General features: G+C 36.1%; 1 protein-coding gene across 2 annotated transcripts; it reads right to left on the bottom strand.

Annotated features, from left to right (window-relative positions):
* Positions 1 to 81,802: 81,802 nt before the first annotated feature.
* On the bottom strand, positions 81,803 to 285,697 carry DIAPH3 (diaphanous related formin 3). 2 transcript variants are annotated; one of them, XM_079314821.1, is made up of 28 exons: positions 285,312 to 285,697; positions 274,120 to 274,152; positions 263,858 to 264,031; positions 260,316 to 260,420; positions 254,877 to 255,007; positions 252,770 to 252,844; positions 252,620 to 252,689; positions 252,112 to 252,248; positions 251,556 to 251,661; positions 242,098 to 242,208; positions 241,576 to 241,694; positions 240,744 to 240,860; positions 239,422 to 239,540; positions 239,238 to 239,302; positions 238,527 to 238,631; positions 235,983 to 236,318; positions 234,891 to 235,005; positions 200,623 to 200,715; positions 199,646 to 199,740; positions 192,845 to 192,946; positions 181,358 to 181,597; positions 178,604 to 178,733; positions 168,957 to 169,083; positions 159,163 to 159,325; positions 155,112 to 155,247; positions 139,434 to 139,529; positions 138,942 to 139,001; positions 81,803 to 84,049 (listed from the first exon to the last, which is right to left on the bottom strand). In XM_079314821.1, exons 1-28 carry the CDS (start codon positions 285,459 to 285,461, stop codon positions 83,793 to 83,795), a joined length of 3,567 nt encoding a protein of 1,188 aa, XP_079170947.1. In that variant the 5' UTR covers positions 285,462 to 285,697; the 3' UTR covers positions 81,803 to 83,792. The 2 variants fall into 2 exon arrangements, with proteins under 2 accessions (XP_079170947.1, XP_079170946.1); XM_079314820.1 differs by lacking the exons at positions 81,803 to 84,049; positions 138,942 to 139,001; positions 139,434 to 139,529; ... (1 more) ...; positions 159,163 to 159,325; positions 274,120 to 274,152 and having other exon boundaries at positions 168,864 to 169,083.
* Positions 285,698 to 288,358: the final 2,661 nt, after the last annotated feature.

Below are 288,358 nucleotides of genomic sequence, written 5' to 3'. Positions count from 1 at the left end.
TCCATGAAAGAAATTGCTAAAGTGACAGCAGGACTTTATTTTAAATGTCTGCATTTTCTTTAATGAAATTTAATGAATGAAAACAGGAGCCAAGGCTCAGATTTGTCATGTCTGGCTGCACTTATTAACTGGCCAGCCAGGCCAGAAGATGAATCTCTACAGCTAGCAGGAAAAGGTGTTCTGAGTTATTTTTAGTGACTGCAATCAACTTTAGCCTACAGACCATAATTTCAAAATATTTCTAATATGGCAGTTTTCTTTTCAATTTTTAATAAATTAACAAAAGGAAAAAATGGACCAAGCACAGACTTTTCCCTTTGGGGACATTTTCGAGCCTGCTGTAATGTTCTTTCATCATTTAATAATTGGCAATAATATTCAAATGGCAAGAAATCATCTTCCACTTTCTTGTTTTGTACAATTGGAGAAAATGTCATCAGCTGTGGAAATCATATGGATCAAAATTCTTTACTAGCTTTTTTCTTTGCATTACACTTTAGAAATATGACAATTCACACAAAAACCTGAAAGATGTGCAAGACTTATTTAATTAACAGTAATTCTCTCCTGTGTACTTCTCCAGCCTCTTTTTGCTATGTCTTACTACTAGTTCAAATATTATTGTGATGGTTTTTTGCCAATGCAAATGTCATAATGCTACATTTTTAAAGAGTGGAGGGGGAAGAGGGTGTTTGGAAAAACACTTTTAAGACAAAACTAACACTTCTCATAATACACAAGTAAGAAAAATGACACAAAAATTCAGGCAAAGAGACAGACTTTCAAGGCATGCAATACACAGGTTGACATGAGAAAAAGCTTTCTGAAAGTTCACTTATTGAGGTGTTGTAGTAGGAGATGCCAGATTTGAAGCATTTTGAGACTCTGGGCAATATTTATGCTTACTGTAAGAACATGAGACATGCCCTAGCAGACCAGGGGTTCACTCCTCTCTCTGGCTGTGGCTAACAGAGCTGCTTAGTGACTAATGACAGAAACACGGTATATGTGATGAATGATCTCATCTTAGCTAGGTCTTCCAAAATGTCAGACTGAAGGCACTTCTGATAAGGATGCCATTCCCTAGGCTCTGTAGCATGAACCCAAGCCCATCTATACAGACCATATCTCAGATTTATAGATACAATTGTTTTGAAAGCCGGAATAGTTTGTCCTGCGGTAGTAGAAAAAGGAGGATTCTAAAGAGAAATACTATATTGGTTTTGGCTGCAAATGCACAAATATCTAGATTAACTGCACTGTTACACAGAAAGCATGTGGTTTTTGTGGCCTTTTCCCTATTTTGATTCACCTTACTAGTTCTTATATTGAGCTTGTCTTCACACTCTATAAATGTGAAAGAAATTTTATATAGTCTCAAGTTTTAATTATTTTTTCTTTATTCCACTGAAATATTTATAAAACAAATTCTATACATTTTTTAGACAAGGAAAGAAATAAGAATAAATTAATTAATCCCAAATAATTAATGCAGTAAAGAAGGGATTCTTCTGCACAGTGAGGGAGATTGCGTGGTAATTGTCTTTTCAGACAACTATTGCCAAACCTCTGCCAAAGATAAGATTTATAGAGGAAAGTTAAGGGAGTATCCAAAAGTTAAGGGAGTGTCCAAATATGGACACAATACTCTTTTTAAAAGCAGAAAAGCAAATTCATGCACTCCAAACACAGCTCCCTGTGCTCTTCAAATGGAGTGACTTTCTTTGCCTTTTACTAGCTTTTCTGGTACTTTATGGGGTACTTTATGGACCAGTTCTCTCATCTCAAGTGTCTGATCCCAAGACATAAATTAATTTTAGATGCAGCCTTTATTCTTTGTGGTTGCTAAAGCAATATTCACTGTTTGTTTTAGTTACCATGGAGATAATTGACTACCTGTGGTGGTGGGAGTCTTTTTAGGGGATATTAAAGGGGTTTGTATCTAGGGATTCTCTAATTTTCACACAGTGAAGAAAGTAATTTCATCAAAAAACCCTTTGTTAAGATTTGTCTCCCTCACAATTTGAGTCATTCTTGTTATAATCTAGTGAGTATTTGGGCGTGTTTTTATTTCCCACATTTCTTTTGTAGCTCAGCCTGCACACTCCACAATGCTGGCTCAAACCACAGGAAAGCATAGATAGTCTATTTATTAATGTTGTACTTTGGTCAGGCACAAGCTCCCAACAGCATATGCTAGAACATCAACAGACACAAAGATAATAAAACATTTGATTATAACTTAGCTTTCTAAACGGATTGGTTAGGACTCAGAGACAGACATTTCTGAAAAAAATCCTGAACCCAGATTGTCAATAAAGAGCAAAAACCAAAAGCCATTCACTTTATATTATCTATGTCTCCTATAGAGCACTAAAATTTGAACAGCTCATACCAATCCTTCATCTTGGCAAAACAGTCTCACTAAATTGAGTATACAGCATCTGTATACTCAACAAAGAAAAACAGCATGTTCCAAAAGTATGGATAACAAAAAAAAAGTTCAAAAATACCTTCTAAGAAATTCCAAAAGTAAAGCTGGTGTGAATCTTGAACCAAATCTTGAATCAAATCTTGTGAGCCCTTGAACCAAGTATTTACAACCATAAAGTATGGCAAGGGACTTTGCACAACATTAAACTGAGCTTGGAAGGGTGAATTTTCTTAGTATTTCAGAAAGGATACTTCTGCAAATCAGTTCTGGAATAGTTAACTTTTGTGAAATTATTGCACTACTATCCATCCTCTTCCTCAAGCCATTCACAACAGCCATTCACAACATACCTCTCTTCTGAGTTCAGGCATTATCATGTTAACTATGAACAAAAACCTTAAATGAGGCAAAAGATAGTGGGACTAATGCTCAGTGTCCTGTGTAAATAGCCCTGAGTGTAGGATTTCTACACTCTTCAGAGCAAGCTGGTGTGCTCAGCATAACTCTGTAACAATGGTCAGGAGGGAACGGCAGGACAGAGCTGGTGGCAAGCACTGCCCTCCACATCCAGGTACAGAGGAATGGTCCCTCTGTGTCAGAACAGAATGCAGCACGATGTGATGCACCAGCAGATGTGCTCCCACAGCCTCTCTCTTGAACCTGAGAAGGCACGGCAAGTCCCTGAGGAATAATACCTCTAAGTCCTCCAGCTGCAATGGTAAGCTTATGCATTTTCCAAGCACGAGGCTTTCACTGAAGACACAATAAAGCTTTTGGACAAATCTTCATTAATAACAAGAATTAAAAGGGGATTTGTCTTGTTTCCACACTAACAGTGGATAAAAGCATATAAACACAGGAGGGATTATAAATAAATTCTACATTAATCCCACTATTAGCTCTCTGTCCTCTAATCTCCACCTCCTATATCGAGGGTCATGCCCTTTAAAGCACAAAATCTGTTACAGTTAACAAAAAAATGCACACAATACTCATTGTGGTTATTTTCTAATTCACTGGAGTTTTTATTTAGTTAGTTTGGAATTTGGTGTACAACACCAAAATGCTCACAGGTATTCCATACAGTAGTATACTTTTACTCTATGAAAATAATGTCTTTTGTTTCTACAGCATTTCACAGCAAAGAAAAAAAAATAGAATCAATAATAAAAATGGAAATGTTTGAGAACAAGTAATAGTAAAGCAAAACTTTAGAAATATCCCTTCAAGTGTACAACACAAAATCAATTTGCCATGACCCTGAGAGTCAGCTGTTCTTGCCCTTGTGACAGAAGAGGAAGAAAAAAGAAAAGAAACAAATTAAAGCAGTACATAAAAGCCTTTTTCTTCTCAAAACTTTGGAGTGTTTTTGAGGTAGAAGGATGCTTAAAGCAAGCTTTCAAATTTTTAGCAATACCATCTCATAATTTCTATTTTAGTGTCTGAAGAGCTTTAGCCTTCTGGTGTATCAGTCATTTATTTCTTCTCTTTGTACATGAAGATAGTTCTTTAGATAGTCTGTAACCTGAGAGCCACCACTGCTTTGCAGTTTCCCCACCTCCTGTGTTAAGGATCTATCCATCTAATCTGTTATTGTTTACTACAATTCCTTTTCATCAAAATCTGAATGTGAATAACAACTCAAGATTTAAATCAGAATATATCTAGGCAATAGTAAAATACTTAGACTGTACAAGAAGATTTATCATACTAGAGCAACACACTGGATTTTTTTATTCCAAAAAATAGCAATGCAATCTTCAGCAATCATGAAAATGCAATTTTTAAGCGACTGTCTCAGAGTTTCTGGGTTGCCTTTGTGTTCAGCTGAAATTTCTATTAATCTCTTCTTAAATTAACTGCACTGAAGCACTCAGGAATTCCTTCACAAAACGTTCATTCCTCTGCAATATTTCTAAAGGGACAGCCTAATACAATGTAGCTGTGAGAGATATGACGAGAAGACAGAAATAGGAGTACTTAGTTTGGATTTCCTAAAAGAAATACTGAAATACAACTTCTTTTCTAGCACTGCAAATGCAGTTACTCTAAGAGATGTTTAAAACATTATGATGGTTTTTTTCCCCACATCTTCCCTGATTCTGCATTTAGAAATCCTGAAGAGAAAAATCCTATTTTCCTATTATAAGGTCACTTTACATCAAGTTCTTGTGAATGTTAATATGTCTAAAACTTGTGATACTCAATATTGTGATCTTTCAAGATTTACTGCAGATAAAACTCCTATGTAGCTCAGCAGCACTTTAAAACAAGATTTTACTGAGTAGGAAAAGATTTTCAAGGTAAAGTAAGCACTTCAAAACATTCCATCTAATGTCACTGAGTTTAGAAACCTGTGGTCTAAGAATTCAATGTTCAGAGAGTGTTCATAGTACCAGCTCTTTCCCACACAGATATGGTAAAGATGAACTTGATTGTTAGTATGGTTCAAGGGCACAGTACAAATTTTACGGTTCCAAATAAAGTACCAAACAAAGAAATAGTTAGTCTTTACCCTATTTTCAATCCTGCCCATGTTATATTTATTCATTATCTTCTGTGAACATAAAAATCAGGTTTTCAAACTGCAAGCAGTATTTCAATAAAGCTAGGGGATTCCCTTTTTGTTTTTTTAAACCAAATAAAAAGTGCATAATTTTTGCACTGAAAAATTAAATTCTTTTTTGAAAGGTGTAAAGTTGGAGACTGATAAAGCGTGAAACTGGAAGCAGTAGCAGATGTTTGCTGTCCTGAGTTTGTTAACACTGAGGGTTAATAACCAAGCATGGCAAATCCTTTAAAAAAAAAATAGACATTCAAAATTGAAGATTTTAAGTTCTGCCACCGAAATATTTTGAAGAAATATATCTTTCAAATATAAAAAATAAATAATTTTAGGCTTACAATAAAAACACAGTGAACTGGACACTTTTTGAATGAACATTGATACTATTATTTTGTGGATTTTGGAAAACTAGTGACTTTTTTCCTAAAGCAAACCTAATTTGTTAACAACCTTAAGTACACATCACTTTGCAAAATTACCTAGTTAAGGCTTGCTACTTCACTCTATTTCATTAAAATCTTTATTAAGTCGTTATAGATGTTGGAATAAATTCTTTAAGATTGCTTGAAAGTGACTTCTACTCTAGAAAGTCCTGTATTTCCACACAGTAAAGTATCCACATTATAGAATAAAATCTTGGTAGTCAATGATACTTTGGGGTTTTTAGTGTCAGGATTTTATATTTAGTTTTAAATCTATTTCTGAAGTATATATTGTCAGACACAAATACCAAAATCATGCTTCCCCTATTTTCCTTTCTATGAATTCAAATAATATTGAGTCCCAGAATAAGCAATTCTCTCCTAGCCATAAGTAACATGTTTGAGGGCCAATATCTTACAACCACACAAGGCTATAAATGTGAACTTCACACCATAGAAGAGGGGCCTCATAATGGAAGGTCAGGCAACATCAGGCCATAAAATAGTGACATAATAATATATAGAAAAGCTATTTTACAGAAGGTAATTTTTAGAGGTTTCAAAAATTTATTAGCTACCATTTTCCTCTCCTTGCGTCTCCCGTGATCTGGAGGGCATGGTAAAGGAGCCAACCTGACTCAAAGTAGAAGGGCATGAAAAATAGGAATAATAAAAAAAGAAATGAGCTAAAATATTTCTAAAACTTTCTTCCTTTTTTTTTTATATTCTTTCAAATAAATATACAGCATAAGCAATATGTATAATCACATAGTTTGGTCTGTGGGATTTATGGCATATGATAATAGAGTAATAAGAGCAAATAAATCCTCAGCAGATAAGAATAGTTGCAACCATTAGAGCCAAGCTATACATAACAACTTAGGAACTTTCTCCTTTTTTTCTTACCCCAGATACTCAAGCTATCAAAATCATGTTACCGTATGCTAAACCTCTGGTAAACACAGATTTAGTAACATTAGTTATTCACGTGTTTGTACATACAGATTTTTGTTTTATTATTATTTAGCTTCTACATCCTTCAAATAACCAGAAGGACACAAGGAATTGGCTGAATAAATACTTACTCAGATCCACACTGTGTCTTCTTCTGGACATGGGATTTAACTCTAAACTCATCACTACTGTGCACCATTTTTATTTGAGGCCTTATGTATGTAACCCCAAATCAAATGTATCATGCATGAGTCCCTTTAATCTTCTTTTGGACATTGTTCTTGTGTTTCAGAAATTTGAAATAACATCCTCCAAAATAAAAATTTTGCTATTATCCAGCTTCGCCACTAAATGCAAATGAGATTTTCAACTTGCCAGCACATATCCTACACTGCACTACTGGGAATATCACCTTGTGCACAGACTCTTGAGCTGATGCCAGTCCAAGCCAAAGAGTGCTCATGTCAATGAAGAGTTTATGGAGGCTTGAAATTGGGCGGGCTTCTTTTTTAGCCTGCCAGTTTCCAGAACTAAGCTGATACATTTACATGGAACAACACAACTCAGTGTTAACATTTGTGCTACATATGAAGCATCTGGAAGCTGGTTTTCTTTGATCAAAAGGCAGCTTCTTTCAATTTCACTTGAAATCTGTAGGCATTAGGATTTCTCCAGTAATTTTCAAGATGGGGAACACAGAGGTCAAGGTGATGGCAATCTAGTAACATCTATTCATTTCCATTGTCTGTAAAGGAAGATTATTTCAGTCATTCAAAGAAAATTAGAAGTATCAGAATATTAGAAGTATTTCATTCTTCTAATGGAATAGGCAGTGAATGATAAACTGATTATCGCATCATTTTTCAGTTAAGGACATTTGTGGCAGACATATGTCCAGCATGATATTTTACTGTGTTAACAACAAGAAAAAATCCCTTATCTCCTCAGTTCCCTGACTGAGCAGATACTTCAAACACACAAACAAGGTAGACATTCTTATAGGGAAAATATCATTAATTTTACCAGTCTGAGAAACTGCCCCAAGAAGTGGACACCCCATCCCTGGAACCGTTCAAGGCCAGTTCAGTTTTTCCCTGAGCAACCTGGTCTAGTGAACTGCAGGGGTGTTGGAACTAGATGATCTTTATTGTCCCCTCCAATTTAAGCCATTATATAGCTCTATGATTCTTCTAGGTAGTCTCAACAATATCTAGCTTTGTAACAAATGAAGCAGAGGAACAACCTGAAAAATATAGCGTAGTCTCACATCAAAAGGGTATACAGAAAGGCAGATTTAAGATTGCTTAGGGACCTTAAATAATGCATTTGATAATTTAAGTGCTTGACTTTGCAGCGCTAATATTCTGGTAGTTTAATAACATGAAAAATGCAAAAACAGGACTGCATGATCTGAATTTCAAATTCATGATCTCAATTTTTTAGTGGAATAAAATTGAAAGTAATTTTCCATCACAGAGAAATGCATAAACCACTCAGAGGAGCCATCAGGAGAGGGGGAACCTGTAGCTCCACAACGAAGTTCATTGCCCCTTGAGCTAATGGACTAACCACAGATGCTGCCCCACACAAATATTTTCTGTTTGGGGCACATTTCTGAAGGGAAGGAACAACACATTTGGCATGCTTTCACACAACTCCAGTGGGGTTTCACAGAAATTAGCTGACAGTACAACATCGTAAATAATTTAGAGAGGAAAGTCTTTTTTAAAACTTATTTACTGTTCACATAAGTAAATGCCATGTATTACACTCTTCAATCAGACAAAACTGAAGTCAACAGGATTCAACCTGACAGAGAAATTCATGATGAGGCATTAATGGCACACTGTAGGGAAATAAGTGAAGAGACTTGCTCAAGGGATGCTCAAGATTGATGCATAAAATGAGATTTGTCACTGGTCTTTCTCAATAACCCTTTGCTAACAGCTTGCTCTTCATCATGATTAAAAATATTGGTATTTATAGAGGTTATTTACCCTAAAAACAACTTAAGACTAATGTACTCTGCCAGATAATGCTTTTCATGACATTAAAGCTTTTAAATATGTCTGCATATTTCCTTACCAAACAACATGGTTTTATTCCTGAAAAAAAAAAAAAGATAATCTTTCAACACTATTAACATGCTTTATTACACTGTTTTTTCACACACAGTTTAAACCAAGATTAGTTGTACATGATGTCCAAAATATTTGGAAGTATGTTTGTGCTTCAGTTTCTTTTTTTTTTTAGGTGAAAATTCTTACTAAAAAAACCTGACAAGAACATCATTAAAATGTCTTCACTTTTAAAGACATTGTGTGATTTTTAAACATGTTTGTTAGTTGCAATTCATTCAAAGAAAAAAAATTCACAAACGTCTTCAGTATAATTCCGTGAAGAGTGACCATCTGCTTGCTGTCATTATTTTTAATAAAGTCTATATAATGCTTGTTGCCAAAATAAAATGCATCACCAAGCCTCAAACCAGCTGGCTTAACATTTTATTCAGAAATTTTCCTGCATGCATTTTCCATCTTCTCACGCTGTTTGAAACAACACGGCCAGAGCACTTTTGAACTGTGACTGCACCTCACTACTACAGTTGTTCCCCAGGGCTTCCTGAAGCTGTTTGTCAGGACTGGCCTAAGGCCTCAAAGATTTGCAAATATACATACATGGAAATTTGAGATAGGATTGATTTCTTAGTATATTTCTTAGTATGGAATTTTTGGCATGAAGAGTTGACACTTCAAAAGTGATCAGATAAGAAAAATACAAACATGGCTGATTTAGATTGCTGGAAAGTAAAAAACTGCTAAGTTAGCCATGTATATCTGCTAGCCAAAGAACTGATAGCAGAAGTTGATCAATATTTGTCATATTAAAACACACAAATCTTTAAATTAATAATGAATAATAAATAATTATCTAGGAACACTGTAGGGCCACATGAACCTCTGAATTTGTTTTCAGACAAGTGGTGGTTGCTCCAGAAGACTTTAGTAAAGATCTCTTTTACATATTCTTTTACCAGGTACTGTAAAATTCTTCTACACACCTAGAAATAAAGAAAAACTCAAAATATACTTGGACTCTATTATATAAACTTTATTACATAGTTTCAACATCTTCCTAACATTGGCAGTGAGCTAAGCACAGACTCTGGGGAATTCCCTTGGGTTGCTAGATTCTGGATCAGAAGATCTTCTGTTTCTTCTGATCCAAATCTCCCAACCTCAATTATCTACCGGATATTCTAGAAAATTTTGAAAGGCACTCAGCAGTTAAATTTAGGCAACTGAACAGTCCTTAATGAGACAAAGCAGTGGAATTGAGCTTACAGTTTGAGAAGACCAGAGTTAGCTGTCTATCACCAGAGATATTGAATACATGAAATAGCAGAACTATACTCAGTGGAAATCTTTGGCTTCCTTCAACAGTACATAGATAAGGACCAGCGTCATTTAAGCTTCTCTATGATTCTTTTTCTGGCATTTTAGAAGGACACATGTCAACCATAGGTCTTACATCTTATCAGTCACCCTAGGCAACCTCAAGGATGGAGGTATTTATCCTGCTCTCATCAGTACAGTCAGAGGAGTCTGGAGAACCATCCAGATGACAAAATGCACACAAACTGATGCAGGTTAACCTTGTGTGTCAAAAGATAGCTGCAGACTGAAGTCTTTCACCAGAAAAACCCATTAGAGTCAAGCACAGCTCAATATAAATTATTAGTGGAAACCATGGTCCTAAGAACAGCAGAAGTTTCAGTCGTCTTTGTCACCTACCTGACTTCACTTGCAGAAATTATGTATAAAGGGATTTGGCTGCACTGTGTGAGAAGTACTCTTTCCTCCCTCTGCAGAAGGGCTCAGCATACTGACATTTACTCTTTTCAACCTTTGACACAAGGAAGACACTCTAGCTTGGTCAGTGTAAGCATAAAGGCTCTTTTTCACAAAGGATGATCTTTCTTTGCTATCTCTTAAAGTTGGGAAATGTGGTTTGCAGAAGGCCTAGTGAAGTGGAAAATCCATTTCTATAGGTTCTGTAGAATGAAATACAGTTATTAAAAGAATCCTTTATAAAGTTAAGAAATTTAACACGAAATTAGATTCTTTCTGTTCAAGTTTTAAACCAGTCTATAGAATTTAATAGAGAATTACATCCTTGACATAGAGAGGCTTACAGTTTCTGGAGAAAGGTGATTATTCTCTATTTAATTCTACAGATCTTTTTCTATGAGGATAATTTCAGATTCATTCAACTGTTATGCTTCTTCTGCCACCTTGGAAATTATCACACTTCCATGAATTTGGCAAGGTTCCAACAACAGAACCAGAAATATGAAATTTCTGTTCCTAATATAAATGTGGAATACTATACTGTTTTATAGCTTTCCACTTGATAATTCATATGTAGTATCTTCTGTTGAATTTAGACTGCAATTTTTAAGCTAGCTTCAGAGAAAGGGATAAAATGATTTGGAAAAAGGTCCTGCTTGAGCTCCAGTATTTCAGTTTGAGGTATTGCTGTGCCAGTATCTTACTTTATTCAGCCAAGGAACGGCCCATTTTAGCCAGAACTTAGCCTTCCAGAAAACTTAGCCTTCCAGTATACATGACACATGTCATCTCTTAGACAGCAAATGAAACATTTGAATAATTTACATCTTGCAGATTGTTGTGGTTTAACTCCAGCTGGCAACTAAGCATCACTCATTCACTCCTACCAGCAGAAGAGTATCAGAAAAACAAGAAAACTCATAGGTTCACATAAAGACAGTTTAACAGGCGGAAAAGCTGCATACACAAGCAAAACCAGGAATTCATTCACCATTTTCCAAGTGCAGGCAGGTGTTCAGCCATTTTCAGGAAAGCAAGACTCCATAACACGTAAGGGTGTCATGGAAGACAATCGCCCCAAATGTCCCCTTCTCCTTCCCCCAGCTTTATATGCTGGGCATGATGTGATATGGTCTGGAATTGGGATCAGCTGTCCTGGCTGTGTCACCTCTCCTCCCTGGCTGTGTTCACCCCCAGCATTCTTGATAGTGGAGTAAGATGAAAGGCAGAAAAGGCCTTGGCTCTGTGTAAGTGCTGCTAGGCAATAGCTAAAAAATCTCCATCTCCACCAACACTGTTTTCAGAACAAATCCAAAGCATATCCCTGTGCTAACTGCTAGAGACAAAATTAACTATCCCATCCAAAACCAGCACAGAAGTAAAATCATATTTAATTTTTAAATGTATATGGATTACAAGATCATTAGTTCAGAAACTTTCCCTTCTTACGTTGTGGTGAAATACTGTGTTGGGTTTACATGGCAAGTTTTTGTTAGCAGGGTCCACCAGGGCGGCTTCTGTGAGAAGTTGCTAAAATCTTCCCTCTTAGAGTCAATGCCAGCCGACTCCAAGATGTACCTCTTTGGCGAGAGCAAGTGTATCTAATGGTGGTAACACCGGAGACAACAGAGTTAAGATCAGAAAACCACAGAACAACAGCTGCCAGAGAATGCTTGAGTGAAACAGCCCTGCAGAGACCCAGGTCATTGAAGAAAGACAGAGAGCAGGTGACCAGGTGCTGGAACAGCAATTCCCCTGCAGCCTGGGGTGAAGACCACGGTGAAACAGGCTGTGCCCCTGAAGCCCATAGAAGTCTGGGGTAGAGCAGATATCCACCTATAGCCTGTGGAGGAGCCCACACTGGAGCATGTGGGTGCCAGAAGGAAGTTCCCCCTGAAGCAGGATTCTGGCAGAGCCTGTGACTCTGTGAGAGACTCATCCTGGAGCAGGCTGTTCCTGGATGACTGCACCCTATGGAAAGGCTTGTGAACCCAATGGAGCAGCTTGTGAACTACAGCCTGTAGGAATGACTGTTGGAGAGGTTCATGGAGGACTGTTTCCCATGAAGGGGATCCCACACTGGAACAGGGGATGAGTGTGAGGAGTCCTCCCCCTGAGGATGAAGGAGCGGTAGAGACAACATGCAATGAACTGACTTCAGCCCCATTCCCCATTCCCCTGAGACTCTGAAGGTGAGGAGATAGAGAGTTCAGAAGTGAATTTGAGACAGGGAAGAAGGGAGGGGTTAATTCTCATTAACCTACTCCAGTTTTGAATTGATCTAATTGACTTGAATTAAACTAATTTCTTCAAGTCAAGTATGTTTTGCCCATTATGGTGATTGGTGAGTGATCCCTGTCCTTATCTCTATCCACAAGCCCTTCACTGTACTTTTTCTCCCCTGGCCAGCTGAGGAGAGCAATTATGGTGGGCACCCAGTCTCCAGCTAAGGTCAACTCACCAGAAATACTATGGATATAGAAACACACAAACAATAGGCAACAATTCCTTCTGTGTTTTATTCCATACACAGTGACTTTTTTGAAGACCTATACATTTTGGTAAGTGAAATGCACTACAAAGGGGTAGGGAAATTGCATTTAGACAAATGTTAGTATTTCTCACTAGCATTATGTAATTCTTGCTTATCTCAAAATTATTCACTTATATCTTCTGTGCATTTCAAAATCAGTTTATCCCAGTATAAATATATTCTGCTTTCTGTAACCGGTGAAACATTCAAAAGCATTCAAAATAAAGAAGCCAGTGGCCCCTGGATTTCTACACAGTTTTACCTGATTAGACTGTAATTGTAAAACAAGGGTGCAAATGTCTGTCAAACAAGACAAAAGCTTTGCAAACAAATGTATATAAACAGTAAAATGCAACTATGCCATTTAATATAAGGTTTTTCTGCTTAGGAAACCCACCCTTGATCTAATGACCTTAGATTTTCTTATTGAGGAGAAACTAATGTACGTGTTAAGGTTTACATCGGGCATTTGACTTGATTAGGATGGGAGAGCATGTCCTATGTACACCTATGTCTTCCTACTAGTTGTAAAGGTCTTTGGCAACTGATTCACTGATACTGTAGAGATCAGCCTCCATGCAGATTAATAATGCTCCATGGTTTTTTGTGTTGTAGTAGTGCTAATAGTAGTAAAAAGAAACAAAACAGACATCACCAAATATCCATTTTTTTTAACATTTATTTCATGAGGAATTCAGATCTGATGACCTGCATCATGAAGCATTGCTTTGTTTTAATGTAAAGCAGATGCTGTAAAGCTGGTGCTGAGTAGCTCCAGTGAGCTGTATGCTCATGTTAACCACATGCTGTATGTTAACCACAATTTTTCTGCCAGTGTTTAGGAAATGGGACTTCTAATGAATTAATAAACAGACATGCTCTGTAGTTTCTTGAGCTAATATTTCAGACTCTGCCATATCAAATTCAATTTGGATGGCAATTAATAAAAGCTTTCTGTAAAGTTAGCCCTGATTTTTATAATACTCACTTCTCCTAGAGATGGTTGATTTCTTCACAGATTGGTGTCCAATAATTTCAACCAATTTGTTATTATAACTGTATGTAAAAATTTCTGTAAAACTACAGTACATTTAGTTCTAGGTTCCACTCCTTTCTCAGGGCATATGTGATGCACACATCCTTCCAGTGCTCTGGTCCCTTTTTTGTTCTTTAGATTTCAAATTTTTCATATAAGGTGAATCCAAGGTAACAATACAATTGTCCTTGGGGACACATCTTGTGGACAAGATTTCAGTTAAAGTTTTGTTAACATCATAATGGAGTCACTGAGTGTTAAAACTTCACCAAACTTGGGCCAAGTTAAATTTTAAGGGGCTACTTGAAATTTAAAGTCTGAGTACAGATTTTAAAATTTCTAAGACAGTTCATGTTTTCAAATAAACAGCCTTTAAATTTTTAAATTGCATTGTTTTAGTCTGTAACTTTAAAATTTCCTATACTTAAAAATTTATATACTGCAAGAGATTGACAATAATTGAGAAAAGGAGAATACTGTTAATACTGTAACTTACGAAAAATAGTTTGCTGTAGATCCTAAGGAATGAAAATAAATTTTAAGAGAGAAACCAGAAGAATTATTAAAAATAGTACTGAAGTTAAAATTTAATATACAGCAGTACAGAATTCTCCAGTCTATACGAGCAAAACAAAGTGAAATTAGATAATGAAAATTAAAAAAAAATAATAAAAAAAAAAATTATAATTTCACCTTCTCCTTAACATAAATGGCCAAGAAATGCTAGAAAGCTAGAAAGATTGCATGCCTTCAAAATAGCTGATAGAAAATTCAATATTATCAGAAGAAATAAATTAAAGAAATATAAGGGAGAAAAAATTAACCTGTTTTTTCCAGTTGCAGACAAAATTTTTGTAAGAAAAATTAGGTATAAGAGACTAGTAAATTTGACTGCTGCCTATCCTGTCTATATGTGACACTTTTCTTCAGCAATAGTTGTCTATAATAATGTGTGTGCATATGCATATGTATATATGTGTACACTTCTACAAAAAATAATAATAATAAAGAAAACAGAATGAGAAAGAAAAAGAAAAAAAGGCTTCCTGTATGAAGAAAAGCACCATTTTTATTTCTGAAAGATGAAACATGTCAGGAAAACCAGAAGCTAGCTCTGCTGATAAGTGCTAGAGTTCCACTTTGCTGAGACAGAGATGAAGAGAATGATGCTAGTGCTCATGGAGAGATGATACATTTTCTACTTAAAATATTTATTTCAGAGAAATTCACATTGGCATAAATTTTAAATAAGTCCTGGGAAACCAGAGCCTTCATAAAGTTAGGATTTTGTCTTTAGGTTCATGTTCAGGTGAAACAAAATTTCATATAAATAAAAAATATTTCCCTTTGCTTTCATTCAATAAACCTATGGATTTATTTTAAGAACAGCCTTAAAGGATACAGTTCATGTCAGCATTTTCATAGAGTATATATTTTTTCCCCCAGACATTGCATTGTGAATGTGTCCTTATGTCCTGCACTACTCATAATCAAGATGGCAAAATCTCAGTGTGAATATTTATCATGCATAGATTTCTCTATTTCAGTACAGAGGCTTTTGGTTTTTTCCTTGCTGTAGCAATATTGTCCATTATCAATCAGAGTTTTTAAACCAATCAAGTCCATCATACAATTTTAGGGATTTTTCTTCCACAGTTTTTTCATCTGCAGTTTCTGGATGAAGTTTGGTTTGATATATCCTGCTTCTTTACATTAATACTGTACTCTGTGGTGTTAAAAATTGTGTTCTCCTCTAATACTAAAACACCCTGACTTCTGATATGGTCTCTGTGCCCACAAGCAGTATCACTGAAACTCCCAGAAAGGAGGGATTCCAGCCCTGCAAATGAACTTTAAAAAAACAAAAACAAAAACAAAAGCAAAAACAAAACCAAAAAACAAACAAACAAACAAACACACAAACTCACAGTCTACATGTTAGGTTAATAATTCAAGGAAAAAGGAAGAAGTTTTTTGAGGAAAAAAAAAAGTAGCAAGTATCGCCTGACACAGAAATAAAGGAGAATAAACAGTCCTGCTGAGTCACCAGATAGTAGCTCTGTATTCTCTGATTTTGACACAATTTCTCACTGGGTGGAAAAGTAAAAGGTAAAGACACCAAACAACAGAACCCAAATAACAACCACTATTTAGTTTTCTAAAACCTAGCAGAAATTGGAATATTTTTAACTGTTTCCTAGAGAAAAAAAAAAAAAAAAAAAAAAAAAAGATTAATTTAGCAATTTCAATTTCAATTATTATTGTGTTAATTTTATGGTGTCGTTGTTTATACTTTTTAACATTAATAAGAATCATGTCTGGACATATGTGATATTTAATGAATAAACTAAATCTGAGTTGATTTTTCTGCTCTACCTTCGTTTTGAAATTATTATTCAGCCCAGTAAGAGGATAGGGTGTGTGCTTCTTATTTGCATTAAGTATTTGAGAAGTGAGCCTTAATTTAGAATAGCTTCATTTGCATTGAAATCTTATTATTGCTATTTAAAAAGTTTAAATAAACCAAGAGTGAGGCTTTGGCAACTGAAAATGGTGAATCTCCATGAATAATTTACATAGGCTTTGTTTATACTAATTAAACCTCTTTCTCTATTTTGTCCAATCATTACACAAATGCAAAGATTCAGGACAATAAAAACTAAAGAAGAGGATATGGAACAGATTTGTTGAATACTGTTTGGCAGGTAAGCAGAGTTCAAGGTTATCTTTTTAGCAAATGTTACCACCGTGAATTAGTGAAGCTGTGAATTAGTTTTGGGTACCCATCACAGATGGAAAGACTGGATTAGGACTGAGAGAAACATAGTCAGAAAGAGCAGGGCAGAACATCATCTTTATGTATTCTGGGATTCATATGGCAGAAAGAAAATAGGGCAGAGAGTTACATCTGTACGTACAATTTTCTTTTAAATTGAACTGGCATCATTTAGGCTATTCTGTAGCATACATATTACACCTTTAATTAGATTTCTTTGTTTTAAAAGCAAAACAGTGAATGAAATCAAAATTAAAACCTAATTTCTTTTTGGATTAAATTTCAGAATATATATCATAGTCAAATGGAGCAGCGAGATATAGCTGCTTCTCCTATTTTTGCTGTAAAGAGAATGGAGGGCATGTGAAACAAAAAGCTAATTTCTAGCTAAGCACTTTAGCTGCAAAGACCTGATCTCAAGTTGCACATGCAGGCTATGTTAATAATAGTTTTCTAATGGGAAACAAAAGCGTTGCTGTTCTTTGCAATTGCAGATCCCCCCTAAAAATAAAAAAGAAATATCGTGATGACTCAAAACTCAGTTAATCACATAATTAAAGTCTAAGTATATTCTATTTTTTTTTAATCAACTTTTAACATTCACATTTCATTAACACTTTAAAGGTATTACAATGTATTTTTTGACCACTTGTGTGTAGGTAAGTCTGGAAAGTCAGATTTGTTTCTCAGGAGGAAAAAACCTAAAAAGTATCTTTTAATGCGAGTTAGAAGTTTCTACAGAACAAATTTGGTGCAGCTACTTTTGAATGTCTAAAGCAAATTTCTGGGGCATTTTCATTTCTCCTTTTATCTTCTGTCACAGATATCATAATTAAAAAAAAAAAAAAAATTAAAAAAAATACGAAGAGGACCCAGTGCCATCTAAGTCTAAACACAAATGATAGAAGTGAAGTCTAAAACAATTCTTCTAATTTCAGCTTTTCCTCTGGCTTTATTTTTGCTGCTCCAGGAATATTAAAAAGAAATGCAATGTTTTTAATGGACTGTCAGCAGTATTGTTTTCATTAACAAAAGGAAACTTCAATCAACTGCTCTGCCAAACCTCTCTGTCTCTTTTTTGATGGGCATGATAAATTGTGCCAAGCATTGTCAGATTCTGCTAAATTAAATTGAAATTATAGATGTTCAAAATCTTTTAGGACTAAGCCTAATGTAATTTTGATAATATTTCTTTCAGAAAGAAAAATAATAGTAAAAAGTAAGCAAGAAAGACAATAGAAGTTTAGAGATAAAATAAATTAATGGAAACGTTCTGTCATTAAATTTGCTTTTCAAGGCAGTGACACAGATTGACTGAGTCCAAAACATGACTATTTATACATCACTGCCAGCACTAGTAAGAAAATAATTAAAAAATGGTAACTCACAATAGCACTGCAGAAACAAGTTTTTAAAAACTGGCATGAAACAAAAATGTGCAATACTGAGTGTTTTAAAATACCTCAAATTGTATCAGGCTTTTAAATCAGTTTAAACAGTAATATTGCATCTGGGATTACTGTCAATCCCAGCAAATAAGGAGAAAATGAAAAGCCTTTTTTAGAGGACAAAAGTTTGGTATTTACTGATTAACAGTTAAACAGCAGTAATAGTTCTATTTTTGCTAGAAATAGTTAAACTAGTTAAAATATTCAATTTGTTTTATAATATAATGTGGGAAAAAACAAAATTCCATTGAATCTTTCAAATCAATGATTTTTTTTCTTCACGCAGCTAAAAGTTAAAGCCCCTGGATTCAATGTATTCATTCCTGGGCCTCTTTACATTTTGAAGTTTGTCCTGCTGCCCCACTACACTTTTCAAAAAGTAAACATCCTTAGAGGTTTCAATGTGAGTGTTGTATCACCTGAATTTGCAGGCAGTATAATCCAAATTGTAAAAAACCAAAACCACTGTCACTGAAAAACACATAAAAGTTCCAATGACAGAAATCCGAGTTTCAAAACATGATTTTGCATGGTTGCTGTTCTTGGCAATGAGGCAAAAGTGCTGGCCAAGTGGCACATCCTGAAAGTGGCTCATATACCAAACAAAGTGCTAGCACAATGTGCAGGATTATATTTTGCTTAGAACCAAAGGTTGGAAGCAGCTTTATAATAAGTCTTCCAGAGGCATGATTTACCACTATTATATTTATTGCTGGTGGTCATGTGGGCCAGCACTGGATAATACTGAAGACATTTATGAAACATTCTTTACTTTTCTAGCTCTATTTTATGTCAGTAGTTCAGACAATTTACAACTGCTGTTCTGTGTAGAACTGCAGTGTGAAATGGAGCTTATTGCTAGAGCTCCAGGTCTCAAGTCTCCTCCTACATAGTATGTATCTTTTTAATTTGCAGTGCTGCTGACACAGTGTGCTTGGTTAGGGACTAGTGTTGAAGATAACTCTGTAGGATAAAACGCTGGCTCTCTTAGTCATGTTGTTATATAAATTCTGCCATGTGTACATGCCAAGAGAGAACTTGAGAGGTGTAAAATGTAGCTTGATGCAAGTAGAAATACCTCTATTTTGGTGCAGCTGCACAAGAAAAGACCCTTTGGAGACTTTGACCCATGGCAGTCATGAAAGTAATATAGCAGGATGATAAGGGGGTGTTATATATCCTCTCTTACTGATTATGGAACAAATAATTCTTTTGTTTTGTGCTAGGACCAAGGCCCTTGTAGTAAAGAGAGCAGTCCCACAGCTGGACTGAAATGCAGGTTTTTCCATGTCTGCTCTAGTGAAGTAAACAAAGACGTTTTGAGAACTAGGGGGGAGGGCTTAGGACTAAAAGAGGTGTGTATTTTAACACAGATATAATATAGATTATTCTACAGCATGCTCTTTAGAGACAGAAGAGATCAATTATAGCTAAATTGAGATGTGATAGAAGGAGATTTAGTGATATGAGGAAGCTTAAATTAATCCCTCCTAAGGAAATATCGACGAATGTTACTCGCTGGTGTCATCAGTCTCGTGCTTTCAGCAGTCTGTGACATGGGCAGAGTACATGTGAAAGAAAGGAAACGCATCATCAGCAACCAAAACTAGTTCACTGGGTTGTCAAAACCCTAAAAAAACCCTCCCTGATAAAAAGACCCTAAATGTGGCCTTAAGGATTGAATTTTTGCTGTCTCAGGAGACCTCCCTTGGACTCAGCACCTTGGTTTCCCTCCAGGCTAAACCAGTGGCCAGCCAAGGCTCAGCACCTCCCAGTGAGACTCTCCTCAGAGAGAGGGCACAGGGTAGAGCAGCTGAAGGTTGAGCCCATCTAGACTCACAACCATGCCTAGGGAACTGCCTGGGTAGCCCAAACAGTGACAGAATCAGCCCTCTTGGGTTTCACCAGAGCTCTCTGCAAGCCCCTTGCACAGGGCATGGTTGTCCTTCTCTTAGCACCACACCACAGCAGCCCCTGGTCTTTGAGTTCCATTTGAGTTCTTAGAGTTCCATTCCCTCATCCTCCAGTCCCTTTCCTCAGACCTGGAGATAGCCAGTGAAAAGCAGAAAGAAAGAGCTGTCTTTTATATTCCTGTCCCCTTTTCTTCTACTGGCCCATGTTGGCTGCGGAGGAGAGGAAAAAGCTGCAGAGCCCCAATGGGCTGTCCCCCAGACACTGTGGGACATGTGGCAGCTGCTGGCAAACCCAGACCTCCCCCAAGAGTTCCTTCATCATCTGTGCCTCTGCCCAGATATCTCTGCCTGAGGGTTAATACTTAGAAAACCAAAACTAATTTTTCCAGAGGTAAAGCTGTGTATATTACCCTATGTGAAGGACCATTCTGCTTTTCACACACACCATGGTTAAACACTTGTTCTTATGCAGCTGTGGTCCAGTTTGTTATGTGATCTTCAAAGGTGAAACCTAAACTCCCCCCAGTCCTCTGAATTCAATGCAATTCTGCATTCTTTGATGGCACTTCACATAAAGCACTTTGAATATCTGGGACTTTATTTTGTTGTGATCCTAATCAGAATTATACTAGAGCAGACCAAAGCTCTGTGTAGTCCCCTGCAGTGGCTGAAGCATTCATGGCTCTCAGTGGATTTCTCTTCTACTTGAAGGCTTCCCTTGAACCCACTCACTGTCTAGATAACCCAGCAGGATGGCACTGAAATCTCCCTGTCTACAAAATAAACAGCACCTTAATGAGACTAGATACTTCTTGAGAGAGGAGGAAGAGGGCAAATGCAAAAGCTATATGTTGTGGAAAATCAGATACTGCCCAGAAAACATCTGAAACTCCATAAATTAAGGTTGTTTATACAGCTTTGGGTTGGATTGAGGGAAGGGAGGAGCAAAATGACTACTGGTCACAGACTTGAGAGAGATTTAAAATTACAATAATCCTGTTAAATATTTGTTTTGGTTTAGGGCAAATTTTGGAGGAAACTTCTAAAGCAGTTCCTTTAGAAAGCAGATTTAAGTGGGGTTTTTCCCAACTGGTTCAGGAAAAGATTTTCTTTTCTAAACTCAGGGGGCTGCGGGCAGAACCTGACAGATTTTGAAGGGCTAAAACAGCAATTTCTCAAAGGAAACAATAAAACTCACATGCTGCTAGCTTACAACTTCAGACAGGGAAAGAAATAATAAAAAAAACTATCTACTTTACCAATTAAGAACTGTATTGGGGCTAAGAAATATGAACCAAAATAAATTTGTGAGTTACTTGAAGGTTTCTTTTAACACCTTTACACTTGCAGGAAACAGGTCTCTGGAGATAAAAGGTCAGATTGTGAAGGCTAATATGTCTGGTTACTCAGCAGAATAAAAGGCCAGATTGGACTGTCCTTTGGAAGCTAAGGAAATTCAAAAGTGATTTAAAAAATATGCCAGCAGGAAAAACTTCAGGACTTTTTCAATTCCCTTGTGACTTTTCTTTTTGTATTTTCACGAAATACTGGGTAACATAGATACCTTGGAGGAAAAATTTTCCTTTCCATTATGATGGAGGCAAATTTTGCACATTCCTATAATTCATAAGCACATTATAAAATGTAGATATGGATCCACTTTTCTGATTGTCTAGCAGAGTATTTTCCATTACTACAGACACAAGAAATATAAATTGAGTTTCTGCATAGATGTTTGTTGAGACGTGCTTCAAATTTGGTAAATGCAGTGAATATGATATAAGAGATTAATTAGAGGAATGAGGCTAGAAAGGAAACTGGATATGCATGGCTAAGCTCAGTATGAATGTGGGTTTAATTTTTTTTATTTGGAGATACTGAAATAAAGAAAGAACTGAATTTATTGCTTTTGTGTGTCACGGTACCTTAGTTCATAAGGAAATACATTATGTTGATCTGAACTCAAAGAAGCACCAAAACTGTTCTAACAAAGCTCCCACAGAGAAAGGCTTTTTCTTAGCAGTCAAGTTCAAGCAGACTCCAGACAGAAGAGGTGTGATCTTGTGTGGTGGCACCCACCTATCAGCTGTTTCATGTCTGAGAGAGCCATTTGATAGAAGCAGTGCTTACTCATCTTGCTCTTTTTTCCTGCCTCCTGAATTCTGCCTTAAGGTCTTGCTGCTTATCTTCAACTGACTTTTTAAGTACATTGGGATTTTCCCAGGGGTTTTGAATTTTCCAGATTCTGGAAAATGGTACATGGTACATGGATCTAGATCAAACCCCTGACTGTCAGTGAACCTCAGCAGTTAGATATGATACATACTCAGGTCTTACATATGCCATGATTGACCTTGTATTTGAGATATGCAGCAGAACTATTTTACTGTGATTACAAAGTTATCAGTGTAATGTTTAAATACTTCCACAACACGCTAATGGTAAGACCAGTTCTAACTTTGCTTCTTATAATGGAATCACAGAATGACACAGAATAGCTGAGGGTGGAAAGGACCTCTGGAGAGCAGCTACTCCAGCCCCTATACTCAATCAGAGCCACTTAAAGGAGACTCCCTAGGACAGTGTCAATGTTGCTTTTGACTGTCTCCAAGGAGATTCTAAAACCTCCCTGAATTACATGTGCTAGCGATCAATCAACATCACAGTAAAAAAAGAAGTGCTTCCTGGTGTTCTGACAGAGCATCCAGTGTTTCAGTTTTGTGCCTCTTGCCTCTGGTCCTGTCTTCAGAAAACAGCCTGGTTCTGTCCTCCTTACAGACTGCCCTCATATACTTGTATGCATTGATAAGATTCCTCTGAGCCTTCTTTAAGCTAAGCAGACCCAGCTTCCTCAACCTTTCATCATAAGAGTGATACTCCAGTCCTTGTCGCTCTCTTCTGGATTCTCTCCAGTATGTCCATGTTTTTCTTGTACTGGAAAGCCCAGAATGAGACACAGTATCAGAGAGTTATAGAATCACAGAATCACAGAATATCCTGAGCTGGAAGGGACCCACAAGTACCAAGTCCAGTTCCTGGTCTTGCAGAAAAATCATTCCATGTGCCTGAGAGCATTGCTCAAATTCTTCTAGAACTCCGTGTATCTTGGTGCTGTGACCACTTCCCTGGAGAGCCTTTCCAGAGTCCAGTTGTCCTCCAGGTGTAGAGCCTTTTTCGAATACCCAACCTAAACCTCACCTGACATAACTTTAGACCATTCCCTTGGGTCCTGTCACTGTCACCACAGGGCAGAGATCAGTGTCTCCCCCTCCTCTTCCCCTCACAAGAAAGTCATAAATGCAACGAGGTCTCCCCTCTATCCTCAGTTTTCTCCAGGCTGAACAGACCAAGTGGTATCAGCCATAGTTTATCTTTACAACCTTCATTCAGGCTCCCATCTGTGCCCTAATCAGGGCTGAACAGGGGAAAAGAATCACCTCCCTTCTCCTGCTGGAATGCTCTTTTATGCAACCCAGAACACTGACACCCATCATTACTGAGATCATGCTGCTGGGTCATGTTCAGTGTGGTATTCCAGGACCCAGAGGTCGTGCTCTGCAAAGAAGCTTTCCAGATGAGCAGCCACCAGCATGTATTGGTGCCTGGGCTTGTTCCTCCCCAGATGCATGGTGTTGCTCTTTCCTTTATTGAGCATCTTAGGGGAGACAGTACTGATAACTTGGGAGTGGAATTCCTTCACCAGGATCCTCTCTGCAGGGCAGTAATGTGATATTTAACTACAGCTGGCCCCATTACCAGCTATATATAGTGCATATACATATATATATATATTTTGCTATATAATCTTTATACATTTGTGTTGCCCACTTCAAAATTATCTTAGAAAATGAATCTTATTTCATTGTTGCATGAGTTTAAAATGTCATATAAAATGACAAAGATTGAAAGATTTACTGTGTTTGCTTTAAAAAAAAGCATCTCTTTCATACCTTTAAAAATAATTTATTACTGCTTAGAGTTCTGCACTGATTGCACTTTAAATACATCTAACCTTAATAAAAATATCTCTGGCATATTTCTAATAAATGTTTTATCAACTTGTGAACTTCACAGAACAGTTGACTTTGAGACTGACATGCATAAAATTTAACTAGTGAAAAATTATCAGTAACACAAAAAGAAACAAATTACTTTGGAGGGGACTTGTCAAAAACTTGTTTGCCTTGCAAGAGGTAGCAGCTCTTATCCAAAAAAAAAAAAAAACCTACTTAAAATAAGTGAATTTTAATACAGAAATTTACCTACATTTTATTTTGTATAGTCTCCACATTAATTTTCTGCAAGTTCTATCCAAGGATATTGAGGTTTATGTAATTTCCAGTAATATCATGCATAGTAGAGCAATCTTCATGAGAAGTAAAATCAGATGTTTTCCCCTCCAGAGAACAGTCTCATTACAGTGCTGCAAAGACAAGTTTCTTCCTTTTTGTCTCCCTAAAGCACATTCTTTTCTGTGGCATTCCTTTCTATGCAGTAGTGATGGAAAATTATTTGAAAATCACAGAATTATAAAATAATTCAGATTTGAAAGTCTTTCAAGAGACAGTTTCCAACAGCACTTCCAGTCACATTTTGCAGAGCTCAACAGACCTCACACTGAAGAATATTATCCAGCTTATCCAGCCAGAATTCCCTTTACTGCAGACTGTGACTATTGCTTCCTTTACTGTGCTCTTCTGCTTCTCTATAACTGCCCTTTTAGAAACTGAAAGCAGCAATTGGCTTCATACTTAACATTCACATCTCCAGACTAAGCAAATAAATCTTCCTGTGGCTCTTTCTGTATATGAAGTGCTCTGCACCCTAACTCACTAGGTGACCTAGACAGGAATCTAAGTAATTTTGGAATGGATCCTTTCCAGTTTATCAATGCTTCTTTTGTACCAAAATGTTTCAAACCTCAGCTGAGTTTTAGTACAAGGAAACAATCTCTTCCCTTGATCTGCTGGCTATCCTCTTGCTAATGCATCCAACTCTGTGGCTATCCTTCATCTCCAGGAGGTCTTGCTGCTGATTTGTGTTCTACTTTTTCACAAAGCCTGCACCTCTTCCACCAGTGCTCTTCCTGAGAGCTGCTGCCTGTACACTCAGGCCCAGCATATATAGGCTTATTACATCCCAGGAGAATTATTTCAGTTCACTTTTGCCAAGTGTGCTGAGGTTACTGCTTCCTCATCCTCCAGGCTGTGGAGGTATCACAGTCCTGCCCTCCAGAGCATCAACTGCTTTACCTTGTCTGGTGTCATCTGAGAAGATGACAAAGATGCTTCTACCCCACTGCCCAAGCCATTGATGAAGACATTAAACACTGCTGAGGAGTTCACTAGGGGCTGAGATGTGTAGAAAGCTCACAGAGGTAAAGTGGAGACTGGTTAACTGCTCCTTTCTGAAGTATTCAGATACAATAATAATAGATGCCATAGGGAATACCCATGCAGAAAGTAATAATTCAGACTTCAGAATGACATTTGAATAGTGTGCAGCAAATAAGGCCTGGGGCTACACATCAAATTCTACGGATAAGAGAAAAAAATCGAGCACCTGCTCACTCTCTGAGCATTAACTGTCTTTTTTTGTTGAAAGGAGAAGGGATTCAGTAAAAAATCTCAGTGGTCATGTGATCAGGAAAACATTATCACTGGTCAGTTACTGATGTGGACAAGGGAACTCAATCTAGTATTTCTTATTTTATAAATTTTTTTTCATTGCAATCTGCAATGCATGCAAGTAATTGGAATGAATGAAAAGGCTGTATCTTGAAGCATAGCCTTATTACCATGACTATGAAACTACTGCTCTGAACAGTCTTTACCTTAGTTGATCACTTCTACAACATCATAAGAGGAGGACATTCAGTTACTCTGAGGAATAAGAGAAAGAGAAATATGGCAGAAGAGAACTAGCTGTGCTGATTTTCACATTTCATGGAGAAATTGAGTGAACTATAATTTATTAATCTACAGCAGTTATTAATATATAGTCATCTTTTTCAAGATTTGTATACTGCTGCTACCATCAGTGTGTTCATCATTTTGCATATTGGCTCTCCAGGGATTTAAAATTTTAAAATCTGCGTCTGTCTTTAATCACAGCTTTTACTGAAACCAATACTAAATGTACCTTTGGTTATTGTATAAATATCTGCATATTGAAATGGGCTGCTAATATTGCATATTGACAATTCAAATATTTTTTGTACTACTGTTCAAGGGAAACTGAGTAAAGAAAGCCATGTTTAAGACACTTTAAATAATTCCCTTTTAAACAGTGTTAGTGTCCTGTACACATAAATGTGTGTGTGCAAGAACTAGGCTGAAACTGGAAGCCAAATAAACTATTGCAACTTGTATTTTACTACATCTAATTGTTATTTTATTTTCTAACTATTCTCAAATTCAATCTGAAAAGGAGCACAAAATCATATGGCATAGGTGTAAAGGTACAGCCTTGAAATGATACATCTCTAATGCATGTTGCATAGCTTAATATTTTCCTGCAGAAGTCAGATACCAAACAGTTACTAAAGAACTGCACTTGATAAGGGAAATGCACAAATCTGGGATGTGTTCAAATGCTGAAAAATACATGACTGTTCTTAGTTGAGTAAAAATATGATTTATACTCCTTATGATTTCTTTTGAAAGAAAAAATTCACTACTTTACTTGAAAAAATAGGACCTGCAAACTTCGCACTTGTTTTCTTTTCAATCAGATCAGGGCTTTTCTCTTTTACAAGAGAATATAAAGGGCACAATAAAGAACGTCAAAAGAAAATTTGTTCAATTTGAAAGGTGCTGAAACAATTAATTGGAATGTCACTATTATAATGAGGCAATCATGTATGAACAACTATTACTTTTATTAATGATCTGCAGAAGACTTGTATTTGCAGCTAGCTCGGGTGGACAATTTACCCCTGAAACTTTGCATATCTCCCTGTCTCTTTTTAAATAGTGCTGTAACTTGCTCAGAAATTTAATTTTCACTTGAGCAGGAGAAAAATCATTATGCCAGTGACAAATATATTAATAAAATCTTTGAAGAATCGTGATGTTACTTGAACAGCTGCAATGATTTCTTTCACTGTGCAGTCCCCAATCTGCAGGACTTCAATTCTGTTCTCTTTTATATGAAAAGAAGTGCATTTCTTTTCACTGGACGTCATAATTGCCAAAATAGGTGGCTATGGCTTCATAAAAGTGTCAAATTTATAAATAGCTTTTTCCAGCTATCATATATATCTAGATATATGGAGGGGTTTTTTACTACTACAGTGCACTTCCAGGAGAGCATTAGTGTTAAATAATGCATTTTAAACAACTGGAAACCAGAAATTCTAATAGCAGGTTTTTAATCTCTTTTAAAAGACAATCTTTTACTGCTGACTAAAAGATAATAGTGTGAAGATGCTCAGTGTTGCTAGTGAAGGACACTTAGTAAAAGTAAATATCAAACTTTGAAGTCATACCATGAGTGAGTGGGAAATACTCTTTTTTACATTAAAGAAATTAAATGCCTATAGACTTCTTTCTCTTTGTTGACATATATATATGCTCAGTGCTTCACAGATCTTCTTGCCCTACACTTTATTAACTGACCTGTATGCCTTTGCTGTGTTAAGAGTTAATGGAATGTGTCTCTAACTGAGCTGCTGTCCAAAGCCCCTGGGTGGGACAGGCTCTTGACAATGGCCAACAAACCCCAAAGAGCCTGCTCAAGACATGGAAATGAATTCTAAAGTTTCAGCTGTACAATTGGTTTCAAAACCTTCTGCATAAAGCATCTCACAAAAGTTTACTTTTTTTCCTGTTACACTGCTGCACAGCCCCAGGGTGGGTTGGGACTGTAGAAAATTGATTTAAAAGATGCAGAAATCCTTGGCTAGTTTCTCTGGGTCCAGGGATGTAGAATGCCAAAGTTCAAGCAAATTGTGGGTGAACAGATTCCTACGATGACTAAGTGAAATGTACAGCATATAATACATGAAAACATTTTCCAGAATTACTCTGGAAGAAGTTTATATTTTTCTTTTCAATCTTTAGCTAAGCATATTATTTATCACACAAGTGGTTTCATGTCAAGTAGGCAGAGGAATTATGTGAGCTCTAGTGATTAAACACAGAGATGTTAAACCTTGTCATAGCCTTGTGTTTGTCTCTGGGGCTGTCACTGTAGGAGGTGCCAGCTACTGAGGCCTGTCAAAAGCCATTAAATGTGATCTGCTGCTTAATGCCCTGATCTGATGACAGGAGAGGGAATCTGACAATGCAAGAGGAGCAGGTAAACAAAAGAGTGCTCATAAAAAGACGCCCACTGAAGTGCAGAGAAATAAGTTTCATTACCATTTCTGAAAATCATTTTAAAATAAAATACAGTGCAAAATTTTGGAGAAGGAATAGCTCATAATTGGAGAGGAGACATTGATGAGATTCTTTATTTTCTCCAAGAAACAAAGAGGAAATACGTGCCTTATTCAAGCACTGCTCTTCTGCTGATCAGAAGAATATGAAGATTTTATGCAATTAGGAAGGTCCTGCAGACCAGACCATGAAAGCTGTGAAAAAAAATATCTCCAAGGGCCAAGGAGGAACTGAAGAAGATCATGAGGGACAAACACAACATCAAACTGGCATTCTCTGCTGCTGTATGCAAACAAAAGAGGAAAACAAGGCTTTTCCCAGCAACTCCTCACTGTTGATTACTCACACCAGCACACAAAAAGAATTTGAGAAACAGCTTTCTGTTTTCCTGTTTGTTCACTTGGATTCAAATGATCATGGGCAGAAAAAGAATGGGAAATTGCACAGTGCCAGAGCCCTGGGGACCTGCCTGTCCCTGCCCACCCCAATTGCCTCCCCCAAATCTGCCATGACTCAGAACCCTATTTCAGTCCCAGGAGCAAACAGTTCTGTGGCAGAGCATTGTATGGGGACATTTGCCACAGTCTTAATGAGCCTTCATTAGCAAGATCACTGTAAGGAAGTTTACCTGGTTTGCAGAGGTTTGTCATTTGACTGAGAAAAGGATTACGCTAAACCTTATATGGTCAAAAGCGAACAACACATTAAAAATTCATTACACATTACCCATACATACTATTCATACATATATTACATACATACATAATACACATATAATATTCATTACATATTACCCAAGCATGGTAAGATGAGACATACTTGGATGTGAACTGGACTGATGCTAGTATTGTACAAAATATTTACTCAGTGGCTAAAGCATGAAGGCTTTCAGTACCCACAAAAAAAAAAAAAAAAAATTGTGCATCCTGCATTTTTTTTCAGGCTTCTTTTTTTATTATCTTGTCATAAAAAATGCTAGTTTTAGAACTGCTATACCTATTTTGATACTTACATGACTATTAAATCTGTGCTAGTTCCTGAATTAATAAACATACACACAACTGCACTAGAATATCAAAAACCCAGAAAATTTGTCCAACAGGAACATATTTTTATAGCCATGTGATGCATGTTTTACATAGGTCTGAAAAGAATCTCCTACACCATAAATCAAGGCTTCTACTTTTTCAAGCAGCCACACACATGACTATAAATTTATTGAGTTCCATTTTAGAAATTGGGATTTTAATCTTGTTACTACCACTGGTTGGCTGTTCAAAATGTCATTTCTATAAAGGTTAGAAACCCTTCCCTAATTCATAGCTTCATTGTGTTTACACAGTAAGTTTCTGTGCCAGGCTTATCCTTTAATTTAACTAGTCTTGTCTTCCCATTTTTGCAACGCACTTTCAGAAAGAAAGCCTCACAGCTTTCATCTTCCTGGGCTAAAGAAAGCCAGACTTCATTGGAAGGGTTTGTCTTTTTAGTTCTTATCCTAATACCTTATGTCTGAACCAGCTGCAATGTTTTTTTATTGAAAATGACCAGAACAATTTACTGTGTTCTAGATAATAACTTATACATCATAAAAAAAGTATAAATGTCTAATGAATTATATTCTGTTTTGGTAATGCTGTGCTTTGCCCTTTTAGAAGATGCATGCTTCCCCTCTCATTAGGTAAAAACATGTTTCTCTTTACAGTATTTTGAGTGCTGCCTTCAGTGAGGCCAATATTTTAGCTCCACTTTTCAGCAGATTTAGGAGTCATGGACGCATCTCGACATTTTGTGAGCAAAATAAATCCCTTTAATTATAACAAAATGTTAAAGCTGCACAAATGTTCTATGGATATTACACTACTGGGAAATGAGGCAATACTTTAAAAAAATTCAACCAAATATTTAAACCAAAGAAGAGATGAATAGGGGAATAATGTTGTTCTCTTGAAAAATGGAGAGTTGTATTTACAGTCCTTCCTTCCTACTGTCTCCAGGAACTGGAAGAGCTATCTGTTTTTAATGGCAGTTCTTTCTTTGATCAGTATATGTATCTTCTAAGGATGGACAAAGAAAGGTGGTGTATGACTACACATGTGGCTCAGGTAATCATTAGTGGTTTACAGCACTGGTCTAGACTGAATCAAAAGTGACTTATTTTCTGTATAATAAGTTCAAGTTCATCTTGCATCCAATCCAGTATTTCCAACTGTTGCATTTTAAATACCAGTCAGTAGCATCTCAGCAGAACTGTTTCACCTCCAGTACAGCAGGACCCTTTCTGCTGTTTTACTAAGAGGCTGCTGGCATGAGTAATAAAGAATTTTCCTGAGACACAGACTGCAGGATCTGATAAAAAAATGGCAATATATTCTGATGGCATCCTGTTGCATGTCTTTTCTTCAGTAACCTCAATATCAAATTTAATTATGTAGGTTGAGCTTTTTAGACTTGTCTCAGGATATAAAATTAATTCCCATAAATCTCATGCTCTCCACACTCTGATCTGTGCAGAGGTTAGTGAACAATTGTCCCCCCGCCTTGCTGTTCAAGAGGGCTTTCAAAAGGGCTGTAGTCTTAGGCATAAATATTATTGAAAGACTGACAGACTTCTGCAAAACTAATTTTCCCATCCTCTTATCAAGGATTTGTAGACAAGCAGGCACCTAGAAGCTGCTATTTAAAAGCTGAACCGTGCAGGCTAATGCTTGTAAATGGAATTGGCTGCCTCAGGTATATTTATTTGTTATTTTGCCTATTTCTATCCAGGTTTATTCTCCCGCTTCTCTTCCCCTGGAGTCTTAGTGAATAGTTATTCACTTTCAATTGGCTGAAAAAGGAACCAGCAAAGAAGATGAAAGCTCACCTGAGAGGCATTAGGAGGAATTGTATGGCTCAAGTTTTCCACAGTAGACTACCAAATCAGTTCTTTACTGTTGAAGACTTGGCACTCTGATAACCAGAGATGGGCAGCATCTTGGCAGTGTTAATCAGAGAGTTAACTGTCACAAACACAGATTGGGGGTGTGGCTTCCAGGCAATTGTTATCACAATCTATATATTTTATGGTATTTTTGGGTCCTTCATGCACTCAATCGTTTGAGACTAGTGTAATCATCCAGTTATCCAAAGGATATACTCAATAGTAGTTTCACAAAGAAATACAGAAGGCATTTGTGGAATAACATGAGTACAGAATGCATATCCAATAGCCTTAGCATCTTTTAGTAGCATCTTGTAAACAATGGACTTGACTCTTCACTTTTGTGTAATGTGTATAACTTGTCAGCACAGTGATAGTCGGTCTAAAATATGAAGCGGTGAGGTTATGGTTACATAAATTGAACTGGCCAGAATTTTTCCAATGGGAAATTTTATTTGATGAAAAAAAAAAAAATTTGTAGGTAATAGTTCTTAAATTGCAGGTATTTACAGTTTAGTTTCCAAAGTGGCAAAATTTATGATGAAAACAGGAAAGCTCTTTAGCCACAACAACACTTGGTAGCCTGAAGTTTTAAGAATGAGGTGAAGATCAGTATGAAGATCCTCTTCTGTGGGATTCAGAAGAATTTAATCTGCAAAGTTTACAGTGTTAGGTAAGTGGCCTGATCATCACACATTTCAACTACTCTACCCTCTCCTTTCAGAGGGTTCCACTTTGTATTGAAAATGCATTGATCAAGAATAAAAGAGATTAGTTTCAGCACTGCTTTTGGGTACAGGAGATGAAAGATCAGATACTTTTCCTAAAGGATATTTATTTATACATAGAGCAAGTAGCAGCTCCAATAAGAGATACCAGAAAACCCTTCAATTTCCTCAAATGCTTAGTAGCCTGGTGAGCTAGACCTTCATCTGGAATTTCAGGCTGAAGTTTCAATTGCTGGATTTAATCACTTGGAATAATAATTTTCCTATCTTAGGAGAACACACAAATATGAATGTGTGAGGATCCTCATATTCCATGGTCTCAACATCAACATCTAGTGTACTGGGAAATATCACAAAGCATAAGGAACCCACAGCACTCTGTATGCTGCAGTTCCTCATCCTGCTATTTGACCCACAGTAAGCACACACAGCAGGGTAGAAGGTGCCACCTTCTCATTGGTACCAAACTGATTGTATCAAGTGATGCTTAAGCAATTTCCTTTCTCCAATTGTACACCAAGTGTTACCAACAGCTCCCAGGGTATATTCTGTAGTGATAAAAAAGATAACTGTAGTAGCCTTGCAAGAATTCTCCTCTCATTCAACCCTTCAAATATGTGCTGTCTAGCATGCAAAGGGTCTCTAATATTGTCAAATAAATTACCTGTCTACAGCACAAACTCATTAACTACTAGGTAGAAGTTCTACAGACAGATTTAGGAAAACTGAAGTCTAAAAGATGTGACAAAAAAACTGTCCTCATTCCTTTCCATATTAGGAGGGATCTATGCTGTTAGTAGCAATGAAAACACTGTTTTGTCAGTTAGTTTTTCTGAAGCTTGGTACTTTTTATTTTTCTTTAAGATAATCTCAAACTGCCAAAAAATATTTACATTTCTAACAGAAATAAAAAATTTGCACACACCTAAAGCCATTTAATCTGAGTCATGCCTATTTTCTTCTCCTTTCTGCTTTCATCCTACTACATTTATGGTTGTTTTTCTTGCCAATGGATAGACATAACCATTGTTGCAGGAACAATTGGAAAATAGGAACATATATTTATGCAAACCAGTATTGATTCAACTTCAAAGAAAAACAAAAAAAACAAAAAAAAAACCAAAAAAAAAAAACCAAAAAAACCCCAAAAAAACAAACAAACAAAAAAAAAACCCAAACAAAAAAAAAAAAAAAAACCAAAGAAACCCAGACTTTCAATGCTGCACTGAAAATCATTATGACCAGGGCTGACTGAGTTCTTCTGATGTTTCTTAAGTCTGCCATGAATTTACAGAGTTAAAATTGTTATATTAATTGTTAAAGGTCTCTGCCCAATATTCTTCATTCGATATAGATCCTTGTGTTGTTTTCTCTTGGTCTCTGAACAGTGATAGCTGTTTTACTTGTTTATGCAGCTCTGTGCTTTATGGCTGACAGCTCCACATTTGGGAACATCTGAAAAAGAGGTCACATGACCTTTCCAAACACGGGAAAACTCTGTTCTTCTCAAGATGACCCAAAATGTTCTAATTATTGGTTATTCCCTCTAGTTGGTGATGCAGCCAACAAGCACGTAAAGTTCAGTGAACCCACAAGTGTACAGCTGTTATCTTTGAATTGTGGCCAAAATAAAAATTGGAACAAAATTTACCCAGACAAGTATAAAGCTTCCTGCTCAAAACAGTTATTTTCTAAGCCAAATAATCAGATTGGAACTAAGGAAGAGTGAAACCTTTTTCTAGAAACACTGATTCAAACCAGGGTCTAAATTTCAGAGATGAGATGTAAAAACAGATTACTGACTTGGCTGCAGAAGTCTCCCAAAGAACATCCAAGTCTCAAATCTATTAATATATGTGCAGTTTTACTTTGTAACCCAATTGTTCCAATTTCATCATATGTGACATCTTTTCTTGCAGGCTGGGAGTTGATTTTATTTCTTTCCTGCATAATCGAGGTGAAGGTTGAAAGATGGCAGTGGTATGTCAGCAGGAGAAACCTTTGACACACACCAGTGATATCTGCTCTGATGTACCAGTTTGGAGTAGCCAGAAATGAGAAAGCAATAATTCCCTTCTCTTTTCAACACTAATGTTTCTTAGGAAATTTCCATCATTAACTAACCTTGGTCTTCTTCTAAGGGGTCCAAAAGGTAAGATAGAGATCAGAACCATAGCAAAAACTGCACACACCTCCTCTTCCTACTGCTTATCCTGGCACCTCTGTCTGATCTGCTCTTCAGATCAATTCTGTACTATCTGAGATTATAGGGAAGGGAGACAGTGTAATCAGAAATGAAGTTTCACAGTGCTTTTCATAGCTTTGCTTGCCCACGTACAGCAAGCAGATATGAAAAGCTGATTCCTGAACATATGTAAGTCACATCCATAGCAAGCCAGAGGAGAGAGGTCTTTCCACTACAGTGAGTGTGTGTATCAACTCATCCAAATGGGTATTTGATTTCTGTTGAACTGTATCATGAGTTGCAAATCAGCTTCTACTTTCCAGGTAGCATAGCCTGCCTGACTGATAACAAGGCTTAATTAATGTGCATCTGAAAAGCTCCTTCCTGTCTCTTTATTTTGAGACAAGGCACATTTGTACAGGGAACAGTGCAGGTTTTACTAGCAGGTGTAATCCTATCCAGAATTACCCCTGCACTATCTGTTTGTGACAATAGCAGAAATGCAGCAGAGCACTGAGATGATGCTTTTTCAGAACAGAAAGCACCTTATTACACCGGATGCAAACCAATTGTAACTAAAACTTCTGGCAGCAAATTCGATAATATTTCACGTTTTAGATTGCCAGCTTGGTAATGTCATCATCAACAGTTTTCAGAAGTCTGTTGAACAAATGAATGGATGTTCTCACTGCACACCTTAAAAATCAGGAACTGCCATTCTTTTGAAGGATGGCTTAAAATGTTTTTAAAGGAACACTTTTTTGTATTGGTGGGAAACTGTGTTTTTCATCAAACAAAAAAGAAAGTTTTTCAAGGTAATGCTTGATAGACTGACAAATAACTGGCAACTAGTCAGTGGCTGGACAATTATGTCTGCAAAGGCAATGTTGCAGTCAAAAGTTTCTACAAATATAGCAGGACATCAAAATACGTCATTGCAATTTTTGTGCATGTTAAGGAGAAAAATGTTAGCAAAATACATCCCCTACTAAACTGTTTCCTAAGTAGCCAACGTCTTAGGCAAGAAACGGATTTTATCTTGTCTTTTTCCTTTCAATGAATATTTATTTTAATATGTTAAGCAATCTTTCTACTTCCATAAGTTCTTACTAAAATATCTCCCTACTCTTGCTTTGTGAATTGACCAGACAATTCACAAATAAATTGCTGGATAGGGTAATACATAAGTAGTCATCTTCAAACTTCAGGCAGTGAAGTGGACTATTTCTCCTCAGTATTCCAGGTATTAAAGTTTTCTTTCCTGTGGGACAGCTCAATTGCTTGTCTCAGGTTTTGGGGTGGGTTTTTTCCCTCTTTCCAATGGGTGGTGCTGATTGTCTTATCTATTTCATGTTTTACTTGTGTTATTTGAAGTACATTTTTCCTAGAAGACAAAGGGAAATGAAAGCTATTACCAGGAGGCAAATAAAATGGATTCATCTCTATGTGATAGAGTACTCAGATTTCAAGATAAAAAACAGAATTACCATGGAATGTTATGAGAGATGCATACACACTATACAGGGGGAGGAAAGAGTATCACACCAAATTATATATATTTAAATAAATTTGCTACACTAGAAATGTGTCCTTGTAAAGCACACATTGCAAGTGTACACATTACAATGTGTAAAAAGTATACCAATAGATTATTTTCAGATAAATTACAAGTAAATTCTTGTATCATTAACTGATTTTTGGCCATGCAGGCTGACTCATGTTTATCTTTCCTCAGATCCTCCTGTGCATTTTTGGTGCAATTTCTTCTGCAGGAGGAGCAGGGCAGAATCAAGTGCTTGAAATAGGGAATGAAAGAATCTCTTGCTACTTCATCAGAAGTCAGTTACTTGTGGGAAGGATATCCAGATGGGGAAGCTTGGTCTGTTGCCCAGAAACCCTGCTTGTGCATGACATGAGTGAGAGTTTGACAGCCACAGAGAACATCAGGTTGTAGCTCAGGTGGGTTTGTGGCGCAGTCCCACCCGATGAACCATTCAAATCTTCCTGGTTTCTGCAGAGATGATAAAAATTTTTTATATTTTGAGAGAGACAGAAGGGGATGTCCATCAGGCAGAGTAACAGGGAGCTTAAACATTAGCTAGAAGAAATGCTGGAGAGGAAATACTGGTGAAAGGAGACAAAGACAGCATGATCTTCAGAATTTGATGTGACATGATAGAAGCCATAGAGGAAAAGTAACATGTGGATAGCTGTCACTGAGGGGATGGCAGATGAGAGTTTGTTAGAAAGGCTAAAGAGAGCTTGGGTGAGGACAATACCAAATATCTGTGTGAAAGAGAAAGAGTGTGTGTGCATGTGAGTGTGTGTGTGTGTGTGTGTGTGTGTGTGTGTGTGAGAATAATCAAGGAAATTGCTCATTGAGTGGTCAGTAAGAAGCCAGGCTGTTTGAATGTCTGTAGGAAAAAAGGTGCCATGAGGTTGAGTAAGAGGAGGAAAGGAGGAGAGGCAGGAAGCAGATGCTGTTTGTGAAGGATGATGGGGAGATGCTTTGCAGGGTCAGCAACAGCATGGGACAGTTACAAATCAGAAAAGTAGTCTGAGGTGGTATCAGGAATGGAAATGAGTGGAGGATTTATGGAGGTTTATTTTCATTCAGGTATCTGTGACTTGCAGAGCCAAATGGTGAAACTGAGCAGTGTCCATGGAGTGAGTGTGCTCAGCTGAGGCAGGCATGATACTGCTGTGTCTCCAGGCCACTGAGGCTTGCTGCCAGCACACTTAGCTCTCTGAATGTTAGAGAAAGAGATTTACTAATAAGAGCCAAACAAGCCATACCACCATTAGCTAAGCAAGTTTAAAGAGTGTTTGCTACAGTCTGAGAGAGAAAGCGATTTTTTAAACATTTAGTGTCCTAGATTTGCAGCTCTCCTCTGCACTGATGTGTCACAGAGCAGCATTAAGGTTCCTGACTTCACACTGTAAGATACAGAAAAGCAGAACTGCAAGGTACAAGTTTGCAAAATTTGTGATGAAAAAAAAGTACTATAAACAGATTGAGGTGTTTGTCTGCCATAAACTATGGCAACATCAGGATTGGTGATTATATGGCATAGTTCTCTTAATCAGTTAAATTCTTGTCTTATTTAATCTACCTAGAGGTATTTTCTGTTTGTTCTCTGTTTAAGATGAAAATAATGTATAAATGCATTAGAAGGACATCTCTCATCATTTATCATCTGAACACAGGGACAAGGTCTACTGTACTTGGGATATGAGCACGAAAAGATCATGTTAGATTTATGAGTCTGCTTGAGAAAATATCTCTTCTATTTCCTGTCCTGCAGAGCCCCCTATCTATAGGCTTGTTCTGTGCAACTGGACTAATTTTGGGGATGGATGTCTTGTAAACTCATTTCATTTCCCCATATACAGTGAGATTTTCCTTGCTAAAAACAATGCTGTGTTAAAAATGGCTTGTTAAGTTTTCTTTGTTTCGTTTTTAAATAAAAAGTTTTCTTTGAACCTTGTAGAACTGCAGTTTGTAAGCTGATGCTGTTGCCATGCCAGGTGAAGGAAATTAAAACATACAGATACATAGTGCAACAGGTCTTTCTGAATATTTAGGCACTCACAGTAATTGATGACAGCCAGTGCTCACTGCTATAGTTCTGTAAGATTAGAGTGATTTTTAATGAAGGCCAGAATCAATGTCTGCTGGTCATGAGATAGAGTGAGTCCATTCCTTCTACAGGTGACAGCTTTGAGTTCTGAGCAAATCAGGTCCCAGCAAACATGGCAAAAATTTGTGCAAAGAAAAACACCATCAAAGAACTTTGGGGGAAAGTTTCTCTCCTGGCTGAAATGAAAAAGTTATATTTTTCCTTTCCTATTTGTATTTTTAAGTGTGTACATGGAAAAGCAGACTTCTACAAAATAAATTACTGGTATAGTGAGTGATCAAAGTGGGTTTTACCTCTTTTTTTCCTTCAAATTTTCCTACACTGAAGCCAAAAATTCAGTGCACTCCTGTAGGCTGCCAGCTCTGCTACAACGAAATGCAGTAAAAACAACACAAAGCTTAAAGCTTGCAGAAGAAGTTTGTGCAGACCTCAGGCATGTAACTAGGAGACATAACCCTGCTGGGCTCCCATCTGCCCTCATGACACTGCTAGCAGGATCCAACTTCACTAATGTTAAAGCAGCCTGTGCTACATCAGGATGAGCAGCACTCTTCAGTTTGTATTTAAGAGTGTAGTGGCCAGGGAAAAGTCATTCTTGGCTCTGGCCCCATCTCAGTGTGCATGATGGAACAATCCAGCACCAGTGAACATGAGTGTGTTGTACACAAAAATGGGACAAGGAGATTCAGCAATGGACCTTGACTGTCATTGTATCATTATTAGATTTTTACTTTTTCTGTGCATTTATCTGCTCCCTTTAAGTCCAAGATGGACTTTACATGATCATTTGTAGTCAGACACAGCACAGTTTAATTTGTGGTCTGAGTCAGACAGGCGTGGGACAGTGCCACTATAAAAGCCATGCTGTGCTTTAACTCAGTTCTGTGCTGGTATAATCAGCATTTGCTGTATTTGTTTTTAATTAATTCTGTCAGCATCTCTTAAATATTTTTCAGCTTGGGCAGCTATGAATCTGTGTGAAACCTAACCATCTCTGCCTGGGGCTTTGGGACTTTGGCAAGGGCTGGGTATCTGTCTCCCAAGGCATGATATTGCTGAGCTGTGTCTAACTTCTAGGTGCCAAGAAAATGCTAAGACCAGTATTCTGTTTCTGATAGTGGCAAAAGAGAATATTTCCTAGGGAGAGCACTTCTTCCTATGATCTTTCTTCTTACACACACGTGGCATCTAGAAGTGCTGCATTAGAGTAGTTAAAGCTGTTGCATTCCTGTCTAGTCCTTTTAGTACCCCTTAACAGATGTGCTGTCTATGAATTTATCTAAACTCCTTTAAATCCTGCTGATACTGTCTGCTTCCACAGTCTCTGTGCTGAGAACACTATCTGCTGCACAAAAAAAAACCAAAAAAACAAACAAGAAACCCACCTTATTTTATTCAGTCTAAACTTAACTCCTACAGTTCAATCCAGTTTAGTATGCAATATTTAGAAATAACAGTTCTGCTTTCAGCTAATCTATTGCCTTCATCATTTTGCAAACCTTGTTCATATCCTCTCTCCTGCTCAGCCTCTACTCCTTATAAAGCAGCTGCTCCCCATCATAGGCTATTTTCACTGTCCTTCTCTGTACTCTTTCCAACTCCACTACACCCTTCTTTGAGATGCAGAGAACAGAATGACACACAGGACTCAGTGTGTGCACAGCAGAGCTTTTGTACAGAAGCAAAGGGACATCCTTTCTTGTCCACAGCATCCATCCTGGTGGTGACCAAGCTTTTGCAGGCTTTTTTGGCTGCCCCTGAGCATTGACTCAATGAGTCAGAGAACTGTCAACTCTGCTGCTATAAAATCTCTTTCACTAGATTTAATATCAGTTCTGATGTCAGCACCATGTAGACAGGGTTCAGATTCTTTTTCTCCTAGGTGCATTACTTCATGTCTGTCTACACTGAAGTTCACCTGCCAACCTTTTTGCCTTAAGTGGCCTTGTGTCTGCAGACTAGGAAATGTTATTGTTTATTTCCTCCTCTAAGACACTGATGATCTCTGGGAGACCACTGAAGATCCTTTTTAATTTAGAAAATAGACCAGTCACCTCTCTGTGTAACATCTAATCTTTAACCAGCTTCCAATCTAGAAAAGAGCATTTTCACCACATCCAGTGACAGCTTAATTTCTTTGATAATCTCTGATGTAGAATCTTATCAAAGACTTTTGAAAAAAACCCCAAATATATTATTTAGGCAGGTATTACCTTTGTCCAGGTACCTCCTGTTCAAGCTAAAGCAGATTAGTGTTGCAAGATTTCACTTTACAGAAGCTGTGCTGACACTTTTTTGCAGCACTCCCTGTCCATTTGGGCTCTCAGTGATGTTATGCTCTCTTATAAACCCTGCCATCTTAACAACAGTGGAAGCCAGAATTCCCAGTCTAGTCTGTAGCTCTCAGGATCTCCTCTAATACCATTTCTATAGGTGGAGTTCATACACCTGTATGTTGGCACAATAACTGCTTTTAAAAAGAGGCTTTTTTCTGGCCAATACCTCTACATTTTCACATTCAAACAAATAAAATAGGTGGTGGTGAAGGAGGTCAATTAAGTATTTTGGTACCTGGCTAGACGTCCAGCTTTGCATATGCAGTGGTTTCTCCAGTAACATACACAGTGCATATCCTGTGTGCCTTAGAGCCTCTGTGTAAAGCTGATATTGCCTTTGGCAACTACAGAATGTCTCTCACTCCCAGCTTCCAGGAAAATGGAAGATGCTAATATTCTCATGCTGTTCTTCACCTTGTACTTGCTGTTTCACTCAGTATGTCAGTACTTGAAAAGTGCCAGGCATATGTTGGTTGCTGCATGTCACTCTTGCTGTCTCAGAGTCTTGAGACACATACATCAGATATGTGACATATGCTAAGAGTGAGCAGTTGATGTTTGAAAAGAATTTCCACTGCTTAACACAAGCTTTGTGAGTGATAGTCCTCCAGCTTCTCCTACCTAATTCTCTGTGTGTCCCCTGACTAGTTCACTCTGTGCTCTTATGAACCTTCACTGTATGTGGAATTTGCAACATAACTATTCGGTGAGTTTAATCACTTGTTATCAACCTTTTTTGACCTCTGCTTTGGGAGGATGAACTGGGAAATCCAAAATGTTTCCATCCCCTGACCTACTGTGCATTCTTTAATTTGTGCTTTTTTCTCTTGCCACTTAAGCTTTTTTTTTTTTTTAACTCTTATTTCCTCTCTTCTATGCATTTATAACACATTTAATATATTTATTGATGTTTTCCTATTTGATTATTTAATCTATCTTTCAGTTTTTCATTTCTCCAACTCACTTATTCAGTTCCTCATTCTACATAGCTTGGGAAGCTGATATTTCCAGAACAAAATTAATTACTTGGATCAGAAGGAGTGCCATTATATAATCAGGTTGTGATGGGTTAGAACAATCTGGCACAAAAGGCTACAGTCCAGTTTATTCTTGATATGTTAATATCCTGGATATCATCTCTACAGCAGTTATAAACTAAGCTCTATTTGGACTGGATTATTCAATGGCACTTACACCAGCAAAAATTCAGCCCTTGATAACTTTTCTGTGAATGAGAGTTCTGCTGTGAGCTGGGATTTTTCTGTGCTGAAGAAACAAAGAAACCTAAACATTGCACATGTCAATTCTGATGCAAGCATAATCAAGCCTTTATTAATATCATAGAGCACCTTGCTAGCATGAACAGAGACAAGAATCATTGAACCTAAAGTGTTGTAACTGGGCTTTTTACTTCATCAAATAGAACTTCTAAACAAATTAGAGATAGGGTAGGAAGGACACAGGTGCTGTCTGCTATATTTTATCCAGGAGGAGTAAAATGCCTCATTGACATGTACAAATAATGTTGTAGACATGACGATTCAATGACTTTAAATGAGGTACATCTGATAAAATAGACTGGGGGGAAACATACAAGTTTGATGAATATTTTAGGGTGATTTAAAATAATTTGCATAGAGACTGAGCATGACCCAGATTTGCCTTCCTTCAATCACTTCAGGAATCTGGTCTAAGTATATCTTGGGTAAAAATGAATAGATGAAACAAAGAAGGTAATTTTTTGCAGATTCACTTCTGCATAAAATGTCATTGTAATGGTCTGATAACTAGGGTTATGCATGATATAATTTCTGAGGATGATGTCATATTTCATAAGCATCCAGCAGAGATGATACAATCATTTCACAGAGGGAGCTATATGATGTAATTGCCAGCAACACCACATGGATCAGTGGCCCAGCAGGTTACATTCAATTCATATTTTATATGGTGCTAATATGTCTTTTTTAGCTGTTTTTTCACCTGAAGATACCACAGTGAAGAACTTTTATGTGCAGGTTTTTATTTAAAATCTGACCTTCTTGTTTGTTTTTTAAATAAAGTAATTCAAAACATCATCAGATTTTTTTAACTTTAGGGGTTTCTACTTGCTTTGCCCCCTTTATAACCTGATACTGATTGAATTTGCATGGTGAGGGTTTGGCATAAGGGCTGCAGGGGGGTTAAACACGGGTGGTTTCTCTCAGGAGCTGCCAGAAGCTTGAGTTTATGCTGGCCAACTCACACGTCCCCACTAATGCCTGGTCATTCTGTTCCATAGCCTTCCTTCTGCCATCTAGATGCTACCAGCTTGTAAATAGTCACAGGATGCAAACAAACACATCACATCATTGTCCCCTTGCTCAGATTTTTGTTGAGGCTATTTTTGTTTGAGGTCTTTAACAGTACTGCCTAAATAAAGATTGGGTTAAGTAAGAGTCGGTCCTCTGAAACTAAGAATAATGGAACTAAAATTGCTCCCAAATGCAAACAAAGCAGAGACTGAATTCAGAATTTCAACAAAATTGTGAGGCAATTACTTTCTGGGCCTTCCCTTCAGTCATGCCTCATGAAGGATTGTTGAGCAAATTAATTTCTGTCTTTTCAACTCCTCTCTTTCTTCCAACACTCTTCTTTGCAGGTACGTGTTCAGTTGCACTGATCTCTTCTTTATGCTCTCTTTTCTTTCTTTGGATATTTTTCTCCCTCTTCTCCATCTCATTTACTTGCAAAACTTCCAAGCTCTGTTTCTGAGATTAGGGAAACAAAGATGCAAATCATTCGGGTTCTTTCTCAGAGATGATTGCCACTGTGGTCCTTTGCATATTCTTCTTCAGATTCCAAAGAACAGAAGTCTAAAACCCAGAATTTTATTTCACATTTAGCATCTGATCATAAAAGAGGGTACTTTTCTATGCAGAGTTTAGAAGTAAAAGTAAATAGATGCCAGGTTTTACTTCTAATTGCACTTGCTCTCCACCCTGACACAGCCTGAGTGTCTGCAGTGGGGAGCTGCTCTGTGCAGCTCTGTCAGGTCACCCTAGGCAGCACAGGCACTGTCTGAGCCCTGAGCCTGCCACCCAGCACACATTGCTTGTGCATTCTGAGTAGGAGAATTGGGTGTGTGTCGGGCAGGAATTCATACCAGGAAGAATAAAAGTCAGCACAAGTTTTGATGCAGTGGGCACTGCTTTGTCAGTCAAGTACAAATGCAAAATGTCACAGGAAGAGCTGTGAACAAAACAGAGAAAAAAATGTCTTTCTTCTTCTCACTTACAGGAAAAGAAAGATTGAGGTTTTGTCTCTATTTAGATACTTTGGACAGATACAGGTATTGCTCTGGTTCTGACTGCATAAGTACTTGAAAGATACAGAGTTCATTGTTTGATGTTAAATCAGTATTAAGGACATTCCAAAGATGCAGCAATTAAAAATTAAATTTAAAAGTAAAAAATATAGAAAAAAGTGAAAAAGTAGTCAGATTTTGTTGCAGTACTGTCACCAGAAGAGCAAGGTGTGAAGAAACTCAATTTACAAGACGCCATCAGTCCAAATCATTTTGAAAAGATAGGTATTAATCCAGCTTTCCTGATGTCTACAGTATCACCTGGTATTCAAACTGAATTCACTGTTCGGTCACCCTGCTCAGTTATAGTCAGATGTGAACTAGATTTGACATTCATGTTTTAAAATAACCTTTTCAATCTCCTATATATTTTTTAGTTGTTAAAAATTGCATTTGGACCAGTTTGACTCTTTACATTACTCTTTTAATTTGTAAGCATATTTATTCAGAAGTTGTTTCATTTTGTTATTTTTTGTTCACCTCTGATTGTTCACATTTGAGTGGCCACAACCTTTTATAAAGCAGCTGGTCTTCCTGGATTATGCATGCTAAAAATTGAAAAAAAAAAAAAAGAAAAGCATTCCGCTCTGTCTTCATTAATATTTCTTTAAAGTATTTCTGGATAAAAAATGTATCTCTCCCTTATTTTTTATCTTTGGGTCCTTCAGGCAGCCACTGTCCACTATCTTGGACAGAGATGGACACTAGTCACTGTTGCTTTGGAGAGTAGCTAATTAATCATATGCTTTAAAACACAATTTGTTTGGTTCCATATTAAGTAAAGAACTATCCTGTACATTTCTTTCCCATTCTGACCTTGCACAAACTTTTGTGTATGTTTAAATAGCTCTCTTTCCTTAGCCATTATCTGTCCACTCAGTTATAGTGATTTTTTTTAACAATAAGAAATAAAAATGGCTTGCTCCAGAGCAGGGGGCAAGAAATTAGAGGAATGTAAGGATGCTGTAGTCCATTTTATTCTTATGATGGATTCCCTGATTTCTTTGGGGGTGATTGCCCAATTTATGCTTTTACAAGAACTGAAATCAAGTGATTACTCTGAAAACATGTCTTGACAAATACGGCTATGCAAAACACAGTCTCCACCATTTCCTCACACTTACTATTTGTGGTTTGCTCTCTTCAGGAGAAAAAGAGGTTGTCTTCTGTTTAGACAATGATATCTTTTACCTCTAATCTTTTTTTGCTCAGGCACAGACCTTCAAGTAGAGAAAATGGATTTACCTATATCTGCAGATGTCCAACTCATGAAGGTCAGTGATACAGAGCAATATATACAGTTTGACATTTTCTAGATAGGCCTCAACAGTTAATCCACTTAACAACTCCAGACATTTTTGAAATGTCTGAAAATAGTTATATTATTTGGCTACAATTAGCACTTTTAATACTCCCTACTTTTAGTACTCACTTCTCTTTTTTCTTGAGGTGAGACCTCTTTTTATCACAATATACTTCCCTTTAAAACCTTGTTATTGCCATTTTGTCGATGTTTTCTGGCCGTGTTACTAATTAAAAGATTGAGGTATTCTTTTATTCAACATCTTGCAAGAAAAGTGATTTAAAGAGAGACACTTAGCATAGAAAGCTCATAAACTTCCACTTAAATAAGCAGTTAGAGAACAGCAGATGTTTTAGATTGCATTGGTAAATGGCACAGTGTACCAATACAGTTAATGCTAATTGTAATGCACTTTTGTCCAAAATTGTGCTTTTTTTTCTTAAACTTGATTTCTGATTTATTCCTAGAAATAAATTATTTCTATAGAGAAATTCTGCAACCTGGTACCTTTTGCAGTTCATGCCTGCTAATGGAAACTGGATTCATCTGTGCAAGTTTCATCTGGCTTAAGCTTATTAAAACAGGCATGCTTGATGGAAAAGTGTCTCAGATAGTTAGAGAAGATTTGGTTTTTACATTTTTTTGTGCTATCTTACTTAGCTTGCTATAAACCACGCAATATTCAAGATCTTTCAAAACCTGAATTTTTTTGAATTCTAATCTCATGTATTTTTACAATCAAAAAACGCTGTTGGCTTTGAAAGCTTAACTGTAGAATTAGAAGCAAATAGGATTTTTTTTTTCCTGTAGAAAATAGCATGAAGTTTTTGCTATTTAATTTCTGAAACATGTTGTTTAAACTTTCTCACAAGATCTTCTGGCAGAAGCAGTGCTGTGTTCATTGTGTACAATACTTGGGAGTAGAGCATTTTTCAACATGAGAGTGCTGCTGCAATATCAATTGTAGCTGTTCTCTGAAGTAAAATGGTTGCTTTTTAAATAGGTCACTTTATCCTACTCTGCTTTTCTGGTGACTCAAATAACATTTTGTAGGCCATTTTTTGTTCATAAGGCAATACAATATAGAATGTGATTGTGTAATAAAGGGTCTCATATGAAAGACAAAAGGAAAGGAGAAAAAATGGGTGAAACAACTGTTACAATGAAAGCAAAATGCCATTAGGTAATTGAAAATATTAAAGAGCTATTATGTTTCTGAAGTATCAATATTTTCCTCCATCCATAAGACAGAACGTATACTTATGCTACATGTATAGAAGGTGACTTTCTCATCCCAGTTGCTCAAATTTAAAAGAAACACAAATGAAATTAGTCTGGGACTTCATCAGTCTGCTGCTTGGCCCGTTGATTTAGCACACTTGTAATTTATATGCACTCTGTTATTTACATCTGTTCAGACAGCTCTCCCACTATTACAGTCTAATATTTCACTACCTGTACAACAGCACTTTTTTTTTTTTTTTTCCTGATAAATACTAGTTCAGAACAGTTCTTTTTCTGCCCTATTTTCTAGCAAGGAAATAGTATTATGCAAGTGCCTACATCCATACAGCTGTGACAGAAATAGAGAATATTGGTCTGACTTCAAAATACTCCCTGAAAAATGAACTGAAAATATTCTCTTTGTGAGAATGCCAGTCTGTCTTTTTACTGTTGCTTATGAAAACACTGGCTCTGACCAAGGAAGACTCTGTCTCATACTGCCATCATCAATCTGAAACCATCTCATTAGCCTAATGAGGGCAAAAGTGGGCAAGATTTAACAAAGCAGATATGATCAGCAGACATCAGAACTGTTCTTTCCTGGATGGTGGTGGACAAATGCAGACTGTGTAGAGACAGACAGGTCATCTCTGAATTTCGACATGAAGGAAAGGAAAGGTTCAGTTCAGATTTTCATCTGACTTCTTCACACTGCAGCTCTCTATGTTCCCTTCTGAAGTCTCTCTTAATGCATTCTGATATTATTTGGATTAAAAATGTCATTCACATTTGGATACAGCTAAACCTCTAGTGTCTCCTTCTGGCAGTGTTCTGTTTTCACAAACATAGCTCTATTGACTAGGTGGAAATAGGATTTATATTATTAGGATTATTGGCAAAATTACCCACTTACAGATTACTGGAAATCTCTCTCTCTGTCTGAAGTACTGAGAGACACAGTATGAAAGTTTCTGAATAGGTGAAGTCTACAATATGTAGATAGTAATTCTTCTCTTTCTTGAACTATATCAGATATTTTAACCCAGGGAGAGCTATTTTGTCCTACACATGACTTCAGGGCAGCCAAAGATATAGGGAATGACAGATGTTGAGTAAGGTGCAATAATCCTGAGACATTGTTTGCTTGGAAACCTCACAGATCTGTTCTTACTTCTTTGCAGCCTGAGATCATCAGACGTTAAGCCAGAGCTAAACAGAGCTCCCATTTCTCACTGCAGTGAGTACGAGTTGTTCTTTTCTGCACACCAGTGGCTGAGAGCCAGACTGCCCTTTAGACCCCCACAGCTGGGGACATGGCACAAAAATGTGATGCCTCTCTGACATGGCTCCTGATGTAGGAGAGGAGTGACTAGCCTGACCTTCTCCACCTCCCTGCAAAGAAACACACTGCTGAGGGAAAGAGAGGTGTGGAAGGAACTGGACAGGAAAACTTGCTTCAACTGCTCTATATTTGAAAGATTTTGCTGGAAATCTGAGTGGGTCTATGAGTAAAGAGATTAAGGGCAGGCTTGAAAAGCCTGGTCACAGAGCACATTATCTGTTATACAGCTGCACATTCACTCACATTCTGCCAGCATTGTATTTTCTCCTTTAACCATCCCTGTACATGTTAAAACCAGCAAGTCAGAGACACAGATCAAAATTTTTAGGTGGTGATTCCTATCTCAGTTTTCACATAAACTCTTCACAGTATATTCCTATACAAGGTATTTGCCATGATCTTTCCTGGAATGGGACAGAACCTGTGCACACCTCCTTGAAGTAAGAGAGACAAGAATTTATCATTTCCTAATAACAATGTTGATTTCTCTGCTTTTCTTCAAGAATATACTTTCTGAGATATTTCAGGATCCAAAACTGATTAAATTAATCTAAAAATGATAGAATGTAATAAAGAATTTTACTATCTCGGTGATGCAACTTCACAGCCATCACTTTTTTTCAGACTCTTTAGGATTTTTCAGAAACCACAAAATGTCTGCATTTAAGAATAGTTTTCCAAAAGGAGTAAAGAAAACATCAGTGACCTTAAAGCTTCATATAAATCTTTCTTTACTGTCTGACATGGCAGAATGATGACAGGCAGCTTCATTTTTGCCCAAGTAATTAAATATTATTCCAGCCTTCCTGACCTCAACCTAATGATGAAGGATTGAATCCAGGAAGAGTGCTTTTGCAGGAACCAATCAGAGACACTTTGCCTCCTTCAAGGGTATATAAGTGCTCAGTTCACAGAAACATGCCAACTGGTTGGGGTTTTTCCCAGCAGCAAAGTTTTGCACGTGGTGTAGAACTCATGTGGCATTTACACTTGCTAGTGTGCCTGGTCAGAACCAGACTGGACCACAGCTGCAAGATCCTCATGAAGATATTTTCTTTGAATGCTCTCTGAGGAAAGTGGGTAGGGAAAATTTTCATAGAAGCATAGCAAGTTTTGAGTTGGAAGAAATATTAAAGGTTATCTAGTTCCAACTCCCATGCCACATGCAGGGACACCTTCTTCTAGATCAGATTGCTCAAAGCCCCATCCATCTTGACCTTGAACACTTCTAAGGGATGGGACATCTACATCTTCTCTGGGCAACATGTTCCAGTGTTTCACCATCCTCACAGTACATGATTTTTTCATCATTTCTACTCTAAATCTGCCATCTTTCAGTTTGAAGTCTCTCCTCTTGTCCTATTGCAGGGATGCAGAGCCACTCATGGAGGAATAGCGAGGGGATCAGCCAGCCAATCAATGTGATTGATAAAGCATAATCCAACTTTATTGAGAGCATCAGACAGTTTTATAGTCCAAAATAGCATAAATCAGCATTATTCATATTAGTACAATCTTACTGGTTTTTACTATGTACGCCTTCTCTTATTATTGGTTATTGCAAGTGTGAGATAATCACGCCTACTGAATTTCTAGCCAAAAAGCATACGTGCTATTCTGCTGCTCCTACTTCCCTTATTCTTATACTTATTGCTATATAGTATCCATCCCAGGGTTATACCTCGCTTGCTACGTGCTTCCCTGGAAGTTAAGGCCTTGATTGAACAATGGGCATATGTATTACTTATAGACTAACTCTGCAAATTATGCTAGCTCTATTGCTTTTGCAAAAGTCTCTTAACAGCAAACACTGCTGCTCAGCAAAATCTGCTTAAGAGCAAGGCCTAGCTACTACTGAGCAGGAGCTGCTCTCCTGCAACAAGGCCTCAGCTGAACCATATCCACAGTTGTGTCCATGGCTTTCTAACCAATTCTCAACATCCTATCACTACATGGTTTTGTCAAGTCACTGTCCAGTTCTCTTGTAGCTCCCTTTAGCTACTGGAAGGTGCTCCAAGGTCTCTTTGAAGCCTTTCTTCTTCAGAATGAAAAACACAAACTCTTTCAAGGACAGGTCTTCTTAGGAGAGATGTTCCATTCACCGGATTGTCTTTGTGACTTTCCTCTGGACTCTTTCCAACAGGTCCATGTTCCTCCATACAGGCCAATTGATAGTTTTGTCTGAATTCCTCAGAATGTGTCACTCCTGAGCTTGAAAGAGGGGTGTTCCTTGATATTAACCCTCCTTCTTGGACCCCACTATAATGCTACCTTGCCCTGCTTTTGATGGATCCTCATCCCTCCCCAGGTGGAACTCCATGCACTCCCTCCTGGCTTCCCCTCCCTGTCCTTCCTCAAGAGCCTGTATCCTTCCATTCCAACACTCACTATCCCACCACATCTCCATGATGCCAGTGGGATCACAGCCCTTCAGGCATGGAAGGCTGACTGTCTCTGACTCCTTTTGTTTACTCCCCCTGCTATGTATGTCTGCATAGGGGCATTTAACTGACTGACAATGAAGATGATTTGCTGGTTGAAGTGGCTGGAATTCCTTCACGATGCACTTCAGGTGCTGTCCTGATTTACAATCCCTCTCCAGCCTCGGGGCATTTCTCCCTGGCCCTGGCATCAAACTGATAGGAGTGGTGTGGATTGAAGTTCTCTCCCCCCAGCAACTTCTAAGCACTGTAGTTTGTCAGCATCAGCCTCCTCTATTGTTCATTCACAGATATATATTTCTCTCACAGCTGGAATTTTGGACTAAATTAAAAATCAAAACTAAAGTAATAGTAGGAGAAACTGATGTTAATCTCCATAGGCCCCATTAGCTCAACAACTTGCTTATTTTCTAATGTGTGATAGCAGGGTGCAGGAGAGGTTGTTATAGTGTTAGCCTGGCTTCCTGTGTGCCTTTTTGTCTTAGCAGCTCTGCAGAAATGCCAGCATAACACAAAAGTAATTGTTGTGCTGTGATAATCACAATTGCTGCCTTTCCTCAGCTCATTAGGAAGGCAAATATATCTCATCTGTAAAGAAACTTCTTGACTGATGATTTAAGTACAGGATTCAAAGTCAGTTACCTAAAAACATGTTTCTATCTCTGTAGTGTTGGAGGTTTTTATATGTCTTTTCATATTATTATTATTTTTTGTGAAAATTTTTTTAGTCTTACTGTGCCTCAGTTTCCTTTCAGGTACAAGGAAGTTAATATATTGGAAATTTTTGGTTGAAAAATTGAATGTTTGTTGGATACCTTGAGTGTTTAGATAAAAGGGCCTCTTGAAGTGCAAATTACAGAGGTAAGCAAGGCTGAGGCAGAAGTGTCCTATCCCCATTCTGGTGTCAGTGTCTGCCAGTCTTTTAACTGATTTTTTGTGAAAGTCTGTTTGGCAGCACTGTCTAAAGTTCTGTTGTTCTGGTTTTTTTGGTTTTTTTTTTTTTTTTTTTTTTTTTTTTTTTATGAGGAGAGAGCCTTGTTTTGCTAGGAAGCCATTGATTTGTTGTCTTTTCCCTAGAAAAGTTATTTTTATGAAGTGTTTAAGGATCTCCATGAGTGGGATATATAATACATATTGTATATTAGAGATCTGGACAAAGTATTGATACTTCTTATGCTGATTTTCCAGCATGGGGGTAAAATGTCAGATCATAAAGGTCAATTAGTTAATGTTTAGGCCTGGCTACTTAAAGCTTGGGTATCTTCAGTCCATATCTAGCCATACTTCGACAAAAGCACTGTTTGGAATCATGACCAAAAGATGTACAGCTGAGGTATCTTTATTCATCTTGAGCCATCTCCTTTCTCCAGTTATCAGGTATCACCTTTGTTGGGTGGGATCTTCCTTCTCCATTTTGTGAGTAAGGTTTAAATAGCAAGTTGTTCAGTGATTGCCTCTTTGACTTTGCCATCATGAGTTTAGCTTGCACGAATAACAGAAGTCTGTTAGAGACTTCACTTTGTCCTCTGCCTTTCTACTAGCTTCTGTTTCTGGGTACATGCCCTTGGTGTTACCTCAACACAAATGAAAATTAATATACCCACAGGAACTCTTCGAAAAATAAAAAAGGCAGATATTTTAAGGGGAAGGTCTTCATTAGGCTCTGTGAATGAGCTCTTCAGTTTTTAGAGTTTGCAGCATTAGAGGGAAAATTAGACCTTATCAACCAGAAGAGATTTTACATCAGAGCAGAGAATATGTAAATTAACCTAAGTCTATTTTAACAGAGGCTTTTTCATCATATCTGCATGATGTTGAGAAAGGCTGGCAACTAGAGGAAGCTATTAATCTTGCATTGTTTTCCCTGTACCATGTCTATTTTTGAAAAATTACCTTTGATTTAAGTGCAGTACTTTGAAGAAATAATCATAATTTATTAACCAAAACCTTTTCCAGCCATCCACAGTGATATGTGTGCATGTTTGCATGCACCCACACGGTCTTCCAGCTATAACTCCTGCAAGAATGGGTTTGACTTTATGGACTTGGTGTGTCTACTAACTGATGAGGTCAGCACCTTGTGAGAATGAGTTAGTAGGTCATCCACCAAATTCACAGGTTGTATTGAATAATCACTGTCTTATTTGAAAGGTGATAAGTAATATTTGCAGTATTAACTTTAAACTATTCATTGAATATAACTGTCTATAATAAGTACTCTCAGCAATGTTTCATGGAATGCAACTAGTGATTTCCTATTAATTATTATAAAACTTTGCACTCTCCTACACTTGTACCTCTAGAATTTATCAGAGAGGTGTGCAGTTCCCAGGAATCGGCCCTAATCTCCAAAAGTAAGGCATTCTAGGAGTCAAGAACAGTTCAAGATCAGTGTATTTCAAAGGAAACTAAGACTAAAGGTAGCTCTATCAGAAGCAGAGATAAGGAAGCCTGGTATCCAAAGGGATTTGGTCATCTCATTGAATTATTTGATCTGATTCAGCTGAAGTTTTTTGCTAGCTGAAAAGTTCTTAACATGCATTTTTGATCACAGAAATTTGTTGTTGAGTTATATCTGCAGGTTGTCCCTTGGAGAAGAGAGGGTAGTAATGGAGAACCTTCTTTACTTAATTGCCCATTCATGTAAGCAAGATTTTTCTAAAATATATCTCCATCTTCAAAACTTGTAAGGGAAAGGACAGAAAGAAGTGCAGGCATACTAATACTTGCATATATTTTCCTTAGGCTGAGACTCAAGGAATCAAGGCTGAAAATTAAACAAAAAGCATTAAAAATAAGCAAACAAACAAAAACTCCAACTCTTGCAGCACTAGCAAGAAATGTTCTAAAACAACAAGGTCATTTTGAAGGCATTATGCCTTAAATGCTTTTTGCAATCTTTGCTGAAAACCTTTAAGTTGGTGTGAAGATAGGAAGTGTTTCTACCTTCCTTTGTGATTCCTTGCCTTGAGAGAAAAAAATAAGACCACAGAAAATTTCCTAGAATTCTAGAATTGTTGGATCCTAACATATCCGAAGTTGGAAGGGACTCACAAGGATCATTGAAATCTACATTCTGGCCTCTGCAGTGCTACACCAGTGCTACTACCTCCTGTGGGAAGAACCTTTCCCTGATACCCAACCTAAGCCACCCCCAGCTCAGCTGCAGGCCATTTCCTCAAGTCCTGCCACTGGTCTCATGAGTGAAGAGATCAGTTCCTGTTCCTGCTGCTCCTCCTAAGGGAGCTGTCACTGCAGGAGGGCTCTCCTCAGTCTCTTCCAGGTGAACAGACCCAGTGACTCATTTGCTTCTGGTATGGCTTCTCCTCATCCCACCACCATGAGTGGCCCAGACTAGAAAGGTGTGGAGGCAGCAGCAATCTTACTGCTGTGATCCACTTGGAATCGCTTTTCCAGCCCCATTTTCCCTGAAGCTGCAAGCTTTCTTGCACTTTAAACCCTACTCCTAACCCAATTTACCAGGTATTTTTCAGAGGTAATAAGTGTATGAATTTGTCATTACTCTGCTTCTGCAAACTCTGATAGGAAAAGTCAGCACAATTATGAAATCCATTATAATCACAAGTGCCAGTATGTCAGAGTAGTTGTGGGAATTGTTGAATCCTCTAGGGAGTCTTTATTTCAGTTGTTTCATTTGTTCTAGCTATTTAGATTGTCCCTTGTCTGGATTCTTTCTCTATTTTTTGCACATTGAAAGCAAATGCATACCCCAGAATCCCAAGAGCTGACAGCTCTCTTGAACTTAACAAAGGAACAATATTTTTCTCCCCCACCCCACATTCTGAATAACTTAAATGCGATGATATTCTCTCTTGGGCTTTCATGTTTCCTAACTATATATAAATTAAACAGATGCAGCTTTTTTTAGAACAGTGGTCCTGTCATTTTTCATTTGTCTGTAAATCACATCATTATTTATTTTTGGTGTTATTAAAAAAAACCAAACAAAACCAAAACAAATGTGTCTTATATCTGATAAACTACAGCAAATAAAAATTGTATATTAAAAAAAATTAGTAAACTTCAGTCTAGCTTTAGAATTATCTCCAGCTATTTCAGGATTGCTATTCAGTCTGTCCAGTAAAGCAGCACAGAATTACACACCATGTAAATTACTTGATTACAGATACTGAATTTAACTCACTCATGATTTTCATACAATTGTTTTAGGGTTTTTAATGTCCTGCTTTAAAATCATCCCAACTATTCTTGCAGCCCTAATGAGTAGTTAGATTTTTAATTTTGATTCAGATACTTGTCTCAGCAGTGTATTTCAGTATCTTCCTGGAGTTCATAGCATTTTATGTTTAGTTTCACTATTAAGCTACTAGGATTTCCTTAGGACTTCTATCTTCAGGCAACAAATACTGTCCTCCCATGGCTCCTTACCAGCATCTGAAAGTGTTAAGAAAGAATTTTACCTGATTTTTAATGCTATCAAGCTCCTCCATGACCATATTTCCCTCCAGTACATCAGCAAAAGGTTACAAGAATGATGGAATTCAAGTGAAATTTAACTCAATTTGCAAGGGACGGTTTGATGTGGCTCTTATACTCACTAGCAAAAGTACCATGTGTTTCTGAACAGGGAAGAGATGTAACAGGAAACTGTTTGCATTTATAAAGCTTTAGCTGAGTACTATTTCAACCTTTTGCCTGGTAACTCCATATGATATAAGTATATCCTTACAGGATATTGAATTCAATAAAACTATTCACAGTCCAGTATGTCCCTGTGATAAAATGAGAACAAGACTACTTCTGCCAGTCCAAAATATGAACAGAACAAAATCTCTCAGTGACAGCTACTGAACAGCATCATATATTCTTGAAGTCATATCAATCATCCTGCTCACAAAAGGTAATTCAAAATTTAATTTCTAGCTCATATACACAAAATCAGCCTCATAACGTATATTATGTTCTAATACTCTCTTTTTACTCTTTTTTTTTTTTAGACATTTCTTCCAGACAGATCCCAGTACTTATATAAGATACACAAGATGACTTGTGCTGGAATGCAGCCAGCTTTGCCAGACATCAACAGCAAAAAAAAAAGAAGCATCTTCCTTTAAAATTTCAGTCTTTCTGCAAGTAAAATCAGGAAAGAGTTCTGCATTGGTTAAACATCCAAGTCCAGTCCTTAGGGAGAATGGTGGGGACAGTCATAACTTCACATATATTGACCAATGCTGAGCAGCATAGCTCATAAAACATTCTCATCAATATGAGAATCCATCAAGATATGTATTTTGAATTTTTTTCTTAGCCAAATTCATTTTTAAGCGGCAGATTTGATTTACTCTAATACCCACATTACTTGATAATTTTTATTTTTCCTGTATTGAACCCTATTTCATTCTGGTACTGCCTTGACAAGTAAAAATGCCTGCTATAGAATCATAGAATCATTAAGTTGGAGAAAACTTCCAAGATCATTGAGTACAACTGTTAATCCAGCACCAATATGTTCACTAAATCATGTCCTTCAGTGCCACTTTCCAGGCATGGCAATTCCACTACTTCCCTGGGCAACAGTCAGTATAACTGCTTTAGGGAGAAGAGAGAAAAAATATTTTCAAGCTTGCCTGTAATCTTTCATTTTTCAAGTATTAATATCCCCTGATTTAGGCAACTTAAAGATAAAAAAAATTATCTAGAAATAAAAATGGAGATTGACATCCAAGGACTTGTGTTTGTTATTATGAAGTGAAATTTGACAAGTTCTGTCACGCTTAGAGTGTTGCTTGACTCTTTAGACCATTGTTTGACTGAAGGCTGCAACTTTGGATTAATCTGGACATACTAATTAAAGGAAGATGTTTCCTTTTTTTGCTGTTGATGTCTGGCAAAGCTGGCTGCATTCCAGCACAATCAATCAGTGTGCATTATCAAACACAGCTGTTTAGATATTTTTCAGGTAACAATATTTAATTTTCTGATTGAGGATCGAGCTTCTGTTTTCTAGCACTGTCCGCCAGTTTAGTGTGACAGGTAGAGTGTTCAGGCTCCACCCAAACTTGTGAGCTCTGCTTGTGGAGTTGTTAGAGTTATTACACCAGGTATTTTGGCTTAACCAGTGGTTCTCCAGGGACTGAGTGGACCACCCTAATGGACCTGAGAGTCCCCACATCCCTCTCCCACCAGCACACCTTCCCCACGGTTGGGCCACATGTGCTTTCTTGTACCAATGCCAGCCCTGTGTCCTGCCCCAGTGCACTGTGCCAGCCCCAAGCTGTGAGTGCAGCTGAGGCAGTGTGACAAAGCAAGCTGGGAGGTGCAGAAACTGGCTCCCACTCTCCTGCTCTCTCTCTCCCAGTGCTGTCTCTGAGGTTAGATATACTCGGGGGGCCCTAGTCCTTTCCATCTCAGCGTTGCTTTGGTGAGAGGTAGATGAAGAAGTGCAAGGTGGAAATATGGCATGAGCCAAGAATAGAATGATGAGGAGCCCACTGATGTGCCTTGCTCCTTGGACCTTTTTTCATTCCTCTATTTTTATTTCACTCCATTAGCTGGAACTTTTGTGTGTGCTCATGAGAGGAAGAAAAGAAAGGTACAGGCTGTAGCATCTTAGTGACCTTTCCATGAAATATTCTTAAAGTATTTTTTAGAGGACACAAAGGTGGCAAAATTCAGCTTTTCCTACAAAGGTGAGAAGTCCTGAACCAGGCATGCTGACTGTCAAAATCCATAGATTCTTGCAAGCAACCAGAATAAGTTATTTAGTATTTCTATTTCTTTTCAAGAGTTTCAGATTCCTCCTGTGGGCCACAGGAAAAAAAAAAAAATCCTTGTAAAATCACCTCTAAATCTTGTTCCTTGAAGTAATTTAGGAGCAAAATGACATTAACTGTCAAGGAGACTTATGGTTCAAAATGTCTCCCCCTTCTGAAAATGAGCTTTATCTTAGAAATCTGCTAGTTTTAGGAAGTCTAAACTGGGCAGAATACAAAACTTCTTTTGAGAAAGAGCAGATTATAAAGACTACCATATGGATGTTTTGATAAATATGTACAGTAAATATCAAAAGACATTTTAGTTTTTCTTACAGCTGTGGAAATGCTTTCATTTCCTGAAAAAGAACATAAAGTAAGTGTTCATCAATTAAATAACAACCCATGCTTAGAACCCCTAAATGCTGTAAGGGAAAGTAATCTGATACTGAAAGTATTTATCTGCAATTAGTTAGACCCTTTTTCTGCTATATGTATGTTTTTACTATGGCTATCAAAATCATGCACCCCCAGGACCTATGGATATAGCAATTATTCACTTGTTACCAAGAAGATTTTTTAAGGGTGGCAAAAAAATTATTTTGGTTCATTTCTCTTAACTCTAAGGCTTTGTATAAACACAGGGAAGACATACATCTCTTCATAGTCTCTGTACACTTGCCAATAGTTTCTAAAATTGTTTTAGACTTTCTACTGAAAAAATGGCATTAACAGCCAAAATCTCTGTTCCTCATAACATATTCAGCAACAAAGACTCACAAAGCAAAATCCTTCTTTGTCCTGCATAACCTGTAGTGCGTGCACTGGCACGTCTGTTATCAGTGCAGTGCACTGTGTGACTGCAAACAGTAATACAATCAGGTTTCCATTTATATTAATGTGGCTAAGCTCTGTGTTTGATCATGTTAAAAGATATGCACTTGCTAAATGTAATTCCCATATATTAATATATTACCTACAAAAGGTCATTGTTTACGTAATGTGATTCACACAAAGATTCTGAATGAAAATTTATCAGTGAGATTGGTAAATATTCTCATTTAGCTTTAGGTTAGAAGTATTTAAAAAAAAAAATCACATGAGATTGGTAAATGTCCATCAACAGCAGATTTATTATCAGCATCTCAAGACAAAACTCATCATCATTTATAAAGCAAATCCCACAGTCCTGCTCAGGAGTACATCCATTATTATTGAGAGAAAACTGAACTTTGTATTTCTCTTATGGAGAAATTACTTTCTTCATGCATGAGGAACTTTGGCAAAATAAAATCCAGATTTCAGCACTGTGGCCCAACATGATCCCTACATTACAATTAGGATTTTACTGGTAATGGGACATTCCAGCAGCTGATATTCATAACCTTGAAAGTAACCAGCAGCCTTTTCTACAGTAAAGCAGGAGTTAAAGATACATTCTCAAAAGGGAGAAAACCTGTCTCAGTGCCTTCCTTGGCTTGGATGGACTCAATTCTCATTTCTCAAACAGGTCAATTTTGCATTTCTTTTAAGTGAGCATGAACAAAACCAAAGACTTAGATGCGAGGATTCACATGCTGAGATGTCCCACTCTCTGTTATCATACTCTGGTGCTTTTCCTCACTGGATTTTTTTTTCTTTTTTTAGGTACAAGCACTGTCTTCAAACCCTTTCTATTCCTTTCAAATAGAAGGAATTTAGCCAGTCAGTAACCAAGACCTCAATAAGTACACTCCCCACTGAGGTATGAGCAGAAAGGAATATATGCACATAATTACTGTAATTGAGCTCTCCTGAGAACATAGGAATTTGCATTCTTCTGGATACCTCCTTATGACTTCTTTTCACATATCACAGGTGCCTAATTTGTAATAACTGTGGTCCTGTTAGTAAATTGGAGCTCTTTTTCCAATTATTTCAAAAATGTGTCTGAAAAGTACTTTATATCAATGTTACTTGGCAGAGGATAAAACAATATCTGATGTGATTGGTATTCAGTTCTCTGTGAACCTCCATTTATATCCATCCTATCTGCCTAGACAGAGTTAAAGATTTTAAGAGGCAGAACCACAGAACAGGGAAAGCTATGAGAGACAGAAAAAATAATTACTATTATACTACAGGGGTCTTCTGTCTGGACAAGTTAGTGTTTGAGAGTAGTTTAACTAGGCTGAGAAATTTTAGTCTTCATTACTAGATCTAAATTTTGAGGAGATAATGAAGCCCTAATGATGGCAGAGTTTAATAGGAATGAAGATGAATGAAGTAGTTACCAACAGGTGGGTAAGAGTTTCTGACCAAGAAAGGGGTGCTTAAATGGAAAGAAGTGTATTGACCTGACTGAAATGTATCACGGCTTCAGCAAAAATTTTCTGTGAGGGAGGAAGAAAATATCCAGAAAAGGTTATTTTATTTTTAGCTCTCTGCTCTGCATGTGTGTACCTTTGAAAAAGAGAGTCTTTTGTTCTGAAAAAAAAACATTTTGAAAAAACTGCAGTCAGCTCAGCAGTCACAAATCCCTGAAGGAAGAAGGGCTCACAGATGCCAGATGCACTTGTCATGCTACCAGAGCTGGAGAAATGGGAATGTCTGGCCAGTGATCCATTTCAGATTTCATCTTTTGAGAGAGTGGCCTGGTCACTGAGCACACGGAAGAAAGATGGAAACAGTCCAAAGGGAAGATCTCCCAAAGACAATAATGCTCAGTGCTGCCCAGTGACAATTTTTAGCTGGTAACAAAGACAGCTGAAGGAACCCCTCTCCCCAGGCACTTGTTCTACATCTCACTAGCCCACTAGTTTTTCAAACATTACTTTTACTGTAACCTAAAGCTGAAAGGAAACACCCAGCATGGACTGTGGACCTTTTTAAAATCGCAGCAGGTCTTTCTCCTGACCTCCATCCAGCACGGCCACTCAGACACACCCAGCATGACAAAGAGGGGTGTTAAGGTTTGAGAGAACAGCTGCAGGTGGAGAAGGGCACAGGCACCCTGTCAGCACACCCAGCCAGTGTGGTTTACACCCCTGTGCTGCCCACACTGTGCACAGTGTGCACCAGGTCTGGCCATATACTGCAAACTGCTGAAGTGTTCCTAAGTTTTAGGACGTATTGGTTGATGGTTTGCCATAAATTTGGGAAAGATTTGGTCAAATGACCTTGAGATCAACGGAGACAGATTAGCTTTGTGAAGAGAGCGAAGAATATTCATTTTCTGAAAGCATATAATACTCCTGATTTTCTGCTTGCATTCCATAAATCAGTATTCATTTACAGAAAAGCTCAAAGTAAAAGATCCGATTATCTTGGAGGTAATTAAAATCTTATTCTTATCCATGAGCAGGGCAGTAACCTGGGAGGTTCCTTTTTTATTTTATGGAGCACAACATAAAACCACTGAAGCAATATCAGATGACTCTTTGACAACGTATAATGTGGTGCCACCACATTACTGGAAAACTACTGACACTTTTTAAAGGGAAAGCTGTGGTGCAGTTTTCCATGAGATACTGATTAATATGCTATTGAGTCTATAAATAAGGTGCCAACCAGCAGCAGTTGTGACAGCATTTCTGCACCTTGCTAGGCTGGGGCTGAGATCAGTAAGTCAGTTCACATAGGCCAGTTATCTACGATGTAACAGTAATGAATGGTGAAAGGCAGGATATGAGTTGCCATTTGGAGGGAAGGTGTTCAGAAAAATAAGGACAAAATGAGAATTTCTCCATACAACTTTAGCCATGTTGCAAACATACTCAGACAGAAAAATGAGAGAAGTGTCTAAGTGCAAAACAAGCAATAAATCTGAAGATAATAGAAAGCAGTGAGTGGCAGTTCAAGGCCACACACTGCATTTCATCATATGTGCCAAAAAAAAAAAAAAAAAAAAACACTGAGAAATAAGACCCTAAACAACCCTCTGATCTTTGTTTTAAGCCTAAGGTAGTTAGTCCTATGGGCCTCTATCTTTTCTTATTTATCCCCATTTTCCTACAGACTCAATGAATTTTGAGTGCATAAATAATAGCATAACTTTTTTTTTTTTTTTTTTTCTGTCTTCTGGAGGAGATTCTAATTTTGAAATATCTTCATGTTTCTCTCAGAGGTTTATACTGTGGAAATAGTGAGGCTGCAGTAGAGACAATGGTGGAATAGGAGAAAACATTTAATGAATGAGGTCCCTGGGATGCTTTGATTTGGGAATAACTTAAACACATGGCTTGATCAGGCAGCTGTCTGTGTGTAGTTTGTCATTTCTAAACTCTCTCTTTCCAGGAGATTAATTAAAGTTCATGCAGTGTTTTGTTCTCAATTAGAAGTAATGAAATGGGGGAGCTTCCTTAAAATTACAGCATATAATAGAAAGTCTAAAATGAATGTACACCATAAGAAAAACTACCTTCTCACAACTTATTCATATAGACTGTTGAAATAATAATATTTTCAGTATCCCAGACAGAGGTTTGTAATTAATGGTATGTGTTAAGTTTTCTTATGGCAGTTGTGTATCCTAACCAATACTAGGTTATAAAAATACTTATTCATATTTCAACAGTTTACATCAACAATTTTTGGGACATTTCTTTTGATTAAAGTTTTGCCATTAGTCTTCTCCAAGCAAACCATCCTCAGGTCTGTCTAGTGCATTATCACATCCATGGTACTTCACTGGGCTCACTCCAGCATGTCTGTGTCAGTATTGCACTGGGGAGCCCAGAACTGGGCCCAGCATTCCAGGTATGCCTCACCAGAACTGGGCAGAGGGGGAGGATCACCTCCCTCCACCTCCTGCCAATGCTCTTCTTGACCAAAGGGCCTTCCTTGATTTCTTTCTAACTAAAAAAATAAAATCAAAAAAAAACCAAAGCACACACACAAAGCAAAAACAAACCCTGACAGTCTTTGAGAAACATTGCATTGTTTGCAACAATCGGGAACAATAACTCGTAAACTGCAATGGAATGTAGACACAGCATATGAATTTGGGAATTGTCATGCTGAGGATATTGACATTCACTGATTTTGGGCTGTGAGTATATTTAAGGAATAGTCTGCACCACATAGCAGCTACTACCAAATGCTTGTAGGATACCAAATGATGGTAGGATATCATCATAGGATATCATATGGTTCCAAATACATTTTCTCCTTACAGATCAGCCATGAAACTCTAAATTCCACCTCTTTATTTTTGTTTGCCACTGCTGCTTGATGATATAGCTGGGCAATTTTATTAATAGGATTATGTGTAGACTTCCTTTAATATTGCTGGTTTATTAATCTCAAGAGTGCCCTGTGACAGTCTGTTTAACAGGATGGTCACACTTTTCTGGTTTGCCTACTCAATCAAACTGTTCTGTATTCAAATTTGGAATTGTTGTCTTTCAGTGTATCTGGATGTCCTTCCAGTCTTATAGAGAAAAGAATGAAAAAGATAGCAATTATTTTCCTCTCCACTATTCATTATTTACATTCCTTATTATTTCTTGCCTCCCTTGTGATTTAAATGCTTTTTCATTAAAAATACTATTTTCTTTTTGAGATTTTTTTTCCCTGTATTAATCATGCTTGTTGTCATAAGGATTTTGTTTTTGCAAATGATGTCAGCAGAGTAATTTTATGGCATTTTAGATTTATGTTTAAAGCTTGTATATCAAAGTATGTAATCAGTTATTTTTGATGATTGACAGATTATTATTTTCTGTGTAAACATGCACAGAGGTATTCTTTATATTTCACCCTGACAGTGAAATTGTAGGCTATTTTCCTTTGTTAAAGCATTACAAAACCCATTTACCTGCTTTTTTTGGTATTTCTTACCTTTCCTAAGCAAAAATTCCATTGTGTTCTTCATTATTTCCTTGTTGTTTACCAGAGGGACATCAATTAAAAAGATCAGGCATTATGAAAAGTCATTATTGCTTAAAGACTTTTAAATCTGTGCTTTTGTGATTCCCTTGTAACCTATTTTCATATAAACTCTTCCAAATTTGCTAAGCTGATACGAATTGAGATAAATTAGATCATTTGTAGCCTAGTCTTCACTGCCAAATTTGGATCTGCAGTCTGTATGCTTCCCTGTACAGAACATGGCATTGTGTGCTGGGTCCTCTTGGAGGATGAAATCTCAGATTTGCTCTCAGTCCAGACATGATTTTGCTTCCCCAGCCTATCTAGCAGTCATTCCTTCCCTCATTTTCTCTCCACAGTTGTCAACAGTTACCTCCCATGTGCTTGTTCTCTCCAGTGCTTCCTGTGCCAGCAGTTTGATCATAGTATCCCACACTCTTTGGGGAATTTTAAGAATATATTTCTGAGCACACCCCTGCTGATGATGGTAAGAAGAATTCTCTGCTTCATAGTGGTGGCAAGGAATTTCATTGAGCTCACATTTCTTGTTTACAAGGAAGGTGGGGATTCATTCATCTTAAATTACAAACTTGTTGAAACCTTGTTGAAATATTACCTTGGCTCATTTTGAGTCAAATAGTAATTTTCAATTTGAGCATCTAATGAGACTCACACAGTGTGAACTGTGGTTGATGCAGTATTTAAATAAATGGTTGATTCTGCAGTATTTAGACCTTTATTTTGCATTTGATCCACATCTTCTTTTAAGAAATAGTTATATTGTAGAGTTCAGTTCTGTCTGTGGGACTCTGAAGATTGGCATTTCTGTAATGTAGAGTGGAACTTCCCCAGTTCTTATCTGAACTTTTCAAACTGCAATGGTTTTGAATAGAACCTGCTTTCAAAAAAGCTCCCTGGTTTGGCTTTTTAATAGCAGACAAGAGTTTAAACAGGAGGAAAAAAACCTGTTGTGCATCAAACTGTACCTGTGAAAACTACCAAATGTAGATTTTGGAGAGCAAGGCTGGAATTACAGTAAAAGAACTGCAAGCTGCTGGTCATTTTTTACTATGGAAAATCAAGTGCCTTCCTCCTCATTTAAGAATTTGTGATAATGGCAGCACTGGTCCCAGACTGTGTTTGTCCAAGCCTTCACTGACGTGCTTAAATTGGTGGGTTTGGTTTTACTTGCAAGACTCCTGCTGCTTCCAAACACCACAGGTGCTCCAAGGAAATAGGCATGAATGGATCTTCTGTGGTTTGAAAGGCTGATTGGTAGAAACTTCTTCATGAGATGCCTTGCAGCATGCATGTGAGGAGCTGTTTTAAAGTAGGTGGATTTTGGCTGAGGCCACAATTTGGAGGTGGGTGACACCTGAAGGAGTAAAGTGCTGCTGCATTAAGGATTGTTCAACAAACACAAAAAAAAAAACCCAAAAAACCAAAAACAAAACCCCCAAAGAAACCAAAATACTAAAACCAAAAACAAAACAAAACAAAGCAAACAACAACAAAAAGCAAAACCAAAAAGCAAACAAACAAAACCAAAACCAAACAAAACAAAACAAAAAAAAACCCCAAAACAAAACAAAAAAACAAGACAAAAAATTTAAGCTCAGGATTCGGAATCATGAAATAACCAACAAAAGTCATGGAGACCAGATGCTCCACCACAAGCCAGCTGTGGTTCACAGCCAGATAAGCAGGGTGAGTGAAGAAGTTGAAGGAGGGATCCATATTGTGTTGGAGCTAATCTGCTACACAAAAGTGTTAGTGTGGCTACAGTGCTGAAGCAGTACTATGGGGCTGTATTCATACAAATAATACACAAAATAAAACTTTATTTTAAAATTACTTTGCAAATAAAATTTTGTTTTGGTGTATTTCTGTTTCTTTATAGCTTTTGGAGTGTTTAGGACATGACTCAAACTTAACTTCCTACACAGCAGCTACTTAAGTTAGGGCTCAAGCAATGAAAAATTACCATAAGTGTTTCAGGACTGTGTAGCCCTGAAACTCTGTCCAGAGCAGAATAATAAAATGTCACCCTATGTGATGTAAATTCTCAGCATTAATTTTTCTGGGAATACAAGTATGCAGTTGTCATTTATCATCATGAGTACAGGGGGAAAGTGATAACACCTCAGCCAAGCCATCTGAAAAATAAAAACCATTCCAAAATCCAGGCATGGCTGATATTACAGCTAACTTCATCTGAGGAGGTGGTGCACAATTTATGCTTTCAGAAATCAATGACTAGAACATACACAAGAAATGGGTAATTCTCATTCTAACCTTAATCCCACCTAAAACAGGTTAAACACAAATCTCTGATAAACTATGAGAATGCTCTTCATTTATTGGAGCATTTGGTGTAAAAAGACTTAAAATTTCTCTGTTAAATGTATAGCCAGGCAGGCAAGAGCTTCTTGAATAGCTGGCAAAAAAAACCCACCACACAACAGAAGCAACAAAACCCAAAAACAGCAAGAAAAACACACACACACACACACACACACACAAAAAAAAAAAAAAAAAAAAAAAAAAAAATTAGGAAGCTATTATTTAGCCTTGTGCCTAAGCCAAAGGGATAAAAATCAGCTTAGGGGTTTATGTATTACACTTATGTCATACCATGAAATGAGGAGCAGACCCCAAAATGTCCCTATTTGTGTAATGCCCTGAGTTAACTCTGGACTGCCTTTCCACATCCATGAGCAGATCTAGTGCCTTTTGCTACCCTGGCTGCACAGAATGCCAGCTATGAGACATGCTGGGAGCCCCCTCTGGTGACTCAGTCTCTGGGGGAAGTTACATTTCTTTCTGTTGAGTCTGAGGACCTCCCCATCTTGTTGATGTGAGACCTTTGTGCAGTTCTCCTGACACAATGCTCTCCTTCCTGCAGAGACAAAATCCTGGCCAAAGAAGGGAGGAGCACCCAGCCTGCACTGGACTGACAGCCAACATCTGGACTGACAGCCAACATCTCCTCACCAACATCTCCTCTTCCCTCTCCCACCCTGCTCTCTTTTCCTGTAGTTGCTGTGGGCTGAGCAGTGGGTGGCAGGACTCTGTTTCTATCTTTTTGTGTCTCTGTCCTTGACTTTCTGTGGCTCACACATCACAGCAGGCAGCAGAGCTGCTGGGCTGGAGGGTGCTGTGAGGACTTCAGCAGTGTAAGGGTAACAGCTGGGCTCGAGACTTAGAGGCCTCAGAGACCTGAATTATCCTGTGATTCTGTGGCTAATGAGAATGAGAGATGGGGCTCCACCACCACTGGCAGCAGGGGAACCTCCACAGCAAGACTTGGAAAATACAGAAATGGTAATAGCCTAGGTTGTGACAGTTTCTACCTTATGTCTGCAGCACTCAGAGAATTTCAGGGAGATCTTTTCTCCCATAAAATAATATGCAGGATCCTCCTACAGAATGTGAGTTCTTGCTGCAAAAGCACCAGCTTCACTTGGAGGTGTACTGTGCTGTGCTGAACCTCAGCAGTGACATGGGGGTTGACAGGGAAAAGCTGTTTGAAAATCACTGGCATAAAGGAAATACTGTAAAATAGATTCATCCAGGTGATCAGAAATGAGAGAATCCTTGCACAGTAGCTGCTGGAAGGGAATGTGATCTGAGCAGTTCTGCTTTGGTAGTAACACTAGAATGGAGACAGGACTGGAACACAGTTTTATTTTACAATGCCTGTTCACAGCATGCCAAACAGATGCAAATAGACAAAATGGAAAGACTGTCTGACACGAATTTGTGCTTCTGAAGAGATCATCAACTGTAGATTTTAAAAACAAAACTAATGGTCAAAATTACTAAAAATTGGACACTTTGGGGGCAGGGGGGTATGAAAGAAAAAAAAAAAAGGCAAAAAGCCCCTGTCAAACAGTTTTTGGATGAGGCTGGAAGAGGGATAAATCAGATGGCTCTGAGGAAAATGAAAGCACATGTTGCATTGCTCAGAAAGGATGGAAGTGAGGCATTGCCACATGCCAGTGGAGCTGAACGACCTCCACAGCAGATGTGAGCTGATATGATCTGTGAAGATGCTCTGTAACAGGGCAGGACTGAAAACTCCTTGCATATATATGTTACAAAACCTAGTGATACTTGCTTTCCACTGTGTAATAAAAAAGGGAAAATAAAACCATATTACAAGGCAGCGATTGGTTTCCAGAATGAGAACTGAGCTGGCATCCTGTTTGCACTCGCAGTGTGAAAACAGCCAGTGCCAGATCAATCACTTGCTCAAGCAGAGTTATGGATCTCACTGGGTGTAAAATGTAGAGTGTCTATCCTGGAGGAGATCTAACCACAAGACCAATTATTTTTGCCCTCAGAGTAGAAATGACCTAAAGACCAATTTAGACTCGCTGGGAAACAGGATATCACATCCTTAGTGTGGTTGAGTGGATGGCACTTAGGAATAAAAACACATTATTGTTAATTGACTGTGAGTTCCTTCATTTAACAAGGACCCTCTCAGGCTACAAAATGTAATAAATTGGCCAGGCAGGACCAGGAGGAAGCTGGGGAACTGTTGGAAAGGATTGGGCTGGTACAAACCCCTGGCAGTGTTTTTGTCTGTCCTGTGCACTGTAGCATGGTAAATTAGTGAGATAAATGTAAGTCAGGAAGTGTGTTCATCCTCCTGCTCTGCAGAAAAGCCCACCCTCCCCAGAGTACCTTGCACTGGTGTTTGTCTAACCTTTTCCTTGAAAACCACTGATGATTAGTGTCATGCCTGGGGGAAAAGGGGGAGCAGTTAACCATATATTTTCTGATATTTTTAATTTCCAAGAATGACAACTTGCAGCACAATCATCCTGTGCTGGCTCCTTGTAAAGTCTATTCACCAGCCACTGAACCTCTGGAAGGCTTAGATCTCTACACTCTGCCCTAGGATGATCATTTCCACAGAGGCAGTGCTTCCCAGTTTATCATCTCCACCCTGGTTCATCCCATGACATTTGGCTCATCCCGTGAAACCAGGCTGTCTTTGCAATGAAACAAATTACAAGTGTAATTATCCAGTTGTCATATATCAAAGGAATAGATACACAGGCTGAAAGAAACAAGATTATAAGTGAAGTAAAATTCATCTTAACAATGGAATACATCCCTTGTTCACTGCTGGCCTGAGATGCAGACTGCCTCTTGTTTCCCCTCTTTTTAGCAGACCTCCAGGCTTCAGGATTAGATGCTTCTCTCCACAGAGGTGTCATACGTGTCTTTAAAACCTCTTAGATTTACAGCACTCCATGCATGGTGCATTGCAAAAGTGTTGGTTGTACATATGTTTGTTTGTGTCAGTGCCCTACAGCATAGTCTCATTTTTTATTATTAAAAAGGTATCACAGGAACAGATGTTGTCTCATGGATTATGTCTAAGGTCAGGCTGTTCCCTCAGCTACTCTGGTGTGGAGACACAGTGAGACTACAGCACTTCTGTCATACCCAGTTATTTGGTGATATTCAAATCCACTTTTGCAGTGTTGTGACCTGAGTGAATCTGACCCCATCTTTTCTTCTAGTGAGTTTGGACAATGACTGGATTTATTCCCTTCATTTGTGTGCATGAATTTAGGCATAAGACAATCATGAAGCATATACATACACAATAAGTATGTATCTGAGTGAATATATAAATAAATACATCCCAAAATGCCAAAAAAGGGGGCAAATTGCAATGGTAATTTGTTGTCTCAAAATAGGATTTTTTAACAGTACACTACTGTATTAATCAAGCTTTCCACATTTTTATTGTTCTATTAATCCTTTTAAGTATTACTCTTTGTTTCTTACTGAATATCATCATGCTTATTTTGTACTATGTCCCCAATTTACAGAATAATTTAAGACTTTAATCCTATTATTGCAAATGCTTGCAAGGCCTCATGCTCAGGTACCATCTGTACATTTTCCAAATGTAACCACTCCTGCAATGCAACCAATTCAAAGTAAATTTGGCATAGAAGTGGATCCATGATCAATTTCTAAGGATCTGGTTTTCCTCAGAAATGTTCTCCTCATTTTATTAGTATATTACTTGGAGCAACTCATTTGTGAGGCCTCTTTTGAGCAGCTGTGAAGGTACCACATAGCAACTTAGATAAAACGACATGGGTTTTGGTTATAAAGAAATAATCTAGATTAACATCAGAAACCCTAGTAAAGTCAGAGTATCTCAAAAGATGCACTCCTTCTGATCCACCACATCCTGTCAGAGAAGTTATGTAAGTCTGTCACACTTTATCCTTCACAGCTCTCTCTTGGTTTTCCATCCCACCCTCAAATTTAGGCTGCTGTCTGTCAAATTGTTCGTGGTCCAGGACACCCCTTTAAGTTGGTCCATGATTGGCATCTGGTCCTTAAGGGGCCACATTTTTTGTTGTCCTGTTCCCAGCATCCAGCCCGACAGGTCTCACCTGCCTGCCTGCCCTGCTCTGTGGCCGTGTCTAAGGAGATAAAAAGGGCCAGGAGTGCCATTCCAGTGCTGCAGTCATTTGTTCCTGTGTGTCATCATGGATGAAACTAATTATTCTTGTTTTCCAGGCTCTTTTTGTTTAATCAGACAGGGGATATATTTACCTTTCTCTTGATCACTTCAACCTGCCTTGAATCCACAAGTTCTTGAAGACCATGAGGATTACACAGTCTGTTTTCTCTCAATTCTTCAGTACCTTAGCATGCATTTCTTTGAGGAATACTGACAAGAATTCATCTAGACTATTTAAGTGTTATTTCTCTATTCTGTCCCTCTCCCAGTTTATGTTTCTGTCTTCTTCTAAAACCATTGCTGTAGGAAGCTGATCACACATAATAGTTTTTATGAAGACTGTTGCAAGAGATTTTTCATACAATTATACATACATACAATTATACATACAATTTCATACATTAATTATTACTGTCCTCTGACTTGAATAATCAGCCTGTGTATTCTATTGCCTTTTTCACACTTCTATTTTATTTCTAATATTTTTCTAGTTTCCTTTTATGTCCTTTGCTCCTTGTATAATCATTTTTTCTGATTTTATCCCTGCATGCCTTTCTGCTTCCTTAATAGTGGTATGATGAAATAAAGTGGTAGGTTTTTGCCTGTAGTTCTAGAACTGGATTGTTACTTATTTCTGTAGGCAAACATAGAAGTCCAGATCTAAAATCCCATCTCTACGAGATGTTGAAAAGGAGCCATCAGCACCGACTTCTTCTCACAACATCACAATGAGTGTGGTCTTTAATGCTTAAAGAAAATTGTTTAAGACCACCTGGATTTTTTTTTAAATTTCCTACAAGTACAGTGTGAACTTATCATATTGTAGTACAGAGGGAAAACAAAACTTCCATGAATACTCTTGAGAAGTTGCCTATTCCAATGTCAATTGAAATTACCATTGCATTATCATTTTCTTAGAGCTGCTGTGAGTTTGTTACCTTTCCAAAAAACGCATCTGAGATGTAGCCAACCTGCAGGGAAGAGCAATAGCCAGGCAGGCTGTTGACAAGACAGAGAAAATGTTGGTGAAGGACAATGGGGCAATCCTTCTTTACACGAGAGAAATGTCACTCATTCCTTAATATCCTTGCAGAGCAGACAAGGCCTCATTTTTTACAGTCTCATATTACCATAATGGGTCTCTATTACATACTGAGGAGTCACTAACAAGGCTACCCCCTGCCCTTTCTTTATAATTACTTCCAGGTTAATGCATCACGTTTCACTCAGGCTCATTTGCCCAGGCCATGTTTCTTCCCTTCTGGATGCTCATTCTGGCCTCTTCATACCTCAGACCATGGCAATATGAATATCAGTCTCAAAGCAGATTTTTCTCTCTCAGACAACTCTGTAATTTACATTTAGATTTATTTAATTTCCCAGAGTCTGCAAGTTACAGAGCTGGGAACATTTTGGCCTTCAAAACCTTTTTCAAATAGCTGAAGCTGCATTCTTATCCTCCTTTCAAACCATCAGACACCAGGTGCTGACCCAGTCCCATTAACCAATTACTCACACGTCTCACAATTAATCTTTCATTGCATTTCGATCAAGTTCATTCCCATCTCCATATTATTCTTTACAATCTCACTGTGTAAAAACTGCACAATTTTGTCACTGTTCATTTTGCCCTGGTCTGCACTGCTTCAGGCTGGGAAGTGAAGTGACTGTAAATGCAATTTATAGAATTCTTTTCAGTGTGACCTGATGCGACAGGTTGTAATAGTTTCTTTGGAACTACTCTGGTTTGTCAAGTAGACAGGCTTCTTTCTTTAAATATCCAAAATAGCAGATTTGTTAGAGCAGGATTAGGTCATTTTCAGAGCTCTATTGCTGTCTTATCCTTTGTCTCTTTTGTTTCACACAAACCCTTTTTCATGCAGCCTTCTGCTCCTACTGAGCTTTGGAAAGAAAAGGAAAGGAGCTCTAGCAGGCAAAACTTTGGTATGGAAATTGAAATCTCCACCCTCACCTTCGCCTATTTGAGCTGAATTCAGTAAAATCTTTGCCATATTTGGAGTGTTGCACCATGTGCTGCCTCTTGTGACAGAAACAGACCTCTGCTCCCATTTCCCTCCCACAGCCAGGGACAAGGCTCTGCATTAGCATCACATCTGCAGTCAAATACTGTGGTTTGGCTCCAGAGAAAGAATGGCACTGAGAGACACACATCTGGGGGTGCTCTGCACCAGCAGGTCAGCTTAGGAGTCAGAGGATTATTCTGACTACCGTGACTATCTTGGAGGAGGAGGATGAAAGGCCTGCTTTCTCAGATGGACAAAAAAACAAGAGGGCAAGAGAGATGGTTTACTTAATCCATCACCCTGCCATATGTCAAGTGCAACTCTGATTATGGAAATCCTGATAGATGATTGACTAAGCAGTTAAAAGATATCCAATGTGGGACTGCACATCCTCTGCAGTGAGGGGTGGGTGTGTTGGTATCAGGACATATGGTGGAATCACTGCCCTTCTCCATATGGCTAGGAGTTTTCTTTTATTGCCTGTCTGAAGCACTGTCATTCAGTTTGTCTGTGACTTTTGTCCTAACCATTAAAGTTTGAAGTGCAGAATAGTCCTCTTTGTGATCATTATCCCTACATTATTTTACATCCCTTCTCATTTTTATTTAGGTAAACAACTCCAAATCTTTCAATCTTTCCTTTTAGGTAGGCTTTGTTAGACATCTGGTTGTTGTCCTTGCTCTCAAGGTTTGTGCCTGGATTTATTATTGAAATGCAGTGCCGGAAAACTGGACACAGCTTTCCCAGGATGTTTTGACAGGACTGGACAAAATGAGTTGGCTACTTTAAAGGTGTGCCATTCTAAAGAGGGATCCATAAGCCCCAATAGGGTGATTCCCTTTTTTTTTTTTTTTTTTTGGCAGTGTGATGACTCAAGTTCATTTGTACTTGTTTTGGTTCTACAAAACCCTCGCCATGTTTTTCATGGTGACAACCATGGTGACTACATGTAGCTACTTAGAGCTGTTTCTTTTTTTGTCAATTTGCACAACAGATTCCTTGTGCCTACAACAAAATCCATTTTTCTAACTAGCTTTGTAACTATTTGGAACTGGTTTTGCATAGTCATGTTTTCCTGCAAGAAATGGTGTGAGACACCGTGTGGAATCCAGGATATATGACATTTTCTGTTAGGCATGACAATTACTTCTTCCTATCTTGATCTCTGATCCCTCCTGAACCCTTAGGAGCTATCAGGGATGGTCATTGTGAACCCTATGGCATATCCTGATTTCCCCTCATTTTTAGAGCAGTCTGTTTATAGAATCATAGAATGGTTTGTGTTGGAAGGGACCTTTAAAGTTCACCCATTCCAAGCTCCCTACAATGATCAGGAACACCTTCCACTACATCAGGTTGCTCAGAGCCCTGACCCACTTCACCTTCAATATTTCCTGGGATGGGTCATCTACCACATCTCTGGGAAATCAGTCCCGGAGTTTCACTACCCTTCCTTGTATCTAGTCGGAATCTATCCTCCTTCAGTTTAAAATTATTTCACTTTGTCCTGGTGTAACAGGCCCTGCTAAAATGTTTCTCTCCATTTTTGTAAGCCATCCTTAAGAGCTGAGAGGCTGCAATGAGTCCTCCCCACAGCCTTCTCTTCTCCAAGCTGATCAGACCCAGCTCTCAGCTTGTCCTCAGAGAGGTGTTCCTGCCCTGTGCTTGCCTTCATGGCCCTACTCTGGACCTGCTCCAGCAGGTCACTGTACTTAGGATCCCAGGCTTGGTTGCCATCCTCCAGGATGGGCTTCCCTCTTTTCACTATTCTCTATTAAAAATAAGCACACTCATTAAGTTACCTTAATTCTTACCCAGCTGCTCATTAGGCAGCAGCCCCAGAGATGAGAAGCCAGTACTCCACCCCCAGAAACCTGTTTCTGCTGTTACCCAGAACATGATTCTCCTTAGGAGCAATTGGCACATGCAAGGGTTCCCACCCAGGCTCCAGCTCCTTGCAGTCACTTCTGTTCTGCCATGGTCATTCCTGTCAGTATTATTAATGCCACAGGGATGAGCAGCACAGGAGCACTCGTGGTTAGCTCTCACTGGATGCCATGTCAGGCTGACAGATACATTCCTCTGTCGCCCTTAGGAAAGAGGCAGCAATCACCACCCCTGCTCTTCTGCCTCTTCCTGGAAATGATGATGAATTGCTGAGCCTTTGGAGTGTGTGGCTGTCCCCAAACTGCCAGTGAGACTGGCGCCGTACCTGCGACACGAGGATTAGTGCCAGCACTGGGTGTCAGTCAGAGTCAGGGCCAAAACTAACAAAAGGAGATGCCGAGGGGGCAGTAAGAGAATTGAGTTCCTTGCCAAAGGACTCTGTGCACAGGAGATGTTTACATGACTGGAAAAACAGCAGAAAGAGAGATCAGCTGGGTACTAGACCTGTTTACAGGACTGAATTGTTTCCATAGCACGTAGCTTCTGACTGCTAGACACGGGTAAGTCCCTGCATTTCCCTTCAGGGATCAGAGATGGTTTGTTTTTGTTGCTATGTTCCTTTACCAGTATTCAATTACCTTTAGAAAATCTCATGGTTTCTTTTGTGATCTCCTGGCATAAAGGTTTCTCTGCCTTCAGTAACACAGCAATCCTTGCTTAGGAATAAAATCTCATTGCTTTTAGTCTTGACACCACATCTGCAGCAGCCTTGGAAGATTGTGCATTTTGCTTTATCTGTTACTTAAAAAAAAAAAAAAAAAAAAAAAAAGCAAACATATCAGCACTAGGTGTTTTGCCATCTGTGCCTTTCAGAAGCCCTCTGTGCAAAAGTAGGACTCATCACCCTTTTGGAACATGACACTAGACAATCCCCCTCTGCCTCCCCTGAAACAGTGCAAATCTGCTGCAAAGCCAGAGGCTTTCAGTGTGCTGCTGCACCTATGATCTACAAAGCATCTTGGAATGCTGTAGCAGGGCATTATCCAGTTCTGCATGTCGATATAATTAGGTGAGATAAAGGTAAAACTGGGAGGTCAGCATTCTGAGATGTTGTTTTTGAAAGCTTAGGTAGTTTATCCTATTATGTTCACAGGGCTTTCTGAGATAAAGTCTCTAAAAACACAGATAGCAAGTCCTTTGCTATGTAACACTTAAGTTGTACCTTTCTTTTGCTTTTATAAAAATCCTAGTCATATTATAAACCTGCAAGATGAAGTTCAAGGAGTTATTCTTGTCATCAAGAGCCTGAGGTGAAAATAAAGCCTTCTATTGTACATTTTTTATATATTATTTTAAGAGAGAATTTTCACAGCTGCAGAATATGAGATGGAAAATAGGTGACTGTATGCAAGTGCAATGCCAAGACATTTGTGGAAGTTGATTATCTCAAATATACATAGCTTATGAACAGCTGTTGTGTCAGTCAAAGTCTGATTCAAAGCACAAAAACCCACAAGAAGAAGAGCAAAACAAGACACCTCCTTGTCAGGTGAGTGCTACAAATTTATGCTTCTGAGTTTTTTTGACTTGCAGTGCCCGCTGCTTTGATGGTGGGTTGGTTTTAAGTGAATAATTGTTTTGCCATAGGTTTAGTGGGTGACTCTTGGTGGATGGGTCAAAATTGGGAATTTAATCTCAAGGTCCAAACTGAGCAGAAATTCCATGGGACAACAGGCAACACCACAGGGCTAAGGTCCTGCTAAAACACACATTCTGTGGGATCACACTTTAGGTATGGTAGCCTCCAGCATACCATTGGCTGAAAGGCAGACAGAAGGCCCCCAGGTTGTCCAGGTACTTGTGCTAAGTTCTGAAAGGAAAAAAAATTGTGCTAACACCATTCAAGGAGAGAATTTTCCACCAAGAGGACTCAATTCACCTCCTTCTTCTGTGAGCACGAGAGACAGCTGCTGTTTCAAGCCTGGCAAGAAAGAACAAAGCACCTGGAGTTCGTGACATGATGCTGAGCAGGGGCTCCATCTTCCCTTTATTCTAGATTTAGGTAGCACACTGGTTTCTCTAATCATTTGCAAATGTTCAGTTTCATCTGCCCACACCTGAGCTGGTCCCCTCAGGCTCTCTTTCTAGTCAAGGAGGGAATAGGCATGGCTGCAGACTGCCTTCTCTCTTCCCAACACATGCAGTTGAAAGAGTTCAAATTGGCCTGTTCTGTGTAGGAGGAAAGCCATGATGAGTGATAAAGAAAAGCTGAGATGAATGATGATCTCTGTTGGGGATTTTTACATCAGCAACATCTGAAGTGAGGCGGTGTGAAGCCTGCACAAGAGATTGTGCATTGTTCAAAGCAAAAAAGAGCTTTCCTTTGACTTTTGTTATTAGCAAGAGCAATTTGTATAAAACGCATTTTGCTCTCCATTATAGCCGGATTGTGCACAGGGACCCCAGGCTTCAGTGACAATGCTCCCCTGCAGCCCTCAGCCTGATGCTGCTAACAATAAACATCTTCTTTTGTTCATGACATCTCCCAGGAAAGCATGGAAAGGTGTCATATCACAGACTTCTGGGCCCCATTTTTATATAATTAACTAGTTTGCCACCTAAAATGCTGTAATTAAGCTTTCATGTGTAAAGCAGGAACATATGCTGTTGTCAAAAGAATGTGAATGAGACAAGTCAGGCATTTCATGTTAATTTAACTTGATCATGATTAACTCTTTTCCACTTAGTGGTGACCAAAGACAGAAACTGCTGCTGGTGGCTGTTGCTTGCACACAAACCTGGCTGGGCTCTCAGTGAGGAGCACTAACAACATGACCTACCTTAAAGGTATGAGTTGTTTCTGTCTGACATGACTGATTCCAGTGATGCAGGGAAATTTTCTGTTACTGGTCAGTACTGCATGCTTGCATTAGCTGTGGATGGATAGGAGAAGTGTGCTAACTTACTTTGTTTTTCTAAGAATACTAGATTGTGTCTTCCAAGTTCACAGAGTCTCTGAGTATGACAGTACCCTACAGGGAATCACAGCATGGGCTGAGGCACTGGCTCACTGTCCCCCACATTACATGATTGCTAATCTGTCCCTGAAATGTGTGACTGATGCCATTACACCCACACACAGTTTATGGGGTGACACAACAGGCAGCACAGAGACTGTGTGACCTGGGACATGGCCTTCAAAATTGCTTGCCCATTGCTTTGTACCCCAGCTGGCTTGGCCACTGACTGGAATGCTGCCTTGTAGACCATGTGTTTTCTGTTGAGTAGTCCTTATGACTGTGGCTCATTTAAAGATAATTAGAATTGTATACAGTCCTGAGTCCTGCATGACATAAGAAATCTGATTACAGGATCATTTTTGCTGGTTAAAATTTCAGGCAGTAATTCAGCTCTCCTATCCAGCATGATATTTATTGGGCTGGCAACAAGAAAATTATAATTATACTAAAAAACTGCACAGATTGGAGCTGGAAGCAATGAGACAATAAAGCCCCACAGTATCAGCTGTATAGCTGCCTCCAGGCTAGAGCTGCACTTTGAGTCATCCTATTTAGGAGCTGTATCCAGCACTCACTGAAGTCAACAGGAGCCTTTGATTTCTTCTCAGTAGGTGCTAGATCAGACTGTTACAGTCTCCTTTTAAAGTCTGAGAACAAGGGGGCAAAAGGCAAGCTTAGTGAGCCACAGTGTACCGATGAAATAATATCACCTTAAGAAGAAACATTCTCCTTGGAGGAACATAAAATTTGCAGGAGGATAAGAGTTCAGGGCACTGCAATTACTACATAATAGTAAAATTTCATCAGCGAGTAAGGACAAAGCTGAATTTCTGGGGTAATACTTGGTGTGCATGCATCATGGGAGAGGTTTGCAAAAACAAAATCCATGGTTGGAAAACAGGCAGCATTTAGAAATAAAAAGCACAGCAATTAATAGTGCAGTTTGCATGCAAGGGGTTTGAAGTTAAAGATCTATTATACACCCACCTAAAACTTTATGGTGCTTTGAGATGTATCTGCTGTATATATGGTGGAACACACTAATCATTTGGCCAAAAATTGACCAAAAGTTCAGTGAATGAATTAGTTAGTTAGAGCATTATCCATTTCTTTCTGAAGGCCAGTCTCACAGGGGTCAAGTTGTTCTGCCAGGAAAATGTCCTAAGGGGAATATTTTATTTTACCTTTGTCAGCACATTGGAGAGGATTTCACTCAAGTCACCTTTGTATATTTTATTCATTAGGGCGTGATCCTGAAGTGCTACAGCCACCCTTTGATCAGAGTAATTTCATGCAGTCTGAGGGTGATGAGTACTTGTGAGGACGTACTGGGGACCTCACAGGATTAGGTTTTGGGCATCTGTGTTCATATATTGGACTTCTGAGATGAAAATGGGACAGGTTAATAATTTGAGACAAGGTGCTCAAACTGTGCTAATCAAAGCACCGGTGCAAAAGGTGTAAGACGAACATCAAGTCTTCTTGGTTTTATCTAATTAAAAGCAATTTTAACTTTAATATAGGCTTGTGTATTTAGTATTAAAGATATTGGAGATAGAAATGGAAGAAATGATCCTGCACAACCTCTTTCATGAAGAACTTAATTTGTTCTTGCCTGCTGATTTTGATGCTCTGCCTAGGTGCTATTGAATTTTAACAGTTTATTAGATAATGGCAAGATTTACTATAGTGCAATCCTTCTGAGAAAAATAAAAACACCTTATGTCTCCCTGAGGATTTGGTAATCAAAGAATAGAAAATTGTATTCTGGAGCCAAAGTGAATGAGACCTCATTCTGTTCCTTCTGGACAAGAATGCCCTATGTCCCCTCTGAGGGGACAGGGAAAAAGCTGGCTCTTCCCAATCATCATCCAGAGGCTTGAGAAATTAACCTGTGGTGTGGGGCTGCAGACTGGAATCCAAGTGAAAAAATTCTCACACTGCTATGGTTACTGTTCCTTCTGATTCACCACAATGTCAGTGGATTCCAGGATAGAGAGGAAGACAGGGGTCTGGTTTTCTCGTCATGATGCTGCAGTACAAAAAGGCAAGGTGCCACCAACTTGGCAGGACTGTATTTTTTATTGTCCAAGCATTTTTAATACAGTGCCCAGGCACCTTGGAGATAAATTCATCATAACCAATTCCCCTTCTAAAGGGGTGGAAATCTCTCATCCCATTTTTCATTTCAAACCACTTGTTGTGGTTCCTCTGCCTCAGTGGTGTCTTTCAGGAGCAGTGCTGATGGGTTGTGCTCTGAGATTCATTACTGAAGAAGTCATGAGTAAAATGGATGGGTCTTGCATTCCACTATCAAGGTGACTTGTTTGACTGGACTGCTCTGCTTTTCTTTCCATTAGCAGAAAGTACCCTTCCTTAGTAAGGAATTAGATCAACAGACTGCATAATTGCCATTTCTGTCTTAGTTAATGGAAAGAGTTGTGTTGCACTCCATGTTTTCAACTATATGCAACAGCCTTCACATTGAAATGCAACAAATTAAACAGCTTTTACAAAAGTCTCTTTTTTAACTAACAGTTATAGACTGCAAAGTTTAAAATGGCTAACTTTGGACTGAAAATTTCAATTAAGGGCAGAACTATACATAAGAAGCCAAAATAATTGAGAATTTAAGCTCCTTCTGTGCAGCTTGAATGGAGTAATCAGACTTGGAGAGTGGATGTAATAGCTGTCTATAGGAGGCATAAGGAATATGTGCACATTCTGGTGCTGTTTTGACACCTGAATAATTTGGAAGACTATCTCTTTTTATTGTACTTGATGCGTGGCTCTAGAACCATGGGGTCTTTTTATGGTGATCCCATGATTTGAGGCCACGTCTGCTGGCCATGCCTGCTTTGTCTTTCCACAGCCTGAAACACTGGGAGGGCAGGGTGGCATCTGTGCTGCCTTCACTATGCCAGCCAGGGCAGTTGCCAAGAGCAGCTTTGGCACAGCCAAAGGGAAGGTATGGCCACCATGTGGACTCCTCTCTCCTCATGCTCTTCTTTCACCTACCAAAGTGAAGAGGAGTAGGGCTGGTGCTTGGATTTAAGATGAAAATATTCTCAGGTTTTATGGTAGCTCATATTTATCTCTGCCAGACTTTTCCTTCCTTTGATTCATTTGAGAGCTTCAAGAACTAACAGCCCAGCAGCATTGCTTATTCTGAGGATATTCTGATATATGTCTTTGAAAAGACAAGACACCTGTGGCCATACCAACTCTGGATCACCCACCATCATTTCCTTCATGACCTTTACAGATGTCAGATGAGACTGGGTTTTTTCCCCCCTAGTTCCTTCATTCTGCACTGGATGCAATTTTAGGTCCCAGAAGTGAAGTCAGGCAGCACATTAATCAACTCTGCTTCCCAGTCTCTGCACTTCTGTCTTTCCATAGTTTATTTTTTCTGGCTAATGTAACACAGATTTAAAAATAGGGGTACATTATCCTCCAAAAATACATAGAATTCTGATATCAGCAGTGGAATAAGCTCATTTAGATGAAAGGAGCCATTTTCCTTCTGTGGAATGAAATACCTTATCTGCCTGTTTGGGTTACATTTCAAGTGTTATGCCTCCTACAGCATATAGGGCTGATGTTGCATGCAGGTCATCTGCTTAGTTTCCTTTTGGTATGCTGCTAAAAAATATTTCCCCTAACAATTACTCAATGTATGCCATTGCATGGATCACAAAAAGAAAAAGCTGCATTATGGAAGAAGCAGCACAGAGGAGTTTAAATGTACTCAGCTAATGTATGAAACTTAATGGCTATCTCTGCAGGTTGGAGGGAGAAAAATTGTGTCTGAACACCTCTTGTTTATTTTTCACTGTCAGAGTGACCAGAATGCTTTATCAAACATGCTTTTACAGTGGGACGTAGAGCCCTACTCTAAATACTATACTTCAGCTAAAAGACACAATAGTGCAAAGGAGAAAGTGTAATTGAAAAGGAAGAAAATGTGCTCGTTTCATGTGTTAATAAAATGTAAACCAAGTTCATTAGTTGGTGCCATAGCTAATTTAATAGATGGTAATTTGAGAATTTCTTAAATATAGGAATCTTGTCATAAAATTACATAAAAATTTGATAAAGTGCAATTTGTCTCATTATTTTTATTTCATAAACTAGACAAACAGTTCTTCAGACTCAAAAGAAGTTGTTTTTCTGCTGTTGTTCAGTTGTGTAAAACCCATACATCACATTAAAAAAAATTTAGAAAATGGTATAGTAATGCTTTATTGTTCTGAAGAAAGCAGTGTTGACATACAATTGCTTCTTTTGCTCAGCTCTTTCACTTGACCCTGCTTGCTTATAATAATGTTTTAGGTGCCATAGCTTGGGGTTTACTGACCCCTGTTTGTTGCCCATTTGTTTTATAGTTACTGAGTATTGTAAGGCTTGGAAAGATTAGTGTAAAAATTATAATTTGGTTCTGCTCATTAGAAATGGATGTGGCAAAAGTGTTAGTAGTAAATGTAGTTTTTCTCAGCTTGTATTATAAAAGCTTGAAGGGCTGCAACACCTCCAGCTGCTCAGCATTAACTCCTGCAGTTCTGGAGAGTGTGACTTTGTGAAGGACCAGGCTGAGGAATGGTTGTATGAGGGAAAACAAATAAAACTATTTTGGATAAAATCTCTTTGTAACAACTGCATCTGAGACTATTTTCCTGTATGTGGTCCTGTCAGTCTCTTAAGCAGTAGTTGCCATAATAATTGAAACTAAAAATAAGTATTTTCAGGTTGCTGGTCCATGCTTCTTTATTGAAGTGCCCGATCCAGAGCAGTATCACAACTCATGGCAGCCACCAGGTGCTGGCACTGTTGGACTTTTTTGTAAGAAAGGAACTTCCTCCACTTTTCCTTCTGGGCTTACACACACTGGGGTATTACCTACAGCCTGTGTGTTAGGTGTCAAGCTTGGCTGTGAGCAGCTTGAAGAGACTGCTCCAAGCATTCCTGCCTTGCTAAGGTCAAAACATTAGAATATTTCATACAAATTTAGACCACCATCAGAAATATGGTGTCTACAGGAAGTAAAAATTGATGTAGTAATCAAAATTCTTTTACTGAGTGAAATAAAATGTCATCCAAAATGCATATGAAGAATCAAAAAGATGTGTTAGACCTTTAGAGTTGTACTGGCAAGAAAAGTCATGGATGTTTGTGCCTTCTGTCTGCTGCTCAGGTAGGGAAAGAGCCTTGCAAGATTACTTCAAATGCTTTCATCTGAACAGTCGTGTTTGGCTAAATCAGAAAGCTCTTTTTTATAAGGAGTTAATTTTCAGATGTGAATTACAGAGAGGGTGTGGCACAGTACGTGAAACCTTTGTCTATATCTAACAGAAGTAGTTCATGGCTCAATCCCTCAGTTGTAGGAGTAGACTCGATACTGACTAGCACATGCCAATACAGGTCTACCCTAAGCATTCTAAGATTTAATTAACTTTAAATTTTAAACTGAAAAAATGAACTAATTTTTAAATTTAATTACAGCAATTTACTCTATATAATTTACAAGCTGAGTTTTATTTTTTAATAAAAACATAAAATGATAGAAATAAATAGAGCTGCAATACTTTCAAAGTTATTACTTCCCTGAACTCATAAGGCAATACTAGCATTTTTCATATCAAAAACATCCTGTATATGACTTTGTGTCTAATGGGAATTAAAGAAAGAGAAAATTTAGAAAGAAAACCTACTGTGTACTTCAACTGGACCATGTACTTTAACTATGAGAAGATTAAGTTATGATAGCACAAAGAAGCAGGAAAAAAGGAGGAAAAGAACTGCACACTGTATTTACATGGATTCTAAGAAATTGCACAGCTTTTTATTTGCTTCGTTACAGAAAAAAAAACCTCTTCAAATTAACTTAATGGCTGCTTGAAAGAATTAATTCAGAAACACAGTACCCTAGAAGGACTAAAAGCCCTGAAACACATTTCTAAAACCTTCCCAAACTGTAAAAGAAAGTAGCTTAAAATCTGAAATTTAAAGATAAATATTTATTTTAAAATCAGGAGATACTAGGCTTCTAGCAGCATTTTGTTCATTGCAAAATTCAGTAGATTTGTAACTTTTCTTTGCTTGATCAGCTGTGCAGCAGTGCCCTGAACTGTCAGTTTTCTCAGGTAGACTATCATCCATTAATTCAAATGAATAAGTTTATAGTGCTCATGAAAACAATTTGTACTTCCACTTCCACTTGGTAGGTCATCCTCCTAATATTTAAGAGATGGCTCCCTGCTTTTAGCCCTTTTATTTTAGCATCCCTGGCAACTGAAGAAATCCAGTGAACTGCTAACTTTTATTCCCCTTGAACAGGCATTTTCTTTGTGTTTGAAATGTCACTTTATGTAGCCAATCGTATTGGCCTTTCTAGATAGTAATTTTTACTGCACCCTGTAAATAGGGCTAGTAAGTCTTAATACTGGAGGTGCAGAAGACCTTAGTGAAACACTATCAGTTGCTGTATTTTGAGTTATATATTCAAGATATATTTCAAGTTACCAAAGTTGTCTCTGTATGACAGCTGTGCCCATTGTTTGCAAGGGAAACTGAAGATATGTCTGTCTGACAGGCCTGCTCTGAATCCTTCCCTGACTTGTGTTTATACCTCTCTTTTTCCATCAAAGGCGGGATATGTAATTAGTGTATAATGACAGCTACAACAGTCCCAGAAACAGGAGATTGATTCCCATGATGGCTGAAAACCCCCCTATGCTGTGTGTGTAATCAGGCCCAGTTTTCAAGTTCTAATTAACTTTATTAATGTTTAGTGCAGGAAGTACAAAGGCAACTTAAACAAGAATATAAAAAGCACTGGAGCATTGAAGCACGATTTCATGTAACTGACTCTTATGGAAAGACATATTTTTCAGCATTTTGTAAAGAAAAATAAAGTAATTTAGAAGAAAGATATTTGATTCTTAATACACTCTTATAATAAGGAAGCTTTAAATAATGGAGCAAAGAGACTAACAATAGCTCCCTACTTGGTAACATTGGGAGCAACTCTTTCTGATGTGCAATTAATAAATATGATAGTGAGCACGCAACACTGTACAGTGACAGTGGGATAAAAGAGATGCAATAACTTGCAAGACTCCTGTTGTGCCAGCAAGTATGGGCTACTGGAAAATGAGTTTGTGAAAAACCAATTGAAAAAATCTTCCCCATTATATGTTCCTTTTCTAGAAACATATTAATTCGCATGTGAAAAGATAAAATATTACACCGGTAAATAACTGTGAAGGCATTTTCCCCCACTAAAGACACAATTGAAAAGCCTTGTAATCAAAGAAATTGTATATATTATTTTGATATAATAACGATAATTACCTTAAAAGCAGTGATATATTAATTACACATAAAGTATATTATTTGCATAGATTTTTTTGTTTACTGCCCATGGATTACCATGTGGTAAATACAACTATAATTCAGCAGGCTTTGGTGCTTGGAGCTCAAAATGGAATATGGCTGATACTGTATATTACTGTAATTGTACAGGATACTACAATGATACATTTTTGGTACTTTAGCCTCTTGAATATAGAAATTACAGTAGAAAATATAAGAATACCTTTTCAGTTATTTATTGACCCTATTCCCAGGCATGATGATTTAGCAATACTTAAAAGATATTCCTATTTTCAGAAGCACTCAAAACAGATGGTTAGCAGTCGGTCTACTAAAAGGATTGTACTTTAGAACAATTTAGTGTTTATTTTCTTCTGATACTTTTCATATGCTTATTAAGTAAAAACATAAAATAATAAAAAATCATCTTGCATTTATGCAAAATTGTAGTATTTTTTTGTATAGTCTTGCAAACAAAGTTTAGAAGCAGATCATTCATCCACAGAGAAGTTAGGAATTCAGAAGTATGCAACATCAAAAATAGAAAATTACTGTTTCTTTAAAGATGTAGTGTAGGCTATTGTTTTTAACTTTTATTTAATCTGTTATATGATTATTCTATAGCGCTCGCAGTCTTGCCAAGAGAGCTTCTACTTCTGGAATGGCTTCTCCCTTAGAAGGGGACCCAATACGATCTATTTTCTTTTCTTTGCCACCTTCTCCATGACAGGCTTCCTTTCTCCCAACAGCCTTGCTCAACACCTTAGAGCTTGTTTCCACATCATATGTAACTTCTTTGGTGACTGGGCTTCTTGTCGAGTTTAAATTGATACTGTGGTGTGAACATGGCTTCTCTGGCTGTCCTTTCTGGTTCTCTGCAGAAGACAAATCAAGGAAACCTTGTTTCACTATTAAAATACTCAGTTTCAATATTCTGTAATGTATAAAGACCTCTTGATCAGACAAATCTTTCATGCAGATGATTACAAGGAGTAATGATTGCCAAGGAGGCAAGACAAAATATATTATCACTTCAAAAGCAGTGGACTCAGTCCCTTGAAAGTGATCCAGACTTTACATGTCTTCATTAGATTATCATCCATATTTCTTACAAAATCACAGATTTAGCCTGACAGGACCCTCCTTTCCTACTGGAGTCAAAGACATACCTACCTCTCAGTGTCTTCCAAGGTTTTACCTTGTTAATTACATTTCCTACATATTTTTTAATTGTTCAAATTTTAAAATGTATTAGAAAATCTATTTTAATTTAATTATTAATCGTAACACCTTTTCTTTCCTTTGTGAACTTGTAGGTATCTAAATAATTTCAAGAAATTGCATAATTCACTATTTTTGCTAAACATCACTGGCATTGCCTGTCACACAAAGTTGCACTCAGTTAATATCCAGGCAGGAGTTTTGCAGGTTTGGCATGATTAATAGATGGATTTCTTTTACTGTCGTTCCCCACCCCACTTCCAGATCAAGTGACTGTTTTCCAAACCAGCACATGAGTGGTTTCTCTCACAGATATCAAACTTCTTTAAAAACAGGCCTACTCAATATTCATGTAACCTTGAGCAAGGCTTGAAAATGCCTTCAACACACTTGACATGACATTTAAAGTTTTTTGGTTATTCGCTGAAAGATGTTCCATCATCCCAATAGTAATGACTTTGGAGCACAGGCAGTCACTCATGACAGTGTGTTTTATGTGAGTGCTGAAAATTCCTACCGAAAACAGCTTGTACATTAAAAGGCAGCTGCTGAAGATATTTACTGCACTGTCATTCCCTGACCAGGGGCTCTCAGTGATGGATGAGGATTTTACACACTTTCTTGGACAATCTCAGCAGATTTTGTAAGTACGATCACCTTTTGAGAAGTGAAGGGAAATAAATATTCCCTTTCCATCATCTTCTAAATCAGATAAACAATTCTTAATTAAAATTTCTTAAGACAAATTTGACACTTACCTGAAAAACTTTTTTTTTTTTTTTTACACTACAGAAAATAATTTGACCTTGAATATGCAGCAGCATAGTGTTCCTGAATCACAGGAGGCCAATGACTGGTTATGAACATATCTTTATAATTACATGTAATAAACCTGTCACATATAATTAAAATATCCTTTGTATGTGCACTCTTAAATATCCCATTCTACTTAAATGTTTATGCTTATTGATTCTGAACACATATTTGCAAACTGATAAAAGCATGGTACCTATGTCAATATACAAACTACCAGCTGCACCACATACCTTTCTGTTTAAATTCAATCTAGGGGCAGCCGGAAAAATAGTTGGTGTTCAAAAATCAACACTTTAAGAAAATGCACTGTCATATCATAAGAGATAAAGCATAAATGTTGGATTTTAAAAAAAGTCTAAAAGAAATTAGGTACTGAAAGTAAGCTTCTTAAATGTGCCAACAACCAAATTTTAACTACTTTGCACTTCAGCAGCCTTCACCCCAAAATGTGAGGATGAATTAGGTGTGGTGAGCTAGACTGTATAACAGAGATGGGGAACTCTTCATGAAATGGGACCTCAAAGTAATATTCAGCTGTAAAATCCCAGTTTCTCTTAGTATACACAGGGCTGAGTAGAAGTGCCTTAAGAGTGAGACTCACAACTGCAGCCTAAGCAGGGAACTGCTGCAAGCTAGCTATTAACAAGTAGCAGCTCATGGGATCTATCCAAACTCTTTTAACACTTTTAAACTCAGTAACTAATTGAGGCTTTCACTTCAGTATGTCCTGTAAATTGCTGCCTACAATCTGGAATTGTTGTGTAGGGATAGGACAGAGTAAAGCTAAAGACAGCTGTGTCTTTTCTTTCCCCTCAAAACAACAGCAACTGTGAATTTCTAGGCATAGACTAATATGTGCAATATTTAACTCAAATGAACAGCCTTTCCCTTCACTTTGAAGGGTCCTGCAACAATGAAAAATGGCATTAGGAAAGTGCCTTAAATAGTTTTTAGTTTAAGTGAGTAGTTCTTGTTTCATCTGCTTTGCAATGATGATGTCAAGATTCACTAGAAAAATCACAAAATCTCATGTGAGTGATTAGCAGCATTCCTTAATAATGAGAACACTTTGGTCTCAGCCATTACCAAATAATATTGACCAGCTAGATAATATTTTTAAAATAGTACTTGGACACATATTTTATCTAAATCCAGTATTATAATCTCAAAGTTGTTATTTCAGCTGCTTTCTAAATCAGGTGGCATCTTTACCGCTTATGTTCTTCAGTCAAGAAGGAATTGTGCTATGCCTAAGTGCAAGTCCAGTATTTGCAGATGTGGAGATAGATAATTCCCTGCTAAGCAAATTGACTACTGTGAATTTGATTCAGAAACACTGAACTTTGCTAGACCTGGCTCAGAAACCATACAAATTTACTTACAGCCTTAGATTTCACTTCAGTAAATGTGCATGTAATGAATTAACCTCTGTATTACTTCAGGTATATGTGCTGTTTGTAGCATGCTTATCAGAGCAAAAGATAACTTCTCTTTAAATCAAAGTGTAAAATTAGTTAGGCACTATCAAGGTAAAAAGTCTCACCATTTTTTAATTCCTCATTTTTGTTATTTTAAGACAACAGAAATTAATTTGTGTTAAATCCAAACTCTTAAGCACTCTATACTGCTTCACACACTGATTCAAAACTCGCATGCATTGATGATTTGGTACCATCCATTCCACTGCCTTGACCTGAGATTGTAACCTCACCTCCCTCAAATCCTGTGCTATAGTGGGGAGAAACCAAAGAAGTTTATTTTCAAGCTGTTAGTGTTGAGGTGAGTGGTTTAAAAAAATCAGTGTATCTTGAATGTGAATTCAGAACTACATGGCTGCAAACTGCAGGTTAGCATGCAGCTTTGACCACAACTGGGAAAAATGGACTTCCTTAGTTTGGTATGATAAAGGCTAAAAACCACATGGTTATTTACTTGCAAGAAAAGCCAGAAGTCGATATTAACTGACAAAGTAAGTACAAGAATAAATAGTCATTCATTTACTCGCTATTAGACATTAAAACCTTGAACCATCAGAGTAATGAAGTTCGGGAATTCACATATATACATGCAAAAGCAAGAAACCATAACCAGTCATAAGGAGGAATTTTATCTATTTCTGAAGACTGTATTTCATATAGCTGCCCAAACAGACAAGACATGGCTTAGTGACATTGGCCACCTGTGTTTCCAGGAAAAGGGAACACACAGAAAATCCACAAACCATACAGGTATTAACAGACTCTTCATAAAATGCTTTGAACCATTACATCATAGACATACACAAATTTGTTTTTGTGCTTTTGATGACAAATTGTATTTGAAACAAATTATGTATTTATACATATGCATTGGTTCAAATACACTTCTAAAGAACTGAATATAATTAAAGCACACAGAAGGTTAAACAGAAAACTACTCATGGAAAGGCACTTCTGCAGGAATTCTTGTTAAGAAGAAAGCTTACATTTCTGGAGATGCACTATTTGTCCACCTACTGTAGCAAGGCGCACCTTCCGGCAGTAGCAAGACAAAAAGAAATCAGACATGAAAAATCACTGGATAGAGACAGAACATATTAATTTCCTGTATATACTGGAAGTACTCGAGACAAGTTTCTACAATTTGGTCACTTTCAACAATCAAAATTTATCATCTACCTTTATCATAGCAATAACTATGCAGTTGAAAAAACAAAAAGCAATAATTTTGAATTCATTATTAAGTTTTCTAAATGCTCAGGTGATAACCCATAACAGTTTTGACTTTACTGCTAGTGAATGCTTCCAGGCACAAGTTAGACAGGGATCACATTATACACTACGAAAGTCTCAGTGTCCAAATTCCATGAAATTAAATTTTTTTTTCCCTTGTTCAATATTGAACTTTTGTGGGTCCTCTAGACCTATTAAAATGCAGTTTTTGCAGATATTAATTGCTTGAACATTGTGGTTAATCAAAAACATACCAAAGCCATATGTGCAAAATCTAGTGCTAAATACTATCATCACGATACAAGACTTCTAAAAGCAATACTTAGGAAATTCAGTTGACAGAAAACTGGGCTTAATGTAGCTGTCCACAGTTTAAATGATGTCCCCTAACACAGAACAATTTTTAACAGTATGCTTATAACCTATTAAATGATACATCATATTCAGAAAAAGGAAATTGTGCACTAGCATCTGAACCAAAAAAATCAGCAGTAGTAGACCTGCCTGCTGTGAACTTGGGGGAAAAAAATATGATCAGTTGGAGAATTTAAAATCCTACACAATAGTGTTATATATTACCTTTAATAGAGAACAAAAATGATTGCAAGAGACTCACTAAGGCCAAGATAGATTTTGTTAAAAACAGCTAATGAATATTTAATATTAAAAAGGATGTTGAAAAGCTTTATTTCATCACACAGTTTCTCAGTATAAGTCTTTATACTAAGGACATATTTTGGCTTTATGTAAATACTTGTAGACTGATTGAAAAATAAAGTTGCAAATATAATAAGGAGAACAGCATTGTGTGGCATTACATGCTTGTATTACAGTCATATATCTCAATGTAGGGCATGAAAAAACTAACATAAAAAGAACAATTGCAGTTACAACCTCATTACATCTCTTGCCAAGTTAACAGGGAAAAATGCTCAAAAACCCAGTGGAATATTTCTGATCTTACTGACTTGTGCTCCACATGCTACATCATTCCTAAAGCTATGTCTATGCCAACATTTTCTAAAGCCCACCCATACTGACATTACTGGCAATGCAAATTGCTTCTACCTTTTAAGTCATGACTTGTCATTTAAGTCATGTCCCAGACAATGAAGGAATGTCCCCATGCCAAACGACTTTAGCTTGGAAAAAGTAACAGCCCTAGCCATAACTCTTACCACTGGCTCCCCAGTTTGGTGCTATAGTTTGTTTATATTTCCTCATTCCTAATGCATGGAACTGAAATTCTCAAAAAGCTACACCCTGATGATGCTGTGCACATATTTTCTCAGCAAAACATCTGGGGGAAAGATCCATTTTTGACAACAGTGCTGTGTGCTAATTTTGGATGCAGCTGTATAGCATTCCCCCAAGCTGAAATGCTTGACACAACCCAGTGTCTGTCTGGAAGTCCTGTTGATTTCTTACAAAGTTCATTGACCACACCATCATGCATGTCCCAGTGCAACCTTAACCAGTGAAGTTGTACTTAGACAATGGTCACATACCATGGACGTTGTGAGGATATGGGGTATATCCTCATATGTTCCACCTAAATAGACAGATTCCAAACTCTTGGCTTCTTACTATCAGAAATGCCAAGAAGAAAATAATTAATTTATGTTTTCCTCTCAATTTTGAAAAATAGTCTCGTTTCCTGTATGAATCCCTATTACAGCCCCAGACACCAGCTGTTGCAAGCCCTTAGATTTTTCAGGCACCCAATTTCCTTTAATTTTTACAGCCCAAAGACAGCCTTCTGAAATCCATTCCCAGACCTCAGCCCCAGTGTGAGAACATACAAAGCCTGCTTTCTCCCTCAGAACTAGAATTTAGACATAATATGAAAGACTGCTATAGCTAGAAGGTCCATCCTTATCACTAAGATCATTCATTAAAAAAAATGGGACAGTTCCATTCTGGATGGTTTAATGGAAAATATTTAAAATACCTTCAATTGTTTTCATTTTTTTTTAAACAATATTTCTGACTGACAAGGGCAGGCTTGAAGAATGTCTCTGTGTGTTATTACAACTTATTTCAGTTTGAACCTGTAACTCCAGCCCTAAAACATAAGGGAGTGTGAGTTGTGCTCAAAAGACCTTTGCTTGATAAGTAATTTCTTACACCTTTGTATTTCATAACAAATGCTCACAAGTCTACTAATCTTAAGCAGACAATAACTCATGAGACATGAAAAGGTGTTACTGATATTTGGAACATTTCTTTTTTAAACTATGCACATTGCATTTAATAGTTGCTGCTGTTCTGGAGTGTTGCATTAAAAAGGTGTGAAACACAAGGAGGAAACAGTATCAGTAAGCACAATTTAGATGGGACAGTTTTCAAGAATTGTGAATATAGGGGGTTTATGTGCATTTCAAAGGCAAGAAGTGAGTATATCAGCACACAGTGTGACTAATATAGAGAATTTACAGAAACTAAATTTCAAAGACATTTAATTAAAAACTTTGAGCAAACTAATTTTTGAAAACAGCAACTGTGCTGGACCAGCTCCCATTTACTTGGCCCTAAAGTAAAACCTTTAAGAATTCTTTTAATCCCTTTCCTAACTATGCTGATCATTCCATTCAAACTTTCACCTATCTTTTCCAAAGACACTTTGTAATTACAATGAGTTGGAACCAATTTCTCTGTTTAAACTAATATATTCCCACCTGTGATAAGACACTGACTTTTTTTTTTTTTTTTTTTTTTTTTTTTTTTTACAAGAAATGCAACTTTTACTTACTGGGATTTTAACAAAAGCCTTGAGTACCTGTCAAGATGATAAGAGAACAAGAGTGTGGATCAAGCTGCTGAAATCACCCAAGGTCAGTGAGAGATGAAATCTCTGCAGGTGGCTTCTAAGATGGCTATTTCAGACTTAGGAGTTTGGCATCCTTCCTAACTCACCCTGAATTACATTTGATTTCCTGTGTTTTTTCATGCATTTTTCCCCAAAAGAAGACACATTTGGCAGTTTCTACGAAAACTGCAAAATGGAAATTTCCAAAACAGAAATCTACTTTGTGGTCATTAATGATTTTTAGAGCACATGGTTTGAAACATTCTTGAAAGACTAAATTCTCTTAATTTCAAAATGGATAAATCATAAGTCCTAACTTTAGTATTAATAAAAAATAAATTAATCTTCTTATTTATGTCAGGAAAAAGGGGTTAAAATGTAAATATTGATCTACATGAATACCAGTGGCATGGGGTCTTTTAGGTCCCAGTGGGTAGAAAAAAATCCACATCCTAGGTATTTATGGGATTTCTCTTAAAGTACCAATAGGATAAATATCAATTTTTGCTCTTCTTTAAGTCAAGAAAAAAAATAGGAAATGACATTAATAAAACTGGAAGTTAACATCTTTTAGAGCATTTTGAATTCCTGGAATGTGGTTTATTACTTGTTTTATTTTGTTCACAAGTATATTGCAGCTTGCATTCCCAGATCATCTTTAGAGTTAATAGCCAAAATGATGACTGCCTAAGTTAGTGACTGTGACAAGACACACAGAGGTCCATAGTCTAAGGCTACCCTCTGCAGCTGATGATAATTAATGTAGATCACACATACTAAACTGCCTTCAAGCAGTAGACACATTTAGTCTTCAAACCTGTCTGCAAACCAGCTACCTATAGATGAGTACTGCTTCCAAGGTGCACCTTAATAAAAAACTTGAGGAATATGCATAAAGACTGCTGTCATCAAAGGAAACCCACTAGCAGATGCATTGGGGAATGATAATCAACATGCTGATGAAAATAACTAAAATGGAAAAGAAACACAAAATTTTGTCTTCTTTTACCAACTGTTTTGGAAAAACACAGCAAGAATCCTCCTACCTCTGGAAAATAAAACTCACAACAAATCCAAACAAATCAAATCTTAAAGACTGACCTTATATTTAAGAGATTTTATTCAATGCAGTTCTAAATGTTGTTGTTGCTCTGTTCAGTGTTTACTATTTAGCATACACATCGAGGAAAAACCCAGACAAACAAGCAAAACCCACAAACCCCCACAAAAATCATGCCCCATCCCTGGAGAGGTTCAAGGCCAGGCCAGATGGGATCCTGAGCAGCCTGATCTAGTGGGTGCTGTCCATGCCCATGGTGTGGGTGTTGGAATTAGATGACCTTTGAGCCAATTCTGACCCAAACCATTCTATGATTTTATGTATTGTCCTGAAGTGACTTTATGATTCTTGTATCCCCAGCTGTCTGTTCAGTTTATGCCGGATATTAAGTTCTGCACCTCTAAGACTGGTTTTGGGAGCGAAGAGAGGGAGAAGAAATGCGCAGTTTGTTTGCAGAAAATGCATTTGCTCTCCCACATTCCCTCTCACAGACTGTTTTGTCTACAGTATGGACAGAGGGAGAGAGCCCTCTTTCTATTTTTAGTTAGTTTTTTTAGCTAGTTGAGGCAGAGATGTTCCCCAAACTGTGGATTTTCTCCTTCTTGGAACTGATTAGCCCTGCTCTGAATTGAAAACCCAGAATAGCACCAGGATCTCACACCCACTGGGGCTGGGATGAAGCATTTTCCAGCAAAGGAGGGATTGATAAGAGACTGAGCCAGCCAAAATGCACCCCACGATAAGAACTTTCTGAATTTGCCATCTCTTCAAAACAAAGAGAGGTTCCATTGTTTATTATTATTCATTTTTCCATGTTTGTGAGTACTTTGCTTGCTAAATAAATAGTTTTTTCCACTTTTCTTGAAGGACATTTATGTCTCCCAAACTGGTAGGGGGTTGCTTTCTAGAGGGACCCCTTTGGAAGTTTCTTCCCAAATCTGCCCTAAACCAGGACACGTATCTATGTCTGGTAATTGCCTCAAAAGTTTAGTACTATTATTATTTCTTAGCCACTACTCTTGATATCAAATGTTTACAAGATATTCTCTAGCTATTCCAATTGCTGCTACAAATCCATGCAATTTTTATTTCTTATTTTTATCCCAGACTTCCATTCCCAGGTGTATATCAGCAATCAGAGTACTGGCAGGTTGAAGTCCTTTAAGTTTGAATACAAATACTTTGTAATATCAAATCAAACCAATGAGAATAACTTTCTCTCATCATCTGTTGCTCTCCTCTCCTAAGAAATCAAACTACTTCTAAGCAAAAGGAAGATCTACAGAGTCCTGGGAATACTTTCGGGAACAGCATAAAGAGAGGCTAGAGCTGAAAGTAAATTAGGTGGGTATTAGTTTTACCAGTTGAATAGAAATATAATATCCTCACATTGCTGTAAGAGGCACAAGACCAATGTCCTGGGGCAGCTCTTGCCCATGCAGGTCACAGTCACAGTAGGCTGTCATTCACCATTATCCAAAAGATTGCAACAAGAGTGAATGGCTCTCAGGCTCCTCTAATTTTAAACATTTTTAAAAGTGGTCTCTGGAAGAGTAGCAACAGAGAGCACTACATGCTGTTAATGCTATGACAGGGAAGAGTATAGTGATTTACTAACCTGGACAAGTATTTATGAGAACTCTGAATTCTAATCTGTGCTTCTTTATAGCATGGGTGCTTTTTAAGAGGACAGAAGCAGACCTGCCTGTGAAGTTTAACTTGTGTAAACTAATATCCAAGATTGCTTTCATGAAGACATGGGACAGAAATGGAATGAAGCTGAATCATCTTAGTTCATGTAACTTTCATATTATTATTATGGTCCTTACTTTCCTCTGACAAAGCTCTGCAGAAAATAATTGATAGCGCACTAACGAGCAGACTGAAACCGTGGAGCAGGAAACAGTATTCAAGAAGATCCTTGTGCAAAAGTAAATATTGGAAAATAAAGGCAAAGTGATTTATCTCTCCCTCACTCTACAAGATTGCACATATTCCTTTGACAATTCCTCTCTCTCTTTACAGAATGCTCTAATTCATGTTATGTGTTTTCACTTAATTATTCCTTCTCTTTGGGATGGACTGTAATTTGGCCTTGTTCATGTATGGAGAAAGATGAGATGTAAAAAAATGCTTCTACTCTGCACATGATCCAGCCATTGTGTTTTTAACAACAACTGTACTCTGCAAGTGTGACAAACTGCTCTGAAAAGGGATTTCAACAGTCTCTGAAAGAGGAGACTGTTTTATTATTTAAAAACAGCTTTTAAGACTCCTCCAAATACCACTGAATTATCACAAGACAAATTCAAGCCAGATTATCATGGGTAATTAGTCCAGTCATTGTGAATTCAAAATGCTGTGTTGAACACCACTAATGGCATGCATTTTTCACACAATGAATATATTTACTGCCCTATATTTGACCAGTTAAACTCTTAGCAGCCACTTTGGTATGTTAAAAACAGCAGAAGCTAACTGTAGCACTTCCTCCCTATACTCTTAATCAATTGCACTCAAATACTATTTAGTAATCATCAGCTAACAAAAGTTAATCTTTCTGTGTAGGAGGGGTTTTTTATAAATTTCCAAAAATCTAAAATGCAACACACCTTTGCATGTACAGACAAAACACCTCACTCTTGTGGAGGAACTTAAAATATTACACAGAATATGACAAACTGAGCAACTGAAAACCTGAAGCCTCTATACTCAATGAGAAAACAAGGCAGAAGACAGTAAGACCACCCAAGCCACGAAAACAGAGGATTCTTAAACATAGACTTGTTTTTCCTTTGTCTGTTTTGACTTATGAAGCAGTCTTGTAAATGTGTTTAGCTGAAAAGGTGATATTAAAAACAAATGGTGAGAGAGCATCATGGTATATTAATTATGCAAAAGAACCCAAACTGAATTTAATCAGAAACAGGAGACTCCAAACAGGAAAAATTGTCTCTCTCTCTTTTTTTTTTTTCTTTGACAGAGACGGTTAAGAAAACATTTATGGTAATGCCAGAGCATCTGCTGATTAAAGTCAAAGCTGCAGGACGCCAACATTAAATCACTGAACCATCTTGACAGCTTCTGGGTACTTGAATTTCATTCGAATAATAAATTGCTGTGAAATTTACACAAATCGGAAAATTAGCCAGAAAATGTTTACAAAGACTATAGGTAAGAACATATAAAGCAGATACCAAATTGATTTGCAACTGAAAAAACAGAGCTAAAATAAATGTTTGACATTCAGACATTTCAGAACTGCATTTAATTGGTAAATCTGTAAAAGACTAAGTGCTTTAAGAAAAGAATATATTTTATCATTCATTTCCTAATGATTTTGACCTATCTCTTTTGTTTGGAATTGTTAGCATGCTTGTTTGTTTAACATAAACACAGATGAGCCATTTGAACGCAGCCTGCAACATTTAAAATCAATTTTTAATTCCTGACACCTGAGGATTCCACACAGAACAATATACTTCATTGTAAAGCTTTAATTGATGCATCTATGTGCTGCAGAGGGTGATTACTTGAATAATAAGTATGAGACTTGTGATCTGGTTGCTAAGCAAATGTGAGAAAGAGGAAAAAGTCCAAGAAAGGATGAAACAATGAATCAAGGTGCGATGACAGGATAATTATTCTGTGAACTGTCATGTTGAAGGACTCTCAGAACATTGACCTGCACTTGATCACACATCAGAAGATTGCCTGAGGGGTAATTAAAATAATAATACTCAAGTTCAGTCACTCACAAAGGAAAAAAAAACATATGCTTAATTTATTTCTCTGTAGCATGCATGGTCAAATACATTCTCATGTTAAATGCAAATGCTTGAACAGCGCAAGAATTCAGAGAACAACATATTACAGCAAAGACCACTGAAGTTCATTTGAATTAGCATGAATGCTATTCTTTCTTCAATTACTCTGGGCATTCAACTAAATATTATTCATACTATGACACATAAAAGAATAACATCTGTGAAAGAGTTTCCTGAAGGAAGTTGAGAAAAATGTCCTTTTAAAATATGCTTAAGGTTGTAAGGGAACATGCTCAAAAAGAACTTTTCCTCCTTTCCCTGAGATGTTATTGCTGAGCATGACATCATGTGGTAGAGCATCAGCCTGGGTCAGCTGTGCTGTTATCCCCTTGAACCCTCTCTCCCACCCGGAGCCTTCTGGCTCTGTGTGTTTCGCGGGTGAGCAGACAGAAAGCCACGACACCGTGCAGGCAGAGCTCAGCAACAGCCACAGCACTGGTCTGGTGGCACTGCCAGCCACTAGGACAAAGCACAGCAGCTCATGGGCTGCCACGGAGAGCATAAATCCTGGCAAACCCAGGAAAACTGGGCATAGTGTAAAAATTCTATGCCATTGCATATATGAATTTGGTGAAAGCTGCTCACATGACAGATATCAGACTTTAAAGGCAAACTTTTACACAATTCCATTTTTTCCTATTTAGGTTTTTGTTCTGTTGTTTACTGTATCAGTTTATATTGGCATGCACCCCACTACAAGCCTAGATTTTTAGTTCCAAGCCCACACTTAAGTTCCAAGCCCATATGTGATCATACCCAAGCAATGACAACTTCTTCTCCAATGTGGATGTGCAGATACTTAATTTCCTTTAAACCTGCCATTGTCAGTCTTTAGGGGTGAGATTTGCTAACTGTGTGAAATAAATGGTGTTTACTGCTTTGCAACTATACTGATTATAGATGCCTACTTGGTGTAGACAAAAAAAAACCCAACCCATAAAACAAACTATTTTCACATCTAAGTTAGTCTGTGATGGAAATCACTTGACTGCTCAGAAATATCCTTAATTTTCCCCTTTATTATTCCATATGTAACTGAAGAACTAGAATACAGAGGAGAATTTCTGTGGACACACTTCAAAAATTTAAGACCACTGCAAAAATTTGAAAATATTTTTTTCGGACAAGATACACACACAGTTTTGCATGCACATAAATTCATTCAGGCTAGAGTGTCTATAGGCTACTCTCAGTCACACACAGGCACAATTGCCACAACTGCAGTTCTCATAAAGAAAATTCTTTTTCTCCCACAATCTTCTAAAGAGACGAATAAAAACACCTTTTGGGAACACAATGCACGTAATAACTATTAAAATGACACTTCTTTCTAGAACAACTATTGTGTAAACTCATTGCTAGCTCATCAATTTAGTTAGTCACTCATACTAAACACAATAGAGATATATTCTTAAATCTTTTCTAGCACCTTTATTAGTGCTCAATTCCAGAGAAATGCTATACCTGAGTAGCTTTAAATGCTAAGGAAAAAACAGATGCTATTGAAAAATTTCACAGTGTTCAGCAGTTCACTATGATCTAAGTAAAATTTATTAAAATGCAAATTTCATGCATGTTACTATTAATTTCAAGGCAACATCTTATAGAATAAACATAACTTTCAGTTTTGTGTAATAGAATAATACCACATACAATTGGTATTATTATCTAGATTCTCAATGTTAGCTAGCAGTGTTAAGAATAACAATTCATTTGACTCCAAGATTTATAAAAATTTTGCAGCAAAAGTAGAAGGCTAGATATTTATGTATTTTTATTTCAGAAACACAACTAAGGAAGACTTTGGGGAAGGGAATGTGAAGGAATGTGAATCCTCTAAGAATTTAGTTATGGCACTCTGTAATTGATCTTATATCTCTCAAAAACCTTTGATTCTTTTGAGCTTACTAGCCTAACAGATTTTTTTCCAGAAATTAAGCTTAAAATAATGACAGTTTCAATAAGCTGAAGCAGATGTATCAATTTATAACTCTTTGGTTATGTAACAGAATATGGCTTAAAGCAAAAAGTTAAATTACATTTTGGTATATACATTTCCTTCCTTTTTTCTTTTTTTTTTTTTTTTTTGTGGTAATTAATACTTTGAAATATTCTGTCTCATTAAGACAATAAACCACAAATTTAACTGGCCTTATTATAACTACAACCATGAAATTTATATAACTCATTGCCTGTGGATACATATGTATTGCAGGTACAGAAACAAACCTGACTCTTTTTGTCCGTGTTATATAAAACTGTGTGTCCTTGTGCCCAACCAAAGGCCCTTGATCCCAGTGTGAGATTAAGTGCTGGTTGAATGAATTTGTGCTGGTTGCCTCAGGCTCCCTTCACATTCAGTGAGGAGAAACAAGCACTTTTAAACTGTGCCTCATTTCACCCTAATGTAGATACTTTAAACAGGTAAAGAGAGCCCACACTGCAGATATCTTAAAGTAACTTCTGTATCTGGAAGTTTTAGACTTTTGACTGCAGCAAAGTCTGCATAAAAGGTGGATTCTAGTCTGGACAAAGATAAGGGATTGCTGAGATGACACTTCCCCTATAAGGGAGGAAAGGGTGCAGATTTGGTGATTTTAAGGCTGATAGACTAAAAAGTATACATCTCTCCACTTACTTAACAGAAGCTGTAAAATTTCACAAAGCTTTTTCTGGCTACATGAAAAATATAATTAAAACAAATTACAGTTGTTACAGTGAACAGTTTGGATATAAGCAGGGGAACACTGGTTAGCATGCAGTATGCTGACAAGAACTGTAGATGTGAAAAACACTATTACATTGCCCAACCATTACCTATAACCATTTTTTTCCTTTAAAAATATCCTTCATGTTCACTAACCTTTACCTCCAAGACATAGTTCTTATAGTTGTTTAGGGTCTTCTTTCTGTCTGATTTGTGACACCCAAATTTTTGTATAGCCTTGTAAGTTTCTTACAAGCTTGAAACATATTCTGGATTTAAAAACCAGCCCATAAAATAAATGATTTCTACTTCTGCATTGGTACATGGAATCCTAGCCTTCAGGTGAAAATCATCACTGCTTTAAACTGAAATTGGCTTAGATTTAGTCCTGGCCATGCAAGATGTATAAAACTCTAGGTGTGTACGTCTAAACTTAAGAATTTCACATCCACAGAGGACTAAGTGTTCAAGTTTAGTCTTTAGAGAGGGTACATCAAATACGAAGGCAGCCCTGTTATTATTAGATAGTAATTCTGAGTGTACACATTTTTGTTAAGTAAAATAGATTAGTAGGTGAAAGAATTAAAGTAACAGTAATTTGAGTTCCATGAAAATGTTTTATGAACTCTCTCTAAAAAAACAAGAAAACCCAAAAAGCCCAAAACACTCATAACACTGCTTTTGCAGAATATGAACCAAGTTTTTAAAAAAGGGATAAAAATAGTATGAAGTGACAAAAACTATAACAGCACCTACTTCAATCCATATAGTTTCATTGCCATTCAAAATAAGCAGCAAACAAAATAATTTGTTTGGGCCTTATCATCATATTTTATGCATATATTACAGAATATTTGTCTCTTACTTGTACAACATACTAAATACTATGTTAAATTTGACTTATTCCATAAAGCTAAAGAACTAGTAAAGAAAAGCACAAAGGTTTCAATATGGTAAAAAAAAAAAAAGTAATCTATTATAATAACAATAAAATGCCAACACACAAAGATATTTCTGGTATGCAACAAAAACATGCTGTTACTTGAGACTCAATCGTTTGGAAAGACTATTTTCATCGATCTTTTAATTGTTTAACAGACTTTAATATATATTTCATCATTCATTCAGAAACTAATCCAAATGACTTATGCCCATCAGAAATTAAAATAGAAATGCCATTTTCCTCATCAGATTATGCACAGCTCCATAGTCACTGGTGCATATAGGAAGGACTGTAACACACAAAGATTCAGCTGAAGGGTATTTCAAATTTAGGAGACAACTCATTTATAGGAAAATCTATTTGTGGGTGGCTGAGGTTGTTTTGTACCATACTAATTACACAAAATACAGAATTTCTGAGAGCAATACAAAGTGTGGAATGTTATTTATGGATCCTACGTACCCACTAGTGCTGTATTTCACTATAATGAAATCATTGTAGAGCATGGTAGTCCCGGTGCAGAATCATTATGCCTGACTCTGCAGAACAATAATGGCAAAGAGATTGCACTGTCAAGGGACTAGTCAAGGGAAAAAGGCAATCTTCTGAGCACAATTAAAAGCACATACTTTAGGTATCTATTGGCTTATTTCGATTAGAGACAGAGCCTAGCTTAGATTAGTTTTAAATAGATAGTGAAGGCAAGCAAAACAGATCCCATGTAATTAAGTGGAATATATCTACACCTCAACATAAAGTTTATTTACCTGCTTTACATGTGTCTATACCTGTCTGAGAACTGCCAGCTTTGAACAGTAATTTCTCACCAATAGTCTTTAAAAGATGGTTTTTTTCCAAACAGAAATGATGTAACTTGGAAAGAGAAGCAGACTGAAGTAGCTAAATAGAGTATATGAGAGTCAGAGAGCTGTAAGAGCAGCAGTGTGGGCAGCTGGCTGGCTGCAGAGGGTGCATTGACTGGTAGATCTCGGACTGCGAGTCCTCACCTGCCTTGGGAAGGCAGTTCTGCTGCTCTGAGAACAGCGACTCTTGACTGCTTTAAGAGTGACATGACCATCAGTAGGAAGAGACTGTACCTCTTGGCTGAGTTCAGTAACAATGGAGTAGTTTCAACTGCAACCCCTTTTTGAGGATTGAATTCTAAATCAGGTCCTAATGAGATTATAGCTTACTCTCCAGCCCTAGGACACTCACCAGCTCTAGCTTCTACCAACTGCTTTCCTCTGTAGTTTCACTTGCTTTTAAATGGCACCTAAGTCTTCTTTAAGAAGACAGATAAGTAAGATAACGCTAATAAAATTACTGTAAGATAGAGTAATTTTATCTATGTGAATCTGCATTAGATGAGAAAGCATCTTAGGAAGAATTGAGCACTTGCGATAGATGAGAGAGTTCTGGAAAAACATTTTCAGCTGCACCCAAGAGTGTGTAGGTAAATGAAGGATAGGAAAAGGCAAGATAATTAAATTTATGATTGTGTAAGTTTAGGGTACAGAACAGCACTTGAATACTGTGCACTTATGTGGAATAATGAAATTCACTAAATAGGAACCCTTAACAACAGGAAGTTACATTAGAATGCTGGGTCCAATTTAAGAAACCACTCCATCACCTGAACTTTCTGGAAAAAAAAGAAAAAAATGTTGAAAAAATGTTTGAAAAATTTTTTTGAAAAATATAAATAAAAATTATTTCTTAATCACAACTATAAAATAAACTCTTTGATGCTTCGTATTTTTTACTGATGATTATTTCTCTTTAAGTTTTATTAAATGCCCTTTTATTACCAACCCATGAGATTTTTTTATTGGATGAAATAATACAAATCTAGATATAGCACTGGTTAAGCATTTTATTCTCAAAGACATTAATTACATTTTCTTGCTATATTTACAATAATATGAATAAAATATTAAAAATGGCTATAGCACAGTAAAGCAGAAAATTTACTAATGTGAAATCACCATTCCTGAAACTGGTTTTGCTTAAACATAAAAAGCTGAAGTTTAAAAGCTACAGTTATACACGGGTTATGAAAGAAATATACAATCTCCATTGAGAAAAGCACTCACTTTCTCAGTCAAAATCTAAAGAATTTTTAAATTAAGTCTTTGAGGAAAATGTTTCATTGAGTAATTGCCATAATATTTCACAAAATAACAATGAAATGCAACAGCTGAGAGAAAACAAATATCATCACAATTCATTCTTACAATTTGGAGGAAATTGTATTTTTATCTTTGTAGCTACTTTACAAAGAGGTTTTACTCCCATAAGTACGAAATATTATATTTGTCTTCATTTGCAAATTTGGTCATCAATGTATAACATCCGGTGTGTGATAAATTGGAACTCAAATACACAGTATTGTCCCTTTTACTTCAGAGACGACTATTTTATAGCATAGTACCTAGCATTATGACTGTGATACATTTATCACAATGCACTTAGCCAGAATTTTCTAACAAAAGCAATTGAATAGTAGACTTTATTTAAGTCTATAAGGAACAGCTAAATAGACAGTAGCAATTAACAGGATATGCAGTAGAACATCTTTTAGAAACAGGTGTTAGGAAATATCTAGTGACCAGTGTTTGTTAGAGATATCAGGCATCTTCTGGAGAAATGAAAAAACACAAAACATACCCCACTCTGCATGATGTTGTGTATGAAGAATCACCAAGTTTTTCAAGATCAGCTTTCACCACACTGACCATAAATCAGTTTATTGTAACTACCACTGTGCTACCTGATGATGAGGGGAAAAAATAGTATTCTTCTCATTTTCACTGCATGTATTGCTTTTAAGCAGTTAAAAGAAAGGCAATTTTTCAAAATAGAAAACCCCATGCATGGCTACTTTCTTTTTCCACACCCCCCAAGAAATGTTGTTTAAACAGCGATTCATTTAAAAAATACTTAATTTAGGAGTTTTAAATATATATAACTTTCAGCTGATTTCAGTTAAAAGAAATACTAGACACTTATTAATGGTGCATTGCTAAAATATTAAAATAGGGGAAGTTTAAAAATCCATCACTTGGTACAGTTATTGTTTCACAACACGAACAGTAATTTCTTGTAGAACGACATGTTTCCTCATGCTACAGCTATTCTTCTCTTACAAAAGCTGTTACTTTGAGGAGAGGGGACAAATTCTTGTCATCTATTACAATGCAGTCCATTACAATGGGTTCATTCATATTTATAATACAATCTGTGATGTTGATGCATCACTTTAGACTTCACTGTTATTTCAAAAAAATCCATAACTGAGAAAAAGGCAGGCTGCTGACAGGAGTTAATGTGGGTTTTACTCTGTTTACAATTGCTTTCTAATCTACTAAATGGCTGTGAAAATTGATGCACTGTTAGAAGTGCTTTTATACACTACTACAGATAAAAAGCTGTTATACTGCAGTAATCTCTGTAATGCTAAATTGAATTTTTGACAGTGTTTTTTTGGTTTTTCCAATTTGAATGTGACAAGGTAGGCTACTGCATTTACAATAAGCTTAATTCCATCAATGCAAAACATTTTCATGTCTTTATTGAGATGCCTATTATTGTTATGAAGAAAAGAAGTTATGGATAAAACTTGCAACTATTACAATATGTACGTTAGGGGAAAATCTCTTAGTGGTCAAAGTAGGCAGAGTCACTAAATTTTGCTATTAAATTTGTGATCTCTTGAAGCCGTGCAAGTGAATCCTCAGGAGGCAAAACACAGTAGTACTCCTTCCAGAACTGCTTGCCATGAAGGTAAACAGATTCTCCTTAAACATCACAAAATAAAATTTAGCATTAGGCGATTTCCTAATAAGTAACTTTCCATTGAGATTTTAGGGAGACATGCACAGACAGTTGTTTAGTTACATGACCAATGAAATTAGAGTTAGAAAGAAGTCCAAAGAATGCATACTTCAGTTTATCAGCCTAAAAATGAAGCCAGAAATAAAACTTTTTAAGGCTCAAATTTCCCTTATAAAGAGGGTGGAAAAATACCAAGGCTGTTGCTGACATCAAGCACAAGTACAGAAGACTTAGGTACTGTAGAATAGGTGCCCAAAAATTCCTGACACTTATCTGAAATGCCTGGTGCCTCACTAAAACCTGAATCTGAGGAATGCAAAACAAATGCCTTTTTGTGTTCATCAAGGAGCTTCTAATTTTTAATATGGCTTTGAAAATATTTCTAAAAATTAATGATCAGAATGTCTACATAGCTCCTGGTGGAAACAAGTCCTTCATATTCAAGACATTTGCATATGTAATAACTTCAAAATTTACTTATGTATTTTAATTCACAAAATTTAATAAAGAGGTACAGCTCTCAGATAATAAAAAAGCTTAGGTTGGCAAAGACCTATAGAGGCCATCTGGTTCAAACCTGGCTTCAAAGTGAGATACAGTTGTTAAGTCAGATCCTAAAATTTTTCAAAGGATAGACGGCTAAAGATTCAAACTTCATAATTTAACCTTGGTGAGGTTGAATCACATCAGCTGAATTAAGTAGTCAAATATAACACCAAAGTGCCCATCCATTCCATGTAGGACAGCATGTTCAGTCTATGCAGAGCAACAAGTAAAGTTCACCTAAACATCCTATCAAATAATGAACACAAATGTAGAGTAACCAAGCTTCATGAGCAATAAGGCTCAGAGAGCAAAATATTTTGGGTTTTTTTTTCCCTATATGACTTACTTCTTTTTTTTTTTTTTTTAATGTATAGTTTTTCTGTTGCCATTGTCAAAAGAAAAAAATGCTTAGGAATTAAATTCTAGAATTCTTACTGACTCAATTGAAGAAAAACTATTAATTTTAGGTGCTACTGAATAGATTCTGCAACATAAATGAAAGTTTGAGATGTAAAGATGATAATTTTAAAAGATTACAGAGTCATAAGAAATTACTTCTGGAGTTGCTTGAAAATGTGATAGGTATGGTCATCACATAAGCAATCTATCACTCATTGTTTAGATTGTTTAGAAGAACCATGCTGATTGCAGGTCCAAATATTATTTATTCCCCTACCAAATTTAAGAAAATATTATACAAAGGTTTTCTACAGAAAATTGATCATTTTTCTGTACTAGGGCTAAGAAAAAGGAAAATGTGCTGCATATCTGCCATTTTCTAAGATTATTTTCTTAATAGCTAATGCAACCCCTTCACAAGAAAAACGTTTTGTCAGATAACTAGTGGTCATCTTCTAAATGGTTCTAAGAATAATTCCTTCTCAGAATAATTCTGAAACACAACCAAAGAAGCAACCTAATTTAGCACCCCAGCTAAATACTTCAAATACTGTCAGTCTTTGCAGAAGTTGCTCATGTTCAAGTCTAGCATTTCAGTTCTGGTCTGCAACACTTTTTTGTATAATATTGGTTTAAAATTTTCAAATATCTAAACTTTCCTTTAAAACTATACTAGAACAACCCTCCCTCCCCCCCCCCCCCCCCCCCCCCCGAACTTATTAGAAAAGTTAGTTTTATATTTTGGAAAATCTACAGAAAATCAGCAAATGTATCAAACACTAAGAGAGGACTAGAGTGTCTCTCCTGTAAAGACAGGCTGAGAGATCTGGGGTTATTCAATTTAGAGAAGAGAAAACATGGGGGAGACCTTTAAAGCAGAATTCCAGTACCTAAAGGGGGCTTATAAAAATGAGAAGGACGTTCTATGCAAGAAGATAGTCAGGACATGAGGCAATGGCTTTAAACTGAAAGACAGCAGAATTAGATTAGATGTTAGGGAGAACTTCTTTACTCAGAGGGTGGTGAAGAATGAACAGGCTATCCAGAGACACTGTGCATGTACATCTCTGAAATGTTCAAGGCCAGGTTGGATGGGGCCCTGACCAGCCTCATCCTAATAAGTGGCATCCGTGCCCATGGCAGAGGCATTGGGACTTGTTGATCTTGAAGGTCCCTTCAAACCCAAACCATTCAATTATTCTACAATTAGCTGTTCATTTAATGCTTCACAATTTTAAGCACGATTCTGGGAGTCTGGATTTCTTATTTAAGTACAAATGTGAGAAAAACTTAATAGAAAACATTGCTTCTGTGAAAGCATAAGCACTCTGCTCTTAGCAGGCTGACATGCACGTGACAAACCATAAATCTCTAGAACCAGACTTACAGAAACTCTACCTTACCATAGACTAGCAGGGAACTTCTTACTGGAAAAGTGTCTTAACTGTAACAAACCTGAAGTACTTGCAAGTTTTGGAAATTAAAATTATTTTGAGTAACTTTCTGTTATACATAAAGTTTGTATCCTTTGTGTTATACATAAAATTCAGGTGGAGCAGAATTTTAGCAAATTTAACAAAAACAGCCTTGACAATTAGGGAAAAGTTTGACACATATTTAATAAATACATCTATTTGCATATCACAGAAATAGAACAAGATTATAAATAACTGTACTTGCAAATGAGTTTTGAATTTTCAGCTAACCTGTCAACATGAAAGGGGCCTTTTCTTGAACTGCATCATATAAGTGTAAGATAATGCTTTGTCTGGAGCAGAAGAGATGGAAATATGGCAGTCCAGCCATTTGATGCTTTTTTAAAATTCCTTCTCCTGTACCAGCAAACTATAGTTGTACTTCCTGAATGTTTCATCTTTTAATAATTTAATTTCCGGAAATGCTATTCAATGAAAACATATAGGAAATGATGATTTATGGGCAAATATAATTAAAACCACAATAATATTTCAGCACTTAATATTGCTAATGTTTAAAGATAAGTACACATACTTTTGTCAATAGCATTTGGTAAAATTACTCTATACGAAATGTTATTTCTAAAATAAATACAGCAAAGTGGGCTTTAAGTACTTGTTTCTTTCTAAATTTTGAGTTCACACTATTTTAAAAATAAATATCAGATGAAGCTTGTCTTAAAAACTATAAAGTTTATAATTTAGCACCTGTGGCAATTGCCTTTTTGCTATATATTTTGCTTATATAATAGAGAAATTGAAATTAAATACAGCTTTTATAATTTCTATTTCTTGTAATGGTGTCTTATAGACAGAAAATGGAAAGAATAATCAATCACAAATGTCAGCAGTGTCTTTTGAGATACAAATTGTTAATACTACAGAAGCTGTAATTTAGAAGCATACAATTTAAGTCCAGATTGCCTGATTTATTTTACTGACTCCCTGATCTAGTTTAGTTGAACACTGAATTTAAATAGAGGTGCTTGAAGTCAGGAGGGACTTATGTATGTGCTTATATGCTGTGCTGAATCAACATCCCATTGCAACAAATCACAAGTACAGTATGTTTAACAAGCATAACACAGCAAGCATATTTATCTGCTCATAACAAAGCCAAAATGATACCTTCTCTTTACATTTTTTGTGAGTTAGCAAGAATCAGCAGGCAGGAATAACCTTACTTGTCTTATCTACTTTACCTTAGAAATAATTATTTAGCATAACAAACCAAGAGCAGAGTATATGTTTTGAAGTTGAAAGGAAAAGGTCCAAACTGGCATGCTTTAGCTGTTTGTTAACTGCTTTCTCCTAATGAATTGCCCTGTTGCTCTGCATCACTCTGATTGCAGTGTAACAGCTTTCATTAGTCATTATAAATATGGCTCTGTGCCACTTTATTTACATTCTTATAGTAAATAGCTAGAAGTTCACACTGTAATAATTCAGACTGTTTCTACACTGGCTAAAAAATTAATCTGGAAATGCCTAATATATGATTTTACCTTAAAAAACCTAAAACCCAAATATTAAAGTTTTTGGGTTTGTAGTTTTTTGATACAACTTTACCACCAGCATAATTCCACTGTGGTCAAAATTCTTGCCAAAAAAAAGGCTAAGGGAATAGGAATTTCACTGTAAATAGACTTTGCAAACTGGGCTTCTCTTCTGGTAGAACTGTCACAAGAAGAAACCGATACTCAAAGCTTAAAATATGATTAGTGCTTGAAAATGAACTAGCACAGTAAATATGCATAAAAACAAGCTTAAGAAAAATCTGAATCACAAATATGAACAAAAATAAATATTAATCAGTAATCGGACTGTTGTCCTAATACACAACTGCTTTCTAGATATTATGGTAACATGTCATTTAAAGAGCTTCATTTTCTTTAACACTTCTTTTTTTTGTAAAAAAAGAGGACAACAACTGTTATCTGTAATAGTGCTTGATGGTAGAGATTATTTGTAAAACAGTTTTCTATTTGTAAAACATTATTTTACCCAGATCAATCTAAAGTCAATGAACTTCAGACATAACTGACATCCTATGAATTCTAGCGAGTGATTTAGGTAGAAAAGTGAAAAATTTTAGAGTTTTTTAATGTTCTGTTTTAGGAAAACAAACTGTTTCCTTAAATTGAAAAAATATAAGCAACAGAACCCATATCTATATTGAACAACAACTATTACAGAGAATATTTTTCATTACTAGCACTCCTGAGAGTCCAAATTTTTGGTACTACTAAAAAATTAATGCCTGATTTTAACAAATATATAATTATTAAATACATATAAAAATGATTATGTCTATAGACATTTTATACACATGCACATATTATGCATATTATACATTACATCCAGATTTCTGGAATCAACAGGCTTTAGTAAAACTATTAATGACAATACAAGTTCTGTTAATAATCTACATCAATACATCAAAACAGTGACTTTGCAAAATCCCAGCTGTCAATCTAAACTCAGTTGCAAAAAACCAGTTCACCTTTAACTAATTTATTCTAAGAAAAAAAAATTATCAAGTGCATTACAAGGATTCAAAAATAATATTTACATATTATAATGGGAAAAAAGTACAAAGACATGAAAAAATGTCTATCAATGATGCTGAGTCAACAAAAAGGAAAATAAAAGATAACAGTGTTCTATGAAAATTCATTTTTAACCTTCCTAAAGTAAGAAAGCAATCTTATTTTATTCAAATATAAAAATCTTCCAAATGAACAAAGAAGTTTTATTGTATTTAACATATTCCTCTCTGTCTAGTTAAGTTTATATTAATCTTCTCAGATTTAGGTTGTATTCAGTACCTCCCAAGCCAGGCTGTTGATGAAAAAAACCTTTTACAAGGTTTTTACAGCTATTACCTTGAATCAAGTAGAAAGCAATTCTAATTTGATGGATGTGATATTAGGTCTATTTAGTTTGTCATCTGGCTGCTTTTCTTCCCAATTAGATGTTGGCATCACAATCCTTGAAGAGGATTCTTTTGCCTCGCAACGGATTGTGAACCATACATCACAAATGTGCCATCTGCAATGCATCTATGAAATCTCTTTGGTAACATAGCCACTTAATTCCATGGCAGAAGTTATTCTCAGAACTGCTTTTATATTCTTTTAAATATCTGAAATACATATCTGGCAACTTAGAGATACAACCCACAGACTTTCTCCTAAATGCTAGTATCATCTTCCACCTAGTGAAGATGAAAACCAAAGTGCCAGTGCTGGTCAGCATCAGGGTTAGGATTAGGGTGAAGATGGTTAACTGCTCACTTATCAAACTCTCATAAGCTAACTTCAATGAAGAATATTACATCTTAATCTCTAATGAAAATATTGTGTAGTTACTGCATAACAGCTCTTTGTACTAGCAGTGAGACCAATTTTACACCACTATGCCTCTTCTCTAACAATAGAGGATTATACACAGCTCAGGAAAAAAACCCTGGCAAACATCTTCTGTCGATGTACTGCACATATTCTAGAATACACAGGACACTAAGTATAGAAAAGTAGAAAAAACACATGGATAGGAAAAGTCTTTACTATATTCAAAAAATAGGTTAAACTCTTTATAAGAAAGATAGCCTTATAATATGTCAAAATCCAAGAGAGCTTAGCATTTTTGGTGTTCACGTTAATCATTAAATGGCCTCAGACTCAAATTATCAGAAATGTTCTGCATTTCCCAAATGCCACCAGAAACACAACTTTTCACCACTTTTGCCATTTGATTTATTAAAAAAAAAATAAAATTAAATGTACTATCTACCTTCAGTTCTGGTCTAGCTGAAGGCCAAATAGATTGGTATGAACAGCTACCTACCTTAGCCACTTGACATGGGAAATGAGAAAATTCATCAAGCAGAAATCTTACACGAAAATAGATTTTGAAATACTCCAAAAATCTGAACTGGTGTCAGACAACCTATCTATTCTATTTTTTTAATTGCAACTAAAAAATCAAATCGATTTTTTTTTTTTTCAGAAGAACATATTTTTCTTTCGAAAAAACAAATTTTCAAGTCATTGGATATAGTACTTTGCTCAGTTTTCAAGAAGGAAATTATTACTCACTGCTGCTTATTAATATAAATGGATTAGAACACCAACATTCCAATTTAGATTAATGCTAGAAACAGTTTATATCCTCAAAAGAAATGCTTTAAAATAAATACAGGTTTTATTAACTTTATTGTAAATACTGCTCACATTATTTTTTGCACAGAAGAAAGTTACCCCAGCAAGAAAAATTAGGAAAGAGTGGACTCAAAAATACTGGCATGTTTTAACAATGCAATATAAAAGTAATGAAATCCCATTGTCTCTGTGCAGAGAAAGTACAGAACAAGTAGTAAGAAATCAACTTGATTAATTCACAAAGACTTCTATGCCTTGAAATTCAGAAAAGAAAAGCAGAAACCACAGTCTTTGGAGAGAATTAATAAGGATGAAGATAGACAATTGCTTAAGGACAAAATGATCACATCAGTACTCAGAATGAGATACAACTGGCAAAGAAAAAAAAAATCAGTCTATAAATATACTGATAAGAAGGAGACCTAATAAAGACTTGGTTCATTACTCAAAAGTGAAGAAAATATTTGAATGGATGAGACCACCAAAGTCAAATTGTTTAATTACTTCTTGTATTTGGAATATAATTAATACATGCGACAGAGCACTAATGCAGTCAGCTGACTCTGACTTTTTATAAGAAACCCCCAAAACCCCAATACAGACAAAATCAGACCCAAGGGATAAGTTAAAGTGACCTCAAAGCAAATTGCAGCTACACTTGAAAAAAAATTTTAGAAGAAATTTGATTTAAGAAAACTGGAAGAATGCGAAAGTCATGATTCTAATAATAACAAAGGAGAGAAGTGTCACAGAATTGCCCAATGCAAGTCAAATTATCAGGCTGTTTCTAGGATGCATGAACAGGAACATAATCTTTTAAAAAACATGAACCATGCCTTAGTTCCCCTGTTCATCAACTTCAGGTTTTATCCAGTTTTAGATACTGACCTTTAAGAAATAAGTTGACTTTTTCCTTTTAGATATCTGAAAATCCTAATCGAAAAGAACAGTCAGAAAAAAAGTATCATGTTGTTATGTCTGCAGTCAACAAAATACCAAGGAAAACATGGAATGATAAAGGTACGTCAGAAGTCCATATAAGACTGTTATTGCCTTGATCAGTATTGTCTGTCTTCCTCTGCACTAAGGCACTCCATTCAGTAATTATTTTTTTCAAAAAACAAATATGCAAAAAAGATGCTACTCCTCTTGTCCAGTGTGGATATGTTTGTCTAATTTTTTCATAAAAAGTCCCATTGAGAATGGCATCTGTATCCTTGGACTCACAATGTGAAATAGATTAAATAAACTCCTAACTATTCATGAAGTTTTATGATTCTTAAATGTAGTGAAAGGAAGAAGAGCTATCTGCCATGTGTAAAAGCGTTTTTATTATTTCTCCTGAGTAATATAACCATGTTATACTCAAAATCAAGGTAACAGAAACAAGCAGTACAGCAAGAGCTGTACTAATAAGGTATAAGGTATATATACTAATAAGGTGTATATATGGAATTCTTGAAAAATCCCCCTACAGCTCATCTGTCACACAGAATATGAAACTAGAGTATGTAATTCTAGTATTATCAATGAGAAGATGTGCTAGACCATGTGCTAATGGTTAAATTACATCTGTGAACCAGCTTTTATGAAATGACACTCATTAACAGAAATTCCACAGTGGTAATAAACAGAGGTAAGACAAACAACTCTAAATTTACTTATATCTCTAAAATAATCAAATAACTCTTAGTTAAAACTAATTTTTCTGGTAAGTTGAACAGATATAAAACAAGGACATAAGAACAGACTTGGACCGCAGAATCCCAGTGAAAGCTTTCCTTAAGCCTTACAGTCAGTGAAGTCCACATTTTCAATTGTAGAACAGACAGGCAATGACATTCTAAGTATGTATAAATACTACAATGTGAGTTACATATTAAAAGACCCCCAAAATATTTCATTTGGAAATGGTTGCTATATTCACATTAGAAGTCTGAATGAATTTAAAGAACAATGAAATGAATTAAAACTATGAGAACTTCTATCACAACAAACTTAAAATGTATTTATATTCAAAAATGAAGCACAAAATGTACTACTGTGCCAGTCATGCCTATCAGAAGCAATAACACTTCTTCCTTTTATCCCTGAGATTTTCTTCCTGGCACCTGAATTTCCATCTAAGTACTATATTTAACCAATTGTTTCATTAAATAAACATCCAGGCATTTAAATCTACAGACTACACCATGTATTCACTTCCATTCCCAACTACAATACTATAATGTATAGTTTCTCACACACTTGTTTTTTACATGTCTATTACTGAGTCATAGTTTAGGATTAGCTATCCGAAATTAAAATTACCAGTCTCAATCAAAAATGAGATTAATTTCTTAAGCCTTCAGAATTCCCAACAAGATTATTGGGAATAATTAAGATCTCTTTCTGGTAGGTTTTCCCTCAGCTTTTCCCTCTGAATGAAGACTTTTAACTGTAAAGTCTCCATAGACCAGGTGCCTGAGCACTAGATCACTAAGAAACAGCCCTTCCATCTTTTTTACTATCCATATAGTACATTCAGACCCTTTTCTAACAACACACAAATACACAGTATATTATTTCATTGCAGTGTTTGGTACCACAACCTACACTACTTTTCTAGAGCTGTTTCTCTTCATTTGGAATATATATTTTCACAGACATCATTTACACTAACACTGCAACCGATGTGCAAGTAGATAATGGATTGTACAGTCAAATACTTGAAGAATTAACTCACTGACATCTGAAATTAGAGACAATTTTGCATGGCAAGGGCAGTTTTTAATATGTATCTATATGTATAATGCACAAATGTATGTTTTAAGTGCATGCACATACACACAGAGACAGATGAGAAAAGTCCACTGCCCTGGTGAAATGTCGTAGTGTAAAACTCCTGTGATAGGTGATCACCATGTTGGCCTTTTCAGGCTTGCAAAAATTCAGAACACAGAATCTTAAATAACGGTGTAAGAATGCAGAGCCATTGTTTATATTCTCCTTTCAGGAAAACAGAAAAAAATGGTGAAAGGGAAAACTGGAAGATTTTAGGAAGATAAAGAATGATGGAGATTGTTTCATATCTCAGTAAGATTTAGCTGGCCATCAGTATCTGATTAAATGTTTTCAAGTGCTTTAGAAAAAGGACACAGCCAACTTAAAAATCACATTTGCCCAACTGCAATTCAAAGAAATAAAATAAAGGAATAATTCTCCTCTATAAGGGAACATTCTGCATTATTTACCCCGCTTAACTTACCCATTTCCTCTTTTGCATTGGACTTTTGCAAAGCAATAGTGGACAGAATACCATGAAAAAATATAATAATGAAGCCACAAAAACTAGAAATGGCATACATAATTAAGTATAAATGCATGCAATTAAAATTTCAAGCTAAAATGTATCCCCAGAAAACTCCAATACAGAAGTATTAAGCTACAAATATATAAACTACTGGAGTATAATCTGGCCTTGTTCTCAAGTAAGGAAAAAGGGGAGCAAAATTAAGAAAATAGAAAACCACTGACAATAAAAGTATTTCATAAGAAAGAAATAAAATTTAAACTACAGATTAATGGGCAACACTGCAGAGGAAAATACTGAAAGCTTTCTTTGCTCTCCTCCCCACCAAAGCATCATTTAAGATTTGGTCACCTTGAAGCGATTCTATTTATCTTTACTTATTTCTAGGTAACAGGATTATATAGAGAATAGCTGTAAAGTCTGTTTGTTCACAGTCCACTGCATTGGTGCAGTAACAGCCATTTTGTGAAAAGACCACAGTAGTGGGGGAAAGGTTGGCTGTTTGCAGATGAATTAGAAGTTTCTGGAGATGGGGAAATTTGCTTCTTGCTTAAAGAAGTAAACATGCCCAACTTCAGCCAAGTTTCTTAATGTAGAATATAAGGGGATGAAGTAGATTAACTTTTTTTCAGAGGACACTGAGGGCAGAATACAAATGGGTTCTGAAGTTTTTCAGGTCATCCAGCTTACCCACCAGTTTTGATTATTCACTACATACATAATTATTTTATTCTTTTTATATTCTTCTACAATGGGAAGATAAATAGGGAGCCTTTTGTGTCTTTTGGTACACTTCCTTCAAAGCTCTGCCTGAATCGCAGTCCCATCATTATATTCTAGCTGAAAAACATGCAAGTTCCTAAGGGCTTTTGACACACAAGCTTCAGAGGCAAGAAGCACTTTGGGAAATCTTAGAGGTGATTTGGTCTCATGCTATATCAAGTCAAAGAACAGTCTGATGAGATAATAAGTAAATGTTAATGAAATGCTCTCTGAAATGTTAATAGTCTAATCCAGGTGACCAGAAGGAGAGTTTCTGAATTAGTACACTTAAGAAAAAACAGTAGCTATATATCAGCTTCATAATAAGTTGCCCAAGTAGTGAAATTATACTTATGGAAACAAACTACTCATTTTATCCTACTGTAACTGAGCTCAAATATAGTTTACAGGATATGTAAAAGTAAATTTTACCTTATAATGCTTTCATATCTAATAAATAGAAATAATGGTTTTGGAAAAATTATTATCATGTGGATCATGTCAAATAGTAGAACTTAAAAAAGAAAGGGCTCACAGTATCTAAGGAAAGATGAGAAAGACCCAGAATTCTTACCCTTAAGGTTAGAGGCTAGATACTGGTGTTACATTCTAGTGAATTGTTTCAAATTTTGCTAAGAGGACACAAGAGTCTAAAGCAGCATAGAAAATAAAATTTGCAGAGTACTGGTGGAGAGAAATACAAGTTTAATGTCTGAAATTATTTTCTCAGATTCTTTTTTAGGGGAAAGCAAGAGGTAAAGGTTAGAAACCAATAGTATAATGAGCATACCAAGAGTGTAAATAGCCACTCTTAACTCTGAGTCTCAGTTAGCCCCCTCAGTGCAGTGCCAGCTCCATAATGAGCAAGCAGTCCACTCAACCAGGGAGCTCAGTGCGTTAAACAAATCACGGGATACAGAAATGCACTGCTTGTGGACACAAGCACAGAGATCAGCATTAATGATGAGGTGAGGGAGATAAATACTGAGACAAGGATGCAGAGGCACCACTAGTTGAGATACATCATTAAGCACAATCACCTTTGACAGAAGTGGTTTTGATATTTCAGTACTCCATTTATGTCAAAACCCATGAACTTCAGCATGTTGGAATGGTGTCTTAGAGGTTGCAGCTAATTAACCCAGATCATTTTCTGCAAGTTTCAGACTTGTGGAACAGATATTTCTGGGTATTTTACAGCTTAAATTGACTGGATTTACAGTGTTACTCTTGAATATAAACATGGCATAAAAGTAGAGCAATCAAATGGATAATTTTCTCTGTCATAGTTGTGCAGGGTTTTTAGTCAGTATTTCTACATTTAATGCAGTTGCTCAGTAATCTGCAGGAGTGTATTATACCTTTGTTCTGATGCCTAGTGGTGAATGTGTCTAGGTAAAATTTAAGATGATAAATATACTGTATTTAGATCCAAGCTCTTCAGAAAATTTCTTCTCACAGGATTTTCGGGTATCTCTTCCTAGAGTAACATTTAGGAGTTGAAACAGTGAACTCACTACAACTTTTTCCATTTGTAGAAACTGAAGCGCTTCAAGATAGTTCCCATATTTGGGCCTTCACCTACATCCTAACCCTAGTTGTTTCAATTTTCTTAGTCTCTTCAGGTCCCTTGTCTAATTCAATATTCCTTTTGTGTTGGCTTTAGTTGAAGTAGTTGAAGTAGCTTTCTATATCTTAACCTGATATATCTGATACTCTCTTTTTAGAAACAGTATGAAATACGATCTCTCTTTATATACATCAGTTGTCTTAGCTTTCTTCATCTTATCTATAATATTAGTCAGCAATTAATATCCATCTGCATAAATGAAATCAACATTTTTCTCTTTTCTTTGACTTTGAGGATGCTAATGAAATTGAAAAAAAAATTAGGAAAGTTATAGATATTTAAAAGATCTAGGTATATTTGACATTTGGAGTTTAAAACTCTTACCATTTTTTCTGTAATATAAACACAACCAATGAACATCTTTTTTTGAGAAAGCATTTTATCTAAAAAAGATAAGCCTTTTAAGCAAAGGGGAATTGACTATGAAAAATACAAATTAGTGTGGAGAAAGTCACAGCTAAAATATAGGATAAAAGACTTAAGAGATTCCAGTTCCTTAATTATTTTCAATGATTATACTAATATACTTTCATTTGTGGATTAATAGATGAAATTTTAGAATGTCTCAATGTAAATGGACCAACTAGTCATCCTACTAGAATGCTGTTTTCAAGACTACACTTGTTAATAATCTGCACTTGTTCTTGTGTTTATGCTGTTAACACTTCCTCTCCAACATTCACCCTTCCAAACATATACAACATATTATATATATTATAATTGTATATATATTTACATTGCATGTAATACAGATCTGTATTTTACACACACATGTATGTAGGCACACACTTTCTTTTTGCCTTCCTTTTGTTAGACTAAACAAGCCACACTGCTTCAATCACTTAAATAGTCTATTTGTATGTATTAACCCAGCAGCCCTGCTCTACATTAACTCTACTTGTATAAATTATTTTTGAACATGGTGGAGGGCATCAATATCTCACTTTTTATTTGCAAAAATACCTTCCTTGATCCAGACAGACAATTAGTGACTTTTTGTACAGATGCACAGCAGTGGAATTAAAAATATGCCTGATCTTTATACTTACTTAACTTTCAAGTCCTTCCTAGCTTATGAATCCTCTGTTTATATAAAGTATATGATGCTTTCTTATCTCTCAAGCTCTCATATACATAAGTATCATTACAGAGTTTTGTTTGGAAATAAAGTTTGTATCTAATTGGTATAATTAATGCTTAAAATAAGGAAAAGGCAGAATGTATCCATGACTCATATTTCTTAAGATAATTCTCTGCTGTGTGTTTTCCAATTCTATAATCCATACCCTTGTAGGAAATGGCAAAGAAGACAATCTGTGTTTGTTAATTAACTCAGCTGGAACCAAAACTTGAAACTGTTCAGAAATCAAAAATTCACAGAGAAATAAGTAAGGTTCTCTGAACATTACACTGCAGATTAATTTGGGGTTACCTCAGAATTAAATCCCCAAAGCTTTATTCAATAGTCCTATTAGGTCTTCAGTAGCCATCATTATTTTATTTCTTTAAAACACAAAACTCAGCCTATTACAGAGGATCAAAGTGTCATAGTGATACTCTACAATCACACTAGGCATAACTGGGGCAGATACTATATCAGGGGAAAAGTTTCATCAAAAGAGCAAACGGAATGAAATCATGTAAGCTGTTCTTCAATGCAAAGAAAAGAGAAAAAAAGAAGTCTCTTTACCCATGCAAATCCTTCTAGGTCATAAAACATCCATTAAATTAATATCCCAATATAAAATAAGCCCATTTCCTAACTAACCTCAAAACTGCATGTTATCGATAAATTGCCTCTAAGTCTGAAAATTCTGATTTATAAAATGTTTTGACAAACAAACACCTTTAAATCATACAACTTGGCCTCTGAGGAATCATGTCACTTCTTTTTCATGTCAATTCTCTGCACTGCTGCATTGCCATGATCTGTGGTGGCCACTGGAGCTCAAGTCAGACAGAGCTATCAAATCAATTATAGCAGCCTGCCACTGTCTTACACCGACAACAAATGATTGATAACAAAACCTGCCTACTTTCAGTTCTCATCTGACAGCAACAAAACAGTCCCTGCCTGCTTTTACTGGCATTTGTCATAAATCAATAGCAATTTCATCACTCAGAAAGGTGCTGTCAACTCTACTCAGTCCATCTGGTTTCACTTTACTGTTATAATTTTTAATGCATAAACTATTCAGGAAGGTTAATGTATAAAACTGGTTTTGTTTAGAATCTCCGATACACTAGCACCAGAGAAACACTTAGAAAATATAAAGCGTTGATCACTTTTAAAGATGGAAAGAGGAACCAAGAGAATCATGCTCTGTAATCTTCACAATTTATTGACACCTAGTTTTGCTGGGAATTTTCTCTTTAATAGGCAATACTATCATCTGATCCAAAAAGAAATTGCTCTTCTGACCTATTATTATGGCCTTACAGTAATTATACCTGAAAGTTGAACAGTGAATAATTTAAATGAAACACAGATTTTCCAAGTATGAGATGATAAACTCTATTCTTCCTACCATGCTCAGCTAGGATGTTAATACTAAAAAAGATCTTCAATGTCCTACAAAGATGGAAAAGAATAATTATAATATTTTTAAATTATTATAATATTTTAAAACATCATAATTAGTTACGAATATGTTTGTATTAAGTTACAGAATTCACTGGCATACTAAATGGAACAATGATCTGTGTGGCAACAGAGATGCTACATATATCACACATGGATCTGCTTCACATCTAAGTTTCCAAGGCTGATCTGGAAAGAACTGAATTACTAAATAAATTGCAATCTTCCTTTGCTTAAAGCAGTTGGTGAATGGTTCAGCTCTGTGGTGTGTGTGAAGCTCTAAACCATGATATGTATCAGGTTACAGTGTATGCTTAAGAAATAAAGGTCTGTCACACTCAGTTTTCCAGCAAACCACTGTTCAGATGTTTCTGCAGGGGAATGCTGTTCTAGTGGTTTATATCTGTTTGGGATGAAAAACGTTATATTTCCACTTCAAATAATGATACTTCCATAGTGGAACTTTACAGCAGTGTTATTACTCAAATTGGTAACACTTGCATTGACTAAAATAAATTCTTATTTAAATCCCTTAGAAAATTTATTTCCATAGTATTAATATTATGTACTTAAATCAGAGAAAATAGTTCAATTAGCACCTACGTCTTACAGAGCAGAATACTAAAGTTCCATGTAGTATGTACTTCTCTTGGGGAGAATATCAATTGATCAACATATAATTCCACTTTTCCTTCTGTAAAAAAACCTCACTATCACAAGACATCTCCAGGAATCCCTAAGTTAAGTATAAAGGATTCATGAAACAAAACAAACAAACCCTCAGACTGACTCCTGGCAGTTTTTGGGACATCCAGTTCTACTAAAAAATCAAACCAACAACATCCACACCAACCAAAGCCACACAAATCACCTGGCTGAAACTCCTTTTCTGATGTTTCTGAGGTGCTCTGCCACATTTTAACATTTGTTTTAACTGAATATCATTTGGGATATTCCATTTGTATTTATTGCAAAGTTATGAGATTACTATCAGTTTCCCCAGAACTTGTCTTTCTGGGTTTTCCTTCCTTGGAAACTTAGGACAAACCATACTTACCAAGAGCCCTCTTGGATACTTTGAATTCAACAAGATGACCAAGGTATCAAAGAACCCACTGGTTTTAAAGGAAGAAATCACACTCAAATCTAGAAAGCCACAGGTGAATTAAACAAGAGGCTCCTCTCTTACATTACGGAAAGTGAAAAAATTTCACCCGCTATCCAATGAACACTTCTGCCTACAATGTTATCTTATCATTTCCAACCAATTACTTCAGTCCTTAACATCCAGCAAGTCCAAAAGAGTAGGAGGTTTTTGTTGTTGGGTGTTTTGTTGGGGTTTTTTGGGTCTTTTTATTTGCTTTTCAATGTATCACCACGATAGACATATCAAACCCTAAGAATGCATTTAGAGAAATGGGTGGGTTGTTGAGGTGATGGAAGATGGTAACATAGCAATGTAAAACCCAAGAAAAAACTAATTCATGTTCTCATAAAATGTACAGACCAGGAAGGACATGTTCATTTCTGATGAAACCCTAACCTAAACACTATTTTATATCCTTCTGTTAGTGTAGGAAAATATGATAGGGACATGACAAACATATACTGTGCTCTTCAATGCTTATCCATAACTAATGGGAAAAACTACAATGAAAAAAACAGAAATAGATAAAATATCCAGGAAATGACTGGTTAGTACTTGAACACCGAACCTTAATACATATTGATGACCATTTGACAGAAAAATACAAGAGACATTTCCCTGAAAGTGTAGGAGAATTTATCTTGCTTCTGCCTAAATTGACTCATCATCCCTTTAAAACAATTTCCCCTGTGAAAGCTCCCAGAAAAGGGCAGTGAGGGAGATGATCTGGAAAAATATGAAGGGAAATTAGAACAGCAACTTTTTTCAGAAGTCACTGTGATAATTTTAATCCTGTTGCAAAACGTGAACCTCTAAAAGAAAAGAAAAAGCAGGAAAAAAGCATGAAGAAATAGTATTGGTCCTATGATCTCAAGAACTAAGTCAAACAGTAGCTTTTATTCCCAAGGTATTCAGGGAAAATGCCTTGGGATTCTGTTTCTCCAAAGGCAGATAAAAAATTGCCACTTATTGTGGCATGTTTTCACAGGTTATTACAAAAAGAAGGGTTGTATAAAAGATGTGAAAAGAAAGGCTTCAGGCATGCTTTCTTTTGATTCTACTAGCACATTACCCACAGAGAAAATCCTGCACCTCACACAAAAGGCGCAGAGATCAATCTATATCTTCTTAGATTTTACACCCTGACCTAAGGGTTATCTAAACTGTAGTAACTGAGGCCATAAACCTTGTAACTTCACCTAAAAAGTAAGCTGATGATCCAATGCAGTGCTTGGATGTCTTGATTAATTCTGTCAAACCCATTTCTCACTGAGACTTAAATTAGGCTTAATCCATTGGGACTGTTCCACTACTCATAGATATTCACAGCATGCAGTGATTGGGAAAGAGCAGCTAAGCTTGGTGGGCAGGTGACTTGTTTATTTCTAGAAAATTCACAAACATTCTCACAGAAAGGAGCAAAACTGAATCTGTGTTCTCATCTCCTGGCTAAATGATGAAGTAATCTGGGTGTTGAGCAAAGGCAGTAACATCCATCTCCTCCTTTCTCAATTGCTTTTCCTTCTTTCTCTCAGAAAAGCAAATATTTCATGCCAAATGGAAAGAAATTTCAGTTTTCAATACAATGCAGAAAAATGTACATTTGGGATAAAATTTATTTTTTCTCTTCATCTTAGCAACAGAAAAAAAAAAAAAATAGGTATCACAGCTCTGTCCCAGACATTTCTCTCGGGCAATACGTTCTCAGACTCCCCATCAAATAACCCATTCCATTACTCCCCCCTTTCCCAAAATACATCTACTGTGTCAGAAGTGCTTCTTGATGGCAGTCAGCCTGCTGTTCAGTGACAGACTCACTTACGGAAGAGTTACCACATTTATTTTCAGCCTAGGATTTCTACTAAATCTTTCTGGCTATCATATTACAACTTTAACAACAATACTCCCCCTTCTTTCCCACCACACAAAAAAACCCCAAAAATTCCAACCAACCAAGCAAACATCCCCCTCCCTCTCCCAAATTCCCAAACCTGAGCACAACAAAATCCACATTTGACAGTCAGTTTCAAACATTTTCCTGGAGTTGAAGGAAATAATCAAGTGATAGGATTGGATGCTATAAATAGGTATATGTACACAGGCAGGAAAAAAAAAACAAGCAGAAAAACAAACATTCTGCCTTTTAAGCTAGTTGATATGGTACAATGGTAATACAAATCTCGGTCATCTAAAAATACTATAACCAGTTTTAACTGTGAGCAATTCCAGAAACAAACACACATGATGTCCTTCTTTGATGAAATTTTTAAGGTTGAATGTAATTGGCTATTTTGAGGATTCTTTTTTGGTATGCAAAGACACATGGCTTAAAATCTCCATTTAGAGGTAAGTACAACTTACATTTGAAACTACAGATAATGCAGGAAAAATGAAGTGTGCTACTATTATTGAAGTGCCTTGTTATACGATGACCTCTTGAGAACAAGTAAGGGGCACAATATCAGTTTTATGTTGTTTTCCTGGGAGGCAATTAGAGCGCCTGTGCTATTAGTAGTCACCTGTTGTCCTAAACAAACAAACAATAAAAAAAAATTAATTCCATCATGGCAAGTTTCCCTGATGTAGAACCTGTGTTTTCTATATCTACCTTCTAAGCTCTACTTCTCTTCACCAACTGCCAAAAAGAAACACCCATAACTGTAAAGTTTTGCTGAATGTACAAAAGCTTTGCAAATCCAGCAGCAACTTTGTTTGGTCCTCCCTTCACTTGGGAAGGCATTTTGCCAGAACAAGGCTGGGGAGTCTCTAACACTCATCTGGCATCTGCAGTCTGGGGAGAGCCCGGCAGTGGGGCGGTACTCATCCCTCGGTCGGTGCCGCCATCGCCATGGCAACCTGGGTTGCCCGGACGATGTGCCGGCTGATGCTCCAACACGGCAGGCTTGGGCTCCTGCACCCCTTCAGCTGCCCTTCACATCCCTCCCCCTTCATTTTCCACTTTGATTCATAAGAACCTGCCTTTCTTCTTCCTTCCGTTCCCTTTCCTCCCAGCCCGTGGTACATCCAGGTCAATTTTAATAACTAGGAACAGCTGAAATACCTTTATTCGCTCCTTCCCTTACACAGACATAAAAATACCTGGAATACAGCCAGACAAGCAAACACAAGAAGTCAGTCCAAATATGCTAATTTTTTTCACAGGTGGCTTACATTTCTTACGCAACAACTGATGAGGAGAAGAAAAGATTTATCCCCAAATAACGGAGCTGCTATAGCAATGGAGTAAAAGCAGCTACAGGGGTGGGCAATAGTCTGCATGGTGAGCCAAGATAAGAGGAAACAGTAATTTAATTATCCCAAAGCACACAGAGTTGTTAATTTGAGCTGAATCTGAATTAACTAAAAATACTGTACCAGAAAATAAAACACGTAAATAAAGTGTTTCAGAAGCACTCTTTGGAACTTTTATCCCAAACAAAACAGGGAACTTCAAGCTGCTTTTTCCTGTTGGGCCACACATTAAAGTCAGGAAGCTGCTGTGAGTTGTTAAATGCTTGAAAACACCATAGACTTGCCAGATTTTTTTTTTTTTTTTTTTTTTTTTTTTGATAATGCTCAAGAGTTTATCAAATGCAAACTCAGAATAATGGCTATAAACAGTCCTTCAGGTGACTCATGCTAACACAGCTGGGCAACTGAACTGCTTAGTAACCAAATACCCATCCCAAGAAATTAGTTTACTTCAAGACTCCAAGAATCAGTTTGACTATGATGCAAGGTGCCACATTTTTTGATAGCAACCTGTATGTGGGGAAAAAGTAAAAAATGTAGATACTTCACTGATTCTTTTCTGCAAAGTAAGTGCATTATTTTCTCTTTCTTAACATGAGGAAAATTTCTATTATCAGAGTAGGTTTTAAAAAGTGACTCAGAAGATAAAACACATTCTCATTTCTATCACTACTGTTTGTGTAAAATTATTTATTTCCATATTTCTATTCATATTCAAAAGTATCAAAGGAATGAGCACAAATGAAACAATTTTTAAAAATTAACAAAAATAACCTATAAAAACTTTTTCTTTAAACTAATAGAACTCTGCCCCAAGTTCTAGTTGCAATTATTTCTATTGTGTTAGAAATTAAACTTTTTGATAAACTCTGATCATGATGAAGAAATATGAAAATTTTTATCAAAAGTGTTTGTTTGGCACCTGGGTAATTTTTATACTATCATGTTGCTTTGGATGATAGTCTTATTAAGTTGCATAAGGATGAATTTAATTCAACAAATAATATTGGCTAGACTGCAGTATTTCTTGTTTCCTTACACTGCTGAAAATGTAATTTGCCAACATGGAAGAAATAAGTAATATTAATTGGAAACCTATTTTGAAAAAAATAAAGATCCCAGAAAAATCACTGCTTCTGTTTGATTGATGTACAGTGATCCAGGGAGTTTCAAGGTTGACTCAATTTTGTTAATAATTAATGGGATTTTATTTACAAAAATGTAAAATGGAAAATGAATACAGATACTTCCCATGAATACATATTACAACAGAGCATCTCTCGTGCATTGATCAGTAATGAGTTATTATATGCACTCCAATCATAAATCCCAGTGGAAAGTTTAGCTGATAGAAGTTCTATTCTTAGGCTGACTTAATAAGCCTGGACTGATTTACTGAGTAAATTGAAAGATATTTCAGCTTTCTTGGGTGAATTGGTTCAATTCCACATATCCACTTCTCTGCAAATTTAAGAACAAAACATCAAATCCACCACCACTCATATACCTCAAAGTTAAGCAAATCCTCAAAGACAACAGGTTAAGGTACATCTGTTAAAGCACATCAAACAGAGGAAGGATTTCAACATGTACTTAAAATGGCATAAGTTCAAATCTCAAATTTGATGTCTGGGATACACCAAATATGAACATGTTAAAAGACATAGAAATTCCAATTATTATACTTTCAGTATTATACAATGTGGAAACAACCAAGCTCTTTCTGTCCTAAAGATATGCAGCAGAACTTAATACTGCAGAGAAGCACTATGCTTCATCAGAAGAAAACACTTCAAGGGCAATATATTTTTCTCATCAGTATACCTCACCTAAGTGTACAAAGTATATCATTAGTCCCAAAATCTGAAAATCTTGTTTAGGTCAGCAATGCTGCATCATTGTTTTCCAAATACAAAGAACCTTGAAGTAGACTTCTCCACTAGCTTGTTCACCATATTCCAAAATTAACAGATTATATAATTTTTTTGGACTCAACTTAGCTTTTGAAGGTGGACAATTTGTTGTAAACATAATTCTAAATTAATAACTAAAAAAAGCTTAAGGTTGAAATCTGCAATTTAAGTCAAGAACATAAGGCAGTGGAGTGCACTCTTTACTAGCATATGCACTGGCAACTCAAGAAAAGCTTTCCCATCTCTCATATTTTTCTTGTTCTTCCTAACTTGTTTAGTTTAGCTTTGAAAAAGCCAGGCTCTGGTAGATTAATTTTAGTCAAACTTTATTTCCATATGAAATACAGTTAGTACTTTTAAAACAGTGTTCTTGACCAAGTAAGTTTTCTTATCACTTGCACAAATGTATTACGGTAATTCAAACATTGAAATAACTTTCACTATGTCAATGCAGGCTAAGGGTATAAAGGTTTTTAAACTAAGAAGCAATGCCCATTTGTTTGGTGACATTTCTCAAATGGGCTAAGTTAAAGCACAGAGGTACTAAGTATAAGAAAAAATACTCTGCAACTACTCAGTGCACTGGCATTGTACAAGTACAGATGAAGAAAATCTTGTTTGACTGTACAGTGCAATTCCAGAGTTTGTAAATCTTAAAGTGCATCTCATAGCAACATCTGAGCAAAACCAAATCCTGAGTGACACCCAGTTTTGGATGGGAGGCCTGAGTGTATGATGTCTGAATCCCAACCTCACCACCTTTTCCTCAGATCTTTAAAAGGATGTAAATTGTATGGCTATTTAATGCAAAAATATTTTATGACTTTTGGACAACACATTACTTTAAGTTATTGCTGACCTGTCTCTCATTTAGTTTTAAGTAGTTCGGACATAATTTTTTTTAATGCCTCTCTTTGGACTTTCACTTACTAGAAAAATAATAAAATTATATTTTGTGCTACTGCAGCTTTCCCAGAAAACATCAGCTGGAGATCCTTTGCAGCCTTTCTAGTTGCTTAATTCCTTCAACATGCACAATTTCCCCAAAGCTTTATTACTAATGTGAGTGTAAAAGACTTCTATAATAAGTAATATTCTAATTTTTGGACCACAGTGCATTTTATATTTTATTGGCACAGGTCAAAAATGCCCTTTTTATTAGGCTAAATCTGCAGTTACAGACTGAAATAGGAGTAAAATGTTTTATACACTAGAGTTAAGTGGTTCTGTTGAACGTACTAAAGTGCTATAGGACTGATAAATGAGGAAGGAAGATGGGTTAGAATAAGGATGCTACAAGATGTGGTTGGGGACAAGAAAAAGTATCATTAGGTAACATTCATATGGTTTCTGATGTGAGTAGAAAGAAAGTAAAAAAGATTAATGAAGGAAGATCAAAACCCAAACCAAGAAATTAGGATATAGCAAGTAGTATCTGCAATTAAAAAGTCATTAACAGTTTATTTTTTAACTTCTAATATTAAAAAAGATCCTTTTTTTATTTGATGGGTATTGGAATGTAGAGAAGGAAGAAATTAATTCCACTTCAACATGCTATGTTTTCTATCCCATAGGAAACAACTATTCCAAATAATACAATCCAATCTTAGACTGTAAAATGCCTGTATTTTTGACCCCAGTGAAACAAATACAAGATTTTATAATAGCAGATCTCACTACATAACAAGTTTTCAATAAAATGATCTCAGAGCAACTGCTGTTAGGTGGATAAACAGAGACTGGGTAAGCTCAGCGGAGAGTAATTGGCTGTGTCCTGTTTTCAGTCAGCAGCTGGCAACAGAGAAAGAACAGACTTAAAGCACTGGGGTAAGCTCGGAGACTGATTAGTCAGGAAGCTATTGCTAAAGGCAGCAAGAGTAGGAGCTATCCCAGGAGCTCTCTCACAGCAGTTTTCTCTGCCCTGTGAGACACAACTGGAAATCCCTTAATGCACTCTGCCCTTCATTTATTTTTGCTACTGGACATTTGAGAGCATTTAAGAATGTTACTTTTTTGAGTAGTTGCCTGATGATGGATCACACAGAATTAAAATGATTTTATATTTCTTAGAGAAAGGGGAAGACTACCATCTACAGTACAATCATAAAACTAGGGATTACCTGAGAGCAAAGTACTTTTCATTCTGTGCTGAATGACCAAAATGGAGTTTGCTACTACTCACACATCAATCCTTATTTACTCTTTATGCTGAAATTAAGAACTCACCTTGCATTCCAGGCAGGCTTGCATAACTTAAAGCCACACTGCTGATCTATTTACTTTTAATCCAGCTAGTTAAATAAAGCATAAGTAGATGAAAAAATACTATTATTGCACTAGCAGCGTAACACAAATTACACAAGCATACTCTATAGTAAAGGAAAAGAGATGAGTATCAAAATACTAGAATTTGGAAGCATAACAAAGTTAGCTATCCAAATTTAATGCAAATTTTGTATGCATTCATGTAAGAAAATTGGGGTTTTTTTTGCCCCTCAGAAGCACTTGTATCATTCATTGCCTAGGACAGAATATGAACTTAAAGAGCAGCTATTCAAGCTATTGTTTCATCTGCAGTATTGAGTGTGTTGTGTCCTATTTTATTAACTTCATTATACAAAGAAACAGAGAACTAAAACATAAATAATCCTTATCAGGTCTCTCAGCTTCAAGTACTTTAAATTGGAGGCATGAACTCATTGACTATTAACAATTCAGATAGGCTAACTCCTGTGTAGGATGTGTATGTGCCTCTCTCTAGCCACTACAAGGAGCTTAAACACCCTAAACTATGCATCTATTTATGAGGTATTTTATCTCTTCAAGAGACAAAATACATAGATTAATTTTTGAGGTCATTTAAAAATGCTTAATACGTGATTTCCCAGAGTAATTAGCATCATAAAGCACTTCATGTGTTTATTGCTTTGATTCTACCTTTCAGTGCAATTGTAGATGTCTGCAAAGAGAACTTGGAGATCTCAGTTTAAGAATCAAACACTGCAAATTGTGACAAATTTCACCCATCCACCAGAAGGGTGGGAAGGAGGATCCTGTAAACTCCAGGCCTGGCAGCCTGACCTCAGTGCTGTGAAGGTTATAGAACAGATTATCTTGAGTGCCATCACATGGCATGTGCAGGACAACCAGAGCATCAAGCCAGCCAGCATGGGTTCGGGAAAGCCAGGTCCTGCTTGACTGAACTGATCTCCTTTCATGACTCTGGTGACTGATGAAAGGCTGTGGATGTAGTCTACACAGACTTCAGTAAAACCTTCAACACTGTCTCCTACGTCATTCTCCCAGAGAAGCTGGCAGGCCATGGCTAAGAGAGAGTGCTCTTTTCTGGGTAAAACCCTGCCTGGATGACCAGGCTCAGAGAATGGTGGAGAAAGGAACTAAACCCAGTTGCTAGCTCTGTTCCTTAGGGCTCGGCACTGGGACCAGTCCTGTTTAACATCCTTACTAATGATCTGGATGAGGGGATCAAGTGCACCCTCAGTCAGTTTGCAGATGACACTGAGCTGGGTGGCAGTGTTGATCTGCTGGAAGTCAGAAGATTCTGCAGAAGGATCGGGATAGGCTGAATTAATGGAATGAGGCCAATTGTAAGAGGTTCAACAAGGCCAACTGGTGGGTCCTGCATTGGGTAACACCAATCCCTTGCAGCACTACAGGCTGGGGTCAGAGTGGCTGGAAAGCTGCCCAGTGGAAAAGGCCCTGTGGGTGCTGGTTGACAGCAACTGAACATGATCCAGCTGTGCCCAGGTGGCCAAGAAAGCCAATGGCATCCTGCCTGCATCAGAAACAGTGAGGCCAGCAGGACCAGGGCAGTGATTGTCCCCCTGTACTCAGCACTGGTGAGGCACTAAAGTCCTCTATTTATGGGCCCTTCATTACAAGAAAGACATTGAGGTGCTGGAGTGTATCCAGATAAGGGCCATGGAGCTGGGGTTGTTTATCTTGGGAAAAATAAGGCTCAGAGTAGACCTTTTCACTCTCTACAACTACTTGAAAGAAAGCTGTAGCAAGGGTGGAGGTTGGTCTCTTTTCCCAGGCAATCAGCAACAGAACAAGAAAACACAGCCTCAAGTTGCACAAGGGTAGCTTCAGGCTGGACACCAGGAAGAATTTCTTAGCTGAATGGATGGCAAGGCTATAACATGGGCTACCCAGGGAGGTGGGAGTGCCACCATGTTTGGTAGTGTTCGAGAAATGACTGGGTGTGGCACTTAGTGCTGTTGTTTAGTTGACATGGAGGAGCTCAATCAAAGGTTGAACTTGCTGATGTTGGAGGTCTTTTTCAATCTTAATTATTCTATAAAAACCCAAGCAACCCAAAACCAAAGCCACTTCCCACTCACACAAAACAAAGCAAACAAACAAACAAAATGAAAAAAAAAAAAAAAAAAAAGTTTAGGATTGGAGGAAAGGATGGGGCAGTTTATCAGTTTGTAGAATTTATTTTGGCATAGATGTCATTTAATGTTATCTCACTTTATAAATACTGAGCAAGTTGCAATAATGTCCTCCACAAGCTCCTCCCTCAGCTTAATTATGAGTTAATAAGTAGATTTTGAAGCATTAGATTGACTCAGCTCTTGAGCTACTGATGCCAGAGTGAAAGATCAGATACCTTGAAGTTCACTTTCTCTTGGAAAAGGTGGATCAAAGGCGATATTTTCATTTTAGAGCACAGGAAGAAAAAAAATATATGCAGTCTCCCTTCTTTGGTAATGACAGCAATAAAATGTACTCACTGAAATAAGGATATGTCCTCAGAAAAGTCTTTCTGTGCTTATGCAGTGAAACGAAAGCAACTTTGGCAAGGAATTTAGATCATCTGGGGATTAATCTCTGCTTTGGAAATGAAGGCAATATTAAATAAAATAACCAAATGTAATTACGACTACAGTAAAAAACAACCAAAATCAGAAAATGCCAACTTTCCACAAAGCTATAAAAGCAGCAAAACCCTTTATATATTAATAGGTTTTATATTCTGATCCCTTCTCCGGAGCCTAGAGAAAACAATGGGAAGATCATCACCCTTAAGACATTTCTCTGGCTAACTGTATCTGTAGTAACTCAAACAGCCACCTTTCAGCTAATTCTGTCAGGAATTTCTTCTGTTGTTAAAAAATTTAGTTACCAAATGAAAAGTCCAGGAAAACTTATGTGCCAAAGTTAAGATGGGTAATGAAAGCTCTCACTCAGCAGTGTTTAACCCTGGTTCATCAAGATTTATTGTTCCCTCAAGGATAGGACTTAAACCATGTTTTCTGTATCCCTGAAAAGTTCCCTTCTGTTCATTAGCCCTTCTGCTCAGAGAGTGCCACTATAAATAACAAATGTTAGTGAGTCTACTGATTCAAATACTCATAATGGATGTGGATGGATGGTAATGACTCCTGCCACATTCCTGGACATTTCTGAAACTTCATAGCTCGATTAGGTGCAGTACACAGATGTCCAAATATCATCTGAAATCCCCACATTGGGCTGTGATATCCAAATTTGTTCCTGACCTAAAAGCCTCAAGTACACAAAGCAGACCGTCTAGAACTAATTCAAGTACTTTTATGTGCCCTGTATTACAATGCACCATGTACACTCATATCTTTTCAAATACAAGAAAACAGGCTTAAAGCCTAGGAAAAGAGATAAAAAGAAAAACCTCTGGAATAATTATTTGCCTGTGCTGAAAATCTGCTGAGATTTCATTCCATTTCCCTGTTTATGACACTAAGTAGTCCCGATGTTATCTTTTCAATTTCTTATTTTATCATTTTGCTATGCTACAAGGAGGGAGAAAATCAAAAACCACAAGTCTGAATAGTGTAGAATAAATTCACTCTTAGATTTCCAAATCCCAGTCTTCAGATTTTTTCAAACCTATGGCAAATATGGTCAAGCTTATAGGATCAGGTAATAGTTTTTCTTTTATTTCTCTGGTATATGGAGTTAGATAATATCAGGAGACCAAAAAAAAAAAAAAAAAAAAAAAAAAAAGTATGATAAAAACTCTTTCCCCATGGAAATAAAAAAAACTTCACCATTACAAAATAAGTCTTCTTTTGAAGATATTATGACAAACTATTGTAACAGAAAGACTATGCTACAAACTAGACAGTTACATTCTCTCAAAGAAAGAAGTATATACTAGCTATCCTCCAGGAAGTAAAATCATCTAGGAAATTGCATAGACTTCACATAGTTTTTGTTTGGTCAAAATAATTTTGCTTTAAAAAGTTGTTGGCTTTTTTTTTTAAAGCAAAAGATTACCATCTCAAGGATAAGAGCCAAACTACTTCACAGTAGTAGTGTGCTGAAAGGGAATAGATTGATTAGCCCAGTATCTTCCAAAGTCCAAATATTCTTTTCTGAAATTACTTAAACTGCAGTTTCCCATCTTAGATTTGTAACCTACCCCAACATAAGAAAAGAGGACTTGCAGACCAACCTCCTCACACTCTTCCACATCATTCAGTGCAAGCCTGGCTATCATCTTTCCTCCTGCCATTCAGGCAAGAGCTGCATTTGACCCCTACATTTCCTTCCTTCATCACTCATGATCTCAGATTTGAGCCACCAAAATGCCTTCTGAGGCTTCAGATTATTTTGCTGCATAATTGATGCAGATATTGCCTTAGGCATGTATGGTGGAAATACACAAGACTCATCTATTTTTTTGAATGAAACAAAGAAGATACTGAATTTATCAAGCAACTCACAGGCACAAGCACTAATTCTGATACGACTGAACTGCCAATTTCCCTTTAGAGTGTTCAAAAACTTGAAAGTAAATCTTCCAAGTGTTCCCACCCCAACAAAAGGAAGAAGTTGAAGATAACCCTTGTTTTCTCTGCATGTTTGCACATTTTCAGAGGATTTGCTATAATGAAAAAAGTCAGGCAGAAACATAACTCCAGCATTTCTTCTAGACAACATTTTTGTTCTGTTACAGCAACCACTTAGGAAAAAAAAGAAACTGAATTCTGCCAAAGGGGGAAAAAAATCCCTGAACATTAATGGAACACATTCACTTACATGGCAAAAAAAAGATGACTTAAGAAAAATGCTTGAAAAATTTAATGAATAATGCTTTGCACTTTCTCTAAATCTTTTGAATTCTGACTGACTAAACAATGTTGCATTAACCAGATATCACTGGAATTGCAGAACAGACTCAGGTCAGGAATCTGACACTGTTAGTATCTCAGATTTTGTCCCCAGTGAAGTCTTTAACCAGAGAAAACACATTTTAAATGTCTTTCTGATGAAAATTTCCTAGTTAATATTTCACTTGTGGTTTATTTGTGGTTTCTTTATGAAAGATAACCTCTTTAAGAAATATATATATGTGTGTATATCTATCTAGCTACTTCAAAAACCCCATAATATAAAGAGCGTTATGGCTGTTGTTCAGGAAATTTGTTATTCAGATCAAATTTCTAAAAGCCTCTGAAGAATGAGGCAGGAGTTTAGATACTACTTGTTCTTTACATTCAGAAAACAGAAGTGAAACAGACTGGTAAATTTATACCTAAAATCTTGCTTAACAAATATGGAAGAGACTTGAGAAGTGACAGAATCTCTTTGCTATACATACAAACTTGGTAATTGTCTTCAAATAGGAAGCACTGTTTGACTAAAAAATGAAAATACAAACATGGGTAAATTTCTGGTAATTTACAGCTCCCTTTGCAGATTTAAGATTTTCCACTGATAAATTTTCAGCCTGCTGCTTTGAATATATAACTTGCCTGCTGTAGCTTTTGGAAATCTGGTTACCTACCTGGGTGATTATGAAGCTGACATTTACTGTATGTGCAATTATGGAATATACAGTGTCACTGCTTTCAAATGTCACCTCCTTGCTAGTGTTCTTATCTTGCAGAAAGTGTCCTTGTCTCCCTTGAGAGCCGTGATCTTATTCAACTAATACCAACGAACACTGGCAAAATATTTACAAAAGCAATTAGCTCTCCTGGGTGTCTAATCTGACATCTTCAAAGGGTCGCATTTTAGGAATGAAGTTGTCAAACCTCTGGAGAAAAAAAATTAAAATTTAAGGTCCACCTTGTCTCAAGGGTAGTACTTAAAATTTTTACTCTGAAAAAGCTTGAGTTCTCCTTTTTGTCTACATTATGTTCAGATATAATGCTATATGATAAGACATAGGGTGAAGGATATTTGTGCAAACTCACTTATGAGTGTTGATAAAGGAAATCACACAGGACTTTATTTAAATAGACAGGGACATTTTTTGTAGCATTATAATTCCTCCTCATTTGTCTAAACACTAGTTTCTAGTGTGTCTTTAGCTTATACTAAGGGCAAGATTGCATTTTTTTCTGTCTAGATCAGTATTTTCACAGTAATATGCATTTGCTACTAATTTCAAGTACCCTTTTCCACCCTTGGCAGAATCTTCAACCATTGTTCAGCATTCAGCATTTTAAAATAAATAAATTATTAAATAAATGAGTGGTTTATACCTCTCAATCTCAGTGTATTTTAAAGAACATTTTGTTAGAAAAGGTCCAAAAAAAGAAAATACTCATTTTTCATTCTAAACACTTCTTGCTGGCTGCCATTCCTTCTAAGTTGGAAACTTTCTTCATTCTAACATTAATTTATGAGTGTGAGAGACTGCTAAAAACTCTGCATCAAAATTAATCTTTTTCCTAGGTATTTTGGAATGAAAATTCTTCAGGGATATTTTTGCGATGGCATGTGTTTGCAACTGTGACAATGCAGAAATAGTTCCAATGAAAGAAATAAAAATGTATAAATTCACTTTCTGTGTCTGGATATTATTTTTTCATTCCACACATACAAAATTGACTTTAATGGTCAGTTTCTTTGAACTCTGCTGTATTGTCTAGGAAAAAAACTAGTATAAGCTATTAAAAAAAAGCATAGATGGTTCCAGGGGAATTATTTCTGTTAGAATAAGCAGCAATTTTACTTGACCTATGAAGTCAATATTGAAGAGAAGGTTTGGTCTTAAAATGGCAACAACTGAGAACCATTTTTAATAGAAATCCTATGAAATGTTTTCCTTTCATAACAGTGCCTACAGTTATTCCTTGTCTTCTACTGAGAAAAACTTGTCTCTTGAGTAAAACTTCACAAAGCTTAACAAAAATTTTCTCCACCAGAGGTATTGATGTTTTGTGATCACACAGCTGAACATGCACCGTGCCTTGAAAGCAGTATCTATCATGAAGGACTGCTAATTCTCAACAGGGTGCCTTTACTGCTAACATGTTCTGGGGAAAAAGTTATCTTCATGGGCAGCTTCTCCACTGTTAGGTACTTCCTAATGTTCACTACATACAGTTGAGGAAAAGACAGCAACATACACAGACATAAGGAAAAATTAGGTTGAAATGCCAGTCATAGTTTGCTGTCACATACAATGGTGAAACAAAAATGACCTCTACATGGTCATATTGTTTGAAGAACTATGATGAGTTTGAGCTCACTGTCAGCTTTGCTTGTCAAAAATAAGGCAGCAGAGACATTAATATGAATATCAGATGACAGTTCTATTATAAATAGGAAATGAAAAGAACCAAACATGAAAAAAGGGTGTCCTTATGCTTAATTGGGACAGAATGGCATTAGTACATAAGGGGTTTATTTAACAGAAATCTTGAAAATGCTTCAGACTACATGTGATATGAATATTATTCTATTGTGTATGGATTTACTGAACAAACAGCTATAACAATTACAACCATCTCTTACCATGGAAGTTTGATCTCAATACAGAAACAAGATCTTTTTGCCACCTTTAGAAATGTATTCCACAATGCAATTACTGATTGTCACAGAAAGCTTTCTTTCAACCTCCGCAGTCTTGAAAAGCAATCTGTATTTTTTTGCTTGCATTTTATTATAGCTTTTCTTTACTCACAGTATTATTAATATGATCTGCTTGTAAAGATACTCTTTCTGATGCATTTAAGGTATGTGTTTATATGCAATCAAAGCTGCATATCAAATTTGTATTCATGCAATTCAGGTAGTGTAGCATTAGCTTGGCTAATGCTACTGCAAATAAATGCGTAGCCATAGCAGCAGAGAACTTGATGCAGGCTGCAAAACCTGACCAAAAACTTAGTGACTAATGCAGCTTTCTGTGTTGCAGTGGGCTCTGCCTTGTCTTGGATATGCTGCTCCATGTATCTGGACACCAGTAGCTTGAAATAAACATACAAGCTGCAAATATGCCTTGACTCTTGTTGGAAATAATTGATAAACTCAGGTCAGCCATAGCTATTAGCTGCTTGAAATGATCTTCTAATGTGCAAAATCCTGATCACTGAAAATTAAGTGCTTTCTTCTGCTTCCTAAATGAATTAAAAAGCTCCTCTGTTAGATGCTATTGAATCCTAAGCATACCGCTAAAAATATACCAAAACTTTGCATGTGTTAAACAATGCTCTGAATTGGAATTGCAGCAAAAGCATATACCACATTTACTGCAGTTCATGGTCCTTTATAGTTAAAGCAAGCTGTAACATTAACAGGTAGTTTTGCACATAGATGTAATTTAGTAGGCAATTTAAAATTAAAAAAATATTATGAATGGGAACAAACTATACCAATTGCATCTAGATCCACTAAAATCTATGTATATTATTTGCATTCTTAAGGCATTAAAATGCTTCCAAGATATAGCAATTTATATTATATCTGTTAGTTATGCAGCAGGAATTTTTCTCCACAAGAAATATTGTGACTCGATCGGCCTTGCCACCAGCATTAAAAATACAACTGGTAATTCTGATCACAAAAATAGAGCAGATTTAAACTTGGCAAAACCTACATATCACAGAATCACTAGGTTGGAAGAGATCTTCAAGATCATCGAGTCCAACCCGTACCCTAACACCTCTACTAAACCATGGCACCAAGTGCCACATCCAATCTTTTTTTCAAACATGTATCATGTTAGAAAGAGACAATCTGTTCTATAACAGAAGAATGCAGTAGGATTGAAAATAAAGTAACACACATTTGGCTACCCTGAAATGTGGCATGAGAACGAGTAGTCCTTTTTAATTAAAAGTACCACCTGAACAATGCCAGAGCTTTCAGGGGAGCTCAACAGATCATGATGAGAAAAATGGCCCACACAATAGCTGGCATTTCACTAAATTTATTAATGCTCTTTTTTTTTTCCTTATGCAGTCTATTCAGTTAAAGGAAACAATTACAGTTCTAGACCTGAACAGCACTGGCAGGCTCCTCTGTATTACTTTCTTTACGGGGTTTGGCTAAGCCTGAAAAGCAAATGCTAGTTTGATACCTTGTGTACTGAGGGTGGCATTGGCAATAGTTAGAAAAATTTCTTTCCTGCTTCCATTTATATGACAGCTATGGAGAAAGTGTGCATTCAGGCTGTATTTCTCTCCCTTGTCATACCATGTGAGACATGGAACCAGTTTCCTGTCCTGTGTTTGTGTGGGATAGAGTTAATTTCCTTCCTAGTAGCTGGTACAGTGCTCTGTTTTGAACTGAGGCTATGAAGGATGTTGATAACACACTGATGTTTTACTTGTTGCTCAGCAGTGCTTACCCTAAGTCAAGGAATTTTCAGGTTCCCATGCTCTGGGATGCTCACAGGCTCTAATGTGCCCTCCTCAATGGGCAGAGGCACAATAAACTGTGGGGGAGCATAGCTGGGACAGCTGACCCAAGCTGGCCAAAGGAATGCTCCATACTCAGCATGCAAATTGAGGAAATTGGTCAGGAGATGGTGATTGCTAGGAAGATTCAGCATTGGCTGGCTCAGCATTGGTCCACAGGGGTGAGTGACTGTATTGTGTATCACTTGATTCTCCCGTGTTTATTGTGTATCACTTAATTCTCTTGTGTTTCATTCCTCTCCCTCCCTCTACTTTTTATTCCTCCTCCTTCTCCCTGTTATTCTTATTCTTATTCTTATCATTATCAACCTATTTTAATTATTACACTATTCTTTTTTCAACCCATAATCTTTACCTTTTTCCATCCCACCAAGGAAGACAGAGTGTGTGGTTGCAAGGTACTTAATTGCCAGCTTGGGGTTATGATACTATTTATGCTTTATTTGATCTGGTTTCCACTTTTCAAAGAGAAATATCTTTAATCATAAAGACTAAACTAGATTTTATTAATTTGGTTGGTTGTGTTTTGAAACAGAAGAGATTAGATAGAACTTGATGGCACCTGCCCAACAGAGATTACTACACTCTAAAGATTCAGGACAGACATTTCAAATCATGGCTTCTAATTCTTTTTGACTATATGATGAATCCTAGGTATTAATCTGCAGTGTGTATTAATAAAATATGTCTACAATAAGTGAATTTATCAGTCTCAGCAAAATAAACAGTAACCAAACCAGTTCCAGTTAACCCAAACAGTCAAAACCAGTATAGAAGCAAACATGGAAAGTGCTTGAATTGCTAGTAAAGGACTTTCAGCAATCTCCACATATTTTAGCCTTACAGTAAAACAGTGTTTTTTTCCCATGATATAAAATTTGGCATCCTTTTGAAGATTTAGGTTGGAAAAAATAGCAAATTAGGAACAACCAAGCCAATACTTCTTCTTATAAAATATCCCAGTTTTTCTGAAGTGGATTGAAGTCAGACTTCTTTCTCATATGTGTATATGTAATAGGCCACTATATACAGCACTGATCACTTATTATACACATATAGACAGAAAGAACAGGCTATTGAGCATATATCTATATATGATATAAAATGCAAGATATAGATATATCTATATAAATATAAAGTGCAAGAAAAAATTATACAGAGAACAATACTGATTATATATACATTGTTGAACTCAGAAAGAGAAAATTAAAGAAACTTTATCATTTTAATTCCTATCTTGACTGACCACATTAACTACATTAAGGTTATTATTATTATTCAAAATTGACTTTGGCAGTCAGGGACTAGAATTCATTCTAGAAAGTAGTCTAGTAGTCTAAATGACCACATCCTTCTACTAAAAAGGAAGAAAAGGCTTTGAACTCGCTATAATCTATACCAGGTTTGGTGGTCTATTTGGCTCAAGATAGAAGATGTAACACACAGACATTGTGACAAGTGTCAACAAATCAAAAATATGCTAATGAATTATTTAAAAGCAAGCTCAGATCTGTACTAGCCTGTTTCTGAGCTAACAAGAAAATTGAAAGAAACACTGAAGTAATTTTAAAATGTTTTAGAATTAGACTGTCTCAAAATGCTCTATGGAAAAACTGATTTTGGAAAAACAACAAAAATTCCAAGCTTATTTTTACTCTTCTCTCCAAATCAGACTTCAGAATTTCAACCTTTAGCACCAAATTATATCCATCTGATGTACAAATCTTTACACGGTTTAGACTAAGATTTTTCAGCATTAAAATGTTGGTGAGTGGGAGTGTTTGTTTTTGTTGTTTTGTTTTTTAATCTGAAACATGGCCATGATGTGTGACTAAAGGCAGTTAAGCTTGAAAACTGGAAGCTACAGTCTGTCCACAAACAGCTACCTAGATGGATTGTGCTGATAAGATGCAGTATTCAATATGACTGCTCTAACAAGCAGAAACACTTACAGGGTAAATTCAGATGTGCTCTATAGTCATTACTCAAATATCCATATGTTACATGCTAGACAAGTACCTGTCAAATATACTTGATTTCTCTTTGATCCAATTTCTGTAATTGTCTACAAACAGTCCTTTCAGCTCTATTTTCTTCAATTTTGTGTATATATGCCAAATTCAAGAGGTTTGGGCGTTTGTTTTTTTTTTTTTTGCTATGCTCAGAGAAATAAACACTTAAATGAGCTATAATTAAAATAGTCAATTTTATGACATTTGCTTTATAAAACATGCAGTGCATTTAAATATCAAAAAATAGTGCAATCGGCTTTAAGAACTAAGAAAGAAGATTTTTTTTCCCCATTATTAAAATTTCTCTTTAACAAAAGGACTATAGATATAAACTTTTTCCTGAGATTACTAGTCATGAGCACTCTGGACTCCTCAAGCTTAATTAAAACACAGTCAATATAGTAATGTTCTTCAGACTGCCTATCTAACAAAGCTAACAGGTACCCACACCTGTACTGCAACTTTTCTTACAATCCTACTGATTACAATGAGATAGTTCAGCAGTTTATGAATAAGCATTTACTATAACTTTGTTGAGACAACACTCCCTCTGAATTATACTGATAAACAGCAGCTTAAACCATTCCAGCTATAGCACCAAGAAAATCAAGTACCAAACACAGAATAAATGTCAAAAGTTCTCAGATTTGCTGTAATAGGCACTTAGTAAGACTTTAAATATTATGCAATCTGCTTTCTGTTGCAGTTCCATAAACCATAAAAAACTTGCATAATAATTCTTAAGGATTATAAAAGTACTACAATTTAAAAATATAATCAAAATTTAAATAAATTTAAATCCCACAAAAGATACAAGAGCTTTGCAGATTTAGTATAGTTTCAGGATGTAATATTCAGATGATTCTTAAAAAGCAAGTTCCAATATGTTTTAGGGCTCCACTAATGTACAATACTGAATAATCACAGCAGTCTTGAAAGCACAGATCAACTACATAAGCTAAGCTAAGAAGTGCATGCAATTCATGAATATGGTTCATTACCATGGTTACAAGCTTTCAGCACAGGCCGCTGTGTGGTTGGACTGAGATTTTGTGGTATGTCTGCAAAAGCAAAGAAATAATGGAAATAAATCACCTGTTTGAAAGCTACCAGAGTATTACAACATTATAAAGCAGAAGTTTATGAATTAAGAAATTAGAAGTTAGGTATTTCTCAGAATAAACGACAGTTATATACCAGAGAAATAAATTGACTCAGACTCACTCATAGAACAAGATGACTTCCATTTCCCCATACAATTAAAAACCCTAAAAATTTAAAGTACATTTGGCTGTATTGAGAAGTCTTGACCTGGATATAATAAGGTCAGTACCTTAATTTCCAGTCTTACTGACACAGGCAACAGTCTGAACATCCCTGAAAACTGTCCTTGCACAAACAAATTAAACCTAACAGTATCTAAATTCTAGAGCACTGGACCCATAATGCTTTTAACTTTCTCTGGAAAATAAGATCTAAACCAGAATATTCACCTTTGGACCTTGGTGTCCTTCTCCTCCGGTCTCGAAAAGCCGCACCTGACTGCAAGGCCTCCAGCAGGCTATCCATCACTCCAGTCTCCTCACCTTCTGTAAAGGAAAAACAAGGAACCCTCCTGGTTACCATAGCAATATCAAAGCATAAAGAACATCACCAACAAAAATCAATAAAAATGGATACCTGTTGTATTATTAAAACGATTAATGTCAAACTTTGACCAGTATTTTAATATCTATAAATTGCTCTCTTGCAATTAACCACAACACATTTGGTCTTCTACAGATTGAACTAGACCAAATTCTATTCCACTCATTTCACATTTTTCTTTCTCTATATGGAGAGTCAAGCATAGTTTTAAGTGAAATGTCATTTCACTCATATTTTTATTTCAGTACCTGTCTACAACAGCAAATAATCACTCTCATGTCAGCTTTGAAGAGCTGTCCCTTATATGATTTGTTACATTTAACAAAAGATCATTCAGTTATTGTGATAAAAAGTTGAAATTGTTTCTCAGTGGGGAGCAGAGTGAACAGTATTGGACTGGATAGAATACAGTGATATCCATGTAAGTAGTTTAAATCTAAAGTAATTTTCCATTCACATTTAATAACCTCTGGCCAACATTAAATAATTGATGTAGTTCAGGAAAATTCTACTTGCCGAATTACATGCTTATAATGCCTAATAATAGACACAGGTGTATAGTAACCCCCAGAAGAATTATGAATGTTACTCTGAGATGGTAACCAAATGCAAGTATTAAACACCCCTTTTACTTCTTAAAAAAACACATGAGAAAGTGTTATATTTGAATCTTGTTACCCCATTGTATGTATTCATGGGAGGACATGAACATAACTTGAGGGATTAACTATGCAGAAGAAAATCTCTACGGAGGAATAAAGCATTCCATGATAAAAATCTCATTATACCCCCACTGGCAAAACTCCCTAGGTCAACATGCGTCTTGGACAGAGTCAGCAGTCATTGCTAACAGTGAATATGCAAATCAGGATCTAATCTGGTGCATATTACAAGATGCCAAGTACAGGGGGGCAATCACTGCCCCAGTCCTGCTGGCCACACTATTGTTGACATAAACCAGGATGCCAGTGGCCTTCTTGGCCACCTGAGCACACACTGGCTCACTTCCAGCTGCTGTCAATCAACACCCCCAGGGCCTTTTCCACTGGCAGCTTTCCAGCCACTCTGATCCCACCTTGTAGCACGGCAGGGGATTATTATGACCCATATCCAGTACCCACCAGTTGGCCTTGCTGAATCTCATACAACTGGCCTCAGCAAACTAATCCAGCTTGTTCAGATCCCTCTGCAGAGCCTTTTTGTCCACCAGCAATTCAACACTTGTCACCCAGCTTGGTGTCATCTGCAAACTGACTGAGGGGGCACTCAATTCCCTCATCCAGATCATTGGCAAAGATACTAAACAGGACAGGGCCCAACATTGAGCCCTGTGGCCCTGAAGAACCCACTCATGGCAGCCATCAGCTGGATGTAACTATTCACCACCACTCTTTGGGCTTAGTCATCCAGCCAGCTTTTTATCCAGGAAACAGTAACCCTTAGATCTTCTCTTTTCTCTCTACTCTGTACTACCAGACTAGTTTTCAACCCTAGACAAAGTGCTATACAGAAAACCAAATAAGTGAAAATTAGCAAAAAAATAATAATTTTTCCTAACATTTATATTTATGGCAGGTATGGAATAAACATGAAGACTGAAATATAGAATGTTTTTTCCATTTTGTGTTTGCTATAACATGCTTTACTACACTGAAGTTTGCTCTCTTATGACTAATGTACTATCACACCTATTAGTATGACTTGGAATATACTGTATAAAAAAAAAAATCACTCAGATATTCTTCAGCTTCCTATTTGTTTGTTCAGGTTTAGTTTTTGTTTTGCTTTTTTTTTTTCTTCTGGTTTTGTTTTGGTTTGGATTTTGTCTGTTTGTTTTTTGTGGGTTTTTTTCTTGTTGGTTTGGTAGGGGGGTATTTGTTAGTTGTTTAACTAACTTGCTCCATCTGATATCATGCAATTCTCTAAAATACTAATGTCTGGAATGAAAATAGTCAGTGAATAGTTTCAAACCAACATGATGCCTGAAGAAATTTTGAGCCAAGCCATTAGTTACATTAACAAACATAAATACTAGAGGAAAGTTTACAAGCATTTTGGGTAATAGTAATTCAAACAAGATTTAATAGTATCACAGTCACTAAAATGATACCATTAATGTCTATGGAAAAGAGTTTATAAGTTTTGTTTTAGGAAGTAGGAATAACAGAAGAAAAATTTCAATGCCATTTCAGCATATCATCTGTTTCCTCTTAAGCATGTCCAAGACTACTGCAGATTTCAGAGTAAGTTCAAAAACTTAATTTTCAGTACAAAACCCCTGGTTACTATTAAAAGGTTCATCAAATAAATAAAAAAAAATAAATTATGAAACAGAAATATTGCAAACCCACAACTTCTTGTAGTAAAGCTGCAACATTTATGTGCGCTGTTTGTCACACTGAAATATTCTTGTAGTCACAAAGTGGATTATAGATTAGTGCTTTCATTGACATGCAAAACAGCATTAGAAGAATAAACTGTAGTAGATTGAAACTTGAATTTAAAAATTCCTCTATAGTTGTCCTGTATACATGGATTTATTGAAACAAGCTAACCAAATAAAAGCATACATACTTAACAATTTTTTTACCCAAAACATGTAGAATGCCTGGTTTTCAAACTCGTACAACTCCAGCAAGCTCCAAATTCTGATTTCTTATACCTACATCAGCAGCTGACTGTGACAACTTCTGTCAAGTTATGCAGGTAACTTAAGTTATACAGTTATCAGTATCCACACTATTAATAATGTTGTCCAAGTGTTTATGATGGGAAGATTAAGAAATGAGAGTCCACCCTGCAGTATTGGAGAAATCTTTTAAATTACCTTGGAAGAGTTGTATACAACATTGCTACCATGACAGTACAAGGATCACAAATACTGTTCAATATTAACACTTCCTAAGGGACCTTTAAATTGGCTTTCACAAGCTGCTGCAGATGATTGGCACCAGTCCCAACTGGCTTCCTAATTAGTCAAGTATATCAATCTTTTGACAACATAGAACTAGGAATTCTAGTTGGCTTGCAGATAGCTACATAGCCCACAGTAATTCCTCTGAGAAAGATACCCTTTTATGATTTAAATGATCTCTTTTCCCTCAGTGCAGAATAGAAGATTTAAACACTTTTTAATATCATACCTAATTAAAACTCACACAACTGTCTTTTAAATACCATCTAAAGGAGAAGTAAACTTCCTGAAGTAGCCAGTGAGTCTTGCCCTTGACATTTCAGTGCCAAGTCAGACATAAACAATCTAATTTCATAATTACATCTTTAAAAATGTTAAGAATATTAAAGACCCTTCTCTTCTAGTGCACTGAATATCATTAGCTTTACATGTACACCTATAATGTCTTATAATGATAGCAACAGATACTGCATTTAGTAGTGACACCTGTGTTTCATGTACTTATAAAGAACAAATTGTATATACCATAATTCCAGGAGCAGTAGTCCACGGACATGATAGAATCACAAGTATCATCAGTAATGTGGTTTTATAAAAAGTGTTGTAAAAAGATTATTTTGGATGAAAAATGTTTTATTTTTACAGTTCCTCTGAACCTTCCAAAATAAAATAAACCACAGAACATCAGGATGCCAAAAGTTCACTTTACCAGGAGAGAACATCATAATATGTCTGTTTCCTTTTTCACAGAACCAAATCTTTATTCAGTTACTCTTGTCACAAAAGAAAATACTAAGCAGTTTCAGAAAAGCAAACCAGGCATTCTTTAGCATTGTTTCTGTTGATGCTTCTTACTCAATCTCTACATTTAAGAGATCTAGCTACAGAAATTTTGACTATCATCTTCCACTGCTTTTATTTACAGCATTGCAACTACATGCAGCTTTTTGTTATATTTTATGTAATGAAAATGACCAGCTCCTAAAGCCAAACACTAAGTTTCATGTGAAACTAAAACCACACAACTTGCACAAATACATACATTAAAAAGAGACCTTAGAGATTCCACAGCTGTTACAGAAGGAAAAGGGTACAAAATCTCCAGGGCTACTCCTTAAGTTATCTGGAGAGCCAGAGTTTAATTATCTTTGTTTCATCTTTGATGTAACTCCATGGCAGCACTCAAGCCTTTATATAATTTAACAACAAACTTGGAGTGCTGAAGCTATTGGATCTTTTTTCTTCATCTTAAGAATTAAATCCACTCAATTCAGCAAGCACCATAATTGATACTTTTTTACTCTTGTTTGCTAGAATACAGACTGCTTTTTTTTCCTTCCTCTTCAGCTCAAGACATAATTAACGTTAGATATACTGCACCCAGTTTTTGACTGAATAAAATGCAAGCCCTTCACAGTCTTCTTCCAGGTTTAGCTCCATCATGTCTTGTGCATTTACATACAAACATTTCAGAGGAAAATAATTACCAGGCTTGGGAAAGTGACAGCTGAGATATTTCCAAACTATTTGCACAAGGAAGGAAAAAAGAAAGTTACATATTTTAACTTTATTCTTTACTTAAAAGATAGTATGAAAAGTCCTTTATATTTGTTTGTATAAGGACTGATTTTAATCAGCGCAGGCTAGAAAACACTGCTCAGCTGACTAAAGGCCTCCATCTGAGTAAAGTTTGAAGTAACATTCTCTGAGCAAATCACAAGAGGAAGGTAATTTAAGCCATCAGTGCAGCAGTGAGCTCCAATGTTTTGGATACAGGTTCCATCTTTTCAGTCTCAGAGTGTAAGGTAGCTAGATTCTGTGCAATATTCACAGTGCTGGCATGAACAATTTCTAGATCTTTCAGCCATACATACAATCAGGGCAGAAGGCTTCTCAAAGGCTTTTACATAAAACTATAAAGCAACCTTAATGTTTCAATGCAGCACGCTTAGCAATGACTATCTACAATGACTTGTAAAATTGTATTCAGATACAATTTTACAAAGAAATTGTGCATGGATGAGAAGAACAACTTTGTCCAGAAAATGCACAGGATGTATAGACTGCAACTTGAACTTGTTCTAAGGCTTTGGAATTTTTTTTGTAAAAGTCATAGCAGCAACCAGATAATCTTCATGGACAGGTGAGTTAAGGAATACATGACTACCAGTCTGACTCTCAATAAAAGTGCACAAACTAGAGCTATGATTCAGAACACAGGGATTCCTTTGACACTGATAAAATTTCGGAAGACCTTTGTTACAGTAAGTATGAAAAAGAAAATTTCCAGTGTACAGTTACAAGCAGAAATGGCTTCCAAGTGTGTCTTGGGTGGACTGGCTGAAAGGACAGCTCCTTTTAGATTTAGAAGTGTTAAATCCAACTTCAGAAAAATATCACTATTTGCAGTGACTTCAGGCGAAAGACACATAATAACCCTTCCAAAAGTAAAAGACATGCACATACCTCATGTTTCAAATCAACACTCTAGGCCAGTATCAGAAGGGTTACATTTCTTACTTATGCTCAATACAAAGTAGAAAGCCTTTGACAGTGCTTCAGAGCCCTTGGCCAGCACACTCTAAAAAGGTATGACTTCTCCAAATGACTGATTTGCCCATTCCATAAATCTAGCTGAGAAAAGTAGGTTTCATGCCATCTTGCTTGCTCTTATAAACTGATTCATTGTTGAGTTATCCTAGAGTGCTTTTATGGTTTAGAAATAGATACATTTTGACTCTAAGCATATGAACAAAGTCCCAAGCTCCAGAGAGCTTAAAACAAGTTAAATTCAAAATAAAGTCCACCCTTCATGAATTCCAAAAGATAGCTGTCCCTTTCAAATTAACTGTTGAAATTAAGGTTGGTACCTACACAAAGTTAATTTAAGATAGCTCATACAACAAAACCAAAAGATAAGCTGTGATAAGAGGTGCTTTTGTATCACCACAGAGATAAAAAAATACTTCAGTGCTGTAATGTACCAATTCGAGCATCTTTGCTGGATCACAATTTCCCATTTAAGTAATGGACTGAGAGTGAAATCATCTTAATATTGAGCTTTTTAATAAAAATGTTAATAAAACATTTCTGATGTTCATTGTGAGTCTGTAAGTTCTTTCTTTCTATGACAACAGAAAAAAAGACACTGTAAACTCACATAGAGTTTTCCACAAAGATTATCCAGTCTATTTATATTGGTGCAAGATGCAATAGAATGACTGTTAGAGCAAGTGTTTCAGAGAGACATCCAGGTAAACTGCACTTATAAAAGAATGAACAGAACACCAAGCTTGAGGTTGTGTACCCCAGGACTTGATACAAGGGATAATATTTATTACATCTTCCTTCATGTCTTGAGTGATGGAACAGAGTGCACTTTGATCAAGTTTGCACATGGTGCAAAATTCAAAGTAATGGCTGACCGATTCAGAAGAACCTTTAAAAGTTGGGGAAATTGGCACATAAGCATCCTAATGAAATCCAACAGAAGACCTATATGTGATGAGGTGAATCCTCATGCAGGAGTACAGGTGGGGGGCTAACTGGCTGGAAATCATCTTTAAAAAAATAATTCGGAATTCTGGTGGACAACATATTGATCATGAGTCAGTATTGTGGCTCTGTGACAAAGACAACCAAAGAAAAGCATTGCCAGTGGGTCACAAGAGGGCATCCTTCCCCTCTTCTCAGCATGGTGAGACACATCTGCAGTACTGAGTCCAGCCCTGGCACCTCTGTACATGAGAGACACAAACATATCCCAGCAGAACCAAGGGCTATGAAGATGCTAAAGTGATTAGAGCATCTCTCATATAAGAACACACCGAGAGAGCTAGGACTGTTAAGCCTGAAAGCAGAAGGCTCAGTGATCTTATCAATATAAATAAATACCTCTGGGGAACTGTTTGGGGTGCAAAGTTGACTGCACCAGACTCATCTTAGAGATGCCCAGGGTGGGCAGTAGGCAATGAGCACAAACTGCTTACAAAGAGATTACCTTTTCACTAAGTTCACTTAATTTTGCATACACACCTACTCTCTTACCAACTCAACAATACATTTTATATTGCATTATCTGATTACTGACTTTTTAAAAGTCAGTTAAAAGTCTCAATCTTTTTATAGCCTTTTTCCTATTCACTTGGAATGCTGTGCCTCTTTAGAGGGAAAAAAGACTGCTAAATTGAGAACAAAGCTTAGAGTTTTTTAGCTTTATTTAATCACTTTTAACTAAAACAGACCAGCCTTATGCACTCAGATTATCTAAGGCTATGATTTGAAAGGACAACTAATAGCAAGAACTATTGATTACATATTAAGAAGTCAGTCAACATGTTTTACTATTAAGGAGTTTCCCATTTTCTTTACACATCACAACTCCAATGACACTGAAAAGAATATGACCAATCTGCTTTTCAGACTAGCCAAAAACTAGTATTTTCATTAGTTTTGTTTCACAGAAGGAAAAAATACAAACACCTATTACTCAAATGAATCAATTACAATTTTATTTAGAAAGCAAGAAGAACAACTATAGGAGCATTATTAATTGAACACAGCTTCTTTAAAGAATATACAGAGCTGAACATAATACACCTGTGTGGGTGTGAGCAACCGTCTTGTCTCTTGGTTACTGTGTGCCTCTGAAGGCGTTTATTGAGCACAGTACTGTATTTAAATTTATAAACAACCAATAAATTAGAAAATGTACACAGTGATTACTCATACTGAAAGTTGTGCTACAGAGATGAGGGGCTCAAGGAAATTTTCAAGTTAAATAATTTTTCACCAGTGGAGTGATAATGTTCTGACTCGATTACATGACTGAGCTCTAGGAAAATTTCTGGACAGCTTTAGGTGGGAAAGACCCTTTGATCTTGGGCTGGGTAGATATAAATGCCTAAGAATACCCAGGAAAATCAGACCAACAGCCCACCTACCCCTGAATCCTTTGTGGCCTAGAAGCCAACAGCAAATATCCATACAAAGTACAGGATAAATATATCATTACATAACTAGAATGGTCTTTTGGTCTGTTCATGATTCAAAGACTGTATTTGAATTTAGTAGCCTTCAATAGAGAGAAGCTGCCAGAGAAATCAAGTAACTTTTGTCAGCAAGCTTCAGAGCAAGAATATTTTGGTATGCAGTAACATAACTGTACTTCTGTACAACCACTGAGGTATTGGTGAGTGAAGATAAGCGTCCTAGCAAACAGCACAGTAATCGAAGCAGCAGCAGACTCAGTTTGAAGGAAGAGTCAGAGACATGACCTTCCCATCAGCTAGCTTTCCAACCATTACAGAGGAGGTTCTTGGCTCTTTTACAACCTTGGATGGAGGAAAGTACAAATAAAGCATATCCTCCACTGCTTTGGTAAGGATATTTATTCCCCCCTTCCTCTGCAACTTGAGAGAAGAATCTTTTGATGATACAGAAAAAACCTTGAGAGAATAAAAGCATCACATAGCAGGAGTGAGAGTTTAGAGGACTCTGATGTCTCCCTCCTTAGAGAGGAGATGTGAGGTAGTATTTGGAGTAGGAAATGCCTACTCAAATCAAAACAAACTATCTGTACAAACGTTAGAGCTCTTAATCCAAAGATGTCTCAAGAGATTGTACTTGTTTTTCATGATAATGCCATTTTAAGTTTGCAGCACTGTTTTCACATTTGTTGATAAATTTTACTGCTATAGCATAAATGGCAAGTCTTATGAGAATATTCATCTACAGACATCAGTTTACTGACCATAATTTTTTCAACAATTCTGTTTGTTCTAATTATTTTTTTCTCTTTCAAATACAGCTGCTATTTATTTTTCCTTGGCCTTTGTGAAAACTTCAGTTTCACAAACGCTTTTCAGCTGCTATCTCCAAAGATTCCACTTCTAAGTAAGATTTTCAGAAGGAAAAGAATTGTTTCTTCTTAAACAACCTGCTCTTTTAGAGCTACTACACAGTACAAACTAACAGCAGTTGCTGCATTCTGAGTCCATAGGCAGCAAATAAATGCATGAACCTCCATGCTCCAGAAGACTTAGCACCTGACATCTTTTTAGAGCATGACCTGTGACTATTGGTTGTTGATTAAATTAATACAGATTCAGATCACTTCTACTTTTTTGCACTAAAAACATCCAATTCTGTGAACTGATAAGGTTTTGCTGTATCTCATCTTTTGCTGTGGCTTCTGCAGATGTTTTACATCAGATGTATCACATTGAATCTTTTAGATTCCTTTTTATTAAACATACATGTATTTTATCATTTTCCAGAACCTTTTTCAACATGAAAGTGCCAATTACTCTTGAGGGAACATCTGGATGCTCTTGGTAATTTACCCAGATTTATACTTTACTGTCAAAACAATACAATTGTAGCTGAAAAATAACCTACATTCTTAGGGAAGTGATACCTCCTTTCTGGCGGATTTGTGGCCAATGTCTCTCGCATCTCCTTCCTCATATGTACAACTTTTTTCTCTTTTTGTAAACAGACCTTATGCAAAAGTTAGATCTACTCTCCATAATCATCACAGGATTACTACCAACTGTCCAGTAAATAATAACATGAGTAGGTATTGAGTAAGCAACTCTAAAATGTCTCAGAGTTCTTTCTGCCATTGTAATTTAACATAAGAGAAAGCAGTTACTCTCCTCACAGTCAGGAAAAGAGTTATTTCCCACTGGCCTCCCAATAAATGTGATTCTTAAGAATGAATTCAAATAACAGAAAGTGACCTCAGGAGCCCTCTGGGTGAAGAGGGTCCAATTTGAGGGTAAGTGAAGGCAATGAGGGGACAAGAGGAAAAAGTTATCAGCACCAGGGAGGAATCAACTTGAGTGGAGTACTTGAAATTCCAAACGGGAAAACTACCTGGAGAAAATTACACAAAATGCTTGTTGGATATTAATAACATATCCTTAGGACTTCTTCATATATATCATTGTCAGATCTTTTGTACCCTTACAGTAAATTTACTTGAATGAAACATATTCCTAAATTCCCAAAAGCTAGTCATGTACCTATTATTGTACAAAAAAATCTATATTCTTCCAGGATATCAGGATATTAGCCAAGCAGATATTTTAAAACAACAAATTACCAACATATGTTAGAAACTAATGATGTCATTTCACTAATGATTCACTAATTAAGTGACTTTTGCAGTCCTTCACTCCTCTGAGAGGAAAAGAATACACTTGAGAAGTATTGAACCTCTTACTCCAGCAACAACAAATTAATAACATGGAGGTCTTACAAACTTGAGCTAAGCAGGTAAAGTAAGATCTTTGAAGGCATCTACTAATATAAATAGCTTTGAGGATTTTTAAATTTATTTCAAAGGTAAGCATTTTATCTGTTGGAATCTGAACTTTAATTACCTAATTACATTTACTACTTTCATTTTTTAAACTATCAGTACTGGGATCCATGGTGTCCCTTTATTTTGCAAACACTACAGAACTAATGAAAATATTCATATTGCTCGACTTAGCAGAAAATAATAAAGCAGTTAATATTTGAAGAACAAAAGCCTAAAATGCTCTTAGCAAGTTTGTGTGACAGGAATGTGAGGGATTTTTTTTCCAAAATGAGATAAACAATATAAAACCTCTACAAAAATAAATGCTGCAAATTGACTGCAAATAAAGTCATAACTGTTTAAATGAACTAAAACTTATTTAAAATCAGATCATTATGATAAAAATGAAACTGAGTAACACAACTGAAAACAAACTAATATGCTATATTGGAAATTAGATGTTCCATTTTGGCATTACTTCACCACTTTTAAGCAAGAAAAGGGCAATTTTTGTAAATAACTACTGATAAAAGTGGCTTGTTACTTAAATAGCATTCAGAGTAAGACAATGAAGATGCCACAATGATGGAGTTCTCAATTATATTACAATAAATTTAGCTGCTATTATCTCAGCTATACAATTCTTTACATTCTGATAAGACCAAAATAAATTGATTGGTGTGCTTCTACTAAGAATCTAAGCAGCATGAGAAAGTATCCATCTGAATGCTAATAGTATGCAGACAAGTGGCATTTACATAAGGATCCCCTTTCACTGGCTATTTACCTTTGGAAGGAGAGTGTGTGATAGTTTGATCTGGCATCACAAAAGCAAGTAAACCATCTCATGATGGATATAATTTTGTAGTCCAGAGAATATTTAGAGGACAGATTTTATTACCGTAAATTTCAAAATGCTAAGTATCACTCACTACTTAGTAAAAATGTTTAATGAATTCCACTTACTTTTAAGGTTAGGATGGAGCTGGAAGGAAAACATGAACCTGCTACTTTTACTATGTAAACTGAAGACTCATAGCCTTCTTTATCAGTGAACAATTTGAGCTGTGACCACTAGACTATGTAGGGGTCGCTAAGATGTAAAGTAGAAATAGAGACATTAGCAACTACAGTTTAGAGGTGTGTAAATCTGACATTGGTTGCAGGTTCAAATCTCAAAACCAATTTGCAGGAGGACAAATGAAACAATTCCTTATAATAACAGAAATCTAGTCTTTTTAGCAGAGGTTAAAATTTATAATGTAAAGCCTACCTAAAATGTTCAGGTTTTTCTAAAACATGCTGCACTGCATATTCATAAAACACTATCCTCTTCACAAACTATAAAATATTGATATATTTATATCTGATATATAAAAAAATTGAATTTAAAACTTCATGAAGACTTATTGCAAAGTACACATATTTATCTAATTTTAGAAAAATGACCATATCAACACTGATCTTGGTGCTACAGTATGGCAAAAGAATCCTGATATAGAAGTACGGATGACAGAGCATTTCTGTGATCTAGATGTCTCAGTTGTCACCTGTGTATCAAAGGCACAACATAGGCTAAAAAAGATTATTATAGCTTGTGAGAAGACTGATACATTACAGGACTACCTTGGAACTCCCATTTGCCATAAATGTCATTTACTACTAATAAAATTGTTGTTTTCATCCTGAAGAAATTAGTTTAAACTAAAATTCAGGAGTTATCATTATTCCAGAGTGATTTTCTTTTGGGTTTATATGACCTTTGCAGTCATAATATTTTTTGTTGTAATTCCTTCAAAAGTCATATAAATGCAGTTCTAACATACTGTATGCATCTTATTGACTCAAGCCACATATTGGGTATATTTTAATAAAATTTATGTTTCATTACATATTACTTTATGATATAAGTGTCCTTGCACATGGCTCGGGGTTTGGGGGTTTATTGTGCATTCCAACCCCTTAGCTTTCTATTATTCTGTGATTCTATATTAAGTTTTTGTCAATGCAAAAAAAAAAAAAAAAAAAAAATCAGCAAATACCCCCCAAGTAACTAAAAGCTTTTGCATTATTATGTAGGTTACTTTTATGCAAAAGTAGTTTCCTGCACCTCGTGCCGCCAAAGGTAGCACGATAGGCAACAAAACCCTGCTCTTTAAATAGCTTCTAAAAGCATATGAAAGATGAAGAAACCCAAAGAAAAGGACTTCAAGAACAAAGCAAAATCTGGGGCAGGTAAAATGCCTATATTGGAAATGAGACCAGTGGTTAACAATACAATCTTAGGATGATGACACTAATCCTGTTTAAGCACTGGATAGCACCTGAGGTGCTGCCTATGAAGCATAGGCTGAAAGAGAAGCCCCAGAATCGTAAAGTAGTCACAAATGGCCAATTAACAGTCACCAAAAAAAGCACAACCTCAAGCACTGCGAGAAAATAGTAAGAAAAGGAGCAACAGCTAAGCAACAGAAAATCAAAGACATTACTGCGGCCTGGGAAATTAACACACCCTGAAACATTTTACATCTTCCAACCTAGAGACAGACAAGAGGATTTGAGCTATCTAGGAACTAAATCATTTTATGAAATTATAAGATCCAAAACCATGCATAGGGAAGGAAGGAGAGATGGTAGAGTAGGGAAAAAAAAAATCTATTTTCATTCTAGTTTTCCTTGCAGAAAACCTCTCAAATTTCAGTATGTCATCTTGTCTTCTAGGATAATTGGTAGCCATAATCACCAACACTACAGTATCAATTCCAGGAGATTCTATAATGACATTAAATTTAGGACACTGATGTTAAGACAGACTATGCAGAGATTGTGATTGATAAGCACTGAGATCTAATTATAATGATAATGACAGACAATAGGGTAGGATAATAATACAACAATAATAATACAACCAGTGCTGCTAATGACTGTCAGTCCTGTAAAGTGGGATTAGATTATTTTTTATTATTTTTGTTATTTGTTTTGATTTTTTAATTGCTGTTGCTGATTCTTAGAGTTTTTAAAAGAAGTTTAAGAGAAACAGTTAAGAAACCACAAAGTAACACATAGTACATTAGCCATTCCTAATCTTCAAATAATTTCCAGTTAAAAAGCTATGTTACTGAAAAAAAAAAAAAAAAAAAAAAGAGATATAGAGTATACTATGACTTATCCACCAAGAATAAAAAATATACTGATGAACCATTTAGCATGTATACTCTCATCTTTTCTCTTCTACCAAGCATGTACTTCTATGAAGCCCTAAAAATAACTTCTGGGTTGGTGACATCAATGAGTTTTATTTGAGCAATATTTGAAATAATGTTCCTACAATCTAACATCTGTTCTAGTCACCATATAAAAAAATAATAGGCAGCAAAAATCAGTTACTCCACAGTCACACTTCAGGTGAGAGTGTTTTGGTACCTTGATAGAGAGAGAGGACCTGGTTATGAATTTTTTAGCAGATCAGACATGACTGATTTACAGATTCTTAATGACACCACAGCCTTTTGATGAACAAGTTATAGCTAGGGAACAAAAAGGGGAAAAAAAAAAAGAAAACAACTTTTCTTTGACCGGTTATGTAACTCCACAAAATCAGAGCTACATTATGCCTCAAATTAAATATTGTAAACACAACTCTGAAGACTGTCAAAGTGACAATAATAACAATCATCAGTAAAAACCCAAAAGAAACTACCCTGTTTTTCATAGATTTGCTGTTGTCCTCCCTGACAAACAAATCTTCTACATGTTCTTTCCTTCCCATTCCCAAAACTCAGGTTTTCTAGTAGACTTCAAAATATTTTGCGAACAGGCACAAGAAACCTTACAGTGCATCAGGGTCAATTTAGTCAATATCAGGCTCAAGACATTTCTAGCTTGAGGTGATCCTGACACCATCTTTTTCTATCTGCTGTTTAGATCAGTCATTCCAAACTGAACATTAAGTGACTCACAGGACAAGAAACATCTTTCTGTATACTTGCAAGATATCAAAACCCCAGGCTACTTAAGACAAGTAGAGGACAAGTACTTACCTCCCTTCCACATGAGCTGAAAGGGAAGGGTTCACTATCAGAGGCCTACATACACGTGTGTACATAACACATAAGTCTCCAATACTGGCATGTGTAGTCTGGGAAGACTGAACATTACATTAAGAAGAACAGGACTTGAGAGCAGCTTTAACTTTGACTAAAAAACTATCAATTTTCCATCCAAAATGCTATCAGTCATACATAAATCTCATTTGAAACATTACTAACCATGAATTAATACAGACTCCACTTTTACCCCTTCCTAGTTTTCTGCAGCCTCCTCTATCTTCTGGGAGCTTTGAAAAGATTGTCACTGATGGTTTTCTGATTTGGTCTTGAACTGCACTTCTAAAGAATTAGAATTTCTGTATTCAGACAAAAGCCGCTTGATTTCCCAAAAGAAAGCTTTAGACTTACACCTCCAAACATGGAAAGGCTTATAAAAATAAATCAAAGATTTTTGGTCTGAAGCATCTCTGAAACCAAACACACCTACTCTGGCTATTAGTGAAAACTGGGAGAGACAGATAATCATTTATGCCAAAGGTGCCAGCCAGGGTTTAGGAAGGGAACTGTTTAACAAGATCTGCTCAGGAAAAAGAAAAAGAGTAGCTCATGGCAATTTACACAGTAAGTCATGTATCATTCTGAAGGACTACAGAAGCTCAGTCTAGGATAAAATACAGGTGTATAGAGGATCATCAGACACCTCTTTTAGTAACAGAAAATTCACAGCATCTGCCATCTCTTTTGGTACAAAAGACAACATAGCACCAGTAACTTTTAAAATGCATGGCTGAGGGGGTTTTTGAGGTGTTTCAATAGGGACCTGTTAACATAACAATTGACATACTCAAAGAAAAATACAAAGTAATTCAGGAAGGGCTTAGACTTATAAAAAACCAGAAATGAGTATGTAACCCTAGTTAAAGAAAATGGCTTTGTGATTTGGAAAATGTCTTTTCTCAAGGAACATAAAGGGTTCCTAGAATACTTACACTTGGTCACACAAGGTTCAATATATTCCAATGGAAAAATAAAAAGCAGCAATTTGAGTTATTTTATAACTCAAAACCCCAGGCGATTAGAAAAGCTCATTAAAAAACCCCAAAACTTAAACACCTCTTTGCTGAAAACTTTAATCAGTGAAACAACATTCACCTATTTTGTTTTTTTCCTTATAGCGCATTCACATAATGAAAAAATAGAAGCTTTATTTCCAGTAAAATGCTTGGCAAAATGCATTTTCTACATCACTTACCTGTTTTCATTTCTAACAAGCGTTTTTTCTTTTGTTGTCTCTCTAGTTTTTCTTTTTCTGCCTTCTCCTTAGCTATTTTAGCACGTCTCTGCTTTTCTTCTGCTTCCCTTCTTCTTATATTTTCTTTTACTGCTTGCTATGAAAAAAAGAAATAGAGTTCCATTAAAATGGAATTCTTAAGAAAAACAAAGCTGAATCTTAAAAACAAAGAATAAAGCTTTCAAACGACATCCCCTAACTAATCTTAATTTATCAAAGCAAGTAAGTATTTTACATTACATTTTATTCAGAGGAGTAAGCAAATTCAGAATAAATACATTAAAAGCATACTAACTGCCCCCAAATGAGGATTACAAATTCAGTAGGAAATACAATTTAAGAATACACATGTTAATGTAGGAAGAATTCAAAATGTCTAAACCACCTTGTGCTATAAAAATGTATGTTACCATTTGTAGTTCCAAAACAATTTTAACACTTTTCCTTTCTCATGCTGTCACTATACCAAGCAAAACAAGGCTGCCTGGGTAACAATATTGCATTTTTCTTATTCTTATCAATATATGTATTAACTCACTGGCTTCAGAAATTCTGGTTAATATCCAAGCAGTATTGTTTATTTTAAATTATAAATATGTACACTAAAACTTCCAAGGAAGCTAAAACAGAGCAATAAGTTTCAGAGTTTTGAAATAAAAATTTTGCATATTCAGACATGAAGCAAAAGAACTCTATTACATCCAATACATTTTTAACAAAAGTGGTTTTGGATTACCTTTTTATTATTTTAGTGTTAGCTATGTACACTGGTAAACTCTCAGTGCTCTGAAAATTTGCATTAAAGGAAAAGTGCACCTATTCCTCATTGCAGAAAGACTTTTTTTCAGAACAGCTAGATAAAACCCTGTGTGTCCCCTCTTGCTAAATGATTAACATCTTCACAAGGTCTGAGGCAAAAGCTGCAAGTTTGCAGGGAGAATTAATATCTCATTTGTTTTTAGCAGGAAAATATCCAGACTGCACTCAGGAAAAAAAAAATCATGAACTGACAAGTATTAAATAGCACAGATGAATGTGGATTACAACAATACTTGAACAGACACTGTTTGTAGCAGTCATAGAGTCTGTCACTGTCATAGAGAGTGACCAAAAGAAGGGGAAAGAAAAATATTGCATAAAGCTTGTGAAGACTTGTTTTGGATAACTAAAGAAGAATAAGTTTTCCATCATGAAAAAATGACAATTAACTGGATTTTTTTTATACAAAGCAAAACTGCAGTTTCACAGTGACTCCTCCAAATTTGACTCTGTCAAAATTCTTGATATGGGGGAGGAGGGTAGATGCTTCCTACAAAATGCTAAATTTTTTTATTGAATTAATTTTGACAAATGATTTGCTGCTTTTCAGACTGGGCACTCTGTAGAATAAAATACTGGATAAAAATTCAAATGGGATCCAGTACTTGACAAGTACAATATTGGCAGAAATTGCACACTTTCCTAATAGTGTGACCAAGGGAATTTCTACTTAGCAGCTACTTCTTCCCCAAAAATAATATCAGTACGACTAAGTCTCAGACTGCAGTCATTCAAATGTAGATGTCTATTCTTTCTAATCATGCTGAACAAGCAGGCCTGACTTAATAACTAACACCATTATATGCAGTGCAAATTGGATACTTTGTAGTATCACATCTTGCCCCCAGACTTTCTCTAACAGGAAAGTGATTTTCCACAAATTCTATGTCAAACCTTAAAATTTCAGGTTGATGATGTCTTAGGTACACTTCTCCAGGGTACTAGGACCTCTGTTGTTATGTATCCTTTGAGACATCAGGTAGACAGCTCTCCAAATTCCACTAAATGAATTAAGTATGCATCTCCCTTGACACAAGATTAGACACTCAAACTCTCATACAGATCTGACCTAAGGGCAATTTCTGTCCTACATGTCCCACGTGTTTTCTACATGAAATGTAAGTGGAATGCCAAGACCTAGATTTTCCAAACTGGAGGCATTCCTGGGTTCTCTCTTGTGATTTCCAGGGTCGTTTCTAAATTTAACTATTTGCTTCATATAAAGGAAAAATAGAGTCTAGGGAACACTCTTACCTGGTTGCTCTTCTTCTGGTTCTTGAAGTTATGTCCCTGCTGCAGAGTAACCTAGTGCCAATAGGAGCAAGGGGTTTCTATACCTTATGATTAGCCTGAATAGCCTACTCTTGGACAAAAGAGCTGTGACCTCAAAGTGTGTGTGTTCCTTTTCCTACAACTGGAGGAAAATTCTAACCATTAGACAATTTCTTCATAACAAAAGCTATCCTTCCAAGGAAAGGAATGAGTCTTTATAACTCTAGCCTGTTAGCAGAATACCTGTGATGCTGTGAAAATACAGAGGGAGTTTAACAGGGATATCTGATACCTAAGATGTTCCACTGAGTGTACCAGGAATTCAGCTGCAGAAGCTAAAGCTCTGAAGGCAAGATACTTCACCCCATTTTTTGTATCTGGCCAAGTAACTGTACTCTAGACTTGTTGCTCACAGAGTGCAAATATTAGTTGTCACAGCTACCAAATAATACTGAAATACAAGGTGCAGACCAAAGGTAGCTATGAAACTGAAGTCTAGGGCTCCAGACTTAGAGAGATTTTTAAAACTTTTGAATACATTTTAACTATTTAAGAATTAAAAAATTAATTATAAGTAGGAAAATACCCCATGTAAATCATCAACTTTGCATAAAAACAAGTTGACTGAACTTCACTCTCCCATACCTACTGGTGACAAGTAGTCTTTTAGTTCGAGCTTCTTAATCCAATGATTTTTCAGTACTAAATTTACAAGTCTTCTGAACTAAATTTTCTAAGATAACCATCACTTTCAGTTTCTGTCAGTAATAAAGACCAATAAGAAACAATTCTGAAAATCAGCTCATTTGTCTCATGCTAGGTGTCTCAAAAATCTTTTCCAAAAAGTCTAAAAACTGAGCAGCTATTCAAGATTTTGGTTAGTGTCATTGAATGATAGGGGGCTTTATGCCTTATCTACACATCTTTTTCAAACAGCCTTCAAACTGTGCTCTGCAAGACAGAATTATTAATTTTCCTCAAGGTTTCTTCTATCATGCTCATCAATAATACCTAACTGTTTTGAAGCGCTAATTAATCTATCTTTATGACACTGCTGTGAAGTAGAGGCTAGCATCAGTGCTAATTTTACAGACACGGAGAAGAAATATGAGAAAATTAATGCAAAGCACAACCACTTCCTTAGAGCTTCCAACTCAACATGAACTAAGCACTTAGAATTCTACCACATTTATATGGTAGGTATGGTTTGAACATCAGAAATTAAAGTAATATAACTATTTTGTAACATTTATTAATTCTGAAATCAGACTACTGAGTTTTGTATTAGACACTGATCAAGTTAGGAAAATACAATCAATGTCTCTATTCCCAAAAATCTGACATATGTAACTTGCCAAGCAAAATTATTGCAATTAAATAACATCTAGGGTTTTAATTGTTCAACTCTGAAGTAGCAGAGGCTTAGTAACCATTATACAATTCCAAATGGTTGCTAAATACGGGTTCCAGTTTAAGCCCTTTCCTCAAAACTGATGGGCATACAAATTTCAAACTGTTACTCAGTACCTGTGAAAGAAGTAATTTTATCCACCTGTAACTTCAGACCTGTCTGAAATTATTAAAAAACCCAACCAATCAAGTAAAATCAAACAAGACTGAGAAACATGCAAGCAACCTAAATATGTGTGTTGTAATGAGAATTTCATTACAACATGATTGAGCTGCAATGAGGAGTAGGTGGCAAAATGACTAAGTGAATCTTTCTACAGATCTATAGGCATTAGTGGATCACTCCTCCTCATACAATATTCCTGCAAGAATGCAGTCAGTAAGTTAAGCTATGTAATCACAGGAAGTCTGAAATGACTCAAATCAGCTTATTATCTAAATTCATACATATAGATAAGGTTAAAAAATATAACTTCTAAGAAACATTAGGCATAAAATAAACATATTGTACCATGAACATCATCCTGAAGTTGTTTAGGTCCGTTAAAAATTCCTCCACAGAAACTTTCTTCAGGTCAATGGCATAATATCCCATCACGTTCTGATAGAGTTTTTCCATGTTCTCATGCATCCGTGAAACTTTCTGAAAATCTTCTTTGGCATGAACAAGGAAGCTGTACACTGCTGTTAAGGCTGCAAGAACACTCAGCGAATCCAATCAAATACACTGCTTTCACTTAACATTGATTTGTATGTCATATACATTTTTAATTTCCTTAAATAAGGACAAAAAGAATTCCTTCCATGTTCTATACGCTTCCTAGTATTTACTGTGTATACTAGGCCTATTAATAAATTCAGGGACTTTCATCAAAATACCTCAATCGTTTTAGAATTCAAGATTATTCAGTTACTACGTAATTTCTTATGAAATGAAATGGAATGTATATAACTAATCTAACTTCAAGCACCCCTGTAGTTTATATGGTACCATTGTCTCCTCATTGAAGCTAAATGCCTAGGTATATAAATTACAAAGTCCATGGAATTTAGTTGCAGATACCAATAATTAACCTGAATACTTTATCAATAAATACTATATATCCTACCAAAATTAGATTAAAAATAGAAATATTGATAAATAGCATTAAAAGCAAACATCATGGAAGATAAAAATCTTCATTGTAACAACAATGCATTTATTTCTATTCATGAAGGCTTCATCAGGTATTTATGCTTCTTCTCTGGTTATTTGCAATGTCAATACAACTAGAGGCCAAATTAGAGACGAAAACTAAAAGTGAAAACTAAAAACTAAAAAAAAAAATACTTGTATATAAGATAAACAATTTATAAATAGCATCAAAAGAGTCCATATAAAATAAAAACCCCTAGGTTTATTCAGGACTTCCAATAATGTAGTTTGCCAAAGAAGCTCAAAGACAAAATATTCTACATAGCCATTTCCTTAGATTGGGCACCTTCAGGAAGTGTGTACCTTAATGGAATGGTAGCTAAACAAACATTTATGTTCCATTATTTTCCTGCTGTAGTAAATGCCATGAAAGACAAGAAGTAGCCATTTTATCTTTACTCCCAATTGCCCAACTCAACTACTGTAAAAGAGAATTTACTGTGTACACTTTCTACTGCAGATTAAATATACTATGGTCACTTTATGAAAAACAGAATTTTTAATCAAGAGCAAGAAAATCTAGACCAACCAAATAGCATAGAACTAGGCATTTTTTCTTAATGAGTCTCATACCACTGGCCTCCATCCAATGGCCCAGGCTGCACAGATCCCTCTGCAGAGCCTTTCTACCTCCCAAAGATCAACACTCCCACCCAACTTCATGTCCTTAGCAAACTTGCTTGAGGTTGAACTCAATTCTGTCATCCAGATCATCAATAAAGATGTTGAACAGGACTGGCCTCAACACTGAGTCCTGGGGAACTCCACTAGTGATCAGTACATATTAATATTTTATAGCTGGATGACTGTTTTTACTCCTCAGGTTTTTTCCAATGCACTACTTTTTTTAGTTTTGTTTAGAAGATGAATTCCATTTCAGTTGTGTTGTGAAATGTCCTTCTGATTTGATAAGGTTGCTTTAAAAATAACAAGTAAGAAGTTCATGGGGTTTTCTGTATGATTTAGAATCCAGGCCTGAAATTCACCCAATAACGATCTCAGATATGTGCAGGAAGGGAGAAATAATGCACTTTCACAGTATTCTAATTAGTCACTAATGGCTACTAGCTGATTCTGTAAGTGCAGAACAGCCTCCCCTATGACACTCTTATGAAAAAGGACTAACTAAAGTCAAGATTTCACCAATTTAAAAAATATACGTCTTCCATTACCTCTCAACCACTTAATTTTAGACTTTTTCAACATGGCTCTTTTGGCAGTACAAGCTTCTTTTCATGCTTTTAGTAACTTCACAAGATGCAGCTCGTAAGCAGCTTCAGACTGCCTGTGCTGGTTGGCTGGCAACAGCTCAAAGAAAACTGATGCTGCCAGCCCTCTTTTCTTTTACATCGATTTGAATCTCCTTCACTCAGCTCCCAAGATGAGCATAGCATACAGGAAACTGATCTTTATACTTGAGATTCTTAAAAATTATTAAAACTCTTAAAAAGCTATTAGTAGGAAAGAAAAGAAAGTTGGTGAGAGGTTTGTCTATTAATGCTGCCCAAGGACTATACAAAAAAGGATTATGAGAAACAAGACATGACAAAACACATGCTAAGACCTTTAAAAGAAATGTACCAGGTCACAAAAACAAACAAATGAACAAACCAAAACAACAAAAAAGAGTTTAACTAGAAAAATAATTCCTACATCTGGCTTAATTTTGATCCTAAAATTTAGGATACTTATTATTTGCGATTCTTTGACTATTAACAGATCTTATGAAAAAATATAGTTTTGTGCAATTATGAGGGTGCATATTTCCACTGCATGAAGGGTAAAGGAAAATTAAATAAATTAGTTTTCCTGTCTCTCTATATAAATGCCAGATATTAAACATTTCAGTATTTTTAGTTTTCTAGGAAGCAAAATAAAAAGGGTTGAAATTATCAGTAAAATGTAGACTTATCTTGCAATTCTAGAAAATATCATGAATAGAAAACTTCAGGAGTGGGGGAAGTGAGAGAAAACTTCTGCAATATTCTTCAAGACACAGCTAAAATTATAGCTATGGTAAGTCCATACAAGCTGGTTAATTTTATATTATTGAAACTGACTCCTCTTGAATATCTGATGCATAATTTTAAACACAAAATACAGTATTCTGGAAAGATGTTTTGCTATCTAGCATTTCATTGCTAGACACAAGGAAGTCTTAGATTTTTATTTTCCATCTGGTGCATTATGGAATATCCCTAAGCTCTTGGCATTCTACTGAGATTGTGCTTCCATTTAGGTACTCTTAATAACTCCTCTTCCTTTTCTCCTTAAATATGGCTTTTGTTAGCCAACTCTAGCTAAACTGGAAACAACAGGGAATACTACTGAGCACAGCAATCCCAACTGTAATTATTATGAACAGGTTGATACACACGCATTATCAACTACACAATTCATCGGTTTTGGATGAATGAAGACAGAAGTACAGCTGAGCTGCAACACAGGTGGAAAGAAAACTACATCAAGAAGTTTGGTATTTGTTAACTTTTTCTAAAGTGGCTTTACTTCACGGACTGCCTTTTTGGAAACACTGGACTACAGATCATTATGCTAATTAATATAATAGGACACTATTGGACTGCTGAGACAATATCTGTAGAAAAATTTCTAACTGTTGTATGCTTGGTCTTGCATTTCCTAGCTCTTTTCACAGTGAACTGCTTGTCTGGAGTTTATACTGGTTTTAATACATTGTGGTATATAAAATACTAATATAGTGCAGCATATCAAGCCAAGTAAAAGCAGCTGTTACCCTAGAAAAGTTAATGAAAAACATTAATCTTTATCAAACATTTCCTTAATAGATCCCAATATTCACCACTTGTATTTTAACAGAATCTTCAAAAGGGCACTGAGATCGCCACTATACTAGGTGACAAGAGTTTCCACAAAGCTTAGCAAACCTCTTGAAGACCGATGCAAAAAGACTTTCAGATCACTTCAAACCATTTCAACAAATGATTTTATACTAAGTGGTGTGAATGCTGTAGGACTCTGTTAAGGATTTCCCACATTTTGGGAAAATAATTGCAATTATCTGAAAAATACATGTCAGAGAGACTTCGTTTTATACACATATACCAAGGTTCAACTGAGAAATTCTGCACCTGAATATAATAGTTCAAGAAACACATAGAAATGTTTAGATTTTTAAATTAGTACCTTCTGAAGAGTACTTGTCAAATAATACCTTTTCTTTGATTCACTCCTCCTTATCTCTATACTATAATACTGAAACAAATTGACAGGTATTTGTATCACACAAAGCTGCTGCATCCACTGCGTATGCATCATATATTACAAGTAAAACCAGTGCCAGCTATAATACGTCTCTTAAGTCCAGACCATACATTAAAATAACTAGAGATTTAAATTTACATTGTTGCCAAAGCCCTATCTCATTACCTGTCCACATAGTTAACATCTTGACCCTCTACCAAAGCAACACACAACCTTTTTTTGCCTGAAGAGTTCAAGTCTGCAAAGTCCTTAGGATGCAAGGACATCTTACAGATTCAGGTTATGTTGCTCAGGGGGAACTTCAAACTATGAGGTCAATTAAGTAACCAACAGTTTTGAGGAAGCAAGTAATCCCTTCCCCGCTGTTGAAAAGGGTTTCTTCTACCTCATTTGGTAGTTAAAGCTCTGACTCATTTAAGTGCTGTTTCCTCCTCCTCTTTCTGCAATGTCAACAAATCAAATTAAATGGCAAAGGAACAGCTAATTGATCAAAAGAAAGGACTTTTTTCCTAGTTGAAAGGCCGCAATCAACTGATTGTCTCTCAAATATTACTTCCATAAGTTCCTGTAAAAGAACACCATCAACACTACTTTTATCAGTAAGCTCAAACTTTCTCAGCTGCTGCTTGAAAAATCAGAAGACAGGAGTTGTACTGATAAAGAGCATGTTGACTAAATAACTTAATTAAATTTTTAATATGCAATTTAAATACTCTCCATAAACTCACTAAATTTTTATTTTGAAAGCACAAGTATATTTTTTTTTCACTGTGCTTTTTATGGAACATTTCACTCGATGGATATAATACGTTAGATCAATATCAATTCAATATTCTTTGACTTGCCTAATTAAAGGAAACAGAAGAATTGTGATAATAACTATTTCTTTTCAGCCAGCATACACACGATGGCTCACAAATTAACACAATCTAATATGTAGGAGAAATATTCATAATTACAGACTTTGTCAATAAGAGAGTGAACCAACTGTGCATGTCTCTGACTTTGTAAAGAAGCAAGAATGCTAATCAGTTCATTAGAGGGCTTTGGGTTGTGATATTTAGCGACAGGATGCAATGGCCTGCTTGTCCATGGAGCTTAATTGTATTCAGAATGAAAAATTATTTTCTACAAAGCACTATCCTTCCTTTTTCAGACTTCCTGCTGGTTTCTTTTTATGAGCAAACATGCTTTTCAAGACATCACAATTCAGATTTCCTTGTCATAGGAATAAAAGTAAGGTTTCATCATGCTGTGCAGGATTATCTAACCTTTACATCAAACCTTTTCTGCTTCGTAATTTATTTAAGCTCCTGTTTTTCTAAAAGTGAGCTGTTTTAATTAGTATGTTCACAAACATGTCTAGAAATCATATGCAACTATACTGTTTAGAAATCGCTGTCTGTCTGCTGGGTCGGGTAGTAGGTGAGGGTAAATACTTCTGTTCTTAATATTTACTGTTCAAAATATTATATTTGAATAGTCTAATACAATGAAATATGTAGTATGGCTGGTGTAAGGACCTAAAGACCACAGCTGCCTGTTTCAAACACTCTTTAGGCCACAGAAGGACACTGCCATGAGATAAGCACAGAGGGGAGTAACAGGATGTTTCTAACCTGGTAGAGGTGAGATCTGGGTAGTACATCCTGGTTAAGGCATCCAGACAACAATTCCCACTGTGGCAAACTGTAAAGAACCAACGGCAAATACAAACATCACTGGCCAAATGAAGATCATCCCCAGTTATGGGATAGATGGGAAACTATGACCACTGAAGATGCCCTTCCCCAAATACGCCTGCTATGGACTATAAATTAGGCCACTGTGACAGAAATCTCAAGATATGATAAAGGTGGTACTAATGTCTAGGTGTGCATAGGTGTTATCTCAGACCTAGAGGAAGGTAACAAAAATGGAGGAGAAAAATGGATCAATGATAATGGACACAAAGAATGCAGAATTTCTGGTCCAGTAGGCAAGCCAATTTGGCAACTGTGCTGAAATCAGCTCCAGTTAGGTAGAAGGTAACTGTGGCAAGGGAAGATCACAGCCCACTGAACCAAGAAACTCACCACCTCAAACAAAGAGAAAGACTGATAACGGGATCAACAGTAAGAGAACAGTGTAGCCAACAAGAATTAGCTAATTTGTTTGCTAAAATGTATAAATAGTGAAATAGTTTTAAGTTTTTAACCATCTCAGGACACACGACCACAAAAAGCCCAAGGTGAAGAAAGACTAACAGCATGCCACTGGATCCACGTGTGGGGACTATCTCCTGCTTTACATCTCTCTTCCTTTCCCCCTACCCTTCCCCATTTACTGTTAAATAAAATGTGTAGTATTGACTTCACCATAGGGTCTCAGGTCACTAATCAGATCTTTACAGTTGGTTTTACCTGTAGTGATTTATTCTAAGTAAGACCTTGGTTTTACCTGTAGTGGTATATTCTAAGTAAGACCAAATATTTATTTTGCCTGTTTCTGACAGTAGTCAATACCCAACAATTAGGGAAAACAAGTAGGAAAGGAAACTTGGAAAATAGAGCATGATAATTCTTGTGAAGTAGTATTCAGTTTCTAGCTGTATGTTAGTCATTCTTCTGAGCTAAAGCTGCCTCTGGGCTACTGTGTTTCATAGTTCCTGATATGCATTCTTTAGCCACCTATCTAAGCCCTATATGAAATTCATTCATACTTTCACATTCACATTTTTAGTTTAATTGTCTGTTGTCCATGGAAACATTTCTGTTATTATGTTTTAACCTGCACTGTATTTCACATGGGATGAACCTAAAGACACAAAGAATACATTCCTCTCTTTCCTTCTGTATGGGACACAAAATTACAAGTATTTTTATTGTATTTACTTAACTTTTTGACTTTCATCATCAGAATATTACTCCACTAAAATATTCCTTCTGCATAACCTATTGCCAGTTGTTGCTTATTGCTACCATTCTCTGGCACATCAGTAGATATATACTACACTTTTGGAGATGAGGTAATGGAAGGACTGATGATGTAAGAGTATTGCTGATTTTTATATCTTGTTGTTTATGTTTTCTGCTTGTTCTCAGATGGATTTGTTCCCATCAGATCTAATAGTCTTTAATCACTGAAGTTCACTTGCTGCTTTGTCAGCATCTGCCAGTATCTCCCTTTGATGTGAGGATTTTTTTCAAATATATTAATCCAGAAAAATAAAGTAATCAAATCACTTTTTAATGCAAGAAATTTCTTTCCTTATAAGTCTTTGTTAAAACACCTTGTTGAAACATGGATGGAAATTCAGTTATGTTCTACTGACTTCTTACCTTTATTTGCATGCTGCAATAGACCTTTACAAAACACACAATGACTCTCTTCCATCACATTTTATCTCCAATTAATACATGCTCATTTTGTATTTAGTATTCATCAGTTTTCTTGGTAGAGAAGCCTGACTTGCAGATCCTCCTTGTAGCCCCTCTAAGAAACTTGTGGGCTTCTTTTCAGCTTTAGCCTGCTCTAGTGAAAAGTGTTCCTGCCTATAGCAGAGAGGTTGAAACCAGATGATCCCTGAGATTCCTTCCAACCCAAATTATTCCATTGTATGATTCCTTTGTGCCTTCAGCTAGTTTAGTTCATGTAAGATCTTTAGTCCATTAAGTTTATATTTGAGTCAATTTTGATTTTTTTTCCAAGTGTTTTGTGACCACTGTTTACTCCTAGGGATTTATTGCTATTTATTTTATATTAAGAAAAAGAATTCTACAGATTCCTTTATTTAACATCATCCTCCCATTTAAAATATTACACAGCAGGGTCAACTGAAGTTCTCTTTAGAGAAAACTGATGCAAAGAACAAATTTAACTTTATGACTATGACTTAACTTATTGACAGGCATTGATAATCCATGTCTTCTCTGGCATGATTAGAGCCTTTGAGATGCCTGAAAAAGACAAAGTGTAGATCCTCCTTTGTATTTCCTAAAATGATCACTATCCTTTTTAAGTGATCAGTAAAATGCTCTAATGGTCTTCATGTATAGGGATGGAATTTCAACCCCTGAAAAATTTATGCTACTTACTGACTAAGTCTGCCTACTTACTTGTCTTAAATACAATACATAACTTTGTATCACAGTATTCCAGTCACTTCTGCCAGGAAATTTCATAAATGCCCAAAATGTCAGTAACACAAAGGAAAATTAGGCATCTACATAACCATTTTTGGATTTTAGATGTCTGGTATTAGCATATAATGTATATAAATTACATCTTTATTTATCCAATTTTCTTTTGCTCTCCTTAGATTTTTGGGAGGATTCACTTATTCTCAACTGAATTTTGCTAATTTAGTTCTTATCTTTTTTTTTTTTTTTAAATACATATCCAAGGAAAGCTGGATAGCTCTTCCTTTAAAATCTAGTCCTTAGCTAAAAAATGCAAAAAGTTAGAGGGTATTTGGAGAGCCTGCATCATGACTATTTTGAATTCGATGCTTGTTGTAAGTCCCTCCCAACTGAAATAGCCTATTTTATTCTAACAGATAAAGAAGTGTGTTCATTTTCATAGTTTAGATTTTTAACAAGTGCTTCCTAGATCACATATAATTTGCCAAACAAAGCATAGATTTTGTAAGTCCTAGCAATATTCTCCAAAAGCTCTTGTGGATATATTTTCCTCTAACTTCCTGACAATATTAAATCTCTTGCCTTCAGGACCCATCTCCTAGTTCTCCTATTATGCTGTCAGTTTCTTCAGGAACAAGCTTATGTATCATATTGAAGAGACATCATGCTGGTGGGCTGAAACTTATCTCCCAAAAACACACTGAACTGGGAAAAAAAGGCATGATTACCAATGATAAACAGAACAAGCTCAACAACAAAATACCCAATCTTAGAAAAGATTAGTAATGACCCTGGAAGGTTAAGATAACCTGCAGTGGCCAGAGAAGGCCTGAAGCTAAGTTGCAAACACTTGAGTTGCAGTGCATCTAATGAAGACAGAACTGGCCCTCACAGAGGAAGAACCACCTTCACACACTTGGCTTTGGGGTCACTTGCCATGGGTTGTGTAGCAGGATGAGATGAATCAAGAGGACTGTGCTGAGTCCCCCAGCCTTTTTACATAACAAAGCAGTCTCCCAGCTAGGTAACAACCTAAACATGCCTGCAGAGCAAATTTAAACATGTCTGCTCACATTTCTGCTTCCAGATTAGTCTTGGTGCCAAGCATATACGGCCAACATTTGCTAGAGAGGTTTCAGTGAAAGAATTTTTTTTTTTTTTTCAGTTTAATTCATTATCTTCATGTCACAAGGTGTTTTTATGAAAGACAGAGTGAAATTGGCTGCATGATTTGGAATAAATAGTGAGGAAAAAGAATTTTGGCAAAAATAACACCAGAAAATACTTTTCATGAGCTATGAATCTCATTTCTGAAATAACAGAAACTTTCTGGTTCTGTAGTTGCATGTACAAAAAACATCCACAATAGTAATGCATGCACTGGAAAACAAAGAAATGCAGGGTGACAGACATTTTTCTAAGAGACTGACATAAAAGTACTATGTAATACTAGAGTGCTTAACATTGCTATTGTAACTCTTTTCACTAAGCTAAAAAACTCATACACAAAAAAAAAAAAAACTGATAGTAAGCTTTTCCCCTCTCATTCATTCCACTTCAGAGGAATCCTTTAATTGGACTGCTCATGTATATAGTTTTTGAGAGGAAAAACAAGCTATATTTTTATAAAAATACATGCTACAAACTAGAAGCTATGCAAAGATATTTAAAATTTAAAGCAATGCAATTAAATTGGGGATTGGGGATTTTTCATATGTTTTGTTTTTTAAGAGCCCTCTTAAGGATATTGACATTTTTACTACAAACTTATCATGTTTATCTTCAGGAACTGGAAAAGTCTTCAAATCCTTCTCAAGCTGTTGAAGCTGTCTCTCCATATGCTTGAGGCTCTTCTCCAGATTTTCTGCTGAGACTAAAATACAGAACATTCATTCTGTTAACACACTAAACAGAAACCATTGTTTTCAAAATGCAAGAGTTAAAACCTCACCCCAGTCAACATACTACATTGTTAATTCTGAAATAAAAGCACACTGAACAAATTACAATGCAAGATGAGGTCACTCTACAATGTTCAGCTCTCCTCGCTTATGCAGATTCCTTATGTCACTGGATTTATGCTATTTTAATGTTTTATTTTCATTTGTTTTTATGCACAAAATTTTGCATTGCAATTAATGCTCTGTTTTAAGTAACCTGACATATACATGTCAGTCTGTGTCTTCTGATTAATCAAAGGACAAGTATACAACATATTGCAAGAACCATAAAGCTTTTCTCATTCTCATTTCTGTTAGAACAGAAAATGCAAACATTTTTATGAAAGATCATGAAGAAAATAAGAATCTCAAGCACAGAAAATGAAGCTATTAAACACCTATGCATGAAATCTAAACCTCAATTCTCTAGTTTAAAAGCACTATGTATGGTAAAAAACACAACAGAATTTGTTGGAGCGAAAGTGCTTGCCAAGCATTTGAGAGGGTACGAAAAAGCAACACAGGGACTTAGGAAAAAGAACGGAGTGGAGCTGAAACATCAGGGATTTATAGAAGGATGAAGAAAAAGTGTAAATTTTCTTTGCCAGAAAAAGAAAGATAGAACTTTCATCCACTTGAAGCAATGCATGTGAAGTTGAATGCTTGATCTGTAAATAGTTGATTGAAATCAAGATGACCAGACTAATCTGAGGATAGTTAGCATGCATTCTATCTCAGATCTACATTATTACCATTGGTTATATTTTTGATTATTTACAAAGTCGACATTTATTGAAGTTTGATAGGAGCAATATATAAAGATGTGAGAATGTTCTGTGAATTCTAGTCTAATGTCCTTTTTTTATTTTTTCAATTATATATTTCATTCATAATACACTGCAAATAGCTGTAAAGGTATAGTCACCTTCATCTTCATCTCAAAAAAAAACCTCCCTGGAGAAAGTCTGTGTCCCTATGATGTTACTAGGATCTGTAGTGGATCCATAATTTCATTCACCAAATAGTTATGTGAGAGAAAACATAAAATACATAGAATAAACACATTCTTCTCTGATAAAAGCCTGACAGAGTCCCCAAATGACCAGAGCAAAATGCTGCATAGCAACTACAATCCCAATCACAACAAAAAGGTTATGATGACTATAAAATTATCTATGGCAATGTGAGAAATTGCTTTATAATCACCATTTTTAAAAGCCTCTGGTTAGTCAAAAAATAGTTTCCCAAATGTATGTTAGACTTGCACATTTTGACTCAGCAAAAGGTAAGCCAAGATCATCACCAGTTAGGTCAGTTGGCTTCATCAGTTTAAAAACTGCTTTGTTTGGGGAGCATAGCTAAAATTAGAAGCTGACTATGTTGACTAAGACATGTTTCGGTCTTCACTGGCCCCAGAAACACCTGATTTTAATAGAAAGTCACACGCCTGCTGTCATGAGAAGCATCTGAGGGTTAGGCACACAACATTTCAACTCACTGAAGACAATAAGAACCACAGAACACAACTTGTGCCTAATCTAACTACTGATTGGACTCTTCACAAGACTTTATCTTGCATAAAGAGTTCATGGTGTACATTTATGTGACATATATATAGGACATCATGTCAAAATTACGACAGCTGGCAAGGAACACTGATTTTAAAAAAATTTAAAAGCCCAACCTACCAAAAAAATCCTCTACACCAATTGCAGGTAGCAACTGAGTAACAGCTACACTCTTTTACCCACACGAGAAACCCAGCAAAACAACTCAGTGCCTAGAGCTGATTAAAAGGTTCTATATGAACCTTTGCTTCCAGCAAAGCCAGTTTTTCACTCTAGTACTTCAGGTTTTTTTGATATTGAACATTTACATATTTGATCAAGAATCTTTATACCTCTGTTTTGTCCTGAAGAGGTTTTTTCCTCTGCCATTATTTTAGCTTGTTCTTGAACTTAAGATTTCAGCATACCTTTGATTTCAGTAGTGTACAACTACTAGATATATTTTCCTATAAGATTGTATTTTTGAGGATAGCCTCAAACAAAGGCTATTTCACAATATGCTGCTATTAAGTTTGGTACTCTCGTCTTTGTAGCATTCAATTTAGTGAAAACATGTTTTAAAAAATACAAACAAAAACCAAACCTCCAAATATAACCAACTTTTTCAAAAAAAAAAGATCATATAGAATAATTGCCAGCCTTTCCTTGAATGCCTCTGAAAGACATGGTATAAAATCTGAAGGGATACAAAAGAATGGCAGAAAGCAGAAAAAAGCCTTCTTAACTTTAATGCCTAATCCTGGAAGGATTCAGAAATAAACCCAAGCCAAACTGAAGTACACAACTCATAAGCTAGTTAAAAAACAAAGTCAAACCCTGGGGTTTTGAATGTTAGTGAGCCCACAAAGCCAAGTTGTTTGCTGAATACAATGCATGTGTTCCTAAACAATCTCTTTCTTACACCCCTAAGCTCTCACAGCCCTGTTCCAGAATGGCTCCTGCTATTTTTATAAGCAATAATTAGGTTTCCCACCATCTGCTTTTCATGGTTAAAACAACTTTGTTCTTAGGGTCTCCTCTTCTGAATCTGGTTTTCTAATATCAGAATTATTCTGTAAGCCTCTTCACCTGCTTCTGTTTTCAAATATTTCTGCACAGTGTTTCAGGTGATGACTCACCAGCCCTTTAATTTTTGCATTACAATTTCTCCAGTTATTCTGGGAACACCTTATTTGATTAACTTACAAAAAAATATCCTTTTTTTCTTGACCAAAGCCCTTATTACAGTATCAAGAGGCATGATCTTGTACTTCATGCTCTTGATTTTCTTTTCTTTTATTCTGCTTCCTCAGGATCACTCAGTGATGACAACACAATAGCCCTCTCATCTGGCAAACTACCTAACCTTATGTCAGACATGCTCATTGATACAATACCACATTTTTTTACCATGTTCCTTTTAAAACAGTATTTTGTTTCTTCTACTTTTTATTCAAATTAATATTCTCCCATTGTACATAATATCAAATGATTTACTGAAGTCAACACAGATTTTATGGGATTGAAAAATAAGAAAAAAAAATAATAACCAAAGTTATCAATAAATTCATTTTTATTTTGTGCTACTCTCATTAACCTCTATCTGTGTAGGATTAGTCTTTTCTCTATAAACCTTCATATTGATCAAGTCAGATAAAGAGACATGAAAGTGCTCAAATCATTCTTTTTTCACTTTCTTGAATATTCTATAGTAGCACAACATTTTTATAGCCACAGTAAAACTTGGTAAAAAAATGCACTTACTAAAATTCTAGTTTTATCTCAGTTATCTCAGGATGCAAAATAAGAAACTGGTATTTACAGTATGAGAATAAAGTATTCTGATTCCTTTAAAAAATTTCTGTGGAGAATTTTGACTTCCCTATCTCCCATCCCCAGATCGTTACTCTTGCTTAAAAAACCCCCAACAATATTTAATCTAGCTTTGAAACTATACCTCTTTTATCTTAAATACTAGAAATAATGCTCCAAAGTGAAGCAATACTTGCTCTCATTTTTATTGCTGCAAACCTTTTGTTACTTTTTTCATCAGTTGATATTTCTGACGTCTTAGGTGCCCACCCCCTATGACAATTTGCTTGGATGTTACCATCTCCTAATCATGATGTTCTTCCTCTTGCCTAGAGGTATTTTGCTTTCCTTGTGCTATTATGGCCCCTTTATTCTGAAAGAGTGACAATGACAAACTGACCTCTAGCCTGATACAAAAAACTATACCCTATTATAAAAAAAAAAATTAAATTAAAAATACACTATTAGTGTATTAATTCTCTAAAATTGCCATAATATTATAAATGTGGCAGTTAAAAGTAAAGTTAAATGACAGAACATAGCCAAAAAACGCCCAATAACCAACAAGAAAACACTCACCCATATTTTCAGTTGTATTTGGAGCACTAACAAAGAAATATTGCAGAGGAAAAGTATTGAGTGTTTCAGTAAACATCAGCAAAGGTCTGAAATAGCCATTAACAGTAGTATAAGATCTACTTGGATAGACTCAGTGTCACATGGCACTGAAAATACACTATTTACCCTTTTTTTCCTCCCAAAATAATTATATCCCTTGTCTCTACAGCCATTTTCTGGCTTTCTCACCTTTATTCTCTCTTTTCTTCTTTGTGTGTGTGTGTATGCCTAAGGTCATACAACACTCTTTTTGAGATTTTTTTTTCCCCAAACCACTGACAATGCCGCTGACTCTTTAGCATTCAGACTTTCCAGTCTGTAGCCAGAGTAAACTTCAGTTGCCCATATTAAAAAAGCAGCTAAGCAGGATTTTTGAACTCAAATATGAGTACACTAATGTGTAATTGGTAAATGATGTGGAACCATTTCTGTACCCAGTTCACCAGTAATAATATTACTATCATCAGATCTTACAGCAACAATGCCCTATATTATCTCCACAAGAACCGTGGGCTGCTGAACTTGATATAAACTTCAAGAGCTTCCTGGGAGAAATGCAGTCTGACAGCACATCTCTTTTTATAATGTTCAGCTTAAGTTCAGAAATTGTAAATACGGGTAACAGTTGAAAAGAGAAACACCCTGACTGATTGTCAGTCATTCATCACTGAGTTGTTACTGTAACTAGTTGTTACTAGCCACTGCTAAGGTAAGCAGGAAAAAATGGCCAAGCAACAGGATACAGCACCAGCCCCCAGCACAGGGTTCAAGGTCCCTCAGTGCTGCACAGCACACAGTGATATGGTACAGTGGTAGACCAAGAGCTGTCAAAAGACAAAACCATCTTCTGAAAGCAGAAATTGAATTCAGAGGAGGGAACAGAGAGAAGACCCTTGTATCAGTTGCAACTTCCCTGAAGAGTTCTGGAGCCTCACCACCTGCTTCCTTGGGGACCACAAAGTGCTGAGCTGACTGCAGCATGTTGGACACTTGCAGATAATTTAGAGTATGATTGTTAATAACTAACTATTTTGAATATGCAGTGAGAGTGGTTAATAATGATTCAGAATGAACTATTAGCATGGAATAGCAATGAATATCAGTCTAGCAGAGTTAAAAATAAAAGTTTAAAAGCGGCCACATTTATCAGTCTTTTACTCAATATTGTCATTCTAAGACCTAACTTGCTGAGGTATATAGGCAGCAAGATACACAAGTCTACATGTATATCTAAATGCACTTTCAGCACCTTCCTACTCATTAAAATCAAGCTTTCTCACCTTCAAAGGTCTATACATCTGCACAGTGCAATCAGCTTTTTTTATTTTTAATTGTTTTTTCCACCATTTTACCATTTCTGTGTAGCCCATTTGACATTTTTTTTAATTCAGGAGATATCCAGATTTTTGCCCTTCTGAGTATATAACCCTGATGGCCTGAAAATAAGAGCCTGTGAATTTGTGAACCAAAAAAACACAAGCAATGCATAGCATAAATATATTTTAAAGTATTGAGAAATTTGTTGCGAACTTAGAAATTCTCTAATAATAAAAACACCCTTTCCTTATGACATATAGAATTCTTCTGGCATATATATTAGTATTTTGCTCTCATACTGCCCTAACATTTTTAAATTTTATAGGTGGGGGTGTCCCATTTTTCATTAATCTAGTCTAAACTTCACATTTTCAATTTGATTCCTAGATTGCTTATTTTTAAGTGAAATTTATTATCTATTAAAAAAACAAATGAAGTTTTAAAAAGTGGATACGTTACTTGTAAAGCTGTGATGAGTTAATGTCTTCTAGATAAAGGAAAATCTGTGCTTTATAGTGTTATTACATAATGAAAGACTTGATACATTGTTACTTGTAAGGTCTGTGTAAATTAGAGTCAATCAAGTAAAACAGCAGCCTGCACAAACGCAACATAAATCTTTATAATACCATAAAATAAGAAATTAGTAAATTGTATTGAATTATCCAAGTATTTCTTATATGGAATACTAACAGAAAAGCATGAAAGCCATTATGTTTAAAAGAAAAGACAGCTTTAATTATATAAATCTTCAGGAACTGTCATATCTGTAAGCTCATTAGCTGCAATGAAAGTTCCTCCTGCTGATCTAAGAGCACTTAGAAAACAGGATTTGTTGTACTTCAAAGTAAAAAGGTATCTTTAATTCATGTACTGTAACAGTAAATTAAATCTACTTCTAGTATTACAAAAGTAAAAACTAAAACTTCAGCATACAATAGAAAAAAGACAAAACCACAAATTAAATACCTTAAATACCCTGAAACAAACTTCAATTGCACAGGTCATATGTCCCTTACTGTTTGCCTCTCAAAGCTGGATTTAAAAAAATTTTTTTTCCTGCAACAAATAATTTACATACTGTGCATATTCAATCATTTATAAAATACTATAAAATATGTTAGCTTCATCATTAACTTGGTGCAGTCACTTGTCACTGCACTTGAAGTCTTACAAACTATTTTAACAGCTTACTGTACAATCACTGCACAATGTTTAATGAAATTAAAGAAGCATGAATATTTCTTCTGAAAAGAAAATGAGTTGCTGAACCTCGTAATGTTCTAATGTTCACCATTTTGAATAAGAAGTAACTTGAAAGAGAAGTTTTAAGAATGAGCAAGTATAAAACAGAAAAGATACAAGGCATGCTACAAATGTGCTGGCTGATACAAGAATAGTCATGTCAAGGAAGAATTCTTAAAAAAAAAAGCATCCTTTAAGTAACTTGTTTTGAGAAACCTGTAGAAAATTCAGCAATTACTTGGACACGATCAAGCCAAAACTAACAAGTGCACAGTATAGTTCAATTTTGATTTACAAATACATATGTTCAGCTTTAAGTTTTCTGTTAATATTGTTCATATGGCATTAACACCTTTCTACCACATCAATTTTGATTTATAATTTAAAGGGCACCAGCAAATAATACTTTGATGACAGATAAAAGTGTGAAATTATTGTATCTGAAGACATGAATATACAGACAGGTAATAAAACCAGCTCAATAAGAAACAACTTGCAACAAAGGAATAGAAAAATAGAATATTCTTATCCACCTTCATTGATCTATTCTTGGAAAGTATTCTTAGAAATTACTTCAGAAAACGGTTCAGTAAAACCACAAAGGGAATTTAATTCCACTACCTGAACAAGGCCCTAACCTTTGCCAGGACAAAAGCTAGAGAAGAGCCTTTAAAAACAAGCACTGAAACAAAACACTACCTCTTCAGTTTGGGAAAAATTGAACAATAATTAATATGATACAAAAGCAGAAAAGAATGATGTTACCTCTTCACCCAACAACTCTGAGGAACAAAGCAGCATATGTGTGAATAGAGCCTTTCTACTGGATGACAAGAAAAAACAAGGCTGACTTCCTCCTCCCTCTCTGCTATCAGGAGCCTGTAACCCTTGGAAATAACATTTGGATCCAGTGGTTTTCCAGTGGTCTTACACTGGAAGTGTAAATTGCCTCCCAGAAATGCAAATCAGAATGGATTATTTCTACTAAACCCTAAATAACAATATCTTAGAATGGAGGAAATCCTCTAAGCCTCAGTACCAAAGTTCTGTTCTACTACAACAAGTATTTTTTTTCTGGAATATGCATATTTGACTACAAAAAAGATTTTTGATGACTTCCTCTCTATCACTGTTCCTAGCAGCCATAATGATGGCTTGTAATATCTGTTGTAATATCTGCTATGATTTCCCAGCTCTCTTGGTCAAACTGTTAAATTCCATCAGCATATCAGTAATGCATGAGGCCATTACAGTGGATGTGACTGAAGAGATTCACAGATTTTTTTTTTTCACTGACCTTCTGCTAAGCTCAAGCAAAAATAGCCACTTCATTAAAAATTTACTGTAAAAAAATCAGTGCATATTAAATCAACTTGCTTCATAAAAATGTACTTTTGCAAAAGTACTAGAAGGTTTAAAAAAACTCCACAAGTTACAGTTTTTGTGATCTGCTGGGTTTTCAAAAATTCCAGTGCAGCAGAAGTCTTTTAAAAACAGGATGAAGTTTAGCAAATAGTGAAACAAGCAAAAACAAACACACTGATATGCTAATCTGTTAAAGATATCCTAAGTCTTTTTTACACAGTAAAACTGAAATGCAAAATGCATCTCATACTGTAGTAAATTCAGTATATAAACCTGAAAACATGATCACTGATTTCCATCCTACCTCAAACTGAGATCAAAGACTTAACTCATAATTACCAGTTGCCTACAACAGAACAGAAAGCCTGGGCAAACTGATAATTTTACTGGCTTTTCTTTGAATGGTCAATGATTTAGAGCTCAGGATGTTTACAGAAAACAGTCAACAGTGTCATATAAGACAATTGTCTACACTGGAAGTACTGCCTTCTAATGAGGATGGAAAAATCTTGACCACAATACAGGCAATAACATAATAGTGATTAAAAAAAAAATCAGCAACCAGTTAACACTGAAAATAATGCCAAACACACTAAATTAGTGTACAGCAGAAACTGTTTCTATTACCAGTATAAATAGATAGGGGAAGCATTAGACAGCTATTTAAAAATAACTGAACTTTTCCGGGGTTATAATGCACCACGTAAAACTGGAAATTTTAAGAACAAAAAAAGTGAACTCCATGTAAGTGACCACTATCTCAAGTCCTCTATCAGAGGCAGGTTTTGCAAAGCTGTAATCTGTGGCAGGGAGACTGACTGAGGCATGAAAGTGACACTCTACAAAGCATCATAGATAAACTGTAATATTTCCCAAACTGACATAAACGAAAAAATTTTAAACTGAGCCCATCCAATTTTTTCCTGCCAGGGTAGGACAGTGCTAAAGTAGCATCAATTTCTACTTCTATACTTTGTTTAAATTACTTGAACTGATAAAATGTGGAAAAGGCACTTTTAATTAAGAAACTAATTTTAAAAATCTCTGTTTGTGCTTATAAAGAGATTTTCCATATTCTATGTGGCATGATGAAATTACAAATTTTTTCAGACTCCCAATGTTACTGCTGCATGAAAAAGATGCATGTAGGGAAGACAAAACTGCTCCACGTTTTGAAAAAAAAAAATAAAAAATGATGCCAAGACAGCCTTTCTACATGTCTGAATTAGAAGACAGTGAGTGATACACTTACCGTATAAAAGATCGAAGACTGGAATTAAGATCTGGTAACAGAAAAGAACTTTTAAAAGAAATTCAGTGTGGAAAATGTTTCTAGAAGATATGTTAGAAGAAATATAATGGCCAGTCCTGTAGTAAATGTTAGAGGAACAATAAATGCCTTCAAGATCATTCACAGCTCAAATTACTGATCTATGATATTGACTAACAATATCTATTTTTAAAATATTGTTAGTAAAAAATAAGCACCATCTTATACACATGACACTGTAATGTGGCAAATTCAAAATTTTTAGTTAGTTACACAAACCTTTACTAGCTTTATCCAAATGCTGAAAATCCTCAACAAAATTCAGGACATCCTGATAGCTTTCTTCACACACTTCTACCAGAAAATGAAGCAATGTTGTTTTCTGGTCTGCTGATTTTGTGTCCTTCAGCTGGGTGAGGAAAAAACAGAAATGTAAAAACATGGAGAAAAATTTTATTTCTGGCCATTTTAATAATTTATATATATTAGTAATTATTCATGCAAGAAAGGAAAGAACATTGTTAGCATAGTACATTTTTTAAAGACAGCAATGGGCTTTTTCATTTCCCCACTTGCTAAAATTCCCTACAAAGGTCACACTAAGTATTTTTCATTCTATGCAATATTTGTGTATTCAGAAACAGTACACATATTTCTTTCAAAAATGTAATTATTTTTACAATACAGGAATATTTACAAAACTGTGAATAAGCACATGAAAGTGCAAAAAACAAAAACTGAAGTTAAATCAGCAAAACCTAGCTATACACAATGCACATATCCACTGCATTACATTATTTTCTTCTTTATAAAGGAAATTAACTCTAGCATAAAAATACTTATGTAGTAGAAGCTACACAACCTCAACGTGCACAAGCTCTAGTTAACAGTTCTCAATACAGTAAATAAGAGTTCATAGGTCTCATTGTTTAAAAACACTGACTTCAAGAATTCTTAAGCGTAAACCTTTCTTTCTGGACTCTATACATATAAAATTATTTTCAAGTCTGGACACTTTAAAACTTGCACTACGTGTGTAAAAGCACTAACAATTGATAGCTAACAAATATTTTTGTTATAGTCTTTCATCTGAAACATTGTTTTAAATCAAAGACATTTTGATCAATAGAAAATGACATCACATATGGAAGTGTTTCTTCTACTTAAGAAGTATTTCTACATTAAAAATTTAGCAGAAAAAGTATACAAGCATGTAGGCACAAAGCAAACACGAGCATAAAAAGGGCTGCCACGATTGCACAAAGACTTGCCCATCTGAATATCAAGGCACAAAGTCCTTAACACTGTATTGATATTTCATATTTAACTCAATTAATTGAACATAATTAAAGCATGTTTATTTTCAAAGATCAAAATGCTACTATGCTGAGATGTACTCTCCCAGAACATACATGTTTTCCTACAGGAAAGGGGAATAATAACAATGTGAAACACAGTTTTCCAAATAAACAGGAAATGGAACACATATATATAAAAACCAAAACATATATTCTAGGATCCTTACGGTATGCAATGTTATAAAATATGTTACTTCTATTGTATTGAGAATCTTAGTAAAAGATGGTTCAATAACCCCACAAAAAATTTCTACAATATGACACTGTGGTACATGTAATACACTGTGATACATAACAAAAGTTAGCTATAAATATGAACCTTTGTTATAAACATGCATATAAACATATAAGTTTAATACATCAGTATTTAATGAATGATTGAGTATTAGCATATCAATATCGTATCTCTCTTCTGAGATTACTCACAGCTGTTCTCTGATGTAGAAGAACTAATCCAGTCATTCTTTCCATACTTTCATGATCTATATATATCAATTCTCTCTCCTATATCTAGTACTCTATGGTTATCTTCAAAATCTTCATATTCTAGATCTTAATAAATTATTTCTCCAAGATAAATTCTGACTTTTCATCCTGCTCTGCAAATTGCTTATATCAATTAACTTCACATTGTTTTCATAAATATATTTTTGCCTTGGGCATTAAAAATACAGAGAATATACCCAGACCTAGGACAGATCCTTGTAAAATCATACTTAAGTGAATGCACCTAATTGGAGAAAGAACCTTTAGTATCTCCTTTCTGAATAGGTTTCTTAACAAGTTGTATTTTTAGCTCAATCACTTCATCTACAATGTACTAACTCTACGTACATGACTCATGCTTAATGCTTACTTTAGACTAGGGAAAGAATATTACTTATTCTTTATGAATATTTATGTCATAGTGAAATAATTCTTCTGAAATATAGCAGAATAAGGGTGATTAGGTTCATGAATGTAGAAGTTAACATATTATGTTTTCTCTTGTGCCAAAAGATAAAGAAACAGAAAGACAAAGAGTACATACAAAGTTTCAAATAATTCCTTCCTTGTAAGAACTATATGTGCACTCTGAAGATTGTTTGGTAACCTCCCCAGAGAGCACAGGAAAAAAATAACAACACTAAATAAGGGAAAGGTGATTAGCATTAGAATGTATTACTAATTAACACCCATATAGACATCTTCTTGGATATACCTTATGCAAAAGTTCAATGAGTGAAAACTTATGAAAAATCAGAGGAAGAAAGTGATGAAACTGAGCAACATAAGCAGAAAATCACATAAGTGGTAAATTCATGTCCAAAAGAAAATATACCTGTATTAAAACATACTAAAATGTGATGTCTTAGAAGTGCTCAGATATGTTAAAATTACAAAATTAATACGATCACAGCGATCAGGTCCTTACATAATCTTATTTAGTTTGGGATTGTTATCATTTCCTTAAAACAGAATCACTTAAAAGTGATTAAATGCAAACCAGTTTTAAAATGACTATTCATGGATTAGCTGTACTGTTCAAACTATCAACTAATGCCAATAATAAGGAGAAAAATAGTAAGAAAATAACTAACTGCAGGAAAAACATCAAAACCAGAGTATTTATGTAGTATAATAAAAACAAAAAAAAAGTGAATGTAATACTCAACATGGACATTTCAAAACTCACTTTACATAGCGAGCTGAGATTATATCCAAAGGTCTGTGCATTTCGAGAACCTGCATTCATGTAGTTTCCCATTAGCAATACTAGTTCCAGCAGCTTGCTAAAGCTTTTACTCTTCTTTATCTCTTCACAGGCAGCACTGACAGCCATGATGTCAGGTTTGATGCTGTTCACCTGCTCCTCAAACTGAAGCTTAAAAAGAATAGCACTGAGCCGTGGCCGTAGTCTCTTCACGTTGCTCATCTGATTGAAAAGAAAAATAGAAGATTTCCTTTAAAATTCATGGTACACTTTGGCACTGTACAAATGCATATGCTCTGAAATGATTTATTGGTGTGACAGGCTTGAAGAAGCAATATATCTGCTATAACTGATAGCGAATGAATGAATGAATGAGAGACACTTGGGTAAGCAACTGAAATCCCATCTTGTGGTTAATAGGAACTGCCCCCATCCTTTCCAAATAACTAGTATGTGTAAGCAATAAAAGATAAAGTGTCATCATATATCACATCTGTCAACTCATATAGCAAATCCTATAAAACTAATCCAAGTTTATGACCCAGTAGTTGCAAAGGAATGAAAGTATTTCACAAATTTTGTATAACTCCAGATGTACCAAAACAAGACAAATCTCATTTTCTGGTGCAAATATTTGAAAGCTGATGTCAATAAAAGCCTATTATTAACTTGACAGAAAACAACAGTCTTGAAAAAAATTTCAGCTATGAAACACCTAATATGGTATACACTAATATATACCAATACTCATACCCCCTACACTCCTGTATACTAACCTAATGGATTGTTCATTAGGTGCAGCTGGATGCTCCCAGGAAAAGAGCTTCTGTAGATCATATACAAAAGACTTGGCGTTTTCTATGGTTCACTGATCAAGTACATTCAACATAAATTTTGATCTTCTTATATACTAGGCCACTAAATTCTCACTCCAGACATACTTTGCACATTGTTTGCTACATCTACACTAGAAATACTAAAAAACTATTCAATGAGCTGCCCATCTTATTTTTCCCTATCCCTGTATTCCCATCAATTTCATTAATTCCGTAAGATCTCCTTCGCCATACTTGCCTTCTTCTTTCTCAAGGCAAGGTTCAAGACAATAATTTCTTTACAATTCCCAGAATCTTACACTAAATTTTTACTTTCTTTTTCTGAATAAACAACACATTGTTTCCAGCTACCAGTACTTCTCGATGAAAGAAAGAAGCAATAATATTGTCACGTCTCCTACAAAGCAGTAGGCTTCATAAAATGGCCTTAAACTTTTGCCTTTAAATTGGACATATCCCCCTTCAACCACAGTGATAGCTAAGGTTTTATAGAACATTTCTCAACACAGATCTAGTCTACTAATGGGAAAATTCCTGACAGTGTAACGTTCATAAGTCACATGGCACTGATTATCCCAGGAGACTCTGTGTAAAGGATAATGGTGACACTCTATCCATTTTCAGTGTAAAGTGAAACTGAAGGCTGTCTCATCCAAAGGGTTTGATATAGAAGCAGAAGAGGATGGAATTTACTATCTATTTCATTGGTTTTACTGTGACAGTAGAAGAAAATAAAATCAGATAGAGTTAACATTTTATGTCACTATGCCATTTCAGAAAAGCTTTCATAGCTGTGCAGCCACATGATGATGCCTCATTGAAGTAAACACACCATTTGCATTTTAGTTCAGGTAAAAAAATCTTGATGTAAAAGAAGAAATTATTTTTACCAACCGTATTTTGGTTTTCATCATAGAGCACAGCACACAATCAGGATGTCTTTCAGATTAAACTAGGCTGAAAAACAACTGTTGCACTTTAGTCCACTGACTGCCTCCATACTGGTCGTCACGGGAAGCACTTAAAATGTACACTTTGAATATTACTAGCTTAGTACCAACTGTAGGCAGATATTCTTATACTTACGTAAGTTCTTATACTACACAAAATAGCATCCAACAAGTGTGGTAAAATTCTTACTGAAGAAAGGATAAATAAGGATAATGGGTCTTGAATTTGAACAGGACATTTCACAGCAAAATAGAAACAGAAATAGCTAAATTCCACATGAAATTAACACAGTACTCTTAACAACTTTATACCTAATATAAGAATAACTATATACAAGAACATTAAGGTAGTGGACAGAGGCAAGTGCCACAAAATCATTCTCCCAGCTCTATCAGGAGGAATTACTATTAACTCCTTTTCCTCAATTGTCTTACTAAATTTATATATGTACTACTACTTCTCTTGAGAACAATGTTTTTAATTTTAAATTTTGTTCTCAAGTTAGCCAGAAAAAAATTGAGACTAGACTAGAAAAAAAAACCCACAACATTCCATTGAAATGACCAGATCTTTAGTATTTAATACCCTATTCAGTGTGCAATAGAGATGATCATTAATATTAAAACACAGAAACTAAAAAAAATGCAGTGTAAGTTGCATTGATTTTAAATGGTATTGAACACTAGATGCTACAGAATCACTAGAAGATGCATCATTTATTGACTCGGTTTTCAGACAGGCAGATCCTTGAAGCTGAAATAATCATGCACTTTATACCACAAGGATGTGTTGCACAAAAATGTGTGCACATCTGTATAAAAGGCGCAAAGTTTCCATCAGAACCACCTGAACTACAAGAAATTCAGATGTCCGGGACATAAGTGTGTAATTCTTAAGGCTGAATACAGAAAGATGTAATCTAAAAACTTAGAAACAGGAACACATGTCAGAAAAACAACAGAAATGCCATTACTAGTTATTACTAGTATTATTTTTTGGTGTTGTTGAAAATGCTCTGAAATCCATGCACAATGCATGTTGTTGGTATTATTTCTTTTATTTCTGTTTGCTAAGTCAATAACTGAAAAGGGAAGAGATGCAGTTCCCTTAGTATTATATGGCTTTTTTTGTGACATGTAGTTAACAGTTATATTCAAATTGTAAAATCCATACACCCTACCACGAGAGATGCTAAGAATTTAAGTGCTGCAATGCTGACCATCTTATGTTAATACCCTATATTTTTTTTACAATCAGCATATAAGGATATAAGTTTACTTCAGTCTAGATAGTGGAATTCTGAAAACAAACAATTCAAATAACTAAAGCAAGATGTTGAAGTAGAAATCTATACATGTCAGAAAACTCAGTGTATAGGTAATGAATTGTTCTACTTTTTAAGTAATAGTCCACAAGAAGAGTATCACTGCAAGCAAGTCAAAATGGGAACTGACTTTTGAGTTGAGCTACCCAGTAGTGGCTCTCAGAGATCTCACATCCAATAGCAAAGACAGGTTTTTCTCTAAAATACAGCATAAATCACAAGGCAACTACAAGAATGTGCCATCTGATATATGTGTACTCTCACTATCTTTTTCTGTTGATGTCAAGTAAAGGAAAGCATCTCAGAAGTTCCACTGACACTACATTTTGATCACTGAAGGGGTTTCATTCCTGTCACAAGCTCATAGAGAAAAACACTGCAAGCACTTCAGTTTCATATCCTCTTTAAAAGGAGTAATAGTACTGAGGCTGTCAGACCACCTGAAAATGTTCTCATCCAAAAAGTAAAATAACAGTTACAGCCAAGCTGACTAAAGACAGCAAACTGGAACACCATTCCCTGTGGAAAATGTATGGCTTTCACCACTGCAGTATCAGTGAACTCCTAAGAGTGCAGAGGTAAAAAGTGGGAATTCCTGACATTATCTTTAGACCTAGGCACCTGAAAAGCAAGAAAAAAAATATCAAATAGGGAAGGACTGATACCTTAACAGATATTTTATCATGTTTAAAAAAGATAAAAGAACATCCTGCTCAATTTGAAAAGGACAGTCAACATGCCTAAATTTTAGTGAAAACCAGCAGCATTCTGGAAAGATCAAACCTTATTTCACAGTATGGGAAGTCAATTCACAATAAAAATCAGCAGTTTTGCTGACATGTTTTTATGGATACATGGAAGTAGTTAATCTTTCTTCACTTCTGACACACTATTTTTCCTCAAGGAAATGATAATAAAATCAAGAACTGCCAACACAGAATTAAAATTACTTAAGAGAAATCAAGTATAGGTATAAATATAGATATAGATATATGTATGTATATGTGAAAACATTTGAACTAATGACTTTTAAGCCTTATTAGCAGTGATAGAGAGCATTTCCTGTTGCTCTGCTTCTCTAGCCTGAATTATAAACAGCTTGACTTCAAACTACTGACTAAGTTGCTTGCAAATCCAATATTTTCCTAAAGGATATTCAGGTCAGAATACAAGGCATTGTATTGTAAGTGACACGGGGACAACATTTATCAATTAACTCCTAGCTGCACACAGGCAGCCTTCTCTTGTCTTGTGAATGACAGTGAACTGATTCACAGTGCAGAAAAGCCCTGGTACTGTTTTGGATTGCATTATGTTCAACAAAGATGGCCCAGCAAGGTCACTGAGCAGATCTCAGAATTGCCAGTGGGGGCTACAACACAGCTGTCAAAATAAGTCGAATGTGCAGTCTTCATGCTGAAATTCACAGGAAGGTAAGGTCTGTGAAAAAAAAAAGCAGTCTGCTTGGTTTTTCTTTGTCTTATCCAAAAAATACAATTAGATGTACTGAGATCTTGATCAGTATGGAATGCAGACAACTTTTGTTTTTCCAAGTTTAAACTAGACAAAGATATTTTCCTAAAAAGGAATCTTCCAAGAACTGGAGGGTCCGAATTTCCCAAATTCTTCTATTTTTAGCAAGTTTAACAGATGTCTGAAAGGCTATTTTCAATAAAAGACACATATGGAGCAGATGCTACTAGACTGAAAAGCTTTCCTCGTGGGAAACCAAGTCAAGAGTTTGAGATAGGTAAAAATCCTCTATAAAACCTCTAGTCCATAGAGGTAGCAATAATAAATAAATTAACACCATAAGTCAAGGGCAGATGCCATTGGGGAATTTAAAATCAACTATTATAGTATCAAATCAAATGGAGAAAAGTTTCTAAAAATAAATCAGATGTAACTGTATTCCACATCAAAAAATCTGATAAGCCTGATTTTAAAATAAATGCCTCATTTTCTGTCTGGCTACTACTAGGAATCTACCTCCTAATGAAAAGTCTACCATAGGGAATATCACAAAACATGGTCATGAATACACATGATCAAGGTCCAGATGAGAATGTCTCAAAATCATGAGAACAAGTTTAGTACTTATCCACCAGGTTGAACAATCATACAACTCCCACAAAAAAGTGGAATTTGATGTCTTTGATGTGACAGACATGACCCATTTCAAAAAAATTCAGGCCTCCAACAATTCATATCATATCATATAACAAGTTGTGTTCCAGTTAATTTCGTAAGAAGGAAGATATGTGTCTATGATCATGACAGTACAGGAAAAGAAAAAAAGCATTCCACTGTAGAGCTTCTGTAGCCCTGTCAATAATGAATTTAGTAATGACTGGGGAAATTTTATCCATATGGTTATTTGGTGTATTTGGAACCACAGTTAATTTGTGGCAAAAACAGTCTCACATGACACATAAATGAATGCTGCAGAAGACAGTTTGCATGTCTTGGAGAAAGTTCCTCAGTTCTACCAAATGATCACAGGGAAAGCAAATCCTACAGTGCTTGGAGCTCCATTAAGCTCTAAAGTTTGAAGCTGGAACAGGTGAAATATCTGAATATTAATTTCAGGTTCAAGGGATTTAAGAAGTGATTAGCCTCAAGGTTCCTTCAGCACAGTTGCCCTACACTAGCCAGTCATTTGGATACCTAACACAATTTAGGTGGTTAAATTCCAAGAAATCCTTGAAGTTGCTTAGTCAAAATGGCAGGATCATTGAGGTCCTTACTCAACACAGAAGGGTTTTCCTTATGATGTGTAAAGCATGACATGAACATTACAGGGTTGTTTACATTACTAGTAAAGAAAAACGTAAAATCAAATCCAGGACAGGCTCTTGTCAAAATGTGCTAAGTGAACGGCTGGAAGCAAAAATGGGGGCCCTTCAGAGAAATCAGATTCCTGCTCTGAAGCTGTATCACTATCAGACAAGAAGAAAATTGAGATAGCCTATGTGTGTGCCAGAACAAACAACAAGCACCCACTTAGCCATCTGAATTAATATCAGACAACAAGACAAAATTTTTTAAACTGTTCTTTAGATTAACTACCCAAAATGGTTTTACTGGAACTAGAGATGAGAGTAAGACTTGCTGGTACTGAAACATTAACAGGAGTACTCATCTATAATATAGCATCACAGTCTTTCACTGATGCAAAGGAAGTAATATAAGCCAATCCAGTGGCACTTGCAAATAGTCAGATCAGTGCAGATCATTCATGATGGCCATTTTCAGAAGGTATTTCTGGAGCTTTGCTCTCCACCCTTACCTAGATTCAAGGTTTGAAATACATCAACATTACAGGAGTTAAGGATGTTCTCCTCAACAATATAGGCAATTTGACTGCAATTTGTCATCAAGATTTTGAAACTCTCACAGAGGGCATATAAGAGAAAGGTAATTTTTGGCAACACTCCTGGAAAGGCTGGAAATACTAATAGAGAACACTGACAAAGCAGAGCAGCAGATATACATGACATGTAGAAGACACAGAAGGTTTGCAGATGTAAATTAACACAATCAAAATATCTCACAGCCCAGATGCACCTCAGCACTTCAGAATTTTAAACAGACTGAAATGTCACTAGGTATGTCTGTGCCCAAAGCATCAAGTATTATGAAAGACAGAGTACACCTCTGCAGAAACAGTGGTAGTATGATATTTTCCAGACAACAGTGAGAAAACATTAATACATTTGGAGTTATCCTCAATGAGAAGATACAGGTGAAACTATCAGCTGAATATGGAATTGATCAATTTAAGTGTCTGCTGAATTATTTAAGACAAACTAGCCTTCATCAGGCCTCACTCTAATCTTCAATTTACTCTAGTGAAATCTTTTCCTTTGGTACGAACTCATTAAAAACACATCCATCAGTGAACAAGCTGTGAAACCACATGAGGACTGCTTGCCAAATTCTATTTAGGTTAGCTGTCAGTGAATTTCACAAGGTCTGAAAATTAATTATTTCTGAAACAATATTTTGTAATTCCCTCAATTTTATCTTTGAGCAAATATAAGTGATCAAGGAAAAATCTGTTTCTTTTTTTTTTTCCCTACCAGACAATAGGAACATCTTTCTGAATGCCTCAGATTATCAGAAAAAAAAAAAAAAAAAAGACAGCAGGAGCTATCACATGTGACACTTAAGACAGTATTCTCATATGCAAGAATGCTAGTACACATGCCTACACCTGAGGTCAAATGTCTGCTAATAGCATCCTGTCGAGCATTATAAACTTTTTTCATTAGAAGTATTTATAAAAAAAATCAAAACTATGATTTCTTAAATGGAAGTTCATCTATGGATTTCAAACCATATAATAAATTTAACATAGACCAGGACAATTTTATACCACTAAGGATTACAGGCACTGATGAGGCTACATAAAATCATAGAATCTTTTGTGTTGAAAGGAATCTTAAAGATCTTTTAGTTCCAAATCCCCTGCCATAGGCAGGGACACCTTCCACTAGATCAGGTTGCTCTGAGCCTTGCTCAACCTGGCTTTGGAAACATTCAGGGATGGAGCATCCACATTCACTGGGCAACCTGTTCCAATTGTCTCATGCTGGAATTCACTACTGGATCCAGCTCTATGTATGCTGCATTATCAGTTCAGAACTACTTTTGGAATGGTTCCTAGTGCAACAAACAGTTAAAGTATGTTGGCATGAGCAGGCCTGAAGCCTTAGCATTGCTGTGTGACCAAGAGAGGGAGGAGAGGCAGGTGTGTGGTGCTGCAAAGTTGGGGAGCTACCATTACAGGACACTGTGGGAGGAGAGGGGAGTGCAGCAAAGATCTGGAACCTTCTGATATGGGACCAAACATTGCCATATTGCCATGCACCTCTGTGTCTGCACTGAAATGTCAGACCTAGAGGTGCAGGGATGACTGATAAAGAGCATCCAAACTTTGATTTCTTAAATGGAATTACATTTATGGATATCAAACCATGTAATAAATTTAAAATGGTCTAGGACTATTTTACACCACAAGGAATTACATGCACTGTAAATAAACAATTGCACATCAAATAATAGGATGGAATGGAATTCTATGAGAATTCAGATTATTCAAATTTTGAATAGATGGAAGATGCTTGTACTCAACTTCCTTACGAATAATATATTGACCAGTGGTATGGTAACAGTTCAGTAAAAATCCATTAAAAAGATTACTGCACTCAAAGTATCAGTGATGATCAATAAATCCAACTAGTAGCTATTATGTCAAGTCCACTGAAAAAAATGAGATTAACATTACTAAATTATCTACTCCTTAACTTTTCTTTGATATGATGACAAAAAATTAGAAAAACATATTCCCTAAAACAATACTTTTTTCTTAGTAGGAAAGAACTACCTGCAAAATAAATCGAAATTGCTGAAGTCCTAAAGCAACACAATATTTGTACTGTCCTTTGAAGAAAGAACCAGGCAAAAAAAAATGTATAAACCACCAAAACACAACCTTCTCTCTACAGTTACCAAGACAAACACCTAGATGAAACCCCATCCATGTCCAGTGGGTTTCATATTGCACAAAGATAATCTTCATCATTATCAAGTTTTATAGAAGATTCAGCATGGTGCTAGTAAACACGAAGTTGTGGGTTCAATCCCTATATGGGCTATTCCCTTAAGAGTTGGACTTGATGATCCTTGTGGATCCCTTCCAAGTGAGAATATTCTGTGATTCTGTGGTAATCAATGAAACCACTAAGAAAATAATATGAAGATTAAGGGAGTTCTAAAAAAGTTTTGAAGGAAGTTTATTGCTGTAAGAAAAACCAAATACAAAAGAACTATGGTAAAACAAAAGACAATTGAGTATTTATTCTTTGTCAGGCACAAGCATACTTCATCATGAATTTGAGCAAGGAAATACAACATTCAATATATCACCAAGTTAAGGTACCAATAGCAAACTAGATTTTTAATAAGAAGAATAGAATTAATGCAATTTTCATGAAACAGTTAATGAATCTGTGCAAGTCCCTCCCTCTCCCCTCCCCCCCCCCCCCCCCCCCCCCCAAAAAAACAAACCCACAAACCTAAAACAAAAACAAAGCTCCACAGTAATAGGTGATAATATCTGTGCTCTGAGACATCAGCCTGGAGTAAGTGGAAGAAAGAACCTAGCAGAAAATAAAGTAGTTTATCTAAAGAAAACCCAGAGTCTGGAAGAGAAGATAAGGGCCATAAAGGATTTATTTTATACTTACTGCTGAATGAACAGAAAATATAAAAATGATAAATAACTTTAAAAAGAGAAGGCAGAAACCACAAAAGCAACTCACAGGGTGAATACAAAGAAAATAAATCCTCACAACCATAAGACAAAAACCCAAACAAAACCCCAAAAACCACAAGCCACACTCATGAAGGGAATCTGAACTGTTTAGTCTTGCCCCCAATATCTTTAAGCCAACAACAACTTAATTAACTTTGCTTGAAACATACAATACTGTAACAGCCACAGAAAGCCAATATTTTACTAAGTGTCTTGCTGTCTCTTTCAGAGTATCAAATCTTGACTTTCAATTCAAAGCCTGAAAGATAATGGGTTTCCATGATAAAAAAAATTATCACACAAGTAGTAATTAGCCATTTATTCACTATTTAGCTTCCTCCTTAGTAGTCAAATATTTTAATTGTTTCTTTAATCACAACTTCAGAGCAAGTTAACATGGAATCTCCTAATTCTCTGAAAAAACATAACTATAAACCACTCATCTAAAAGACTTCAAGTCTTGCATTTTGTATCAAGTTTGGTTGTCCTCATTTAAAACAGACAGCAAAAAAATGAGGCATACAATAACATTTTTAAGGAAAAATAAACAAAACCAATAATAATGTGAAGATTCACATTAGCATGAACAGTGGTTACCCAAGAAATGAGTGGAATTTCTCAGTCTGCTCCCTGACCAACAATAAAAGAGAAGATACAAGAGGGCCAGATGGAGCTTGAAGAACTTTGATGAAAAGTAAATGGATAGGATTCCATATTCACAGTGTAAAAAAAGTGTCTTACTCAAATTTTCCCTCAATGGGACAGAAATGAGAAATGTTTCATTTAATAAACATTGCAGCTTGTTCTCTGAAATCCCCTCTACTACAAGCACAGAAGCTGTGACACCACAGAAGCTGCACTTAATGATGGAGTTTGGTCTTGTTTGTGGGCTTTGTTTTTTAATGTTTTGCATGGAAAACCAGGAGAAGCATAGAGTTGCATTTTTCAGTAGGAAACTGGTTGTTCCTTTAGAAAAGAAGCTCCACAAATTTTTGATAGATAAGAACTCTTATATTGTCAATTTATTTTATTTTTCTGAGTTATCACATTGTCTCAACTTTTTAAGACAAATTTATCAGAAAAGTTGGGCCAGACACAGAAAAACTCTACCTGCACTGTTACTGGTCTAGCTCTTCTCATCAATTGACAGTCCCATCTAACTGAATAGATATTGTTTATTCCCTCACAGGGAATTCCCTGAGATAAGATAATCTTAGCAATAGCTGCCTTAGATTGAAAGTCCAGGAATGGACAAGAAAAATCAAAGACTTATATAAATATATACACCAGAAAACTACATAGCATTACTCTGAGTTTGTCTGGATGAAGTAATTACCAAATATGAATTATGAACTATACAGAAATTAGAAGTAAACTGTATTTCCACAAAAATAATCAAATGCCACACAGAAAGGGTAATTTTTTTTTTTCAGTTCCAGTCTTCCTTTGGTAAACTCAACCTGGAAGACATTATAAACATACCTTTCCAAGAGGAAGGGGAAAAGTGATTAGGTGTACTCTTGCCAGAACATGGTATGAAACACAGGTAGCAGGAGGCAGAACATGTTAGCATGATCACTATGACATTATTTTCTTCTCATTTATGTGGAGAATAGAAAGAAAAATGTAAGTGTAGAAAACTTCAGTGAAAATGTTAAGATTTATTAATGCTAACCAAAGTAAGGCCAAACTATTTTAGCTATGGAAATTAAAAAAGGGGTTTTTTATCTCCCAGTGAAACTTTGCCAGAGAAAATACCAAAGTTTTTACAGTTTTGGATTGGTTTCTTTTCCAAAAGTAAATTACTTTATAAAACAAAGATAATCCAAAATCATTCTTGCAGCAATATTTCAATAATCAGGCCATCCACATCCCATATCCATGGGTATGTCCAACAAAATCCAATTGAAAGGCAGCACTTGTATTCTTCTCCCAGTGAGGAATCCCTTCACTTTTAGGAAGAAGCAACTGTCATTTTTTTTCTATAATATTATATTAAAACTGTATTTCAAGAAAGGACAAAAAAAACCAGAACTCACCACAACTCCAAACTGCTCTGGCTCAGACAAATTGTTATACTCGTTCTTGAACTTGGACAATGCATTCAATTGTTCTTGTTCAGGGAGGTGCTTTATTAAATTCTATAAAGAAGAATAAAATAATTAAAAATCTGAGATTCGATGTTGCTTCTCTTACTGTAAACAAATGGTTTTACATATGCATTATTACTATACACTCCAAAGACAACAGTCTTCCCTGAGGACAGCAGAATGTACATAGCAACATGCAAATTAAGGTAACTGTGGGTTTAAAAGATAAGTGATGCAATACTGCCAGCACCTGACACTGATTCTACACACTTCTGGAGAGTGTTTTAAACTGTTTTTGAAGAAAGAATATGCTTGACAGGCACTATGCAAAGAGAACACTTTGAAACAAACAGAACTTCAAGTATAACATAACCATCCAAAGAATTGCAAGAATTACTAAGGCTAGATAAGTATTATGAAAAAGAATAATTAATTTTCTAGCATTTCAAAACAAAAGATTAAACTCATTACACTTACTTACTCACACTACTACTTAGTTTGAAAACTTACTAGAAATAGTAAATCAGAGGTGAAATTCAGCTTTAGTTGAATTCTGAAGTCCATGTGGGAAGGTTGGACACATATAATTGAATGTTTTGTGTGCACAGGTAAGGAAATCAAACATTTCACCTTCATCTGTTAATCTGAAGACTCCTCTGACTCCCTGGAGTTTTCTGAACACTTAGACACATATTATCTACAGAAAGACACTCACATTGGGGCACCAGAACCCCACATTAATTAGGTTCTGCTAGGCTGACTAAAAATGGCTTTTCGGATGTTCTGGAAATAAAAAGCTTCTCAAACAATTATGGTATATAATTTGAGTCAGTAGCCCAGTTCTGTCCCTTCCCAAGATGACTGCTGCAGCTACTAGGCAACAGTCAGAGTCCCTACAGGCTGCCGTCTTTCTCAGATTACGGCTCTTGTGTTTCTGGTTATGTATTGGTTAAGCTTTTGCCACAGTGAGAAAAATGAGAGAGATCTTATTTTCTTAAAACACTCCCTGGTCCACTGGTAAGATCCCTCTCCTGCAATGAACAGAAGATTTAATCCTTTTAACACTGAAGCCAGTCTAGAAAATACAGCCGCCCACTACCTGTTGCCATATTTCAAGAAAGAAACAAGAAGAACAACTCCAGCCCTTCCCCTTTACTTGGTGGAAAAGGCAGACATTTTGGTTGCCAACATTTGTTTTATGATCTTTCAAGGAAATAGCATTGGTGATATACAATGAGCAAAAAAGAATTTGTTTCGGTTAATGAACAGAATTGCCATCTGAAAGTCTTCAAAAAAAACCTAATTTTATCTACTAAAGATCTTAATTTCTTCTTTCACAGGAAATCCACCCAGTTAAGATATAAAAATTACCTCTCTGGGGCCAGACAAATAAAAAGTCATACCTATGTTTTACTTAACTTACTTTTTTAGTTTAAGAAGAACGAATTTTACTTTTCTAAGTAGTAGCTGAAAAATAACCCTGAATCAGTAGAGTGATACAACAGAATGTCCATGCTCAAATAAGGATTTTGGTAAGAAAAGACGAAACTATAAAAAATGTATGAATGATGCTGCTTAAAACAATGATGTAAACTTAAATTTTAGGAGCTTGATTTGGGTATGGTCAAACAGATTTTTAGTGGAACTGCAGTCCTATAAATCCTTACCACTATTACATTTAGAAAATATTTTCATAAAAAAAGACTACATTTATTAATTATGGATGAAGATGTCGGGCACTAAATCAGTAACACTGTGCAAAAATGAAAGGGTATAAAGTGCAAAAAGATAAATTTTAAATTAGAAATTCATAACACACCAATTTCTTTTTTTTTGATATCCAATATTCTCATAAACAGCTCTAAATATAATACAATTCCTTAATCTTTACTGAAATTAAAATGTTATTGTTTGATGCAGAAATAGTTTTCATATGAAGGAAACAGCCCACAAAACTTTCAAAAAACAAAAACAGTCAAGTGTTAGATGAATATTTTCAACATTGAGTGTAAGAATATTTAAAAAAAAAAACACAAAACCAAAACTGAAGGAGCAGCTGATATCAAAGAGGCTTTTATGGTGCTCAGATAAAGCTTTTGAACAGCTACAGATGATAAACATTTTTAATATCAAACAAGAAATAAGCAGGAGAAAGAATTTTGACTAAGTCACGGGAAACCAATAATTAGTCAATGAGTTTTTGGATTACAACATGACTTCTGGAGTTTCTACATTTTTAAGCACTGGATTTAATTTCTAACTGAAGCAGGGTAGAGGGAGAGGGATTAAGACAGATGGAGTAAAAATATACTTTGTTTCTTAAGCGTAACAAAAATTGGATTAAGAACAAATTTCCAACTTCAGAAACAGTGATATTAGGACCCACTGAACACAACAGTTACAGCTAAACAAAAAAATCTGCTGAAAGCAAGAAGTTCCTCAAAAGAAGTACTATACTGTCTAAGGTAACTTATATGAATTAAGAAAATTAGCAACGCAGTTGCAAACCTATGTACGTTTTCTCTCGTCTTAGAATGACGAACACGTTTTCATAGCACAGTCATAATGCATACTTGAATATTAGTGGCTAATCTTCTTCTTTCCTCTGCCTTCTATAAGAGTCAGGATTGAAGCATGAGAGACAGGACTTTCTTGTTCAGACTCAGATGTTTATTAATTCCTATCTATAGTACAGTGAGTTCTACAGCATTTCTAGCTAACAAGCTAAAAATGACAAAATGGAGCTATATCTCGCTTGTTACAAGGTCTTTAAAGGCCTAGCTGTCCAATTAAAAACTAACAGTTCTGTTATTTATAGTTTTTGACCCAATGACAAAACACTTGTGACCTGCAGTGCGGTATCTTCTATCCAACCAAAAACTACTACCTAAAACTAAGAAGAAGAAGGAAAGAGAAGGAAGAAAAAGACAATGCTCCAGAATGTCCATCTTGTCCCATACCTATTACTGTATTCTAAGACTCCAAATTCCAAACCCTTCACCATGTGATATTACACACTTCTACTCAAACTACAAATCAGTGTTTCTAACTCCATCAACTCCAATTTGGAAGCCTTCTCTAAGGCCTCAGATTGAAAGCACTGATCTCTTGAGGGTCAGAGCCAGAAAATACAGAAAGTTCAAAACTTCCAGGCTTCAGGCTTCCAACACTTGAAACTGATTTTGAAGGCAGAAATAGAGATATACAGCTGGATACTTGAAGTTATTTAGCAACCTAAGTACATAGGAAGCTGGATACAAACGTTTTGAAACAGTGGGGCACATTGTTCTACCACTTTCAAAGAAAGATGGGTGTCTTAAGTCCTTTTTGAAGTTTAAACTCAGTCTCTTTTTCAAAGTTATTATAGGGCTGTTTTATCCCAAAATAAGCAACTTGGATAACACCATTTGATAAATATTATTACACCCAAACTTGCAAACTAAATTTGAAGTTCCACTGAATTTTCCACCTGATTTAGGTTTTCAAGTGATTAATCACTGGGCAAAAAAATGCAGTCTATATTCTTGAGTGATTGATATGACTGTGTTCATACAGGATATTGTGCACATCACTTGTACTCCATCCCACTGACTTGTACACAATGACAGCAGCTGCTAAAATCACTGTATTCTTGTACAATGTAATTTCTCACTTTTGGCTCTTCATCTTCTCTTTCCCTTTTCTTAAATAAAATTGTTCACACCCCTCCAAAACCAAACACAAAAGGGCTCAACCACTGTCAAAACCACTTTAGACTCAATTTTTATGCCAGCTACATAGAGAGGTTACTGGATACATTGACTTTCAACATACTTTACTGTTAATACCAATTAATAGAGCCACAACATTATCAGCATAGTGTCAAAAAGTTACATCCAATTACATTGTTAGCCATGCCTACTGCAAAGCTCCAGTGGGGTTAGGGTGTGATAGATGTTCGAAATATACTGAAAATTAGACATTCTTTATCCCAAGGCATATACAATTATAATGAAAGGAATAATCCACAGAAAAAATTTAAAAATAATGATACAAAAGCAAAAAACTTATCTGTGAAAATACATTTTTACTCTTAGATTATGGTACCTTCACAAAGAAGTATGCCATTAATTAACTATACATTAATGTTTTGATGATTTTTTCCTCTAAATGCAAAAATAAGTTTTTCCTTCTTTAAATAACACACAGAAATTGTCAAAATAACAGGTTTTCATATTTTTGATGTATAGTGTTTATTTATACAGGCTGTTTTACTTTATAGTTGAGGACCTAATTTTTCTAAAAAGTTAAATGTTAACTGTTGAAACACAATGCTAAGATCAAAGAGCATGAGAGAGCTTCAGATCAAGTACAGACTGAGACAGAGTTTAAGCTGAAGACAACAGCAGAGAATATTCCAGCTCTCAGTTTTTCATGCTACCATAGAGAATTTCTACTATTATAGCAAATAAAGATACACATAATGCTGCTCTTGAGCATGAAAAAAACCTTGAAAAAGTAATCTAAGTTCAAAGTAGACTAAAAAAATTTTAGAAGTGTAAACTATGTTCATCCTAATAACCTTAGAGTAATAGTTTCAGTGCTAATATTAACTTCATCATTGAAAAAAAGAATGAGAATTTTACAGTGACTATATCTACTGTCACTGGAGATGATGGTTCATGTTTGCTCCTTCAAATATTTAAGAGAAACATCTCATTCTTCACTGAAGAAGGGAAAGTGAAGCACAAATTGCTGAAGAGAGATTAAACGTCTTTGAAATCCAAGTCACAAGAAGTGAGGGCAAAACTGTATGCAAAAAGAAAAATGGCATGATGAGCACTGCACAGCCTCCTCAGTAAGATGTTGATATGGTGGAAATTTATTTTGCAGGAAAACCACACACATACAGATTTGGCTTGTTTTGACATCTGAATACAAGTTCCAATGTGTTGCACTACAGGCTGCATCTGAATTTCAGTGAGCCTTAATGTAACAACTAATTTTATGACTCTGATACCTCTATTAGTTTTAACTAATCAACATTCTTGCAAAGAGTATTTATAAATAAAACAATTTACCTTGAATTTTCTTTCATGTTTCAGTAGGAACTGGTACCCATGTCTGTAGCATACTTTCAAGTATTTTGAAGAGAGTAGCTATCTAAAACCTATACCCTATTACTAGTAGATAGACAGTAATTATCAGTTATTGATGTATTATGCTTTGACATTTATAAACTATAAGATAAATAATTTGAAGTTCATCACAGCATGCCAAAGTCCTATCCAAAATACAACTAATTTTTCTAAAGACAAATCTTTTCAAATTTATTGATACCCATCAAGATGACCCAAGAATATGACATAAAAGGCAAAGACAGACTGAGAGAAGTCACTTTGTTGAACTCTAGGAAAGCAAGCCTCACAGGCACCTTAATGTATGCAGATACCCAACTAGATGGTGCAAAGAAGGTGCAATCAAGCTCTTCTTGGAGTTGTACAATAGAAGACCAAGGTCACACGTTATCACAATAAACATTTCAGTTAGATATACAAAGGAACATTTTCTACTACGAGTGTTCAACACTGGAAAAGATGTCCAGAAAGTCTATGGGGTCTCCAGCCTTGGAGATACTAAAAGTTTGATGGAAAACTGCTCCAAGCAGTTATCAAACTGCTCCAGTTGACCTGGCTTTGAGCAGAGTCTTGGCTCAAATGACTTCAAGACACGCCTTCCAAATAATTTTTCCCATGGTTCTAAAATGATTCATGTTTATTTCATTAAATTCTTCAGCTTTTCAACGCCTAAATATCACTGTATATAGAAGAACTTTCAGTTTCTTTTCACTTTGTGCTTTAAAAAAACAATGAAAGGGAAGACACTACCTAAATAAATTTTATGGAAGAGAAGTGGTGAATGCTGCAAATGTCCTAGGGTTTATTGGATATTGGATTGTTACAGCTATAACAAACAAACAAAATGCCAAACCAAACAAATAAAACCGAGATTTGAGCTAAAAACAAAGCACAGAAAAAATTGATAAGTAGAGAAGAAAATAAACAGTGGTTGAGCCCTTTTGTGTTTTCTTTTGGAGGGGTGCAAAAAGGATCAGGAAGAGATTGGAAGAGTACAAGCCAGAAAACTCACAGGATGAGATAAAACCATGCACACAAGCAAAGCAAGGAATTCATTCACTGGTTCCCATGGGCTGGGAGGTGTTTTCTGCCATCTTCAGGTGAGCAGGGCCCCATCACGTGCAATGGTGACTTGAAAAGACAAACACCACCACTTCATCTCCTTTCCTACTTCTCACCCCCACTTTACATACTGAGCCATATGGTCTGGAATGTCCCCTTGGTCATTTGGGGTCACCTGTCCTGGCTGTGTCCCCTTTCAACCTCCCATACACATCCTTGTCAGTGTGGCAGTATGAACAGCAGAAAAGGCTTTGGCTCTGTGTAATCCCTGCTCAGCAATAACAAAAACAGCTCTGTATTATCAACCTTGTGTTCAGCACAAATGCAAACATAACTCCATACCAGCCACTGTGAAGAAAGTTAACTCAATCGCAGCCAAAAACAACACTTTCATAAAAATATTAGCATTACAAATTTAAAAAAAAAATAAATCTACTGTTCACCGGAAAAGAATATTCTTGCAGTTAATTATTAGCCAAGTTTACATTAGGAGGATTTTTTTAAGTATTGGTTTCTATTTGCTGAGAAACTTCTCTTGAAATACTGGGATTTTAAGTGTCATTTTTGTTACCTGTATCATGGACTCTGAGAGCTGTGTTTCATCTACTTCCAATATCATCATTTTGATCTCTTCATAAGGCACTCGGAAAGATCCAAGGAAAATTGCTAAAACAAAGATTCCACAAATAATAAAGAAAGCAAGACAACAACTACCCTGCTTTTACCCAAAAAACAGCAGCAAAACAGGTCATAGCATCTCCAGATTCACAAACACTATGACAAGCAATTTAGGTAAGAAACAACAATTTTTAATGTATTTTTAATTTCCCTTCAATTCCAGCCTCCTCCATATCCATTTGTTATATACAACATCCAGCATCACAGAAAATTTCCATAAGCAGTCAGAGACAAGTGTACTCTGCAGAAGAATCACTGCTATTACAGTATTTTGTGCTGAGGTGACAATTATAATATTGCCAATTATCTTGTCAGAGTCTTCCCTTAAAGAAATACCATGACAAACCAAAACCAGAGAAACAGAAAATAAAATGTTCTTATAAGCACTTTTAATTTAGTCACCATAATATAATTACTTCTTATTTAATCTCTGCTGGCATTTAGGAACCTATTCTTCCTAGAACTCCTCTGCATCAAAACTTTATTTTCTTTGTTTGCATATTATTCCATAATACCAAGTATTGCTTAGTTTCTATAAAGTTCATGAGATGGGCAGGCATGCTGCAGACATTTTCACCCTTTGGTTAACAAGGGGTGGGAACACACAGGGGAAAGGGGGCATCCAGTATTCCTTGATGAATATATTGAAAATATAGACAGATTAGATATATAGCTGTACTTTTGGGGACTTTTTAAATCTTTCAGTTGTGTCAACTCACATGTTTGGGCTTAAAAATAATATGCACATATTTAAACACATTTTAAACAAGAAGTGGTTACCAGGCAATCACACAAGAGAGAAAGGCATTTTTATGGAACATTTATACATTACTCTGAGAAAAAAAAGAAAAAACAACAGAACCTACTTACACAGATTCTGTGCAATCTTAGGATCCAAAACTTTTAATTCTTTGATTCGTTTCTTAATGGATTTCTTTTCTTCAAAATCCTCCTCTCTTTTTACTGCCAAAGTAAACACACATACAAACATGGTTAATTCTTAATATTTTGAGGAAACAAGAATTCAGAAAGCATATTAGCTATCTAGCGTAGTCAATTCACAGAGAAAAAACTGAGAGGTTTTGAATGTGTTGCTTGTATTCCAAAACTTTTGCTCTTCAGTCAAATTTTCATCTTGTTAGTCTTCCAGATTTCTTTTTAATATATAGGACCTGAATAAACATGCCAAAAGTTAATTGTACAAATTAAGTGATATTTAAAATGTCATACAACATGATCCGGTTTCCCTGGCCAGGCTAGGATTATGAATTGGGTTTTAACAATAACAAATCTTAAAAAACATGGCAATATGTCTCAAGACTGAGGCATCTATCCATTTTTGTGATTGCTTTTGTCTAACTATATGGACCAAAATTATCAAAGATCACCAGCTTATTAAAAAATTAACACTACCTTATAATATAGATGAGTTGCTATATACCTTATATAGTATATAGGTATATATGTAGATCTGTTTTCCTCCCCCCTCTCAAAACAATGTATTTTTAAATATATGATGTAATCGCATTATTACAAAATACCACAAAGACAAAGTGATTGTATAAGCATATATTAACATTTCTGGAGATTTTGGCTTATTCTTTCTTTTAATAATTCATACAAATAGAAAATAATTCATATAAATAGGATCTCCCTTACACAATACATTGTGTAAGCTGAATTTATTTCTCATTAGTCACACATTGTCATAAGAATTTCACTTAAAATAACAACATAGGCTTGATAAAGTATTAGTAGGAATTATTATGCAAATAAACTAAAAAGTGAAAACCACACAAATCTTTCCTTTAATATGATCTGGTATTGTATTATTTTACAATAATACATAATACAAAAATACTTATTTTTTTAACTTTTCCTTCTTCCTCCCCCCAGCACAAATCTTTACTGTCAAATGTTATTTACCAAATGTATTGCTACTGTTTATCTAATTCATATACTATTTCACAAATTAAATTAGTTTTCAAGCTTTTACAGTATGATCCCAAATTAAGTTATACATGCTTCAAATATTTGAGAGTAGAATGCATGCTACGATAATATAACGTGCTACTGACTTCCAAAGGCAACAGGTATAGATGAGAAGTCCTGGCAAGGAGACACAGGGTTAAAATTTCTAGCTCAGTGATGATCCTTGACAAAACGAGACATAAGCATGAATTATCAAGAGGATTTCCCAAAGCTGAAATTAATTCCAAAAATGTTAAGAGATATTTAAAAGCTACACCATTCTTAAAAAAAGTTTTTCAAACCACAATAAATTTTGCCAAGGACTGGGACACAGACCAAATGACCTCTTGAGGTCTTTGAGCTTTGTTGTCTAGGATACAACCAAAGAGATAAGGAATTCAAGACCTCACACAGGGACTGAAGGAATCAGATTCAAGTCCCTTCTGAGGATGTGGAAACACAAATTCAAATCATCTCCTAAATAACTTTTGATACTCTAGAGCTGCTAGGCAGCACAATGCTCCTGAGAACATGCCATGGTGCAGAAAAGAACCTGTATCCTGCAAAATTGAAATCACTAAGTGTAAAGCAGTCCTTAGAAGAAGAGCTGATAACCAGGGTCCTGGAAAATGGGTTACAAAGCCACAATCCTCCTCTTTTGTCTGTTCCCAGTCTATCCACAAAATCCTCTTGGCCTTGACTTTCTTTTGGCACAGATTTAACAGCATGGTTAGTACTCTGCTGTACCAAGAAAAACTACAGACCCTGCTTACTACACATGTGAAAGCAAAAGTAGGTTTTCACCACCAATGTGAGAACTCTACAGCCCAGCTTCCAAAGGAAGAGAATCACATTAAAGCTACTGGATAAAAAGAAGGTTACCACTAAAGGTTCACTTTTTCTGATTATGCTTGAAGAAGAGCCCTTACTGAACCCAGAAGGGCATGTCAAGGGGCTGCAGATCCCAGAATAACACAACAGTTTTCTCCTGCAGATACACATTTTAACAGACCTCTCAAATTTCTTAACTTCTTCAACTACACACTGAAAACTGTGAGTCTTAAAAACATGACTTCCGAGTTGCCTCAAACTCTATCAATGCTAGATTTGCAGATTCTTCTAGAAGATCTGTACATGCCTGTAGCACAGGTTCTTTGCAATTTTCATGCCTTAATGAAAACACAGTAAAATGCTTTACGGCTACCTGGAACTTTGCAGAGAAACTTAGAACTTTACAAGAAACAAAATAATTTCCTTTGCAGTCACAATAAAAAGAAGTTGAATTATCTAAATTTACTAATTTGCTTAAATATGCCCTAACAGCCTCAAACTGGATGCCAATGGGGACAGAAATGTAAAAAAAAAAAAAAAAAAAAAAAAAAAAAAAAAAAAAAAAAAAAATAAAAAAATTGCCTCTTCCAGCACTAGAATGCAAAATTTATTCATTACAAGTCTTATAACTGAGATAATACAGATACACAAACATGCAAAAAGAATTAACAGTTAAACATGCACTACTTAATTCCCTACTTCCAAATCAGGAAAAAATGCTGCAAACATACTGGCTAATAGCCCCAGGAATTTTCACACAGAAGGGGGTTACTCACAATGTTACAGCACTACTTAAGGTATCTCAACACTAAGGAAAAAAAAATAAAAGCATGGGACTTATCTACCCTAGGAAACTCATGCAGGAATTGCATGCAGAGTTCTACAACTATGCAACAAACTAAATTACTGCAAACTTACATGATACTTCTTCAGCAGAATTCAGGTCACGTCCTTATGTAGTTAGCAGCAATAAGAAGGAGAGGACATGTATTATTTTTCTTGCTGGATCGAGATGTTGCACTTTCCACTGAAAACTTTGATACCTTCCACTGTCTCTACAAATTTTTACCTCCTATGCTAATGTCCTGGTTTTGGACAAGGACAAGGACACAGGTCATGTGGAGCCATGTGGGCATGGCCAAGACACTGTGCTATTCAATCCCATTTCATCTCATGGCTGGGGAGGAGGGAAATGGGCTCTCTCTTGCTTCTTGGAAAAAAGGGGGAAGGAGAAGGCATTCCTTTTCCAGAGAACCAAGCGACAAACTGAGTGCTGGGGTAACACTGGTCCTAACCAGATGATCTGTCTGCCATTTTTTCATTGTCTTGTCTTGGGCTTGGGGGAAAAACATGGGGGCAGATGGTCTGTTCACCATTTTGTTGACTGTCCCAGTCAGCAACTACCTGCAAATCACTCTTTTTGTAAACTTTTGTTATTAATATTGTTGCTGTTACTGTTCTTATCTCATTACTGTTTCCAGCAAATTGCTTTTACCTCAACCCATGATCTCTGCCTTTTTTATCTCCCACTGAAGGTGGGAAGAGGGCACTGAATGAGAAAGTGCCTAAACTATGACAGGTGACCAAGAAAAAAACCCCCAAAATCCCAAGAAACATAACTATTCTCTATTTCCAACAAGAAAAAAGGGGAAAAAATCCCACAGCAGAGGAGAATTAATAGAAATATCTGAACAGGTGAAGCAAGAATCTAGACTGAAAGGAAATCAAAGAAAATAAGCAGTTAAATTTTCATTTGTGGAGAGCACAGGAATAGAGTGGAAAGTATACAGAAGAAAGAAAAAGGGAACATCGGCTTACAGTGGAAAAAAAGAAAGCAGCTTAGTGGGAATGGACAGCTGCTGCAGAAAGGATGTGACTACTTGAAGGAAACAGATGTGAGATGTTACCATGCTAATGAGAGAACAAACCAGGGGATCACAAAATACACAGACTGTTCTCATGGCTCCAGAAGTTTGATGTCACTAAAGCATTAACTTTTTCAAAATTACACTTCTTTTCAGCTATTATATAACGGAAAATCACACACCCTTTAAAGTTCTGTCTGTTTGCTAAATCTACCCACTGCAGGATAAACACAAGACCCTAGCACCTGATCTGTGTTTTGTCAGTAGTACCTCATATGGTGCTCCTGCTCCACCCTCACAGGCTGAGAGACAAAGTGCTAGAGCACTTTGAAGGAAACAGAATGCACCTCCCACCCTTGGCAGTTCCTCTTACCTTCACACCACACATCCTTATTAACAAGACTCTAAAATGAACAGATGTGGTTGCCAATATGCACACACACAAATACCTCAAAGGAGTTTTATATACTGGACAGATTGCTTTTACTGTCTCCTTCAAATTCAGATCCATATACACATTCAAATGTAGTCAACTACCTCCATCTGTGGCAATGACCTGACTGAAATTAGGGTCCTGAAAAGAGTGATGACAGGGCTGTTTTACAAATACTACAGTTGGAAGCCTGCAGAACAGCACTTCATAAAATTGTGGACTGAATCCTACGGAGCTACTCTGTAATACTCTGAAACAATTATATTCTTGGTTGGTACCACTGAAATAACGTACATTCATGAATTGCAATACACATTTCTATTTCAACCACAGGTCTTGATATAATCTGCTATCCACAATCTTTGTAAGAAAAATCATGTCTCTGCATCTGTATGCCAAAGAAAAAAAAAATCTAAAATACATCATCCTAGTGTAAAAAACTAAGAATTTTGACATCCAAGCTTCAAAAGGAATATATCTGAACATTTATTTTTAAAAGTCTGAATTCCTATTTCAGATGAAACTTAAAAACTACATTACACAGAACACTCAGTGGAGTTATTTCATCACTAAGTAACATGGCATACAGAAGATTACACGTGACTTCACACTTTTCCTAGCCTCTTAGCTAAAACAGTCATCTTGCATTCATTCTTCACTGAAAAATGAAAGAATAAGCCTGGAGTCATGGACTCAAAGGATGTACCCATACCAAGTGTCATTATGAAAGTAGATGTCTACTTCATCTGTATAGAAGTGTAATTCTTAAAAATAAATTGTATCCCACATAGCAGGGTATTCAACTTGAAAACCTTCAGTCTTCATCTCCTAAAAGTTATCTGGAATCAAAGGAATAGATCTTTAGTAGAAAATGAGGTTCTAGCTAAATAACAAATACTGCAGAATGTCTTAGTTATTCAAATCTAAAATGTTGAGAACCTCAGAATGAACCACTAATGAGGTTGGAAGTGACCTCGGGAGGCCATTTGGCTCAATCCCCTTACACAGGGCTATGTACAGCCAGGTGCCCAGGATCGTCTTCAGGCAGCTTTTGAATATCCCCAGGGCTGGAGGGAGAGTCCAAAACCTCCATGGGCATTCTGAGCCAATGCTTAGTCTCCCTCAAAGTAATAAAAATATGGCTTATGAGGTTCAAGAGAACCCACCTGTGTTTCTATTTGTTCCCACTGCCTCCTGACCTGTCACTGTGAACTACTGAGAAGTATCTGGCTCAGTCCTCCCTGCACTCTCCCTTCAGGTATTTATGTAAATTGGCAAGACCCTCCTGAGCCTCCCCTTCTCCATGCTAAACATTAATGTCTCTCTCAGCCTTTCCACACAGGAAGGAGGCATTAGTCCCTTCACCATGACGCTTAGTTGGATTTTTCCCAATGCATCCATGTCTCTCTTTCACTGGGGAGCCTTGAGCTGGACACAGTATTCCAGTTGTGGCCATGCCAGTGTTGAAATCAAAGCCCAGACAAGGAAGATGTGTCTTTTGACTGACGGGACAGTAACTTTGGAAGACTTGGATTTTTTTAACAGCTGCATGACTACTGTTCTGACATGCAACAAAACAAAGCAAACCTTTAGTCTCAAAAGAAAAAAAAAAAAAAAAAGGGTCAGCACCAAGCCTATTATCTACACCATGACACTACACAGGTGCCATAGCACACTTGTGTATTTCATATTGAGTTGTTCACCAGCACAGTCATTCATGACAATCTACTTCAAAATTCAAAAGAAATTGTGAACTAGATCTAAGTAATTTTACAATAGCATTGAAAACACCTTTCTTTTTTTTTTTTTTTTCATGAGAACAAGAATAAAATAAGGTTACCAGGCATAGCCCACAGAAGTAGGAAGAATGCCTGAACACTGAAAGACCAGGGAGCTGAGAAATATCTTGCTTTCCAAACTAAGCAACCTAAGGTTATATCAACACAATTGTTAACACTGGGGACTGCTCATCACTAAAAGATCTGTTTTAAATGATAGCTCATTCTAAACCAAGAACATTAAATTCTCATATTTTTTAACAGTAGATCACAAAAGTCTGAAGAAAAAAAACCAACTCTGAAGTCTTATTTGTTAAGAAGTAACTAAGAGGCCAACAGAAATATGGCATACAAAATTAGAACAATCATTCTCTCAGTTACAATCTTAACACCTGCTGGGCTCCCCACTAGAACTGCAAGTTTTAACCAAGACTGATTCAGCTCTTGGAAAGATCTGAAACTTTATTAATTCTTGTCTGAGGGGAAAGATAAAAGGGAAAGCTGAAATGAGCTTTCTGCTACAATGGAGCTTGCTCCATGGGAAAAGCAAAACATACTGCTGTTCCCAGCAGATCAGAGTCTAGTGCCAATAGACACATAATTCTATCATTTCAGATCTCCCCATTCTAAGATATATTCCTAAAATCAAGATTTAGCTGTTTGGCCTTACAAGGCTGATCCATCACTCGTCAAAGGCATCAAAAGCTGAATAACAGATCTAAGTGAACTTGTACCCAAAGGGAACATAGTTGCTTCAATAAACACCATAACATTACTGATTGTAAATTGGAATGGCAACTGATCCCCTCTACTATTTGGTTCAACAGCTGCCTTTCAGACCTTGTCAAGTTCCAGAGCAAAATATTTTCATTTAATATAATCCTTGACAGATTGTTTTTCCACACATTCGTGTAATTGCTTTTTAAACCTAATAAATTTTAAACTTTAAGTCCTTCAGCACGGAGTTCCAATTTACATTGCAAAAATAAAGACTTCGTTTTTATAATCTTGATCAGTTGTGCTGTACCTCTACTATACTTCTTATTAGTAAGAAGAAAGGAAACCACAAAAAGTATGCAGGATGTGGGCACAGCTTGAACTTTTACAATTACACTTCTACTATTATTTTGTTTTCCTTTCTTAACAGTTCCCAAAACCCTATTTTGCCAGTATATCAGTAATTTATTAAATTGTTAACTAATTCTGCCATTTATCATTGATTATTTACAATATGTCCACCACTGGTATCAACTTTGGCAATTGTAGATATTCAAGCCTTTTTTAAAACAGTCATCACATTTGTCACCTTGTTTCTTATCCTCTGATGTTGGCGTAAGTTCAATAGTTTACACAGCACAGTTCATAGCTCAGCTGTTTCATCCTTCAGTTCCCTTAGAAGTCCAGGGTGAATACCAGCTGGTCTTAGCAATCTGTTACTGTCCACTTTATTGACCTATTCTAAACTTACTCTACTGACCATGGAAGGTATGTTTCTTGCTCTAATGTGGTATTCCCCTAAAGTCCAGTTTGGAGGTAAGTTCATTATTGGTCAAACAGAAATAATTCAGAGCTTCAGCATTTGGAAGCAGGAAAAACGGTGTGTTACATTTTATTTTTTTTCCTTTGGAAGGCAGATAAGACACACTAAATCATACACATATAGCATTTTTATTACGTCTTTATCCATGCTTAAAATTCAATAGTATGAAAACTTGAACATCTTAGCTCTAAATCGCAAAGCAGTTACAATCAGAAACCTACTGATGTCCCCAGAATTAAAACACAAGCACATACTTCTAAGTGAAACCTGCATGAAAAAGAGACATTCAAAAATGTGACTTCTGCTGCTTATAGATTTTATGTAGCATCTGTTAAATATGTTTGATACGCTACAGTCTCTGTATTTCCTTAACTATGCTCTGGGGTTTTTTAGGTGAGTCTACTAGTTACTTTTTTTAAATCTTTTAATGAAGGATTCATAACTTTGTTTGAAATCAAAACTCTTTAAATTTCAATAAATACCTTCTGGAAGCTGGATTTGGCTTATTTCTAGACCGAAGTCCAAGAGAATAGATAATTTTAGTTCTTCTTGCTGTGTAAGTTTTTAAAACATTGATATTATTTATTCACAAGAATAAGTAGAAGTATCATTTTCATTTTTATATCTTAATTTACTACACTGGTAAAATTGCTTCATCATAATCTTAACTTTCAATTTAATACAGATGTCTCCAACCCTTGAGTTTTAAAGACTAGAAGTCTTTGAACGTACAATACAGTAATTCAAGTCTTTTCCCCTGTGGAGCACTTTATGGGTGCTGGTGGATGAATGACTGGACATGACCTGGCAATCTGCACTTGTGGTCTAGAAATCCATCCACATCCTGGGCTGCATCAAAAGCAGCATGGCCAAGAGAACAAAGGAGGTGATTCTGACCCTCTGCTTCACTCTGGTGAAACCCCACCTGAAGTGCTGCATTGAGCTCTGGGGTCCCCAGCATAGGAAGATCATGATACTCTTGGACCAGATCCAGAGGAAGGCCACAAAAACAAAGAGCTGTAGCACTTCTATAAAGACAGGCTGAGAGCTGGATTTGTTTATCTAGGAGAAGCCTCCAGGGAGATCTGTAGCTTTTGAATATTTAAAGAAGGCTCACAGAAATTAGTGTCTATTGTGACAGGACAAGGGTTTTAGCCTAAAAAGGGTATATTTAGACTAAATATATACATGAAATTTTTTACAAGAAAAAGGGTGAGGAAACCCTGGAACAGGTTGCTTGGAAAAGTAGTGCTTAGAAACATTTGAAATCAGGCTAGATGTGGCTCTGAGCAATTTGATTTCATTGAAGATGTCCCTGCCCATTGCAGATGAGTTTGAGTAGATGGCCTTTAAAGGTCCCTTCCAATCCCAACTATTCTACAATTCCAAAATTCACAGTCTGGAGACACAGCTGAGCACTTCTGGAAATATATGGGAGTCCATTCCTTCCCCTACATATTCTGCTTTCCTCTTACTTGCATATTCCTAGAATTTATGAAAAGGGCAACATAATAATCAATGTACTTAAAAAACTTAAACTGACAAAAATTACCAAAAAATTAACCGGGGTGGGGGGAGTTTGCTATCAAAATAGCAAGTTTAATCAGCTCATGAAGTAATGAAATGAGCACCGACGTGGGGCAGACCATGTAACCAGAAGCAGGACAAAAGATATCAGTCAGGCCTCTTCCCTTCAGCATCAATGAACTGATAAGTGTCCTGTTGCTCAAAGTGCACCACCTTGTGATCCCACCTGAGCATAAGCTTGCAATGCATCTGAAAGAAGCTTTTCACCATTTTCCTATTTTTATCTGTATAGTGAATTCCAGAAGCTAGTTTTCAGTTGCGTCACTTCCCTGCACAGCCATATAAACACTATCAAACAAGACAAAGAATTGGACTCCCCCCATCTAGCAGCAGCAGATTCACCTGCTACTGAAATATGGTAAAGAACAAATTCATGAAATTTGCTATAATGTAAATTATAAACAAAAAGTTCACATTTTCAATTAACCATTTGTTTCTAAGGGACATTTCTCTCAGAAAAGTACACTGTAACTGATAGGAGAGATATTTTTCATAATTGATTTTATCTTTGTTATTGTAAGATTTAAAGTTAACAACTACCATCTGAATATACACATAGGTTGAAGACATATTTCTAACAGAAAAATTATTTCTTCAAGATCTCATCTCCTTCCTTTAAACTATGGGGTTTATTTCAATAATGTGAAATAGTGATGTATAGTTTTACCAGTACCCAGCTCTCAAAACCAGTTTTACTAAATATCCTTACAGATGAACAATACCTCAATTCACAAGAAAGACAATTCTTACTAGCTATTATGTAGAAGCAACTTTCTTGCAGAACACATATTGCACTGTACGCTTTTCATCTGTATGTACTTTTGCTGAACAGTTTTATAAAGGGTACTCTATGTGTTCTGATGTTATTTTTAATTCTTTTATTAGCATCCGATATTAACTTAAAACAATTCAAGATATTTCCAGGAGGAAAACACTGGATCAGGCTTTCAAACTACTTCTTTGAGTGACTATACAAAAAAACCCCAAGACATGGAAGTAGAATAGATGGGGTAGTGCAAGGGCAGGAATGAATGATCTGACATAAGAAGGACAAAAAACTTACTAAGCTACCACTGTCACCTCATAGCACTCTCAGTGCCTCACAAACCACAAAGGCAGGGACAGTACCAACCTGACAAAAGACTGATCATTAACTTGTGACAAGAAACAGCAGTACATGGGACCCCAAACTGAAAGGGCAAATGGACAAGAATACCAAACCAGGATTACTAGGGAGGAGCTGGTGTATCCTGACTGAAACTGAATGAAGAGCTGCAGTCAGCAGTGGACTGCTAAATTACAAAGGCTGCAGAGATAATAAAGATCAGAGATAATAAAGAGCACTCCCACACTAGCCCCTAAAGTACCTCAAAGCACCAGAAGCATGTCTGGAGATCAGGATGGGACATTTCTACCAACCTAAGACATGAAATACTGGTATACAGCCAGTCAGTGCAACTAGATCTCCAGGATGATGGCATTAGCTGAATAGATGCCTGAAAGTAGCAGTGGCCTTGCAGGTCAGATACTGGGGTTTGAACCTTCAGAGTGACACTGCTTACCCCTTGTTATAATCCCTGGGAGATAGAAAATCTGGGAGGCAAGCCAAAAAAGAAGACAAATCACTGTGAATTTCCCATCCTGCAACATGCAACCCACCCTCTTCCTCACACACCCCTGATAAACCTGCTCCTTACAAACATTTACCTTATGTGATGTATAGGAGCAGGAGAGAAAAGATAAAGGAATGTAAATCTATCCCTTACTTGTAAATTTTTGCAACAATAATAGCAATAACTGTGTCATCTAATAAATGTAAAATAGGAACTCATGGTCCAAAGTTCAGGTCACTCCTAAAACAAAGCACAGCAGATACATTTTTCATTATTTTGTTAGGTTTATCTTCAAAATATTGAGGTTTTTTTCTTAAAGAGGCATTCCCAAGGTAAGTGTGCCTGAACCTCTCTGAATGACTTGTCTGGAACCAATCTGCAGTTTAAATTTATTCATGACTAGTTTTTACTTATTTCTTGTGGTTGAAACAGTTCTTTTCCCTTTCTAACGCTCTTCTTAAAGCACAAGAAAATATCTTAGTACTACAACATGATCTTTGTTTTTTTTTTTAATTAAATAATTCAAATCCATTTAATCTCTTCACCTGATGATACCAGCAGCTTCTACGCATCTGTGATTTAATCTGCCTTGAGTCTGGGACAGTAGAACTGAAAGTCACATTACAAAGCATGACTTGTAAACATATTAATGAAAGTGCTTCCCTGCTGGAAACATTTCTGTGAAATTCAGGATTTGTTCTGCTCTTCTTCCTTCACCTTTATTTACTTTTTTTGTAAACAACCAATGCATCCATATATTAAAATACCTGTATGCACATCAACTGAAGTAAAAATCACAGATTCTAGTGCTAACCTAAAGTTTGTGTTCACAGTTAAATTTTAGGCATGAGCACCTCCACCAAGTTGTAATTCCCTGACCACAAGGGAAGGCAAGGGAACTATGCCATGGTCTTACACGGTATCAAATGCATCTGAAAAGAGTGGAGAAGTGTGAGCTTGTTTCAGACTGATTCTATCTCAGGTGTTTAATTGCCAGGCTTCTTTGCTTTCTCCTTATACAGCTACACTTGCACCCACACTGTCCATTCTCAAACACCACCAATACTATGCCACCTTTGAGTAGTCAGGCAGCTACTATATGTCTTTATAATCCACTATTACCAGAGGAATGCCAGCAATGCACACACAAAGCCAGTAACCAACTTTTTAGTGACTGCTACTTATGTTCCTGTTGCGCTCTCTGTATTGGCACTCCTGCATCAGCTACATGCTGGGGCCTCAATAGCACACTCTAAACACCAGGTAGACAAACAAAGTAGCATTCAGCAATGTGAACAAGGGATTGAACATGTTAAAAATTCTTTGTTTTGTAAGAAAAGTTCTGTTTAAATACAAACAAGTAAAGTTACAGTTAAAGGTTCTATATAAAAGTCCTGTGTTTTTGACTTTGTAGCTCCTACATGTAGTATAAATATCCTGAGATTACTTGAAATGCATTTGAATAGAACAAGCTCTTTCAGAAATAAGGAGACTTAAAAGTAACATAAAATTTGCCAATCATACTTAAGTATTTGGCTTTGTTCTCAAATTTGTCCTTCTTCTGCTCATCTAGCAAATAACACCTTATCCTCCTTGAATTTGAAAATGTTTCCAAACTCTGCCATCACAAAGTTCAGCCTTTTCTTAATAAATGCAACAAATCATTGAGACTATTTAATAAACAATTATTCCCAAAATGGATCCTTCAGAAACCCTACTAATAGCCTCACAGTCCTATGCAATCTTTTTCAATATTCCCCATATCCTCTCAAACGTACTTCTTTTACAATCTGCAGCTAATCCCACTTTTCATTAATATTGGTACAATGGCAGGCCTACTGCAGTCAAGGTGTTAAACAGATCATATTTGTTTTGCTTAGAAAAACTATCATCTTCTCAAAAAAACTAACATTTTATCTACTGTCTAGTATAATTTACTTTTTATATGCTGAATCTGACACACACTTCACTCTCCTTTTTTTTAATCTACCACCGTGTATTTGATTATAATTTTGTAGAAAAACTGTTCCATGTTTCTGCATATCATTGATAATGGACTAATGAATCTATGCAACAAAGTCCTCTGTCATTTTTGAAAATAACTTCTTCAAAAGGTGCTGTCTTTTTTTCCCAGCAACAATAAATATAAACACCCTCAGTATTCCCTTGTTATAACTACTAAATGATGCATGATTCCCTTGCAATCATCATTAAATATCATACACAGTTTCTAATAAAAGCAGTGAAATGGGATCTACATAATTGAATAGAGGAAAAAACAATAATGGTTCACAGTATAAGTTAAATTCAAGGTCCTTATCTGCACAAGCACTTCAAAATACGAATTTAGCCTACATTTTTTATTGCTAAAGCAAGAGCTGTCAATCAGCACATTTATTTGCATGGTGTCATTAGAGTACATTGCCTCAATCTCAACAGTCATAGTGAAGAATGTTGAGAGCATAACTGAGCATAACTGTATCTACTTAACAAGCATTCATGCACCCTCATTAATTTTTTTCATCTCACTTTGAAGCATGACATGGCTCATACCAGAACAATAACTTGCTGATAATTGTTTGAGACAACAACTGGACAGGAACAGTGCAGAGGTGAACTTTCCTATAGATTATAGTGTGCCTCAGTGAATTACAATTAGCTTTAAAAGTCATCTGTCCTGTTCAGCAGCTCTCAAGACATTTCATTAGCAACTAAAGAAATTCTAACATATTTTAGGCTTTAATGACCCAGTTGCATTGTATTTTCTAAGACAAATCTCTCCAAAACACATGACAAATATCAAAATATGTGTGCTTACAGCTCCACAGTATTTATCAAATTGCCACCTGATATAAACTGAAGTTTAGTTTGTCATTCATTAATTTAAATGCTAATAAAAAAGCAGGAATAATTTATACAATCCCCAAATCACAAACGACCCTTACAAAACTCTGATGATAACTTTACTGTAATCCTCTGCAAGATCAGTGTCATATATAGGAATATAACAAAACAATTCATATCAAGTACAAATCACTAAGGAAAACAACTGTATATAGAGTTGTACAACTGTATTCTATAACAGGCTAAAGGAAAATAGACTATATAATCTACCTAATCTATGGTTATTATAATATACTGATACAAAAAACAAACAAAACCCCACACCACTAAACCTAACAATATAGCTTATAAAATAATGTTAAAAAAACCTAAATGTCTACATGTCTTTTAATACACTGCTATGTGCTGATAATGTCCCCTGTCTTTTCTAGATGAATCACTTCAATGCTGCATTATCTCTTGCTTTCGCTGCCCCAAACCTCAACCTTTTTCAAAGTCAGAGGATAACTTCCTCTACATTTATCCGTAGTTTCCCAGGAAATTATTTAAATGAAAGTGTTCCATTTCAGCAACAGAAAAATCTCCATATCTAGAGAAACATTATTTCTTTAAAATTATTCATAGTTAGATGGCTGCCTTCATAATAAAAATGGGGTTTATTTGTATTGTTATTATTAAGTGACAGATACCTGCAGAAATTATTCATTCCTTTTACTAGGATAAAAAGAAAAGTTTGGTGATGAAAGAAGAGCTATAAAAATGAAAGTAGGTTTTCAACAAAAAGTCTGACTTTAGATGCAGAAAAAACCTGCATTGAAGATTCATTAGAAAACCTACATCCTGACCAAATTCTTCAATTTGAAACAAGAAAATGCATGGACCTTCAGCAACAGATAGTGATGTTAACTTATATAGAAGGCAATTGTGCAAGAAAAAAATAATTTCAACTGAAAAAAAAAAAACAGACTTAAAATTTTCGATTGTTTTAGGAAAAAAACACACATAATGACATCATGGAGACAGACCAATGCATCTATTCCACACAGAATGCTGGACAAGCATCATTACAAAAGAAAGGAAAAGAAAGAAGGGAAAGGAAGAGAGAAAGGAAGACAGAAAGGAAAGAAGGAAGAAAGGAAGAAAGGAAGAAAGGAAGAAAGGAAGACTTTTCTGCATCAAACAAGTCTTCAGGAAGCATGAAAGAGTTCAGTTACAGTTTAAAACCAGTTGTTAATCAATTAATTGGTTTCTCTAGCACCTACCTCCCAAAGGCAGCACTGAGAACAAATGCTGTTACAGTTTCTGGAGTAAGGGCACAAGTACACATAGTCTTTGAGCCACTGCCATTTCTCAAGGTAAACGTTAAGTCATCATGGTCTTCCCCAAAGCTGGGGATGTTCCCATACAAACATGGTGCAGGAACTTTATTTTCAGCCTCACATACTCATAATGGAAAAAGTTACATCTGTACACATGGGTAACATCCCTCAATGAATTCCTATCACTGACAAGCAACAGTTGTTGCTCCCTCAGAACTCCTAATTCTAATAGTTATGTATTTACAGCATCCTGGAGTTTCAGTGCTTATTTACCCTAAATCCCACCCATTCCCCTGGTTACAAGGCCTCATGCATCCGCAAATGAAGTGTTCTGAAGCCTACACAATACAGAATTTAACACACTTACAACAGATGCTCCAAAGACAGCGTTTTGTTTTGGTTTAACTAGACCAATGTAAGTTAAGAATGGAGAGAAAGCTGTTGGAGCTGTTAGCTGTGTTTCTACTATGGCTTTTCTTTTTCTTTTTTTTTTTTTTTTTTTTTGAGGATGGGCTGGTGGGCAGGTGGTGGTAGGTTTTTTTTTTCCCACATACTTAAGCAATGTTTGTCTATAGTTTTCACACTTCAAACACTTATTCTGCGAAGAGTAAGCTCTCAGACTTCCCATACTTACTGTGGAAAACAGGATTGAGAACAAGTCAAAGCTAACAGTGCTTTATGGAAGCACTTTACAGAAAGAGAGAAGGTAGATGTAATTCTATACCCATTTGAATTCTTTCCTCTCCTAGAGCTCCATTGGGCCTGAAGTGCATCCAAAGACACATACCCACCACAATTTTAAATGGATAAACTTTTGGAAGGAAATTTCATCCAAAAATCTACAGCAGAATAAAACTCCTCTGTTAAAAAGAAAAAAAAAATAATATATAGTATCCATTCTGGATGGACAAAATTTTCTGTAAAGACAAATATTTCTGCACATGTAAAAACAAAAAAAAGCATCATGGCTGCACCGATCTAGCAACTTAATTTACCCAAAATTAAGTACAAGAATGGGACAAAGCCATGTAGTCATAGGAAGCATTTTTTTGTTTTTTGCCTTCAGAAATCAAGACTTCTAAACATTATGCAGTCACCACTGAAGGTTCTTTGCCAGCTGTGCTCCTGCCTTACTCTGCTTCTTTTCCCCTATCAGGGGTACAAACATCGAACACCTCCGGGAAAGGAAGTGGTCTGAACTCTGTCCATAGTCAAATACAATGATCTGCTTCCTTATGCAGAATGGAGATGATCATAGTTCAGTTGATGAACCTCTGAAGAAAAGGCTCTCTTTTTAATTTCCTTTTTTATAGTACACTTTACAAAACTTGGCTTAGTGATTTTAAATTCAGGCTAAGAAAAGAAAGAGACACTGTGTCATAACAACATATTCATAATGTTAGGTTTCATAATTGAGGTGGTGTGTTTAAGAAGAACTGGTTTGATCAATATTCAAAAGCAGGACAATAATTCCAACTTTTGTCTTTTTTATCCACTCTAAAAAATTAAGCCTTTGTTCCTCAGAAAGAAAATAGGAAGCTGTTGTCTTTGACATCACTCAGCAGTTGAACCCAAAATGCCTTTTACTTTATTCAGTCAACCTGAAGAAAAATACGGCTGCTCTATAAGAGGAAGAAGGGAGGTTATACAGCAGTTTCCCACTTCCAAGTAGAGCCTTCAGTTTCTCATGATTACTTTAAAACTGTCCATACTAACATCCTAGATAATCAGGACTACATTAAACAATTAGACAATTAGAATGATTAGACAATGAAAAAACACAAAACTCTTCTTCCAAAGATTTCCAGACCCTTTTAGCTCTACTTCTTTCCATACTGCTTCAAATATTTGAAATAGTAAACCAAATAAATCAAAAAGATTGCCTAATGTTTGAAAAGTTAGGCCCCTACTGAGTCTGTACCACTGCAAAGTTCAAAATTCACTCTATTCAGTAGCATCTAAAACCAAACAGCAATGTTCCTCTATGCTATCCACCTGCAAAAGTATGACACTGAGATGAGAAATACACGAGCTTACTCTAGCTCTATAATGTTGACATTTTTATTGTTGATCAGCAGTACCAACATAATTGATTCATTATTAAGTGATTGTGACATGCACTTGACAGTTACAATTTCCCTTACTATCATCCAGGTTTTCAGTAGCAGACACTGAGGATCTGCACAATAATTCTACTTCTAAAGCTATATCACCACTAAAATGATCCAGAGTTGCCTTCTTGCATTTACTTTCTGAGAAAAATGCAGCCACATAAGCTACAAATCAAAAAACAATAACATCACTGTTCAACTTCTAATTTTTTTTTCTGTCCATTCAACTTCAAATCAATACATAGATCTAGACTGTCTATACATGGCACTCACAGACATCATTTTAATTCTGTCAATAAATGTGCAATGCTATTTTTATTTACACTAAAATAGTGTACATATCTAGAAACATAATTATTTCTAAGCTATGACCTGTATTTTACCTGAAAGTTGGTAGAAAAAAATTCTTTTTTATGCATTACTGAAATTTACAAAATGTTACTTAATGATTTTATCTTGAGACCTATAATGAAAAAAGCCTTTTCCAAGAAAAACTGACTTTGGTATAAGATGACATTTCTTCATTAGAAACTATAAAGGTAACATTGTTGTAAATCTCTCTACATATATTTAAATTCACAAGTTAACTATAATAGAAAACATATTTTTAAAAACTGCTACTGTTTCGGCATGGAGAAAAAAATCTATACGTAAAGCTGCATAGCCATTATTTTCAACTCATACTAAAAATAATATTTGTAATGAAATATTTTAAAAGTCACAGTTCTAAAGTACAACACCAAAAAAAAAGAAAAAATAATGATGCTTTGCTTCCTAATCTCTAAAACCATAGCATATCTGTGTATTAATCGCATCTTTTTATTAAAAAGTAAAGATTGCAAGGTTTACAGAGAAGCACAAATTAGCAACTTATCCAATAGGATGTTAAGATCTGTTTTTAATATGAATGTACCATGAGTAAAGTTTGGAATCTTTTTTACATGTAGAAAGGTCAAAGTAATATAAGACATAATAGAGGCTGAGAAAAGATTCAAGAATATAGTTACTATTATGAAGACAGAAGACAGTAGAAAGTCAAAAATACATGCATAGTTTTTTAAAAGTATTAGGATACATAACAAAAATATGTGATGCAAGAATGTAACATAATAATTACATTGATTTCACATAACATATGCAAAGTTAAAGAAAAACATACAAAGACAGAAGCACACTGAAAACCTACTGAGAAATCTAAAGCAATGCAGAGCCAGACATTTAGCAGATCATTAATTCTACTAGAAAAAAAAAAACAGTGCAAGCTATAATTCTTGATCATTAATAAGTTTTTGTTAGAAGAGTAATCTTGAGAGCTTACAAAAAGACTGCTTACATAAAATTTAAAAAAAACGTATTATATCGATATGATATAATCATTACTCAATAATGAGTGTCTGATTTACTTAAAACCATCTGAGATCTAAGGTAACAGAAGTGTTTATTTAACTTAAATTATCTCAGCCATTAAACCATCAGGTCGGTTTAAACATGCTAAAACAGAGAATTTATCATCTTTCAACATCAGTTTCACATCAAATAGCAACAGTAATAGCAACAGCTATAATTCTGATCTACCTATTCTTACAAGTATATGTAAAGTCCTCAAAGATTGTGGTTTAAAATTAACTAGAATTAAGGAAAAGGAGATGAATAACAGAAGTTACAGGTATAAGAATGTTTAGTTTGCTTTACTAAGGAAATGTCCATATCTCACATATCTGTCTCCCTACAAGAATGCTACATTCCACCTCAACTAAACTACACTACTTAGCACTGTGGAAACAGACAGCATATAAACATGGAGCAAGCAGGCAGTTTGCAGTGTAGATGCACAAAGTCCATAGCTGTTGTACTGTGAGCATCTTAGATATTTAGCCTTGAATGTCCAAGACATAAGAGACTATCTTTTCTCTCTGAAACACAGATAATCATTGCATGCATGTACAGTTTTCTGAGAAAAGTCTCTGTGAAGTAACTCAACCTGGCATTTGAAGCTTAATATATATGTAGCAATCATGTTATTGGTCAGCAAGCTCTCAGTGGCACATGGGAACTTGGTAAAAATAGATCACAATAGTTTCTGAGAAAAATCTGAATGAACCAGATTATTTGCTTACTGAAAGCAGCATTAATCTATCTTTCAAACAAATGGAAACCAGCAAGCCAACGTCAATCAAGGTCACACAAAATCTCCTTGTGGCTCGACTTGCCATATTTAATAAATAAATATTGGTATTATCAACAGCATTAATTTCTTAATAGATGAATACAAACAACATAGTCTACATTCTGTAGAAAAAAAATTAACAATAAAGAACTACCATGCATAAGTCTGTACTGCAACTCCTCAGTAAGACAGATAATTAACAGCCTCACATATTTTGCAGCAGGAATTTATCAACTATCACAAATACTAGGCTTTCAGTCATACAATGCATATCAATAGTAGCTTTCTGACAACAGCCTGAAGACTTCAGACCAAACTAACAATAATACAATTAGTTTATTAGATGCTCTTTGAATTCAAGGGGTCACTCATACTGGAAAGTATGCTGAACCTCAGCAGAAAAAAAAGGAAATTCAGTCACCCAAACTTTATTTCCCACCTTGACCTCCACACTCTTTCCAGCGTGTTAACATGGCTAAAAATAATTTTAAAAAACTGTTTTTAAAATTAAATAACAACACATATAATTAATGCTGGCTTCAGCTCATAAACAACATAAATTACTCTTAAGTATTTCTGTAATAATTTTTGCTAAAAAGTCTGATAAACAATTTAAACTTGCCTCCTAAGTACGTCTTTAAAAAATGTTAGAAAATAAAACAGTAAAGGAGATTAAGTGGTCCAGAATACAAGGAAAGGCAGGTAATTTGTGGGGGTTGTACTATTTTCTTTTTCTTCAAGAAGGGTGTTTAACAGCCAAGAAACCACAGTCATTTCTGAGTCTTCTATAGGCCAAGAGACCTCCTAACAACTGGATTCCATCAAGATATTCTAGAGTAGAAGTTTCTACCTAACACTCTAGAGTTTATATCAGATTGTTAGGTCACTTTAGACCTTTAAGGATTGCCAAGTACATTAAGAGTAGCTAAAATAAGACATTAGAAAGGGTAAATGAGGTTTTAGAAGTTCCAATGCATGTATCAAGCAAAAGACTACACTGTTACAGGGTATTCCCTCTAAGCTCCTGAGTTACACTAAGAGTCATGTGCTCATCATGCTAAACACTAAACTCTCATAGTCTCAATTCATAATGAGATTGTAAATAAAGGTAAATGCAGCATATCTTTATTTAGACTATATACTATAATATATCTTGTAATAAGCAAATTACTCAAGTTTGTTCAGAAAAGTGCCCATTTTAACTACGGATTTTGGGCAGGTCTGACACAGTAAAAATCTAATAAAAAGTACCAAGAAAAACATATAAAATGAGACAATGATCATTTAGCTAATTTTATGACTTTATACACTGTCAATTAAAGTCCTGATTCTCTTGAAATAAATCTTGAAAGACAAGAATAATAACAAAGCCAAACAAGAGGGAAAGGAACATCTGAAAACTGTAGCCACAGTCAAGTTATCAGAAACTGTAACAGGTAAAATTGTTCTATCCATAACATACTCATGAAGGCATCTACAGCACAAGGGAATGGTATCACATACCTCTGGACACCAGATTATTTAGCTACCAGATTATTTTCTTTCCTTAGGGATACAAGGACTCTCACATGTAATGCTCAGCAAATAAGACATAGTTTCTTATTGTAAAATACATTAAATACCATTAACCAATATTTTTCAATAGCAATCTATAAGAAAAACAAGCCATTAGAATTATGATGATTGATTCCTATCAATACACTTACCAATGTATAGCTGAACACAAAACAGAGAGCGAGGTTTAGGATGAGCTGGTTAATTACAGCAAATAACACCATCTTTTCTTTCCAGATTATAAAAATAACAAAATGAAACAGGGGAAAGTAACATAGTGTTCTCAGTGCTGCTCTGATACTGATGCCCCTATCCAACTTTTTGAAAGATGCAAGCAGTTTGCATCTTTTTTTTTCTGCAAATAAATAAGTTTGAAATATCAGTTATATACTAAAACCAGTAAAACTTGCTTGATGATTTACTGCAGGGCTGGAACTAAGATATTGAAACAAAAGTGTGTATTTCATTCTCAAAGGAAGTTTAAGCTACCACTGTTGTCATACATCCACAGGCTGCTTTTGTGCAAATAGTCCTTACTCCTATCACTTTCCAGAAATCTAAATTTAAAAACTTTATAATCTATACCAGTTAATATGATTTTCCCAGTGACTTCTTATCTTCATTTGTATTCAGTAATACAAAACTATCTGGTAAAAATACTTCCAAGAAACTCCATTGTTTTTCATGTTTGCATTTATACAGTACCTCCCTTTGCATAAATTTCCTCACATTTTAAAGTGTATTTTTTGTTATTGCACTTAACAGTTAGAGCCGTACAAAAACTAAAAAATGGCACACATTTTATTGTAGTCAGTGGCATGAGATATGCAGTAAAGAAAATTTAAAGTTATGTCTTTCTCAACTCTGAAACAAGATACAAGGATTTATTTTAAATCAGAAACAAATAATTTATTTAGTTTCAACATATCCGTTACTTAGAAAGAGACAAAAAAGTTCCAGCTTCTGTAGGAAAGTAAACAGGATGTACACCAAACGTGTAAATCACCTTAACCTTTTCCTCAGAAGTGGAGAATATAACTGAAGACTATATAGTAATGTGCAGCACAATTTTACAAGAACACATAAGTGTTCTAATCTTAGAACAGCTTTCACAATTTGCACATTAAAAGCTTTTAATCACTACTATAAAAATTGCAAAAAGTGAAATAAATTTAGTAATATAGGTGAAACCACATGATTTAGAAACCACAAAAGAACCTTTTCCATTAATTCACAGCTAAGTGCTTAGCAATATTTAAATATACTCAAAGATTTAACATTCAGTGTACTATCCCATATAAATAGCAATGCATAAATGTTCTTTAAATCAAAATATTATGTTAAAACCTCTCTCTGATATGAAAGAGAAATATGAAAATTATGACACAAACAGGAACCAATGAAGCAATTGGATTCTGGGTTACAACATAACAAATGCTATTTCACTGAACATAAATCTTGGAGGAAATAACACTGACTTCATTTTGCAAAAAGTACAAAGGAGTTTTCTAGTTAAAACCATGTACATCTTCTAATTACAGAAGCGCATTTTGTCTGCATTATTACAGATGTACAATTGACATTACTTCCAACAATTGTATTTTTCCTCTTTCACCAAACTGTCAGAGCTATTCAGTTATCCAGATCATTTACTGTACTATGAGACACTCTTGTGGTACATTAAGGAATGAAGTGATGAGCCAATCATAAACAGAAAGATTCAAACTTAGCAAGTATCCATTGCAAGGAAGTTTTAAGAATATTCACCATTTTAGAATATTTTATTCAAAAGCAAGCAGGAGAGTTCTGCAGCATTTATTCTCACTAAAATGCTATTCTATCTGACACACTATTTGACAGAAGCTAAATAACAGAAAAGCTGGAATTGCAAGTGAATTCTTGTATTTGTTGACTGGAGAACATTAATACCACATCACACTATAAAAGTGAATGTAACTTCATATTATCTTATGCTAAAAAGGGTATGTATTTCTGCAACAAAAATAGGTATTTGATAATCTAATGTATCTACCTAAGCTAGAATATCAAACAAAAACTGTAAATATAGTTTCAGGCTAATTCTAATTAGCACATATTTAAACCTCTGTCCAGAAAGCTTCTCATTCCTCTAGCAATTCAGGAAATAAAATTTGTATAATTAAAGCTACTTGAATTCCTGCTCCTCAAAGTCTGTGCTAGAGTTCTATGAGACTGAAAATTATGTAGTCTGTATTACACAGATTCTGCTTAATTAGTCTAGTATGCAGATGTAGTCATTACACACATCTTTTACGAAGAAAAATATAATTTATCATATGAGAACAATAATAGCAGTGCTTCTTTACTATCTCATCACACATCTTGGCATTAGCCACAAATTTCTAAATGTTGGAAAAAAGACGGTAAGTCCATTTTGAACCAGTTTTTAGCATTCTTTAATTAGCATTTCCAAATGCTGTACAATAGGATTTTATCCCTCTCTTCCTGTTACATTTACATATGCATAATATGTAGTTGACCACCTAGTCAGTAGACCTTGCAGACTTTTGAGGAATTAGTCTAATATGAGATGCATAGAAATTATTTAGCAGTCCTACTAGTAAACACATACTCATTCTATTTGACCTAAATATCATTCTATTTGACCTAAATATCATTGGATGTAAATGTGGGTTCTGCAGCAGAATTATAATTTGATTAAATCTATATGACTTTCCTTCCCCTCAAAAGGTGGAATATAAATATTACCCTGAGAATAAGCCTTAGCTTCAGAGCCTGGGATGCCATAAGTACCAAGAGCTACATAGACTATAATCTATAGTCCAGAACCAATACTAAGAGTGGTACAAATTAACAATTTGTGCTACTATTTTTAAGAAAGTTAAGCATAACGTAATTTGCATTTCACTCTAAAGACAATCATGAGTTCTAGCAAAATGAACCACATTATTTTCTTGACAAATCAGAGACACATTAACTCCTTGACACAAGGAATGTTTTATCCTTAATTTCTCCTATTCTTTTCATACTGACTTAATTTTGCTACTGTAGTTTTAGGAGGGCTTTATATAGTTCCAAATATGCTTCCTACTTTGAGTTTTCGCCTATACTCCCAAGTTCTCAGTAACAGAAACCTGGAAAACTGAACTATCTATTTCCAGTGTATATGAGCATCCTGTTCTCAAAAACCTATTTTTGTTACAGTGGTTGAGATTCTTTTTGTTTATTATAAAGAATTAATCTGCACAGCTCAGCTTATGTTCCCATTTGTCCCCACTTGATCACTACCTCTTCCTTATTCTGCTGAAAAAGGAAGAATCCCAGGTACATTCTGAAAGTTAACTGCTAGCAGCAAATGGATTCTATCTTCCCCTTTTTAGTTTGAACAAGTCCATTTATCACTACTGCTTCTTTTCTATAGAGCATTAAAACAGGAGTTCACAGAACAGTAGTTCACACTATTAGATTAGTACTGAAAATAAATTTTCTCTTTTGGCCTTTTGCAGTAAAGACTATCCAACCTGGTTTGTTTTTAGCTAGATTTGTCCACGTTTGTTTCTTTTCACAGCAACATTACAGATCTGCTGAATTACAGATGCCAAGATTTTTGCTGCAATGTGCAACCATGCCCCGTTTCTCTTCAAGCAATCCAGCTACATCTGCCTCCTATTCTGTCAGCTTTGGTAGCAGCTTTTATTCAAACAATCTTGCTGAACATCGATTTGATCTTTTCATCCTCCTACTGTTTCAAATAGATGACCCAGTATTTCTCAAGAACTTATACTGAAACATCAGCAAGAAAAAACAACATGCTGTTTCATATATATCAAGTACATTGCAGTCAAATTTTAAGTGCCACAAGACATTACACCACACAGTCTGGGAAAGGCAAAGATAAGCAGTCACTCTAAGCAGGCTCTTTCTAGCTTCTTATACTTACCATCTATACTTATGCATTTACAATTTTAGAAAAAGGCATTTCTATATCAGACAAGTCAGACTGCACAGCAGGAAACATTTAGTCTTTACAATTGTTAAACTGAGTAATACAGCAGATGAAATTTTTAAGTTTCATTACTCAACTGATGTTCGAGGTGAGATAGTTCTTCTACAATCTTGTGAGTTGAAAAGTTCCACTAACTTGTTAAAATAGGAAGAGTGGAGCAACAAAGCCATAAAACAGAAATAGAAAGTTGTTAAAAGCAACAGGACAGGCTGCCTATGCCCTTATTCTCATAAATTTAAATGACACTGAATGCAACAAACTCATCCAGAAGAAGAATGTACCTGAAAATACAACTATTTCACTGTAAATATTCAACTCTTGTGCCAGACAGCTACAACAGTGCAAACACATTACGAAAGTTTTCAGAATGTAGAACTAGATTATATACTATGCAAAAGAATATTTTGTTAAAGCTCTGATTTAACCCCCCAAAAAATCCTATGATTTCTTATCAAATAAATTCTCTCAGTTCTTACATAACCTTCAGAATCTGATTGCTCTTAATGGGGGGTACATCATATATAGGACATTTACAAAAGAGCTGCATGATTATACTTATTTCATTTAAAAAATTGAAAGAGCCCTGTTAAAATATGTCAGGAAATTATCATGACAAGTGAGAGACTAGAAAAACCTATTTAGAATGAGGAAATTATATGAGAAATTTATCATGTTGAGATGATGCAGAGACCAGCAACCCACAATGGAGGTTCTCTTTCACAAAAATTCATGTGAAGTGCTCAACTTGCAGGGGTTTTAATTAAGAACTCACTTTAATTAAGAAAATAAATTACACATTAGATAAGGCCAGGTCATATTTACACAAAGTTAGCAGATAATGAAGAGTATGTGGGTAAGGAAAGAAATTCTCTATAGTCACTTTGTACATATAAATAACTTAAAATATTGTTCCAGTTGAGCCTGATCAAACCAAAGACTGCCAAATATAATACTGCTCAAGCCTGCATGGCATACCAGTATTCAAGCACTGTCTAACAGCTGCCTAATTGGATATCACTGTTCCATTAACACATAATCTCCTTTTTTCTTGTTTTTGTTTTTCAAATTGAATTGTCCTTGAAATGAATTTCTTCTGAAACAAGCCATTCACTGAAAAACCAAATGATAGATTTTCTAAAGGACAAAAACTAGTGCTTATGGAAATTTAAATGCTAATAATTTTCATCAACAGTGACTTTGAAGGCTTGCCAAATAAGGTTTGTTAAACATTCCTTGCATGCAAATTATTTTCTTCAGTTCACAATGAAAAAAGACTGCAATAAAAGCAGTGCTGTAATGAAGATTTTCTTACACTCAAATACAATGCTATCTTTAGTCAGATATAAATACTTGAAACATTAGATTGGAAATTCATCAAAAGCACTTCGTGCATAAACATGTAGAAAACCAAATAGGGGGTAAAAACCCATGAAAATAGGTTTGTACCAAGTGTAGAGTTTTATACCTCCTGTGTGATCCAAACACTAGCAAATGAATTCATACAAAATCCTCTTCAGTATAGTGACAATTATATTTAAATTCTCAAAATGAGTGTTTTCCATTAAATAAATAAAATTATCAGACTGAGCAGGGGAACTGGGACGACTTTCAGTAACTTGCATTTTAGGTTCCAAAGTTGTTTTTCTATTCTGTTGGTACTTATAGTTTAGTCCTTATGAAACTGAGTAGACTTTTTTGATCTCTGGATACAGGAAAATAATATGAACATCCTCTAAGATCTTACTTGTTCACACCGTGGAAACATTTTCTAGTAGAAATCAAGAAAGGAACACTTTTATTGCTTCTAAAACATGAAGCCTTCAAAGGTTTTTCCTATCACAGTGTTGGGAAATGGGACTGGAGTGTTTTTCTTACCCTGAATATACTGTCATATTTTCATCAAAAATGAAGTGACTGTATTTTGTGTAGAAATAAACTATTTAAAAAATAAATAAATAAAGAGTCAATTGTTTGAAAGAAGAAGGTAAAGGTGAACTAAAGGAACTACTCTGTCCAGGTACTTGACTGAGGAAAAAAGGCAAGCACTCAATCTGGTTTGAAGCTGACAGGAAATAATTGTGTGTAAAAGATAAGAAACAATCTTCTAGTAACAGCATATACTAGAGCACTGTCAAAAAGAAAAAAAAAGGTAAAATAAATTAAAATTAAGGCGAAGTTAATACTGTGCTTAGGTAGATGCTTACAAATGCTGTAGCAAACTCTTCAATATTTTTTCACTATCTGACAAAGTAGTTCATAACTGGAAACACAAATCAAAATACCTTATCTAATAAAAGTTTTTCTAATCCTATTAACAACATCTGCTGACACACTCTTTTCTACAGTCCTATCAGAAGAATGATCTGATGTTACTCATGATTCTGACATAGATTAGGGCACTGATGACACAGTGGTTCAATAATTAATTAATTCAAGGGAGAATTCATCCTAAGAAATTGTCAAAGAAGGAGAATAAAGGGGAAAACATGCCACAATTTTAGCTTCAAAAAAAACTAACTACAAAAAAAAAGTCAGGGTATATTAACCACTGCTATGCTGTTTGGTTTTTTTGGGTTTTTTTTTTTAGGTTTTCTATTCTATTTTTTGTTTGCCACACATTCATGGAGTTATCCAGATATCAAAGTCAGGTTTTAGGAGTTATTCACGTCCCATTTCTTTAAATACATTTAACAGCCTCAACAACTGAATGTTTTTCCTATCCACAACAGGACATCAGAAAAAAAAAAATTAAGCTGAATTAATTTTCCTTAAATTGGGTCTGTTGTGCTGTGACAGTAATTGGTAAGTGATCTCTGTGTTTTTAATTCAACACACAAGCTTTTCTATTTTATCAGAGAGCAGTTAGGTGGGCATCTGGCAGCCAGCCAAGCTCAATGCACCACAGAAGTGTACTCTACCACAGGTTCCTATACATCACTCTCTACATAACAAATATGATTTAGTACAAATATTTTACAAGGAAAAGAGCAGATATCATTATATTTGCTAAGAGTATAAACATCTAATATAGTTACTACCAAACAACACTAAATATACCATTCACCATGTGAAGATGATACACTCAAGCTGCAAGGTACCACTGAAATTTCAATGCTTTAGTTGCTGCTCCTTGCAAATGCTCAGAACTTACTCCTGCCTTCTTCAGAAAGAAAATGTTTTTCCTTATTTCATTTTATATGCACAAATCTTTTGGAAGAACCGTGCTTTCAGGACAGTTAGGATGATACTGAAAGGCAGCCAAACAAATGCATAGCAGGCTTTATTTACTTCTACATGTACGGTTACATTAAAAGGTAACTGGTTACTTACTGCTGTATTATAGCAGAAGCTACTAAACAATATTGTTAGCAGTCTTAGAGGTTTGTAATAATAAGATTTTACAAGAAGTACAGTTTGGAGCTACCTCTGATAAATCCTGTGAAGGAGGAGGAAAACACGAGGTTCGTGGGCATCCATTCAGATGGATGACAACATGTTCTCCAGCTTATGCAAGGTAGGCTTTGGTGTGTTAAACACAGCACTAAACTGATTTAAATCACTAATTTAATCTTCTTGGTAGCATTTACTCTATTTTCTGATTTAAAATATTTGAGACTTAATTGGCACTATAGCACCTTAGGTCTTGATTTTTCTTACAGAGTATACAGAGAAGAAAAAAATTAGAACTATCTTGACCTTTTCAAGTCAAGTGCCAACAGAGATAGTACTCCCACAGAAGTGCTTTATTTCTGAATAATCAAGTCTGGCAGGAGCTCTGGTGTGATGGGATCAGACACTGCCATTTCCAATAAGATTAGGATGAAAATCTGTCCTGGTTGATAAAAAAAAAAATAGAGAGAGATCATGCAATCTTTCTCTCTCAAGTTTACTAGATTAATTCCCTTTGATATCTAGAAAAGAAAGAATAGAACATTTCTAATTTTTTCATGCCATCTTCAATTAGCTGCAGTTATCTACATATTGCTAAAAATAATGAAGAATTTACACGTGATTTCTTGTATGTTTGATGTGCAATTTCTAATCCCCATTTGAACTTTATCACTTTAAACATAAGTGTCTTTGGCTCAAGCCAAATAAACTTATTGGTAGGATATTTATAAATACAGCACATTAATTATAAAGCACATATTTCATGAAACTACTGGCTTTCTTGTATTTTGCATACATGAGATGTCCAAATTGTCATTTTGGACTGAAATGCTTCAAGATTTCTTTTTTGGGTAGAGGTTGCCTTCAAGCTCCTAAGTCTCGGAATCACCTTGGCAAACCTATTCAAGCACTCAAAGGATTACTGTAAGCATTAATGTAGCTGGAACTCTCTTGTTATCCTGAACACATATCCCACATTATACCTTACCACCACAGTCTCACTATGTTAATTACAATTACTCATTTCAGTAACTTACTGCTATAATCTTCTCCACACCAGTACTCTTCAAAGCAACTCCACAAACCCAGTGTTTGCATATTAAAATTTACCTTATTTCAGTATTGTAAGTCTTAAACATAGCAGTTTGAAGCTACTCCAAGCAACCTGGAACTCATATCAATGATTAAAAAACAAGAACTGTAGTAAGAGAGGTTCCTAGAGACGACATTATGCCTCACATCTTATAATCCATTCTCCGCATTTAGCAAAAGAGAAGGTTCTTTCCTCCAAATAAAAACTTACCCATTTCCTTTGGACTATTTATCCCTGAATTTTTCTAATATTCTTTGAACCTACTTAACTTCTGTCTCCAAGTGGGCCCAGCAAGTCCTTAGCTAGGTTAATTTACAAAAAAATAAATACACATTTTAAAATTAGCTGAAGTGTCCTTTGTAAGAAATTCAAGATTCTAAATGAGTATGTGAAGAACATCCTGTTTATAATTCTCTAGATACATTTAGTGAGTTTTCCCATTATCTTTTCACTTTTACATTTTTAATGCTAACTCTTTTCTTGCAATACTATCTTGAACTTCCCTATCAAGACACATGTGGTTTTTTTACACCATAGCTTTAGTTGCTGGCAATTTTTCTGTATTACAATACAAACTTTACTCAAATCTTGGATATAGTTAAATCTCACACTTTATTATCAAAATACTCAGCTTCTCTAGTCTTAACATTTTCTCATCACATAAGTGTTGTGATGCAAGAGTTAATAATACAATATAATATTATTAGAAGGAATTTCCATTCACAAGGTTTTGCACAGGAGGTTTCCTGTATCCCACAAGATTTTCACGATTCTACAGCTCATGCTATCTTTTATACAAAGTGTCACTCCCCTGACTGTACATCCTGTAATTCCAGCAAAGTTAGCAGCATGTTAGCTTTACAGACCAGTGATTATTCTTCCATCAGGCTTCCAGTGCATTACAAAGCAGTTGACATCCAATAATGAGCATTTGTGTTTGTTCATCTTATCTCTTAGGACTAAATAATATAAAAGGACATGTAAGCTCCAGCTCTGCTATTCAGTATTTGATATATCAATTAACTTTAAGTCATATATTCAGTTAAATGTTTTCCAAAAATTATAGTAACAGTTTCCTTTAAAATCATTGTTGCTGAAAAGGCTTTACACAAATTTTCTTTGTTGGTCTGAGATCATGAGGATAACCCTGGTTGATAATTCTTAAACTCTTGATATTTTATTTCTTTGTCTTTCATGTTTCTTCTAACCACCCTTTATACCAATCCTTCTTCTTACCTTTAAAATTCACCAGATAACCAGAGATCACCCATGCAAATCATTTACATTCATCACCTTATTTTCAAAACTTGTAAATTACTTTTCTTTCACCCCAGAGAATAGTCATGAAGCTGTCAGAGGTACACAAAACCAACTCTACCCAGGTAACCAAATCGCAACAAAAACCAAAGGTCAAAAGAAACCCACAACAATGGTAACCACAATGACAATCCAGTGACATTTCACAGGTTATGAGTTCACTGTATCAGCCAGGGATATCACCACGACACTGACAGGAACAATGAACCTAAAACATGCAATCACACACTGACACACACAGAGCCCTCTCACTCAGGCTTTTAGGACAAAGGAGTTGGTTTGCCATTATGTTCTTGACTAAATTCTAAATTAATGAAAAAGAGATCACATTTCATCTTCAGTAAGCTGCTACCAGAATACCATCAGCAACTGATGCTTTGATACTTCTCAGTGTTCATCTCATGGTATTGTTATAAAATGTGTTGCTTTCACATAATGATTCAACTTTTGAAAAGTGACAAAACCAGCTTTATAACATGCAAAAAAAAATACCCTATTATCATGCATAGTCTATGTAGAGTTTCCAATACCACCATCAGCCTGCATCACAGTGAAAACATTTCCTCCTGTAAAGTATCGAGACTGCTGCCAGCAACAAGTCAGAAAAGTGGTTATTTCCCACTACTCCCCTTCTCAGGGAGTTATTACCCCATTCTCAGGGGGAAGACTCTAGATATTTTGAACAGGTTTCCCCACCTCAAAAAAAAAACCAAAACCAAAAACAAACAAACCAAAAAACCCACAAATACAAAAAAAAAAAAGAAAAACGGTAACAAAACACAAAACAAACAAACAAACAAAACTATTTTTGAATTAGTACAACAGAAAATCATCAATATCATTAGAGGGCTGAAACATAAAGTTGCAGACAGAAAGTTTAAAAAGTTGTCCATCTTGAGAAGGATAATAAAGGACAAGGAAATACTTACTGCTGTCTCAAACGACCTGACATAAAGCTGGAAATAGAGGGAACCAGAACTTTTGGAGGTGCCCAACAAGCAAGGATAATAGGCCCAAGTTTCAAGAAAATATATACCAAAAGATATTATGAAAAGAAAATTCACCACAATGACAAACATGGGGACAGATTGTCCATCCCTACATCTCCACCTTGAGAAGTACCTTAAATTCAGCTGAAGAAAGTCCTGAGCTACATAAACTAGACTGATCCCTTTACAAAAAGCTGTTGGACATCAGGGGTTTCTTCCATGGTTCATATATCTGAAATATCTCTGGATATACTCAACAAAGGTTTCCTACAGTCTGAAGTTAGGCCCTCTCTTACTTCATTATTCTTGCAGTAGTATTTCTTTCATACCTCCATAACATCTTCAGTTTTTCAATTGCTTCAATGCCCCTTCAGAATCAACACATTTTGTAACTCCTATACAAACATCTGCTGAATCTTCAAATCTACTCTATACTGTTCTGTATTCTTTTTTCTAGAGAAAATTCCTCAGTGGATTATTTACATAGACATCAGACTGCCTTTTCTAGATCAACACTGATATACTTTTGGGATATTAGCAGGCAAAACGCACCAACTGAATATCTGAGTATCTCCATTGGATTTTACTTAATGGTATTAAAATTCAGTTACAGCATCATTGAACATTCTGATCCCCACTTCTTCTACCAGATACCTCTTCTTATGCAAAGATTTTAATGAAAAGAGTGCATAAACAGACCCTTCAGCAGAGTGGAAACCAGCTTATTCTTTGCATGCCATCATTTGGCTACAGAATCATTTTCAATTTCTCATCTTTTTGCTTTTAGACACAAAGCTTTAGAAATAGTCAAGGACTGTTCCAAATTTGAGTGTAGTGAATAGCTTGCTGATTCTACTTTGGAGAGCCTAGTGTTAAATCTCCTCAAGACTGTGAAGAAAACTGTACGTCTCCAATTTCTTTGGTATGTTTTGTTATAATCAGTAAATTAAGTATAAGCTACAAAGAAGTATCCCCTTTCTCCATGGTCACAAGAACAAAAGCAGTTGCTTTGTGGTCCTCTGTACTGGAATTCATGCTGTCAACAAGAGACCTTGAGGTCTGGTCCTGCCTACTAACACACTTAAGCTTTCATTTAAAGTTCTGCAAACCACTCAGTTGAACAAAGACGAAATTTAGCTCCACATTGCCCTTTAAGCACCTACTTTCTGTTCTAAATAAAATCTTTAGTGTCTCCACTTACTTTGAAAAATTGAGATGATGGCACACATATCACCCATGTGGGGTGAGATATTTCAAAACTTAAAAATAAGAAAGATTAAGCAATAACCCTCACTTGTAAAATCGAAACAAATCTGTCCCCGGAGACCAGAGTCTTTAAATTGCTACACACACACACACACGTTTGATGTACAAGTGTACTTCACTGACTTTCCAACTGTAGATCCAGTAACTCTCTTCTATTGGGTTTTGTCAAAACAATGTATTCAGTCCATTCAGTTAATATTGAGGGATGTTAATCTTGTTAACTCTAATGTTCTTGCTGTCTGTGGAGACTCACAATCCTCTTCTGAGCCATTAACATGTTTGGCCTGAATATCATCTTGTCTCCCAAATTTTACTGTTTAATTACACATAGGAAACTATTTCCTCCAGTGGCTTTTAAAACTTCCAGCCCACTAATTCAGGGAACATTCTTGGGAATTCTCCCAACATTATAAAGGCACCATAATTAGCTTCTAGACTTATTTTAATAGATTCAAGCAAACATGTCTATGGTGAGGTTTTTTTGCCCTTTTATCTTTTTACAACAGTCTTGGTATTATTAAGTATCAGCTGCAACAAGCTATAATACTTAAATCAGGAACAGTGCTAAGGCATAAAAATCATGCTTTGACAAGAATGTAAGAAAGATCTTAGTTATTGTATAAAAATATTGGATAATACATATCAGAGCATACCCAAAAAAAAAGGAGAAATTTGAAAATTCCATGTCATTCTACTAATAAAAATATAAAAAACGAATTTTTAAAACGAAGTAAAAATACAATAACCTCTATTCAATTTGCAAAGAAATTAAACATTACAGCCCTTTGGCTGCTCTAAAGTATTATATCTCTGATACCAAAAAAGGAGGCAGAAAAAAAATGTGTCAGGAAGTAACAGGCATTTTATATATTGGACAAAATAACCTAAACTACTGCTAAAATGACTTAGCTCCATGGAAAGGAGAAAATTTTAAAGTCAGGAATACTTTCAAATATTTTGTTCCTTCACAGTGTTTTAAAAGCTAAAGCAGCTAAGCAAATATGAAAGGAGATCTATGTTCCTAAAGGTTTATCAGAAAGTACAAAAAACTTACTGAAATACTACCATCAATCATGAATTCAACACACATCAATTATCATATCAATAAGGGTAAACACATCACCTTTTGGGCTCCAGATTAGATGTCAGTGATGGTATTCAGATAAAATTCTATAAATATTTTTTTAAATGTGATAAATAAAATCTGTATTATCCAGAAGAATTTCTTGGTTTTTTTCTGTAAGGTTTTCCTATAGCTTACACAATTTTTCTCATGCTTACATAAAATAGCCCAATATTACTGCTTTATGCAATCTAAGATTTTAAGACATTTTTCTTTACATCTCCCACTTAGAAATAAGAATATTAATGCTATATTCTGAGGACTTTTTCATATACTTATTTAAGTAAAAAAATGTTAAAAGTATCTTGAAAAGCTGAAAATTAAATCAGTCATCTACTTACCCCTTTTTTGACAACAAAATGTAAGTTCCAATTTGCAAAGCAGGTCAGCGTTCTCATATTTTTCTTCTTCTGCCTTAACCCAAAAACAGGACTCTGTCATTTCCTGAGGCCTGATCTATATGCAAGAAACAAAACAAAATTTTATTAATTATTTTGATACTATGCAGAAACTGCGCTCCGTAAAGTCTAAAGTACATTAAATATTTAAGAGCTCTGTAAAACATGTGAACCTTTAGTACACAACTCATCTTCAGAGTTGTTAATATATTTCACACTAAAAATAATAATCTTAAAATAAGTAGGTTTGAAAAAAAATTATTCTAACAATGCAGAGAACACACCCTGTTATCCAAGATCTAATAGAAGCAAATTAGCTTTGGTCTAGATTTAAAACTTGGGCAAACTTCAAGTAATCTCTGAACACAGTTGGTTTAACTAGACACTAAGTACCTTACTTTTCAGAATGTAGCTTTGATTATTTCATTAATCGTGAAAATATCTTTACTGACTTGTTTGGGTCTAAATAATTAGTTTCCAAACTCAGTAGACTGCTATACTTAATCTTGTCACAATGGAGAAGGAGAAGAAAACAAAACCAAAACCAACCAAACCCCAAACTGAGTCTATTTTTTGTCAGCATTAAGTTTATGTAAGTACATTAAAGTACTACAGACAAATGGAGAGAGCTGCACTCCTCCTTTCCAGTCCAGACTAGATAGATTCAAGACATTTGTTTGGAAACTATATAGCTATCAGTATAGTTCAGTCACTGATCCAACATAAGGGATCTACATGTCATAATAGCACCTAGGAAGCATAACAAGTATGTTGCTATCAAGGTTGTTTTATTCTAGACCAGAACTGATTTTTCCAGCATCTCATAAAGTCAACAGATACTTGCCTGGATGATTCATGGGTTAATGAAACACAATTTTCAGAAAACAGTGAAACGCTAAAGACAGAAAGTATTCATATCTTACATAATTTTAACTAACATGTAAATTGCTTATCTAGTGTTACTTCTGACAATCTATTTCCCCAAGTTTAATGTCAGATTTTACATCAAGTAAAATCAATATTAATCAACACTACCTTAGACCAGTTGAGTCTCTTCATGGTAACCTCAGGTTTGAATTCTTTTTTAGGCTTCATTCCAAATGGCAAAGCACATGAAGGCGGGGACCACTGTATTCCAGGCAGGCCTGGTAGAGGCGGTGGTGGAGGAGCACCACCAAAACCCAGAGGAGCTCCCAAGCTGTTCAGAAGTGTTGGAGGAAGGGGGGGAGGCGGTGGTGGTGGAATTGATCCATTAGAAGGCAGTGGTGGAGGAGGAGGGGGTGGAAATTGATGTGGTCCTGCACCTTCCAGTGGAACAACAGATGCATCTCCATGAGTTGATGGCAGAAAACCAGGTGGCAAGGAGCCATACTGATAAGGAAAATATTCTTACTCAGTTTCACAGTTTTATCAACAAAATGCTATAACATAGTTTATACATTAAATCCAGAAAGCCAGTTGAAAGCCAATGCCCTTTGTGTTGTATAGAACAGTCAAATAAGAATGATAACAAACCCAACGTGCTTTTGATTTCATGATCAGAAGTGTCAATGTTTGAAATGGACATTCAAACCTGGGGGTCACACACCAAAAATGAAAAACTGAAATGGTGTTTCCCACTCTTCATATTTCACTGACCATGAAGGGTATGGTAGATATCCTGAGATCTTATTAGACTACCATGGTTTAGTTCAATTTATTTTTTAAAAGTAACATCCTAGTCTCTGTTGTGCTCACCCTACAAATGACAGAGAAACATTCCAAGTACACAACAGCATAACCTGAAGAGATAAATAATTCTGTTGAAAAATAGGTATCTTCCAATGTAGGAGCATTCTCATTCTACAGAATTAAAAACATGAAGCAATTATGAAAAGCAATCCTTTCAAAAATTAAGCTTCCTCACAAACTGGCTTCTTATTCCATATAGAAATGATATCTATAATGTATCCAAATAGGATTAGGACTTCAGCAAGTCTAATAAAATTACTTCTATTATTTGAAAAACTTCTATCATAGGTCAGCAAACATAAATAAGAAAGTATCTGACAAAAACAACAAAAGCATAAATTAGATATATTCATCCACTAGTGATAGCACTAATTATCTTTTCAACTAAATATGATCTGAAACTGGCTATTTTAGAAAATAGAAGAAATATAATACGCAAAAGATTTAAAATTTCTGAAAGGAAATAGCTGAATATGAATAAATACAAATAAATGCATGCATAACAGAATGATAATGTTTGAATTTCTGAACAAAGCATTGTTTAAACTGACAAATTGCCACTGAACAGTTGGGCTCCAGAAATGAAAGAAATAAATCAATACATACCAAATGCAAGAAGAAAGTAAAGGAATGAGACCAGGGAAAAAAATAACCATTAGAGGTAGAAGTCAACCTGCTAAGTAGCAACTGATACCATATGGAAGCCAAAGTTTAAAAGTACTAAGCTGTAGTAGTCAGTTACCAATTTCATGTATCCTATTAACAACAGTGGATAATTCATGGTATGAAAATTAGTGAGCAGATTCATATGTTATGCTCTCTGTCTGCATGTAAAAATAAGTTACATTTAATGCAGTGAATAACAGAGTAAAATAGGGAGGAAATAAATTTCACTTACAAAAAATATTTAAGTATGTTTTCAAGACACACACAGAAAAATACTTTCTTAATGAATGATATGCCACTCATACTTGTTTTTTTTGGAAACCAACAATTTCTATAATTTCTTTCCTTAAATGTTTGACTTTGACATTAACAATTAATTTTGACCAGAAACATGAATTAGAATGACATTTCTAAACAGACCAAAGCAGAGCTAAATTAATTTTTTTCACTAAGAAAATTAAATCCAAATGTTACAAAAAAAAAAACCCTCAGAAGTATTAAAACCCCTATAAGCATGTCTTTCTGATGTTTTCTTTTTTAGCCATTTTTAGTCTATGCTTCTTATTCCAGAAATAAGACACAAGAAAAATCACTTGGCCACACAATCTCCTTACACAGATTTAAGAGTTGAAGTAGTTACAAGTTAACTCAAGTATTACTCTCAAAAAACCTGCACTATTCCTCTCCATCACATTTTATAATATCTATTTATGCTTGAAAATTGAAAAATTATCAGGAAATGTTCTTATCCAGCCACAGGTTATTTATTTCACTGCTGGATATCCATGGTAAGGCCTCAGTATAGCAAACTGCATAATAAGTAATTTCCTGTGCAGGGATAAAGATCACAATGATGAATGCTAATCTAAAAGCATAAGACTTATTACCCTATGTGGTTAATTACTTTGGAAATCTGAAAGCAAAACCCAAATGAAACCTAAGAAACTAGTTTAATTAACTGAGCTCAGGCATAAAAGGATCATCTGGGAACTCACAGCTAATTAATGTCACATTACAATTATTTGTATAAAACAGAAATAAAGGAAACTAACATTCAGTAATAATCAATAACAAAGATTCTTTGAAAAAACTCTCAACTGTACAACCAGAATCTGAAGAAGATGCAAAAGGAAGTCCCTTTCAAAAGCATTATTTCACACATTCATTTATACTGCCTTTTACCTGTGATTTAAAAGCTTGTAATTCTGTTTCAAGTTCATTGATTCTCTCATCTTTTTTTTGTAGCAAGGCCTCAGTCTCCTGATGAACTACAAAATCTTTTTCAAACTAAGAAAAGGAAAAAAAAAAAAAAAGAAAAATTGCTGGTACCAGTCAGTTCTGCATAGTTTCTTTAAATTCCAACTTTTCCTTTTGTGCTTGTTAAAACTAATGTGATAACAATACCCAGGATACATGTCTGCTATTCCAACTTCCATGTGTCTGCTGAGTGGAAGAATCATTTGTATCACCACTACAAGTCTTTAGTATATGAAATGGTATAAAGCCCAAATGTATATTAAGTTAGTATTACACAGAGTGGCTTAAAAGCCATGGATGTACATAATACAGTCTGTAGATATGAAGGAGCCTATTTTTATTCTCCCACTGCTTATTTCGTTAGGGAAACTGATAACTGTTGAAATAAAGTATTAGTTAGTTTTTGGAAGAGTTGTACATGAAAACTTATTTAGGAGGAAGATTCTCAATTAAGGTTAGCTACTTTACACCTTATTTGGCTTTGTAGTTTACAAGGAACATCCAAATTTCCTCTTTAACACAGAACAAGTAGTAAATGGAAGTTAAAAACTATGCCATGGTTCAGTTACACCATTCATTAATATATTAAGTAACCCCATGCCTATCTTATGATCACATGATGTAAAAATTACTTACTTTTCTGGAAAGTTCAGAAGCTTTCTCTTCACATTCTTCCAATCGTGCTTTATCTACACAAACATCTTGAAAAAAATCAACAAGCACACTTACACATATGAGGGGAACACAAGATTCTTAATCACCCACTCAGTTTCATAGAAGGAAGTACAATGTTGTAATCATTTCCAAACATAGTACTTACCTAGCAAGTGGCTGAAATTTATATCTAATCTCTTACGATATGTGAAATCTGGGTCTGTTCCATTTCGATGTAACACTATCTGTGACACACACTCTTCAATTAATTTGAAATACTGTGGACTAAAGACAGAGATGAGCTATTTTACAGCATATTTATTTATGAATCTATACTTAAAATCTTTTCTATGAACAAACTAAGGTCAAAAGCTTTGGGCTGATTTGTTTCAATAGAAAGGTAAAAGTTTCAAAGGAAAATTGCTTTTGGCAGTTTATTACACAAAAATTGTTTACAAAAAGCCTGATAAAACAGTGGCCCTAACAATAAATAATTCATGTATTATGGAATCTACATCTCCTTCCCTAGGGAAATATATGAAGGAAAGACCACCTTCTGCTTCCTCTCAGTAAAGAGAAGGCTCTTCCTTCAGCTTGATTTCACTAGTATTCTGACTTTTGTAAGTACAAGTGCATTGCAGCCCTGCTTCAGTGCAAGGAATGAAAAACACCTTGTTCTAAAATGCCAGGGGGTATGACAGCTGGGTCACTTGCCCAGAACATGCAAGCTGTGAATTCAAAGCTTTTCAGGTGGAAGAGGTCTAGCACAGATGTACCCATAGCAGGCAAGCACCCTTAACCTTTAAACGTACATCTGTGCTAGACCTTGCCTGAAATGAAAGGTTATGCAGAACATTGTGCAGAAAACAGATGGCCCCTGTTCAGTTCATACCTCTTTCCTCCAGAATTTCCTCAAAGACAACACAAGAGTTTTGGAAGGAAAGTATTTGTCAGCTTGAAACACTTAATGTTTTATTAACTGTTTCCCTATAATTTATCTGATGAATTTTCCAGGGGACACAAGCACGTTTTCACTGACCTATAATGGATACTGAAAATATTCAACTCCAACCCAAAAGTTACTCTTAATTAGGCATACGTTCAGATTTCCGTATGAAGTGCACTTTTTTGCACTTTTGTCCTTTGACTCAAATACACCACAAAATTATAATGCTACTACCATGATTTATAACTGATTAAGACATCTCTCCTGATCACTTATACTTGCAATCAATAAGGCTCAGCTCTTAACAAAAACAGTCTTCTATATTTATAAAATAAAGTGATACACTAAGCAGATGAGACAAAACATATAGATGGCATTATTGATTCCAAGTTGATTCTTTTAAACATGAGCTCACAAATCATAATCCACAAAGAAAGACTAAAACTTATCATTAAATTTATATAAAAGATATTCTATTAATGACTGAATAATAATAATAAAAAATTATCCATAGTTAACATCTACCACAGCATTAAACATACCGGATAAAATAATCATTTCTTATCAGCAAAAGATGTTGGAGAATAGAAAGAAAATATCCTTCAGCACTAGTGTCCTTAACTGTATTCCACACCATGTTGTAAACATCATTTACTTCAGTGAAAATGTTAAGGAGAATAATAAAGAACCAAAAAATTTCAGTCAAATGTTTACTGATAAGTTCTTTAAACAGAAATTATAGCAGAAAAATATCCATTATATGCTTTATTTTATTAACATTTGTCCTTCTGATATCATGGAATCATTTATGTTGGAATAGACTTCTAAGATGATCAAGTCCAACTATTATCCAAGCACTGCCAAGTCCACCATTTAGCCATGCCACTACATGCCACATCTAAAAATCTTTTAAATATCTATCTCCAGGGATAGGGACTCCACCACTTCCCTGAGCAGCCTATTCCAGTGTTTGATAACCCTTTCTCTATGAAGTTTTTCCTATTATGCAATCTAAACCTCACACAGCACACCTCAAGGTCCTTTCCTCTCATTCAGTCACTTGTTACTTGGAGAAGTGACTGACCCTCGCCTCACTATAGCCTCCTTTCAGGTAGTCATTGCGAGCAACAAGACCCGCCCTGAGCATCCTTCTCCAGAATAGCTCTCTCAGATACTCCTCATATGACTTGGGCTTCAGCCCCTTCTCTGGACATGCTCCATGTCCTTCTTGTTGGTGAGGGGCCCAAAACTTAGCATAGAAGTCAAGGTGCAACCTCACCAGTGCCCTGTACAGGGGAATGATCAGTGTCCTGCTCCTGCCAGCCACACTATTTCTGACATGAGTAAAGATCACATCGGTCCTCAAAAGGATATTCTAGTTCAGATCTAATATCTTCTAAACGATGAGAGAATTCAATCATGTCTTCTTCTTTATGCTCATTGAACACTTTCAGCTGAATATCTAGTGCTTCATTCTTTATATATTGTAGTTGCTGCAAAGAAGAAACAGAGCAAGGGCTTGCAAACATTTCCGTATGTGAATAAATATAACTTCTCAATAAATAAAAGTTTAAAATTACAAGAACATATGAGTTAGATTAAATATTCAAAAGGTAAACATAACTTCAGGCTGGCTTAAAATTTTTGCACAACAGTGTGTCACATATTCTTAAGCTAAGTCATAAAATACCAAGTAATCAGAGTAAAGCTCAGAAAGCACATTTCATCTATTCATTTTTATTTTAAGGCAGATTCTCATATCTGACTGCTCTTTCTCAAACTTAATAAAATGCCTTTGAAAATAATTTATTAGAATTTTTCCCTCATTCCCCCTCTCAGGCTTAAATAATTTAAAAAATCAAATAGTTATGCAAAGAGAGATGACGAGATGCTTACTGGCAATATCTCTTTCAATCCAGTGCGCATAAATTCATTTCTGATGTGGAGCCTAAAATCCAAGTCATCAGGAGACGTAACGAGAGCATTGATGAGCTGCATGCAAGCTACCTGTAATACAGTAAATAATAATCTTATTTCTAAGATTTCAATATGCATCACAATCAAAAAGATGGATTAAACTAATAATTAGGATTACATAATTTCTAATTATAAAACTACTGTAATCTTACCAATAAACTACTTAAATTCCTCATCGACCTCATGAGCCATAAATATCAAATTCTAGTTCATAAATTTACATTAAAATTATGTATTTTCTCACTGCATTTAATTTTGTCATTCTATACTAATATCAAGCTCCTTTAGCCAATGAATTTTAGCAGATAAAGCCTAACAGTCAACATATAAAAATCATTGCAAATAGACATATATCTATATATATATAAGAAGTTAGTGACATAATACAGTCTGTATATAGTGAAGTATTTTTTTCAATGCTGATTAAATTAAACTGAGCCTTAAGAACAGAATGGGTTTTTTTCTACTTCTTATTGAAATAGCCATTCTTTAAACATACTGAGCATTACAGAACACTTCATGGGAAACACTCCTTCAGCTCAAAAGAATCAGGCCAACTAGTAAATAGTCCCTTTTCTGAAAAATCAAGAAAATCGTCTTGAAAACCCACAGCCAGGAGCAGCAGGAATTCCCTGTCCAGATTCACAAGCCTTTAGAACAGCAACTCATTATCTCTAATATGGATGTAAACAGCCATTATTTCCTTTATTTATCCTTTTAATTGCTCGCACATTTTGCTTCAATTTACAAAAAATATGCTATTCAAGTAATTCCAGCATTTTAAGGGCTTTTTTAAAACACCAGATCATTAGAATTCTATTGGAACCTTACATGCTATGTAAACAATTAAAGCCATCTGGTTCAAATACTTTGCAGTAAAGCCTTTCATAATGATGTATCCAGTATCACCTTTTGCCTATGGCATAATGATGATGCATTATGTCATAGGCAAAAGGTGATACTGGAAAGATGCTATCCCAGTCATCTTCAAAGTATGCATAATTCCAAATACTGAATTTACATATGGTCACAAGAACAACTAGATGTGTAAAATGCTTTGGTACAGACTGTGAGAAATAATAGCACCCATTAGGTTTCCAGAAGGAACATGCTAAGATTACATAATAGCACAGACCAGAACCATTATCCTACCTTTATCCTACTGCAAAGTATGTAAGCATGAGAGTATATATTATTTCTGCTGAGATGCTATGGAGGTGAATGGCAATTAGCATAATTTAGGCCTGTTTGACTGCAGTGTTAGTCTATTCAGATGAACTTACACTAACACTCTAGAAGAGAACAGCTTAGTTATGAGACTAGAGATGGAACAAATGTAAGCAACCTCTTAATGTGAGAGCTGTGAACCTGTTGAGAAAATCAAGTCAAGCAGACTCTGAGCTACAGCAGGTTGTTAGGGACCAAGAGCTAGAATGACCCAATTAAGCATGAGGCCTTCTCCATCCAATCCTATAAATGATGGCATTTGGAGTCACTTGAAGTGAGAACCTCGAGGGCCCCATAACTCTGCACCAGGAGCTGGGATCATCTTTTCAACTTCTGGAGACATCTGAATGGACAGGAATGCTCAGGGGAGGATGCCATGCCTGGAACCACTGTACTAGCCCATCAAATACTTCTCCTGGATAAAAGCTGCCACAACAGCATCCATTCTTAAATTACTCTGTCACACTCCATACCTTGCATCAACAACTTCAAAACAGTAATAGAAGGAAGGAATAAGCTTCACTTCTTACTTGAAGGAAGAGCAGAAATTAATTTCTATTCCCTCAGAACTTCTATGAAATTCAGTACATGCAAATATCTAGATTTGCGTAATAATATTAAAGAAAACTTGATTTTATTTTATTGACATATAAAAGGAAAATCACACTAAATTATTTATGTAAAATCATAGAATGTCCTGAGTGGGAAGGGATTCAAAAGGATCATCAAGTCCAACTCCAGCCCTACACAGGGAAGATCCAAGAATCACACCTTGTGCCTGGGAGCATTGTCCAAATGCTTCTTGAACTCAGATAGACTTGGTGCTGTGACCACTTCCCTGGGGAACTGCTCCTGTGCCCAACCCCCCTGTGGGTGAAAAATTGATACCCAATCCTAATATCTAACTTGAATATTCCCTGACACAGCTTCAGGCCATTCCCTTGGGTCCTGTCACTGGACACCACTGAGAAGAGAGCAGTGCCTGCCGCTCCCCTTCCCCTCAAAGGAAGGTGCACAATGCAATGAGGTCTCCTGTCAGTCTCCTCCAGGCTAAACAATACAAGTGACCTCAGATGCACCTCATACAGCTTCCCCCCAAGGGTCTTCTCCATCCTCACTGCGCTCCTAAAGAGATATTTTAACAGTCTTATTTCTTCTTATATTGTGACACCCAAAATTGCATACAGGACTCAAAGTGACTATTTAAATCAACTACATAAATGTTAAGATAGACTTCTGTAAATTACTCTAGTGTTAGACAATAACCAAGTTACAACATCTACACGAAATAATACAAATGGGGGCAGGGGAAGGAATCAAAACTAATCAAACATAAAAACATATAAACAGAAACATACAGAGAACTTCGAAGGACAATTTGCAAAAAGTAGCTATGATTAACACATGTAATTCCACAAAGATAACAAAAGAAGGCAGAATCTGTAGGTCAGTAAAAGACCACGGTGTAAAGGAGTGCCCAAAGAAAACAAAGCAACACAAACTCCAGCACTTTGTTATACTGGTGTGTGAAAGGAGATCACAAAGTAGAACAGAGACAAGACAGTTCAAGGGTAGCGGAGGAACTCAGAGAACCAAGCCAACATGAGAAGTAACAAAAGAGCATTCAATCCTCAAACATTCATAGCTTTAAAAAAAACTGAGGAAAAAATGACTTGTTATTGCATCCAAGTTTGTACTGAAATGTATTGAGACACTGAAGAAAACAAAGATGGCAGAAATTATACTGTCATTAAAAAGGCCATTTTCAGGAAGATCTGGAAAACTACAGATTGGCAAGTTTGACTCTATACAGCAGAAATATATTTAGCTGAGAACAAAATGGATGAGTAATACAAAAAATGTAATATGAATAAATAGACAGTATAAATAAATGGCTTTGCAAAGCAAAGTCCTATTTCATAAATCAATGAATGGTGTTTGAAAAGCCCAAGGGGCTGGAAAGAATGCTCCAATCTAAGTCTAGACTTCAAAAATTTAAACAAGTTTGCAAAATACCAAAACAATTGAGAAAAATGTAGAAAACAGTATGCTAAGAAGACAAAATAAAAAAAAATTCTAGCATTATTAAATAATAATATTGAATTTTATGTTTAAAAGTTTGTTTATAAAGAAGTTTCTATGGCTCAAAAATTATGTCATTGTACTAAATTCTGTTGAAGTAATGTTTTGTAATATTTTCTCCCCTGCCTTACTGTAAGTCTGCCTTGGTATGTTTTGTAAGTAAAGAGTTTAACAGATCTGGCAAGGCAATGGAAGCCTGTTCCTGTCCTTTCTCCATATTCTTTATGGCAAGGGCAATTAGATCATCACCCGATGAGCAAAAATAAATAAGCTCACATATCAAAGAGGAATATACTTAATGGCGTTTTTTTCAGAATGGTATTGGCATTTCACCAGTAGCACTCAGTTTTACAAGAACTCAGTTAAATAGGAATATAGCTATATAGGTATATAATAATACCACAATATTGACTGTTTTGCCTTAAATAAAGTATATTTCCTGGAGAAAGATCTTCCTGATTTGAGGCTTCTTTGAAGTTATAAATAAGAAACAACCTTTGGTTATTCTTCTCTTCTTATAAAGCTGCTAAATTGATAACAAACTGAGCCTTTAACTGTCACAGTGGATTTTTCATATTTGTAATGCCTGTCAGAACAACTCTCATGATACTTCTCCTCCCTGAAATGTGTTATTTCCCTTATTTTATACAATTTGCCTCTGTACATATGTCTACAGTATTCCAGAAACTTACAGGAAAATAGGACTTTTTTAACTTATCAATTATTTTATTAAAATTCAAACAAAGTCTCTGTATTACTCTTGAAGCCTGTTTCTGTGCAAGTGCTTTTTCCTAAGACTTACTCAAATATGTGCATTACTGCCAAAGCATCACTCTACACTAGGTAACAGAGAACTGGGTGCTAACCCCAGCAAAGGAAACTACAACAACCAAAAGATAAATACAAATAATATAATTCCCTTACATCCAAATGTTGACACTACAAAAACAAAAACTTTAAAACCAGCTAAAGGTGCCCAGTTCACTTTTCAAAAGTAGACTAAATAAAATCTTCCAGGAATTGTCTCAGCAGCACTCAACGTAGAAGAGAGGTTCTGCTGCACAACCAGTACTTCTGAACACAGAAAAAGCTCCTCATATTGAATATTTGTCTGTAGTCCTCTACAGTCTTATTCAGGACACGTGGCCTTGTAGCCCACTTATTTTTGCTAGTAACAGTCTACAGGTTTAGTATGAAGCTAACACCACATTTCCAGACCTCTCAGGCCTCATTGAGTCCTGGCTTGCCTGTCTGGAGCTCATTTTTGGCTTATTTCATTGTAATAGGATTTGACTAGTAACAGAATCACTATCACCCCACTAGTTGTACATTTTTCTTAGACTTGCACAAGTCTCTGGCATAAAGTTTACCATTACATACATTTCTGTAACTAGTGGATGGAATATGACCATAAATTAAATGCAGCATAGAAAGGTATAGGCATGGGATGGGAGTGGAGAAGTGTTAGCACTACTGAGAGCAATTTTATTAGACCACTAAGACTTCACTTAGATGAAAAATTAAATTCTTGGCTTTGAATACCAGGTGTATTTTATCAGCACACAAACTGCACAAGTTACAATATCCCAACAGAAGAATTTGGATGTAACAAGTGGTTTAAAATGCAAGCAACCAAACCAGTTAAATTTTCTGCAATAAAACCTCACAAAATATATTGTCTTATTATCTGAGTATGGGCTTTATTCTTCAAGCTTTTTGTATTTGTTTTGGTACAAGTCCACCTTATGAGTAATTGTCTTCCCCTTCAGCATCCAAGATGAAAATTTTTATTTCCACTAATTTTGATCTAATTTAGTTGAAACAAGTTATACCATCTCAAATTCATCTCTCTGGAGTATAAAATCTTCATTCAACTGCATTCAACTGCAATTTCTGGATTCAATTAGTTGTGCCATTCAACACCAGTAATTCAGTGCATCGATAGCTGCCACCAATACTTGCTCTCCTGTTAACATCAGTGAGGCATTTCAATGATTGTAGACTTGACTACCATACAGTCAGTACTATAAGGTTACATTTACATTTCAACTCCATGTTGTTTGATTATATACAATTTAGAGCCTTTGTCATTATTGTCAGCAGTTTAAAACACAGTATGTTTTCCTACAAAACACTGTATGAATGGACTGTTAAGCAAGCAAAAAGCATTTATCACAGATGATTTAAGCTATCAGCGAAGAGTCAATCAGAGACTGAAAAAGTACTGCTGTGAAAATCCTGATTGAGAGCAAACGATAGTTTTACCTTTCAGATAGCAAGGAAATTTCAATGAAAGGATGTCTACAGATTTAATTGTTTCCAAAAAAAAAGATTATATTTTTTTTTAATTTACCAAATTGATACAGTACATGTGCACATGTGCTATTCAAACAGAGCCATGATACAACAATGAAAAGCAAGAAATTCATCAATAAGATGTACTACTATTCTAGTATTTCTAGTCAAATTTGATAAAGTGGGAATTCAATTGCAGTTCATAACAAAACCATATTTTAGCGTTCCTGGAACAAACAAGGCAAAGATGCACTGGATATTATTAGCAAACCATTTATTTGCATAGGAATTGAAAGTTGTGTTGGAAATAGAAATAAAGTGAAAGTCCCAAACACAAGCCTACAAAAAACAGAAAAAGTTGTACAAGAGAAAAAGTTATACAAGAGGAAGGAAAAACAAGTCTAAGCAAGGCACATTACTTACAAATCTAAATTTGAATAAATGAGATCACAAAATCTTTTTTCTAAGTTTAAAAACTTTTTAAAGGACTAATGATAAAGGCAGCAGTAGGAATCCAATAATAGATCACAAACATTTAAATCATACTTCAAGTAAAACTAATTCAATACCTAGCAGTTAGCATAAAATACTTAAAATCACACAAGATCACAATAATTTGAAATTAGTTTGTTCAGTCTTGACATTCAGGTAAGGTAAGCTTTGTTCTGATTGACCCTATTACATAAGCAGTTATGGATAGGACCTCATTAGCACAGAGCAACCAAGAATCATCAAGTTATTGAGGAAACCAAAATGTCACAGCCATATCACATTCTTATATTATTAAATTATAAAGATTAAATGTTATTCCCTGACAATTGAAAATACTGGGAGGATAAGGCTACTGATGAATCTTTTACTTTGTCACAAAAAATGCTTCTCCTAGGATATGCATGAATCTGCATGTTTCCACAGGGATGAGTGGTGTTCATTTTCCAGGAACTTAACCAGAAAAGGAAAAATTACACCTTTGCTTCACCATGGCACCTCTTCTCAGTCCTAACTGGAAAATTAGGAGTTGGCCCCTGCAACTACATCTGTATGGAAGAATAGCACTCTCCTGTTAGTTAAACCACCTGCTTGAGAAGCAGTGTTGAAAGCTGATGATTAGAGAGTATAAGCACTCATTTGATTCTACTAGAAGAATGAGAAGTAGGCAACAAACAAGTTGTTCTTGTTTTCATAACTTTCTTCCATATCAAAATGAGTTGTGCTAGAAAAGCTGTATTTCCTGCCTCTATGACTTGAACAAGCAAAGTATTAGATTTTTCAGTTGTCATCATAAACATACAAGATACCAGATTGCCCTGTATGTGTTTTAGACTTAAGATGTTCAACTATATTTACTTTAACCAAACCAGAAACTTTATATTACTCCTGGCAGTAGTTATATTCTCAGAATAAGACTACTAATTGTGTCTTGAAACAAAATCAATTAAGTATGATTTCCATAATTTTGGATTTTATGCAAGAGCATCCTCTACTTTCAACAAATGCAAAAAATAGATAGAGCTTTCACTAAAAATACAAAAATCACCCTACTGAGGCCTTTTATGCATTCAGTCTTCTAGTACCAGAAATGTTAAGTCAATTCAAATTTGAAAAGGTCAGTTGTTAGTGTCAAATTGAACTGCCACAAAGCAAGCATACATAAGTCAAGCAGACAATCAAAGCAAGTATGCCAAGTAACTGACAACTGTAAACTTCTGTCTCATTAAAACACTGTCAAATTAACCACCAGGTCAATGTCATTGTTAGAAAAGTTTACAGCTGATTCACAAGAGGAACCTTGATTTTCCTGGTATTAAAAAAAAATCTAGCAACCATTTATTAAGTCAAAAAAAGGAAAATATCAAAAAGCCTTTTAGCAGAAGGAACATACACTAATGAAAACAAACAGAAAAGAACTTTTAAAGAGTTTCCATGTCTACACAAGATACAGCAAACAAAACATTACCTATTTGCAGGAACTTCAGGCTAACACTCTCAGCAAAGCCAAATGAATATATTTAGCATAGTATTTTAACAGAATTATTGCAACGGTAACATTTAAAGCAAATTCTCATTTTTAACAATGCTTCTATACCAGAGGATAACAAAATACCAGATGGAGGTATAACTCAATCAACAGAAGGCATAATTAGTAGGAACAAACTTTTTTAAAATCTGAAGAGTAGTCCTAGAAAAATAAAAATTGCTACTGCATAGGTAACTGAGCTGAAGTTTCCTGCACTGATTTGATAATGTCACCAGTGGTATCTTGCTCCTGGAGCTGAGCACCCCTGCAAACAGTGGGTACTCATGATGCATAAAACAAGAGGGACAAAGGATTAACTTAATTTTCCTGATGGTTCAAATAGAGTAATGGGCTGCTTTTAGGTGAGTTTCACATGTGTTTTCAACTACAAAGAAAAGGAAGCTACAGAGAGTAACTTTTTTCTGTATTAAAGCTACAGTACTTTTTTTTTCTTCACTAAATCTACACCAATGCAAATATACAAGCCCTGAAAATTCTGCATCACATGTGAAAGGCTAATACTTAAAAAAAACTCCTCCTAATTTCAACTTGGTAGTCATTAAATTCTTATATGCTCTACAGAGACTCTTGAATTCTCTTAACTTAGATACAACATCCTGAAATTGAAAAAGAATTTTCGTGATCTAAACATTTCTCCCAACTGAATCAAAATATCTTTAAAATTTCTAATATCCCAGAGAAAAGTTGCTATCTCAAAAGTTTTTTGAAATTCCATAAAATTTATGGATAGCCCAGGGAAACTGTGGATGATACCCCATCTCTGGAAGTGTTCTGGAAGGTGAAGTTGGACTAGGTCTTGAGCAACCTGGTCTGGTGTAAAGATGTCCCCTCATGGTACCTGGGTTGGAAGCACATGGTCTTTTTAAAGGACTTTCCAACCCAAAGCATTCTATGATTAGAAGAAAGAAGAGGTAAGGAAGAAGGGAAAATTTTTCAATATTCTCCACCTTTATAGAGATATTATTCCTTCATGGTTAGCTTTTCTATGAGACAAATGAAACAAACAACAACTTTTATTGTCAGACATGGACTATTTAATTTAAAAGCTAGTAATTCAAACATTTCTTTCAAAATTTAGATTAATCTTTTACTATTTTTGCAATAGTTGGAAAGAATTACAATTATGAACAGCTCTCAGTCCAACCAGATTATATTAATATCAATGAGCTCACACCTACACTCTCAGACCAATGATTTATAATGATCATTCAAACACAGTGTAAATCCTTTGTACCTTCCTGCAGTAAACTCTACAACCAACGGAAGCAAATTGCAAATAAGACCCTCTGAGTGCAAATTTATGATATCATAAAGTGAGAATGAGAGACAGACCTCCTAATGATTTAAAACATTAATTATAAAATGCTGTTGCCTAAAACCTTGCTTTTTTACTATTATTAATCTTCAATTTCAACTAATATTGCCAGAAGTTATATAATCTTTTTGCATCAAACCTATGATTTACCCTTTATTTTAAATATATACTGTCTTTTAACTTGCAAATGTAAGATCTTAGTGAATAGAAACAACAAATTGACCTGCAACATCCCCATGTTTCCAGGCTGAATCTTCCCATGCCACATCTTAAAAGACAAAATTAAAAACAATATTCCAAAATCTGACCCCAATTTGAAACAATATCTCTACTCCTTTTTACTGTAATTACTTTTTCAGTTCAGAAAAATACGTAATTTTGTTTTTCTTTGTTGCGGTGGTTAAAAAAAAAATTACTTACTTGCAGCTGAACTGAATTATCCTGAAGACCTTCTACAATAGGAGAGAATCTATCAACATTCCTCTCCTCTGCTGCTGCTGTTACAGCTTCCAAAATTTTTTCAAGGCTGTGAGGACAGAGAATCGTTTCATTCAGGAGAGATATTCAAACTGGTTTATTTGCTGTCTTAAGAGACATGTTGCCAAACTATTCATCTGCCTGAATTTCTTATAAACAAATTTAGGAGGTTTAAGCAATACTTGTTGCCTTAAGAGATATTTGTAACCAAAGAACTACGTACTGGACTACAAGGATTAAGAAAATTATGCTAATAAATATTAAGCAGAAGAATTGCTGCATAACTATTTCCATCTTACCAGATCATCCAGGTGTGAAAAAGAAAATTCATTGATATGACCATGATAAAAAAATCAGAAAGGTATTCTGAAAACTGACAATATAATAAAGATACTACTTCAAAACTAATTTAAAAATGTTATCCTTTCATTTAGATATAAGTATAATTTAAGATATTGCAAAATTACTGTACTATTTCTTGTTTCAATACAGTACTTACATGTTTTCCTCTCCCACAATACACATTGCAGATAAGAGTTTAACTATATCCGTCATCATGTTGGTTTGCTTGGGATCAATTGCTTTGGCCAGCAACAAAAGGCTCCTCTCTTCTCCCAAAATTCTTTCCAACCCATACTAAATAACAGAAGAACATTTGTAAGGGAGGGAATCCAAATGGCTATTGAGTAACGACACCAATGGTTCCCCTCAAGTAAGTATTTATAATGACATTTAAGCCTGTGAAATAGTAAAAAAAAATAAAGGAGAGAAAACTCCCAAATAAGTAAATTATTCTGTAAGAAGGGCATATATCAGCATTAACAGTTTACATTATTGTCTTGGAATATTTCTGCAGAGAGAAAGTGGCAGACTTCTGGCAGACAGAAAGAACTTCAAACCATAACTGTCTAACTCACCACTTCAAATTGCACCAAATTATACTCATTATGTACCTTATCTAATTGAACTGTAGTAATTTAGTTTCTAGATTTTAAAAAATCCCATACCTTATTATTCATGAAGGCTCTCAAACACTGTACAACTTTATGCTGACTCTTCTTCACAAGTCTGTCCTGACTGAATAAATAAAATATTTAGTGTCAATAAATGCTGTTTAAATATTAAGAAAAGCTAAGAGTTTTATATTAAATCCTTACTTTTTTGTCTCAACCAATCGTTCCAAAACATCCAACAGCAGTCCCAGACCTTCTCGGCCAAAGTTTTCAACCCAGCTAGAGAGAAAGAAAAAAGACATTTAAAGCACTTGACATTTTGAAGACTAATCACAGTGAAAGAAAATTGACACCATAAATAAAAGCAGGTATAACTGGATGGTTTTAAACCCAAAATATCTCCACGATAAAACAACAAAAATTTAAAATTTCAGCTACTACCAAAGGCACCTTTTGATAAGGTTAAACTCTTAGCCAGTTGTTTCTACATAAGACAGAAACTTCATGGTCCTGTTTAGTATTGCTCAAAACCCATTGATATCAAATACAAGTAATGGCACACTGACAGCAGCACTTACAATTATAGGAAGAGAAAACCAGATTTTTTTTTTTTTTTTCTTCTAACATTAAATAAATTATTAGCATAGATTTTCTTTTTCTTGGATGGGTGTTTTATTCTGAAACAGATTAGGCAAATAACTGACAACTATTTCTGGCAGATCTGGACATAACTGTCCTAAAGATAATCTGACAAAATTAATTTCTTTGAACATTTTGTATTAGCAGAATTATGAGCAGCCACTTTGCTGAACATCCAACAGCTGGGGATGATCAACTGAAGTACTGATGCACTCTTATTGCCTTTACCTCTGTTTCCACAAGAAAAAAAACTACTTACACTACCCAAAGAAACCATTCAGCTTTTTGTCATTCTGACAAAATACTAAGTTATCAGTGCCTCTATTTTCAATGTATTTATTAAAATTGTCTTCTTCATGAAATTCAATCTGTTGCAACTACTACACAAAAGTAGAAGAAGTACTTGCAGGTAACTAGTTATCTCTAATAATATATACAGCTAGATCACTTAAACCAGTTTTATCAACTGTGCTGGCAATTGTGAGGTCAAAACACCTAAATTATTTACCTGAAGATTAGTGACCAAGATTGTCATTTTAGAAGCTTTGTTTTTATAGTGATGGGAAATAAACACAATTTTTTGCAGACAAGTATATATTTCAATACCTGTTTCTAAGTACCAGAGAGCAAACTACTCAGTAACACTTGATTTAGAATTTCTCTGGGAACTAAAAATATAATTTACAAAAGAAAGACTAATTGAAAACCCTTTGTCAGAATAACTCAGGATACTGTAAAACATGTTTCTTACCACATGAACTATTACATATTCTAAATAAGACAACCAAATTCAGAAACAAATTAATAGACGAAAAGAAGCAAATACCCATAGAGAAGACCCACATCAGGAACTCTGCCAAGCCAGACACAGAGAAAAGAAAGTTGTACAATCCTTTTTTAATCATGTCCCAAAGTTTCATTTGCATTATTTTAAACTACACTCTTAACAGTTTCCCCAAATCATGTGTTCAACCTTTGTCTTAAATGGTTACTCTAAACAAAAGGATGCAAATAGACTAGAATAGGAAAAAACACAATTTAATAAAATAAAGTCAGCATTCACAAATCAAGCTGCATGGAACAAATCAAAATTAAGACTGATAAGTGATCATTGAAGAGTTAACCTTCCTTCAATAAAGCACAGGTAAACAAAGGTTGTGCTTTCTTCTGTAGAGATAAACACTACAGGTCCAGAAAAAAATACCAGAAGGCAGGAAGGAAGAAAGCTTAAAGTAAACTGCAATGAAGAAGAAGCACACATTTAGAAATATATATGTTTTCTGGTGAACAAACTTACACCAAAGTGCCTAACTCCCATTATTGATCACCCAGACAAAAATAAGTTAGAAGATCAAAGACTTAGAAAATATTTCAAAATTAAAAAAGAAAAATAACTGACTACTTAGCACTAGAAAACAAATGGAAATGCTCCTGCACCACATTTAATTTACCTTTTCTTACTATTACCTTGTACAGATCAGCCAACTCTATTAAAAATAATAGATCTACAGAGGATACATAATCAATGAAAAAGAAAGAAGTTACAATCATAATGCACACATACTCATTAACTGGAAAACCTTGAAACATGTAAATCTACATATCCATTAATTCTAATCCATTAAGAAATTAGAATATGATTAATCTCTTCAACATGTGCTAATGATGTTACCTGACAGGATTACTAGTCAAGGACACACGGAGAGATTCTAAGCAAGTGACTAGTCTTTCATCTGTTGACCCAGATTTTAAATCCTGAATAAATTCTTGGGGAGAAATCTTCCTACTGTTCTTCAGACTTCCCTGAAACACAGAAAATACACTTGTTTTTTATTTGGTGCATATAGAATTTAAATAGATTATTAATGGCTAAACTTTGTTTCTGTTCCTTGAAAAATATATAATGCTGACCTGTAAACCTGCAACTGATGCCTACCTACTGTTTGCCAAATGACTAAATTTGGTCATTTTGTGAAAAAATTTATCATCAGCGGACAAAAACAACAGGCATCAAATGTACAAATATATCACACATGCTCAGAGAAATAAAATTTTTGTATTGAATGGATTCGGTTTATGCATTGCAAACATCTTAATATTCAATATTCAACGGAAGAAGAAGGCAATTATGAGGTCATCTGAAGAGATCACAGAGCACATGTCCAGAAGGGTGACTGCAGTCAGATAAGCATACAGAGCAAAGAGGCAGCACACTAGAACAGTCAGTGTGTTACTGCAGTACCTTCTGCTCTTGCAGAAGTAGACATCTTGACATTGAAAAATAAGAAGTCTAGTCCACCTAATATCCATTTCACATTAAGGATACACATATTTTCTACAGAACATATCTAATTACAAAAAGGAGACATAAAATGGGTCATAAAACTTAGATTTAAGTCATTGCAAGACTCCATTTTTGAAAACAGAAGCACAATGCCATGTTGCACAAAGAGACTTACTAAATAGTTCCTGATGAACTATTACTGGCTTAAGTCAGTAATTGAAGAGAATTAGACTTGCAGTGCAATAATAAGTTGAAATTATTCACTCTAAGTGGTGAGGTAGTCTCATTATATTATTATACATAGCTTCACACAGATGATGTTTTCTCTCTTTGTTAGATCTTCTGGAAATACTGAGAAGTAATAATTTCTTCTATGAAGCAGAAGATGATTAAATAGTTTCTAGCACAGAAATGAAGTTAAAAGCTGGGAAATGTGGTTGACAGACCAGGCTGCTGAGCTGCCATCCAGTGGGACATCAACAGACAGTAAAAATGGGCAGAAGAATTTCAGGAAGTTCTACAATAGAAAACTGTAAATCTTGAACCTGAGGAGGGATAATCCTATGCACCAACATGTTCTGGGGCTACCAACTGGAATGTAGGCTTGTAGGAAAATAGGGGGTGTGATGGATAACATCTAACTTACATAAGTGAATCACCAGCTGGTTGAGGCAGATAACCCTTCACCTCAACTCAGCAATGGTGAGACATCTGGAAAATTCTGTCCAGTTCCTGACACCCCAGCATGAGAGACATGTACATATTGAAATGAGTCCAGCAAGGGCTGTGGACACAATTACAAGAGAATCTGTAGTACACGGACAGGCTGGTAGAACAAAGATTGTTTAGCCCCAAGAATAGAAGGCTCAGGAGAATCCTATCAGTGAAAATACAAGAAGAACAAACTGAAATACAGAAAATCAGTTAAACATAAGACAAACTTGTCCCCTCCTCCCTCTGTTTTCTTGAGCACGAGGCCGGTTGCTCAGCACACTGTGTAGTCCCCCTATCAGAGATATTAACATTGAAATAGATAAAAAGTTGAATGCTATTATCTCCAGAGGTCTCTTCCAGTTTAATTCCATTCCATGACTCTATGACAACAGAACATTGCAGGCTATAACAGTCTCCACTCCAAATATATTTCCTCAGACTTGATAACAGATGCTTCAGACACCAAAACAAAAAACAAACAAAAAAAACCACAAAACAAAACAAAATTAAAAAAAAAAATAAACTTCTTCCAGGAATCATCCTGAAAATACAACATCTTATGTTATATTTTGAAACACCATGTGTGATACATGAAATGTCATTCCGAACATGCTTCTGAATTGATGGATATCCCTACTTGCTTAAGTATGAGGGTAACTTCCAATAATTATGCTCCACAAAAAAAATAAATGAGATGTACAGCAAAGGATGAGGGTTGAGATGAGAATCTGGAAGGTAGATCTAGGAAACCCAGACAAAATTTTAAAAAATCAGTAGCAATAAATGTTCCCATAAACAAAAAAAAATTTGTATTTTCAGTTTTCTTTCATGGATCTTTCCAGCTGGACTCTGAATAGATGAGATAACAGACTGACTAGAGACAAAAAAAAAAATTCTCAGCAGTCTTCATGACAAAGTATTTAACTAAGTGTTACAAGAAAGTTTGAAATTTCAAAAAGTCTTAGAAATTCTGCTGGCAGCTCCTGATGTGCATACACTACTTGATAAGCGCTGCTTTTAAGCCTAAGCATGTGGATTAATATCCTGTGTGGAGAATCTGTCATTTCCAGTGACTTCTCCCAGCAGTTCCTGCTGTAAAATTGACAAAACTGATGTAATCAAAATACTCATAAGTTGTCAGTAAAATTGCTTTCTTTTGATGCACAGTACTATAGGACAGTCATATGGACAGGACATACAGTTAAGATGGTTAGAAGATATTTTGCAAGGCATTTAATATAAACAGTGGCAATACGTGCAGTGCAAAGGTCACATGGGACAGGAACCCAGACAGACTAGAAGAATTCACTAGAATGACATTTCAGAAAGCCTCATGTGACCTGTCTGAAAACAGTGTCACACACATCAACATTCAGAGAGTCATCCCATTTCAGACTCAGTTCCCCACTGGAACATTACCCTATGCAAAAGAACCAGTAAACTGTAAATGTCTGTACAACAAACTACCACAGTGCTAAGTAGCACTTATTCATGGTTATGCCAAAGTTCTGCAACATAACAAGAATATGATACATCTGCTGGTGCTTAAATAAAATGAGAGCTGCATTTGGTACCAATTGTGAAACAGATTATATTAGCTGTATTTCAGCATGAGAAAAGCTGCTTAAGTTCAAAATGTTCAAGTTAACAGAGAAACAGGAAATATCTTGAGGCTCAGTGCCTCTAGAAACTTAATTGCTCAACTGAAGAACAACTGGTCTGTGAGCAGATGCAACATGAAGTCAGCATTAATTAATCTAGTTAAAACACTACAAGGGTGAAATGTGAACAACAAAAATAAAATATTGAGAAGAAAATTAATTTTAAAAACCCAGTTTGTGAGCTTTGAACATATAAAACAGCAAAACCTATGGTTGAGTAACATGATAGGAATGCTACTTTTATTTCCCCTTGAGCATTAACCCCATAACATGGAAATTTATTTTCAAAACTTTTCTTTTCTGCAAGTATTACTATGCAAAGAGGTGTGCTTTGTGATTATTGGAAAGGAGTTGTACACTTCTAAGAAAGAGAAACCCTGACACTGAGGTCAATGACAAAGCTTTGATTACAGTAGAGCCCACTTTGATCACCAGAGGTTGTTTCATTTTCATCAATTCATTAGAGATACAGTCTCTGTTCTTCATTTTAATAGTTCTTAAAATGATAATTGCTTTAAATGAAACATGTTCAGTACTCTCCATAACAGTTATGAATGAGCATATCTTTCCCAAGGCAAAATATCTTAGTACCCATCTCCTTAAAGTTCAAGAAGTAGAAAAAGAAGTACAAGCTATCAAAAGAAGTTACTTATAGAAGGAGAAGCCCCAGATGGGATTAGTTGCACACAATAGTCAGGAGCTACATGGCATTTCAACTGTTCCAAAATGTATGACACTTTCACCAAGTCAAGGTACACCAAAAGTTAGCCAAGTACTCTCGGGGTGCAGTGCACTGTTTCTCAGTAGACTCAGAATGCATTCAGTCCAACTGATTCGAGGAATAAAAAAGCCTGCCAGGAACAAAGAGTTTTCAATGGCAAAGGAAAGAATTTTTCATCCCAAAAGCTCCAGCACTAATCTGAAATCATCTGCAGCACAACTGGATCAAAGTACTGAAACAGTTTCTCCCAGCACACAACAGGTGAATGCCACTTTCAGTAAAGATACAACAGCAGAAAGAGTTCAGGAAAGACCAGTTTCCCTGCTCGGATTGGTCTTTAGTCATCTCCCAACACAGAAAGAGGAATACTAGGGTAGCAGCAGAGGAAGGGAACAAAATGGAGAAAATGCTGTTGGGAGCTTTAGGGAAAACACACAAGGGAACAAGGGAACAAATCACTGCCCTGGAGGAGGAAACAGACCTGTCCTCTTCAACAAAGTACCTTATACAACCACTTTGGGCATTGTGCAAGCAGCTCCATTGCCAAAACACAAGTGTGATGCCGTCCAAAGAAAAAAATGAAAATTGCAAACAGCACTCAGAAAGAAGGATCAGTGAGACCTATTCTGTGACCAAGAAGCAAAGACATAAAAACCTTTTTCTTGACAAAGACAGCCTTAACATCGCCACCATCAGTATGCTATAATTTCAGCAACAGATGTGAATGTAGCAACTCTTCACAGCCAGTCATGTCCTATTAGCACATTACTCTTTAGATCAAAAAATTGGGGTCATAAAATACATGTGGACGCTAGAGGTACCAATGATACATAAACCCTCACATACTGTTTTGGGTAGATGCACTTCAAGATTCGCAGCTTTGATAAACTCATCTTAAATAAAATAATCTCCAGGCAGTTCAGTCTTGCTCAAGGCATACTTACCTTCCTAAAGTGCTCAAGTATTACACTAATAATATACATAATGTAAAGTAGACAGCAAGATTAATAACTCAGTTAAATTACTATATTTAATGTTTTAATTTCTCATTATTTAGTTTTAATTACATACAGGCAACTTTTACTGATATCTCTAGTTACATACAGCAGTGAGAGCTGAAGATTCAAACATATGAATTCTAAAACAATCAGAATATCTGATTAGCTATGAGTTAGATATGCAGCATTTAGCGTGGGAGTCAGTTCCCATTCTGCAAAAACAAAGCAGTTTTTCTTATGCCAACTGCATCCTGGATTTGGCCCTTACATACAACTCCTTGCACTGTTTTAGAACAACCAGTCATTATAGGTAAAAAATGGACAAAAATTAATTCTGTGCACAACATTTTCATTATCAGCTACTACATAGCATCAAACATGAATTCTGTTTTAAGTCAGGCATGAAAAGGGCTCATCAGCTGAGGAACTCTTTTTAAACAATGCTAGAGAAGACAAAGGTTGACACCAAACTTTTGCAACAAGTTTTTGCAGAACATTTCCAACTCTACTCTTAGCCATACCTTTACCAAAAAAATATACTGGTTTCTGCATAGAAGACATATTTCAAGTACAAGTGACTACCTGCCAGTGTATCTTGTAAAAAAACTAAGATAGACACAAACATTTTTAAAGGGCATTATGAGAAACAGAAGTTAGTCAAAGGAATGTAACATGCAAGCATCACTTTTTCTTTCCAACAGGAAATAATGTAAGCTTTTAGTCATTTACTTACAGACTTGGAAGCAGTGCTAATATATTGCATCACCATTTCTTTTTTGGTATTAAAATCCTTTTCTCTCAATGGCATCTTCTTGTCTTCATTTAAATTCATATCTTCCTAGAATGGGACAGGAGAAAATACAACTGAAAGTTGTTACACAAACTACTTTTCATAAGATTTTAATCAAAACCATAAAAATCCTTATCTATATTCCCCCTGAACTCAGACTGAAAAAAAACAAAAACAGTCAACTATGCTAGGATTAACAAGTGCATCACAACCATTTTTAGTACACTCTCTTCTTAGAAAAGATGTACAGTTTCACATACATGCACCAAACTACAGAAAAGCATTATTTAATACTTCCCAAAACATTTATAAAGGTACTCAAAACCTAGTCTTACATATTTTAAAGTATTTTACATACTTCTAATTTCAATTTTAATTTTTAGTTTTAATTTATTCCATAATTCTCTTCCTCTATTCCCAAATGCTTCATCTTAGGCAGCAGAATGTGGTTTGCACTGAAACTAGTTTGCAAATTAATAATCACCTTTGCAATAAGCAATACCCAAATTCTTAAACATTAAATCGAAATCTTCAACTGTTGTCAAAAATCCATTATAATTCATTGACCCCTACATAAATACAGAGATCAAAAAAGAGCAGAAAGAGACCTACACTGAAAACCATACAAGTGATACTTCTGAATGTCACTAAAATTTCTGACACATGGAGTTCTACTGTTCCAGCCTAAAAATGCTCTAATCATTGTAATAAATTGCACTGTGAGAAATGACACTTCTCATCATGGTGTAGATGCAGGTTAAAGAATAAAAGAAGAAAAAAACCAAAAACCACAGCAACAAACAAACAAACAAAAACCCCAGAGTTTTCAGAAATAATAAATAATTTTGGCACAGCACACACATATAAAGCACATATAGCATTACTATGTGCATTGCCCAAGCTTAGCAAGAATTACTGCAGTTATTTTCAGCTGAGACTCATGAGGTGAATCCTCACCAGTTTTGGCTGGAACTACAAAATCAGTCAGTAGCTATCTTGATATTATATCAATAGATATAAAAGTTATTTCACCTAGTCAGAAATCAAAGACAAAAAGCATAGACAATCCTTAGAATTTATACTACACTGAAACTTAAATTTCCCTGTCTTTCAATAGCTTTCATGCTGAATAGAAGAGAATGGAGCATAGTTCCTAGAAACATTTACACTTTTGTATAAATCCAAGATTTGAGAAGTTATTGCAGAAAATGTTTGACCCCTGTCCTGGTTTCAGATGGGATAAGGTTAATTTTGAACTTAATTTGACCTAAAAAAAAAAAAAGCCCACCTTTTCAGGTTATCAGGTAGCTACTGCAAAGTTCATTCTTCTATTTAAAGTACTTTCTTGCTCTTTCATGTTTTCTGAAAACTAGCTTCTAAACTTAAATAAAAGCATCTAACTTCTAAACACATAAAAACCCTCAAGAATTAAAAAACCTCTCAAGACAAACTATTCCACAGGCCTTGATATAACAGCAGGTTAATTTTCAGGAAATATTCTGTGTGTGCAGTTCTTGTTTTCACAAATGAAACCTCATCAAGACAAGGGGCACAACAGATACTGCTTAGTTAATAAAATACTTCACCTCCATCCTTTATTTCTTAAATAACTGAAATATATCCTGCAGGCAAGCAATGCCTATTTGAAAAATAAGAATACATCATTTCACATGGATATTTTCCTAATAGCACTAACAGAAATTAAAGGAGCTCAATGACAGTTAATTATTATCTTTAACTGTCTGGTTTTATGAGCTCTTTCATTTTTGCCATGAAAACCACACAAGATGCCACTGCATAAAATATTGGGAGAAGGAAGCCATATGCATCCAGGAAAACCCCAAGTACAACATAAGACATTCAGTGAACCCTAGGAATTTAAAAACTTCCCCCTTCATTACTAACACATTGACTACTTTTTTCCATACAAAATTAGTTCTAAAAGCCTGGCTTCAACACTCAAATTGTTCATCAATCCACCCCTCCAAATCACTTAATTTGATCAGAACAGCAGACTAGAGGCTACAATATATAATTAGCTATGAAATCTACTGTGACTAAACCAGCTTTATTCCAGCCCATTCAATTGTGGATAATCTGAAAAATCCTTTCTGTAGTACATGTTATAGATAAAACAACACTGATAAAGTAGCTTAATACAAGTTTAAGTGCTTTGTTATTCAGTGAAACTAGTAAAGCATTCAAATTATCCAGATGTCATCAGTACTTTTACATATTTTGCAAAGTAGTTTTAAAACTGGAATTAATTATTTAAGAATACATGGATATAAGCATCCATATTTATCTAGACATGCAGTAGTAGGTTTCTGAGGATTTATTGAAAGTTTCCATTTATTTATGGCACAGTATAAGATCACAGACTATCCTATACCAGAATGTCTGTAGGAGGGTAGAGAAATACAATCTAAATGTAAGGGATCTGTGGAATGAGGCACACCTTCAAGTTTTATTAAAAAGAACTTCCATATTTCCTAACATTTGAGCAACTATCAGTTACAATGAATTTTTTAAGAAAAGCAAGACATCAAAATGTACCAGGAAAAATGAACCATTTGGCAACAAGTACAAATACAAAAGTTGGTGACAGTTAATTATTTCTTCCCTTCACCAGCTTAACCATGAAAACCTTGAATGTTATCCTTCAATTATAGCTCTCAAGAGTTCTATAAAAGCTTGTTCAAAACTAAGCTATCATCACTGAGTACTAGGAAGTACAAATTTCACAAAGGTACTTCTCTCATAGCACTTTTCATTTTCTCCACCTGCCAGTCCCTGGTAACCCCTTTGTATTTCAAGAGTTACTTGTTACTTGCTGTGAGACAGCAAAAGAAATAATAATCTAGGCATCATTCGCCTTGTTAATGTTCTCTTGTGCTCTTCAGATTTCACTCACACTTTTCTCATGGCCATTCCATGTTTAGTTTTCAATTGCCCAAAATGTCATCATCACGACAAAAAGCTCAACCGATTGAGGTGCTACCAATGCCACATGATCTTTGTGATTGCTCTTTTGTAGTGCACTAACAATGACAACTGAGGACAGAAGCAAATTTGCAGACAAATGCTGCTTTGGAGGCAAGTCTGTCTTTCTGTGCAAGAGTGACATGGCATATAAATTCAGAACTAAATGTGGCTGTGACATTTGAAGGCATAAAATCTCTTTGTAGAAGTTTCAAAATTATCTTAAAAGGAAGAAGGATCCCCCATTTCTTGTTCCTCAACAAAAATGTGTTGTATAATCTCACTTCTTATTTCTATTTTAAATATATTTACACCAAAATTTTGCAAAAATAATTCCAATACTTTATTTCCTGAGAAACACCCTAATAAACACACAATTGCAACTCACAACAACTATAATATTAATAATTCAGGTAAAGATTAGAACACATGCACAGAAAAATGGGTTCCACCTAACATTTAGCTATGGTGTCATTCTTTAAGTAAAAGTGTAAGACTCTTACCATCATTTTTTCAAACAGTGCTATGATTTCTCTTTCTGACAGTGTTTTTGTAGCAAAATCCTCCTGGTCCATGGATGTGGATGACCAATCTGTAGAATGTGACTGCTTCATATGTGGCAGAGGAGGTCTCTCTTTTTTACTTCTTGGAATTCTTATACTGGCAAATCTATCCAACTGAAAACACAAAAGGTATAACATATAGTATACTACTTTGGTTCTGTGTAACCCTAATCAAGATGGGCGTTCTTGGAAATTGAACATCCTTATTTTTCTGCAGTAGCTTACCTGTAATTTAACTGACTTATTCTAAAGGCTTTTCCTAAAGATACATATGACGGTCAGTTGCCTAGCACTGGATTTAACAGACCAGAATCCCATTACATTAGAAAGAAATCATGCAGAACATCAGAATTTTACAGAAAGTTTGGAGGAACAGATATCTACAAAACCAATTTATTAAGAATTCTTTCCAAGCGTTACATGTAGAATATGAGAAAGCAGGCTTATTTACCAAAAAGTGTACTTCTAAAGTGGTTTTAGTTACCCAGAAACAGCTGTACTCCTTACATGGCTACAGAATACAAAAACATACAAACAAATTACTTTTTATTAAAAGACAAGTTAGTATAACTAAGATACAGTTCTATTTATTTTCTTTCTATTTCTATTTATTTTTGCATCATCTAATACAAAATATAGAGCCTTTGTTCCAAATATTTAGAAATTCATTTTGGAGAAACCATTGGCTCCTCTACTAAAGTTACTTAGAATACATTTATGATTTCATGAATGATTTTTATGGCTAATCCCCAGCACACTTAAATCGCTCTGGCTTTACTAACCCTTTCAAGAGCCAAAAAGCTTCTTTAGAAAAGTGGTTTGGGTTGTGGGATTTTTAACTGGTTATAAACTTTTTGATCAAGAGTTACTAAGTGAAAATCTACACATTTTCAATGTTAGAGCTTGTGTGTTTAAGGTACATGGACAAGGACCTACAGAAGTCAAAAGCAGGTGACCCGTAATGAGATGCACTACATCATCTTTGTAGCGCATTTTTGAACAGATATGAACAGCAACATCACATTTGTCAACACAAAAGAAAGTTACAGAAACATTCAATGCATAAAGAGATTTTGGACAAGATTTCAACCATATCAACAGAATTCTGTCTTGGAATGCTATGCAAAAATATTCTGAGGCTTCAATATATCTTTAAGATAAGTATCTTGAGACAAGTACATCAGTTGCCGAACTAAATGATAAGTAAAATTATTACAGCATCTGTGGAATTAAGATCAGAGAGAGCAAAGAAAATCAGTAGCAAAAATTGGGTACAAGTGTTCCACTCTAGTCAGAGCAAGAATTGACTATCAGACATCCATGAAGGGAGGCTTAAAGGAAAAATATAAAGACTTTAATTCTTCCTGTTCAAAATTGAAAAGAAACAGTTTTTGGAACATGGATTGTAAGCTACTCACAGATGGCTGTAGAAGATGCAAAAGCTGAAAATTCATACAGCATAAGCATAAAAGAGCATGGATGATGGGGTCCTTCTGTGTCACATCAAACCAGCAGGCAATGAGGAAGAGCATACTCTACAGGAATAATTACATAGGCAAGACTCAGGGAATGCAACAATTGCAAAAGGGAGGGTAACATCACTGGAAGTACAGTCATCAGTGGCAAAACCATCTTACATCTTTGACTAGAAACCAATTTCCGTTCCTGCTTTTAAAATCAGAAGTCTATGGTAAGCAGGGGGGGATGAAGCCATACTTCAAACTGAAGTGACTAGACTGGAATTGTAAAAAAATCCTATTATATGAGTTTTCTTTTCAAGCAATGTTTTTCACAGAGCACCGATGAAAGACAGCCTGCCTGCTCCAAAGAATGAGTTAGTACCTTCTCCCTGCCCTCATGTTCACTATGGAAGTGCATAAGCTAAGACACAAGGCATTGTTTTTGCAGATGGTTCACATGCAGACCTGAAACAGGTGTAGAGGGAAGACACCAAGAATCGATGAACAGAGAAGAAATCAGATTTAAGACAGCTGTGTCCTAAATTCCTTTTCTAGTATCTCCTGAAAAATCTCAGTCCCTTCTTTACAATCTGTGCTCCCCAAGTGTCTCCTCTTCCTTCTCCTGCTCCACACAGCTGCAGCAACAGTAGTTCTGGCCAGGCAGAGCCACCATTAAATACACCATGCAGTCCCAGAGGTCCGCTAGAAACAGACAGCCCTTATTCAGGGAGAAGAGCCTATACCTCCTAGAAAAGAAATATTTCACTTGTTCTCATTTTTAGTTTATGTTTTGGTTTTAAGCTTCTCTTGAATGTATATTAGATGTTTTTCATCATTATACATTACACTGTAACATTCATATTCCCCATATTATATCCTATACCGCTCATCCTACAGAAGGAAAGCACATCTTGGAATATATTTGATCAGGCAGAACATGTAAGACAAATTGAGATAACAGGATTATAAACACATTTAAACATGTGTCAAACTAATTACTTTAAATAATTTAAAACAATGCAGTTAAAAAGAAGATTCCCATACATTAACCAAAGGAAATTCACAACAAGACTTGCACAGCAGTACAGTGTGGATATTCTACATATACTTCCCTTTTGAATTATACATTGATAGTGCTTCAGAAAAGTTAATACCTCTCAGTATTCCATACTGGCAAATAATTTCATGGTCCACAGAAAGCACTATACAAAAAGAATAGAAATTTCATTGCTTGGGTGTAATGAAATCTACCACTGATGCTGCTGGCGATCCAAGTGCATAAAGGAAGAAACAGCAAAAAAAAAAAAGTTCAATAATCTTCCCTATTACACCAAAACATTTTAAATCAGGCTAACCAACAGGCTATAGCTAAGGTTAGCTTTGATACAAAGTTTCACTACAGTTCAAAGCAGGTTTGGCCTTGTATCTTTCTTATTTCTGGTATTTATTTTACCAATGGATACATATAGATCTATACAGGAAAAGCGCTCTAGGAGAATAATATCTATATGAGTCAAAATCAAGCAGCCATCAAGGATGAATGGCAAAGTTTTATCAGCTTTTTTCATAGGCTGACTATTATTCCACTGAGAGCCTGTGAAATAAGAAAGTGATTTTATGCCCACACCATGGCCCTGAAAAATCAAAGTTACACAGATATCCACAATACAAACTTTCTGGCTCATCACACTTTCTAATCAGGTCACTAGAAAGTAAATCCATTTGTGCTCTCATTTTGATCTTAGTGATGACTTCTTATACCATTGTCTATAAGAAAATAGCATATATTGAACTTAGACATTTGATAATGCAGGAATCAATGGATTAGTTACCACTAGACTAATTGTTGGCACTACAGCTTATCAAGACATCACCTACTAATAGAGCTCCTACATATGTAGGAATGAAAGGTGTTACTTCACTGCCACGCTGCCCCCCTCATCTCCCCGACTCAACCCATCAAATCACCTATTCCTATATTAAGAAATTTCTCAAAAATGAAATCCAGCACATACATGTATAAAAACAGATTCATTATCACTGTAAGTGATGGCCTTGGTAACAGCACTGAAAATGGCCCTTGCAATGGCCCGGTTTCTTCATCCTCTCCTCCCTCTCCAACCTCCTTGTTCTCTTTGACTACTTTTGCTAAAGCCTTTTAGAAGGGTGACTTTCATATACACTTTTTCTGCTCGTATACAGGGTCAAGTGACACCAGCACATGTTGTTTCTCTGCTTCAGTGACACAGTTTGTCATCAGGGTTGAACTAACCACAGTGTGTCTGTCACAGTGGGTGGAGCAGCTGCAGGGCCTGGTGTCCCACTGTCAGATTCAAGAGACCTTCTTTCCTTCCTAAGAGCACTGGGCAGTGCTGGGCATGGCTCAGTAGGCCTGGGCCACGCCTCAACACATTGCAGTGGTTTGGGTCCTCCTGGGTTGCCAGAGTGTCAGCACACCTTTTCCAAGACCAAAACTTTTACTGGATTATGCACTTGTTAGGGGTAAAGTGCAAACACAGATCACTGCCCTAGATATTCGCCCATACAGTCCCACACACTCCTCCACTACAATCTATCCAGCTTTTGTTGGGCAAATGTCTAGGTGACGTTCTTAATTAGGAGTCTGACCTTAAACAAGACCTGAACCATTTGCAACAATGTGATGGCTCCCAGAAAACGGATGGGGTTGGTTTCAAGGTATTCAAAGGGTATTCAAAGGGTATTCAAAATCTTCAAAATTCTCAAAGGCCACTGTAATGAGCCTGGAGGAGAATAATTGAAATGGGGAGGGAAGAAAGATGTAGGAAGATATTGTTATGGGCTCAGGAGGATGCCTGTGCAAAAAAAAAAAAAAAAAAAAAAAAAAAAGAAAAGATCAAGACACAGTCAGAATAGCAAAGCAAATCAATTTTATTAGTCGCGTTAGCAATAAATACATACCGACCCCTGAATACTGGAGAAGCTGCTGAGCAGGAGAAGGAGATGGAGCATGGCTTCTGAGTGGGAGGGGCAGGAGGACAGCGCACTTTCCGGGCGTCCCCAGAATGAAAACAGAGTGCATCATGTCATCCTGTCTCCTCCGCCCCGGAACCACATATATACCTCCCCCTCTGGAGGGGCCAGCTGCGGCATCATCTCACATGGAGCCAACGCATGAAACGAGGTCACAACAGACCATGATCACACCTCCACACCAACAACAGCTTTATTGTTCTCCTTTCACAGGATGAATTCCACTGATACATAGTTTCATTTCTGAAGGTTAGTCCCACCAACTAAACACTAAGTTCTTCTACTTTGTGCACGTCAGCAAGACAATCTCACACCAAATATGTCAGGCCTTAGACCCGTCTTTGGTCCCTGACACAGGTACCTTCCCATAGGCTGAGTTCACAACTTCTGATACCTCATAATGAAGCAGAGCATTACAGAATTATTATGGTTTAACCTAAAATATATTACTAGAAGTACTAAACAGCCTTCTTTCTTCGACTCCCATTCTCAAGAAAAGACACACACATTCACATACATATAAATATACATATATGGATTATCAAGACACTGATGGTGATCACTCAGTACAGTCTTTTAGCAGAGTTCTGATATGAAATATACACAGGTATAAAATATTCCTTTCCTGGTGAAGGCACAAAGCCAAGAGTATTGCTCATAGCTTTTGCTCTTTTTCCGGGTGTTCTTCTCACTCTGCCTTATAGATATGTAGGACAAAAAGTGCTGCCACCCTTTATTTTCAAGTTCACATTTTTGACTGCCTGCTATTTATATACTCAGTAAACACATTTTCACATCTGAAAAACCTGCTCAAGCACTACATAATAGCTCAGTCTCCCAGACATTTTGCCAGTCATTCTAGTCACAGAAGCCAACAGCTCAGTCATGAAAGTCTACTGTAAAATTCTGATGCTGACAGATGACAAAGACTTAGGAGGACACTAACAACACAGGAAGGAACAAAAGGAGAATACAAAGTGAAACAAATCCTGTGTCTTCATTTGAAATAATTATTATTACTACTAGGGAACATATACGATGAACTGGGTTGCAACAACTTATTTCAGTATCTTCAGAACTTAAAGCAACCCACTTAACCAGCAGAAATACTTCTCAGAAGATCAAAGAAGTTACTTTCAATGACTCTGAGTCAAAGACCTCTTAACATTTTTCCTCCTTGAAGCTACAGAAGATTAAGAAAGTATATTTTTTCTTTGACAGTCAAATTCAAGCTCTACAAGATTAACTTCTTAGTATGTGAGAATTCCAATGCTAGCAGTAGAACTTTTAGGAAAAGCAAGACTTGCATAAACCAAGATACACAGAAGAATCCCTTTGATAAAATGACTTCTTATTCCTAATATGCTCAATCTCGGAGATTATTTCACCAATCTAAAATTTATAGAATTTAGACCTGTGCACAATCACATCGTAAATGTGTAGACAGTATTTCACTCTGAATCTTATTTCTCTATATACTGAAAATTATAGAGCCTTTATTATCTTTAAAGCAATTGCTATGAAATCAGTATGATTTGATGTTCTAAGGAATTTTAGTATCATTTTCTTTTTTGCCTACATGAGACACGTTTTAATAAAATTTTGTTAATATGAAGGTTTAGTTAACCTTTTTTGAGTCTTCCTCTCTTTCTCTGCCAATACTGAGGCAGGCATGCCAGCAAACTGGCATCTCAGGAAGTGAAAGATCCTCACCCCAACAGGTAGGAGGGGACCTAAGAGACAGGTAGAATGGAGGTAGGGTCTCTGCTTGGAGTTCCAGGCCCTCAATTTTGAATAAAGTGAGGATAGCCACAAGCAGAACTGCCAGTTTGTGTTTCTGGCAGGCAGACTTTGGGCTTTTTAGGACATGGACTGACAAAGTCCCCTTGGAATCAATTCTGAAGGGTAAAGAAATCCAGGAAGACCAGAAATACTTTAAGAAGGAAAGTTTTAAAGGTACAGAAGGAGCCTGTCCCCATATGCCATAAAAGAATCCAGGAAAAAAAAAAGACCAGCCTCACTAAATAGAGAACTTTACCCTGAAACTCAGGGCTCAGTGAGGGAGGTAAAAAAAAAAAAAAAAAAAGGGAGAGTGTATCACCTCTGCAAGGAGGGTCAGATAACTTGGGGAGACTACAAGGGTGTTGTAAGGTTATGACGAGAAAAAGTAGAAGAGTCAAAGCCAAACTGGAACCTGGTCACTGTTGCTACAGACAACAAAAGCTTCAATAATACATTGCCACCAAAGTACGGCTATGGAGAGTCTCCATCCTTTGCTGCTTGAAAGGGGTAGTATACTGTCCAAGGATGACAAAAAAAGAGCTCATTAATCCACTTCCAAACATTTACCAGTGGTCTTGATTATCTGGGGAAGTTCCATTTGACTGGAAATTAGTAAATATAAGGCCCACCTGAAAGAAGGATTGGAAAGATGATCAAAGGAACCAGAGGTCTGTCAAACTAACCTAGGTACCAGGGAAAGTCACAGAACAGATCATCCTGTGTCAACACACAGAATGTACAGGACAACCAGGACATCAGGCCCAGACAACATGGGTTTGGGAAAAGGTAGGTCCTACTTGACCAACCTGATCTCCTTCTATGACCATTTGACCTACTCAGTGGATAAGGGAAAGCCTGTGGATGGTGCCTCCCTAGACATCACTAAGGCATTTTGCACCACTTCCTACAGCATTCTCATGGAGAAACTGGCTGCTCATGGCTTGGACAGGTGCATTCTTTGCTGGGTGAAAAACTGATTGGATGGCTGAATCCAGAGAGTGGCAGAGAATGGTTCTACATCAAGCTGGTAGCCAGTCAAAAGTAGGGTTCCCCAAAGCTCAGTATTGGGGCCAGTCCTGTTTAATATCTCCATCAGTGATCTGGACAAAGGGGTTAAGTGCTCTCTCAGTCAGTGAGCACATGGGGTGGCAAGTGTTGATCTGTTGAAGGGCAGGAAGGCTCGGCAGAGGAATCTGGACAGACTGGACCAATGGACTGAGGGCAGCAGCCTGACATTCAATAAGGGCAAATGCCAGATCCTGAACCTGGGTCACAAAACCCCTTGCAGAGCTACAGGCTGGCGTCAGAGTGACTGGAACATGGCCCAGCAGAAAAGGACCTGGGGGTACAGGTTTACAGTGGCTGAACATGAGCCAGCATGTGCCCAGGTGGCCAAGAAGGCCAATGGCATCCTGGTCTGTATCAGAAATAGTGTGGCCAGCAGGACGAGGACAGTGACCATCCCCCTGCTGATGCTCTGGTGAGGCTTCACTACAAATCTTGTGTTCAGTTCTGGGTCCCTCACTACAAGAAAGGCATTGAGGTACTAGAGTGTGCCCAGAGAAGGGCAATGAAGCTGGTGAAGGAAGGATTTAGAAAGCAAGTCCTATGAGGAGCAGCTAAGGGAGCTGGGGATGTTTATGTTGGAGAAGAAGAGGCTCAGGGGATCTCATTGCTCTCTACAAGGGGATCTCATTGCTCTCTACAAATATCTGAAAAAAGTTTTTACAAGATGGGAGGTGGCCTCTTCCACCATCTCGAGTGAAAGGATAGGAGGAAATGGCCTTAAGTTGTATCCAGGAAGGTTCAGATTGGACATTAGGAAAAAAAAAAATTCACTGGCAGACTGGTTAGGCATTGGAATGGGTTGCCCAGGAACATGATGGAGTAAACATCTCTGGAATTGCTCATGAGGCATCTAGATGTGGCACTTGATATGGTTTAGGGGTGATTATGGTGGTGCTATGTTGACAGTAGAACTACATGAACTTGAAGGTATTTTGCAACATTGATGATTCTGTGATTCTTGAAATGTGGAGCACTTGAGAGACATATTTGATATCTCAGCCACCTGCTTTCCACTCCTCTGTAGAGAAAATGCAATTGCCATCTTTGCAGATAGTAAACAAGCAAGCTAAAAGAAGCACAGGTGTAAAAAGCAAGGTGTTTATGAACGAAATGAGCATTTGTAATTAAAAGTAGACCATTCATTCAAATAATCAAATTTAAAAATTGAAAAGTAGTCTGGATTTTAGATTCTCAGCATGCTGCTAACATACTTAAGTTAAAAAACAAACAAAAAATACTTCCAACATACAACTCTATTTGTAAGAAATGGGTTGGGAAATACAAATATTTCATAAAGCATAATGCAGCAGTAAGTTAACATGCAAGTGATTGTCCATGAGAAGAAAGGAAATATATTATTTGATTGAAAGCTACAAAATCATGTCATCTCAAACCTTCACTTTACCTTCTCTTACTACAAATTTTGTCCTTGTCCCAGAATCGCACACAGAAAGAGTAAACCAACAGAAAACTGAAATAGTTTTCATATTAGGGAATATGAATAGGGATAAAATGTATCCATTTGAAAGCACACCCTCATTCCAAGATGACCTTGCAAGTAAACAGAATATTCCCCTTTACATATATTTAAAAGATCTCAAATGTTGTGGTGTTGCAATTTTTTTTTTACTGCTAGCCTTTTACTAAATAGCTGTCATTTTCCTTTTTAAATTCATATATTAATATAATCAATTTGGTACTAATCTGTAAATGAGGTTTCATTATGTGAAGGTGCCTTTGGCATGCTCTGAGAAATCTAAGGAGCTGAGAAAAAGTTTGTTTACTACAAAGCTGACAGGCTTTTTGTACTTCTCTCATAAATCCACAATAGACCTGCTGACTTATTGGGGCTACAGTTACAAGCTGGACAAGTCCAATAAGCTTTGTAAAGTACAAGTGCAATAAGCAGCAGTCTAGCCTCTTTAACAGGAAAGAAAAAGCCTCACAAAAACAAACAGCAAGTGCATCCCAACTATAACCCTTACATGACACTTTCAAAACTTGTTTTCTAGTTATCAAAAAATACTTCTGGTTTCAGAAAGGTTATAGCATTTCCTTAGCTCTCCAAGACAACAGAAGTTTATACAATCAAACTTGTATTTTCAAACAGTCAGATTCAAATTTCTTAATAACAATTTACATCAAATGAAACACTGCTAAAGAAATAGAAACAGATGATATAGGTCAAACTAGAACTGATAGGCATAAATCTCTGCACTTCAGCTTCCAGCTACACAGAAGTACTTCAGCAAGAACTGTATAGCACTGAAGTAATAAAAGCTGATCCTTAAGTGATGACAAAACATTACTTCCTAGACAAAATCAAAGATTTTGTAAAATTATGTATTTTAAGAAAAAATATTATCACCCACAAAAGAGTAGTACAGGCAGTGAAATAGGTAACTTCAAGAGCGAGAAAAAAAATCTGGTTTGTGGTTAGATACAGAACCTCATCTCTGATCAAATTTGAGAAACACTGTTAAACATGACACTAATATACTTTAGGTGGTTTGAACACGCATTAGAGCTTCACAAGCAAATGTTACTTTGTTAAACATGTTATTTTAAGCTAGCCATGCAGCCTAAGTAACTTTAATATTAAACATGCAATCACAGATATTTTTACTGCATATAGATTGGCACAATTACCTGTGTCAGGCTCATTTAACTGTGATTATAGTATACTTCAAAGCCATCCATACATTTTTGCTACTCATACTGATTATGCTACAGATAATTACCAGTTCAGTGAGACTTTGCCAATTAACTAAATTATCCTCAAAGTTAAGATAGTTTCTCGTATTAGTAAGGTTATTTCTATTGCATTAGCAGTAAGGTTATTTGCTTAGTGTAGCCAAAGCAAAATTTAAGTTGTCTTACCACATCATCTGTCAGTGTCTTGATATTTAAGTGCTGTAAATCAAACAGGAAAGCAGTCATGTCAAAATTGTTCAGTTAGGAAAAAAAAAAAAAACAACCCTCAGTTATAGTTACTTTTATTCAAAATCACATGCAGTTAAACACTGGTGAATCCTGACACTTAAAATGAACCAAGTTTCTTGGCAAGTTGTACCTGCTGGTTTTCAATGCACAGCACATTATACAGATTTTTAAAATCTTTCATTTGATTCCTTTGACAGAATATCAGAAGAATATGAACCAAGGACAGCTTGAAACAAGTTGTTTTATTATATTTCATTACTAAATTATATTTTATAGCTAAATATACAGATGACCTGCTCAAAATTCAGCTACCAGACGTGTCTTCTCAAAATGGCTGTGGGAACACAAACAAATTATCCAGAGATTTCAAACTCAATAGAAGAACATAGAGCTCATCAAATGTTCAAAACTAACCATCCAGATGCAACACTCAAACTACTCACATTGTTCAACAGTCTCAAGTTATGCCTCTGTGGCAAGCAGAACATGAACTTGTGAGCAGAAACTGAACTGAGCATTTAATAGCATTAGCATCCAAAAATCTATAGATCACTCAAAACAGCAGTTTCTGAACCAACATTTGCTCTCCACTGCACATTTACAAACACAACAAGTGCTAGGATATACAGCTCTTGCACAAAACCAAAGAGCAGCACAGAACACTGGTGACTGATGAGTCAGTGTTACAGGAATCCCATGTATCATTTTTATGACCAGGTTGAAAACAGATTTGGCAGGAAAATGTCAAGAATGTGAAGTCACATACTCAGTGAGACAGACTCTTACCCTTCTCTTAGACTCCCCTCTCTCCCCTTGGCAACAGCTACAGCAACTATATCCTAATTAATAGATTTGGAAACTCTTCACCACGTCAACAATAATTGCCTATCACTCTCTACAACAACCTGAAAGAAGGTTATAGCAAGGTGAGGGTCAGTCTCTTCTCCCAGTTAAGAAGCAAGAGGACAACAGGAAATGGTCTCAAGTTGCACAAGTGGAGGTTGACTTGGATATTAGGAAAAATTTATTCACTGAAAGGGTAGTCAGGCATTGGAAAAGACTGCCCAGGGAAGTGGTAGAATCAACATCCCTGGAAGTGTTCAAAAAGTATGCACAAACATAATACTTGGGTTTGGAAGTGAAAGTTGTGGTGCTAGGGTAATGATGATGATCTCAGATGCTTCCAACTTTAACAGTTCTAATTGTGATCATTACTTCTGACATCTTCTCTGGGTCATCCCTCAGAATCAAAGAACAATTTGTGTTAAGTAAATAATATCACATTAGCTCTAGTCTGAATAGGGTGAAGAAACTGAGGAAGAAGTGTTTGTTGAATGGTAATGAAGATAAAAATAAAAGCCAAATGAGGTGCAAGGAAACACAGTATTCCGTCACATAGTAAGTTCTAATATAAAAAAAAAAAAAAGTTAAAAAAGATGCTAGGTCACTACTGAACTTTTATGATCATCCCATTCCATGTTCTAAAGGGCGAGGATTTCTAATAAATGAAAACAACAGCTATGTGAAAATATTCCAATCCAACCAGGAGACTGAAGATCTATATCCCAGTCTCCTCACTGGTGTTCTCCTGCGACAGAGGTAGATCAGACTTTTACCCCACACACAGCTACAGAACTGGAGTTTATTACTTGTTTTTCCCATTCTGCTAAACATATACAAAGTTATATACATATACATTAACTGATGTCATTTGCAAAAGCTCATGACTTTGCATTTAGCAAGGTTTGGTATAATACTTCTATGCTTAAGTGAGCAAAACTGCAAGTGAAAACACAAACATATGGTCTGAAACTGCAACTAGGTAGAAAAGAACACGAAAAATTATTCATTTTTCATACAGATGACTTAAATCACTAAGCCTTAAGCAACGCACAAATACCATCACTGAGCTCCTCTAATATGGCAGGAGACTACATAATCTTCTTAGAATGAAAACCACCTGCATTCTATGCTTTGAGTGGAAATTCAAGATTCATGTCAAACTCATATACACTCCACTAAAAAAATGCAGGAAAGCAACATCAAGTTCATTTCCACTTAAGAACAGATGTTGGATGCTTTGCAATCGCTCCATATAAGACACCATCATCAAGCAGGTAACCAGGCAATTTCAGGTTTTGTTCTTTGAAGAAGACAGAAGTTAGTGGGATAGTTAAAGCCAGTATTTTACTTTTCATTTAAGTTGTGGAATTCAGCAGTGCAATTTACTATAATAACAAGTGAAAGACTTCCCATTTTATATATCAGAACACTTCACTGACCCAAGTCATCTGACTAATTAGTGAAAAAAGACTACCACACAACCAATTAAGGGACACCATAATGGTATAACAAACTCGATATACAGACATGAGTCTTCTCTCAAAGTCTTCATCTTATTCTATACCTGGAGTACAAAAGTCTAAAACTACCAGTATTTCTTTCATAAAAAGTTATAGAGTCTAGTTTGAAGGCAAGTGCTAAAGCAGGTTCTTAAGGAAGAATCTACTTAACCTGCACTAAAGATCAACACTGGTGATGTATTTAGCTTTATTTTTTTTTTTATAAAGGAGAAGAAATTGCATGCAAACTACAACCCAGTGTTCAGCTCTTCCAGCACTCCAATATTAAAAGGTTGAATGACTTGCTGTAGACATCTCTAAAGATTTATTTAGTGAAATTTATGTTATAATGCTTCCCAGTCAGATGAGTTGGTTAAAACAGAACTGGGGTTCTCCTTTTCCCTTTTCTTCTGACAAGGCTTTACAAAGCAAAATCAGTTGACAGCTCTACTGGTCTTTTATAGCATTCAAGGATACAGAGATGTGGAACATAACATGTAGTCTTAAAACAACAACCACAACAAAAAAACTTATCTAGATCTTTTGATAGCATTACATTTAGAGGAGTGCTGTGACTCAAGAACAAGAGCATATTTTTATTCTTGATAGGCCAAACAAAACCAATACATTCCTAATAAGGGAAAAATAACTAGACCAGGAGTCAGGTAAAGACCAGATAGAGACTGAAGTGCTTTACTACCACAGGGACATATTTGCAGGCTCAGATATATTAGTTCACAAAGGACACATTCTGCTCAAGTGAACAGGTTGCCTTAAGCACAGGCTTGCAAATAAATATGACTTAAGTAATATTTCTGTAATATTCAGTCACTACTAAAAACATTAAGCAATTTTACAGAATATTGCTTTACAATGGATGAAAATATTTCCATGTTACATGCTATTCTGAGTCTTCCATGAACTACCCCACAATAACAAAATTACTGATTTGAAAGCACAGGAGTTATGTACGAGTATTCTTCTAATCTGTTTATCATGTAGAAAGTAGACATGCAAAACTGAAAACCAAATTATCAATACTTTAAGTATGCTGATGTGTTTTTAGTCAGAGATATAGCACAAGCACAAAGAGATTAAAGAGTTAATTAGGACAGTTCAGAAGGAGAGATGTATCAGTAGCACCTACAGTTAGAAAAACAGCAGTAGCACCGTTGCTTAGTCTTCAGCTATACAAACACCTTTATAAGCTAAATTTTAAAACTGCACTCTTCAACGTAACATAGTTTTTAGTCTAGGACATGGAAGAGAGGTCATTTTGTTTTGCAGTTGAGTAGAGGCAGTTCACTTAAAGCTAAGTCCAATGAAAAAGAAATGCACAGGTGTACAATTTTTGAAGAAAGCAAGCAATCTGACAGAATTACCCCTTATGGGAGATTATGTCCCTCAGGCATACTGTTAAATAATCAATGTCATAAGACAGAGGATATATACACACACATGCAGCATGTGGTTCAGTGTTCTTGATGAGCTGGCAAAACTCCAAGGATAGTGAGAGTCTTAAACAGAAGCTGAAAGGTACAATAGGATACAAGGGCTGAGTTTCAAAACACAAGCACAGCAACAAGATGACTACTCCAGAGATAGAAAGACTACTGTGTTAGTCCATGCACGATGGCCATGCACGATGAAGACACTTGTGATGTAACTTTCACACCATCCAGCTAAAGGAAGCCAAATGTGTTTGGCTTCATATATATTTACAGTAAAGAATCTTGTTGTCATATTGATGTCTGAAAACTAGGCAAGAAAACTACTCTATAGTATAAGGCCTACAGAGCAGGTATTTGTTTATTCAAAGCCAGGAGTGAGGGGGATAGCTCCACCACAAACTCACTCTTCCATTCTTCACACACTAGAAGTTTTTATATTTTTTTATTTAATGTGCACATTACACTTGCCTAACCTTCATATTGTAACATATTTCCTAATTACATTATTACATAAACCATTATAGAACATGCACAGTTTCTGCACGAGGTGGTCATCAGCCTCCTGGTGGTCACTTTGGATGAAGGCTCTGGAGTCTTCCTCAGGCTTGAACTTCGCACCTGTTTCTGCACATGTTCTGTAAGCTCATCTGCTCACATAGCCAATGGTTAGCTTTTTGCCGCTCATTGTGCTAAATTTGCTGATTTCTACAAAGTGCTTCCTTCACATACCCTGTTACAAAGTAACTACTTCTTTCAGCATAGCTACAGCTTTTTGCATAGCTCAAGCATTATCTTACTGCCTCGGGATTAAGAGGAAAGAATGGAGGGGATGGACCCGGGAGGGTGATGGGGCAACATTATCTTGTTGCCCAGGTATCAATACACAAGATGATGATCTTATATAGCAGATCCAAACAGCAGAATGTACTTCAAGTTCATCTGCTAGATTGAATTTAATAACTTGAGGGATTGGCCTTTATAATTACCCCAGTCAAGCCCAGCTAGAGACAGTGAAGCAGAGCAAAGCAATGACAAATCTCACTTAATTGGATCAACAGTACTAATTTGATCTTTTGTGTCATTACATCTATTTCCCTATCTTTATATATGTATATTTACAGACAGAACTCTCTCTAGGTGTGGTACAAGCAGTTCAGGCAAACAGGTTGAGAATTCAGGAGAATGATGCCTCACATGGGACGCTGATCCCATGTCTTCAGCATTTTTTCCACCAGCACTACAGGTCAGTGTGGCCTGGAACCAATGAAGACCAGCCTAGTACAATTTTGAGTATAGTCTGTATCACTGAAGAGTTTTGGCACTCTACCAAAATGGGCAGTGTTTACATTCTCCACAAGTGGTCTTTTCATCATGGCATAAGCACAAAGTGATGTTGCTCCTCTAACTTTCTGAATGAAAGCAGATTGTTTGGTATTTGAACTCAGATCATGCCTGGCAGGGATAGGCATTGTTAGTATGACAGAAAGACCAACAAAATAGGATTTTTTTTATCACAAATGGAAGTAGAAGGCAGACAAGCATAGTCCTATACACTCCTGCCAATATGAGGGGTTTTAGGCATGCAACATAACATGATGTGAGGCAACTAAACAATTTCAACATGAAATGTCCTCCACCATCATGAAGTACTTCAATTTACAAAAAAAAAAAAAAAAAAAAGGAAAATCCACAGTCCAGATATTTTGTGATATTAATTTTTGCCTTTTTTAAAGAAGAAAACAAGGATACAAACCCATTTATGACACTCCCTCCAAATCACTACGCACACGTATAGGTTATATGATAAATGACAAAGTGCTCCCAGCCTACATGGCTATGAGAAAAAAAAAAAAAAAAGGAAAAGGGACGGTTTAAGCAAGAAGAGTTTTAGAAGAACCAGCTAGCTTATGCCTGAACACTGAAACAAGAAAAACAATGACTAGGGATATTCATATAATCACATAATCCCCTCCACACTTTTGTAAATTTGAAAGTGAGCAAGAACTCATTGCCATTATTATTACCACCAAAAAAAGAATCAACACGAGTTGTTTTTCCTCCAAAGGATATTCTCCAGCAGAAACACAAGTAGAAGACTGAATCAAGGAATGAAAGAAACCTATAGACTCAGAGAGAAAAGTTAATTGGATGATTACAGTGAATGTTATCACTATAGGATCTCCTTTGTAACAATATTCCCTCAGTAATTTTGCCACCTCAGTTTGAAAACGCAATTTACAAACTGCACAGCATTTCTTGCCTTTAATTTCCAATATACTACTTCAGCATTTAGATAATGGCTTTATCACAGACTCTGTCTCTGCTGCTTGGAAAGCAGTCTGGAAAGCAATCAGGAGCTAAACTACCTTAACACGACAGGTTCTACATGGTCACATTCTTTAGGCATTGATGAGTTAAACTCAAAATTGGTGCTTACAGGTAAGATCATATAACAAAGTGCTAGAACACAGCAGTAAAATTTAATATCATAACCCACAGTGTTAATTCATGCCAACAAAAATAACAGCATGAAGAATTTACAATTCTACAAAGCTGCGATAAAGTGTTTTAGGTAACAGCTGTTCAGCAATCATTTCTTTAAAAGACTAATTTAGATTCAAGGTCTTACACTGCAGTATAACTGCAGCAATAATTCAGTCACTTTGTAATTAAAGATATTGACACAGATTGGTCTTACCTTTCTACTCTATGCCAGAGAAATGGAAGTGCTTTTCCTCTTAACTACATCTATCTTTGATTTATAGACACTGTTAAATGCAACTGTTAATTTGTCTATTTTTAACAGATTGGTATAAACAAGAAATCCTTCTTGACTCGTAAATTTCATAAAGAACTTAATAAAAACAAAAACCATAACCTGAAAACCACTGAAGTCAGGTCAATGGTATACTGAAATTAATAGAAACACCTCTAATTGGAGCTAGAAATTGAAGTTGATCTTTTGAGAACTAATGTCTACGAGATGTAATATCAGTAAAGTGTAGTTGGAAGTCACACAGTGTAGCACTCACTGTAATGATTTTCAAACATTTCTAAGGTGAGGGAGAGGGAATCAAGGAGAGGAAGTGGCAAACAATTGCTTTTTACCCCACCCCAGCAGATTTCAAAAGTTTCTTGCTCAGTCAATGTACACAAAGAGAACAGGTACAGTATTTGCCATCCTTCAGTAGATTTTCTCTTTTTACAAGGTCTTAAACCACAAGGGTGGATGCATAAGCTGAAGTACCACAGTACCACAAAAACTCTTTTACCCTTTTAAAAGTCCCAGTCTTCTAATAACTTGGACCCGGTAAACAAAGTCATGCTGGTATGAGCTTCAAAATGAACCATCACTCCTTAAAAAAAAAAATACTTAAAATGACTCTGCAAAAGAACCAAGACAATTGATGCTTGAAACTCATTCACTTCTTCTGAGAAGCTGGTTTATTCAGGAAGAGTCCTTCAAGGCATCATTTGACAGGGCTAAACAGTTACAGCAGCTGATTCCAGTGCCTCTTCCTCCCTCCCCCCACCCCACCCCTCAGTGAGTTTTAAAAAACAGTATTTTCCCCAATAAAAGAGAATTTTCTTTAGAAGGGAGAAAAAAAAAAAGTGGTGTATGTTAATGATGTCACCTTTGTCAACCAGCAATCCAATTTCACCTCAAGGTTTGTCAGGGAATCAAATTATTTTTCAGATTAGCATATCTGCTATGACAGATCAATATGCTGCATTGACTAGAAGGGTTCAACCTGGAACTTATTTTCAAGCCTTGAGCACTGAGAAATATTACCCTCACATAATCTATATTACTTGAAGTCAATAAATCTAACAGATAATTTAATTTGACAAATGTAAACAGATAGAAATATAACTGAGGTAACAGGAGGTATGGCACTCTAAGTACCCCAAACAAGAAAAGGTGACAGCCTAAACCAAAGACTGGATTACAGAGAGCCCGAAGGGGTGAGAGCCAGGTTTTACACATTCTGACACAAAACTGATTTAACTAATAAAATTACATTGATGTATTACAGAAAGAGTTAGATGCAAAGAAGTCAAGTTGGAAAATACCTCTAAGATCATCAAGTCCCAAACATAAACCAAACATTGCCAAGTCCATCTCTAAACCACATCCTTAAGTGCCACATCTTTTAAACACCTTATGAGACAGTGACTCAACCACTTCTCTGGGCAGCCTCTTCCAGCTTGAGGCCCTTTCCTCTTGTTCTGTCCTTGTAACTTGGGAGAGGACGCTGACCCCCACCTCACTACAGCCTCCTTCAGTTGTCGAGAGCAATAAGGTCAGCCAGTGAGTTAACAGCACACCTAGAATACAATCCATGTTCAATCAATAATTCTTCAGTCCCTATCAACACCCAAGGATAAAATCTTTGCTTTAAGACCTTATTTAAAGATGAAAAATAGAACTACAGGAGTGAAATGCTTTTGAAATTTGCAGTTTAATTAAGCACTCTCATGAATTAAAGACATGCTCATCTATCCCTTCTTAAAGAGAAACTGGGCAGTGGAACAGAAAAAGGCCAAAATAAATGATCAAAACCCACACCTACCTAGAAGATGATCATATACCCTATAAAACTGAGTCAGAACCCCAAATTCGATCCCCTTTATTTTCTGTAGCTGAGACCTCAACACCGTGACCTCGAAAAAACAGTCAGCTGATGTCTATATTGAAATATTACCAAAATCACTTTTGCATAGCCTGGAAAGCCTAGACATATGCCCAACAAGATCACCTGCACCAAAGAAAAGGCCTTTTTTCACTGAAAATACAAGATTTCCACTAAGAAAAAAGGCCGCAATGGCTTTTATTACATATCTATAAGTGTTCTACTCCCTGTAAACTATTGTACTGCCATTTTAACACATAGTTAGCAAAACTGAACGTGATGGCAACACATTACTTCTGTTTTAGCACATTATTAGATGAAAAAACGAAAAACCATTGTGATATCTGCATAAGAATTTGCAGTTAAAGTATCCATAATAAGTAAAACCTGTCGACCCAGAGCTCTTGTCAGTTGCAAACACACAAAAATCCACATCTCGCTCATGAAAGGAATAATCCAGCCCTCAAGTCACACAGTGACAACACTACCCAATCTTTTATAGTGGCCAGACCACACAGATCATATACTACCGCATGTGGTGAGAGACTAGCAAGACCTGGTGTCACAAGACATTTTGGGGTATGTGTGTGTGTGGCAGGGGGGGAAGGGGCAGGTTGGGCTTCTCCCTGCTCTGCACACACACCCCCCTCCTGGGGCCTGTATCCCAGTCCCACACTGGCTGCCAACCCCTGGCACAGAGGAGGCAATGCTCCACACACAATTGAGCCCCTAATCCACCTCCTGAGTGGCCAAACAAACAAAAGTCCCACCTGGGGAAGAGACCCAGAAGGCCAAGGGGTATTTAAAGCTGAACACAAAAAAAAACATATATCTTGATCCTACCTCCTCTTGGAATTTCTACGAGCTGAGCACTGCTGGAACCCAGCAGCTGGTAGGTATATGTGTCCTTTTCTGTCTCCCTCTCCTCCTTCTTCTAATTCCTCTTCTTGGACTTTTTGAGTAGCTTAAAATTAAACAGGCTTAAAGTCTGCCAAGTCAAATGGACCCAATTAATGCTTTGAAATTATTTTATGTTGACTGAATGTTGCGCCAAACATTCAAAACCTTTTTGCCAATTTTCCCATGTTACAAAGTCTTTTTTTTTTGTTTTAACCTCCTGAAAATATATTGTTGCTATTTCTCCTGTGCATCTAACTCAGAGTACAGGAACAATCATAAGACCTTTCAAAAGCCTCATCAAGTGAGGGGTTTACACATGTCCACCCATGTCACCTGCATGACTAAAACTCACATGTCCCCAGTGGATACACAGCCACTTACAAAGCCAAGCAAATAGCTCTTGGTCACATTTTCATATATACCCATTCTAACATGTAGAAAAAGGCACAGGGACATAGTTCAAAAAGCAGTCTCTGCAGTCACAATACAAAACAATTGGAATATTCCAGGAGAAAGCTGTGACCTTTCAGAACAGGTCTGGCCAGCCTCTTTGATACTGCTTATTGGCTAACTTTTTTGAACCTGTGCACAAGTGCCAGACATTCAAGTACCAAATGTTACACAAATACACCTTGGAATCAAGAGTTTAACCATGTAAGTGTTATGGTTTCTCTTTTTCAATTATGTAAGAAATACATTTTAGAGCAGGTGAGCTCAGGGACAGCTGAACAAAGAACAAGATGCATCACCTAAATATGAGCATGGGATGCATTTCCTCTGCATGTGGCAGATACCTCCTGAAAGGAGGTTGTATGGAGATGGGGTCAGCCCCTTCTCCCAGGCAAGAAGCAAAAGGATAAGATGACACAGCCTCAAACTGCACCAGGGGACTTTTAGGTTGGAAATCATGAGGAATTCTTTCATAGAAAGGGTGATTAGACATTGGAATGGGCTGCCCAGTGAGGTGATGGAGTTACCATCCCTGGAAGTGTTTAAGGAAAGACTGAACATGGCATTTGGCGCCACGGTCTAGTTGGCACGGTGGTATGTGATCACAGATTAGACTCGATGATTCATTGCAGAGGTCTTCTACAACCCAATTCATTCCGTGGATACAAGGCCTGTAGAACATATGCTGGTCCCAGCTCTAATGCTTGTAATTTTCATGACAAACAAAAACCGATTATTCCTGGGTACTCTTTGGTTGGAGCACATCTTGCAGACTCGTTATCTCGTTATCTTGTAAATAATTGTAAGCCATCCTGAGTTTCCCAATTCCTTAGTTTGCTAGCCAAAAGCTTGTAAAAACAGGTCTACAGAGGAGAAATTGACTATGTCCTTTAAATTGAAAGACCATTTTTTCACTGTAGAGTTTATATCAGTAAAGTTAAAAAACAAGAGAAAAAAAAAAACAAAAAACACTGCAGTCCTATTAGAAGTAACAAAGTAACAAGTTTAAAAGCTGGAAGTCTGTTCTGCTCTCCTTGCACACATAGCTGTCACGCAGCAAGTAATCGCAATGAAGCTTTGTGATGAAGCGTTCGGGAGCGACCTAAAACTTGCTGCATCCTTTCACACGGGCAAGCAAGAGGCGAGCTGGACCAGGAGAGAGCAGCTTCGAAGCCCAGCCGACCCTGACGGCGCCATGTATTCCCACTCGGCGCCCCGGTCTCGGGGGGCCCAGGCAGTGGCTGGCCCCGGAGACAGCGGGGCGAGACGGCCGGGCCGGCCGGGCCGCGGGGCACAGGCCGGGCAGGGCGCACTCCTCGGGCACTGCTGCCGCGGGACAGGCTCGTACTTACGAATTTGGGCTTCCTGCTGTCCGCCGCCTCCTCGGGGCCCCCGGCGCTCCCGGACCCCGGCGGGCCCTTCCGACGGAGCCCCTTGTTCTCCCGCCCGCCGCGACCCGGCGGCGAGGACGGGGCGCAGTAGCGCGGCCGCGGCGGCTCCATGGCCGCGCACGGACGAGGAAGGGAGATGGGCAGGGGGGAGCGCTGCCCGCGATCGGGCCCAGGCCCGGCGCCCCGGCCGAGCTGGGCGCCCGCGATTAGCGCGGCTTAGCTGGGCTCGGCCAGGCAGGGCGCCGCGGGGGGAGGAGCGGGGCTCAGCGCTAAAGCCGCGGCCCGGCGCAGCGCAGGGTTTAGCGAGGAGAAGCCCCTAATCCCGCCACGCCCGAGCCGCGCGGCGCCGCGCGCTCCCAACGGCCGCGGCTGGCGGAGCGCCGCACCGGCCGCCGTCCGAACCGGCCCGCCACTGCCGGCCCCGCCCCCAGCCGCCCGCCACGGCCAATCCGCGCCGGCGCGCCGGGAGCGGCGCCTCCCGATTGGCGGGACCGCTGCCCGTCTCCGGTGAGTCGGCGGCTCGCGCCGGGACCCGCCGGGAACGGGTCGGTCCCTCCGAGCTGAGGCAACGCCGCCTCCGAGCCGCACACACACGCACAGGGGAAGCGAGAGTTTATTTCCTTACCTTAAATCCTGCCTTCTCTGCCCCCTACCTCTTCAGGATCTGAACGCAGGGCGGGTCCCTCACCTGTTCGGCCTGGGATGCCAATTTCCAACAAGTGGCTTTGTTAAAAATTCCGATTCCGTACCTCAAGCCGCTATTTGACAGGTGAAAAGTGCTTCACTTATTTCTATATAATTGGAGCACTGACTTTTATATATATAGATTATTATATAGAATCGTAGGATCATGGGGTTTGGAAGAGACCTTTACAATCATCCAGTCCAAAACATCCAAATCACCCAGCGCCAGACCCTGACACCTGTTAAACACCTCCAGGGATGCTCACTCCATCACCTCCCCAGGCAACTTATTCCAATGCCTGCCCGTTTGAACAGTGACAAAAAATTCCTAATGTCTAATTGGAATGTCCCCTATCTCAGTTTAAGGCCATTTCCTCTGGTGCTGTCACTGCAGTAACAGTAAAGACTGGCCCCCTCCTCGGTCAGAACCCCTTTTCTCATAGTTACAGAGAGCAATATACACATAGATGTACATACATACATATATATATATATATATATGTGTGTTATATATAATTAATACTTCTCATATTACTTTTACACCAACTTGGTGGCATTGGGTTAAGAAGGCAGAATGACACAGAAGAGACAAAACAGTGGCAGTGTTTCCACTGTGCTCCTGCCTCCAAGTTTCTGTTTTGTGATGGACACAGTCTGTGTGGAGGAGCTGTTGACTGAGCTGCCAAGGCCAAAAGAGCAGGTGTACCTACAGACTGCATTTGTTTAATGCAATCTGTTGTTTTCCATCACTGAAAGACCTGCAAGACTCTGTGTTTTATGGGGAAATACATAAATAGAGATTTCATTATGCTGTAAACTAGCAAATTGCATATGGTTTACAAGGCAATTGAATTCTCATTACTACAATCAATACCTTGCATTTGTCTTTATTTTAAATTAAGAGTAGTTAGAATAATTATGCAAACTGGAGACTTACGTAGGGGAAAATCTATTTCCAAGTCTCAGTGTTAGGGATCATTAAGAAAAGGAAGGTTAATACTCAGCAATTTTATCTCCAGAGCATTCTCTAAAACAGACAGCATTTATTTTCTGTCATTCAGTCCTTCACCATGACTTACACAGGCAGTGACCTACAAAATGTAACATCTGCCAGTACACAGAGTTCTGGTGAAACATGGCAGAATTCAGCCCCAGACTCGAGCTTTACAGGGCAAGAAGCTATGGGGCCATGCAGTGTGGATGTCGTAATTATTTGTATACGTTAAACTGTTCATCTTTTGGCACCTTTCTATAGATGTTTTGCAAATTTATATTGGAAATCTTTGTGGAGAGTATAATTAGCAGAACACTGTTTAATGTCATGGTTAATGATTTCCTGGAACATTTGATTAGAAAATTAATCAGGCTATGTGTGCGTATGATAAAGCTGTTTAAATGGACCTCCTAATTGCACTGTGGTAGAGCACAATGGCTTGTGCCAATATATCACTTTCAAGGTACTGTGTTGCAATAACAGAGAAACACTGAAGGGAATAATTTATCAGACAGCTTTACTAAGCCAAAAGTAAATGCTAGTACTTCTGATCTATTCTTATTATTTTATACTACCCCTCTTTTGCTCGTTAGGTGTATCACAGAACAAATACACTCTTGCAACAGCTCAGTTTACCAAGATCAATCATGTCTGGGAAAAAAAATTGTAAGAAAGAAATGCGTCACTAATGATAAAATTGTGCAGAGATTCTACTTAGTGATAGCATGAATATTGTCTGGGGCATGCAAATATCTTGTCCATTTTGCATTATTTTTGTTCTGGAATGAGAATTTTTCAAATATAAAACTCCTAGACAAAATAAGTGCATAAAGTTAATGATGGATGTTTGCAGAAGTAGTCCTTTAGATTGATGGATTCATTTAGGATTTTAAAATTCTGTTCCATCTCTCTCTCTTATTTTTTTACTATACTGTGACTCATGACTTTAAAAAAAAAAAAAAAAGGATACCCTCCAAATATTTGCTGTTCCAGGGAGGCAGTTTTTCAAATACATTCCTGTGTAAAGTATTTCAAAGCTGGCCTCTGCATTTAGACAGTTGTCCACATTTTATTTGGAGACACCTAGTTCTTTCCTATAAGAAGGTGATAAAACAGTCAATTAACTGTTCTTGCATGTGGTTCATCCCTTTGAACTGTCACATAAAAGTTATGAAGGATGTCAGAAATGTTGTTTTCACAAAGCAAGCACACAAGCTTAATACTACTCTGTTTAATTATGCTAACTAGGAAAACCTTCTTGGCCACAGCCTCTGTGGCTTGGCAGAGGCAAGCAAATGGCACATGTTTTTTCAGGAAAATGGCTTATTCT

The sequence above is a fragment of the Erithacus rubecula genome (assembly GCF_903797595.1).
Source record: "Erithacus rubecula genome assembly, chromosome: 1".
NCBI lineage: Eukaryota > Metazoa > Chordata > Aves > Passeriformes > Muscicapidae > Erithacus > Erithacus rubecula.
This window is presented reverse-complemented; position numbering and strand designations above follow the sequence as displayed.

What these genes read in the sequence shown, in the direction of transcription:
- DIAPH3 (XM_079314821.1), bottom strand. Translation starts at nt 285,461, where the DNA reads ATGGAGCCGCCGCGGCCGCGCTACTGCGCCCCGTCCTCGCCGCCGGGT. An exon ending in GAGCCTTCATGAATAATAAG is followed by an intron (nt 252,249 to 252,619) that starts GTATGGGATTTT and finishes TCTGTTATTTAG; the next exon opens with TATGGGTTGGAAAGAATTTT. An exon ending in ATTGTGGGAGAGGAAAACAT is followed by an intron (nt 251,662 to 252,111) that starts GTAAGTACTGTA and finishes CTGTCCTCACAG; the next exon opens with CCTTGAAAAAATTTTGGAAG.